Genomic DNA, 252,963 nt, shown 5'->3' with positions numbered 1-252,963 from the left:
GTCTGATCTGCTAAGGATTTACAGCATTTTGTAATGAGTTTCAAGTCTGTGGCACCGGTCCTCCCTAGGTTACAGCAGGATTCTGTTCCTGTGGACTGTTCATAACTAGGGTAGTTTGTAAGTCCAAAATGCAGTTGTGAATTGAGTTCCCAGGTGGTCGGAGATACCTGCAGCCCAACAGCAGCTGGAAAGTCCAACCTGCCAGCCTCCCATATGCTCACTCATACATATGGGCTGTACAGGAGTTGAGCATTCACAAATTTGGATTTTTACTTTTGGGCTAAATAACTGATTCCATTTCCTTATTTTACAGTCAAGGAAATCCCTTTCCCTATCTACGTTACTAAGTCAGAAAATATTGCCTGATTTTCCTTAAATTCTCCTCACACCACAATAGACTTGTTCAATCTTTGCTGCTTCCCGATTTTAAAAAAAGTACAGTCTTCCTTATATGTGAAGATCGTAACACTGTTGAGTGTTCTTCATTAATGTTCATGCAACTTGCAGATACAGCAGCCTCCTACATTTAGGCAGTACTTCTCACCACCTCACTTAATGGCCAATAAAGTTCTTTTGATGTACAATCATTCTAGTGGTGCAGACAAAAAAGCCAGTTTTCACAGAGCATACTGTTATGTGAAATATGTGATAATCAGTGGACAAAATGTTTTTGAGATGGTGTTTGAGGGACATATAATAGCACGGACACAGGTGATAACTCCCCATGGAGACACAAGAGATGTTGGAATCTGGAGCAACAAACAATGTACTGCAGGAACCCAGTGAGTTAAGCAGCAATTCTGGGGAGAAAGGAATTGTTGCCTTTTCAGATTGAAATCCTGTATCAGAACCGTTGGCAGTTTAAGTGCAGTGCGAAGTGCAGCCATAATTTCACAAAAATGCCAAGCTCTTATTTTGGTGTGAATAATATTGTGCTCAGTGATCTCCAGCAGAAGATTAATTGATTTGGTTTGCTTACCTTGGTGAATTGACTGTTGTTTGAGTTGCAGAAAAATAGTTACTTGAAAGGATTTAACCCTCCTTTTGAAAGAAAACTTCACAAAAACTGCATCCTGTAACAAAGCATTGAATTGACAGTCTGGGTTAGGTTTACAAGCCCTCAAGTGCAGGCTGAGGCCACACTTGGTTCAATGAGCAGCAGATCAATAAAAGAGCTAATGTAACATCAATATTTATTGCTTGGATTGTTTAAGTTGATGAGCAGGCTAAACATGTGTCATGTTTATGGATGGATTACTTTCCATAGGGCCAGAATATCAATGATCACCAGGTAAAAATGACTGGTTGCTTGCCACTGAGAGTCACAACTGATATTTTACTGTTCCAAGAATGCCAGTATCTCACTTTTCAAGGACACAAAAATATAGGAGCTGGAGTAAGCTATGTGGACTTTCATTCTGTCCCACCATTTAATATAATCATGGCTGATCTGCTTCAGGCCTCAACTCTTTCTCTGTGTAGATTCGCATGGCTCCCAATTCCCTGATCTTTCAAGAATGTATCCACCTCCACTTTAATCACTTGTAATGATCTAGCTTCCACTCCTCACTGGGGAAGAAAAATACAGAGATTCACTACCTAGTGTGAGAAGAAACATATAAGCTACCTGGTTTTAAAACACTTGTTTCATCTTGAAACTATGTTGTTTCATTCAGAAGTCCTCTGTTTGTGAAAATATCCAGACAACTACCCTGCCTTGCCTTCTTTGGATTTTGTATGTATAAGCAAGGCACTTTCTTGTCTTCGAATCTCCAAAGAACAGGACACAATTGGTATCATTTCTCTTGACAAGACAGTCCTCTCATCCATGGAACTAGTCTGGCGAATCTCATTTGGACTGGCTCCAATGTTACCATAACCATGCTCATATAAAGGGAACAAAACCCCACGCAGGTTTTTTTTCTAAATACACATTGAATTAATGCACCTGAGTTTAGATAAACGGATGTTTTACCTGTTGTTTATCTGCTCACAATATCACTTCCATTACTTGTTCATATTAATTGGTTCCTGTAACATTGGTTTCTATTAAAAGTCACTTCATGACCAAAAGAAGCTGTCACTGCAACCATTGAGCTGCCTCAGTTCAGGATTCAACATTTTGATTTGGGCTTTTGAGTAAGACTGTACTTGACATCCAAATATATAGTCAATTATTCTATTCTGCAATTTAAGAAAGGTAGTTGGTGAGGTAAACATGGAAAATAATTAGTTGGTGTCAGATGCCCCAAAGTTAACAACTATAATAAGATAATATTAAACAGATGGACACGCACAGTTTGTAATAAATGGATGAGATTCACATTAAGAGATCTCAGACATCCACATTCAAACATTGAAGGGATGCACAAGATTTATTCTATGAAGGAGTTATTTCTTGTATTTGTAAAACATTCCTGCTCCTTTCAGTGTTGAATCTGGCTGTTTCTGCAGTAATTACAATTTAACTGCTTAATGATGAAATTTACTATTACAGTAAGGCATTTGATAAGGTTCCCCATGCAAGACTCCTTCAGAAAGTAAGGAAGCATGGGATCCAAGGAGACCTTGCTTTGTGGATCCAGGATTGGCTTGCCAACCAGAAGGCAAAAGGTGATTGTAGATGGTTTGTATTTTACATGGAGGTCAGTGACCAGTGGTGTTCTGCAGGGATCTGCTAGGACCCTTCCTCTTTGTGACTTTTATAAATGACCTGGATGAGGAAGTGGAGGGATGGGTTTGTAAGTTTGCTGATGACACAAAGGTTGGGGGTGTTGTGAATAGTCTGGAGGGTTGTTAGAGACGTCAATAGGATGCAGAACTGGGCTGAGAAGTGGCGGATGGACTTCAACCCAGATAAATGTGAAGTGGTTTATTCCGGTAGGTCAAATTTGAAGACAGAATGTAATATTAATGATAAGACTTGGCAGTGTGAGAGATCTTGGGGTCCGTGTCCATAGGACACTCAAAGCTGCAGCACAGGTTGACAGTGTTGTTAAGAAGGTGTATGGTGTGTTGGCATTCATCAACCTTGGGATTGAGTTCAAGAGCCGTGAGGTAACGTTACAGCAATATAAGACTTTGGTCAGACCCCACTTGGAGTGTTGTGTCCAGTTCTGGTCACCTCACTTTAGGAAGGATGTGGATACCATAGAGATAGTGCAGAGGAGATTTACAAGGATGTTGCCTGGATTGGAGAGCATGCCTTATGAGAATAGGTTGAGTGAACTTGGCCTTTTCTCCTTGGAGCGACGGAGGATGAGAGGTGACCTGATAGAGGGGTACAAGATGATGAGAGGAATTAATCGTCTGGATAGCCAGAGGCTTTTCCCAGAGCTAAAATGGCTAATATGAGGGGGCATAATTTTAAGGTGCTTGGAAATAGGTACTGAGGGGATGTCAGAGGTAGTTTTTTCACGCAGAAGAGTGGTGGGTGTGTGGATTGCACTGCTGGTGGCAGTGGTGGAAGCGGATACAATAGGGTCTTCAGGAGCCTCTTAGATAGGCACACAGAGCTTAGAAGAATAGAGGGCTATGTAGTAGGGAAATTCTAGGCAGTTTCTAGAGTAGGTTGCACGCTCGGCACAACATTGTGGGCTGAAGGGCCTGTAATGTGTTGTGGATTTCTATATTCTATGACAAATCAGGATTGATGCTCCCTGCTGCAATAAGTATTAAAAAATCTTTATATTTATTTATGTTTTTCTATGGATGACTATGTAGTATAAAAGAGTTAAATGCCTCTTAAGTGGGAGATTAAATGGAGGCATCCGTTAGTCTTGTGAGACCATGGATCTGTGCCTGGAATGGTTTCCAGGGTGCAGGCCTGGGCAGGGTTGTATGAAAGACCAGCAGTTGCCCACGCAGCAAGTCTCCCCTCTCCACGCCACTGATGTTGTCCAAGGGAAGGGCAAGGACCAATACAGCTTGGCACCAGTGTCGTCGCAGGTGTTGCCAGAATGAGGTTGAAGGCAACATCGGACTGCCTTAGGGACTCCAGCTCCGTATTTGTCCTCAGGGTTTACTCCCGAAGCCTTTCCCGTGAGTGGGTATGGCTGGAAAGCAGTGGAGGTTTGAAATCAGAGTTTTCCCTCTCTTAGATGGACGGCCTTCCCAGGCTGATGAGCTCCATCTACCCGAAATGATTACCAAGAATATATAATAAGAATAATAAACAACTCCTTGTCTCAGCTGCTAAGTACATTGCAATGACAGTGACATTAGATGTTAATAATGTTCCTTGATCTGAGACATTGGAGTAGACAGTGATTTGTTTCATTCATTTTGAAGAAAAAGATTCAGTTACAAGTTCTCATTCATTCAGAATTACTTTCTTGCTGCCCCTATGAGAGGAAGGAACTTCTCAAGTGTTTGTTTTGATTATAATTACAACAAGCAGATCCAAATTATATTGGCCAACAAATGATATCAGTCGGAACACTGAAGTCGCCTGATAGATGCATTACAGGTTTAACCATTTTATAATACAAACCCAATATTAAATCAACAGATTATCCTTAGAGTACTGTAAAATGAGATGATGTGTAAGGGATGTCCAATAGAAAGTGTAGAAAACAGCATTCAAATACAACAAATTTTTTAAAAATTACTTATAATGCAGAACTAGAGACAAGTAGAGGTAAAGTATTTGTTAAAGCCAGGAAACAATTGCCATAGGTATATGTTCAGAGATAGTTACTTTTTACAATTACTTAAAAGATGAAAAGAAAGTAAGGTCTTGTAAAATTAACATGGCCAAGTTGAATTACATACAGTAGGGTGCATTTAATGGGAAGTTGGATAATAGTATGTACTGAGTGTCTACCTGTATCTGGTGTTGCAGAAGATAGGCTTGGCCCTCTGCTGCACAACATCTCGGTCAGCTGGATGTTGTCACACACCTGTACTTTATGGGAGAGTTCTTCGAGGTATATACCTTTAAGCAAAAGTTCAACACAAAACTGCTCTCAGTTTTAATCAAGCTCCAAAACCTGGGCCTCTGTACCTCCCTCTGCAACTGGATCCTTGACTTCCTCACCGGGAGATCATAGTCTGTGTGGATTGGAAATAGCATCTCCTGCTTGTTGACAATCAACACTGGTGCACCTCAAGGATGAGTGTTTAGCCCACTTCTCTACTCTACACCCATGATTGTGTGAGTAGACACAGTTCAAATGCTATCTATAAATTTGCTGATGACCCAACTATTAATGCGGAATTTTGGATGGTGGCAAGCAGCCATACAGAAGCATGATAGATCAGCTGGTAGAGTGGTGTTGCAGCAACAACCTTGCACTTAAATAGTTAAGACCGTAATTGATCGCTCACTTCAGGAAGGGGAATTCAAAGGAACCAGTTCCTCGGAGTCAACATCTCTGAGGATCTACTCTTGGCTCAAAATATAGATGCAATTACAAAGAAGGCATAACAGTGGCTATATTACATTAGGAGTTCAAGGAGAATTGGTATGTCACCTAAGACACACACATATCTCTAGATGTATGTGTACAGCATTCTAACTGGTTGCATCACTGTCTGGTATGGAGAGGCCACTGCACAGGATTGAAAAAAGCTGCAGAAAGTTGTAAACTCTGCCAGCTCCATCATGGGCACTCATCTCCCCAAAATCCATGATACCTTTGAAAGGTGATACCTCAAAAAGGTGCTATCATCATTAAGGATCCCATCACCCAGGACATGCCCTCTTCTCATTACTACCATCAAGGAGGAGGTACGGCAGCCTGAAGACTCATGCTCAATGTTTTAGGAACAGCTCCTTTCCCTCCACCATCAGATTTCTGAATGGACAATAACCCATGAACACCACCTCAGTATCTTCCATCTCTCTTTTTGCATCACTTATTTAAATTAATTTTACTTTTTATATACATGTACTTGTCATTGTATTTTATAGTTGTAACCCTCAGGCTCACCCCAGCTCATGTTCGTCAAGGGGAATCAACTTTTGGCCCCACCAAACTGGGTAATCACGTTTGCGTGGATGTGTTGGATATGTTCTTCAGACCTGTAGGTGGGGTTGAACTAAAGTAACATCAACTCATGCTTTTAAAGTTCATCAAGGACAGAAGAAACGCTTGAAAATCCCCAACCCAGGGCCTGGCATTGACAAGATTCTGTTACGAGGAAGGTCAAATTAGTTGGAGGAAGCTCAGTGGCAGGAAGAAACCCACCGTCTGCAGAGTATTAGCACCCTACAGGATTTGGAAGAAGTTTCAGGAACAAGCAGTAGTCCAAAACACAGCCAGGCACATTATAAAGTGGAGAACATGCAAGGACGTAAGCTGTTGGTGAAATGGCCAAAGTCTAACAGCAAGGAGTGGGAAACCATCAATGCAGATGTGAACAACACACACAAAATGCTGGTGGAACACAGCAGGCTAGGCAGCATCTATAGGGAGAAGCGCTGTTGACGTTTCGGGCCGAGACCCTTCATCAGGATGCAGATGTGAGCCTGATCTTAAGTGGCATCAAGGGATCAGCAGAAAAGAAGTTGGAGAAGATGGGTGACCTGATTTACAGCTATGGAAAGGAGAAATTTGGAGTGAAGGAACAAATCAGCAGGAAAGATATGCCTCCTCCCCCCAGATCCCATCGTCTCAAGGAAATCCAACGACTTGTTAGAGCCCCGAGGAAGTCGTGGAAAAATGCAACAGCTGAGGAAAGGGAGGGCATCAACCTCCTTCAAGGGGACCTAAAACAGAGGCTCTCGAAGCTGCGCAGAGCAGAGAATTTAAGGAAACGACGCAAAAAAAAAAAGAAAAAGCGAGAACAGGCTTCTACAAAGATCCCTTTAAATATGTGAAAAGTATTTCACAAAAGAGAAAAGCAGATCTTTGAAAGCTTAAAAAGAAGAAGTTGAAAGACATCTCAAAACCAGCCACACTGATGAGCTAAAAGATGAATCGATACTTGTCCCAGCTGACATCCCACCAGTCTCACCCCCACAGCAATTTATCATCAGCCCTCCAAAGCTGAGTGAGGTGAAAGAGGCAGTGAAGAAGGCAAGATTGACATCAGCGCCAGGCCCTAATGGTGTTCTGTATTGTGTCTACAAGAACACCTCGGATGTTCTGAAATTTCTCTGGAGAAATATGAGGGTTGCATGGGAGAAGCAAGTGATCCCCAAAACCTGGAGAAAAGCTGGGGGAGTTCTGATCCCCAAAGAAAAGAACTCATCCACCATTGAACAGTTTCACCAAATAAACCTTCTGAACATAGTAGGCAAAATCTTTTTCAGCGTGTTGGCACATAGACTTATAAAGTATCTGAAACAAAACCATTTAATTGATACGTCAATCCAAAAGGCTGGTATAGCAGGCTTCTCGGGATGCCTTGAACATACCAGCGTCATATGGCATCAAATCGAGATGGCTAAGAAAGAAGGAAAGGATCTGCATGTTTTGTTCCTCGACCTGGCCAACGCCTGTGGATCAGTTCCTCATTCCCTGCTGTGGATTGGTTTTGAATTCTTTCAGGTGCTTTCAATAATAACAAATCTGGTAAATCACTACTTCCAGGATCTGCAAGTTCGTCTCACAACATCAGACTTCACCACAGCTTGGCAACCACTGGAAGTAGGCATCATGGTGGGGTGCACCATCTCCCCATTGGCCTTCACTATGGCAATGGAGCTCATTATCAGAGACTCAGAAAGGGTTGCAGGAGGAAAACGGCTACAGTTACCACCGTTACGAGCCTATATGTACGATATAACAATACTGATGACAACTGTCCCCTGCACTGAGAGACTTCTGGAAAAGCTTCATTAAAACATCACATGGCAGAAGCATCTCCATTGTCAAAGGTCAAGTCACGGATAAAAGTTTTCATATTGGTGGAACACCTGTCCCAACTGTTTCAGAAATGCCAGTGAAGAGCTTGGGCCGATGGTACGATGCTAAGTTTAAGGACACTGAGCAGTTTAAACAACTAAAAAAGGATACCATCATGTACATAGCTCGCATCAACACGACCTGGCTGCCAGGAAAACTCAAGCTGTGGTGCTTCCAGTTCGGCATACTCCCAAGACTCATGTGGCCTTTAACAGTGTATGAAATCCCCATTAACAAGGTGGAAAAGCTTGAAAGAGTGATCATCATGCATGTGAAACAGTGGCTTGGACTTTCACAATGCTTAAGTCCAGTTGGCCTGCATGGGGACAGCAAGTTAGAACTACCAATTGCAAGTCTTGTGGAAGAATTCAAATGCACTAAAGCAAGGTTGGTCATGACCCTCACTGAATCTGAAGATACTGTTATTCGAACAGCAGATTCCTGTGTCACGCCAGGGCTGTCTCAATGGCCAAGCAGGGCCAATGGACTAATTGAGAGAGCCTGGAAAAGAGGAAACTCAGCTGGGGTGACATCTGGGAGATGGAGGGATCTCAGCTAATTTTTGTCATCAGATCCACTTATGACCTCCTACCAACACCCCAGAACCTGAACCAGTGGTGGGGAGAAGACCCTGCTTGCTGTCTTTGTCAAACACCTGGATCACTAAGGCACATTTTAACAGGATGCACCACGAGCCTCAGCCAGGGGCGGTACACTTGGCGGCATAACCAAATTCTCAGTCAGCTGGCATCAATCTTCAAATGTTCACATCACACAATTTATACCAGCAGGCCAACCTCCAGAGCACCATTTAACATCAAAAGAGGTAAGCATTCTGCAGGTTGCTCGTGATTGAAAAATCAACGTGGACTTGGGAGAAAAAGCTTGTGTTTCCGCCAGACATAGCGGTTACAACACTCCGACCAAACATGGACCTGTAGTCCACAACAGCCAAGCTTGCACACGTTGTGAAATTGACAGTAACATGGGAAGATGGTGTTGAAGAAGCTTATGAGAGGAAAAAGACCAGGTACTCTGAACTGGCAACTGAAGCTGCCCAGAATGGCTGGAAGACCAAGATTTCCCCTGTAGAAGTGGGATGCAGGGGATTCGTGGCTACATCTACTACCAGTTTATTGAAGAAGATGGGGGTGAGGGGTTACTCACTCCAACAAGCAATCAAGTCTTGTCAAATGCAGCAGAAAAAAAGCAGTAATTGGATTTGGATTAAAAGGAATGACAATAACTAGGCTGTAAGATGAAGACAGGAGGTTATGGAACTGAAGGTGGTGTATCTGGGATGCCAGGTAGCACCGTTGAGCCCTATGGAGACATCGTGGGCTTATCAATGAAACATCAAAGGAGGGTGCCCACCTGATGACCCCGATGAATTACCTACCCTCCTTGTCACCACTCCAAGCCAACTGTCAACACTGAGAGTGCTGACTTATCATTGGTATTGAAACATCAAGACCTATTAGCTCGACTGATCTAACATACCCCCCAGTTACAAACCCACAATGCAAAACATCAGACAGTACACCATATGCAATTATTTGACAGACTTTATGAATCTTAATCTGAATATAGGGTTAGTAATGAAAATGAACAAAACAAAAAAAGGGCCCAAGTCAAAGTCTTGGAGCTCACTCAGTCGTCATCCTTCCACCATCAGTCTCCTCTGAACGTCGTCGACCTTCAGACCCTCAGATCCCAAGTACACTCCGTCTGGTGGTCTACCAGCACTCTTCACACGCGCCTTCTCTCTTCATCTCTCCTCGTCAAAAGACCGCGAAAAACCCAGATCCCAGACACACAAGAAAGAATAACGGTTCTCCCATTAGATAGCCACTGGATTCCAATGTCCCATTATCTCTAGTCATAACCCACCCATTGCTGTTACAGAGAAACCATTACCTTAACATCGAAGCCATTACATTAGCCTTAGCAGTGAAACCTTACAGTGTGTTGCATAGTTATCATTATTATGTATTGCAATGTACCTGGTTTTGATTAGGCAGTGGTCAATGCAAAATGTACTGCAGACACTGTGGGAGAGGGCATTATGGATTCTACAGGGTTGTTCCTTGAGCAAACAGCCCGAACCATCTGGCAGTATGCCCCATTGTCATATCTGACTAATAAGCACTAAGACTGTGCTTGGCTTATGGAGAGCGGTGCCTTCCCAGTCAGAGCTTTCCCCTACGGATGACATATCACCCCAAATGTTGGCTTCCCTCAGGACAGCTGCAGAGGAGAAGAAATGGTCACCCACCTCTTTGCAGACTGTGGATTTACTATGAGGGTGTGGAGATGGATGCAATGGTCTGTGTCCTGGTTCATCTCTAGCGGGTGCGTAACTAAGGATTCTCTGATCTGCAAGGCTGTTCCCAGCAACACAGACATCAAGTGCTGCTGGAAAGTCATCAGCTCAGTGAAGGCTTTTGGTCTGCCTGTAACTCGGAGGTCTTCCGGAACAGCAAGATGTTTGTAGGAGAATGCTGCAGACCGACCAGTCCGGGCTGCAGGTGAACACACTAAGAAACATACAGAAGCTTGGTATGGCCAACGAAAAGACTCTGTGGGTCAGAACTATGCTATGGGCTTCTTCCACCATCACACACAGAGGGGCAGGAGTTTCTGCAGTTGGAGCAGCTCCTCAAACAATGACAGAGGAATGGGGCCATGTAATGGCAAAGATGCTACGTATCTGTTCCTCTCTTTAAAGTTTATGCATACTACATAATGTACTGATCAAATGTAAAGGATTTTGCATTATTTCTTACTATTGTATTTATGTTTTTAAAAATATATAAAGTCTACTTTTGAAATAAAGAATAGGGGATGAATGCTGCTGGATAGAGATGAAGATGGAGGCTCAAGTACAGCATAAAACTCAACAAAGACCTTTGGGCTGAAAGGACCTGATCTGTGATGCAACAATCATATTTTATTCCATAGAACTTTAAGATATAGGGGCAGAATTTGGCACATTGAGTCTGCGCTGCCATTTCATCACGGCTGATTTATTTTTTCTCTCAACCCCATTCACCAGCCTCCTCCATGAAACCTTTGATGCCCTTACTAATCGAGAACCCTATCAACCTTCACTTTAAATATGCACAACAATTCGGTCTCCATACGAATTCCACAGATTCACCACTCTCTAAAGAAATTGCTCCTCATCACTGTTCTAAAGGGACATCCTTCCACTCTGAGGCTATGATGTCTGGTTCCATATTGTCCCACTTTTAGGAACATCCTCTCCATGTTCACTCTGTCTTGGCCTTTCAATATTCAGTAGGTTTTACTGAGATCCTTTCCCCTCCTCCCTGCCCCCCCCCCAATCCCCATTCTTCTAAACTCCGGCAAATACAGGCCCAGAGGCATCAAACCGGCTCCTCATAAGATAACCATTTTCGTAAACCTCCTCCGGATGCTCTCCAATGCCAAGGCATACTTCTTTACTTATGGGACTGAAAATTGCTCACAATACTCCATATGTGGTCTGACGGATGCCTGGGGGCTTTAGGGTTGTGAAGGGCCCAGGAGGTGAGGAGAATTCTCACTGTTAATGAAGAAACTTCCACTACACCAGGGGTTCCCAACCTGGGGTGCGAGATGGAATTTCAGGGGGTGCGACAAAGACTGTCTTGTGTGCTTGAGTGACGAGTCCCGAGTCATCACTCAGCCAGCTGCCAGTGTGCCTTGAGAAGTGGTTGTAACGTTTGTCCCAAGCACACTCCAGTCTCCCGCTGCCCGAGTCGAGAGAGACGTAAACTCACTCGAGTCTCCCGCTGCCCGAGTCAGCGTTGAGGAGTCTCATCAGTGTTACCTGGGAGTTACACCTCAGAGTTGAGGAGTCTCATCAGTGTTACCTGGGAGTTACAGCTCAGAGCTGAGGAGTCTCATCAATTTACTGTTTACAATTTTTTCTGAATAAATTAGAATCTAATTGCTCAATGTATATTTGCATTTTATGCACTGAGTTAAAAGCTTATTTTTTTAAGTTCAATTTGTTCACCTGTGGTTCAATTTGTGGTTCAAAAATTAGAAATTAGACTTTTTCATCTTCAAATGTGATATTACTTTTGTAGGGGGTGCAAACATAAATTAAACATTTCCTAGGGGTGTGGGGCATAGAAAAGGTTGGGAACCACTGCACTACATGAATGTCTAGAATGCCATTTCTTTTCTCAAACATTCTTGAGAAACTTTATCATTCTCCTCCTGGACCCTCCAACCTTTCTGTCTTCTTTCTTCCTCTGTCCTTCTTGCACTGTTTGCATACAAGCTACTTCTGATCTGCCTTCAATTTTTGTGAATGAATGGCTTCACATATTTACACATCCTTGGCACGTTTAGATCAAATAGACTGGAAGGCAGGGTGTCCAGCAAGGCTGGATTGCTCTGGGTGCTGAGCTGATTTGAAAAGGTCAAGAATGGCTTTTCTGGCAGCAAAATCTAGGCCTGGAGTAGTTTGCTGTGGTTGGACCAGGTCCTAGTGCGAGGTATGGACAATTTAAACACCAGCCCAGATGGTCTGGGGGCTCCCCCATCTGCGACGCTAAGGCTGTGGGACTGCTCCCCCTGCCCCCAGCTGCTGTGCTTCGTGTCTGAGAACTTTGCGGTGATTTGCCCTGCTAATATGATGAAATGAACACCGAGGGTTTGGGCCTACTCCAGGGTGATTTGGATCTAATGGATAGGGTGGATAGTCAGTACCTGTTTCCCAGGGCACCAATAGCAAACACCAGAGGTTATATGTATAAAATTAAGGGAGAGAAGTTTAGGGGAGACATCAGGGGTAAGTTTTTTTACACAGAGGGTTGTGAGTGCCTGGAATGACTTGCCAGGGATGGTGGTGGAGGCTAAAACATTAGGGGTATTTAAGAGCCTGTTGGACAGGCACATGGATGAAAGAAAAATAAAGGGTTATGGGGTAGTGTGGGTTTAGTACTTTTTTAAAGGATTATATGGGTCCGCACAACATGGAGGGCTGAAGGGCCTGTACTGTGCTGTAATGTTCTATGGTTCTATGGACTCAGTTTGGTTCAGAATGCTGCTGTTGTTGCTCACTTCCATTGTTTGCATGATTGGTTTTGTGTTTTTTTCTCTTACTCTGGGGACAATGGGGGTTGGTCTTACTGTTTTGTTTTAATTGGGTTCTTTTGGGTTCCTTACTTTGCGACTTCCTGTAAGCAAACACATTTCAAGGTTGTATAATTTATATATTCTTTAATAATAAATGCACTTTTTAATCTTTGAATTTCCATGCAACTGCCTGCCTTTCAACTTTTTTTCCTACCTTCTGATGACCCATACAAACTTCCAGGTGAAACAGCGATTCACTTACACTTCCCTCCACTTAGTACAACTGATGCTCACAATGTGGTTTCATTCACATTGGAGATATCAAATGCAGGCTGGAGAAAGGCATTCCTGCCTCTCTGGGTGGTGGGCTGATTACTCTCACTCTTCCCCTACCCATGTCTATCTGCACTGGCAATCAGGTCCCCAAAGCCAGATCTTCCCCTCACAAATGGCAAAGGTTTGCTTACTCAGTCAAGGATACCTATGACCTTCCAGTTGCCTGGCAGGTGAATCCTCCATCCCATTCCCACTCTGACCTCTCTACCATTCAATGTCTTCCTTTGCTCCAACAAGGCTAATGGATGTTCAAGGAACAGCGACTCACCTTCCACCTGGTCACATAGTCACACACTGCAGCCTTTTGGGGGGGGGGGGGGGAGGAGTTGGTCAATACTGAACTTAATTTCAGGTAACCAATTTGTTCTCATCTCCCTTTTCATAAATGTGGCTGCGGCCTTTATTCCATTTTGTTTCCGATTTTCTTCTATCTTTATCTGCCATATCTTAGATTAATTGTTGCTTTGACAACTTTGATCTGTACCATATCATAGACTCTCCTGTTCTCCTATACACCCACCCCCCACGGGAAACTGAAAACAAAGCTGTATTCTCACTTCTCCAGATCTGATGAAGGGTTCTTGATTTGAAATGTCAATCCTGTTCCTCTTCCCTTGGAAGCTTCTCCAGAAATATCTAGTTCTCTTCCTCAAGAGATAAAGAAATTAACCCTATGTAATGCCCTCAAGCAGTTTCCCCACCACTGTTGTTAGAAACTGTCTTGTAGGTGCCATATGTTTTCTGTTTCCTAACAGATAATTAATACATACTGCATACAGAATCCAGGCACCATGCTCATATTCAAGAAAAAATGGAGTATTGCGGTTAGAAAACCACCATCCTAGCTTTCCCCAGATACATTCCATTTATACCAGTTAGCCTGTTAAGCTTGAGTGAATCAAAACAATTTAACAGCAGGTGTGCCACATGTGGCCAATATTGGGCCAAGCTGGCTTGCCTCATTGGTGGTGAGCCAGTTGAACTCATTGTATCCCTACACATGCTTGTTTGCATTGGCACCCTGGACCTCAAAACAAGCATTTCCCTTCAAATAATTATAAGTCCTCTCTCCAGAATTGTTAGGCATTGAGGTTGACTTGTCACCCATTGACTTGTCAAGTATTAGATTAACAATCATACCAATTAACCACGCTTACCCATCACAGCCTTTGGGTCAGACCTGTCTCACAGTGGCAAAGTCGCATTTAGCAGGGATGGGATAAAGTGGAAGCACCCTCAGAGTCCTCAATATGGATTCAGATCAAACATGTTCAGAAGCCCTGATCCAGCTGGTGAATCAGTATTTCTCCACCTTGACCACAATTTGTAAGAAGCACTGAAGACTGCATTATCCATCATCAGGAGAAATGATGCCAGGTAATATACTGCACATGTTCAGGACCTCAGCTGTACGCTATAGAAACATTCACAATTTTCAAGACAATCCTTTTGTTATGCATGTATCCAAACTATGTACTTACCCAAAAGGCTTGGAAATCTGGAAGAAGGGAACAGAGGAGGGTAGAGGTTACTTGGTTCCCTTCTCGTAAGACATCTCTGAGAACCTCAGCTTCTTTCTAAATTGATATTTCTCCCAAAGGGTCCTAGGTAAATGAGTGAGAAATCAACCAACTGCAAGTCAGCAAGATGGTCAAGAAATTACCTGATACAAGCACTCAGGCAATGTCCATTTTAGCCATCCAGCAACAACTGTATTACAGTAATCGGAAACTGGCTCATTCTGTTTTTCCTTTGGTAAACCACTCCTTTACAGTCAAGGAGAAAAGAACTTCTCCCAGACCACATTCTTCACTTTGGAGCCATGAACCACAGTGGGTTACTGGCACTTTGATGGACTTGGCATTCTGTAATGAATTCAGTGTGGCTGAGAAGTTCAGCTTATTTTTTATGATGTTGGGAGATACTAGTCTGTCCTAATTCTTCCACTGTTGGAATTGGTCTGGAGTATTGCTAAACCATAAGACATAGGAGCAGAATTAGGCCATTCGGACCATTGAGTCTGTCCCACCGTTCCATCTTGGCTGATTTATTATCCCACTCAACCCCCATTCTTCTGCTTGTAACTTTTGCCACCCTGACTAATCAAGAACCTGTTAACCTCCACTTTAAATATGCTCAATGACTTGGCCTCCACAGCCATCCGTGGCAATGAATTCCACAGTTCAGCACCTCTGGCTAAATAAATTCCTCCTCATCTCTGTTTTAAATGGATGTCCCTCTAATCTCAGGCTTTGCCCTCTGTTCCTAGACTCACCCACTATAGAAAACATCCTCTCCTTATCCATTCTATCTAGGCCTTTCAATATTTGATAGGTTTCAATGTGTTCCCTGCTCATTCTTTTAAACTCCAGTGAGTACAGTCTCAGAACTATGAAACACTCCTGATATGTTAACTCTTACATTCCTGTAATCATTCTCATGAACCTCCTCTTGACTCACTCCAATGCAAGCACATCTTTTCTTAGATAAGTGGACCAAAACTGCACACAGTACCAAGTGCAGTCTGGCCAATGTCTTATAAAGCCTCAGTATTACAACCTTGTTCTTATATTGTAGTCCTCTCGAAATGAATACTAACATTGCATTTGCCTTCCATGCCACCAATTCAACCTGCAACCATCCAAATGGGGCCCCTTTGTTCCCACTCTATGCATCTTACCAATCAGCCAATCTTCTGGACAGCCTAGTAACTTTCCTGTAATACCAGAGGCTCTTATCTTATTAAGCAGCTTCATGTGTGGCACCTTGTCAAAGGCCTTCTGCAAATCCAAGTAAATAACATCCACTGACTTTCCTTTGTCTATCCTGCCTGTTATCTCCTCAGAGTATTCCAATGGATTTGTCAGATAATATTTTGCCTTAAGGAAACCATGATGACTTGGGCTAACCTTATCATGTACCTCCAAGTACTCCAAAACCTCATCCTTAATAATGGATTTCAACTTCTTCCCAACCATTGAAGTCAGGTTAACTGGCCTATAATTTACTCGATTCTGCCTCCCTCTCTCTAAAAGAGTGGAGTGGCATTTGCAATTTTCCAATCCTCCAGAATTATTATAGAATCTAGTGAGTCTTGAAAGATCACCATTAAGATCTTTTCCATCATCACTTCAGCTTCCTCCTTCAGAACCCTGGGGTGTAGTCTATCTGGTCCAGGTGACTTACCTAACTTCAGATCTTTCAGCTTCCCAAAGCACCTTCTCCTTACTAATAGCAACTACACTCACTTCTGTCCTGTATTCTCGAATTTTGGCATACTGCTAGTGTCTTCCACAGTGAAGATTGATGCAAAATACTTATTAAGTTAGTCTGCCATTTCTTTCTCCCCTATTACTACCTCCCCAGCATGATTTTCCAGTGGTCTGATATCCACTCTTGCACACTTTATATATCTGAAAAAAAAACTTAAGGTATCCTCTTTTAGATTATTGGCGAGCTTACCTAGCTTTCGTCTTTTCTCTCTCTATGGCTTTTTAGTTGCTTTCTGTTTGTTTTTAAAAGCTTCCCAATCCTCTAACTTCTCACTAATTTTTGCTAAATTATATGCCCTCTCTTTTGCTGTTATGCTGTCTTGAACTTCACTTGTCAGCCACAGTTCCATTATCCTCTCTTTAGAATACTTCTCCATCTTTGGGACATATCTATCCTGAGCCTGCTGAATTGCCCCAGAAACTCCAGTAATTTCTGTTGTGCTGTCATCCCTGATAGTGTCCCCTTCCAATCAACTTCGGCCAGCTCCTCTCTCCCATCTCTGTAGTTCTCTTTACTCCACTGTAATATTGAACATCTGACTTTATCTTCTTCCCCCACTCTGCAGGGTGAATTCTATCATATTATGATCACTGGCTCCTAAGGGTTCCTTTACCTTAAGCTCCCTCATCAAATTTGGTTCATTACACAAGACCCAATTGAGAATTGCCTTTCCCCTAGTTGCTCTCAAAATGCTATCTCAAAGGCATTCTACAAATTCCTTCTCTTGGGATCCAGCCCCAACCTGATTTTTCCAATCTACCTGCATATTGATTTACCTCCCCCCCCCCCCCATGACTATCATAACATCACCCTTTTTCTATGCCTTTTCTATCTGCCACTGTAATTTAATTTATATTCCACATCTCGGCTACTGTTTGGAGGCTTGGGTATAACTCCCATCAGGGTCTTTTTAACCTTGCAGTTTATTAACTCACAAGGATTCTGCATCTTCCGAACCTATGCCACCTCTTTCTAAGGATTTGATTTCATTTTTTAATCAACAGAGCCGCCCCACCCCTTCTGCCTACCTGCCTGTCCTTTTGATACAACATGTACGTGTCCTTGGATGTTAAGATCTCAACTATGATCTTTTTTCTAATACGAGCCATGATTTGGTGATGCCTACAAAATCATACCTTCCAAAGTCTAACTGTGCCAAAGATTATCTACCTTATCCCACCAACCAATTCATATCCAACACCTTCGGTTTTCATCATCTTTTTCAATTTTGCCCCCATGTTACACTTCAACTTATCCCATTGATTGCATTTTCCCTATCATCTGCTTGTCCTTCCTGACAGCCTCACTACGCACTGCACCTACTTGTATACCAACTCCCCCATTCTCAGCCCAATCACTCTGGTTCCCATTCCCCTGCCAATTAGTTTAAACTCTCCCTAAAAGCTCTAGAAAACCTGCCTGCAAGGATATTGATTTCCCCCACTGGATTCAGGTGTAATCTGTACTTTTTATCCCAATGATCCAGAAATCTGAAATCCTACCCTCTGCACCATTTCCTCAGCTATTTATCCATCTGTACTATCATCCTATTCCTGCCCTGATGAGCAGTGATACTGGGAATAAATCAGAAATTTCTGTCTTGGAGGTCCTGCTCCTCAGCCTCTTCTCTAAGTCCCTGTATTCACTGTGCAGGTCCTCATCCCCCTTTCTACCTATGTCTCGATGCCAATATGCACCTTGACCTCTGGCTGCTCACCCTCTTCTTGAGAAATGTCTGCAGCTGCTCTGAGACATGCTGGACCCCAGCACCGGGGAGGCAACATACCATCCTGGTGTCTTTTTCACCACCATAGAATCTCTCGTCCATCCTCCTAACTATGGTGTCTCCTATCTGCGTTACTTTACCCTCTCTGCTGACCTTCAGAGTCGACCAGAGCTACTACCTGGCTGCTGCTGCTGTGCCCTGATAGGTCACCTCCCCCCACCAGTATCCAAAGCATTATACTTGTTGCCGAGGGGAATGGCCACAGGGGAGCCCTGCTCTGTGCTCGCTCCCCTCACTTCTCCTGCTGGTCACCCACCTACTGTCTGAAGCCTGAACTCTGGCTGTGACCAGCTCAGTACACGTCTCATCTGCGAGGTTTTCAGTCTCCTGGATGACCTTGAGTACATTCAGCTTCAGCACCAACTCCTTCACCTTGTCAGTCAGGGTGCACTTCTTGCAGATGCAGCCATCAAGGGGACTGTTAGGTATCCTAACATTCCAAATCTCACAAAAGGTGCATTCCACTGCCTGAACTACCATCCTGACTACAGTTGTTATATCCTTAACTTCACAATCTTAAGTGCTAGCCTGCGCATACCCCTGCCTAAGCCTGGCCACTTTAACAATGATGGCCTCTCTGCTTAAACCTGGCTTTGTTTATTGGCCCCCGCAGAGTGCCTGATTATAATTGCAGCCTGTCTAAAAGTTCCGAAAGGCTCCAAGCTCTTTTTCAACCTCATGCTGCCTCACCAATGGTCAAACTCTCGTGACAACTGCAGCCTGCTGAACTGCTCATCTGCTTTCACTCTCGCCTTTGCCTTCTCATCTTCTGAACACAACACACAGATCACAGAACTATTGTACTGGGCATTGCATTCATTCAAGCACCAAGGTTCCATACAAATGTCTGTCCATGAAATATACAATGGAAAGCTTTTCAAAAGATTCAACAAGAAATTTTTGAATTTCTCTGTATGCCATGGGACATGCTAGCTGTTGGTTGATTGAGCATGGAAGCCTGAACCTTGTTCTCAGATGAGTGGTAGAATCTGGAGAAAGTTGAGAATTAAAAACAATGGGATGAATGCAAGATATGTAAATAGCCCATGGCCAGTGTGGACCCAGTTAACCCAAGGACCTGTTTTCCTACTGTACCTGTCTATAGAAACATAGAAAATCAACAGCATGTTACAGGCCATTCGGCCCACATGGTTGTGCTGACCATGTAACCTATTCTAGAAACAGCCTAGAATTACCCTGCATAGCCCTCCATTTTTCTAATCTCCTATGTAAGAGTCTCTTAAAATACCCTATTGTATCCATATGATACAATATGATACAAGATTATTTTTTATTTTGGTTACATTCTTTAAAGAAAACAGTTAATTAAAGGAAAGAAATAATTTGACAAGACTCTACCTTAGCAAAGCATGTAGGGGGAACTCTGGCCATTCAACAGCACCTTGAGAAGGGACGATAAATTTGGGTTCTGAGCAGCCAGGTTTGACATCAGAGGTCCAATCCAGAGTTCTGAATTAAGATCCAGCGGATCAATTTCCTACACAAATCCACCCACCCCTTTAGTAAGAGCTCATAAAACGCATACGCCCAGCTTGTGCAGAAAATACAATTGGAGGAGAGACCTTTCTCAGTCTGTACATTGACAAACAAGTATTTTTTTCTCCTTGTTCCCAAGGGAAGTGTATGAGTATATGAAGATAATATTTATGCAGAAAAAGATACGATGATGTGACATCAAACCGGCAGATGCTAGCTTCGTTTCAATCAAGTAGGTGAGAGCTATATTTTTTCAAGATAATATAACAACTGCTGAAGGTCAAATGTCATCCAGCTGTCAACATGGCCATGTACCAAGAGATTATTTTTGACTAGGCTGTTTGAGAAAGCATGAAATCTGCACTCAATGTGTCCCTGTCATTTTCAGTCTATACCCATCACTACATATTCACCTTTAAATGGCATATCACCCATCCAAATTCTCAGTCTAGCATTACACTGGGCATCAAAACTGTTACATTTTGTAACTCCAAAACATAAAACTAACTGGAAGAAAAACAAGGGAGACCAAAATGAGAATGTAACTTCCTGTTTACTTTAAGCGAGGTGTGCCACCTATCACGTGGTAGCATCATGACTTATGCAAATCACTGATTTTTACATAAATACCATAATTAATTATTTAAACGAAGAATACTTAATCAAACAATATGTTTACAATATTGCTCAAATACCACTGAAATATTAAATATACGACACTCCTCTCTGCTTAGCTATAACTCAAACTCAAAACACAAGCATCTCAACTATAAACACAATATACCATAGAATACAACTACTACACAAACATCCACAACATAGTAATTTTTATAATTGTCCTAATCGGGCTTAAAGATTTAATTACCGTGGAGGATTTCTTACTCTGGTGGGATTACGTCTTTACTGATGGGGGGATCACTCTGCTTGGCAGATGAAATGTTGGCACCTCCTCCGTGATGGTTCTAGAAGTTGACTCTGAGACTGCAGGAAGTGGTACTGACAGCTCTGGCCACCTTTCTTCTCTTACAATTAACAGTGCTTTCCTCAACTGATTAATGTGACATCTCCAGATGATATCAGAGTGGTCTAGTTCTGTCCTTAATCTTTCCGAGTACCCACTTTTCATTTAACACAATTTTACCCTTGATATGTTTGAGTTTTCCAGTGGCATCCTCAAACACTGCTGTGGCATCATCCAGTATCTTTCTTAACTTGCTTTCAGTTGATTCTATTGCAAGGGATGTGGCATGCAAATGGTTGATGGATCTCCAATCAAGTTGTAGTTGTCTCAGCCAATCATGCCCCCACAATGCTAGCCCTCCTGTTTTTACCAAATACAAACCCAATGTGGCAGCTTGTTGGTTGTTGTGTTTCACCATTAAGAATGTCATCCCCACAGGAATAATCTTTTCTCCAGAATGAGTTCTTAGTTGGATACCTGCAGGCTTCAGTTCAGCATCTTTGAATCGCTGTTAAAACTAATTTTTGTGGAATTATTCAAACAGCCAACCAGCGTCCAGTTCCATTTTGAATAGTTTGCTGTTCACCTCAGGGGTAAGCCATATTGCATGTCTATTGTTAGTATTCACATTGTAAATCTCAAGGCTGCCCAGGCCTGTGTCACTCTCATCATTATCTGCTCCTTTTGAAACTGCAACTTGAGTTTTTAATCTTCATCTCTTCCCTGTGCAGTCCATTTATTTTTGCCTGCCCAACATGCTCTTTGTACGAGTGGAAATCTGCAGATGCTGGAAATTCAAACAACACACACAAAATGCTGGTGGAACACAGCAGGCCAGACAGCATCTATAGGAAGAAACACTGTTGATGTTTTGGGCCGAGACCGTACGTCAGGACTAACTGAAAGAAAAGATAGTAAGAGATTTGAAAGTAGGAGGGGGAGGGGGAATTGCGAAATGATAGGAGAAGACTGGAGGGGGTGGGATGAAACTAAGATTTGGAAAGGTGATTGGCAAAAGGGATACAGAGCTGGAGAAGGGAAAGGATCATGGGACGGGAGGCCTCGGGAGAAAGAAAGGGGAACGGGAGCACTAGAGGGAGATGGAGAACATGCAGAGTGATGGGCTGAGAGAGAACAAAAAGGGGAGGGGGAAAGGTAAATAAATCAGGGATGGGGTAAAAAGGGGAGGAGGGGCATTAACATTAGTTAGATAAATCAATGTTCATGCCATCAGGTCGGTGGCTATCCAGATGGTATATAGGATGTTGTTCCTCCAACCTGAGTGTGGTTTCACCTTGACAGTAGAGGAGGCCATGGATAGACATATCAGAATGGGAATGGGACATGGAATTAAAATATGTGGCCACTGGGAGATCCCGCTTTCTCTGGCAGACAGAGAAATGGAATTGGACACTGGCTGGCTGTTTGAACACCTACGCTCTGTCTGCCAGAGAAAGCAGGATCTCCCAGTGGCCACACATTTTAATTCCATGTCCCATTCCCATTCTGATATGTCTATCCATAACCTCCTCTACTGTCAAGATGAAGCCACACTCAGGTTGGAGGAACAACACCTTATATACCATATGGGTAGCCTCCAACCTGATGGCATGAACATTGACTTCTCTAACTTCCGTTAATGCCCCTCCTCCCCTTCTTACCCCATCCCTGACATATTTAGTTGTTTGTTTTTTTTCTCTCTCTCTGCCCATCACCCTGCCTGTTCTCCATCTCCCTCTGGTGCTCCCCCTCCCCCTTTCTTTCTCCCGAGGCCTCCCGTCCCATGATCCTTTCCCTTCTCCAGCTCTGTATCACTTTTGGCAATCACCTTTCCAGCTCTTAGCTTCATCCCACCCTCTCCGGTCTTCTCCTATCATTTTGCATTTCCCCCTCCCCTCCTACTTTCAAATCTCTTACTATCTTTTCTTTCAATTAGTCCTGACGAAGGGTCTCGGCCCAAAACGTTGACAGTGCTTCTCTTTATAGATGCTGCCTCGCCTGCTGTGTTCCACCAGCATTTTGTGTGTGTTCTTTGTACGTGTCCTACTTTGTTGCATTTCCTGCAAGTTTCTCTTCTATATTTGTAAATGTCTGTTGTACGTGAGCCCCTGCCACAACAGCAACATAATTTGTTCAGCCAGGCAGATCTCCATCTATAAGCTGCAATTCTGTTCACGCTCACTTTCATTCCTGACTGCAATTCAATTGCGTCTCTGTCTGCTGTTTCCATAGCTATTTCAACTGCTCTTTCAAATGTAAGTTGTGCTTCAGTTAGGAGCTTTTTTTTAAGATGTTTTCTTGTAAGATTCCACAAACTAAATTATCTCTTGAAGCATCATTAAGCCCATTACTGAATTGACAATGCTCAGACAACATATTTAATTCAGCAACATACACTGAAAGGGACTTCACTTCCGTTTGATTCGGATCATGAAAACTAAAGCATTCTACAATCAGCAATGGCTTTGGTTCTAAATGTTCCTGCATAACTTTCACAATATTAGAAAAGCTCATTTCAGCTGGTTTGGTTGGAGCAGTTAAATTTCGAAGCAAACTGTATGCCTTCAAATCCAATGCACTCTGCAAAACTGGAACTTGCTTCTCATTGGCTATTTCATTTGCTTTAAAGTACTGCTCAATCTGTTCAATATACATATTCCTGCTATCTTTTGTGTAGCTAAATGCGTTAATCTTTCCGAAGTAGTCAGCCATTTCTGCTCTTTTTTAATGAATACCATAACCGGGTACTCATGTTTATGAACCCATGAATTCTTCTATTTTCTGCCTTTTTTTACTCAAACATTTTTCCTTTTGTAAAGAAAATGTGCTACTCTGAAGGAAAAAAAAAACATGCTACATTTTCTTTAACTCGACCATTTCTTGCTGCACTGTTTTTATAAAGACTTGTACGTCTCCCTGCGCCTCAACAGGTCATCTCATTTCAATGAGCTGTCTCGGGTTTGTTTTAAAAAATATCTCATTGCCTCTGTTATGTTATCAAAACATAACACTAATTGGAAGAAAATCAAGGGAGTCTGAAATGAGAGTCTAACTTTGTGTTTACTTTCAGCAAGGCGCACACTTATCACATGGTAGCATCATGACGTATGCAATCCAGTTATTTTTTAAAACATAACCTGAAATGAACTATTTAAACAAATATGAATGCTTAATGAAACAATATATTTACAATATTAGTCAAATACTACTGAAATATTAAATACACAAAAACCCTTCATATTGTTATTTATACACATTGCATAAAAATATGTTTTAAAAATATTACTCACCCTGATAAAACGGAAAAGAAGTGTCACCAACAAGTCAGCATGCAGCTCTCGTAATGGTAAGAGATGGAAGTTATGTAGAAATTCTGAAACAACTGTTGGAAACAATCAAAGTCATCTGGACCATGGAACTTTGGCGTTATGTGCTCGGCTCCAATATATCAGATAACAATGATAATATAATGCTGCGATTTGAGAATGGTATTTCTAACTCCCTGAAGACAACATAAAATGGAGAAAGTGAGCTAATAGTGTTAACCACGAATTAAAAGGTTGCAAATAGGTTGCTAAGGGAATGGGTACTGTATCAATAGAGTTTAAAGAGTGCTGATTGCTGTTTGAATCAAGTTACGGTACTGGCAATAACACTTTAGTGCTCTAGGCTGATGTGTAAAACCTTAGTTAGCAAAAGGAGTTACAGTACTGTGTAGTTAAGAGTGCTAGCAGCTTCGACTTATTATCCATAGAAATTGATATAAATATGCAAGAACTAAACAGCAGGGGAAAAAATAGACAAGGTAAAGCTGCATATTGTGACAACCCTATACCCAACCAGACTGGATATGATTGGATAATCAAGTGTGTTACTTAAGGTAATTTTAAGCAAACATTGCATTTTCGTACTGTCCTCGAATTGTCCTTAACAGGAGAAATTGCCTTGCTTCTGTTGTAAAATGTTGACGTGGTCTGTTTAAAAAATATTTTAACTTTGCTGTGCAAGAGACTGCTTATTCATACCCTGTTCCAACTTCACCACCTTGGCTGCACAGGATATCAATGAATTAAAGAAAAAATACATTTAAAGATTTGCTTTATTGGACACTGTACATCAAAACATATAGTAAAATGCATCATTTGTATCAAATCAAATAATTGAGGATTGTTCTCAGCAGCCTGCAAGTGTTGCTAAGCTTTTGGAGTCAGTGTAGCATGCCAACAACTCACTAACCCTAATTGTAGGACTTTGGAACGTGGGAGGAAACCAGAGCACCCGAAAGAAACCTGCACAGTTACGGGGAGAACGTATACACTCCTTACAGACAGCAATTGAACCCCGCTCTTTCAGGTGGCACTATAATTATGTTATGCCCTCTGCTATCATGCCGCCTTCTAAATGAATATTTAGTTGGTCGCCTTTCTTCTTGTGTTTTGAATGAACATAGCTGAGAGCTATGGGCTCAGGAATAAGGTTTGCTGTTCTTTGAAGAGCCAGATTACCGAAAAGAATTGTTCTTGCTGTTTTTAAAAATATTTTAATGCCCAAAATTGCACAAAGCAAAATTCAACAGAAAGCAATAGGAAAAGTGGTGTTGAGATAGATATTAACTTAAGTACTGGATCTGCTCAACATCTAAATAGTACAGAGGTATTTTATACATCTATCAGAAGGATTTTGATTTAATGCCATCTAAAAGTTGTTTCTCATTATTCTGTTGCACACTCATGGTACTGTATTGAAGAGTCAGTTTAGCTTTTTTGCTTAGATTTTGGATCCCTGAATTCGAACTGGTGCATCACTCTATCAGGTGTGCATTGCCGAATAAGCAGTGGCACCACATTTCATCAAAGTTCAGATAGAATCCACCTTAAAGCTCCAGATGGTAAGAAGAGAACTTCACTGAAAGACTGTTGAGAGGGAGCCACAGGGAATTAGTAAGGTAAAGCCAAGTGGGATTGACAAATCAGGAAATTGCCTACATACGATTACAAAACATCGTAACACTGAGTACAGTAAAAATGGAGTTGACATGATTTTATATGGAAGATGAATCTTCCCAAAAGATTCTAGTTTATGAAATGAAATTACCAATGAGTTACATTGATTATCTTTTGAATCCTAGTCATTGCAATATGCAAACATAGTTAAAGTCTACTGTTTGGTACTGTAGGAAGTCAGTTCCTCAAACCCTGTACTCAGCAAAATGGATTTGGGAACCACTAGTTTATCTTTAGTTCATGAGGAGTCGGTGATTCAGATATATTTTTAGATTTGACTTGGTGCCAGCTGTATCATTTGGAACACAGATGATTGGTTACATTATAATACTGTACATATGAACAAATGTCAAAGAACGATTAAAGACCCCACCCCCTCAGCAATTCTTTAGCTTGGTCCAGAAATGTGAACATGCTGGAAGATGCATTTAGAATTGCAGTGCGGAAGTAATTTAATTTGGAGGAATGACCTGATTTCCTTTAACACCGGGAGGCTGTAATATATCAGCAGCTAAATGGACTTGAGAAAGTGAGAATTTGATTCAATGCCAAAGAGACACTGCTGTACTGACTTGGAGCATGTATACAATGGGCACAAGTGTATGCATTACTGTATTCTCACATATACAGGCAGACCATGCTTGGCCAAATACAGAAATCTGAGATGAACTGGAAGCTGGCACTTCTAACCTCCCTTTCCGTCGCAGGACTCAGTGTTGAGCTAATAGCAGAGACTGGCATGCTGAGAGAGGCCGGAAGCTTTCCCACACTTTTACACAATGTGAGATCAGTGGAGGAAATGACTCCTCATTCATCTAACGGAACTACTGATCTTGAAGTTAAAAGTCAGTACTAAAACATCTGACTTATTTTATGTTACTTTGTCTCCTTACTGTTTATTAATATTTATTTTCAGACGATAAATATAGGAGCAGGATTAGGCTAATCAGCCTATCGAGTCTGCTCCACCATGAATGATTTATTATCCCTCTCAGCTCTATTCTCCTGCTTTTTCCCCGTAACTTTTGATAGTCAAGTCAAGTCACTTTTTATTGTCACTTCAATCATAACTGCTGGTACAGTACATAGTGAAAATGAGACAACGTTTTTCAGGACCATGGTGCTACATGAAACAGTACAAGAACTACACTGAACTATGTAAAAGCATAGAAAAAAACTACACTAGACTACAGACCTACCCATAAAGTGCACAAAACAGTGCAGGCATTACAATAAATAATAAACAAGACAATAGGCACAGTAAAGGGCAGTAAGTTGGTGTCAGTCCAGGCTCTGGGTATTGAGGAGTCTGATGGCTTGGGGGAAGAAACTGTTACATGGTCTGGTCGTAAGAGCCCAAATGCTTCAGTGCCTTTTCCCAGATGGCTGGAGGGAGTAGAGTTTGTATGAGGGGTGCATAGGGTCCTTCATAATGCTGTTTGCTTTATGGATGCAGCACGTAGCGTAAATGTCTGTAATGGCGGGAAGAGAGACCCTCACTAATCAAGAAACTTGCAACATCCGCTTTAAATATACTCAATGACTTGGCCTCCACAGCCATCTTTGGTAATTCAGCACCCTCTGGCTAATGAAATTACACTTCATCTCTGTTCTAAAGGAATGCTTGTGTTCTGAGGCTGTTCCCTTTGGTCCAAGACGGCCAGACAAACATCCTCTCCACATCACACTCTCTCTAGGCCTTTCATTATTCAATAGGTTTCAGTTAGATATCCCCCCACCACACCATTTTGCAAGATTCCAGCATGTACAGGCCCAGTGCCACCAAACACTTCAGTTGCTTTATTTTAATGTGTGAATTGTTTATTAGTATTTAAGATATTTTAATTAAGTTTTTTTAATATTTCAAGTACTTTTATATAATTTTTGAAAAAAATATCTATCAGAGGCATTTAAAGTGTCTGATTCCAAAAATCATCAGTGTGTTATTGGGGACTAGTGTCTCAGTAGAAAGCCATCTGATGACTATTAGCCCTTCGAAATTTACTGCACCTTGGGTGGTGTCTCCTGTGTGTGAAGAGATATCGAGATAGCTCATTCTTAACCTGTAGAATTAAACAATGCAAGTCAAGGTAGGCTGGCAGCAAAAGCATCAAGTTGTGAATGATCTAAACTCGTTCCTGAACCGGCGTCTGTCTGTTTGCATTCTAGTGATGATGTGTCTTCATCATCAGTCTTCACAACTGTTAGATATGTGGGTTATGACCAAAGGAAAAATGGCTGGAGTCACTTAGCACTTTAGTGCAAGGATGTTTGTTAGGTGTGTCAAAAAAATCAAACTTAGAAAAATTAGCGAAAATAGTGAAAAGAAAACTGCCAATATTTACAAAAAGATATCTACCAGAAAACACAATAATAGTTCCACACTATTCTTGTCTAGTATGAAGTTTTCTCTTGTTTTTTTCTCTTGTGTTTTCTCAAGTTTTGTCTCTCTTTCCCTTTCTCACTCTCACTCACTCAAAGCGCGAAGAGCACAGTTAATTAGGCACCTGGACATACCATCTTTAATTACCCACAAGGTTAACTTAACACGATATATGAATTACAACATGATGCACCCACAGTGTCATTACAATCATATTACACAATAAATATAAGTATCTACCTTAAATACAGTATGCAACTAATATATACACCCCCCCATTACTAAAGCCGTGGAATATTCTGATTTGTTGGGTGGGAAAGGCACCTTCGAGCCAGTTCGAGTGCATCTCCACCTCCCATTATGAGAATATACCAGGGAAGACACTGAAGTGCGTGCACTCAGCACAACGGCAGCAGAATGACAAGACGAGGTTTGTGCGTGATTGAACATGCACGGGTAAGGAGAGCGTTTAGCGATTGCTCTCCATCACAACGTTCAGCTTCTGGGTCTCTCAGAGGAGAAGGGACAAGCGGTGTGTTGTGGTGTTGGAATGTAGATGGGAGCATGGTGGTGAAAGCAGGATGTGCTATGCTTGGACATTCCTCTGAGGCTTCTGTAACAAGTAGAATTATGTGGGTGGATACCAACCACTTCCACAATTCCACTCACACTGCAGTACTGCCCTTTCCAATGATGGTCATCAATGGTTCCCTCATGGAGGTCATGGTGAAAGTGTTCGTCTGATCAACTCTGGTAGCATATTCTGCCTTCAGCAGCATGATCCTTAAATCTAGAATGGTTCTTAGTGCAGTCATTCAACCTGCCTGTAACGATTAGGCTGTTATGGCTGAACTGATTACTGAAACACACTAAGGCAATCTCTCTCATGAAATCAATCTAAATTACATTAAAATTATGAATTATTTATTATAATTATGAGTAATTGTATATTGCTTAGGAGTTTTTAAAGAGATAAAAATTACATAAATTATTTACTCTTTTTAATAATGTACAAGTAGTATTTTATGTTTCATAGTGGATATTTAAAGTACTTCTATACAGATGTGGTATCAACTATTACCCAAGTGTTTCTGGCAACAAATAGAGACTGAATAATTCTGTGGTTAAGCTGAAGGCTACGTTCCCAAGAGTTCCCAGAGGAATAACTCATCATGGAATCATAAAACTGTACAGCATAGAAACATTCCCTGGGGGTCCACCTTTTCCATGATGTCTATCTATACTAACCCTATTGGCGTAAATTAGGCTGGTAGACCTCTGCACCTTTCCTATCCAAGTTGCAATCCAAAAGCCATTTACACGCACAGATGTACTGAGTTAAACAGCGTGTTAGCAAGTTCTATGCCCAACTCACCGTGCTGACCAAGCTGCCTACCTAAGCTAGTCCCATCAGATACTCAGATTGTATTTGCCCCCACCACCTCCTCTGGCAGCTTGTTCCAGACATTTACCACTTGCTGTTCGAAAAACATACCTTTAAGATCTCCATTCAAGTTCTCGTGTCCCCTTCACTAGGAAAAAGATTCTGACTACCTCTCTCACCTATGCCCCTCATAACTTTATACACTTCTATAAGGGCCACACCCACTTCTGATTCATCTGTTGGTTGGTTGGTGGCATCCGTCGGTCTCGAGAGACCATGGATCTGCGCCTGGAGTTTCCAGAGCGCAGGCCTGGGCAGGGTTGTATGGGAGACCGGCAGTTGCCCAAGCTGCAGGCCTTCCCCTCTCCACGCCACCGATGTTGTCCAAGGGAAGGGCACTAGGACCCATGCAGCTTTGCACCGGTGACGTCGCAGAGCAATGTGTTGCTAAGTGCCTTGCTCAAGGACACAAACACGCTGCCTCAGCTGAGGCTCGAACCAGTGACCTTCAGGTTACCAGTCTGATGCCTTGCCCACTAGGCCACGTGCCAACATGATTTATCTGTAACAAAAACAATAAACCTAGAAAAACAATCTTAAAACTATAGTCCCCATGTCAAGCAACGTCCTTATGAATCACACACAAAATGCTGGAGGAGCTCAGCAGGTCAGGCAGCGTCTGTGGAGGGGAATAAACAGTGAACGTTTCAGGCAGAGATCCTCCATCAGGACTGGAAAGAAAGGGGGCAGAAGGCAGAATGGAAAAGTGGGGGAAAGGGAGGAGTACAAGGTGGTAAGAGCAGGCGAGGGAGAAAGTGAATGGGTGGGGGACAGGATCTGAAGCAAGAAGGTAAAGGGCTGAAGAAAAAGGAACCTAATAGGAGAGGGCAGTGGACCATGATAGAAAGGGAAGGAGGGGAACTAGAGGGAGTGACGGACAGGTGAGGAGAAGGGGTGAGAGGGTAATCAGAATGGAGGATGGATTAAGAGTGGGGGAGGGGAGTATTACTGGAAGTTAGAGAAATCGATGTTTATGCCATCAGGTTGAGGATGACGATGGAACATGAGGTGTTGTTCCTCCAATCTGAGTCTGGCCTCATCAAGAACAGTAGAGAAGGCCACGGACAGACGGAATGGAAATGGGAAGCCAAATTGAAATGAATAGTTACTGGAAAATCCCGCCTCTTGCGGGGGACAGACTGAAGGCCTCATGGCATGGTTCACTATTCTCCATGGATGCTGCCTGACTTGCTGAGTGTTGAGCAAGCTTTCCTTCATCCACAGAATCTCCTCCACACTGTTTCTATTGCTGTCACATCCTTCCTGTAGTGTGGCGAACAGAACTATATGCCATGTGTAATCTAACCAGCGATTTTTATACGTATTTCAAATGCCCCAGCAACAATCCCAGAAGTACAATGCTTGCTACAGACTTCCAGTCAGAGAATTCTGTGCACCAGTACCCTCGGCCTCCTATCAGCAAGCTAATTTTGGACTCAGTTTTCCAACACACTGCAAATCCCTTGTGCCTTACACTTCTGAACCAGTGTAACTCGGTGGGGCATTGCCAATAGCCTTACTGAAGTCCATGTACTTTATATCTATAGCTCTGCCTTTATGTTTTTAGTTACCTCCTTAAAAACTCAAACAAATTTCCTCTGCACAGAACAACGTTCACTCCTTTTGATCAGTCCCTGCTTTTTCAAATGACAATAAATGCTGTCCCTCAGAACCTTCCCCAACAACTTCCCGACCTCTGATCTAAGGCATATTCCTACTGCCCTTTTTGAACAAGGGGGCAAGTTTTCTATACCTCAAGAATCTCTATCAGTTCCTGAGTAACGTCCTCCTTTGTCTCTGTTAGAAACCTGATATAAATATCATTAGGCCCTAGGGATGTATCTACTCTAATAGGCTCCAATAGTTCAAGCACTTTCTGATACAGTTTACTCCAAAGTGTAAGCTACCCAGCCCCTAACTCTCCAATCTCCAGTCCAACACATGAGGAGTGCTTGATGGCTGTGGGCCTGTACTCACTGGAGTTTACAGAATGGGGGGGGGATGAATCTCATCAAAACCTATCAATTATTGAAAAGCTTAGATAAAGTGGACATCGAAAGGATGTTTCCTATAATGGGGGAGCCTAGGACCAGAGGGCAGAAACTCAGATTACAGGGATGTCGTATTAGAACAGAGATGGGGAGGAATTTCTTTAGCCGGGGGTGGTGAATCTGTGGGATTCATTGTCACAGACGGCTGTGGAGGGCAAGTGATTGGGTATATCTAAAGTAGAGGTTGATAGGTTCCTGATTGATAAGGGCTTCAAGAGTTATGGGGAAAAAGGAGGAGAATGGGGCTGAGAGGGATATTAAATCAGACATGATGGAATGGTGAAGCAAAGATGATGGTTGAATGGCCTAATTCCACTCCTATGTCTTATGATCCAAGAATTAATTTAGAACCTTGCTTATATGCCCTGATTCCACATATAGATTCCACCTTTTTTTCCTGGGTAGGCTTATTCTTTTTCTACCTATCCTCTTGCCTCTTGTATATTTGTAAAATATATTTGGATTCTCCTTTATTCTCCTTCCTAAGATCTTTAATAGCTCCTTTCTGTCAATATTTTTTCTTTAAGTTCTCTCCTACATCCCTCATAAACTTCAAGGGATTAATTCCATCTTTTCTCTACTCAAGCCTTGAATATCCTTCATTAACCCTAAACTAATGACACTTGCACCTTGCCCTTACAGAAACATTCAAATTCTGAACTTGTACTGTCTCACTTTTAAACGCCTCCCAATTAGCAACATTGTTTCCTAGCAGCTGATCCCAATCTACTTCCACCAGGACCCTTCGATCAAAATCTGCTTTGGGACCTAACTTGAAGACCAGCTTTATCTCTGTCTATGAGTACCTTCAAGAGCTACATCATATAAATGCACCTTCTCTAGAGATGACTAACTTGAACTTTTTAAAAAAGATTCATTTGCATTACTGTCAAAGAGATCTGATTCATTCTCCAGCTGCAGTGACAGAATAATGAACAAGGCACTTTGAGAAGTACTTTTATATATGAGGGCAACCGTAGGTGCCATTACTTAGACAGGCAATGCTAAGGAATCACACGAAGGATTGAATTATGAACATGTACTTAGAGTTTGGCAGCTGTAATTAACTGACAAACTTAATGAATCCAAGATTGTAATTTTATATCAAATAGATGTTATTTTTAAAACAGGGTAACACTGATGAATCAGAAAATTGCAAATTTGTCTACTAACAGAAAAGTGTTAAGACAAAATTAAACTTCTTAAAAATTAAGAGGCTTAAGACAAGTGTTTGCATCTACAGAAACTGGCATCATGAACAGCGTTTCCAAAGTACATGCAGCATATAGAGGGGGAAACGGATAACATATAGAGGGGGAAACGGGTAAGAGCCCAATTCATTTCACCACTTACACTGCAAAGTTTAACAGTGCTTGGCTGGTATCACTCTAATTCTCTAATAGTTGGAAGAGTTTGGACTCAAGTGCCACTTAAGCAACTTCTATGCAAATACTAAGTCTGAGGAAATCACTGTACAAGTGCAGGTGAAGTCTATTAAGATATTAAACTGAAGCCTTGTCCGCTCTCCCAAATCAATGCAAGAGATCAGGCATAATGTTGTCGAAGAACAGAAAGAAAGTTAGCTCTCTTCTGGCCAATATTATACTTCAGTCAACATCACAAAACTACCAGGATATTTTGTCAGTATCATGCCGCTGATTCTGGGAGTTTACCTAACCAACTATCATGATTCCTACATTACAACAATGCTAACACTTGTTATTTTGATTATCAAATCCTGGGTAAAACAAAAATAAGACATAAGAAATCTGTAGCAATCTTACGGAAAAATACAAATTCCACCAAAATTCCTTCAGAAAATCTAAAAAAGGGGCTCAAAAGACAGCGGTTACCTATGATGTGCTCGTAGCCATACTCAACAATTCTCCATTACCCAATGCCTGTACAACCCAGAGCAGCTGGGAATATTTCTGTTCTTCAGACTAATCTTAAGGCTCATGGATTTCATACTTCGCATTATTTCCATATCTTCCAATAACCATGTCAACCAACAAAGGGTATCCAATAACCTTGTCGTTTATAATATCACCTGGTTCCATTACTTCATTGAGCAGCTAAAATATGCAAGCATTATCTTGTTGATACGTTAATTCATAACTCTTTAAGTGAGTGCCCCTGCTGATATTGAACATTGCTAAGCGATCAAGCTTTTTCATTCCATTTATTATTAACTATCTCAAAATGATAACCTGCACGATGCTAATTAAATATTGTTAGAGCCTGTAGTTATTCCTTTAAGCCACAAAATTCACCTTCAGTTATTAACTTAATTGCTCATTGTATTTCCAATAAGGCTTGCATATCCTCCTGTTGAAGAATTTGGAAAGAGTTGAATGTAAGTAAATTAATTAGTATTTCCTGTTACTTTGCTGTCAATCCTCAACATGAATCCTAAAATATTTATTTACTGTGTCTTCATATTATGCTGATAGTTTAACAATGCATTTTTTGTTAAACTCAAGAGGCTCCTTCAGGTTTCCTAAGGGAATCCACACCTTGGCAGTTAACTTCAGAACACACTCTAAACAATCTCAACAGCTTGTCCATATTAGAAAGAAATCTAATACACAGAAGAATTCAGAGGATTAAAGTACTCCATTTCCTCTTCTGAAAGAGGAACTAAGCATCTAATTCCATAATTCTGTCAGGATATGGCACAATGCAACAAAAGAGTTAAAATCCTGTTCTGCATTTGAAAACATCTTGGAGTTTTACTTGGAACTGGTCTATTCAGTGACCTGCTTAATCCTGGACACTGTGGATTATAGGGTTCTGGCAGTTGAACAGACATTGCAATGTACCAATCAGGAATCTTTACATCAAAATTATTGCTCACAATGGAGTTGATGAAGTGCCTATCCTGGTATGAAGACAAACCAGCTTCATCATCTTGGAGATACAATTCACATCTCTCATTCCTTGACGACTCTTCTTTTGCTTTCCCTTGTTTGGTGACAACAGGGCAACTAAATGTCTCCTTATCAGCTCACAACAAAATATAAACATTATCCTTTTAATCCATAAGATATGGATAAATACTAAGCAATAAAATGTCTCTGGGACTTCTTTAAAATCTTACTTTCCATCTAGCATGGCATGTCAAATTAACAGAGCTTCCAGCATTCCCGTAGCCAGGATCCATAGCTTGGCTTTAGGCTCCAGATTTCCTTACAATGTCACTTACAGATTAATTTTCTTTCGGGTTGGTCTCAATATCATCACCCAAACGTATTTTCCCGTTGGCACTACATTGCTGTTAATGACTAACCTCACTTGAACAGGTTATCGTAACTATAAGGAATCAGCATACCATCAGAGAGCCAACATCTTGCCCAATTTCAACCATTACTCTGTGGAAGCAGCTTGTTCTGGGGGCTGCACGCAAAGACGATGAGCAGCAGGGGCTCCTTCAAATAATTATCCATAAAAATATTTTAATGAGGTTCTAGTGTCGGAAGGATACACCCATAAACAACTCCCATGGCGATAAGGAAGCATGCATTCACCTCTGAAAGCCAGCAAACATAAAGCACTGTAGATTAATGTTCAAAGAAAACTTATTATCAAAGTACATATATATCACCTAAGATACATCTTGCAGGCATACTCAATAAATCCACAGTAGAATCAATGAAAGACCGCGTCAACTTGGGCATTTGAGCCATGTGCAAAAGACAACAACCTGTGTAAATACAACAAGAAAGAATAATAAATATCAAGAACATAAGATGAAGGATCATCGAAAGTGAGTTCATAGATTATGGGAACATTTCATTTCAAGTGAAGTTGAATGAAGTTAACCCCTTTAGCTCAAGAGCCTGATGGTTGAGGGGTACTAACTGTTCCTGAACCTGGTGGTGTCAGTCCTGAGACTTCTGTATCACTCTTTCTGATGACTGCAGTGAGAAGGGAACATGTCCTGGGTGCTTGGGGTCCCTGATGATAGATGCTACTTTCCTGAAACAACATTTCATGTAGATGTACTCAATGGCGGGAAGGCTTTTCCTGTGACAGACTAGACTGTATCCACTACTTTTTGTAAGATTCAAGGGTATTGGTGTTTCCATACCAGGCTATGATGTAGCCAGCTAATACACTCTCCATTACACATCGATAGAAGGTTGTCAATGTTTTAAATGTCGTGCCGAATCTTCACAAAGTCCTAAGGAAGTAGAGGCACTGCTGTGTTTTCTTCATTATTGCATTTATGTCCTGGGCTCAGGACAGGTCCTCCAAAATAATAACACCAAGGAATTTAAAGTTGCTGAGCCTCTGCACCTCCGATGAGGACGGGTTTCCTTCTCCTGAAGTCAATAATTAGATCCTTGGTCTTGCTGACATTGAGTAAGAGGTTGTTGTGGCACCACTCAGCCAGATTTTCATCACCACTTTTGATTTGGTATGCAAGTGGTGTCATCAGCTAACTTGAATATGGTACTGGAGCTGTGATTAGCTACAGTCATTAAAAGTAAATCAAGTAGAACAGGGGCTAAGCACACAGACTTCCGGTGCACCCGTGTTGATGGAGATCGTGGAGGAGATGTTGTTGCCAATCCAAACTGACTGGGGTCTGCAAGTGAGGGAATTGAGATACAATTGGACAAGGAGGTACTGAGGTCAAGATCTTGGAGCTTACTGGTTAGTTTTGAGGGGATGATGGAATTGAATTCTGAGCTGTAATCGATAAAGAGCATTCTGATATATGCACCTTTGGTGTCCAGATGTTCAATGGTTGAAAGAAGAGCCAGTGATCTGGCACCCGTTCTGGATCCGTTGCACTGGTAGGCAAACTGGAGCGCATCTCCTGCTTCTTCACTTAGATGCTCACATTTGATGTAAAGTAAAAAATGAAGGAAGATATAAATAAAGTATTGCATTCACGGCCGATAGATCTCCTTTGGTAGGTAGTTATAAGTGCAGACACTGATGTACTGTGGGAAACAGGCCACCACCTTATATAAATCTGATTGAGTAGCATCACAACAACAGCCTCTCATTCAACATCAGTAAAACCAAGGGGCTTATTATCATCTACAGGAGGAAGAAGCCAATGGTCTATGATCCAGTTCTCGTTAGGGGAATAGACATGGAGAGGATCAGTAGCTTTAAATTCCTTGGTTGGGACCAGCACATTAGTGTCATCACAAAGAAGACACAATACCTCTACTTGCTCTTTGGAAAGATTATGTCTTAAAGTTCTTTTGTATGATTGGTTGCCAGTGTTTTGCATCTTTTGAGCAACAATTCCTAGTCTGACAGTGGGACAGCACCAAGATTTGCAACGGAGCGTCAGCTCAGCTTTAGAAAGCGCTTATTCAACCTAAGACAGCGGTGACATCAGCAAACTTGAATATGACATTGGAGCTGTGCTTATCCACACAGACAAGTGTGAAGCGAACCCACAGACTTTGGATTCAGACAGAATGCTTCTGCTCCCAGCTCCTATGGATGCCTAAATAAAGGCTTACTGTGGTATGTGAAAACATATTTCTTTCCCATCCCTGAACTGTACTTGGCACAATGTCTAGCCATTATATAATTGGGTAATATAACTAGATTACTTTGCTGTCTAGTCATTTTGTAGGAAGTTTCAAATGTCCATTTACTTCAAAGAACACAGAGTGAGGTGTGTGTTGCATTTTCTCTGACAAGCAAACACAACTTCCAGGTACTTCACCTGCGTTGAAATAACTTCAAAGTGCAGCTGACAGAATTGATGATGGATATAAAGACTAAATACTTCACTTTCGGTAAGGCTGAATCTACATGGCCCTGTTATCAACTCAGCACCACACAAGCACTGCAACTACACTTAAAATTTGGATGCCTAATTTTTGAAGACCAAATTGCAGTCTTGCCTGAATTTTCAACAAGCAATGTAAAGGCAAAAGCTGAAACTGTCCAAAGTCACACATGGTTTTGCACCTCAGCTGGAGCTCCTTGTGGACGATTTCACTTGCACACCCGACACTGCTCTCATCCCTTGTGTGTGGCTGCAGCAGGTTGTGCTTAGAACTGCAGTGTGCAGGCACCAAGTGCCACAGTGTGCTGAACTCTTATCTGTCACTGTCGTTAAGGATGGGCCTGGTCCCATTGCCGTGAAATGCTTAGTCAGCCGGATATTGCTGCAGGACAAGGACACGATGGATATTGTGGGGTTCTTTACTGAAGATACTGTCTAACCATCTGGCAGAAAGCCTAATTTCTAGTGAATGACCACAAAAATTCATCAAGTTCTGAGTTCTCACTAGAACAGAGGACAAGGATTTGACGGATATTGAAGGGTTCTTTACTGATGAGATTGCCTTACCATCTGGCAGAATACTTCACTGTCAGAACTCACCAAGCACTTGGTTGGCAGTGATCAAATTCTGATCAAATCCTTCCTGCACGACTGCTGTTACGTTATGTAACTTCAAAACAATAAACTAATTCAAAGGGAGTCCAAAATGTAAGCGTAACTAAAAAACTAGTAATGAATTATTTAAAGACCAAGAACGTCTGAAAGCACTCAATGATTCAGGAACAGCTTCTTTCCCTCTGACATCAGATTTCTACATAGACATTGAACCTCACTACATTTTTTTGCACAACTTATTCAGTATGTACTGCAAAGTACTGTTGCTGCATAACAAATTTCATGACATATGCTAGTGATATTAAACCCAATGCTGATTCAAACAATATATTTACAATATTACACAAATATTATTTAAATATTAAATACACAACAGCTGGAGTACCACTCACATACTAAAGATGGGTGTTTCATACCAGAAGGCAACATGAGTGGCATGTTAGGTATAAACGCTACTGTGTGTAAAACCAGCAACAATTAATGTTTAGCCTGAACACCACTTAGAATGTAAAGAGCTTTACACTGTATTCTTGTTTTGTATTTTATTATTATGAATAAGATTTAATCTTGGAATGTAAAAAAAGATGGCAATGCTTGCTGACGAAACACAAGTAACATTGATATGTTGTAAGTGAATGCAGTTAAAGATTATACTGGAGTTATGAAACTACAGATAGCATAATTGTAATTGTGAATTGTTACTAAAGTGAGAATCAGCCTTCAAGAAATAAAATGTGTTCATAGGTTTACTTCAAAGGATGCTTGATGGCTACTGAAACCAACCGCTAAGCGTGGGACATTCTGATTCTGAAGACAATAGATGGATATTCATGTTTATTGGTAATCATTGAAAACTTCAGGATGAGATCAGGAAAGGCGTTGAGTAGTTATCTCCTCTATTAATGCTTTTTTGAAGCTATATCCCTACCAGGTAGTACACTGTTGAGGACAAGTTGCTTTGGTCATCAAATATTCTGGCTAGTCATATACCCAGTGAGCCGCCCCTCAACACCGTAGCAAAAGTGGTATATTTGGGTGTGTGGTGTTTGTGCTCAGTGGCTTTTGGAATTAACGCCCATACTGCTAGTTGGGATATGCCACCTTTGTAAATATTTAATCAGAATCACATGAAATTTGATGTTTTGTAGCAACAATACATTAAAAGTACTATAAATTACAATAAGGTTTAGAAAAAGTAAGTAATGCAAGAAGAGGTAATGTTCATGGACCATTCAGAAATCTGATGGCAGAAGGGAAAAAGCTGTTCTTTCAACTTTGTGTGTTTTCAGACTCCTGTACCTCCTCCCTGATGGTAGTAATGAAAAGAGGGCAGGTCCTGGGTGGTGAATGTCTTCAATGAGGGACGCTACCTTTTTGAGAAATCGTTGTTTGAAGATGTCCTTGATGCTGGGGAGGTCAATGCCCACGATGGAACTGGTTGAATGTACATTTTCTGATCCTGTGTGTTGGTACACTCATACCAGATGCCAGTGCAACCAGCCAGAATACTCTCCACAGTACATCTGTAGAAATTGGTTAGAGTCTTTGGTGATGTACCAAATCTCCTCAAACTTCAAATGAAATACAGCTGCTGGATTGCTTTCTTCATTATTGCATCAATATGTTGGGTCCAGGAGAGATCTTCAGAGATGCTGACACCCAGGAGCTTGAAACTGCTCACACTTTCCACTGCTGGCTCCTTGCCTAAGATTGATGTGTGTTCCTTTGACTACCCCTTCCTGAAGTCCACAATCAGTTCCTTGGTCTTACTGAGGGTGAGTGTAACGTTGTTGTTGCCACACCACTCAACCAGCCAATCTGTCTCAATCCTGTATGCTTCCTTGTCGCCGTCTGAGATTCTACCGACGGCAGCTATCTCAGAAAATTTATAGATGGTGTTTGAGCTGTGCCTAGTCACAGTGATGGGTACGGAGAGAGTAGAGTAGTGGGCTAAGCGTGCATTGTTGAGGTGCGCCTGTGTTGATTGTCAGCAAGGAGATCAACAATCTCCTTTCCTTTGAGGACATCTTCAAAGATGCTGTCTCAAGGAGGTGGTGTCCTTCACAATCAGGGATTACCCTCCTCTCATTTGAACTTCAAGGAGGTGGTACAGGAACCTGGAGGCACACACAAGGTTTTAAGAGCAGCTTCTTGCCCTTTGCTCTCAGATATCTGAATGGTTCAAGAACACTAGCTCACTGTTCCCCACTTGTATTATTTAACTATCTATCCATTTACTTTTATTGTACTTTACAGTGATTTTTATGTTGTGATCATACTGTTACAACAAATTTTATGACATGTGTCAGTGATAATAAACCCGATTCTGAGTTACTACAGATCATCTGTGAATTGTGCATAGTGTAGAGCCCAGGAGCACAATATGCAACCCGTGGGATAGGTCTGCCTGGCCACCTGTGACCAGCAAACCATGGATTCCTACCAAGAAATAGACGGAACACGTGCGCTAAGCCTTATCCTTCTTGCCAAAGTTCTATGCAGCACGGGTCCTTCCTGTTGGACAGATTAGCCACATGTCTGTTTCTGTGTTGTACTGTTCTATGTTCATGCTTACCAGCTAACAATGAGCCTCGAAAGCACGTGGAATTCAAAAGCGACGTCTCACATTTTCAGCATTTATTTTTTCTTCTTCTCCTCAGATTTCTCAGAACTTACATCAACACAGAACAGACCTTTTCTTACTCTCTAGCCTTCACCATCCAGATGAAGCTAACACCACCGCCACTTGTACAAGCAGTCTCTCTTACCTGCAATCTATCAAGTTTTTAAAACATATCTTTTCATCTCTTTTCCCTTTTTACTGCAACTTAGAACTTATTTTATCAGTATTTTTCTTCAGTTCTGGTGAAATTCATTGACCTAAAATGTTACCTGTGGGTTTTTTTTTATATCGCCACAGATGTTGTCTGCTCTGCTGCAGCATTGTCCTCTTTAAAAAAAAACACATTTTCATCCCTCCTTGAACTCTCCAAGAGATCTGCGTTTCATTATCGGTGACCTTTCAACTACCAATATCTTTTAAGATGCTCCCTCATCGAGCTTTTAGGTTTAAAAACACAGAATCAGCGTCTGGAGCGGCACTGAACATGGACTGGGTGCCACAGAAACGCAGGTTGTTGTTGTTGCGGACATTCAGACTGCGTCCGCCGGAACGCAGCCGACCCCGGAACCTTTGGGGAAGCTCTACCGGCCGGAGGGAAGGAGTTGTCGGAGCGACGGGAAAGCGGTGCAGGACAGGTGAGTATCCTGGGAGTTGCTGAGGGTTGCTGCGTGGCGTTTTGATGCTGGCCAAAACCCAGTTCGGTTGTCTGTGGCCTGGCTCGGGGTTTCCTGCAAAGCCGGACGGGTCCTAGGCGCGGACCGGCACTTGTCCCACACTTGCTTCGCTTCATTGGTGGCCCTGTGTAACACCGAGGGTGAGTCGCCTATTCATCCACCAGAGTTTGTCAATACACGTCAGGTGAGAGTGGTCAATGTGCTCTCTGTTCCTTTGACCCGTCTGGGGATGAGACTCACGTCCTTCTCAGCAACACAGAGGGGCCAGGCTGCTTTACGATCCCAAGTCGACAGCCTCATGGCAACCCAGAACCTACTTTGGGTCTTGGCATATTAATGTAACAAGACAGTGAAGACCACTCAAATCTGTTTTGTTTAAAGAGAGCCTGCGTAAGGTTTTAAACTTTGTAAGGCCATTCAAGTGTGTGCTGGTAATATTTGCACTTAAACATAGATCATTGATTCTTGCCAAGTCAGGTGGAGGGAATTGTCAGATAACACATGATTGCTTTGAACAGTGAACCAGGCTTGGCAGTACTATTTGTGTTCGACTGGAGCCATGTGATCTTTTTGCATCTGTGTGATGTTGAAAATTGGCTCATTACTCTAGTGAATCTGTGTTTTTAAACTTAAAATCTCAACACTTCTTACATGGAGACAAATGTGCTACCTCTGAACTATTGCTAACCTCAAGAAACTGACATTTTTATTTGTATTGTGAAGGTATAGTTAATTCAGAATGGTGCACTGAATCACGGTGTCCATTAGATTTGTGTGCTTCTTGAAGATACCAGGAAGTTTTATTCAGTGATAGTTAGAGAAAAACAGCAAAATTACTTATTGGTGCATTTTATTTGTTAGTGTATGCATATAAATTCTCTTCAATAAAATATATTTCAAGGAGAGAGAAGATGCACCTCAGTGGTGATGGAACAGGCCAAGGGAATTAATTGTTCTTGGAAGAAGGAGATGTGAACATACTATTCCAGTTTTATTTGTAATCCCAGCTTCAGTTTATTTTGAGTAACTAATGTTCCTCATCTCTGGAAATCATTATGCTTATTGAAACAATGTACTTGTTTAAGGATCACAATCTTGTCCTTTGGGTGTGGGCTTGCATGTCTCAATGACCCAGAGAGCTATGTTGGCTGGAGTCAGGGCCTTGTGCTTTGACTCTTAGTAGAGTCATCCGTGCCAAACAGGTCAAAGGATAGAGGCCTGACTAAGAGTGGTCCATCAGTCCTCCGAGTTCAGATCAGGGCTAACTATGTATCCATTTAAGTAATGCACACAAAATGCCGGAGGAACTCAACAGGCCAGTCAGCATCTATGGAAAAAAGTACAGTCGATGATTTGGGCCGAAATGTCGACTGTACTTTTTTCCATAGATGCTGCCTGGCCTGCTGAGCTCCTCCAGCATTTTTGTGTGTGTTACTTGTTTAAGTATTTAGCTTGTTTTTCTCATTGTGGTAGAGATGTGGAAATGGGGATTTGGTACTAACTGACAGTAGCTAGGTGTCTGGGTTCATTACAGTTTGACAGCCCATCTGCACTCACCTTGTGCCTCTGATGAAGCAGGCTCCAACCACAGTAGGGCCTTTGCTGAATAATTTAGTTTAAATTAAGCTGCTGTACAGAAAGCTGATTGTTCTGACATATATATCCTGTGTGTGTCGGTCTATGACAATAAATCTGTTAAGTTTGTTTAGGAAAGCCAAAACAAGTCCTACCCGTGAAACTGCTGGAAAAACACTGACAGGTGCCTAAGGCCCGAGGCAAAGCTGTCAAAGGCTTTGAATACTTCTGTCATTCAGAAGCGTTCAAAAATACAGGGGTTTTTTAAAAAAAAATTAAAATTTGAAAAGATCTTGAATTGAAAATAAAGTTAAGCAACAACATTAAAAACCTGACCCTTGCCTCAACCCCTAAGGACATTCAGCCCCATTGAAACTAGTGGAGGGGATTTGTTTGTGCCAGAGTGCGTTGAATGGTTTCCCCAGTGAAAATAGTGTGGAAAATGTTTTGGCATTTGCACGCATGTACAGTAAATTCCGCCCCTCCTCCCCCCCCCCCCCCAACTTTCTGAGCTTTACATAGGGAACTGCGAGTTTCAAGCAGAACAGTCAGCATTTCCTTGCAAATGTGCATATTTTAGTATTGTTACCTATTAATTAAGGTATATGCTAATGTCATATATTTATTTCCTTGTGGACACAGTATCCTTGGTTGGAAACAATATTGTTTAAGTATATTTAAAAAAAACTAAGTGATGGCACTGAGGGAATGAGAAACCTATTGGAAAAGCTGCTGTTTATGGTAGTTAAAAAGCTGATCCATGCAAATTGTGACACTTGGTGCTGTTGTTGGGTCTTATTTAGGAAAGTTATAGTGAAGTCTGTGATTTGCCTTAGTGCTTTGAAGGTGAAAATCTTCCAGCTCTGCAGAAACTGGATGGAGATAAGTACCACTTAGCTGCTGTCGAAAACACCCAACTTCTATTTCATTTCAAGACAAAATATCAGAAGGTATTGGTTCCCATGAAATTACCCCTGATGGAAATCAGTATTGTCACAAAAAAAAGGGAAAAGTTGGTGGAGTGGACCTTGGGTGCACACGTATATTCAGTAATAAGTGCATTTGAAGGTTAACTATTTGAAATCCTGGAGTTTAATATTTCCGCACAGTAGTGTGACTACCTGAGTGATGGTTCTCATAGCAAGTCAAGTTTATTAAGATATAGGAGCGTGATTAAGTCATTTGGCTCATTGAGTCTGCTTCACCATTTCATCATGGCTGATCCATTTCCCTCTGAACCTCATTTCTTGCCTTCTTTCTGTAACCTTCCACGCCCCGAGTAATCAATAGTCAACCACAACTGTGGTGAGGTACAGGTACAATGAAAAAAAACCTGCTAATAGCTGCATCGCAGGTACACAGACTCAGACAACAGTGTATATTACTAAATTAATGAGATTAAACTACACATAAATTGCACAAGTGTGAAGAAAAAAAAAGACTGCCAGATGACATTAGTGCATAAAACCCTATAATAATGCAAAAAGGTATTTTGTAGTGTTCCCTCGCTAAGGTAAGATTAGGCTTGTTCAGGTGATTTCAGGAACCTGATGGTTGGAGGGAAGTAGTTGTTTGAACCTGATGAAGTAGGATGCCAGGCTTCTGTACCTGCCCAACTGTAGCCACAAGAAGAGAGCAGGAACTAGAAGATGAGGATCCTTGAGATACCACTTTCTTGTGCCAGCACTTTCTTCAGATGCTGTTGGTGGTGCAGAGGGCTGTGTCCAGTACTTCCTGCAACCTCTTGCGTTCCTGCGCTTTGGAGTTGCCATACCACATCAGAATGCAACAAGTCACTGTCCTTTCAATGGTGCATTTGTAGCAGTGTGTTTAAGAATTTGATGACATGCCTAATCTCCCTTCTGACCTCTGAGCTTCTGACAAGTTAGAGGTGAACATACATTGTGATTACATTTATGCACTGGCCCCTGATGATGCTGAAGGATTTGAAGTGGCTAACTGACTCACCAAAGAGAACTGGCATGTGGTCTCTTGACTTCTGCTCTCTGCGTCAACAATGAGTTCCTTGGTTTTGTTGACACTGAGTGTGAGGTCATTACTGTGGCACCTTTCAGTCTGATGTTCTGTCTCACTCCTGTGAGACCAACATGACCAGTGACGATTTGAAATATGGCCTGTTATGGTGGTATCAAGTTGATGAACCTGTCGTATGCATTTCTGTTATCCAAATGGTCCAGAACAGAGCAGAGAGTCAGTGATATAGCACCTGCTGTGGACCTGTGGTGGAAATAGAGAAATTGAAGTGGATCTAGGTCCTTTCTAAGGTTAGAGAATATTCACAACATAACCAGTCTCTCAAAGCATTTCATTAGGATGGATGTATGTGTTACCATACTGCAGTGTTTGAGGCAGGTCTCCACACTCTCCTTGGATGCTAGTACTAAAGATGCCCTTCTGAAACGGGTAAAAACCTCAGACCACAGAAGCTAGAGGTTAAAGATTTCCTTGACTACAGCACCCAGCTCGTCTGCCTAGGTCGTCTACCTGCTCAGCATTTGAGCAGGTGTACCATCTAGACTAGAGGCTTTGTGTGGGTTCATCGTCCTGAAGGATGCTCTGAAGCTGGCTCCAGTGATTGAGATCACAAGGTTGTCAGGAGTCCTGGGGCTTGGTTAGGTGTGTCATTATTCTCCCTTTCAAAGCATGTATAATGCATGCATTGAGCTTACCTGGAGGTGATGCGTATGCAACCTGGTTTCACTTTGTAGGAAGTCATATCGTGCAAGCCCTGCTACAACTTGAATTTCTTTCTGTAACTTTGGTTAAATCTGAAATTGTACTTTTGAACTTACTGTGGCATGCAAAAGTTTGGGCACCCTGGTCAAAATTTCTGTTACTGTGAATAGCTAAGCGAGTAAAAGATGAACTGATTTGCAAAAGGCATAAAGTTAAAGATGACACATTTCTTTAATATTTTAAGCAAGAAAACATTTTTATTTCCATCTTCAAAGGCAATACAAGTGAACCTGCAGATACTGGAAATAAATAAAAACACAAAATGCTGGCAGAACTCAGCAGGCCAGACAGCATCTATGGGAGGAGGTAGTGACGACGTTTTGGGCCGAAACCCTTCATCAGGAGTGAAGTAACATGGGCTGGTCGAGGGGGGATAAGAAGTGGGGGGAGGGACGAAGTAGAGAGCTGGGAAGTGATAGGCTGGAGGGAAATGGGCTAGGGGGGAAGGTGGAGAATTCTACATTGGGGCGACCCACTGCAGACTGGAAGACTTTCACCGAACACTGGTGCTCAGTCCTCCAGCAGTGGCGGGATCTCCCTCTGGCCACGCACTTCAATTCCACAGACCACTCCCACTCTGATATGTCTGTCTGTGGCAATAGACAGTAGGTGCAGGAGTAGGCAATTCGGCCCTTCTAGCCAGCACCACCATTCACTGTGATCATGGCTGATCATACACAATCAGTACCCCGTTCCTGCTCTCTCCCCATATCCCTTGACCCCGCTATCTATAAGAGCTCTATCTAACTCTCTCTTGAATGCATCCAGAGACTTGGCCTCCGCTGCCTTTTGGGGCAGAGCATTCCATATATCCACCACGCTCTGGGTGAAAAAGTTTTTCCGCATCTCTGTTCTAAATGGCCTACCCCTTATTCTTAAACTGTGGCCTTTAGTTTTGGACTCATCCATCAGCGGGAACATGTTTCCTGCCTCCAGCGTGTCCAATCCCTTAATAATCTTATATGTTTCAATCAGATCCCCTCTCATCCCTCTAAATTCCAGTGTATATAAGCCCAGTTGCTCCAATCTTTCAACATATGACAGTCCCGCCATTCTGGGAATTAACCTTGTGAACCTACGCTGCACTCCCTCAATAGCAAGAATGTCCTTCCTCAAATCTGGAGACCAAAACTGCACACAATACTCCAGGTGGGGTCTCACCAGGGCCCTGTACAACTGCAGAAGGACCTATTTACTCCTATACTCAATTCCTCTTGTTATAAAGGCCAGCATGCTATTAGCTTTCTTCACTGCCTGCTGTACCTGCATGTTTGCTTTCATTGACTGATGTACAAGAACACCTAGATCTCGTTGGCCTCCTCTACCGTCAAGATAAGGCCACACGCAGGTTGATGGAGGAACACCTTATCTCCCGCCTAGGTAGCCTCCTACCAGCCGGCATGAACATTCAACTCACAGACCTCCATTGATACCCCTGCCCCCCCCCCCCCCACCCCATCCCTATCTGTAATTTTAGTCTGGTTCTCTTTCTCTCTCTTTTCCCCCCTCACTATAATCTCTCCCCAGCCCTACCTTTCTTTCTCTTTTATTTCCCATAATTCTCCACCTCCCCCCCCCTAGCCCATTTCCCTCCAGCCTTTAAACTTCCCAGCTCTCTACTTCATCCCTCCCCCCACTTCTTATCCCCCCTTGACCATCCCATGTTACTTCACCCCTGATGAAGGGTTTCGGCCAGAAATGTTGTCACTACCTCCTCCCATAGATGCTGTCTGGCCTGCTGAGTTCTGCCAGCATTTTGTGTTTTTATTTATTTCCATCTTTTACAGTTTCAAAATAACAAAAAAGGAAAAGGGCCCAAAGCAAAAGTTTGGGCACCCTGCATGGCAGTACTTAGTAACATCCCCTCTGGTAAGTATCACACCTTGTAAGTGCTTTTTGTAGCCAGCTAAGAGTCTTTCACTTCTTGTTTGGGGGATTTTCGCCCATTCTTCCTTGCAAAAGGCTTCTAGTTCTGTGAGATTCTTGGGCTGTCTTGCATGCACTACTCTTTTGAGGTCTATCCACAGATTCTCAATGATGTTTAGGTTGGGGGACTGTGAGGGCCATGGCAAAACCTTCAGTTTGCACCTCTTGAGGTAGTCCATTGTGGATTTTGATGTGTGTTTAGGGTCATTATCCTGTTGTACAAGCCATCCTCTTTTCATCTTCAGCTTTTTTACAGACGGTGTGATGTTTGCTTCCAGAATTTGTTGGTATATAATTGAATTCATTCTTCCCTCTACCAGTGAAATGTTCCCTGTGCCACTGGCTGCAACACAAGCCCAAAGCATCATTGATCCACCCCTGTGCTTAACAGTTGGACAGGGGTTCTTTTCCTGAAAGTCTGCACCCTTTTTTCTCCAAACATACCATTGCTCATTGCGGCCAAAAAATTCTATTTTAGCTTCATCAGTCCACAGGACTTGTTTCCAAAATGCATCAGGTTTGTTGAGGTGTTCCTTTGAACCTTTTGAGTCGAACTTTTTGGCTGCAATGAACAAAGATATGTTTGGAGAAAAAAGGGTGCAGAATTTCATGAAAAGAACCTCTCCATCTGTTCAGCTTGTGGGTGGATCGATATTGCTTTAGGCTTGTGTTGTGTTGCAGCCAATGGCATGGAGAGCGTTTACTGGTAGAGGGAAGAATGAATTCAGTAAATTCTGGAAGCAAAAAAAAAAGCCTGATGCATTTTGGAAACAAGTCCTGTGGACTGATGAAGTTAAAATAGAACTTTTTGGCTGCAATGAGCAAAAGCATGTTTGGAGAAAAAAGGGTGCAGAATTCCATGAAAAGAACACCTCTCCAACTGTTAAGCACGGGGGTGGATCGATCACTCTTTGGGCTTGTGTTGCAGCCAGTGGCATGGGGAACATGTCACTGGTAGAGGGAAGAATGAATTCAATTAAATAGCAAATTCTGGAGGAAGCAAACATCACACTGTCTGTAAAAAAAAAAAAAGCTGAAGATGAAAAGAGGATGGCTTCTAGAACAGGATAATGATCCTAAACCACATCAAAATCCACAATGGACTGCCTCAAGAGGTGCAAGCTGAAGGTTTTGCCATGGCCCTCACAGTCCCCCGACTGAAACATCATCGAGAGTCTGTGGATAGATCTCAAAAGAGTAGTGCATACAAGACAGCCCAAGAATCTCACAGAACTAGAAGCCTTTTGCAAGGAAGAATGGGTGAAAATCCCCCAAACAAGATGTGAAAGACTCTTAGCTGGCTACAAAAAGCACTTACAAGCTGTGATACTTGCCAACAAGCTGTGATACTTGCCAAAGGTATTGTTACTAAGTACTGACCATGCAGGGTGCCCAAACTTTTGCTTTGGGCCCTTTTCCTTTTTTGTTATTGAAACTGTAAAAGATGGAAATAAAAAAGTGTTCTTGCTTAAAGTATTAAAGAAATGTGTCATCTTTAACTTTATGCCTTTTGGAAATCAGCTATTCACAGTAACAGAAAATTTGACTAGAGGTGCTCAAACTTTTGCATACCACTGTATGTTGGTTTTCTGGATGTAGAACCTGTACAACTTGTATGACTCTGGATCTCCTGTCCTAAACACCACAGAGATGGCCTTCAGTTGCTTACCAGTTTTGTGGTTCTCTCAGGGTTTCTGGTTGGGAAAGACTCAGAATGTTTTGTAGGTACAAGCTCATTCACACAGTTCTTTATAAAGTCAGTGACAACGTAGCATGCTCATTCAGGTCCACTGAGCTGACAGATCCTTGAACGTGGTCCAATTCAACTCAACACATACAAAACTCAGGAACTCAGCTGGTCATCAGTATCTCTATCAATAAATAAGCAGTCGATGTTTTGGGCCAAGACCTGGTAAGGAAGGGGGAGAAAAACAGAATGAGAAGGTGGGGAAGAGGAGAGGATGTCAAGCTAGAAGGTGTTAGGAGAAGCAAGGTGGGTAGGGGAGGGTGGATGAAGTAAGAAGCTGGGAGGTGATAGGTGGACAAGGCAAAGGGCTGGAGAACAACAAATCTGAGAGGAGAATGCATCATTGGAGAAAGGGAAGGAGGAGGGGCAGCAAGGGTAGTTGACAGGCAGATGAGGAGAAGAGGTAAGAGGCCATAGAGGAAAGGGGGAGGTTGGAGAAATTGATGTTCATGCCATCAGGTTAGAGGCTAGATGGAATATGAAGTGTTGCTCCTCCAAGCTGAGAATGGCCTTTTCATGGCAGAAGAGGAAGCCATGGACCAGCATGTTGGAACAAGAATGGGGATAGGAATTGAAATAGTTGGCCACTGGGAAATTCTACTCTTTGTAGCTGGAGCTGTGGTGCTCGACAAAGTGGTTCCCCAATCTACATTGGGTCTCACAAGTGTAGAGGAGGCCACACTGGGAGCACCATGGTCCATCCACCGATGTGAGGGTTTTTGTATTTGCTCCATTGCCTTCCTTGTCAAACTGATCATTGTCCTCTCCACGGGTGCTACGCTCTTCATTCTCTGTCTGTACAAAGGTAACGCACAGCTAGGTGGTTGGATTTACCAAGTGTGGATGGAACCAGTACATGTTCCTTTTGGTGGTATAGATCATAAGACCATAAAATATAGAAGCAGAAATAGGCCATTTGGCCCATTGAGTCTGCTCTGCCATGTCATCATGGCTGACCCATTTTTCCTTTCAGCCCCAATTTCTTGCCTCCCCCCACCACATTATCCTTCAAGAGTCTATCAACCTCTGCCTTAAATATACATGAAGACTTGGCCTCCACCGCTGCCTGTGACAACAAATTCTACAGGTTCACCACTCTCTGGCTAAAGAAATTCCTCCTCATCTCCATCCTAAAAGCTCACCCATCTATTCTGAGGCTGTGTCTTAGACTTTTCCACCTTAGGAAATATCACTGTATCAAGGCCTTTCACCATTTGATAGGTTTCGATGAGATCACCCCTCATTCTTCTGAATTCCAGTGAATAGAGGCCCAGAGCCATCAAATGCTCTTCATATGACAAACCATTCAATCCTGGAATCATTTTCGTGAACCTCCTTTGAAACCTTTCTAGTTCCAGCACGTCCTTTCTAAGATAGTATGTTGAGAACTGCTCACAATACTCCAAGTGATGCCTCTCCAGTGCTTTATAAAGTTTCAGCATTACATCCTTGCTTTTATATTCTCGTCCTCTTGAATGACAACACTGCATTTGCCTTCATTACACTCAACCTGCAAATTAACCTTCAGGGAATCCTGCACAAGGACTCCCATGTCCCTTTGTGCCTCAGACTTCTGTATTTTCTTTCCATTTAGAAAATAGTCAACCCTTTCACTTCTATCGAAGTGCATGACCATACACTTCCCAACACTATTCCTTCTGCCATTTCTTTGCCCATTCTCCTAATCTAAGTAGCCTCACTACTTCCTCAAAACTACCTGCCCCTCCACCTATCTTTGTATCGTATGCAAACATTGCAACAAACCCATCAATTTTGATCAGTTCATTTTCTTTATTCCTATAACCATGTGCATTCAAATATGGCACTTTCAGTCCTGTATTCATCCTTTCCAGTTCTGTCTGTTTTCTGTTGCAACTCATCCTGTTGACTGCAATTTTGCCCTATCATCAGCCTCTCCTTGCTAGGAGTCTCACTACATATTGCCTCTGTACACCAACTACCTTACCATCAGCATTGTCACTCCAGTTCCCATCCCCCTGCCCAATTAGTTTAAACACACCTGAACAACTATAGCCAAGCTGCCCACAGGGATATTGGACCCCCCTCAGGTTCAGGTGTAACCCGTCCCCTTTTTACAGGTCGGTGCCTTCCCCAGTAGAGATCCCAGTGATCCATAGAACTGAACCCCTGAACCCTGCATCTGTTCCTCAGCCATAATTTCACCTGCCAAATCATCCTATTTTTGCCCTTACTGGCATGCAGCACAGGCAGCAATCCAGAGATTACTACCCTGGAGGTCCTGTTTCTCATTTTTCTACCTAGCTCCCTAAAATCTCTCTTTTAAAACCTCATCTTGTCTATCTATGTCATTGGTGCCAATATGTACCAGGACTTCTGGCTGGTTACCCTCTCCCTTGAGAATGCTATGGACCCAGTCTGATCCTGATATCAGGGAGGGAACATACCATATATAGCAGCGATCAAGCTTGTTTGATTTTTTTTCTGATTTTTGAAGGTGACATGTTGATGCTAATTAGGCAGACACTTCTTCAAGCTAACTTGTTTGAAGTCTTCAGTGATGATAAGGAAAGCATTGAGATACTCTGTTCTGTGCACAACACATTGATCACAGCACTGAATTCCCCAAGTGCTAGCTTCACATCAGTGTGAGTTGGGATGTAGACTGCAGTAAGAATGATGGTGGAGAATGCCCTTGGTCGGATCCATGTATCTATTTTCTTTCTTTCTGTGTTGTATTTTGTGTTGCTTGTTCATTATGGGAGATTTGGGGGTTGGGGCTTGGTAGAAGTGAATGAATATAGTTATGTATTCATGCTTTGTCTAAGTTCAGTTTAGTTTGTTTAGAGCCTGGGAGTAGGCAGGGGGTGATTTATTTTCTTGACCGCTTAAATACGCTAAGATTGCTAACTACTGCCTAGACTGCTTATTTTGTTATATTGCTAGTTTTAGTTTCAAGATAGTTACAAGATTGTTTGTCCTTGCTGGTCTCTTAAATAAAGGATCAAACACACTCTTTTGAACTTTGGAACTTTATTTTTTGGAGTGTGTCATACTGTGCTTAGTCTCGGAGCGGTTTTGGTTTGTTTTCAAACAACTGCTACGCTCCCCGTATGTAAAACGGCAGGCACTTAACCGCCAGAAGTTGCAAATCAGGTCAGCAGGAATGGGATTGAACCACCTCGTCCATGAACCATGACAAATTTACCATGGAGCAGAAATTGTCGTCTTTTCCTTTCATTGATGCCACGGTCCGGTCCATACAGTCGATGGAAAAGCCCTTTGCCTGGAGTACTGTCTCAGGGGAGTTGGAGATGAGCAGACTTGATGGGCCAAATGGCCTAATTCTGCTTCTACTTGTGTCTCTGTAACAGAGATGTTCAAAGTAATTTTATTATCAGTGTACATGTATGTCACTGTATACAACCCTGAGATTCATTTTCTGTGGGCATTTACAGTAAATATAAGAAACACAAAAGAATTAATGAAACATTGCACCCAACAGGATGGACAAACAGCCAAAAGGCAACAACTGTGTAAATACAAAAAGAAAAAAAAGTAATACATATCAAAACATGAGCTTAAAAGTCCTTGAAAGTGAGTCCGTAGGTTATGGGAACAGTTCAGTGATAGGGTGAGTGAAGTTCTCCCCTCTGGTTCAAGAGCCTGATGGTTGAGGTAATAACTGTTCCTGAACCTGGTGGTCTTACACCTGTGGCTCCTTTCTGATGGCAACAACGAGGAGAGAGCATGGCCTGGATGGTGGGGGTCCTTGATGACAGCGCTCCGTGTAGATGTGCTCAGTGGTGGGGAGGGCTTTACCCGTGATGGACTGGGCTGCATCCATTACTTTTTGTAGGCTTTTCCGTTCAAAGATGTTGGTGTTTCCATGCCAGGCCATGATGCAATCAGTTAATGTACTCTCCACCGCAAATTTAAAGAAGTTTGTCAAAGTCCTAGGTGACATGCCAAATCTTTGCAAGCTTCTGAGAAAGTGACAGTGCTGTCATGCTTCCTTTGTAATGGCACGTGCTGGACCAGGAACAGATCCTCTGTAAAGATAATACCAAGGAATTTATAGTTGCTGATCCTCTCTACCTCTCATCCCCTGATAAGGACTGGCTCATGCATCTTTGGTTTCTTCCAGAAGTCAATAATCAGCTCCTTGGTCTTGCTGGCATTGAGTGAGAGGTTGTTGTGGCACCACTCAGCCAGATTTTCAGTCTCCCTTCTATATGCCGATTCATCACTACCTTTGATTCGTCCAGTGACTGTGTTGTTCTCAGCAAGCTTGAATGTGGTGCTTAGCCTCACAGACTAAGTATAAAGTGAGTAGAGCAGGGGGCTAAGCACACAGCCTTGCGGTACATTAGTGTTGATGGAGGTTGTGAAGGAGATGTTACTAATTCAAACTGACTGGGGTCTGCAAGTGAGGGAACAGTTGCACAAGGAGGTTCTGAGGCCTAGATCTAGGATCTTACTGATTAGTTTTGAGGGGATGATGGTATTGAATGCTGAGCGGTTTTTTAGTACTCAGCCAGGTATTCTGTCTGGGTCAGATGTTTTCTGTGGGTTCACCCTCCTGAAGGATGTTCTTATGTTGGCCTCAGACTGAAATCACGGTCATCAGGAGCTGTGGGAATTTGCGAAGGTGGCTCCATGTTTTTACACTCAACGCAACCATTAAAGTCATTGAGCTGATAGGAGTGAAACCTTTGGCTATGTTGCTTGGTTTCACTTTGTAGGAAGTGGTAGCATTCAAGCTGCCACAGCCGTCGAGCATCCTACTGTGATTCAAGTTTGGGCCGGATTTGCTCCTTTGTGTGTGAGATGTCTTTCTGGAGATCATACTTGGACTTCTTGTGTTTTATTTGGTTGCCAGACTCTAATGCCTCAGCAGATTGCAGATGTCATGGTTCATCCAGAGCTTCTGGATGGGAAAGACTGAATTATTTTGTGGGGACACACACTACGACTGTTTTTATGAAGTCTGTGAATTCGTTCAGGCCCTCTGAGTTCCTGAGCACTGCCCAGTCCACAGACTTGAAGCAATCCCGTAGCCACTCCTCTGGCTCCTGACCTGACTTCCGGAGCCTTGCTCTGTTAGCTTCTGCCAGTCTGTAGGTAGGAGGACAGCCAAATGATTAGATTTCCAAAATGCGGTCTAGGGATCAAACAGAAAGTATTCTTTATAAGTAGCATAGCAGTGGTTGAGTGTGCTGGCACCCCTGGAGCTGCATCTGATATGTTGGTAATAATTGGGCAGCGATATCTTCAAACAAGCCTGTTTGAAGTCCCCGACAATGATTTGAAAGGCGTCGGGGAAGGCTATTTCTTCTTTGCTGATGACATTACAATTTGTGGGGAAAAAAAATCACCAGGCAACTGATTTTCAGTTCTGAAGTAACAAAATATATTGGAACAATTTATCTCAATTTCTATATTAACCTGATAACCATCATCTCAATGTCATTAATCACTGATAGATTGGACAGTTGCTTTGCTTGCTTAAACATTGCCATATCCTCTCTCAGACTGTTGTGCATATATTAGATGAAGTATGCAATGGCTGTTGACTGTGGTACAAGAGAAGCTAGCTGCAGAAGTGAGGGAACCATGGAGCAGATTCGAGATTCATGTTTTTGATCATGCTAACAGCGAATTGAAATTCTGTCCAGTAAAATCACAAAGTTGTGATAGTATCAAGTTTATTCACCAGGTGGCGCTCCATCAGCATCCTTTCTAGTAACAGATTTTCACAAGTCTGAATACCATCCATCAAATTTATATGCAGCAGCCGCCTCTGTGGAATAAAAGGGCAATGATGTTTAATGAATTCATTAGTTGTTGTTTTTATGTAGCTTTTGTTTCCGTTATGGCAGTGCATTAAACAATGCGATCCTCCTGTTCTTTTGCTCTTAGCAAATTATCAAGCGTATTTATACTTGGCAAAATCTGCTTAAAATTTGAATAATTTTGACATTTTAATGCATTTATTTTGATTTTTCTCTGTGCATTTTTAGAGTGCACAAAATTAAGGGCAGCAGCAACAACAGGGACAAAAATTTTACTGCTTTTTAAGCTGCCTGATGTGACTGCTCACTCTTTTTCCCAACTTCAAGCAGACACTGCTGTACACCTGAATGGTGCAGTGAATAAATTCTTTGTGGTTGCCCTGTGAACCAAGTAGATCTAGCTAAACACTTGCTCCATTGGTTCAGCTGAATTTCAGGTTAATGGTGATCAGAATATTGATGGTGGTGCCATTGATTGACAAGAGTAGGTAGTTAGATTCCCTCTTGTCAGAGGTAGTTATTAATGGAAGCTTTTGTCCTGAGTCTTATTTACTACTAATTAGCTCATGGCTAAGTGCTGTCCACGTCTTGATACATGTTGAGGTATTGTGAATGCAATTGAATGTTATGCAGTCATTGGCAAATATATTTGTTTTGTATGACTCTATCCTCTGATGTGCTTTCCCTTTTAATGCCCATTTACTTTAGTTCAGTGTAATTTGATGGCATATTTGTTGAAATCCTAGCTTGATGCAAAGAGTAGGTGCACTTAGCTCTTTAGAGTTCATGTTTGGGCCAAGCCTGAAATGAGATCTGCAGCCGAATGGTCGTAGTAACACCCAAAATGGGTTTCAGTGAGTAACTAATTGGTGAATCTGCTGTTTATTGGCATTGTGACAACAGTTCAGTACTTTGATGATTGAAAGCAGAATGATGAGACGGTAATTAGCCAGATTGCATTTATCCTGCTTTGTGTGAATGGAATACATCTGGGTGATTTTCCACAATATCAAGTGGGTGCCAGCATTGCAACTTCATTGGAATGGTTTGGCTATGGGCATGTTTAGTTGTGGAAGGCAGTTTTTCAGCACTAGGATGTTGTATGGGCTCATATCTTTTGCTTGTGCTGATGACTTTTTAAAGGCTTTTGGGCTTCAAGTGCCATTTGTGGCAAGGCATATTTGAAAAATGGTCTAGATTCACATGAAACAGTGCAAATTTCCCTAAGAGCAATGTTCCTAATCATAACATTGTATTAAAATTTAACTTAAATGCCATTAGAAAAGATATCGTGAACCTTGTAATCTGCCTTTTATACAACATTGAAATACTCTGAATTTAACTACGGTAAGGTCCACTCACTAGTTTAAAGGAAAGAAAGCTTTTGATAATTGTTACATTGGATTACCACATGCTGTAATTTGGGATTTTGATTTTTGTGCTTTAATTTCACGAATACTTCCTAAAACCTAGAGTACTGTGTGAGGAAACATGGGATAGAAATGTTGTCCTTCATGAAATTAATTTTGTACTCTGCGGGCACATATCTCATTGCATTGAAAAATATGTATTCAATTTTCAATGTCATTATTTCACTATCTAATTTAAAGGAATTTATGAAAGGGAGTAATGTTTTTCTGTAACCTAATTTGATGTGACATCTCTAAAAAGCATGTGATTATTACTGTTGTAATGAATTCTCTAAATGAAAAGCTACATGAATAAAACAGTTTGAGAAAATAGCTTTCTGCTCATTTTACACATTATGAAATTTGATCAATTAAAAACCTGGTATTAAGTTCAATGTATTTCAATTACTTGGTTGCTGATTTTGAGAAATCACAGATCAATTAGAAAATGTCCTATTTAGAAATCTGTAGCACTTGAACAAAGGTATAGAAAACAGTAATGGGAGAAATTGTAATTATACATAGATAGCAGCAATTAACTGGAAAAGACGTAAAAAGATTTTTACTAAGAAATCGATTGAGGGAGATGGTTGAGGATTTAGTGAAAGTGAAGGATCTCATTTCAGATATTTATTGTTTACGGCAAGCCTATCTCTCAACATTTCCTGAACACCAGTGGAACAGCTAGGTGAAGATGGGTTAAGAGAATTTGAAAATTAACTTTTCCAGCCTTGAACATTAACACAGGAAGAGGTGAAAATTAAAGAGCTTTGCACAGTGGAGTTGCAGTGTTTGTCCCTTTTGTAAACGTGGTAACACAAAACTCTCAATTGTCCTTTATACTTGCTGATTCATAATGACTGGCAGTTAAACAGTGCCTCTTGCTTGCTTTTAGATACAGGTTTCCCCCACTATCCGAAGGTAGAGCATTCCTATGAAACCGTTTGTAAGCCGAAATGTCATAAAGTGAAGGAGCAATTACCATTAATTTATATGGGAAAAATTTTTGAGCGTTCCCAGACCAGAAAAAATAACCTACCAAATTACACACAAAACCTAAAATAACATGAAGATATAGTAAAAACAGGAATGATATGATAAATATACAGCCTATATAAAGTAGAAATATTGTATGTATGGTGTAGTTTCACTTATCAAAATCGGGAAGACAGTGAGCTAAAATCGATTTGGAGAAAAAAAAATCGGCATGTAAATGCATGTGCATGTACACACCTATGCATGTACACGCATATGTACACAACTGCCTGCACAAGGCTTCACGGTCATGGTAGTCTTTCTCGGGGTAAACACGCGTGTAAAGCGGACGTTTTTTTTGTAAAAGTGAAAATCCTCTTTGGTTAGTGAAATCGGGTGCTAACATAGGTCTTTCGTAACAGCGAGCTGTCGTAAAGCGAACGTTCAAAAAACGGGTGCCGCCTGTATATCCATGATCTCAAGCTGCCCCTTTTTTTAAATGCTTTCCAGCCCTGTATCCATCCAAGTGGTATCTGCTTTTCTGTTTTTGACCTCTATGCTGTGATCTTAGTGGCCTCTTCTATATTGCTTGCTCCCTTAATAAAGCAGCTAGCATAATCAGAGACACCATCCACCCTGGACGTTCTCTCTCCTCTGCTGTTCTCTCGGGCAGAAAATACAGAAGCCTGAAATCATGTGCCACCAGACTCAAGGAAAGCTTCTATCCTGCTGTTATAAGAATGGTTCCCTGCTATGATGAGGTGAATTTCTGACCTTACAATCTACCTTATTGTGATCATGCACGACACTTTCTTTGTAGCTGTTACACTTTTTTATGCATTCTGTTATTGCTTACCTTGTACTACCTCAAAGCACTGTGTAATGATTTGATTTGTATTAACAGTAATGCAGCTTAAGCTTTTCACTGTATTTTGGTACATGTGAGAATAAGAAACCAACTCCAATTCCATTTCCAAAGCCCTAAGCTTTGGAACTTCTGAAACATCTCTGCTTCTTCACTCCATTTTGTTCCTTTTAGATATGCTCTTTAAAGTCATCTACTTTGACCGATCCTTAGTACCTTTGTGCTAATATGTGATAATTTGATTCAGTAATGATCCTTTCATTGTTGGAATAATGTTCCTACATTAAAGGAAGCTATTGTGTGCAAACGTATCCTCTTCTTGTTTACCTTTACAGAATAATGTAAGAGATAACTTGACAGAAATATAGAGCTGAGGAGGTACTTGCCAACATTTCAGATTTCTTTATTGTGTTTTTATTTGATTTTTTTCCCTCCATGTTGTTAATATAAAGGAACATGTGAATGACCTTAAGGTAAGTAAATATTGTAAGTGGATAAATGTAAGTATTACATAACAGCTGGTAAGACATTTGAAAAGTCTGTGATTGAAGAGCTACTATGATGCTAAAAATCGTTTGGGAAGAGAATAGCTGTGTCAAGTGACCAAGTGGAGCAGAGTGGAGAATTTAATCATTTTAGTCCCAGTTGGGAAGTGAGTATTAGGGAATTTTCACCTTCATCATATCTTTTATCCCTAACCCGGGGGTCGGCAACCCGCGGCTCCGGAGCCGCATGTGGCTCTTTTACGTCTGTGCTGCGGCTCCCTGTTGCTTTGGGAAATAATTGGTTGTGGCGACCCTTTTCCTGGCACATCCGAACTGACTCACAATTAGATAGCCTACGGGGGTTTGCGAGCACAGAGCTTTGGAGCCTCTGCGCCATGGGGGGCAGGTTGAGGGAGGCTTAAAAGTGAGGCTGAAGATTTCGAATAAAGTTTTTTCCTTCGACTGCAGTTACCGACTCCGTGTCGTAATTTTAGCGCTGCGTGTAGCACACCGCTACATGGTCAGTATTTAATTAAAATGTATTTTATGTTAGTTTGTTAGTTTTTGAAATGTAAATCTAAATTTGAAGATTATGGTGATCTTGTACAATCTAAATAAGACTTTGTGGCGACCCATTTCCTGACACATCCGAACCGGCTCACAATTAGCCAGCGTTCAGGCTAAGGGAGATAGCCTACGGGGGTTTGTGAGTACGTGTCTTTTGCAGCATCCGCGCCCATGGGGGGCGGGTTGAGGGAGGCTTAAAAGCAAGGCTGTTTAGTTCGAATAAAGCTATCTTTGACTGCAGTTTACTGACTGCGTGTAGCAACCGCTACAACGTGTTTTTATCGCTGGCTGTCCAGAGGGGAGGTGCTGAAACGCTTTGTCGCGTGTCTGGAAGAAGTGAAAACTTTCCTGGGCAGCAAAGGGCTCACCTTTCCTGAGCTGGAACAGCCAGAGTGGCTGGAAAAGCTACACTTCATGGTAGACATAAAAGCGCACCTGAACACGCTGAACACAGCTCTTCAACGGGGTAAGGACGTACAGCCCTGCACATGTTGGAGGATGTTTTGGCATTCGAGCGCAAGTTGACGTTGCTTGCCAGAGATTTACAGAAAGGCACATTGTCTCACTTCCCCAATTTGAGAGAGTTCAAAAAAGGTCACGACATGATAAATTTGGAGTATTTACATTGGGCAATCATCGCAATGCAAACATCGTTTGGGAAACGCTTCTGTGAGTTCAGAGAGGAAAAAAACACATTATCCTTCCTGGTCACTCCCCTAAGCATCGATCCATCCCTACTGAATACGACTGCATTGTCAGGTGTGAGTCAACCTGAACAAGGATGATAAATATTTTAATTGCCTATTATTTTACGTATATTCATATGCTTTCATTGTTCAGTGAAATAGTCCTTTTATTTTTCAGGTTGACAGCTGGCTGACGTTATTTTTGGTTTGCTGCTGGCGGCAAATTTAAGTTTGGCGTTTTTCATAAATACAAGAAGGACTCAAATAGACGTTGAGTATTTTACTTAAAAGTAACCTTCAACCCAACGTCTTTTTTTCGGAGGTCAACATGTTTTTGTTGCATGCAGAAATGTAATTTCGTTTTCTCTGCAGGAGTTCATCAATTTCATAAATGCAACACATTATAGTTTGTTTATACATAGCATAAAGGCAAAACAAAACGTTGTATGCAGTGTTATTTCATTTTAAATGTCAAACGGATTTTGCGGCTCCCAGTGTTTTCTTTTCTTTGGGAAACGGGTCCAAGTGGCTCTTTCAGTGGTAAAGGTTGCTGACCCCTGCCCTAACCAGTCAAGCCATACCACAGCACACTCTGAATTAGAGATGGCGTTCCTATTCCACAATTAAGCACAGATACCTTCATCCTGGCACAGCAGAACATTTTGCCGTGTTCATGGATGCTTTATATGGCCATTAAATGGGATAGCAAACATATTGGACTTACCGATACCCCAGGTTTCAAATCCCCAGCTCCCACATGATCTTTGATTCATTCTAAAATGAGTCGATTAAACTAAATTCTTCACAGACAAAAATAAAGAATTAGTTGATCACAAATTATCACATATTAGCACAAATGTTAACATTTTTATGTTGTGATTAGGTTTTTAAATGGTTAAGTTGAAGTTCATATGAGAAAATAGGTAACTATTGTATTTGTTTCATAAAATATGAAATTTTACTAATCTAGTTTGAGTTGAAGTAAAAAGTTATTTCATCTCTGTGTTTTAAAGTGGCACGCAGAGATCCAAAGCCTTAAATCAGTGCCTTGAAACGGTATTCAGCTCCCATAACTATTCTCACATTTTACTATTTCATTTCTAAATTTAAAGTATTTTGAAGTGGGATTTTTTTGAGCTAATCTACAAAATATTGTGCATGTCAACTCAAAAGAAAAATATCTAAAACAAATACCAATTTACCTGTCGTCAATTTACCAAATTAAAAACCAAATCTGTGAGGCTGACAAAGTATTTAACCCGTTTGTAATTATTACACTAACTTTCCTCAGGTACAATACTGTTTATTACTTTACCAAAATCACCCAGTTTGTTGATGTAGAAAATTGGGGGATCACCTGTTTTCAATGAGTTCATAAGAATAAATAGCCCCCCTCTTTGTAAGGTCTAATGGAATGGTAGATTTTCAATAAAATGAAGACAAAAGTGCGTTCAAGACAAGTCAGGAAGTGATAATAGAGGAGCATAAACCTGGGGAAGGGTAGAAGACCATTTCAAAGGCACTGAACACACCTCAGAACTCAGTGCAGTCCATCATGAAAAAGTGGAAAGCTATGAAATGGCAGTCACACTGCCTAGGTCAGACCACCCCTTCTAAAACTTAGTTGCCAGAGAAGAATGGCACTTGCAAGAGAGGCTATTGTGACAACAACAGTAACTGAGTGAGCTGCAGATGGAGATGAAGTTCATGGCTCCACAATCTCTAAGGCCTTGCACAAAAAGGGTATTTTTAAGTGGAAAAGTGGCAAGGAAGAAGCCCTGGTTGAAAAAAAAACACATATCCTTGCACGTAAAGACTTTGCAAAGCATCACTTAGAAGATACTGTAAAGAATGTGGAAGGAGGTCTTGTGAATGGATGAAACTAAAGTGGAAATTTTTGGCCTCAACGCTAGCTGGTAGGTGTGGCATTAATCTAATATTGTGCAGCAGCCAGGAAGCAGCATCCCTACTGTAAAGTCTGGTGGAGGTAGCATCATGCTGTGGCGATGCTCTTCAGCAGCAAAGACGGGAAATCTGGTCAGGATTGATGGAAAGATGAATGCTGTTAAATATAGAGAGATCCTGGATTAAAAATCTGCTATCCTCTGCCAGAAGCCTAAACTGTGGAGAAAGTTCATCTTTCATCAGGACAACAACCCAAAGCACACTGCCAGAGCAACCATGAAGTGGCTTCGAATGAAGAAAATTGTTGTCCTTGCATGGCCTAGTCAAAGTTTGACCTTAACTCAATTGAACATATCCAGCAAGACCTCAAGATCTCTGTTCACTGCCACTCCCCAACTAACTTGGCACAGTTTCAGCAATTTTACAAGGAGGACTGGGAAAATATTGCTCTATTGTGCAGAGCTAATAGAGACTTATCGAAAAAGACTACTAGCTGTAATAGCTGCAAGTGATGGTTCAGCTAAGTACTGAGCAAGAGAGGATGAATACTTTGAATTGCTGACATTTCAGCTTTTGTTTTTAGTTGTTTATGCTTTACAATTTTTGGTTTTTGGGGTTTTGTTAGGGAGGGGGATAGAAGCATGTTATTCACACGAAAGAAATTTCAGTTAACTGGATCAAAATCCCTGGTTATAATACTCATGTGAATAAAGGGTTGGGGGCTGAATACTTTTTACAAAGCACTGTATAGACAACAAATTAGGCATTAGTAAAAGTAACTTACATTTGTTTTTCTCTGTTGGGACACGGGTTAATTTTGCTTAAATGTCAGCTTAAACAACGTTAACCTTCATTTAGCTTTTGAATTTGTTTTAACTTTCAGCAGAAATTTCCCAGTGGTACATTTTTCTAGCAATGATAATCTATTTGCATGTCAGTCTCCTGCTGTGCTTTATTTTTGTTTTCTTTTGGTTCTGAAATGCGTCTTTACTTTATGAGAACAGCTCACAGAGATTTGTTTCTTTCCTCTCATCTTTACTTATCATCCTTATTCACAAATAGATTTTCTTAGAATGCCCTCTGCCCCCTTCCTCCCCTCTGAAGTTGCTGCTTGGTGTCTGTGCATGAAAGGAAAATTTATTTTCCAACCAATTTGTTTTAGTGGTGACAGACTTGCATAATATTATCCTAAGGGCCACGTTCTGGAATGTTCACTTTTGGCATGTTCTTAATGAAGTACTGTACGTGTACTTTCTAGATATCTTGAAGAGTTTCATAATGAATTTCCAAATGCAGTCACTGCTGTAACATAGGAATCATTGTAAGTAATACACTGAAAGTTAGATTCAGTAAATAACAGGACAGCAAATCTTCTGGTACTTTATCTCACTAAGTCCGGTTGAGGAATAGGACTTCTTATTCCCCTTCCACTGATCCGAATTAACACGTTTTCCTCAGTAATCAATGAATACCAAAAAAAAAAGGCAAGAATATATATGGAAGTCATGACTTTTCAGTTGTTTAAGGGAAAAAGATTTGGATTCTTGGAAGCTGTTGTTTCTGAGCAACATGTTCTGATGTAGGATAAGTGGATCTCTTTGCTAAGGGGGAAAATGTTTTTCCCCTTAGCAGGCATTTATGACCAGAGGATGTAGATTTAAGATGAGGAGACTCCGAGGGATTGGATGAGGAATTCCTTTCATCCAGAATGATGTTGAAATTTAGAACGTGCTGGACCTGGAACAGAAGTCCAGAGCACTTTAAATGCCATAGGGTAGAGAACTATGGGCCACGTGTTGGAGAATGGGATTACTATAGATACTTGGTTGGCATGGAAACACTGGGCAGATAGAGCTGCTACCTTGCAGCTTTACTAGATGCCTTCAGCCCTGACGTCCAGCGCTGTTCAGTTTGCACGTTTTTCTGTGAACACGTTATTTTCCTCTGGATGTTCTGGTTTCCTCCCACATCCTAAAATTACGTTAGGTAGCTATCTGCTGAAAATTGTCCACAAGTGTATGGTTAACTAGAAGAAGAATCTGAGAATGGAGTGTGAGGTGTTCAGGTAGAGTGGAGTAGAGGCTTTGATGGGAATGTGTGGAGAATAAAAGGAGATTACTATAAGTTGGTGCCTGATGATCAGCATAAACTCGGTGGGTTGAGGGACCCTTTTCATGCAGTATAATTTTGATTCTGTAACTTTGACTTTCTTGACACTATGTTCAGAAGTGGAGATATCAATTGTTGATTCCTTAACATTCAACTCTATATGCATCTTTGTAGCCTACAGCTAGCAAGTCCTGAAAACATTTGGGTGTGAGCTGCTGACTGGGAAAATAACATTCTCAATATGCCAGACACTGGTCATTTACAAAAAGAGAGAACTACCTGACCTGCTGTTGCCATTTAGGACCATTACCATAACTGAAATCCACCACCGTGAATCTTCTGGGACTCATTTGACTGGCCAGAAGCTGAACCGGGTCATTGGCATGCACATTCTGATGTGCAAGAACTTTGTATCAAGTGACACCTCAGAGTAATCAACTAGGCCCAGGATGATGGAATAATCTCCCTTCTCCCCCCCACAACTCTCAGGAAGCTTGATGTTATCCTGTTCAATTCGTACTGCTTTGATTACCCCCCCCCCCCCACTACTGCACAATGTCCACAGGACAAATCATATTTAAATTGCACTGTTTTTGTATTTTGCCTTGGCTACTGTGATAGCACCTTGCAAGCATGCATGTTCTGTCGGGGGGGGGGGGGGGTGAGATTCTGGTACATGATAAAACTGCCACCTGAATATTCCATTCCAAGTTGCACACAATCTTTGTTGGGAAATACTGTTTTTAACTATCACTCTCTTTGCTGTCCTTGATCAATAGGACTAGGGGGGCAACTTTACCAGAAGTTCTGCTGTGGTCCAAGAAGTGGTTTATCATCACTTTTAAATGCTGTTAATCATGGGCAATAAATGCTGGCCTTGCCAGTCATGCCCAGATGGCAAAGCAAAAGAGAAAATACAAACAAATCAGATCATGTGGCTATTTGGCCTCATTTCAAAACTTCACTGTACCTTGGCACAGAGTCCTGATGAAGGGTCTTGGCCGGAAATATTGACTGTTTATTCCTTTCTGTGGATGTTGCCTGACCTGCTGAGTTCCACCCATATTCTCTTTTACTCTGGATTTCCAGCATTGCAGAATCCCTTGTGTTTATCATTTCAGAAATGGTACCAGTTAATGAGTGCATAATAGAGGCCATACTTAAGGAAGTAGGCAATCAAAATAGTTTTCTATTAATTGTCAGTGTTACTTCTCCATGTTGTGGAATAATAAGTATAGAGCTTTATGTTTGACTTTAGGTTGGTACTTCTCATCTCAGCAATGCTGATGCTAATTTCATTGTCACTGCTGTGGTTGGTGAAGGTTGAGTACAAGGGTATGAATTTGGGTACAGTATTTACAATCACCGGAGATGACTCTGGTATTCTCCCTGACTGCGCCCCACCCCCCCACCAGCTACTGAAGGGACAAGTTTGTCGTTTGCTTGAGCAAAGCTCTTGATCTGGAATTGGGTATCAGACTTGTACATTTCAAAGTCTGTCCGAAGTGTATCTCAGATTAAAACATGAGATTTTAGTTTAGGATGAGCCTCCCAGTTGAGCATGTGTGGAATTGCATCATTTTGGTGCTATTGGTGAAAATTTGTTGGAGAGTGGAAATGAAGATACTGAATCAGAATCAGGTTTATTATCAACGGCATTCTTCACGAAATCTGTTAATTTAGCGTCAGTACAATGCAATACATAATAATATAGAAAAAAAAAACTTAATAAGTAAGTAAACACGAGGAAATCTGCAGATGCTGGAAATTCAAACAACACCACACACGAAATGCTGGTCGAACACAGCAGGCCAGGCAGCATCTATAGTGAGAAGCGCTGTCGACGTTTCGGGCCGAGACCCTTCGTCAGGACTAACCGAAAGGAAAGATGGTAAGAGATTTGAAAGTAGTGGGGGGAGGGGGAAATGCAAAATGATAGAAGACCGGGGTGGGATGAAGCTAACAGCTAGAAAGGTGATTGGTGAAAGTGATACAGAGCTGGAGAAGGGTAAGGATCATGGGGTGGGAGGCCTCAGGAGAAAGAAAGGAGGGGGGGGGGGGAGAACAGGCAAACAACTAAATATGTCAGGGATGGGGTAAGAAGGGGAGGTCCAAGAAGTAAGAAGTCCAACGTATAATTCTCTGTAACTTCCACCACCTCCAACAGGATCCCACTACCAAGCTCATTTTTCCCTCCCACCCCCCTTTCTGCTTTTCACAGGGATCGCTCGCTACGCGACTCCCTTGTCCACTCATCCCCCCCCCCCCCCATCCCTTCCCACCGATCTCCCTCCTGGCACTTTTCCTTGTAAACGGAACAAGTGCTACACCTGCCATTACACTTCCTCCCTCACCACCATTCAGAGCTCCAGACAGTCCTTCCAGGTGAGGCAACACTTCACCTGTGAGTTGGCTGGTGTGATATACTGCATCCGGTGCTCCCGGTGTGGCCTTTTATATATTGGTGAGACCCGACGCAGACTGGGAGACCATTTCGCTGAACACTGACGCTCTGTCTGCCAGAGAAAGCAGGATCTCTCAGTGGCCACACATTTTAATTTCACGTCCCATTCCCGTTCTGATATGTCTATCCATGGCCTCCTTTATTGTCAAAATGAATCCAAACTCAGGTTGGAGGAACAACACCTTATATACTGGCTGGGTAGCCTCCAACCTGATGGCATGAACATTGACTTCTCTAACTTCCGTTAATTCCCCTCCTCCCCTTCTTACCCCATCCCTGACATATTTAGTTGTTTGCCTGTTCTCCATTTCCCTCTGGTACTCCCCCCCTCCTTTCTTTCTCCTGAGGCCTCCCGTCCCATGATCCTTTCCCTTCTCCAGCTATGTATCACCTTTCCAGCTCAGCTTCATCCCACCCCCTCCGGTCTTCTCCTATCATTTTGCATTTCCCCCTCCCCCCACCCCCCACTTTCAAATCTCTTACTATCTTTCCTTTCGGTTAGTCCTGACGAAGGGTCTTGGCCCGAAACGTCTCCAGTGATTCTCCCTATAGATGCTGCCTGGCCTGCTGTGTTCCATCAACAGTTTGTGTGTGTTGTTGTTTTAATAAATAAGTAAATCAATTGCAGTAAGTGTATATATGTTTATTTAAGCAATTAGGTTAAAAATAGTGGTTAACAGAAATAATATTTTTTTAAAAAGGTGAGGCAGAGTTTATGGGCTCAATGTCCACTTAGGAATCATATAGCAGAGGGGAAGAAGCTGTTCCTGAATCACTGAGTGTTGTGAGAATTGTGAAAGAAGCCTTCACTGCATATGACTGAAGAAGCCTTTAATTAGGTTGATAAAAACAAGAAGCTGTGTAGTTTTATGTTCCCAGCATTTCCCCACAACTGTATTGATATCTTGAGGTCTCGTTGGAAATCATTTTAAATAGCAACACACTTTGCAGTGGCAAAGATTAAGGATTTTGTAGCTCAAAGGACCCAGTAGAAATTTAACTTGCAGCAAGTATGGTGCACCACAAGTTCTGAAAGTATGGAAAACCACACTGAATTAATCCAATGTGATTGGGCATAAGCAAAGAGGGAAAACCAGAGTTATTGATAATATTTATCATGGATTTAATGTATTTTTGAAACCGCATTCTTGATGTATTTAAATTGAAGAAAAGAATGAACTAATTGCAGTTTCAGTTTTTCAGTATCACCAGAGAACTGTGGTTTTAGGAGGCTTTGATTCAGAATTGGTAGAAAAAATGTCAAGGCTTGGTTAATTTGTTGGGTTTGCATGTGGAGTGATGCATGAGTGGAGCTGGTCACCAGGAAGTCGGCAGAGGCAAGGAATGTTAGTTTTAAGCAGATCAATAAGAGTGGTGAAATACTCTTCGCATCTTTTAACCTGTCTGGGATGGGGTGAATGGTCACCTTTGGTCATGTACAATACTGAGTAATTTAAGAGATCCGGAGGGGTGGATCAAGTTAATCATGATTTGATGTATAATGTTTAGTAAGTGTTTATTCTGTGACTTGCTTGATTGTCTTATGAAGGTTGGGTTTCATAGTTTTACTCCTAGAGTGGTCTTTAATCATTTGTCTATTCAGTTCAGAGTTAGGTAAAAGTTCGACTTCTAAACTTGCCTTTTTTATACGTTCAAAATTAGTGCAGCTTTGCACTGTTGCTTATTATAATGATCAGGTGCTAATTTCTAGATGTAGCCAAAAGTTGGAAGAATTGATGTGTGTTCATGTTCGCTGTGAGTGTTCACAACTTCACACTTTGTTTTCTTAAACTTTTGATGACATAAGGAGATTCACCACGTCATGGATACAAACCTTTGGCTCCAAGCTTAGGTGGCATCGCTGAAACTCTGGGGATTGTCATGATATGCTTGGAATACAGTGACTAACATAGAATTTTTAAATATTTTATTTATCTGCACTTCACTCTAAATGAGTTATTCTGTGAAGTACCAAGCTTTTCCTTTATAGGCATTATTGCTTTTCAATAGATGGAGTATATCTGTCCTGTGGATTCTCTTACTCTGCACAGTGTTGCAATGTGACTTGTTGGTAATTAGCTCCTCTTTAACATCATGTATTTTGTATGCTGGAGTTGTTGTTTGAGTGGTCGCCATTTTGTCTGTAGAATTTAAATGCTTGAGAATATTTCATTATTGTGAAATTATGGGTTCCGTTAGTGGAATATAATGTCTTTTTTACTGTTTAGGTATTAGTTTTCTCATTCATTTTGTAAAATGAAAAAAATTGGACGCCCACTGAAATGATGAAGCATACACGATATGCCCTGGAGGTACTTGTCATGAGAAAACTTAAATTTGTGTAATTTCTACTCATATATTTTAACATCTTTTTAATATTGTACATCATTCAATTCTGAGTGAGCAAAACATACAGGATGATTTATTTGGTTAGCATGTGTTACCTCTGGCTTGTCTTTTATAATTGCATTAATTTTGAGATTATTCTGCTTGGCTCACAAAATGAGATTGTATGTAGTCACCATGTTCCTACTGTAGTCATCAAGTGCCTAATAAGCACAGACAACCCTCTTGTGAATCATTTGCATTTATTCACAAGGAACACCAAAGATGCCTAACAGAGAGAAGGACACAAGTGTGTTTTAACAACTTTAAGCTCTTTTTAAAAAAAAGTAAATAAAATTAACCACAAAATTCAATTTGCAATTAGAAGGAAATGGAATAAAAACTAATTCAATATAATGGGCCCTTATCTGTCAGAGAGATGTTATTGTAACAAAATGACTCATTCTGTGGGAGCAAGGGAGCACATGTTATAAAATAGTTTGATGGATAATAAATTTCATTTTATGTATGGTGCCTTTAACACAAGATGTCACAAGTGATAACCAGCATTATCAAATACAAATGGACCATTATAAGGTATGAGAGCAGAAGCCGGCAAAGTTGGCTTCTGAATAAGAAGTTGAGAGGTGGTGAGATTTAGAGAGGAGATTCTAGGGCTTAGTTCCAGTTAGTTAAAGGTACATTTAGAAAGTGACAAACATTGTTTTTTGTTGAAGAGCCTAGACCACAGAGTGTAGAGAAATCGGAGGGTTTGGAGTCTGAGGTTGGGGAGGCCATTGAGAGATTTGGAAATGAGTTTGAGAATTCACTAATTTTGGTCAGTGAACGTAGAGGAGAGAGCTGAATGGATATTGGCGGGATCAATAATGATATAATGGAATCATAGTATGGCCAAGTTCATAATGTGGGAAAGGTCTTTGAATTAGCCAATATTTATGAAAGCAAAATAATGTGTCTTCCAGCTGAATAATTAGACATTCTGACAACTCACACAAAATGCTGGTGGAACACAGCAGGCCAGGCAGCATCTATAGGGAGAAGCACCGTCGACGTTTTGGGCCGAGACCCTTCATCAGGACTGGGTCAGTGCTTCAGTGCTAGGACAGTGCTTCTCCCTATAGATGCTGCTTGGCCTGCTGTGTTCCACCAGCATTTTGTGTGTGTTTGAATTTCCAGCATCTGCAGATTTCCTCGTGTTTGCTAATTAGACATTCTGTCTGTTTTTTGATAGAAAACACGCTGGCATTGGGGAAAATTCTGTACCTCCCTCTGCAACGAGTTCCTTGACTTCTTCACCAGGAGACCACAGTTAGTGCAGATAGGAAATAACATCTTTGCCTCACTGACTATCAGCACTGGCCCATCTCAAGAATGTGTGCTTAACCCACTGCTCTACTCTCTGTACACTCATGGCTGTGTGGCTAGGTAGAGTTTCAGTGCCAACTAAAAATTTGCTGACGACACAACTATTGTTGGTGGAATTTCAGGTGCTGACCAATGAGATAGATCAGCTGGTTAATGGTCTTGCAACAACAACCTTGCACTCAATGTCACTCAGACTAAGGGGCTGATGGTGGGCTTCAGGAACAGGAAGTCAAGGGAACATTCACCAGTCTTCATGTGGAAAGGGTGAGCAGTTGAAGCTTCTGGATATCAACATCTCTGAAGATCAATCCTTGGCCGAACATATTGATGCAATTACAAAGAAAGCACGACAACAGCTATATTTAATTTGGAGTTTAAGGAGACTTGGTTTGTCACCAGAGACTCTTGCAAATTTCTGCAGCTGTACTGTGTAGAGCATTTTAACATTGCATCACCATGTGGTGTGGAGGGCAACTGTACAAGATAGGAAAAAAGCTGCAGAAAATTATAAGCTTGATCATCCCCATCATGGGCACTAACCTGCCCGCATTGAGGACATCTTCAAAAGGAGATGCCCCAAAAAGGCGATATTAAGGTCCCCCATTACCCAGGAATGTCCTCTTCACATTGCAACCGTAAGGAGAACGTACAGGAGCCTGAAGACTCAATGTTTTCAGAACAGCTTCTTCTCCTCTGTCATCAGATTACTGAATGGGCAATGAACTCATGTACACTACCTTACTTTTTTTCCCTATTTTGCTCTCACACTACCTAATTAATTTAAATATATAGTTCTTATTGCAAATTATAGTTTTTTATTATTGTGCTGTTACCATAAAACAACAATTTTCACAACACTTGGCAGTATTATTAAACCTAATTCTGATTTTGAAGCATCTTCTTGCTATAACGTTTAATTTACTTGTGCATTTCTGGGTTGTCACTCTGTGGATTCCTTTGAGTTTGAACATGGCTCTACTTGTCCAAAATGTAGTTTTTATTTACTCTGTCATTCTTTATTATAAACATTGATAATTGAAACTTTTTTTAAGGCAGGGACTCTATATGCTAGAAATAGATGAGTACATGTAATCTGTGAAGGTAATGAATTCAGTATTGACATTCAAGATACAGAATTTGAATAATGCAGCAGACCTTTAGAGTGGAAATGAATACAAGAGAATTTCAATTTATATTTGCAGATTTCTACCTTTGTCACCTGATAATGAGAATCAATAGAAGTAAAGTAGTTTGGTGGAGAGGATGGGAATTAAAGTTAATCTTTTTCCTGAAGGTATTCCTTTCATCAAATGGCAACTACCTGATTTTTTTTCAGTCACAACTTCATCCTTTGGTCTTAATTTCCTATTCAATTGAATGGTCCGTTCATTAATTAATGATGAATGAAAGGAGCCACCTACCAGTTGTGGTTTCCCCAACAGAAGATGGTTATTTCCTCAGATTAGAATCAGAATCAGGTTTTTTATCACCGGCATGTTACGTGAAATTTGTTAACTTAGCAGCAGCAGTTCAATGCAATACACAATCTAGCAGAGAGAGAGAAAAAAATAAAATAAAACATAATAAGTAAACAAGTAAATCAATTACATATATTGAATAGATTATTTTAAATGAGCAAAAACAGGATTACTGTATATTGAAAACAGTGTGGTATTGTCCAAAGCTTCAAAGTCCATTTAGGAATCAGATGGCAGAGGGGAAGAAGCTTTTCCTGAATCGCTGAGTGTGTGCCTTCAGGCTTCTGCATCTCCTACCTGATGGTAACAGTGAGAAAAGTTCATGCCCTGGGTGCTGGAGGTCCTTAATAATGGAGGCTGCCTCTAAAGATGTCCTGGGTACTTTGTAGACCAGTGCCCAAAATGGAGCTGACTAGATTTACAACCTTCTGCAGCTTCTTTTGGACCTGTTCAGTAGCCCCTCCATACCAGACAGTGATGCAGTCTGTCAGAATGCTCTCCATGGTATAACTATCGAAGTTTTTGAGCATATTTGCTGACATGACGAATTGTTTCAAACTCCTAATAAAGTATAGCCGCAGTCTTGCCTTCTTTATGACTACATCAATATGTTGGGACCTGGGTAGATCCTCAGAGATCTTGACACCCAGGAACTTGAAGCTGCTCACTCTCTCCACTTCTGATCCCTCTGAGGATTGGTATGTGTTTATTTTCTTAGTTTTATTATTTATAATATTTGAGTGGTAAAATATAAAGAGTAAATTTTTAAAAAATTTTTTTCAGTTGACAATAGGACTTGCTCAATAATTTTCTTTTGCATGCCTTTGGCCTTAACTGTCTTCACATATTTATTTAATTTAACATAACTTTCAGCCAGCTTCTGTGGCTGTCTTCATTGCACATCCTAAAGTTCCACTAAATTGCTGTTAAAAATAATATGATAGTTTCAAAGTACAAATAGTTGTCAATGCATATTTGAATATTACAGTGGGATTAGAAGGGCAAAGGACATCTTTGCCAAGGTATTGGTAGGAATGGAGTTCTTGCACACAAGGTGGAGGAAAACGATCTATTTCAATGTGGAAAGAGCATCTGACTGAAAACACAATCTGGATGCTTTGCAACACACAAGAAGTACTGTAGGAACTCGGGTCAGGCAGCATCTATGGAAAAGAACAAACAGGCAGCATCTTGGGCCAGGACCCTTCTTCAGGACTGAAATGGGAGGGGCAAGATGCATGTGTTCACTCTTTGAGTGCCCAGTCTTGAATTCTGTGTTGGAGAATTAAATCAGTGGGTTTGGAAACTTTTAACACAATGATAGTTTTTAGGTGAGGTCAGTGTTCAATTTTTTTAGTGCTTTGTGTTGGCAAATTAAATGGACAGCAGTAACTGTCAAATTTATTTAATTGTTTTGCAGTCTTTTCATTGAAGAATGGCTAGTGGAACTGAAGATGGCCACATAAAGAAGCGGTTTGTAACTGAGGCTGAATTAGAGGAAAGGCGCAAAGTGAGACAGGAAGAATGGGAAAAGGTTCGAAAGCCTGACGATCCTGAAGGTACAGCACCATGTTCTGAGATGTTTTTGTGTACCTGACCTTGTGAAGAATATGTAAAAGGGTGTGGAGCAAAAACTTCACAATTTGCTGATTGTCACATTGACACAAGAGGTGCTGTTACATTGAGGAATCTGCTCATATTTTTTTCCATTTTGTGTCCTTTGTTTATCCATGTCACTTAATTATTTTTGGTTTTGCATTTATTAAAGAAGAAATCTATTCTGATTGTTAAATTGGATCTGAAACCAGGTGCAAAGGTAAAAAAGTAGAAGTAACTAATTTTAAAGGAATAGAAGAGACAATGAGCTAAATCCTCTTCACAAACAGTTGCTATTTCAATTATTATTAAAGACATTCATTTCTGGTTATTACTTTTGATTAAACTCTTAAGTGTTGCTTTGAAGGCAGCTGTGTTATGCAGCGGTTTTGTGACCTGAGAGGCAGACAAAATAATTTGTGTTGCTTCCCCCCCACCCCCCTTTTTTTGTTGGAGATGCCAACTACGATGTTACACCTGTGACCAGTGTTGTTTTCATTGAGACAGTCACTATTCGTTGTATTGAAGTTGCGTTGAAAGATCATTTACCTGAAACATAACTTGTTCCTTTTCTCCATATCTTAATACCTCTAAATACCACTCTTCATGTCATCCAACTCTTCAGTTTATGTCGTGATCTGTGTACTACTTGTTCCTTTGGCAGTAAGTGTAATCTTCTCAGAGCAATCAATGCTCTTGCAAATCTTTATGTCAACTAGGGTTGTTGCTTCATTGTAATTAGTGTCCATTCTGTTTGAATTAACTTGTTCCAGCACTTAATAAAGCAGCTCAAAACCTGGAACATTGTTAACATTAACAGTTTGATGACAAAGACAGAATTACAGGAGGGAAAAATGCTTACTTTCTGCTGTGAAACAGATTTAAATTTTCAGTTTCCATGTTGATTGAAAGAGTAAATAGAATATAAATTTACCCTGCTTAAAAAGTCGTATATCAGCCCTTGAGAGTATGTGTGACTATGGCAACTGTCCAAAATCATCCTTATAAGATGTTCCTCTTGATCCATATCCAACTGGCAACACTTCTCTCTCTCCATCAGGAAGGGAATTTCTTCTTTAGTTCATTAATGAAAAATATGCTCATGTAATAGTTTGGAAATTCCTTCCCACAGTGCAGTCCACAGCTGAGCAAATGTCTTGTCCTGTGTTTTGCTTTCCCAACGCTGAGGCTGGTTCAGAGGAGATCCTGATCCCTGGGTTGGTGGGGGGGGGGGGGGGTGGAGGGAGATGTGGGGAGTGGGAATGGAAGTATGATGCGAGAATAAAAGCTGATGGAACTTGGGTTTACATTCTTGTAAAGAAGTTACCGCAATTAAGAAATTTTGCAGGGGAAAATATAATTTCACAGTGAGCATACTAGGTTTTAAAACAATATCCTGCTTTTGACCTCTTGTTTAATCTGGAAACCAATCCCCTGTAAAACATTTCTCCTGGTATTATTAACAAATTCTTGAAGTTGTCTGAATTTGCTCCTGTGCTCTTAACTTTGGAAATGCTGGTTTAAGAAACAGACACATTTTGCTGAGAACTAGACTCTTTACAAGAATTTTGGAAATGCATTACTCTTACCAACAGATAAGAAACTCTAATTCATTTCAATCCAGCTTCTTTGATTATTGTGACCTGAGTCTATAGACTATTTCCCATTAAGTTATTGACTTTTGTTATCAATGTTTTGGCCTCCAGTTGAATGAATAGACTTGTGTTTCACAGCTTCACTTTTCTTGCTGTTCTGACAATGAAGGAAATTCATGGCAATGCTTAGAGCAGTTCAGAGTGAAGATATGAGCAGCACTGTGATAGACTCAGTGACCATTTCTATTAGTTACTTTTTGTACCTGATAAAGAGACCAGTGAGTGTATATGCTCATCTGCAGCTGTAGCTTATCCACTTCAAGGTTCGAAGAGTTGTGCATGCAGAGGTACTCTCTGTACACCATTGTTGTAACCTGTGGTTATATGAGTTATATAGAACATAGAATAGTACAGCACAGTACAGGCCCTTTGGCCCACAATGTTGTGCCGACCCTTAAACACTGCCTCCCATATATTCCCCCACCTTAAATTCTTCCATATACCTGCCTCTTAAATTTCACTAGTGTATCTGCCTCCACTACAGACTCGGGCAGTGCATTCCATGCACCAACCACTATCTGAGTAAAAAACCTTCCTCAAATATCCTCCTTGAACTTCCAACCCCTTACCTTAAAGCCATGTCCTCTTGTATTCAGCAGTGGTGCCCTGGGGAAGAGGCACTGGCTGTCCACTCTATCTATTCCTCTTAATATCTTGTATACCTCTATCATGTCTCCTCTCATCCTCCTTCTCTCCAAAGAGTAAAGCCCTAGCTCCCTTAATCTCTGATCATAATCCCTACTGTCTAAACCAGGCAGCATCCTGGTAAATCTCCTCTGTACCCTTTACAATGCTTCCACATCCTTTCTATAGTGAGGTGACCAGAAATGGGCAGAGTACTCCAAGTGTGGCCTAACCAGGGGTTTATAGAGCTGCATTATTACCTCGCGACTCTTAAATTCTATCCTTTGACTTATGAAAGCTAACACCCCATAAGCTTTCTTAACTACCCTATCTACCTGTGAGGCAACTTTCAGGGATCTATGGACATGTACCCCCAGATCTCTCTGCTCCTCCACACTACCAAGTATCCTGCCATTTACTTTGTACTCTGCCTTGGAGTTTGTCCTTCCAAAGTGTACCACCTCACACTTCTCCGGGTTGAACTCCATCTGCCACTTGCTCTTGCCTTCTTGCCAGCTTGAACCAGTCTGACCATTATCCCCGACATCTTATTAACAAGGTGTTTTCACACACACAACTGCTGCTCACTGCATGTTTTTTTGTTTTTCACACCATACTCTGTAAACTCTAGAGACTGCTGTGTGTCAAAATCCCAGGAGATCAGCAGTTTCTGAGATACTCAAACCACCTCAATTGGCACCAACAATCATTCCATGGTCAAAGTCACTTAGATCATACTTCTTCCTCATTTTGATATTTGTTCTGAACAACAACTGAACCTCTTGACGATGTCTGCATTCTTTTATACATTGAGTTGCTGCCACATGATTGGCTAATTAGATATTTACATTAACGAGCATGTGTACAGGTGTACCTAATAAAGTGGCCACAGAGTGTACTGTTACCAGATATGTACCTCTCTGTTCACCCAATCTAGTGCATTATATTCAGAACTTAGGCATATAGTGTGATACCATACTCTTAAGAATTGCATTGTAAAATGACCAACAATGACCATTCTACTGAGTAGTTCAAGCATTAGTTTGATTATTCAGGTGACAATTTTCTCTTTACATACAAATTTAAAATACAGAGGTCTGGTTTGAAAGATTTTATTTGCTCCCCACACTCCCAGCAACTGCTAGTTGTTGAAATAAATTATTTATAGTATTTGTATTGTGCCTGATGTGAAATTGAACTTCTGATCCAATGACTGCTATTTGTTATGTCTGATTATTAAGTCTTTATGATATCCAGCTCTGCAGATTACTTTTGAAGATGGCTGATAAAATAATTTGGCAAAGACATATTTGATAATCAGCTAACAAAGTAAACTGCAGACAAAAACTGGTCTGATCTTGCATGGTATTCCAGGATGCAGGAGTGAGTGATTTCACAATAGCTTGTTTTTAGTGCACGTATTCTAAGAACTCAACTGATTTTTAAAAATTAAAGTAGATAATGAGCATTTTTAATTATTTGGGCTTCTTACAATATACCTTGGCTTTGGTAAATTTAAATGGCATGTCCTTTCCATCAAACTGACTAAGTGCAGTGAATTTTATGGAGCTGGTTCCCAATGTAAAATTTTAAATTTGAGTCGTTTTTATTAATGCAGCAAATGATAACTGATCTCTAAATTTTGCTCATTATTTATTTTATACCTTTTAATATAGCATTTTCCAAAGCAATGAGAAGTGTTAAGCAAGAATCTAATTAGTGAGAAGAAGCAAGTACTGGAGAAAGAAATTAGTTGGAGAGCAAGGAGACATTGGATTGTGTAGAGGGAAAGAGTGTTTAAAAGAAGTGAGCAGGCGCAGTTGGTACACTTTGCATTTCACTTTTCCCGGAGAAATATTGGATTGTTCACAATTATGCACTTGGCAAGATCGAATAAAAAGAAGTTAAGTTTAAGTGGAGAGGCCACTGTGTAAGTGGGTCAGTGTTAGAGTGGGGAGTTGAGACTTTGCCTCATCGAGGCTTTGATGAGGAGAGGCATGGCTGTAGACATTTTTTTTTTGTTATTTATCCTTTCTTTATTTTTTATAGCTTATAGCTTATTTAGAACAGTGGGGATGCCAGGCAGGACAGCGCTCTTCTTGCAGTATGTGGGAAGGCAGGTAGACATCCAGTGTCCCTGAGGACTGTATTGTGGAAATAGATCATGCGGATCCATTGAGTGAAACAGAAGATACAGACTGCAAGTGAGCACATTAACAATTTACTTATAAATGAACGGTAAAACATTAAACTGGGCATCTAGCTAAACAAGTGCTTGTAGACATGCGCTTGTTCAGCTAGATGCCCAGTTTAGGACTATAATACTAAATATACCCTTTTTAACCTGTTTAAATTAACAGCTAACACATTAAATTTCCCCAAGTTAGAAAACTGCAGAACTAAGCATGCTATAAATGAGTACTCAACTAAATATACACAGAGGGACAATCTGTGTCCACAGTGCTCTTTCCCAGTGGTTCTTCAGTGCTGGCTGCAACTTCAGCCTGAAGCGAGCCCTAGAGTCAAAGGAAAGAGATGGAGTCTCTCGCACCTGCTATTCTTATACCCCCGAGGCACCCAGAACTGGAAACCGGTGCTGTGACACACAAGGTGACCAATGGGAAAGAGCTACCGCATCCTTTGGATGGACCAATTAAGGACTGACACAGTGGAAGTGTCATTCGACCGGTAAATAAGCCAACCACTCATATGACAATGATTAATGCTGCAGCTTCTAATGAACTGTGTTCAGGAGTTGGAGCTGGCACTGGATGAACACTGTATCGTTTGGGAGGGTGAGGGGCTGATAGATGGGACATACAGGAAGATAGTGCACCCAAGGTGCAGGACACAGATAAATGGGTGATTGTCAGGAGGGGATAGGGGGATAAGCAGATAGTGCAGAGTACCCCTGTAGTCGTTCACTTCAACAACAGGTATGGTTGGGGGTGGATGACTTAGCAGAGAAAAGCCACATTGATAAGGTCTCTGACATTAAGTTTGGTTCTGTGGCTCAGAAGAGCAGGGGAAAAGAGAGACAAGCTTTAGTGAAAGTGGATTCATTAGTTAGGGGAACAGAAAGGGGATTCTGTAGATAACTTGGAGATTCCCAGGAGGTATGTTGCCTCCTGGGTGTTGGGGTCAGAGACATCTCTGATTGAAACCACAGCATTCTTAAAGTGAGAGGGTAAGCAGCCAGAGGCCGTGGTCCATATTGGTACCAATGACATGGGTAGGAGGAGCAATGAGGTCCTGCAAAGTGAGTTCAGGGAGTTTGGTGCTAAGTTAAAGGACAGGATTTCCAGAGTTGTTATCTCAGAATTGCTACCCATGCCACATGTTAGTGAGAACAGAAACCATACAGTTTAATACATGGCTACGAAGATGGTGCAGAAAGGAGTGTTTCAGATATTTGGAGCAGTGTGCTGTCTTCTAGGGAAGATGGGACCTGTTTGGAAGAAATAGTTTGCACCTGAACTGAAGGGGGCCAGAACAGATAGTGGAGTGGTTGTGGATAAAGATACTGTATTCCTACATACAAAGTCAGGAATCAAAAGATTGAGCATGGTGGTAATAATGTTCTGAGCTTCATTAATGTCAAAGCAAGGAGTATTGTTGGAAAGGCAGATGAGCTTAGGGCATTGATCAGGACATGGAGTTATGACATTGTAGTCATTAGTGAAACATGGTTGCAGGAGGGCAGAACTGGCATCTTAATGTTCCAGGGTTCTGTTGTGTTAGACATGATAGAGTGGGAAGGATTAAAGGAGAAGGGGTGGCATTAAGAGTCAGGGAAAATGTCAAGACAGTGCTCAGTCAGGACTGACTGGAGGCCTCATCTAGTGAGGCTTTATGGGTAGAACCGAGGAGTAGAAAGGTATGACCATGTTAATGGGATATACTGTAAATCACCCAGCAGTCTGCGGGATTTAGAGGAGCAAATTTGTAGAGAGAATGCAAACTGTTGCAATAAATCTAAGATTGTGATAGGTGATTTTAACATTCCACATATTGTATGGGACTCAGTCATAGAGAAGTACAACACAGAAACAGGCCCTTTGGTCCATCTAGTACATGCCGAGACATTTAAATTGCCTTGTCCCATTGACCTGCAGGTGGACCATAGTGCTCCCTATCCCTCCCATCCATATACCTATCCAAACCTCTCTTAAACATTGAAATCAAGCTCACATAGACCATTTGCGCTGGCAGCTCATTCCACACTCTTGTGACCGTCTGAGTGAAGAAGTTACCCCTCATGTTGCCCTTAAGATTTTCACCTTTCACATGTACAATGTCCTGTGTATGTTACTCAAAATGGCTTCTTTGGTTTGTTACGAACAGGAATGCTTCTTTGTCAGATAAGTGTGTCTCTCGCTGTTGTTTCACTTTAGAATGGCTGGTATGGTAATTGTATTCATTTGTTAATCAATGGGGAATGTTATTGTGTCTTGTGATGCTGGGAACTTGGGGGAGGGGTTTTCGCGGGTTTTTGGTGGGAGGGAGAGGCCGAGGAAGACGCCGAGGAAGGTGGACGTGTGCTGGACTGCTCGTAAGACCACCGGGGTGGTCCCAGGTGAGACGGCCGGATGGGTCGATTGGTTCGTTGATTGAGCTCCAACGAGTGCACTAAACAGACTGAACTTTGATAAGTTGGCACCTTTTGTTTTTTTCCTTAGATATATATAGTATTGCCTACTACTCTTTTAATTTTAGTAAACTCTTTAAAGTGTATTTCATAACGGTATTTGTTGTGGATTTGATACTGTTGGCGGGTGCGAGGCATAAACTTGATTCTCACAGCACCTGCGTGTACAGGAGGTGGGTTGGTGAGTGGCTGGGACTCCGTTTCCCCTAGACATATACCAGCCTTTTGGGTAAGTGTTACACACACTTAACCCATGACCTCTGATTGCAGTCCCACCAACCTCAGTAGGAAAAGTCTGCTTGTATTTACCCTATCTATTCCCTTCATAATTTTGCTTACTTCTGTCAAATCTCCCCTCAATCTTCTATGTTCCAAGGAGTAAAGTCCTAACCTATTCAATCTCTCCTTATAACTCAGGTCCTCCAAATGCACATCTTTGTACATTTTCTCTGTATCCTTTCAACCTTACTTAATCTTTCCTGTAGGTAGGTGATCAAAACTGAAGACACAACTCTAAATTCAACCTCAGCAATGTCTTATACAACTTCAACATAACATCCCATCTCCTGTACTCAGTACTCAGATTTATGAAGGCCAATGTGCCCAAAGCTTTCTTTATGACCCTATCTACCTGTGCCACCACTTTCAATGAATTATGGACCTGTTTTTCTAGATCCCTTTGTTCTATCTACTGCACTTCTCAGTGCCCTACTGTTCACTGTATAAGACCTACACTGATTGGCCCTGCCAAGTGCAACACCTAGCACTTTTCTACATTAAATTCCATCTGCAGTTTTTCAGCTGATCCAGATCCTGCTGCAAGCTCTGAAAATCTTTCTCACTACCCCTAATCTTAGTGTCATATGCAAATTTATTCATCCAGTTAGCCACATTGTCATCCAGATTATTGATTATAGATGACAAACACCAATGGACCCAGCACCAATCCCTGCCGCACTTCATTAATCACAGACCTCCAGTCAGAGAAGTGACCACCCACTACCACCCTTCGGTTTCTCCTACAAAGCTAATGCTTAATCCGATTTACTCTTGAATGCCAAGAGAATAAACCTTCCAGACCAATCTTCCATGTGGAACCTTGTCATATGCCTTGCAAAAGTCCTTCTAGACAACATCTACTGATTTGCCTTCATCAATTTTCCTGGTAACTTCCTCCAGACACTCTAAAAGATTGGTTAGACATGACCTACTGCTCTCATACAGTGAAAAGGCTAGCTGGAAAAGAGTTTGTTAACTGCGTTCAGGTAAGTTTTCTTAATCAGTACACAGAAGTCCCAACCAGAGTGTAATACTGAATTGCCTATTAGGGAATAAGACAGGGCAGGAGTTTGTGTAGGAAAACATTTCATAATGCCATTAATTTCAAGGTAATTATAGAAAAGGATAATTCTGGTCCTCGGGTTGAGATTCTAAATTGGAGAAAAGCCATATTTGATGGTATCAGAAAGGATCTGAAAGGGTGCATTGAATAGCTTGTTTTCTGGCAAAGGTGTCTATGGTAAATGGGAGGCCTTCAAAAATTAAATTTTGGGAGTACAGCTTGAACGTTCTCGTCACAATACAAGGCAACCATAACCAGTTTAGAGAATCTTGGTTTTCAAGCGATATTGAAGCACTGCTAAGAAAAAGAAGGAGGTGCATAGCAGGATAGGCATGCTGGAGTAAATGAGGTACTTGAGAAGTACAGGTGTCCCCTGTTTTTTGAACGTTCGCTTTACGACACCTCGTTGTTACGAGAAACCTACATTAGTTACCTATTTTCGCTAACAGAAGGTGTTTCTACTGTTACGAAAAAAGGCAGCAAGACCTGAGCAGCCAAACTCCTCCCCGGTACTGCATTCTACCCGGCATTGCTTAAACACGTGCCTGTGAGCATCTGTGCTTTACGTCGATTTATTTTGTGCATCTGTTAGCAAGATGAGTTCTAAGGTATTTGAAAAGCCTAAAAGAGCATGTAAGGGTGTTACACTTAGCGTAAAACTAGACATAATAAAGCATTTTGATCGTAGTGAACTAAGTAAGGATATAGTGAGTTTGGCTAAGGGTTTGTGGAAGTTGATGAAGATGATGTTGAAGAGGTTTTGGCATCCCATGACCAGAACTGACAGATGAAGAGCTGATGAAGAGGAAAGGATAACAATTGAAACTGAATACAGTAACGAACAGCCCGAAAGTGAAGACGTCCAGGAACAGAACATGAAGCAATTGTGTGAGAATCTCGCTGTGATTGACAATGCTGCAATGATTGCAGAAAAGTATTCCTACTTTATATAGGCTGTGTATTTATCAGATCATTCCTGCTTTTACTATATGTTACTGTTATTTTAGGTTTTATGTGTTATTTGGCATGATTTGGTAGGTTATTATTTGGGTTTGCAAACACTCAAAAATTTTTTCCGTATAAATAAATGGTAATTGCTTCTTCACTTTACAACATTCTGGATTACATTCTGGATTTCATAGGAACGCTCTACCTTCAGATAGCAGGGGAAACCTGTATAAGAAATGCAAGAGAATACTTGAGGAAATCAGGTGGGCTAAAAGGAGGCATGAGGTTGCTTTCACAGAGAAGGTAAAGGTGAATCATTAGGGCTCCTACAAATATATTAAAAGCAAAAGGATAGAAAGGGACAAAATTGGTCCTCTGGAAGATCAGAGTGATAATCTACATTTGGAGGCAAACGAGATGGGGGAGATCATAAATGGATTTTTTATGTCCATATTTACTCAGGAGACAGACACAGAGTCTATAGACAAAGCAGCAGTGCGGTCATGGACCCTATACAGATTACAGATGTTTACTTTCTTGAGGCAAATTAGGGTGGATAATTCAACACGGCCTGACCCTGTGGGGTTAAGTACAGAAATTGCAGGGGCCCTAACAGAGATCTCTTAAAATGGCCTTGGCCATGGGAGAGGTGCTGGAGGAATGGAGGTTACCTAATGTTGTTTCATTGTTTAAAAAAGACTCCAAGAATAAACCAGGAAATTATAGGCCAGTAAGCCCAACATCAGTAGTGGGAAAGTTATTGGAAGGTATTTTAAGGGACCAGATATGTAAGTATTTGGATAGACAGGGACTGATTTGGGATGGTCAACCTGGCTTTGTGCATGGTAGGTCATGCATAACTAATCTTGGAGTTTTTCAAGGAAGTTGCAAAGGAAAGTTGATGAAGGCAAGGCAGCAAATGTTATCTACATGGATTTTAGCAAGACATTTGACAAGGTCCTGTGTAGGAGGTTGGTCAAGAATTTTCAGTTGCTTGGCATTCGGCATGTGGTAGTAAATAGGATTAGACATTGGCTTTGTGGGAGAAGCCAGAGGATGATAGTAGATGGTTGGCTTTCTGACTGGAAGCCTGTGACTACTACTGTGCCACATAATTGGTGTTGGGTCCATTGTTGTTTGTCGTCTATATCAACGATATAGATGATAGTATGGTAAACTACATCAGCGTATTTGCGGATGACACAAAGAATGGGGATATTGTACAGCAAGGAAGGCTGTCAAAGCTTGCAGCAGGATCTGGACCAGCTGGAAAAATGGGCTGTAAAATGGCAGATGGAACTTAATGCAGACAAGTGTGAGCTATTGTACAAACCCCATTTCCAGAAAAGTTGGGATATTTTCCAAAATGCAATAAAAACAAAAATCTGTGATATGTTAATTCACATGAACCTTTATTTAACTGACAGAAGTACAAAGAAAAGATTTTCAATAGTTTTACTGACCAACTTAATTGTATTTTGTAAATATACCCAAATTTAGAATTTGATGGCTGCAACACATTCAACAAAAGTTGGGACAGAGGCATGTTTACTATTGTGTTACATCACCTTTCCTTTTAATAACACTTTTTAATCGTTTTGGAACTGAGGATACTAATTGTAGTAGATTTGCAATTGGAAATTTTGTCCATTCTTGCTTGATATAAGACTTCAGCTGCTCACAGTCCATGGTTTCCGTTGTCTGAATCTCCTCTTTATGATGCGCCATACATTTTCAATAGGAGATAGATCTGGACTGGCAGCAGGCCAGTCAAGCACACGCACTCTGTGTCTACAAAGCCATGCTGTTGTAGCCCGTGCAGAATGTGGTCTGGCATTGTCCTGCTGAAATAAGCATGGGCGTCCCGGGAAGAGACATCACCTTGATGGCAACATATGTCTCTCTAAAATCCTAATATATGCCTCAGAGTCAATGGTACCTTCCCATACATGCAACTCACCCATGCTGTGGGCACTGATGCACCCCCATACCATCACAGATGCTGGCTTTTGCACCTTTTGCTGATAACAATCAGGATGGTCGTTTTCATCTTTGGTACGGAGAACTTGATGCCCGTTTTTTCTGAAAACTAGCTGAAATGTGGGCTCATCTGACCACAGCACATGGTTCCACAGTCTTTCAGTCCATCTGAGATGAGCTCGGGCTCAGAGAACTCGCCGGCGTTTCTGCATAGAGATGATGTATGGCTTCCTCCTTGCATAATACAGTTTCAAGTTGCATTTCTGGATGCAGCGACGGACTGTGTTAAGTGACAATGGTTTTCTGAAGTACTCCCGAGCCCAGGTGGCTATAATTGTCACAGTAGCATGACGGTTTTTTAGGCAGTGCCGCCTGAGGGCTCGAAGATCACGTGCATTCAACAGTGGTTTCCGACCTTGCCCTTTACGCACTGAGATGTCTCTGAATTCTCTGAATCTTTTCACAATATTATGTACTGTAGATGTTGAAAGACCTAAATTCTCTGCAATCTTGCATTGGAAAATGTACCTTTTGAACTGACTAACAATTCTGTCACGAATTTTGGCACAAAGGGGTGAGCCACGACCCATCCTTGCTTGCAAAGACTGAGCCTTTGATGGACGCTACTTGTATACCCAGTCATGATACCTCACCTGCTACTGATTAGCCTGCTTAATGTGGAGTCTTCCAAACCGGTGTTACTTGAATATTCTGTGCACTTTTCAATCTTATTTTAACTCTGTCCCAACTTTTGTTGAGTGTGTTGCAGCCATCAAATTCTAAATTTGTGTATATTTACAAAACACAATTAAGTTGGTCAGTAATACTATTGAAAATCTTTTCTTTGCACTTTTGTCAGTTAAATAAGGTTTCACGTGAATTAACATATCACAGGTTTTTGTTTTTATTGCATTTTGGAAAATATCCCAACTTTTCTGGAAATGGGGTTTGCATTTTGAGAGGACCATCTAGAGCACATCTTACACGGTGAGTGGTAAAGCACTGAGGAGTGTGGTAGAACAAAGAGATATTGGAATACAGATCCATAATTCATTGAAAGTGGCATTACAGGTAGATAGGGTTGTTTTTTAAAAAAAAGCTTTTGTCACTCTGGCCTTCATAATTGAGTACTGGAGTTGGGATGCTGTGTTCTAGTTGAATAAGACGTTGCTGAGCCTAATACAGAGTAATGTATGCAGGTTTGGTCACCTACCTCTGGGAAACATGTAAATAAGATTGAAAGAGTGCAGAGAATATTTGCAAGGATGTTGCTGAGACTCAAGGACCTGAGAAATAGGGAAAGGTTGAATGTGTTAGGACTTTATTCACTAAAACATGGAGATTAAGCGGAGATTTTATAGAGGTATACAAAATTATGAGGGGTATAGATAGGATAAGTGGAAGCAGGCTTTTTCCATGGAAATTGTGTGTGACTATAACTACAGGTCATGGGTTAAGGGTGAAAGGTGAAATGTTTCCGTGGCACATGAGGGGAACTTTCTTCAGAGGGTGATGAGATTTTGAAATGTACTCCCAGCGCAAATGGTAGACATGAGTTTGACTTCATTTAAGAGAATTTTGGATAGGTACGTGGATGGTAGAGGTAATGAGGGTAGTGACCCTGGTGCAGAGAAATGGGACTAGACAGATTAATGGTTTGGTATGTGCTAGGTGTCTGAAGGGCCTGATTCTGTGCTATTCAATATCTCTGAGGTGAAAGTAACGTATGTGCTAAAAGTAATGCCAAAATCTCTCTAAAAATTTGGCTTTCATTTTGTTTCATCAGAACTCTTAAAAAAAAATTTTTTTTTATTGAATTTTCAAATAGGTTACAGAAAGGAAAAAAAATTATCAACCCTTCCCTCCTCCCCTTAATCCCTCCCCCCTAACATATCCCTATGGAAAAAAAAGAGAAGAAAAAAGAAAGAAAGAAAGAAAGAAAAAGGAAAGAAAGAAAGAATGCCTGGATGTCGGAAGATCCCACATGCTCCATAAAGTTCATAATAGCTTTAATATGTATATTTATTTCTTTCCCCAGATAACCAATAATTTTATCTTCGGAGCACCTATATATTTAATCCTATCTTTTGTAAATAAGGGCGCCAAATTTTCAGAAATATTTCATATTTATCTCAAATTATAAGTAATTTTTTTAGGTGGAATGCAACTAAAAAATTCATTCTTCCAACGATCTATACTTAATTATGAATCCGATTTCCAAGTAACTGCAATAGCCTTTTTGGCTACTGCCAATGCAATTTTTATGAATTCTTTCTGATATTTATTCAATTTGGATTTTGATTTTATCCCTTCAATATCGCCTAGTAAAAATAATGTTGGATTATGTGGAAGTTGTTTTCCAATAATTTGTTCCAGTAAAACTCTTAAATTTGTCCAAAAGGTTGAATTTTAAAACAAGACCAAGTAGAGTGTAAAAAAAGTACCAATTTCTTGATTACATCGAAAACATTGATCAGATAAATTTGAGTTTAATCTATCTATTTTTTGTGGTGTAATATATATTTGATGTAAAAAGTTATATTGTACTAATCTTAGTCAAACATTTATTGTATTTGTCATACTGTCAAGACATAATCTTGACCAACTTGTTTCATCAATTTTAATATTCAAATCAGTTTCCCATTTTTGTATTGACTTATGAATTCCTTGTTTAATTGCCTGTTTTTGAATCAAATTATACATACCAGAAATAAATTTTTAAATTTTCTCTTTATGAATTAAAGTTTCTATTTCATTAGGTTTCGGCAATAACATTATTTGACCCAGTTTATCTCTTAAATAAGCCCTTAATTGGAAATAACAGAAAAGAGTGTTATTTGATATTTTATATTTATTCTTTAATTGGTCAAATGACATTAATATACCTCCTTCAAAACAGTCTCCTATATATCTAATCCCTTTGTGAAACCAGTTATATAAAAGTTGATTATCCATTGTAAAAGGGATAAGTTTATTTTCAATTAAAGGTCTCTTTGCTAATAAAGATTTCTTTATCTCATCATCAACATTTATCTTATTCCATAAATCAATCAAATGTTTTAGTATAGGAGATTCTTTCTTTACCCGTATCCATTTAAATTCCCATTTATATATAAAATCTTATGATATATTTTCTCCTATTTTATCTAATTCTATTCTAATCCATGCCGGTTTATGTTCATCAAAAAAAGATGCAATAAATCTAAGCTGATTTGCTTTGTAATAATTCTTAAAGTTTGGAAGTTGTAACCCTCCTGGGTCAAATTTCCATGTCAATTTTTCCAACGATATTCTTGACGTCTTACCTTTCCAAAGGAATTTCCTCACACATTTATTTAACTCTTGAAAGAACTTCTGCGGTAATTGTATTGGTAGAGTTTGGAATAAATATTGCAATCTAGGGAATACATTCATTTTTACAGCTTTGACTCTACCTATTAATGTTACTGGTAACATCATCTATTTATCAAGATCCCGTAGCGATCGATCCGAAGTTCCCCCAGCTTCCCCGTAACATGAAAAAGTATATATAAGAGAAGAAAAAATAATATCACTACTCTCGATTAATACTTCTCAAATTTTTACCTTTATCCCCCTGTATCATATAATTAAGAATATATTTAAATATTCTTCTGTCCTTAAACATCCATCAACTCCATTCACTGTCCCCGTCTTCATCTTTAATCTGTTTCACTTTTAAATCTTTACTGTGTCTAGCGAATATTTGGGAGTTCTTGTGTGCAAACTCCTCTGCATCCCGATGATCAGTAAAAAATCTTCTTTCTCCATCATCCAAAAAAATTATCAGTGTTGTCGGGTGGCCCAATATAAATTTATAACCCTGTTCCCATAAAACTTCTTTCGCTGGGTTAAATTCCTTCCTTCTCTTCAAAAGATCATAACTTGTGTCAGGATAGAAAAGAACTGCTTTCCCTTCTATCATCAATGGCTCATTTCTCTTTCTGGCAGCCGCCTTCAGGATCTTTTCTTTATCTTGATATCTTAAGCATTTTATCAAGATTGGTCGTGGGTTTTGATCAGGTCGAGGTTTTGGTCTTAAGGCTCTGTGGACCCTTTCGATTTCAATCAACTGGATTCCCTCTTCCATTTCCACATTTTCCAGGATCCATTTTTGAAAAAATTTTATTAGATCCTCTCCCTCTTATCCCTTCTTTAAGACCAACAATTTTAATGTTATTTCATCTACTAAAATTTTCAAGCACGTTTATTTTCTCCAACAGGCGTTTTCTTTCTGATGTCCAGACAAGAATATTATCTTCCATTTTATTCACTCTATCAATAGTGTCTCTGGTTATTTCTTCCAGCTTTCTAACTTTCTTGTCCATTTTCTCCTGTATTTTTCACCATTTTTTCAAACATAGTCTTCATATATTTAATATCTTTTATTATTTTTAATGTTTTTAATTCTTTTAATTCATGCATTATTTGCGCCAAAGCTTCTCTTATGTCTCCAGAATATCTTACACCTCCAACCTCTTCCTGTTGTTCTTCTTTTTACCTCCTCATCTTCATCTGTATGTTTCAGAGAATCCGACTTCACTTCGGGTTCACTTTCATTTCCACTTCCAATCGTAGCTGGGATTTGTAGTTCAAATTGCTCATGTTTGCACATGCCCTTTCCTTCGCGCACACGCAGTTCCTATTGTTCCTTCTTGGAAACTGTTGATGTTGCTGCTGATTCCTGTTCTGTATCACCAGAGGTAAGATGCACTTGAGTCTGAGGTTTCTTCATGGTGGCCGGCCCAGCTTGTACTGTCTTCAAAGTTTTTTTAGTAGTTTTCTTCTGTGTCTGTTTAGGAAGCATATCTAAGGAAAATCCTGAGTAGTTTAGACATAGTTTTTAGAAAATATTTACTAACTTTTCTTCACTTAAACATTAATTTATTAGTTTTTTTTACGGGAGAGCTGGATTTCCATGTCTCAATCCTACGTCAGAACTCTTTTTATATCAAGTGTATTTTGAACTATATGCTTCTAGCAATTTGCACTATAATGTTATATTTCCCTTCCTTTTTAGGTAAATTCACCAGGTGCAACCCAAAGACATGTACTACATGTTGGTTAAATACCAGAAAAAATATGTGGGAATGAACAATGTGGTGGATGTAGGATGGTACCTAGACAACTAGTAGGATCAAAACAATTACAGTGTTGATTCTCTAAGCAAGGTTTGAAAACTTCGTAGTTTAATAAGCCTGCAGTTTGGACTACATTGCTGCAAGAACTGGATTTAACGTGTTTAAATCAGAAGAAGCTTATAATGCTTTAGTGAGGATCTAGACCTGAATTAGAGGTAGGGCAAGTACACATGAAACAAACCTTTACCTGCCCCAGAACTATCTGCACATAAGTGATATCATTGTGGTCCACGGTAGGATTCCTTTCTTTGTATTTTTTTTCCTGCATAATAATTCTAAGCCACAGATATAATTTCAAAGCTTTGGTTGATTTTTTAAAAAATCAGCAAAAGCAGTTTCGAATACATGCTAAACATCTTTGAAAAACTGGAATAACTTGTGTATTAAAATAATTAACATTAGCACAACTGCAACACAAAATTCAGAAGTCTTCATCTCAGCGATGGATGAGATGGATCAGTCATTGAGCTGACTAACTCTGTTCCCAGCTGTGCTATGTAAATCATTATTGTTTTCAAAAGAAAACCATTTCAATCATTATTAATAGGAAAGTATATGAACAACTAATATTGAAGAATTTCAGAGTTGTATACTTTGATAATAAATTAACCTATGAACTTTTGAGTATTGGTCTAATAACTAGTAATTGAAACAATAATCTGCCTCCTTTCTGGATTTATTTGTTAAACATTTAACTTTGCAAGCCTGGAATCTATTTCTATACAGGCAGTCCCCGGGTTACGTACGAGTTCAGTTCCTGAGTCCGTCTTTAAGTCGGATTTGTACGTAAGTTGGAACCGGTACATCCAGTATTATTTAGCGTCAGTTAGTCAAACGTTTGTCTTAGTATATAGTATATATTTTACCTTTCTATGCATATAAAACACTTAAAGAGACGTATGTATTCCAATAATTAAGCCACTGCGTTGCTTAGTAATAATTGTAGCTTTCATCGGGGCAGGGCCTTTCACATGCTCCATTATTCTCACTTTATCTGTTATCCTTTAAAATTGTTCTGATCGTTGACCGACTATAGCCTAACGCTTTTCCAATGACTGATGGTGTTTCACCTCTTTCCAAACGTAAGTACGAGTTGTCCATAAGTCGGACGTTCGTAACTCGGGGACTACCTGTACAAATTAACATTGGAGATTTATACTTGATTACAACAGTTTTAAACCCAAATTGCTTATGTGATCTTCACATTTCCCCTAATACTTTAAGTAAAATTACTTAAATATAATTAGGGTGGCATGGTAGCATGACAGATAGCACAATGCTTTACAGTACAGGCAACCCAGTTCAATTCCTGCTGCTGCTTGTAAGGAGTTTGCTCTTATTGACTCCCATGCTGGATCAGAATCCAGATAATTATTTTAGTAATGAGGTTAATAACCTGTGATGTGATCAGAAAGGATTCCCAGCAAAATCCAAGCCAATCCATGTGTGTTTGCAGTAAGCATTACATTGATCCAGTTTATCCGCTGGTAAATAATGTTTACAGTATTTGCTCCAAGCCAATTATTTTATAACTGGCTCTAATATGCAGTCATCCTATAATCTTATCAACTTTGCTAATTACCCTATTCCCTCTCTGGAAAAAAAGCAAATTGATATTTTTAATATTCTCTGCCATAAAAACTTGGGTTGTAGTTGTTACCAGTGAATCTGAAAGAAGCTTACAGTCATTAGCATGACAAAACAGAATGTACACAGTGACCTTGAATTATATAATCTACATCTTCCCTGCTTACCATCAGAAAAAATAATTCCATGAATAAAGAAAAGAACCTATGTTCATTTAGTTTGATCAAGAAGTGGTCCAAATACTCGCCATACAAATAGAATATGAAAGGATGCACTGGGTATTTATTCAGTCATAATCCAAATGAGGTTTAATATCACTATCATGAAGTACATTGCAATATATAATAAATTAAAAATTATAACAAATATATGTATACTATAAATTATGTGAAGTACAGGAATATAAAAATTAAATAAGTAGTGTAAAAATGAGGGAAAATAATGAGGTAGTGTTCATGGGGTCATTGTCCATTCAAAAATATGATGGCAAAGGGGAAGAAGCTGTTCCTGAAACATTGAGTGTGTGTCTTCAGGCTCCTTGCACCACCTTGATGGTAACAATGGGTGTATGTCCTGGGTGATGGGGTCCTGAATGATGATTGCTAGCTTTTTGAGGTCTCACCTTTTGAAGATATGCTTAATGCTGGGGAGGCTAGTCCCCATGATGGAGCTGGCTGAGTTTACATCTTTGGAGCTTTTTCTGATCCTGCACAGTGGCCCCTCCAAGCCAGACAGTGATGCAACCAGTTAGAATGCTCTTCACGGTACATCTGTAGAAGTTTACAACTTCTTATGCAATATAGCCTCTGTCATGCTTCTTTGTAATTGCATCAATGTGTTCCAGGATAGATCTTCAGAGATGTTGATGTGCAAGAAATTGAAACTGCTTACCCTTTTCACTCTGATTATTCGATGAGGACTGGTGTGTTTTCCCTGGAATTCCCCTTCCTAAAGTAAACAATCAGTTCCTTGATCTAACTGATGTTGTGCGCAAAGTTGTTATTGCGGCTGCATTTAACCAGCTAATCTAACTCGTTCCTGTATGCCTCATCTAAAATTCTGTCAACAATTGTTATGTCAGCAGCAAAATTATGGATGATTTTTGACCTTTGCCTAGTCACACAAACTTGCATATAGGAAGAGTCGAGCAGTGGGCTAAGCACACATCCTTGAGGTGCATCGATGTTGATTGTCAGCAAGGAGGAGATGTTATTTCTGATCCTCTCAGACTATGGGTCACCGTTGAGGAAGTCAAGGATCCATTTGCAGTGGCCCAGGTTTCAGAGCTTGCTAATTAAAACTTGTAGAACTTTGAGCTGTAATCAATAAACAGCAACTTGAAGTAGGTATTATTGTTGTCCAGGTGATCCAAGGCCACATGGAGAGCAAGTGAGATTGCATCCACCGTAGATCTATTATGGTGATAGGCAAATTGCAGTGGGTCCAGGTGTTTGTTCAGGCAGGAGTGGATTCTAGCAATGACCAATCTGTAAAATCACTTCATCGCAGTAGATGTAAGTGCCACTGAGCAATAGTAATTGAGGCAGCTCACCCTGCCCTTGGTCACTGGTATATTTGTCACTGTTTTGAAGCAGCTCCACTGCTACTGTGTTCTTGTTCATGAGATTATTGTTCTGCTGCAGCATACAACATTGAGAGGGCAGAATTTAAAGTTACTGTAGCTCTTTTTGAATGGTTGGAATGTCTGTGAAAGCTGGTATGTGTATCTGGTTGCTTAGTGAAGCCTTTAAGAGAATGGACTGTATTTCTTGAACACAGGGTTTACTGCATTTTTTAGTATTTATGTGTACTAGAACCATAGAACATTACAGCACAGAAACAGGCCTTTCGGCCCTTCTTGGCTGTGCTGAATTTTTCTGCCTAGTCCCCACTGACCTGCACCTGGACCATACCCCTCCATCCACCTCTCATCCATGTACCTGTGCAAGTGAACCCGCATTTGCCACTTAATCTGGCAGCTCATCCTACACTCCCACCACTCTCTGTGTGAAGAAGCCCCCCCCCCATGTTCCCTTTAAACTTTTCCCCCTTCACCCTTAACCAGTGTCCTCTGTTTTTTTTCTCCCCTAGCCTCAGTGGAAACAGCCTACTTGCATTCACTCTATCAATACCCATCATAATTTTATATACCTCTATCAAATCTCCCCTCATTCTTCTATGCTCCAGGGAATAAAGTCCTAACCTGTTCAACCTTTCTCTGTAACTCAGTTTCTCAAGTCCCGGCAGCATCCTTGTAAACCTTCTCTGCACTCTTTCAACCTTATTAATATCTTTCCTGTAATTCGGTGACCAAAACTGCACACTGTACTCCAAATTCGGCCTCACCAATGCCTTATACAACCTCACCATTACATTCTGACTCTTATACTCAATACTTCAATTTATAAAGGCCAATGTACCAAAAGCTCTCTTTACTAGCCTATCTACCTGTAACACCACTTTTAGGGAATTTTGTATCTGTATTCCTAGATCCCTCTGTTCTACTGTACTCCTCAGTGCCCTACGAAATACCTTGTATGTTCTACCTTGGCTTGTCCTTCCAAAGTGCAATACCTCACACTTGTCTGTATTAAACTTCATCTACCATTTTTCAGCCCATTATTCCAGCTGGTCCAGATCCCTCTGCAAGCTTTGAAAACCTTCCTCACTGTCCCTGCAAGGATATTGTCCCCCTGTAGTTCAGGTGTAACATGTCTCTCTTGTACAGGTCCCACCTGCCCCAGAAGAGGTCCCAATGATCCTGAAATCTGAAACCCTGCCCCCTACACCAGTTTCTCAGACACGTGTTCATCCTCCAGAGCATCCTACACTTACCCTCACTGGCATAGGGCACAGGTAGCAATCCTGAGATTATCACCCTCGAGGTCCTACTTTTTAACTTCCTACCAAGCTCTCTATACTCACTCTTCAGGACCTCTTCACTCTTTCTTCCTATGTCATTGGTACCGATGTGTACCATGACATCTGACTGCTCACCCTCCCATTTCAGAATGCTGTGCACGCGATCAGAGACATCCCTGACCCTGGCACCCAGGAGGCAACAAACTATCCGGGAGTCTCTATTGTGACCATAGAACCTCCTGTCTGTACCTCTAACTATTGAGTCCCCTATCACTACCTCTTCTTCCCCCCTCCCTTCTGCACTGCAGAACTCAGTGCCAGAGATCTGGCTTCCACAGCTTGTCTCAGGTAAGTCATCCCTCCCCAACGGTATCAAAATTGGTATACGTTGTTGAGGGGAATGGCCACAGGAGAGCCCTGTTCTGCCATGCCCTTTCCCCTTCCCTCGCCTGACAGTACCCCAATTACCTGTGCGCTGCTCCTTTGGCGTAATTACCTCCCTGAAACTACTATCTATAAACTTCTCATTCTCCCGAATGATCCGGAGGTCATCCAGCTCCTGCTCCAGTTCCCTAACGCGGTTTGTTAGGAGCTGCAGCTGGATGCACTTCTTGCAGGTGTTGTCAGGGAGACCACATCCTGCAAAAAGAGCATTCCAACATCCTGCCCGGCATTCTCTCTACTCTAAACGAACAAAACAAAACTTCCCAGAACCTACTCTCGCCTCAGCCTGTTCATGTCAAAGTCTGTTGAGCCAAAGCTGTACCACTCTGACTCAGCCCACTCCGACGATGGCTGCCACAACTGTCTGTTTGGCTGTCTTTATTTTAAACGTTTGGCACGCTACATCACGCACCTGTGCAGTCTAGCCTCTCTCCCCCGATCAGTTAAAATAAAAAGGCTTCCCTCTGAGATGCCTTTAGACCTTCACTCTCCATCTCTTGCTTCAATTTAAAAGATCATTGAAAAATTCCTTTCCTTTTTAAACCTTTGGCGCGCTATGGCACATGCTTGTGCAGTCTAGCCTCTTTACAATTTAGGTTTCAATTAATACTTTATATGGAGCTTTAAAATTATTTTTGACATCAGATCAAGAATTGTGATTGTGTTTCAAATGCATTAAGATCTTCCACTTAATGCTGTGAGGGGTCTTTTATCCTATTCATTGAAACAAGTTTCATTTCTAGCCACAGAGAACATAATAGGTTCAAAATGTATTTAATCTCATTCACTTATCCCTCCATTTGGTTCTAAATTTATAACATTTCTTCTGGATCAAGAAGCATAGACAGGCCTAATAAAACTATATTTTTAACACTTAAAAGACCAATGTGTGTTTTTGCATTATTTACCTAGTGTTTCCCCTGAAAAATTATTGATGTAAACTGCTTAAATCAAAAGCTAAATGGGTCCTGTTAATATGCCATTTGGGAATAATTCAGTTAACTAACATTAAATGAATGATGACTTTAGAATTGTTTAAGTTGCACTGATAGTCATTTAAAATTATCTCTGGATTTAATTTAATACAAATTTAAGTCTAAGAACATTTTACTAATATGCTTCCTCCTTCTTGAACTTTGCTGGATTTTAATTGTAGCTTCTAACCCTTCTGGGACTGAATAAGCAATATTTAATTGCCCATGTAGACTCCTGAAAGCTTTTCTGAATTTTTAACATACCAAATTGAAATGCGTTCCAGAGTAATCCTTAATATCCATATAACCTGATGTTTGTATTGAAAGTGGCTAGCCATTGCTTTGGCAATACTGTCTTGGTTTGATTCACTTTTGTTTTTCTGCTTGTTCCACTTTGCATTGTGACCTGTTTACATCTGTGCACCTTTTACATTATAATTCATCCTGTTGATTGCAATTTTGCCCTATCAACAGCCTGTTCTCAATACGCATTGCCTCTTTGTAAACTAGCTCCCCTATCTTCAGCACTATTATCTGCTTTTCATACAATCCTTGCACTAAAATATATGCAGCTTAGGACATTAGTCACACCATGCTCAACCTTTTGAATCCCAACTTTGTCTAAGGTCTTATCAACATCTGCCTCCACAAGCTTTCCACTGACTGTTCTGGCACTCTGGTTCTGATCCCCCTGCAACTCTAGTTTAAACCCCACCCTGCTCCCTGCTAGGATATTAGTCCCCCTCCATTTGAGGTGCAATCCGTTCCTTCTGTACGGGCTCCACCTTTCTTGGAAGAGAGCCCAATGATACAAAATATGCCCTCTCTCCTATGCCAACTCCTTAGCTACATGTTAAACTGTATAATCTTCAAAGTTCTGGCCTCAGTAGCACATGGCATGGGTAGCAATCTGAGATCACAACCCTGGCGGTCCTGCCCTTTAACTTAGCACCTGACTCCCTATGCAGAACCTTGTCACTCCTGCTACCCATGTCATTGGTACTTGCATAGACCACGACTTCTGGCTGTTCACCCTCCCACTTAAGAATGCTGAGGACTGAATCCGAGATGTCCCAGACGCTGGCATCCAGGTGGCAACATACCATCCAGGAATCTTGTTCTTGTCCAGAGAAACTCTGCTCTGTTTCCCTAACTAATGAATCCCCTATCACTACAGCCTTCTTCCTCTTCCCCCTTCCCTTTTGAGTCACAGAGGCAGACTCAGTGCCAGAAACTCAACCACTCAATAGACTGTAGGTGCAGGAGTAGGCCATTCAGCCCTTTGAGCCAGCACCACCATTCAATGTGATCATGGCTGATCATCCACAATCAGTACCCCGTTCCTGCCTTCTCCCCATATCCCTTGACTCCACTATCTTTAAGAGCTCTATCTAACTCTTTCTTGAAAGCATCCAGAGAATTGACCTCCACTGCCTTCTGAGGCAGAGCATTCCATAGATCCACAAATCTCTGGGTGAAAAAGTTTTTCCTGAACTCCATTCTAAATGGCCTACCCCTTATTCTTAAACTGTGGCCTCTGGTTCTGCACCCCCCCCCCCCAAACATCAGGAACATGTTTCCTGCCTCTAGTGTGTCCAATCCCTTAATAATCTTATATATTTCAATCAGATCCCCTCTCATCCTTCTAAATTCCAGTGTATACAAGCCCAGTCACTTCAATCTTTCAACAAATGACAGTCCCGCCATCCCCGGAATTAACCTCGTGAACCTACGCTGCACTCCATCCTCAGAATGTCCTTCCTCAGATTTGGAGACCAAAATTGAACACAATACTCCTGGTGCGGTCTCACCAGGGCCCTGTACAACTGCAGAAGGACCTCTTTACTCTTATACTCAACTCCCCTTGTTATGAAGGCCAACATGTCATTAGCTTTCTTCACTGCTTGCTGTATCTGCATGCTTACTTTCAGTGACTGATGAACAAGGACACCTAGATCTCATTGTACTTCCCCTTTTCCTAACATGACACCATTTAGATAGTAATCTGCCTTCCTGTTCTTGCCACCAAAGTGGATAGCCTCACATTTATCCACATTAAACTGCATCTGCCATGCCTCTGCCCACTCACCCACCCTGTCCAAGTCACTCTGCATACTTCTAACATCATCCTCATATTTCACACTGTCACCCAGCTTTGTGTCATCTGTGTAAAACAAAGGAGCTGGTTGTGGACTATAGGAGGAATGGAGATGGGCTAACCCCTACTGACATCAATGGACCTGGGGTTGAGAAGGTGAACGGCTTTAAGTTCCTCGGCATAAACATCACCGAGGATCTCATGTGGTCTATACATGCTGGCTGTGTTGTGAAAAACAGTGCCTCTTTCACCTCAGACGGTTGAAGAAGTTTGGTATGGGCCCCCAAATCCTAAGAACTTTCTATAGGAGCGCAATTGAGAGCATCCTGACTGGCTGCATCACTGCCTGGTATGGGAACTGTACTTCCCTCAATCACAGGACTCTACAGAGAGTGGTGTGGGCAGCCCAGCGCATCTGTAGAAGTGAACTTCCCACTATTCAGGACATTTACAAAGACAAATGTGTAAAAAAGGCCCGAAGGATCATTGGAGACCTAAGCCACCCAATCACAAACTGTTCCAGCTGCTACCATCCTGGAAACAGTACTACAGCATAAAAACCAGGACCAACAAGCTCCTGGACAGCTGCTTCCACCGGGCCATCAGACTGACTCATTCATGCTGACACAACTGTATTTCTATGTTATATCAGTTATTCGTAGTTAACTATCTTGTTACTGTTCTGTTGTACATACTATTTATTATAAATTACAATAAATTGCACATTTAGACGGGGACATCTTCTAAAGATTTTTACTCCTCATGTAGACGAAGGATGTAAGTAATAAAGTCAGTTCAATTCAATTGTAATTGTATTGATCTTCAAAACCAAAATTGCTGCTAGATTTAAGGACTGGACAGCTAAAGGAATAACAGTTCTTTGCAACATAATGAAAGAAGGAACACTGTTCAGTTTTGAAATGCTTAAAGAGAAACACTTATTAGAAAAACAAGATTTTTGTTGGTATTTACAGTTGCGACAATATGTTAATATGACGCTTAAAAATGTAACCAAGGCAAGTACATGCTTGATAGAGCTATTTAGAAAAGCATATAATTCAGATAACAGTAGTAGAATCATTTCAAGCATAAGGGGTTGTCAAATCTTAAAACACACTCAACTTCATACATTAAAACAAAATGGGAGAAGGAAGGAAAGAGAATTATATCCAAGGAAGAATGGACAATAATATGGAGGTATCAATGGAAGTGTACCAGTTCACAGAAATGGAGGGAGTTTGGATGGGAAAACTTGATAAGATATTTTATTACACTCTCTCAGAAATCCCATTATGATAGTGACCTCCCTGTTTGCTGGAGAAATTGTGGAAATCAAAATGCAAATCAATTATATTTTTTGGGACTGCCCTGTTATCAAAGACTATTGGAGGGGGATACACAATGCCCTACAAGACATCTTTAAATGTGAAATACGCTTAGAGAGTAAGGTCAAATATTTTGCATATATACCTCAAGAATGGTTAAAAAGAGATAAATATTTAATGAATATACTGTTGGTGGCTGGTAAAAAGACTCTTACTAGGAAATGGTTATCACAGGAGAGCCCAACTTTAAATACATGGATGGAAATTACAATGGACATTTACAAAATGGAGAAGATAACAGCATCTGTTAATCATAAGCTGGAACAATTTGATTCATACTGGGGAAAATGGTTTAACTACATAATGCCTCATCGGCCTGATTTTACTGATTTTATTCTCACAAATCAGTGAATATGTTGTAAAAAAAAAGGATCACTCCCTACTTATACATAGTTTTTTCCTTTTGCTTTTTTTTTCTCTCCACTCTTTTCTGTATACCTCAGATAAATACTATGTGGAAATTCGTGACATATATGATATATATGTACAATGTCTGAAATACATCTTATGGAAAAGTTTTATGATGAACTTCAATAAAAAAAATTACAAAAAAAACCAAAATCGCGTGGTTTCCATTCTTGCTTTAATATGTTTCTTCTTAAAATTTGCAACTGCAATTTTCAAACTGGTGCACCAAAATGAATGTTGTTGGTTACTATTTTGTGCTCTAATTTTTGAGTTACTGGACAGTGCATCAATAGCTACAAAACCTGGAACTTGTGATTGATTAATGCAGTTAGCCTCGAGCAATTCTGTATTTGTTTTCTAGACTTCTCATTCTGTACTCACTTGCTCTAGCTTTTGGTTTGTGCTGAAAATCCATTTTACTCTTACTTTTTAAGAGTGCAATCATGCTCATTCTTCAGTTATTTTGTTTTTCTATAAAACCTTCACATGACTGGTAATGGGATAAAGCTGGTAATGAATTGAATTGTGAAAAGCTGAAATTGTAAAAATTTACAGTTAAATCATTGGTGAAGGAATCAATATAGCTACATTTCCTGTTGTGTGGTGGAAGTAATAAGTAACTAATTTATTGCAGGTTAAAATTGGTGGTGTTCCTTTATTTTTTATAGTCAGTGCCTATGGGCAAGTATATTTTTGTTTTGTAGTTCTGGTTGGTTGATCTCAACTTTTAACATCCCCTCAATCTTATGCGGATGTCCTGAAGGACTTTTATACCTGATGAATAAAAGTTTCTGCCCGACCTTATCATTGATATCAACATAATTTATTTTTAATCTCCAGCTTCCAGTAGTTGCCTTAAGGTTATAAGAACATTTGACTAAACAACTAGTGAATTGAAACAATTATGCCCCCAATGGACTGTGCTGTGCTTTGGTACATTTTCAAAAACTAAAAAATGTGAAGGAATGCATTCAGAGAATGTATTGGAAATGCAGATTTGGTCAATTGAAGCCAATGAGCATTGCCACCTTGTGTCCTTTCTTTTTCCACGGTATGTAGTGTATATGGAAGTAGAGAATACAAATCTATTTATCAATCCCAATGACTTTATCAGGCCACTATCCTAGATGTTGGTAGCTGTTTTTTTTTGCTGGAGAAGTCAGTATTTGGGCAATATGTCCTGACAGTTTCCAGAACACCTGAATCTACACTCATCTGTTATGGATGTAACGTCAGTCTTCTGGAGGGTGAACGCGTGGAAGGCAAAGGGCCCAGGTGGTGCCCCTGGCTGTGTCTTTAGATCCTGTGTAGATCAGCTGGCAGGGATAGTTGTGTAAATTTTCAAACTCTCCCTGCTTCAATCTGAGGATCACAACTTTTTTAAGAAGACCGCTATCATTCTGGTACTCGAGAAAAACAACCTTGGCAGGTACTGCCCATTAACTTTATTTAAAGGTAAACTGAGAAACTTTTAAAAAGGATTGTATCAAAGTCGACTGTTGAAATCGAAGCTGTGGTAAGGGAAAAGAAGGAAGGGTATACTGAGTTTAGGCAGTCGGGTACAAATGAATCTTTTGCTTGACTATAGAAAAATTTAAGACCAGACAAGAGTGAAATGAGGGCAAAAAGAGGGTATGAGATGGATCTGGCAGGCAAGGTTAAAGATAATCCCAGGAGTTCTTCAGTATATTAACAGTAAAAAGGTGGCTGGGGAGAGACTAGGCTTATGGATGAAGCCACAAGATATGGCTGAGATTTTTACTGTCTATTCCTGATCACTTGATAGAGGTGAACAAGATACTAAGAGGCACAGAAAGAGAGGGCAGCCAAAGTATTTGCCCAGGGCATTAATGGCTAAAATGAGAGGGGCATAATTTTAAGTTGATTGGTGGAAAGTATAGGGGGGGATGTCAGAGTTAGGTTTTTTTTTACAGAAACTGGTGGGTATGTATAACACCCTGCTAGGGGTGGTGGCAGAGGCAGAAACATTAGGAATATTTAAGAGACTCTCAGGTAGGCACATGGATGATAGGAAAATATGGGCTATATGGGAGGAAAGGGTTATAGGGCAGTACAACATTGTGGGTTGAAAAGCCTGTACTGTACTGTACTATTCTGTGTGCTCCTTGATGTTTACTAAGGAGGATATTATGGATGACAAATAAATGAGAGATTTTTGGATCATATGCATATTATGAGGAAGGAAGTATTTGCAACTTTAACGTGCAAGGAGAGCAAATCCCTGGAGCCTTATGGGAGGGCAGGGAAGAAATCACAGGGGCTCTTATAGAGAGATCTGCTTCATCTTTAGTCACTGACAAAGTTCCAGTAGACATTTGTCCAGTTGTTTAAGAAGGATAGCAAGGACAGGCCAAAGAACTGTAGGCTGGTTAGCCTGACTTCAGTTGTAGGGAAGTTACTAGAAGGAACTCTGAAGGGCAAGATCTACCATCACTCAGATGATAAAGGTCTCATCACAAGTAGCGTGTTTTTGTGCTTGGAATGTAATACGTGATTAGTTTTCCGAAGAGGTCTGTTATGAACCCCAGTTTCAACACCTAAGATAGTACATAATGCACTGGGAATCTGTGTGTTATGTACCCCAGTATCAATTCTTGGAACAGTACGTGATATACTGGAAATCTGTGACTTAGTTTCTTGTAGTGTTGCGCGATGACCCATCCCTATAGTATGAAAGCAGCCGTGCAGATTGCTCCAGAGACACACTTTGAGAGAGACCCACTTTGGTGGAGAGTCGAACCCAAAAAGGAGTGGGTAGTCAATAATGCTGTGCATTTCAGAGGTGACTGACATTTCGTAATCCAAACATGGATTTTTGGTACCCACTTTGGTGACCCCTGCACAGTCTCGGCTATGTGGTGACCAGTCCTGGAAAAGGGACTTCTCATGTCAGTTACGTGGTGAAATTCTCACTTATTGTGCACTCTTTGAAACAGACTGCATCATGAACTCGTTTCTACCATAAAGAAACGGTGGCCGCTGTGTGAGATCAGCGTTCGAGAGGTACTGTGTGTCTGCCGAATTGCCTTCGGAAGGGTACGGTGAGATTCGCTTCTTCGCTGTATTTTGAATCTCTGTCTTCAAGTTCGTCACTTGGCTATACTTGGAAACTAAAAGTCTCTCCTCTCAATTACCCCGTGAATCCCTTGAAACTTTCCGAATTGACATTCTGAGACTGTGCTTCAGTAAGACCCTGTTAAAAATTGTTTCTAAGTTTAACTATTTGGGAGCTATAGACGCATAGCGCTGTTAACTTTGTCGCTTGTTTAATTTTCTATTTTTCTGCTTGAGTGTTAATAAATTCTGTTGTTTTCCAATAATATCTTGACTCCGTTCCACATGTATTATTGCTGGTTCCACGTAACAGGTCAGAAAGGGGAAAGATGAAGATAGGCGATGGATGTTGTCTCTGTGGACTTGGTAAGGCCCTTGTCAAGGTCCGATCTGGTAGGCTGACCTGGAACATTAGGTCTGTGGGATTCGGTGGGGAGCCAGTGATGTGGATTCCGAATTGGCTCAGTGATAAGAAGCAGAGGGTCGTGGTTGAAAGTCAGTTTTCTAAATGGAGGCCAGTGACTGGTGGTGTTCCCCAAGGGTCAGTGTTGGCACTTATGTTATTCATAATTTATGTAAATTATTTTTATAAAACTCTATATAGCATGATTAGCAAGTTTGCTAATGGTACAAAATTAGGGGGTTCTGTTAATGAAACATGTTGCAATGAATTGCAAAGTGATCTTGGTCAATTAGAGAGATGGGCTGAGGAATAGTGGATGGATGTCAACTTGGATAAGCATAAAATGGGGCATTTTGGACAGTCAAACCAGACAGAGCCTGTACAGTAAGGGGCAGAGCACTGACAAATATTGTGCAGTGGAGACACCTGGGTGTACAAGTGCATGGTCCACACAAGTAGACGGTGGTGAAACAGGGCATTAAGTTTAGGAGTAGGTATATTATGTTTGCAGTTATAGGAGTCACTGATGAGGTTGCTTTTGGAGTATTATGTACAGTGTTGGTCACTGTTATAAGAAAGATGTTATCAAACTGGAGAGGGTGCAGAAGAGATTTAAGAGGATGCTTCCCAGATCGGAAGGCCTGATTGGTTGGCCCAGTGGATCTTCCTTCCCTGAAGTTCAGGATAATTAGGAGTGACCTGATAGAAGTTTATAAAATCATGAGGGTTATTGATAAGGATGGCCATAGTCTTTTCCTAGTGAAGGTTTGGGAGTCGAAAATAGAGTTCACAGATGCAAGATAAGATGGATGAGATTTAAGAGAGCCACAAGGTAAGTTCTTTACAGAGAGCATAGTGAATACCTGGAATGAGCTGCCAGATGAAGTGGTTGAGGTGTATACCATTGCAGCATTTAAGAAGCATTCGGGTTGGTACATGGGACGAAGGGTTTGGTGGGTTATGAACATGGACCACTGGGATTATAGGGAGGATGCTGTAATCAGTTGGGCCAAAGGACCTGTTACTGTGCTTCATTGCCCTATGACTATGATTATGACTCAATAATTTGTATTTGGTGCAACTCTCAGTTTTTCAATAGGTGGGTTGATGAAGTGTGGACATTTTGAATGGAGAAGCAATTAACAACTAATGATGAGTTAGTAAGCCACATATTGAGGTTTTCTGGAGAAAATATTGGTGATGTTGTAAGCATTGGAGAGATCGCATTAAATTGCAAAAAGCTATTAACAATTTAAGTGATTGGACAAAACCACACCAAATGGATTTCAATGTACATAAATGTGTGTTCATCAACTTAGCAAACATTGGAAAGTATTGGATGACCAAAAATAGTTATACCTTATATTGTTATGTGAACAAAGTCACCAGAGAGAAGTACTGGTAGAAATGAAGTAGTCTCTCTATTCAACAAAATGAGACACAGCAGGCATCATATGGGGACCCTTTTCAGAGGAAGAAGGTCTGCTTGGCCCAACACTATATGACATTTAATATGCTAAAGATCATAGGACAATTCTATACTTACAGTACATCCACAATGCTTTCTTTGAATTACACACAACCTTTACACTTTCCTCTTCGCACCCACGCTACAAACACCCAAATGAAACCCAAATAATGAATTTAAATCAGCATTGTCTGGTTTTCCAATTAACCGTGGTTCACTTTGGAACCCATTGTTCAGAGCTGCATTTTAGATTTAATCTAGAGTCCATATTCAGATTTGAAGACTAGTGGTTGAAGTTATTTGCTATATGTGCTAACCCCAAGAACGCTTTAACACCTTCAATAAGTGCAGAAAGAATCAATAAGATTATGGATAGACTTATGTATTTAAAGGATTGAATTAACAGCAGGTGTCCATGCTGCATTACTTAGATGCCACCTGTATTATCAGGTAAGTTTTTGACCACTCCACATTTGGAAGGCTATATTGGCCTTGGCATGAATGCCGTATAGATTTATCAGAATGATAAAACAATGTATCAAGCTATATGCACAGAAACAGATTATATTCCTGGGAATTTAATGGGAGATTTGGCTGAGGTTCCCGTCATTAAAGGGTAAGTGATATGCTTTCTACTGATGGTGAAATACGGGATTGGGAGACGTTGACTAATTAGGGCCAGACTAATCAGGAGTAAAACTTGGGAATTATTAATTTTAAATCTTAAGTTGATAGTTCAGACCACATGGATGAATGGATATGAGGGAACAACAAAGACATTGTCACAGATTAGATATACTTGCTGAATAACCAAACAGCTTTGAAGAGCTATATGGTTTACCCCTTTTCCTATGTTTCAGTGCCATGCGATCTGGACTGTGACCGCAGCTGCTACATTTGGCATCAGCTTGGCTTCAGAACTGGCAAAAAATAGACCTCAAATACCTTTGCATAAATTTGCTCATCAGATATCTATTGTAAAGGCTAGACACGGTTTTTATAGAGTAATGGGTAACAAATCACAGAATTTTTTAATAGTAATTACATTTTTTCTCATTTGGTATTGGTCATTGGTTTTGATGCTTTATATATTACAGAAATAATGTAACTCAGCAGACAAGTTGATTTTGCTTGTGCATTGCATTGTAGGTGCTCTATGAGCAACATATGTTCAGGGGCACAAATAGATTAGAATTCTGGAAGTTGGTCTCATCAGCAACATAGCACTGAATTTGAAATCCAATTTCCAGTTTTAGCAGTAGCATTCCAAAAGCAGAATTTTCAGTGCTCTCATAGTGAATGAGCTCTATTGCTATGACAACCCAAAAGGGTCTAACTTTGGTCTGATGATCTCCAGGAACTGTGGCGCAGTGAAGAAAACATTCTCTGATCACTATGCACTTTTTGAAAAGACACCGAAGTAAACAGCTAGAATTTAAAGTGGATTGAGATCAATTCCTCAAAATCAAGAAACTCTTGTACCAAAAAGTATTGCATAAATATGAGCAATACAGTGGTATTGTTCTGTACTGAATTCAGTGAGCCTCTGATTTAATATTATTTTACAAGTCTGTATTATCATCACATGGCAAGACATTAAGATGGTCAAGCCAAGCCAATTTGATACTGCTTAATTCCTCAGCATTGAAACATCACTGTATTGTAAATTGCATTTAAGAGTTAATGGGATCTCACTAATTAGATTCCTGAGGGTAAGGAGGATGTTTATTCACATTTTCTTGTGCTGCAATGTTATTTATAGCACAGTTTCCAGTCAATTGGGTTGAGCATTTGGGCATAACTTGTACATGAAAATTGCAGTGTCCTCCCACAACACTAATAACTATCTTTTCAACATTTAACAAGGTTTTTACTTGCACTGTACAGCTTTTAAATGTAAACAAGCTGTAACTGACCAACAAATAATCAGAAGCACAGTTAGATGCAATTTTGGAATAGCTTAATGGTCCTGTTTTTACTGATTATTTCACTGAGGGTAGGCAAACTGAACTCTTTTATGTAGTGATGAATCTGCACCCATCAGCATCCTTCCTCAGCTTCATTGAACATTTCTTCAAGCATGGATCTTTTCATTTTTGGCACTATTACTTTAGGCTCTCTGCATTAGGTGACCATGCTGCACACAATTCCTTAACCAACCCATTGAGGACTTGATCTATTTTCATACCTGTCATGTAATATTTCAAAAAATCACTGAAACACTAAGTTAAGATCCAGAGGAATTAAAGTTCATTTACAGCATATCTGCTCTTGGCATGTTGAAGGTCATGGTACAAACTGTTGCATTTCAGAAGCGGTTACACCACATTACTTTGCTACCCAATATGATTTCAATATAAACGTGGGGATACAGAGAAAATGGTATGAAACCATTTGATTTCCTGTCTATACATTGGTAGAATTACATCCATCTTTTCAATCACTCTTCATTAATATTCAATTCTGTGCCTTATAAGAAGAGTGCAGTTACTGAAAAGCACTGGGGTTTCAGTCATTGATTATTTTTAAACATAGATAATTAGGTTTTTGGATTTTAAAGAAATCTAAGAATGTGATTATAGGGTAATAATAGTGTACTGATTGTTGTATTGGAGGGAAATGTGATATTGCTGCATTCTGTGTTTCATGGACACGTGGCATTCTCAAGATACGTCACATTCGGCAATCAGACCCAAAGACTTCCCAATACACATAACTGGACTGGACAGCTAGCTCGGAGAAGGCAAAGGGTGGAGGTCTGTGCTTCCTGATAAACTCTCCGTGGTGCTTGGAGGAAGCGGTCTTGTCTCACACTTGCTCCTTCGACCCAGAGCATCTGATGATGAAGTGGCGACCGTTGTCCCTTCCAGAGAGTTCTCCTCCATAATCCTGACTGCAGTTGACATACTGCCAAAGGCCGATGTGAAGTAGGCACTCAAGGTACTGAGTGCTGCCGTCAGCAAAAAGGAAATGGCCATCCTGATGCCTTTCACATCATTGCTGGAGATTTCAATCAAGCTTGTTTGATGAAATCTTGTCCCAATTATCATCAATATATCACATGCAGTACCAGGGGTCCCAACACACTTGACCACTGCTATATTACCATAAGGAATGCCTCCTGTCCAAACCTTTGACTCCATTTTCAGAAATCTGAAATAATTTAGCTGTCCTCTTCCTACCTGCATAGAGGCAGATGGAAATGAGTAAGGCTCCAGAAGTAAGGACAATGAAGATGCATGGACTTTATATAAAAACAAACAGCTGTAGACAAGCGTGTCCCCATAAAATCATTCAGAATCTTCCCTAACCAGAAAGCTTGGATGAATCATGAGATCCACAATCTTTTGAGGGTCTGATCAATGGTGTTCTGGTCTGGCGACCAAGTAAGATACAAGAGGTCTAGGTATGACATTTGAAAAGGCATCTCATGTGCAGAGTGACAATTCTGGACCAAGTTTGATCACTGCAGGATGCTCAACATTTGTGGCAGGGCTTGAATGCTATCAGCTCCTACAAAGTGAAACCAAGTAACATAGGTGACAACAAGGTTTTGCTCCCATATGAGCTCAATGTCTTTTCTGCTTGCTTTGACTACCAAAGCATGAATACACCTTCAGGAACTCCCACAGCCTCTGATGACTCTATGATTTCAGTCTCTGAGGCAGATGTGAGAGCATCCTTCAGAGGGGTAAATCCACAGAAAGCATCTGATGCAGATGGGGTGATCAACTGGCTGGAGTGTTCACTGATACCTTTAACCTCTCGCTTCAGCAGTCTGATATACCCACCTGCTTCAGGTTGGCTTCAATTATATCTGTGGTTAAGAAGAGCATGGTGACTTGCTTCAATGACTATTGTCCAGTAGCACTTACATCCATTGTGATGAAGTCCTTTGAGAGGTTGGTGATGAAACATCAGGTCCTGCCTGAGAAGTGACTTGCACCCACTCCAATTTGCCTACTGTCACAACAGGTCAGCAGCAGATGCCAGATCATTGGCTCATCACTCAACCCTGGAACACCCTGGACAGTGAAGAGGCATACATCAGGATGTTCTTCATTGATTACAGCTGAAACTTCAATGCTATCCTCCCCTGAAAACTAGTGAATGTTTTAAGACCAAGATCTCAATATCTCCTTGTGCAACTAGATCCTTGATTTTGTTTCTTGCAGACCCCAGTCAGTTGGATTGGCACCAGCGTCTCCTCAACAATCTCCATTAGCACAGGTGCACCACACAGCTGTGTGCCTAGTCTTCTCCCCCCCCACCCCCCGTTCTACTTTATACGTATGATTGTAAGGCTAAACACAGCTCCCATTCCATATTTAAATTTGCTGGCTGAATCAAAGGTGGTGACGAATCAGTACATAGAAGAAGAAGAATGCCCTTAACTCCTGGTGGAGTCATCGGGGCGCCGTCATGACAAGCTTTTTGCAGTGATCTTATTGGTGATTGCTCATTATGTGGCGTTTCTGTAGCATTCTCCAGTTTTTTCACAAGGTCGAGTTGCTAGCTTGACGCTCAACCCAGCACGAATGGAAAGTGTGCAAGGAAACTGGCTGGATTCGAACTCAGGACCATTCGCCCCAGAGTCCAGCCACTATGCCACCAGCCTGCCAGTGTATATGTGCTTCTACACTCTTATAAATTTACAAAGATTTGACATGTCATCTAAAATTTTGACAAACTTCTATACTGTTGTTATGTGGGGGCGATTATTTTTGTATTTATTTCTTATTTCTTGCATCCAAGGATGTAAAAATCTTTATGTTGTGTCTCAGTCACTATGTATAAACAATAAAGGGGGGATATGTGGAAGGATATTACCCAAACACTAAGATTGTATACACAAATGTTTTGTATACATGTATATACAGTCAGATATGCAATCAGATCCATGTACAGTCAAATTCGCAATCAGATCAATGTGTATTGATAAATCTGATGGCCTGGTGAAAGAAGCTGTCCCAGAGCCTGTTGGCCTTGGCCTTAATGCTCCTGTACCATATGCCAGATGGTAGCAGGTGAAACTGTTTGTGGTTGGGGTGGCTAGAGTCCCTGATGATCCTCCTGGTCCTTTTCATGCATCTGCTGCTGTAAGTGTACTGAGTAAAGTAAAGTTCACATCCATAATATGTTGTTTGGTTGCATCGTGACTGGGGGTACGGAAACATCAATGCCCTTGAACAGAAAAACCTATAAAAAGTAGTGGGTGCAACCCAGCCCACCATGAGTAAAGCTCTGCCCATCACTGACCCCAACTACATGGAGTGTTGTTGCAGGAAAGCCACATCCATCATCAAAGACACCCCTACCAGCAAGGGCATTCTCTTTTCTTGCTCAGGATCCATACCACCAGGTTCAGGAACAGTTACCCTTCAAACATGAGGTTTTTGAACCAGAGTGGATAACTTCACTCAATCCATAACTGAACTGTTCCCACAACCTATGGACTCACTTTCAAGGTCTCTTCATCTTACGTTCTTGATGTTTATTGCATGTTTGTTTGTTTATTATTTATTTATTTCTTTTTGTATTTGCACAGTTTGTTATCTTTTATACATTGATTATCCATCCTGTTGGATGCGGTCTTTCATTGATTCTATTATATTTCTTGTATTAACTGTGAATGTCCCCAAGAAAATGAATTTCTGGGTTGTATATGGTGACATTATATGTATTTTGGTAATAAATTTACTTTGAAAATAGTGCTTAATGCAGCCACAGTTTTATTGAATTATGCCACAGTCTTGAGGAACTGCATGGTCCACTCCTATTGATTCATATTTCTTTTTGTGCCTTTACTGTCAGTGTAACCAGTCAGGCCTATCTGTTGGCCCTTCTTCTTCAATACTGATGTGGCCAAGCTTCGTGAGTGACTGGTGATACCACAGCAGCCAACTCTAGGCACTGAGTCTTAGTTGTCATTTGACCCCGGCACACCAATGAACAAAGTTCACTCTGACATGATGATAACTCAATAAACTCAGTCAGGAGCTACAGAGATAGGCTTGCCCAAGTTCGCCATGTGATGAGTCAAAACCCATCTGTAAGTGGCAAGCAGTCTGAACTGCTGTCCTGCACCTGTCATGTTGTTTGAGCAACAGATAGATCACATGACCCTCCTTTGGCATCTTATTCCATATACCCACCACCCTCTGTGTGAAGAAGTTGCCCCTGTGGTCCCTTAATTCTTTCTGCTCTTATGTTAGAACTGTGTCCTCATGCTTTTGATTCCCTTCCCCTAAGGAAAAGACTGTGCATTTACAAAATTTATGCACCTTGTGATTTTATACAGGTAGTCCCCAAGTTAATGAACGTCTGACTTACAGACAACTTGTACTTATGAACCGAGGAAGGAGAACACCGTCCGCCATTTTAAGTCATTGAAGTTGACATTGTGTTGAGCGTGTAACTTTGTATTTGGCTTAAATTTTTCTTAGCAAGATTCACTCTGACCCTGGCCCCCCGTTCCAGTCGGCCGGTACCACAGTGAGATCAGCGCCGGGCTGGAGAATGGAGTTTCACGAGTTCAATCCAGTGACAGACCGCTCCTGTGCTGGGTTGATGTCAATCCAGTGACTCCCGTACCATCCGGAACTCGAATGTAACCCGGGGACTGCCTGTATACCACTATAAGGTCAGCCCTCAGTCCCTTATGAATAAATTCCTATCCTACCCTGCCTATCCCTCCGATACAGGCAATATTTGAGTTAAAAAAATCAGGTTAATGCCAGGTTAATGTCCAGCGCGCAACTCGACCTTGTAAAAAAAACACTGCCACCTCCAGTTTAAATTCCCACGCGGAATATTGTGGAGGGTCATATGCAGTACCCAAACCCAGCACAGCCCCCACTTGTCACATTTAACCTGTTTCAGTGCGGTGGACTTTCGGACCCGGGGAAATTCAATGTGGTTGTCCTTAGGACCCAGCGGACCTCGGCAGCTGGCAGAAGTTAGGACCCGCCGCCCGCAGTGTTTCTGTTCCATTGATGGGAAAGTGATAAAGTGGAAATAATAAAGCGTTTGGAAAGAGTTGAAACGCCATCGGTCATTGGAAAAGCATTAGGCTATACAGTCGGTCAACGAACGGAACAATTTTAAAGGATAAAGTGAGAATAATTGAGCATGTGAAAGGCCCTTCCCCGATGAAAGCTGCAATTATTACTAAGCAATGCAGTGGTTTAATTATTGGAAGACATATGTTTCTTAAGTGTTTTATATGCATAGAAGGGTAAAATATATACTATATACTAAGACAAACATTTGATTGCCACTAAATAATACCGGCTGTACTTGTTACGACACATACAAATCCAACTTAAAGACGGACTCAGGAACGGAACTCGAATGTAACCCGGGGACTGCCTGTATACCACTATAAGGTCAGCCCTCAGTCCCTTATGAATAAATTCCTATCCTACCCTGCCTATCCCTCCGATACAGGCAATATTTGAGTTAAAAAAATCATTTTCTCTAACTAAAAATATGCAGAATACCAACATGTTGAATACTGCAAATGTGCTCCTTAAGAAATTAAACTCTTCCCATATGCCAGTAGTATGGTATGTAATATCATGAGCATAAGCAAAATGTGGCACGTTAGAGCAAGATTTCTTCAAAATACAACTTCGTACGACTCAACAAATACCCTAGCTTCTCCACAGGCAATGAAATCTAATTTATGTTTTAATACAAAGAAACCAGCAATTAATTTGCACAACAAGCTTGGGAAACTGGTTTCTGGGCTGTTGGTTGCAGAATAAGTATTGCCAGGCCAAATGGAGAACTTTTCTGCTCTGAGCGGTAACTTTGAATATCCACAGAGAGAGAAAAGAGAACACAGCATATTTCTTCCATCATCGTGTAGCGCATTCATGATTGTGGACATCTCAGTCTGGATTATGGGAATTAAAGTATGATTTTCTGATTGTCAGGTGTAAATGCTATGTACTAAGCCAAGGCTGAAGTCTTGTTGATGCAACATCTGATATTGTCAGGGAATTTGGTCATATATGAGCTGTTCAAATCTGAACACCAGTCGCATCACTTTCAGCAGATAACTGCTTAAACTTGTGAGATACTGCAATTGTTTATCAGTACGAGTTATTCTGACTGTTTTTTTTCATTTCTATTACTATATGTAATGAGCAAATTTGCTGCTTAGTGTATAATCAGTAAATGTGCCCCAAAGCTCTTCAGATACAAGGTTTGGATTTTCTGATTGGCTGAAGGGGGGCACTGAGGGTAAATTCTTCCTTCTGGTGCTGCAACGTCTGGTCTGGCAGGTTAATGAGTTATTCTACATCAGTGTTGAATTAGCTAATTTCAACCAGGGCAGTTTTCATGACTGTGCTCTTTGATTGACCACACTTGGCACATTAGCCTAGATCTCTGCTCCGATTGGACATTGACACCTGTTGGATGTTGGGTCTTGTTCACATCGTGGTTGAACAATTACCCACACTCTCTGAGTATTCTTTTAGCCAGTCCTTTGGGTAAAACAACAGAAAGGCTGTGAAACTGTGTCCTTCTAGGAGGCAGTGAAGTCACAAAAGAAGGAGAAAATTGAATGTGAATATATGTTTTTATGAATTACTATCTTAGTGATAGTTGGGAGATGCTGAAAATTTGGTGACTTGGAATAATTTGGAGCTTATCTGAGCTGTATCAATTGTTAAATATATTTTTATTCCAAAAATCTTTTATAATACTTTTTGTCAATTGCTGAATGTGGTTAGCTGATCAACACTTCATTAAGTGATGAATCACTGCTTTATTAAAAATAGCCGCAAGGATTAAAATGTACCTCAACAACTGTACAATGAAGAGGCACATTCTGTTCCAAGTGCTAATCTGAGCACATAATGTATAGTTATGTTTCTGAGGCCGCCTGTGGAACGCCATGCTGTGTTGGCTATTAACTTTGAAAAATGAACTAGATTGAAACATTGAATTATGTCTGTTGAAGTTAAGAAGTCCTTGATTGCAATATAAGGAGAACTATTTTCATTTTGTCACATTGGTTTCAAATGAATTTCATTCCCAGTTCAACCTCAATCGTAATAAGTTTTGATAGAGAATTGTACCTTGAAGAATGAAACTTTGTTTCACCTCTATTATTTTATTCTCAATGGAAAAGGGAAATAATTCAACTATTTTCCCCTTACATTTGCCAAAGTTCTTTTGTTTCATACTAAATATCTGTACGAGTAAACAATTAGTGAACAGGTTAAAGAACAGGTTGCCATTTGATGTTCAAACAATTGCACTGCTTGAACCTTCAGAGGTACCTTCTGTGACATGGGTGCCACAGATTGAAATGCCACCCTTGTTTAAAATTGCGGACTGTCTTGACCTGTTTATTGTAGTACCAGAAGCACAACCATATAAAGTCTAATCGGTTTATGCAAGGAGTAGAAGAGAATGATAGTCATTATCATTCTCTGAAAGACAGTGTCTTGCCTGAGTACATTCATCTGATCCCACCCCCACTGAGCCATGAGTTGAACCCTCACCCATCTGCTTAATACAGTGTCAATTCAATTACATCTCAATGCATCTTTGAGATATGCCTGTATGAAGTACCAATTGGGCTATAAAAAGGGGGACTAAAACTTGCATTTAGACAGAGCAACAATGTGCTGCTTAGCTACTATTGTGCAATTTTAATGGCAGGAAAAGATGTGACATTGCTGTGTTTGTTGTTACTCTCCTGTCAGCATCTAAACTGGATGGGGATGTTAGGAAAGCAAATAGTAAGTTTTTACTTCATCATTTTCAAATATTTTATTCTAAAGTGGGAAAGAGAGGGGACAGGGCATTTGGAAGGTAGCACTGAAATGAATGAAATTGAGGCAACAATAACATGTTAAAACATGGTAATGATAAACTTGAACTTTAACTGATGGATTTTTTGTTATGTGCAACAATTGTGTCTCCACTTAAGGTCATAATGTTATTTTATTATGCAGGTTATTTGTGTTATTTCTCACATAAATTGATGAGACTAGTAATTGCAGTTTTCATTATAAAATACTATTGGCTTCTGTTATTTTGGTCTTCAGCAATGAATTACAGTGGTAAAGCAGAGCCTGTTGCAGTTGTTATATTGTGGCCATTTCCAACCTGTGGAGCATTTTGTGGGAGATACAAAATGGACTTGTGTTCACTGCTTAAATTTAACCTGTGACAATGAAGACTCCATGAATTGATTTGCCCCAACTTAACAAATTAATGTTAAACATATGTAGGTCCACACTAAATAATATTTTAATTTTTTTTAAACTGTTTCTTTCTTAGATTAATATTTCTCTTGAAATAATACACCTTTTTTGATAGTCCACTTTCAGACTCCTGATTAACATTTTCTAGTTCTTCCTTTCAAAATTACTGAGCTGTATTTCTGAAAGGATGCCTTTTGTCTAGGATGCAGGGAGAGCATTGAGGGATGTGAGCTTGGGCAGATATGTGTGTACAGTAATACAGTGGATTCCAGTTAATTGGGGAACATCAGGATCAGTACATTTTGGCTCAATTAAAGTAGCAGCCCCAATTAGCAAAAGTTTCATGGAAGTAGTTGAAAAGGTATAAAAAAAGATAAACAACCATTTAAGCAACACACACAAAATGTTGGTGGAACGCAGCGGGCCAGGCAGCATCTATAGGAAGAAGTACAGTCGACGTTTCGGGCCGAGACCCTTCGTCAGGACTAACTGAAAGAAGAGATAGTAAGAGATTTGAAAGGGGGAGGGGGAGGTCTGAAATGATTGAGAAGTTGAGAAATTACGGATGGTGTGCAGTGAGAGGGTTTCACTAAACTCTCATTGAAGAGATTTAAACTTCTTCAGTGCAGGCATCACTAGAAGAGGCTTCGTGGTAGTGAATTTAAAAATGCAAACACAAGAAAATATGCAGATGCTGGAAATTCAAGCAACACACACAAAATGCTGGTGGAACACAGCAGGCCAGGCAGCATCTATAGGGAGAAGTACATTTAACGAAGTAGCAAATTGTATTTAAATGAAATACAGATTAAATTATAACACTACTGATACTACTACAGTACTGTGTATTATTTTCTAATAGTTATCAACAGAGGAATTTATCCAATGGACACTGCTGTGTTCTTTTGATTGACTCTTAAAAAAAAAATCATGCAGACACCTAGTGCAGATAATGGACTGCCTTCATATAATGTTTTCAATGATTGTATCCTCCAAATCTTCATGTTCATTGTCACATTCAAGATGGTTATCAGTACCTTTGAATTCTTTATAGTTCCTAATTTGAAATAGTGGAATCGTTTCATTTTCACTCCTTGCCTTTTCTGGCATCTCCAAGCCAAAATGCTTGAAGCCACAGTGAGCAAAACAGGTCTCAATTGTCGTAATACTTAAATCTTCCCAGCAATCAGTTACAAAAATCACTTTTTTGAACACACATACATGTAACTGATGCAATTTTTAAAACTGTTTGCGCTAAGCACAGTGTAGTGTGTAATGGTTACACAAGTGCAAGCGACTGGCACTAGTTAAAAACTGCTCAGCCATCGGCTCCTGTCTCAATTAAGTGGTACAGCGTCTCAATAAACAAAGAGAATCCCAGATATTTTCTCGATTAATTTAAAGGTTATTCCAAATAAGCGGCTGGCTGATTCACCAATGGCCTAATTAACTGGGATCCTCTGTACATGTTTAGTTTGCACGTCCCTCAAGAAATGGTTAAATTTGTGTTTATACCACAACACTGCCTTGATAGTTCTTGTGATTAGCAATTAGAATAGCTTCAGAATTGCTCTGAAATATTGTCCTCACAGAGTTAAAAAAAATGTTTTGTTGAAAATTAGGAACACAATTTTCTCATGTCCATGAGTTACAGTCTATGACACCTGGGTTTTAAACTATTGATAATAGTTAACAACAGCTTTTTCCTGCATACATTTCAAGGTAGAGTATTGGTTGCTGCTCCTTTAAATAATATTTACTTGCATTTTTTACAGAAACATGCTGGAATATATTTTAAATTCTCAAAAAGTTACAGGACAAATGATTAATTTGTAAAGAACTTACAAGATGCAGCCTTTAATTTTTCTATTTGTTCTTTTTACAGAATGCCCTGAAGAGGTTTATGATCCTCGATCGTTGTATGAAAGGCTTCAAGAACAGAAAGAGAAGAAACAGTCAGAATTTGAGGAGCAGTTTAAATTTAGTAAGGCTTCTTCTGGTATTGCTTCTGGGGACATGCAGTAAAAATCTCTGAATTATTGTTGCATATCTCTCAATATAACTACAGTATATCTTTTTTGAAGTGAGGTGACTACAGGACGTGCAGCTGTTTGTTGAGAGGAAGGAATGTGTCGTGCAGTTCATTAGTGTGTATTGTTGTAGTGAACTGAGATTTGCAAACTTGAAATAGATTGTTCCATTGCTTGGAGCTGAGAGATATTTTGGGCTTCCTGCACCGTAAATTTTATGAATCTGTTCCAGATTCTTATTTCAATCATATTTAAAATGTGTAGTGTATATGTTTGCCTGAATCTATGTCATCACATTGCACTTTTCGCCAATACAATTGATTTTGCAAGTGTCTCCTCCCAACCATAACAACTTAAGGGTTTCTGGACACATATTAGTTTACCTACTACTGAACAACTTACATATTTATTCCAATGAAAAGCACTGTCTGTGAGGGAAATTTATTTTTAAGCTACTTGATTTTAAAAAAATTAATAATTATTACAGTCAAATGCTCTTAAATTTCACAAACTGTAGCTACCATTGGCAAAGCTAGTGTGTGTGTATGTATCTCTCCTTTCCCCTCACACCTGAACTGATCAGTTTAATGGCAAATGTAGTGGATGGACAGAACAACATTACTCCAAATTTCCACTGGCTGAACTGTGTGAGGGCAGCAGTACCTTCACATGGCCCTGTTCTGGTTGTAGGTTGTAAACTGATGAAATATAGAATTGTTATAGCAGAGAAAGTAACCATTCAGCCCATTAGTCCCACACTACCTCTCAAAGTCCTGTCAACCTGGTTAACCTTTTCCTGCACAGTCCTGCAGTCTTTTTCTTCCTGTCTCTTTACTATGATTGTTATGTCCTCCAGCTGTTTTAATGAGCCTAAAATTTCAATCACTACTATTGCAGAGCTGAAAACTTGGGACTGTGAAGAAGCATAGGGACGTTGTGTAGGCAGAGAGGATTAGTTTGGTTAGCCATTGTTTCCTATTTAGTTGGTTCAGTGCAACAGTTTGGGCCAAAGGACCCATTACTGAGCTGTACCCTTCTAAGTTCTATGTGTCACTCTAAAACTGTTTTCCATGTTCCTCTTGATTTTGAGTTTGTCTAAAGTATGGGAGTGTGATTGTGGTGGTGGGGCCCCTGCGTCTAGCTGGCAGAGGCATCTTAGCCTGAATGTTGGTTTCCTACACTTCTTTCATTCTCTTCTATGATTCAAGTTCTCATTGAAGTACATTTAAAAATATAAAATAGGAGACAATGAACCTTTCTTGCTTACAAGTAACCGGGGCCTTTATTCATAACTGTAGTGCTCAATTAACAGCACCATTTTTTGGAAAAAAGTTGAGGGCATTATTGCTGTGGGAACAAATGCATCCATTGTTTATATTGTGTTATTCTGCTACTCCCTTTCCACTTGGTAGTTTGCCAGGCTTTCATAGGAATGGAATCCTGCTTCTGCAATCACATCTAAACTTTACAATCACAGTACAGTTCTAATAATCTGGCATCCTAAGGCTTTGGTGCTGCCCAGTTAAAAGATTTTCTAGACACACATTTATTTTACTTGTTACTCAGTAGTACAATCATTTTTCCAGTAAATTTGATAGATTTAAAGAGGACAGAACCTAGTCAATTTCAGCTTGACCTGGAGTCTGGCTACAAATCTACGCAGCTTTCTGACCCCTAGTGATTGTGGCTCTAGCTTACAATGCTAATAAACTACAACCAAGTATACACGAGGAAATCTGCAGATGCTGGAAATTCAAGCAACACATACAATATGCTGGTGGAACACAGCAGGCCAGGCAGCATCTATAGGAAGAAATACAGTTGACGTTTCGGGCCAAGACCTGACGAAGGGTCTCGGCCCGAAACTTCAGCTGTATTTCTCCCTATAGATGCTCCCTGGCCTGCTGCGTTCCACCAGCATTTTGTGTGTGATACAGTCAAGTATGTATTACCATACTTGACCAAGGGTCGCTCAATGGATAATGAGGACTTAGTAAAAGGTGAATAAGATGTCAAACCAGTGGAAGATGTAAAACTTCAGATGTTGGATTACTGGGGGATTTTCACTGGATCTCGAGATCTGACTGATTGTTATGTTGGATTATTATTATTATCATGTAAGGAGCCATTTCTTTTATTTTGTAGTATGCTGCTGTGTGTATGCCAAATTGGAGAAGTAGTTCTGAGAATGTTATTACACCACATGAAAAATTACCTGTCACTTTGTATAAAAATAATCCTTATGCCTGCAGGATTTATCAAAATGTCTGCTCTTATGAAGTGGACCATAACCTTTCATTGTCAGGGTTGGACATTTTCCTTGGCTGCTCTATGAACATTGGATTTGATTTAAACCAAAAATAACTTCAGATGCATGTATTAATGTTGAAAGTGTGAAGAGATTGCTAGCTTATCTGATAACAGCCATGTTTTATGCATAAGGAATATAATAAATGTATTTACCTGTATGTGTTTCATGTTTATCTGTGATTGTATTTTCAATGCAGTACTGGATATAGAAAAGTAAATCAGAATCCATTTTAATGCAATATGGTAAAAAAATATTGACTTTTATATTCCACTTAAAGCAATTTATGAATACGTAATTTCACTGGGGTTGTCTGCTTATTGGCTTTAACTTTGTTTTGACGAATATTAGAAAGTTGTGTTTTTATCATTTCAGAAAACATGGTGAGAGGCCTTGATGAGGATGAAACAAACTACCTTGATGAAGTATCCAGGCAACGTTTGCTCCTGGAGAAGCAACGGAGAGATGAAGATGATAAAGAGCTGAAAGAATACAGAATATCCTTTCATTCAGTATCAATTAAATTTTGATTGCAGGGACTTAGAAAATTAGTTTCATTTCATCATAAAAATGAAAACTTGCTCCATTGTAAATTCACCTTAAATTATATTTCGTTTTCCCTCCACTATTACCTATAATTACTCGACTCAAGTGAAAATTCCTCCCTTTCATTTCATTTTTAGTGAATAAAAAGATTTGCCAAAGGTCCAGTATTTGGGTTGTCAGCTAATTTTTGCTGCTGGGTTCACTAGTAAACTGAAGTAAAATTATTTTGATAGTCAACTATAAAGTGTGCAGCATAATTTTTTCAGCAAGCATTTTCTGACATTGGAGAATGCAGAAATCTAAGTGCTTAATGGATAATTTTACTGATGTACTTAATGCCAAAATTAAGTCACTCTTCTGTCATTCTAGTCCTGTTTTATCCCTTCTGTCACCCAGTCAAATATGTTTTTGATGTCACTTTACTGTCAACTTTTGACTCTCTTGTGCTTATCACCTTCCCCTACAGCTTATATCAAGAACGATTTGCTTATATCACATACAAGCAAGTTGCTTTACAAAGTCATGTCCTTTCTCCCCCCCCACCCAACCCATCCCATATTTAATGCCTCCAGTCATGTTTCTGTTGCTGCCTCTGTACTAAAGTCCATAAAGAGACCCCATGGCTAATGACCTCCTTCCATGTTCTGAGTTGACTAGTAGTCTTTAATGTCGTTGATCCCAACATCCTTCTGCTTCTTGCTTCTGTTTCTGCATTTTATCTTGCATCTTCCAAGATTCAGTCTTGGTTCCCCCCCTTTCTGGCAGCAGAGCCCCAGCTACCTTGTGCAGTTGATGTACATCACTGTTATCTCACTGTCTCTGATTGGTCATGCTGTTCGTCTGAGGTGCAGAGCAAGATGAACAAATACTGGGAGGAGCCTTTCATTCCCACTGCAAGCACTCTTCTCTTGTAAATGGAAACAAAACCAAAACGGCACCTGTGGGAAATCAAAAAATACTGAAACACTCTGCAGATCAGGCTGCATTTTTGACTTGAAATGTTGACTGTTCAACGTTTCAGAGGGCTACCTGCTGAGTATTTGCAGCATTTTCTGATTTTAGCTCATTCATGCATTTTGACTTGACTACTTCAATGTGTTCCTTGGTCGTAGAGTCCTAGCGCAAGGAAATGATCCCATTTTGTCTATGCTAACAATTAATACCTATCGGTACTAATTCCTATTTACCAGCACTGGGTCCGTAGCCTTGGCGTTCAAGTCCTTGTTTAAATACTATTTCAGTGCTGTGAGGGTTTCTTTCCTCTATTATTCCCTCAAGCAATGTGTTTCACATTCCATCCACCATCGAGATGGAAAAAGTACTTTTCTCTAAAAGCCTTTAAACCTCCTACCTTAAATCTACACCATCAGCTTTTAAACACGTCTGCTTTGGGAGAGAAGTTTTATCTGTGACTCTAACAGGGCCACCCATTCCTCACCACTCCTCCAACTCTTTTGCTTCAAGGAAATCTAATCCTGCCTCTCCTCTCCCTCCTTATAACTGTAACGTTCTATATCTATCAGTCTCCTAGTGAATTTCCTCTACAGTGTGACCATGTCCTTCCCATAGTGTGGCAACCATAAATGTATACACAACTCTAGCAATGGCTAGCTATTGTTTTGTAATGTTGTACCATTATCTTCCTGTTCTTGCATTGTGTGCCCCAGCTAATAAAGTAAGAATCATGAATATTGCTTTAACCACTTTATCCCACTGTGTTGACATCATCAGGGATCTTTGGACTTGTATTCTAAAATCCCTCAGTTTTTCTGTGTTCCCAAGGGCTCTACTATTCATTGTGTACATCCTAGACCTCCCAAAATCCATCATCTGGCTATCATCCATCTGCCATTGGTTTGCCCATTTTACCATCTCATCACTGAGTCTGTAGCCTATGACCACCCTTCTGTTATCAACTATCAAGTATCTGCAAACTTCCAAATCATATTTCAGTTATTAATGTAAATAACAAAGGAACCAGTCCCTGGGGGCACCACTGGTCACAGGTTTCCAAATCCAAAAACAACCATTCACTACTTCATGCTGCCTCCTATTATTAAGCCAAATTTGGATCCATTTTGCCAACTTCTCCTGGATCTCATGCCTTTTGAAACAGTCAAAAGTTTTAAAGTCTATGTAGACTAAACCAAACAAACTACAATATTCAATGCATTTTATCTGTTCAATAAATTCTATCAAACTGGGCAGAAGGGATCTCTCTCTAACAATGCCTTTTTTGAAAACTGATCTTTATCTTTTATTCCCATCTCTTTGAATTGTTCTCATAAAGGTCCCTGTAGCAACATTAGTCTTACTTGCCTGTAGTTACCTGCTTATCCTGGCTGCTCCTCTGGAGTAAAGATACCATATTTTCTTTTCTCCATAAATCTGGAACCTCAGTTGTGACAAAGTCCCAGCAATTCCTTCTGAAATAGCCTGGAATACATCTCATGAGGCTCTGGGGATTTATTCATCTTTAAGCCTGTTAAGTCCTTTTTATTATGATAATATGTTCCAGAATTTTACTCTCCTACTTCCTAGGATCTCCAACTACTATATCCTCCTCACAGAGTACAGATAAGAAATATTGAAGACCTCTTCTATATCTATCTTCCATCAGTTTAAGATTATCCAAAACTCATGTGCCCGCTTGCTCCAAGTCCCATTCCTCTGTTGTTCCTTTAATGTGAACCGAACTTGCTTCCTGTTCATGTCATGTCTATAAACTTTAAAGTTTACTTTCCCATATACATTGACATGTATTAGGAATTTGTTGTGGTGTGCTGGTGTGACATAAAACAGAAAAACAATTATCAATTATATAAAGGATAATGAATTAAATAGAAAAATAAGTTTGAGGTTAAAGTACGTATATGGAATAAAATGTGCATAAATACTTCAATACCAACATGTACTTACAATGTAAGCAGCATGATAAAAGGTAGTTTTAAAGTGTTGCCAGTGTAGTGCAGTTACTGAGGTAATAGAGAGGGGTGTTGGGGAGTTAACTAGAATAATTGATTAGATTAACAGCCTGGGGGAAGTATTTATTTGAGATACAACATGGAATAGGCTGTTCTGGCCCTTCAAGCTACCCTGCCCAGCAAACCCCCAATTTAATCCTAGCTTGATTTTGGGACAATTTACAGTAAACAATTAACTGACCAAACGGTACATCTTTGGGCTACGGGAGCAAACTAGAGTCCCTGGAGGAAACCCACACATTCGTGTGAAGAAGAATGTACAAATTCTTTACATGCAATGGCAGGAAATGAACCTGGGTCGCTGCTACTGTAAAGTGTTGTGCTAACCACTACACCAGCATGCCGCCCTCTTCGCTGGCGTAAAGCTTTTGTTTTAATATCCCTATAGCACTATACAGAAGGGAGCTTTTGGGAAAGACAGTTTTTAGGTGAGTAGTGTCTGCAATGACTTTCTCTGCCTACCTCTTTATCCTGGACAATTCTTGGTTTCATTCACCTCCAAGATATTTGGCCTTGCCAATCTCTGTACTTTCCTTCATCACTTAAATCCTAGATTGCTTCTCATAAAGTAGCTTGTTCAACAATTCTGAATTCAGTTAATCCACTATTGGTGGCTATGCCCTCATTTACAAAGGCCCTTTCTCTGCCTCTTTCCTCTTTTGAGGTGCTGTGATGTTCCCTCTGTACATCTGTGCTTGTTTACTTATTTCCTTGCTTAAAACAAAATACCTTTGCCTGCATTAATTATGTAAATTTTGTATTAAATCTTGTTTGGCAGCAAGCCAGATGAAATGATTTGCTTTCTTAGATGTGCTTTAAAACTGGCTAGATTGCTTTACTATTTTCCCTCTTTTGTTTCTTGGTTTCTGCAGTCCTGTCTGATAAGAATCCATGGATAGGCTGTGGGCTAGGCAGCTGAAGATCATAGTACATGGGAGAGATTATGTCACAGCTGTTAATGCAAATTGGAGTTTGATTGTGTTCTTTATCCAGAGGGTGTGAGCACATGGGTTATTGCATTGCAATCACAAACAAGAGAAAATCTGTAAATCTAAGCAACACACAAAAAGTGCTGGAGGAACTCAGCAAGTCAGGCAGCGTCTATGGAAAAGAGTACAGTTGACGTTTCATCAGGACTGTGAAGGGTCTCGGCCAGAAATGTCAACTGTACTCCTTTTCATAGATGCTGCCAGACCTGCTGAGTTCCTCCAGCACTGTGTGCCTGTGTTGCCTGGGCTATTGTATGCTTCTTTCCCTCAAAGATGATGTTTTTACTGATTGAAGAGACACTGTTCTTGCAATTCAATTTTTTTTAAGAATTTGTATAACAAATCATACGAGCATAGCGTATTAGTATGGAAAGGTTGGCTTGACTGCAAAACAAACAGCTGGTTGCTGTTGGATTAAATAGGCTTATAAAAAAGTGAATAATAAAGCCTTGAATAATTTTGTTTTTGATAAATTTCACATTGGAAATGTGCCTTAATTACCTTTACAATAATGTGCTCATCTCTTAAAATGACCTCAATGTTTGGGTCATAAAGTCAGAGAGCTCTACTGCACAGAAACAGACTCTTCAGCCCAATTTATCCATGCCGAATAAATTGCCTAATTTAGCTAAACCACTTTGCCTCTGTTTGGCTTACATCCCTCTGAACATTTTCTATTCAATGTCTTTTAAATTTCATAATTGTACCCACCTTTGCAGCTTCCTTGAGCAGTTCGTTCCATGTATACACCACTCCTTGTGTCCCTTTTAAATCTTTCTCCTCTCACCTTATATTTATGCCCTCTAGTTTCAGACTCCCTTACCCTGGAAAAACAACTGGGCATTTGGCTTATCTATGGTCCTCATGATTTTTTCAGTCAATATAAGGTCATCTTTCAAGCCTCTCCTCATAACTCAAACCCTCCAGCCCCAGTAACGTTCGTGTAAATGTTGCTTCTCTTAATTTCTTGAATTGTGAACAAAGATGACAAGAGCATGAAATTGGCAATGAAGCATTTAAGGAAGAAATATAATTGGACAGTGTGAAGGTAGAATATATATAGTTGTGGAAAAGTGAGGGGGGAAGGCCCATGTAGAGTGTAAAATGTTACAGGCTAATTGGTCCACATGTTTTTTATGCTGTACATTTTGTGTAATCCTATATTTTAAAACTTTTTGGTCATTGCATTGTTGATAGCTTCCTGGAAGGTGAGGTATTGAGCCAGTTTTGTTACAAGGGTTTTTTCAATGGGAGAGGTTATAGAAGGTGGCTAGAGGACACATCCTTAACAATGCTTCAGGCTGCCAAGGAGTCACATTCAGTTGTAAAACAGAATATACTGCAAATGCTGGGCAGGTCAGACAACATGAGTGGAGAAAGGAACAGTGCTCGTGAAAGGTCACCAACGTGAAACATTAACTTTGATTCACTCTCTAAAAATGCTACCTGATGAGCATTTTCAATGTTTTTGTTTATCTTATTTCTTTCAGGTTTCTCACATATTTGGTGTTTTGCTTTGGAGCCTCCATTTAGTGCTGAGGAACAAAGCTGAATGCAAGAGGTAGAGGTTTGCATGATATAGAATACATGCTTTGAAATGTGGAATTTGGGCTCAACTCTGTGAGCATATTGAAGAATCTAACAATTTTAGTTTTTGAAGGCCAACATCTTAACAATTATTTCATACTGGAAGCATATGAGGAACAACAAAATGATGGAGTAGAACCTCATAATGTTATCATGGCTCTACAAAAGATATTTCAGGGTATCACAGTTTGTTCCCTGAAGACTTTCTCCCAATGATTCATTCTTCTCCTCTTCTTCAAGCTTTGTCCAACTTTGCACCCTCTCTGTTCATTCTCAAGCCAGAGGAAATTCCATTAGCTTTTCAGCATCAGTGACTCACTTGTTTATACCCTTATGTTCCATTATAGCTCATTATAGCCTCTCCAATAATGCACTGTTCTTTTGAAGATTTTAGTTATTGATCCAGAAAAGAGCCGGAAGACACAGTGAGTGAGCTGGATCACAGTAGAGTAGCGGTTAGTATAATAATATTACAGTGCCAGTGACCTGGGCTCAATTCTGCTGCTGCCTGTTAGCAGTTTCTATGTTTTCCCTGTCACTCTGAGTATTTCCTCCAGATGCTCCAGTTTCCAAAGACATACGGTTAGAGTTAACGTGTTATGGGCTTGCTATGCTGGCACTGGAAGTATGGTGATACTTGCTGCACAATCCTCGCAGGCTTGATTTGACTCAAACCACACATTATGTTTCGATGTATGTGACAGATAAAGCCAAGTCTTTTTCTTTGTTTTGATACAAAGTAATTTAATCAAACATTTAACACTATTTCTCATTGCACAGATGTTGCCATATCTGCTGAGTGTTGGACACAGTATTGGAAGATCTGGCCATTGGACATTTCTGAATTATGTAATCTAATATTAAAGGCAAACACGAGGAAATCTGCAGATGCTGGAAATTCAAGCAACACACACAAAATGCTGGTGGAACACAGCAGGCCAGGCAGCATCTATAGGGAGAAGCACTGTGGATGTTTCAGGCCGAGACCCTGACGAAGGGTCTCAACCCGAAACGTCCACAGTGCTTCTCCCTATAGGTGCTGCCTGGCCTGCTGCATTCCACCAGCATTTTGTGTATGTTGCTAATCTAATATTAAATATTGCTTGTGCAAATTAATTGCCATTTTTACCTCGTTGTACTCCTCCACCACTCTACTCCTGAAACACTACAAAAAACTCTATATCTTTCTTGCATGCTATTCAACAAAATTTGTAGAGTGCTTGTATCGTGATATATGTAGTACCTTATATATGTCTATGTTAAATATATCCTTTCATATTTTATCGTAGTTTTAGAATCAACTGTCCACCTGTTAAATATCTTTGTCTTGTTTTTATTTGTACGTGATTCAAGGTCCACTTGACTTTTACTTGCTCCCTTTGCTGGATAGCAATTATAGCTTAACAATAAATTATTGTCTTATTGTCAGTAACATTTGTATCCTGTGAACAAATAAAATTTAGTCAGTCTGAGTCTGTTGCCTGTTGTTGTAGGGTTGCATTGTGACCATGATGTGCTTTCTGTTATATTTTGACTTGCATGCTTGCATGTGTTCTTAACACGAAACTTTGAAAGCACAAGGGTCAAATATCCTGATGTGGAATCTGCAGTTGTCTTTTAAAAATCCTTAACTGTGTACTAACAGTGCCTGCACAAGACTAACAGAAAATGCTGAAACCAGAAAAGACTCCGAAAGGAAAGTGACTGCTAAGCCAGCAGAAAATAAGCACAAGTTCTCTCAAGCACAGCTGTTAGCTGGAGCTGTAAAACGCAAAAGGTATGTATCCATGTAGGAAACAAAGTTAGTGAGGCACAATAAATATTACAAGCAATTAAAGATAATGATTTTTCATTATGCTTCAATATTAACAGTGGTTCTGAATAATTAGTTGCTGAAACTTGATTGTAGGTGTGTTTTGCTCATGCTAATCAAGTTCTATCTTTTACTGCTCTGAGTTATTTTCAGTATCAAGTGAGTATTATTTGATTGAATATTGTTCTTTTGGGTGCTCTGATGGTGCAGTTGCCAATATATTTGACTACATGGAGCATTGTATTTCAGGAACTCTCGTCAGTGAGAATTATCGTGTTACTACTTTATCTCAGGCGCACCTTTAATTATGACCTCGATTAACACAGTTAATTTGGACATCCAGCATTTAAACTAGTGCTTTCTAATCTGTATGCCTAATCTGTATGGTTCAGGTTATTAATTTGCATGGGAGATGCTGCTAGATCAATCGCTTTAGTTTAAGATTGAAAGAGTATCAAACGTTAGCCTATTTTTCGATCATGTATGACATCTCATTAGTGTGTTGGTATATAGCTGAACTTGCTCACCTGCTCTATGCTTCAAGAGAGAAATTTTTTGAAGAAACCAGATCAAAATTGTAATTTTCTATCTTACAGTTTTATATGCAAGGATTCAAACTGAAATTGTCAATTTGTACCAGCCTTTGGTCAGTTTTGTTGACAGATCCTGCTAATCACTTGTTCCCTCATTAGAAACTGGGTTCACACTTGTTAACCAGTGTGTATAAAGGGAAACATTTAAATACTTGTTTGAATGGTGAAAGCAGTTAATTATTGTGATAAATTGAAATACAGTTTAATTTTCCAGGGAGTTAATTTATCAAAAGCCCAATTTGTTTGAAATTCACCACTTTTGCACGTGAAACCACCTTTTATTGAACATCTCTAGAAATGTGGCTCAATAGCCCCTCGCTAACAGCCACTGGATTCCGCAGCGAGAAACCAACCTTTCTCCGGCTTCGTACGTCTAGGGTGTATTTGACTTTGGTCCCGCCAAGTCCGCGAGGTTGGGATGAGTCACCCACCCAACCCCCGGTTTGTGTGAATATTGTGTGATTTACTGTCCCCTGACCCGTCGGCAAGAAATAACAGATCATACACGGCACACAATTAATCAGAAGTATAGTTAAGAATGTTAACTTAGGCAAACAGTTATTAAAGGAAAGAAAGAAAAAACAAAAAGGGCCCATTATACTTAAACATTGTCACATGCACACAGTGGAGCTCAAATCTTGAACTTGTCTGTAACACGCACGCTGGACTGTGTGAAGGCACACACCACTCTTTCCAAATGTCGTTTGAAATCCATCTCGATCAAATGGGCTCTCTCATGTGAGTATTATTCCTTCCTTCTCAAAACCGTTCATCTGCACAAAGCACCTGGTACAACAGGGACAGCATCCTCCACCATCTTCCCTTCTGTCTTCTCCCAGCTCCTGGTAACAAAGACATTTCTGCCCCGAGTTCTCTAGAACCTTCTTCCAATTTTACCATCCTGAACAGCTGATACCACAATCCTAAACTGAAAAACAAAAGCCTCTTATCTCAATTCAAACCCAAACAGCCTGAAAGCAGATCTGACTGTGTCTTATAGAACTGCTAAAGTGAAATACCTACAGCATAGCAGCAAAAAATCCTGACCAGGGCATTACATTCATTTTTTTCACCATATCTTCTTTCTCAAGCTTCTCATCTCTTTCCAATCTCTTTGATTTTAGGCTGTTGCTCTTTTTCTGCAGAGCATGGAACTATTATGTGGATTTAAATCCTTTTTTCTATTTCTTGTGGAGCTTTAGTAACATATATAGCACTTGTAATTTTCTTTTTGCCAGAAATCAGTGTCAGTTTCTGTCATCATCCGAATATACCAGGAATGTCTCTAACACAGGCTCAATCAAGCTTTCTCACAGTGTTCAGGTTGTGATTGGCAATGAACTTAAAATTTAGAATATTACAGTTTTCCTTCCTTGATTTGATAACTAGATTTTGACTAGCTGCCAAGATTCTTGTGCCTATTTTGAAGATGCTTTTTTTTAAAAAAAGGGTCTTTTAAATATGGGGTAGAATTGATTCAAAGATTCATTATCAATTTAATAACATCTGAACACTGCCCCTTCATTTGATTTTTGTCTATAAAAATCAATTACTGTGTTGCAATATGAGTGGAAAATGTTTTACTATTGACACTATGGGTAGTGTAATCATATTGAAATTTTGCAAAGGTATGACATTTAATACAAGAATATTTACTGTATTCAGGCTTTAGTGTTTAACAACACATCCAATACATTTTCTTTGGGCAAAAAATTAACTTTTTGTAATCAACTCTCCACTGAACATTTTCAGTCTTCAGCTTTTGCTATGCATTTGTAGATCAAAATAATAACCAGCTTCGGCTTTGAATTGGCTTGGATAGCCATAGCTGGTCTGAACATCTTTGATGTGGATTTTTGGTGAAGGCAAGTAAGGTAGTGGAGGGGGAAAATCAGGTAAAGCCCCGTCAAACAGGCTTCTTGCTCCTTACTTTTGTTTAGTGACTCATACCAGATTGCAAGTGAAAAAGCTTTAAAAAATTCCCTTTTTATCAGTATATGTGGATATGGAAGAGTGGATAATCCTCATTACTCCAGTAACTGAAGAAAAATATTGAGAGAAAATTGGAAAATCATAATTCATGGATAAAGAATAACTTTGATCTGGAGGATCCCAGTACAACATGACAATACAGTTAGAATGAATTTGAATAATGCAAGCATCATCCCCAGTTATTTAGAACCTAGAATGATATGATAGCTGAGGCGAGGCAGAGTTGAAGCGACAGGGCCCGAGAGCGAGGAAAGAACTGAGGTTTGATCAATTTAAGTGCTGGACCAAATCAAAGTGATGGGACCCAGGCCTGAGAGCAAGGAACAACCTGAAGGTTGACCAAAGCAGCGGGCTTCATGGAAAGGTTGGGTACCAGCAGTATCGAGGTGATGTGACCCAGGCCCAATAGCTTATCGCAGTGACAGGGCCCAAGTCCGAGAGCAAGGAACAGCCTAAGGATTAAGCGCTGGGCCAGATTGAAAAGGTCAGGGTTTTGGGGTTAGCGGCAAGGGATGGGTTGGTGTTCAGGTCACTGCTCTGTAAGGTTTACTCGTCACTGTGCTGAACCAAGACTGTGGCCTGCAACTAATGAATTACTGTGTCGGCTGCAGTGGTGTCTGACTTTGTGGCTGTGGTCTCACTTCTATGACTTCAGTTGGTTGCATGATTTGTATTTTTTTTCTGTACATCAGGTGTTTGATGGTCTTTTTAAATTGGTTCTATTGGGCTCCTTTGTTTTGTGGCTACCTTGATGAATCTCAAGGTTGCATGTAATATACATATTTTAATAATAAATTTACTTCAACTTTGAACACAGAATATTACAGCACAGTACAGCCCTTGACCCACGATGTTGTACTCACCTTTTAACCTAATTGGAGATCAATCTAGCACTTCCTTTTTACATAGCCCTGCACTTTTTTGACATACAGGTGCCTATCTAAAAGTTTGTTAAATGTCCCTCGTGTGTTTGCCACCACCACTACTTGGCAGGGTGTTCCACGCACGCACCACTTACTGTATATAAAAAAAACACTTGCCTCTGACATCCCCCCGTATTTGCCTCCAATTACCTTAAAACTATGCCCCTTCATATTAGTCATTTCCAGTCAGGGAAAACATCTCTGGCTGTCAACTCAATCTGTGCCTCTTATCTTGTACACCCCTTATCAAATCACTTCTCATCCACCTTCACTCCAAAAAGAAAGGCCCTAACTTACTTCTTCCATTTTCTCTTATCCCTCTGATTCTGGCTGTACTTGATCAGAACCATCTACCAAAAGTGAATTTCAGTGCAAGGTTGCTGAGTAATGTTAAATGTTTAAAGAGTTGCACTATTAAACTGGAATGTGCACAATGTCCTGCTTTTAATAGTTCATTTAAACCTGTAAGTTCAACATCTTTTGAACTGAAAGAAGGCATACAAAATAGATACTCTATGTTATTGGGGAAAAACAGTGTGTTTCCCAGGTAGCTCCAGCTAGTGTTCCCACTTGCCGGTTGGGCATCAGAGTGTACACTGCCTCCTGTCTTATATTCTGTCTGTTCACCCAGTGACCACACACCAGCTTTGACCTTGATCCACCAGTTAAGCTATTGTGGGTAGAGTTGTAAGAGAGAATACTGATTTTTTTCCTCCAATAATTGACCTTATCAGAGCTTTGGCAGGCTTTCACATGCAGGGTGATTCTTGAGCTAGCGGCAGAGCATGGTCTTTGGCAGATGTCTTGTGGTGTGTGTTCTCTATGTTCCCTGGGGCACCTTGCTATGCAGAAACTTTCTCGTTGCCTTTGTCTAGGTGTTGTGTTTGCAAGGGTGAACTTAGACTGTTGTATCCTATCTGCCCCTGCTAGGAGAGTTGTTGAGAGTGTCTTCAGGAATCAAAGCTGTTCCAGGTGAAGCTACGATATTTTGTTCCAAAGCCATCAGGCACCTCAGGGCACTCACAGGAACAGGCAGAGGTCCTGACTGTCCTAAAAAGTATTTTGCTGGCTGCACTCTGATCTTGGAATTCTTGTGTCAAGCACGGCAGCATCAGCTTGCAACTTTCCCAGCAAGTATGCTGCCCGCTGGTTCCACGGCTTTTTTTTAATGGCAAGGAATGGCTGTGAGGGAGACAGTCAAGTTTCAGATTATCTTTTGAGTTAATTGAGTCTGCATGTGGTTTTAGTAGTTTTAATCTTTATTTAAAATAAGCCTTGAGTAGCTTTTGAATGTCTTGACAGTGGGGGAAGCCTGAGGTTGTAGCTCAAGCACTTTGGTAGGTAGGACTTGCCATCGGTGGCTGAAGGGCTCTGCCTTTACAACATCTCACTAACCCGGTTTGATTGGTTTCGTTCATGCTGTTGCTGTTAAAAGATAGTTCCAAGTAAGCAGGACCTGGTGGATAGTGGAGTAGCAAGCTGAGAAATTTTGTTCAAGTGATTTAACGTTGTTCCAGAATTTAACAGTGGTAAGTTCCATCCGCCTAATTAGTCATTATTTATGTTTCTTACATCAATTTATTGATGGTGTATATTACAAATGAGATTAATTTCACTAAAAGTAAATAAATGCATGACTGTGGTTTTATCATTGCAAATTGCTTGTGAATACTCAAGTGAATAATTCTGGTGCTATAAAACCAAACTAACTTTAGAACAAATAGAGAGATGATTATTGACTTTGCCTGGGAAGCAGAAACTAATTCTGTCCGTTGTTTAGGTATAAGCAGTGGATAGTTCCAAACAGAGAAGAAGAAAAATATTTTCTTTATAATATGAAATATTGAGGGTGATGCTCTGTTCATTATTTATTCAAAATGCAGCAGTGTTAATTTTCAATACTAAATGAACAACTTTAAATAATTTTAGCTAAAAGCTCTCAGTTGAGTACAGCTGCTGAAATTATCCATTAAGCTTATTATCATCTTTTGAAGATTGTTGCTTTGGCTCAACATATTTGAATCTGGAGCTGCAGCATTTTTCTTTAAACTGTTGCCCTGAAGAGCAGTAAGGGTGGATATTTTACCTGCTGGAGGCAATTATGTCCTGGATACAGAATGTCATTTTCCATAACTACTGTTATTATATTTTGCATAGTTGCTTTACTGTACTCATTCAAATCAATTTGGCTCTGCATTCATGTTTCCCTTGTACAGCAATTAACGTAATTATCAGTGACAACTTGCTGAAATGTAATTGAAGAGCAGCTCTTCCGGAATAAAGTGATACCAATGCATATGGAGATTGCAAACAACTTGTAGAAGCAGCTTAGGCTGGCTAGTCTATTGAGCATTACTAAGCAAAAATTATTGGAGACCTTGAATCAAATTTCACCCTATATGAGTGTCTATTGGATGTAATTATTTACTGTGACTTGCTTGTTAGAGAATTCCAAACATGCCACCCATGATTTCATGGAATGCTGATGAAACTGCTGTGTTAAGTTCCATTACTGGACCTGAGTTTGTCCTCTTCAGTGTAAAAAATAAATTATTTAATAAGCTCATCCTCATGAGTAAGGTAGAGTTCTGTTGATTCATTGATGCCAGGTATGTCTCTTAAGCTTTCCTTTATTGTGTGCAAGTTGTGCAATTCTGATAGGTTTGGGAATGCTGTAATTGAGTTGCTCTGAAGTCTGCAATTTCTATGGTCTGCAATTTCAATGTGACATAGAATTGTTCCAAAAGATAAAATCAACATTATAACTGAAAAGGGAGCATAGTGAATTTAATTTTGACTGCTGTTGTGCACTCAATAGTTGGTTCAGGGTAATTGCCTAGCAGTTCTCATGATTTTATCCTGGAACTACTTTCAATAGAAGACTATTTTGACTGTAAGCCTTTTATGAAACATTATGGTATGCTTCATAATGTGTTAATTTATTTACATTTTCAATTCATGTCTATTTCTGAAGTTATATTAATCAAGTTAGTGCTTTCTTTTTTTTCTGTTATTGAAGCAAACAAATGTACCGGCCCCAGTTCCACTGTTCAAATTGCAAGCTTTACCCACATATAATAAAAGTAGATTTAAAATGTTGACTTTAAGAGTTCGGCATCTGAATATTTTAACACAGGCATTTTGAGAGGAAAATGGTACCCCAGGAAAAGCTATATTGCAATTCGGGTATGAGAGGTCCTTTCATCCCAGTTTGAAGTCTGGGTAAATTGAAGTGCAACCCTCTCACTTAAGTTGGGATGTTCTGTTTAAGTATTATTGATTGTATTGAATGCTCTCTAAATGCTGCCCCATACACAGTTATTGTTCGCCAGGAAATGACAGATCATACACCGGAATAAAACATGAGAGTATATTTACCAATTTTCCAAATTTAACAAATAATTATCAGAAAAAGTAAAGAAAAATAAAAGAGCTCATTATAGTTAAACCAGTATAAATGTGCACATAAACATTGGAGCTCGTTTTTGTAGTAGCTGGGAGTATCGCTTTACTTATGTACTGACCCCATGTTCTGTGTGAAAGACACCAGCTACTGTTCAAACTTCTCTCGAAGACCATCTCAAACAACTAGTTAACTCAGGAGTATTGGCACTTGATCCTTGGAACCATTTGTCTGCACAAAATACCTTACAATAGAGATTCACCTTCGAGCTGCATTCTGGGGCATCTCCCCTTATGCTCTGCTGCACAGCTCCTGCCAAAAGACCCTAAACCAGACTATTGTCCTTCAAAATCTGATCCCACCCAGCTCCCTTTAATCTTCCATAGCCATCCCACTGGGCAAAAAGTTACAATACCTTACCTAAACAAACCCGACTGGCTGACACAGCATTCCTAATTTGGACAAAATAGCTCCTTATCTTCAGCTGAAGCCAAAACACTAGTCTATGAAGCTTACTAGCAGGACACACTGCAGTTGAGAAAACTACTAAAATAAAAAGACCTCACGGCATAGCAGTAGAAATTTAACCAAGACATTACATAAGATAGGATTGGGGAGGAGTTGTGATGGGAGGTGACTGAGGGTTGTTCAGAAAGTGGATGTAATGGAGACAGTGCTGTGGAACTTTGTTGCACACAAGATTCATGACATTTCACTGTATCAATTTTCATGTGATAAATGAACCTGAATCTGAAGATTCAGTAAGTGAAAAAGCAGTACTTCATGATTTTATTCTCAAGTCTGCCTTGTGTATTGAACATTCTTTGCAACAGAATATCAGAGAAACTAGGTTGCCGAGAGAGAGGGAGAAGTACAATAGGACTTGCTGGTGATTGGTGAAGTCAACTTCTTTCCAGTGATGAAATATAGACTAGTTAAATGTTCGTTCAGTCATATACTCTTGTAACACAGTGATCTCAAAATTGAGATTTGCTGGTTCTCTGCTAGACAGAGAAATGTCTTGCTGGAGTAATTTTATGTGTTTTGACTAGAAGAGCAAAAGTGAGGAATGCAACTGTACATTTCAATGAAGATAGAAGAGGGGAAGAGTGCAAGGCAGTGGGATTAGCTTGAATTTCTGCACCACTGAGCTGGCATGAATATAATGGTCCGAATATAATGAATATAATGGTCCGAATTCTACTGTAACTTCCATTATTTGCTATAAAGTTTACAGACATCAATGAAGTAATGACCACAATGAGATTGTTGTCTTTCAGTTATTTATTTTCCCTTGAAAGAATGATTTGATTGTACAGTTTCACAGCCTTTGGTTGTGTCAAAGTACTATATCCAGTGCTTTGAAATATTCTTCTGAAATCACATAGAAATTGACAATACACTTGACTACATAGTTACAGGACAATGGAGTCTTATACCGTCTATGCATTGGACACTATTTAATTTACAGTTATTGAATATTTGAGATTCAGAGTGAGAAGGCTGCTTAAATTTTCTTAAATGTACTCCTTAACCTTGTGTAGAACTCATTGATAGATTGCACTAGACTGGGTGCTGCTATCACATTTATTTTCATTTTAGTTGGCCTTTCATCTTGTGGAAGGTTTAATTCTGATGTCGGGATTTAATTTGAGATGATTCATAAAAAGAATCTTCTGTAGCCTTTCATTTTTTCATCAGAGTCACTCATTAAAAACTTCTAATCATGCTAAATCTAATGTTCTGTTAATTTCAGTTTTTATTATTTTAATTGTTAAATACAAACATGCAAAGTCATTGTATGTAATCAATCAACATAATACATTGATAGTTATATGACATTTTGAAAATACTTCAGAACACTGCTGTGGGGTAATTTATTGCCTATCGATCATTACTTTAATTGGAAATGTGGTTTCTAGTCTTCCAATTGAGAAGCTTCAGATACCAATAGGATGCCACAATGTCAGTAAAGCTGCAGTAATTTGGTGTGCTTGTATGGAAAGGGGCTATGGGAACCCGTATCCCAATTGGAAAGAGAATGCAGAAACTGAGCTTCTGGTGAGTGGGGAAGGGAGTGCAAGAACAGTATTTCTGGTGAGTGGGGAAGGGAGTGCAAGAACAGTGTTTCTGGTGAGTGGGGAAGGGAGTGCAAGAACAGTGTTTCTGGTGAGTGGGGAAGGGAGTGCAAGAACAGTGTTTCTGGTGAGTGGGGAAGGGAGTGCAAGAACAGTGTTTCTGGTGAGTGGGGAAGGGAGTGCAAGAACAGTATTTCTGGTGAGTGGGGAAGGGAGTGCAAGAACAGTGTTTCAGGTGAGTGGGGAAGGGAGTGCAAGAACAGTGTTTCTGGTGAGTGGGGAAGGGAGTGCAAGAACAGTGTTTCTGGTGAGTGGGGAAGGGAGTGCAAGAACAGTGTTTCTGGTGAGCGGGGAAGGGAGTGCAAGAACAGTGTTTCAGGTGAGCGGGGAAGGGAGTGCAAGAACAGTGTTTCTGGTGAGCGGGGAAGGGAGTGCAAGAACAGTGTTTCAGGTGAGCGGGGAAGGGAGTGCAAGAACAGTGTTTCTGGTGAGCGGGGAAGGGAGTGCAAGAACAGTGTTTCTGGTGAGTGGGGAAGGGAGTGCAAGAACAGTGTTTCTGGTGAGTGGGGAAGGGAGTGCAAGAACAGTGTTTCTGGTGAGTGGGGAAGGGAGTGCAAGAACAGTGTTTCAGGTGAGTGGGGAAGGGAGTGCAAGAACAGTGTTTCTGGTGAGTGGGGAAGGGAGTGCAAGAACAGTGTTTCTGGTGAGTGGGGAAGGGAGTGCAAGAACAGTGTTTCTGGTGAGTGGGGAAGGGAGTGCAAGAACAGTGTTTCTGGTGAGCGGGGAAGGGAGTGCAAGAACAGTGTTTCTGGTGAGCGGGGAAGGGAGTGCAAGAACAGTGTTTCAGGTGAGTGGGGAAGGGAGTGCAAGAACAGTGTTTCAGGTGAGCGGGGAAGGGAGTGCAAGAACAGTGTTTCTGGTGAGTGGGGAAGGGAGTGCAAGAACAGTGTTTCTGGTGAGCGGGGAAGGGAGTGCAAGAACAGTGTTTCTGGTGAGCGGGGAAGAGAGTGCAAGAACAGTGTTTCAGGTGAGCGGGGAAGGGAGTGCAAGAACAGTGTTTCAGGTGAGCGGGGAAGGGAGTGCAAGAACAGTGTTTCTGGTGAGCGGGGAAGGGAGTGCAAGAACAGTGTTTCTGGTGAGCGGGGAAGGGAGTGCAAGAACAGTGTTTCTGGTGAGCGGGGAAGGGAGTGCAAGAACAGTGTTTCTGGTGAGCGGGGAAGGGAGTGCAAGAACAGTGTTTCTGGTGAGCGGGGAAGGGAGTGCAAGAACAGTGTTTCTGGTGAGCGGGGAAGGGAGTGCAAGAACAGTGTTTCTGGTGAGCGGGGAAGGGAGTGCAAGAACAGTGTTTCTGGTGAGCGGGGAAGGGAGTGCAAGAACAGTGTTTCTGGTGAGTGGGGAAGGGAGTGCAAGAACAGTGTTTCTGGTGAGTGGGGAAGGGAGTGCAAGAACAGTGTTTCAGGTGAGTGGGGAAGGGAGTGCAAGAACAGTGTTTCTGGTGAGTGGGGAAGGGAGTGCAAGAACAGTGTTTCTGGTGAGTGGGGAAGGGAGTGCAAGAACAGTGTTTCTGGTGAGTGGGGAAGGGAGTGCAAGAACAGTGTTTCAGGTGAGCGGGGAAGGGAGTGCAAGAACAGTGTTTCTGGTGAGCGGGGAAGGGAGTGCAAGAACAGTGTTTCAGGTGAGCGGGGAAGGGAGTGCAAGAACAGTGTTTCTGGTGAGCGGGGAAGGGAGTGCAAGAACAGTGTTTCTGGTGAGTGGGGAAGGGAGTGCAAGAACAGTGTTTCTGGTGAGTGGGGAAGGGAGTGCAAGAACAGTGTTTCTGGTGAGTGGGGAAGGGAGTGCAAGAACAGTGTTTCAGGTGAGTGGGGAAGGGAGTGCAAGAACAGTGTTTCTGGTGAGTGGGGAAGGGAGTGCAAGAACAGTGTTTCTGGTGAGTGGGGAAGGGAGTGCAAGAACAGTGTTTCAGGTGAGCGGGGAAGGGAGTGCAAGAACAGTGTTTCTGGTGAGCGGGGAAGGGAGTGCAAGAACAGTGTTTCTGGTGAGCGGGGAAGGGAGTGCAAGAACAGTGTTTCTGGTGAGCGGGGAAGGGAGTGCAAGAACAGTGTTTCAGGTGAGCGGGGAAGGGAGTGCAAGAACAGTGTTTCTGGTGAGCGGGGAAGGGAGTGCAAGAACAGTGTTTCTGGTGAGTGGGGAAGGGAGTGCAAGAACAGTGTTTCAGGTGAGTGGGGAAGGGAGTGCAAGAACAGTGTTTCTGGTGAGTGGGGAAGGGAGTGCAAGAACAGTGTTTCTGGTGAGTGGGGAAGGGAGTGCAAGAACAGTGTTTCAGGTGAGTGGGGAAGGGAGTGCAAGAACAGTGTTTCTGGTGAGTGGGGAAGGGAGTGCAAGAACAGCGTTTCTGGTGAGTGGGGAAGGGAGTGCAAGAACAGTGTTTCTGGTGAGTGGGGAAGGGAGTGCAAGAACAGTGTTTCTGGTGAGTGGGGAAGGGAGTGCAAGAACAGTGTTTCTGGTGAGTGGGGAAGGGAGTGCAAGAACAGTGTTTCAGGTGAGCGGGGAAGGGAGTGCAAGAACAGTGTTTCTGGTGAGTGGGGAAGGGAGTGCAAGAACAGTGTTTCTGGTGAGTGAGGAAGAGAGTGCAAGAACAGTGTTTCTGGTGAGTGGGGAAGGGAGTGCAAGAACAGTGTTTCTGGTGAGTGGAAAGAGACCATGGGAAGTTAGGGGCTCAGGAGACAGATGGTGAACCATTAACAGTTCTTAGCAGTCAGATAGGGGATGAAAGAAGTGTTACTGTAATGTGGGACTGAAGTAATAGGTTGGAAGAAATTCATTTGACTTTCATGAAAGTTTGGCAAGTTTGATTCTATTTTTCTTATTAACTCACTAGAAACTTGTTTTGTTGAATTTAAATTGGCCTAGGCAACTTATTCAATATCATAACAACTATTACCAACAGTCATTTTTGTGTGTGCTAAGCTGTGAAAGTTCATGAGGGAGGAGGAGTAACTGAACCATTTTTTAATATTATGCTGCTGTTTAGTTTATCTATACTAAACAGAGTCTGTTTTTATACCTCAAGATGTCACTAGTGCATCTAATTACTGCAGTATGCAAAGTATTTTTTTCTCTAATCCATTGGTTTCTTCATGACAAGAAATGTTTAGGGGGAATGGGAAGCGAGCTTCCAAACTTCATCTGTGCCGTTGAGACAGTTTTTCATTAGTGATTGAAAGCAGCTTGAGTAGATGAGCTCACAATGTTTGTTACATCCTTCCTAGATAGCTTCAAAAAAGGACATCATTTAGGGGTAAAACAGAAAAGACTAGAAACATTCAGCAGGTCAGGCAGCATCATGGAAAGATAACTGTTGTTTCAAATCCAGAACCCTTCATCCAAACTGACAAAGAGAATAAAAGGATTAGTCAAGTGATTCTTCTGCCTGCTACTTTTTAATTCCCCATTCCCATCACATTCCTACTCTGAAGTCTATATCTGTGGCCTCTCCAACTGTTATAATGAGGCCCAGTGCAAGTCTATGGATATAATTCCTTATTGTAGCCTTTTGGACTTGTTATCAAATTTGAAAGGTTTTAATTTACTGTATGTCCAAGAAAGACAAAAGAAGATTGTGATACCCTGAAGATGCAAATTGCCAGATACAGTAGGAAATACGGTCACCTTTCTAAGCCGTTAGGTAGTCTGGTATCCAAAATTGTGTTCATTTTTTAAAATTGCTAAATCAGTCATTTGTTAAACCAAGTGTTCCACTGTCCGCACAAAGGTTAGTCTAAATCTCTGTTTGCTACGTTTCCATTTGCAAGTATCCCAAATATCCACAAGGTTATAAGGATACAGTTATAAGGCCAGGCAGTGTCAATCGAGACCCTTCGGCAAGACTAGAGAAAAAAGATGAGGAGTAGATTTAAAAGATGTTTGCTGTTTACCGCAGTGCATGTTTATGATTCTTAAATGATCTTTGAACTAGGTGTAAACTACAAAACAAAAAGCAGGAAATAAGAGGTTACAAAAATGCTTTAGGACCAAATTAAATAATGTCTCTAAAGACAAATAAAAGAAAATCTGCAGATGCTGGAAACCCAATCAACACACAGAAAATGCTGGAGGAACTCAGCAGGCCAGGCAGCGTCAATCAAGACCCTTCGGCAAGACTAGAGAAAAAAGATGAGTAGATTTAAAAGATGGGGAGGGGAGAGAGAACCACAAGGTGATAGGTGAAACCAGGAGAGGGAGGGATGAAGTAAAGAGTTGATGGGTCAAAGCGATACGGGACTGGAGAAGGGTGAGTCTGATAGAAAAGAACAGAAGGCCAGAGGGAAAAGGGGATGGGGAATGGTAAAGGTGGGGGTGGGGCATTACCGGAAGTTAAAGAAATCGATTTCATGCTATCAGGTTGGACGCTACCCAGGCTGGTTGTTCCTTCAACCTGAGTGTGGGCCCATCACAACAGTAGAAGAGGCCATGGATTGACATATTTGAATGGGAATGTGGAGGAATTAAAATGGGTGGCCACTGGGAGATCCCGCATTTTCTGGCGGACAGAGCATAGGTGCTCGGTGAAATGGTCTCCCAATCTACATTGGGACTCACCGATATACAGGAAGCCACACTGAGAGCACCGGACACAGTATATGATCGTAACAGACTCACAGGTGAAGAGTCACCTCACCTGGAAGGACTGTTGGGCCTTGATTGGTGGTGAGGGAGGAGGTGTAGGGGCAGGTGTAGCACTTGTTACACTTACAAGGAGAAGTACCAGGAGGGAGATCAGTAGGGAGGGACGGATGTACAAAGGAATCGCGTAGGGAGCGATCCCTGCAGAAAGCAGAAAGTGGAGGGAGGGGCCAGGGGGCAGGGAAAGGTATGCTTAGGAAATCTCCCAAGAGGGAAAGATTCCACCTCCAGTTGGATCCCACAACCAAGCTTATCTCCCACCCACCCCCGCCCCACTTCCTGCAAGTGGAACAAATGTTACACTTGCCCTTACACCTCCTCCCTCACTGCCATTCAGGGCCCCAAAGTCCTTCCAGGTGAGGCAACACAATCCATGAGTCACCTGTGAGTCTGTTGGGGTCATATACTGTGTCTCAAGTCAAGTCAAATCACTTTTTATTGTCATTCGACCATATCTGCTGGCACAGTACACAATAAAAACGAGACGACGTTTCTCAGGACCATGGTGCTACATGAACAAGACAAAAACTACACTGAACTACATAAACCAACACAAAAACTACACTAGACTACAGACCTACCCAGGATTGCATGAAGTACACAGAACAGTGTAATAAACAAGACAATAGGCACAGCAGAGGGCAGTAGGTTGGTAAGTCTGATGGCTCGGGGGAAGATCTGTTACATAAATAAACAGCTGAATGACGGTGTCCGGGATTTTGTCTGTTTCTGTACTCCCGCTGAGTATTTCGAAGCAAGAGGGAAGAGGTAAAAGAAGCTCAGAGAAAAGCCATTTTTTTTAACTGATCGGAGCAAAGAGGCTAGACTACGCAGGTGTGTGATGTAGCGTGCCAAAAGTTTAAAAAGGAAAGGAGGTTTTCAGCGGTCTTTTAAATTGAAGCAAGAGGCAAAGAGGGAAGAGGTAAAAGAAGCTTGGAGAGGAGCCTTTTTTTTTAACTGATCGGGGCAAAGAGGTTAGACTGCGCAGACACGTGACATAGCGCGCCAAAGGTTTAAAAGAAAGACCACCATATTACAGCGGCCATCATCATAGTGGCCATTGTCAGAGTGGACTGAGGCAGAGTGAGACGGCTTTGGCTTAATAGGCTTCGGCAAGAACAGGCAGAGGCGAGGTTTGAATGGGGCACAACTGCACAAGCGCGTGAAAGTCGGCCTCTGAGATTAGCGGGGGAATTTAAAAAGCGAGCAGAGACGGAGGACGAGCTTCACTCCAGGTGAGGTAAGGCCAGGTAAGCTCCTTTAGTTAATCTAATTAGCTTAGGGGTAGGTAATGGAGACAGCAGTTAGGGTAGTTGAGTGCTCTGTTTGCAGTATGTGGGAAGTCAGGACGAGCACTGTTGTCCTTGATGACTACACCTGCAAAAGGTGCATCCAGCTGTAGCTCCAGACAAACTGTGTTAGGGAGCTGGAGCTGGATGAATTTCGGATCATTCGGGAGGCAGAGGCAGAAATAGACAGGAGTTTCAGGGAGATAGTCACCCCTAGGAGTCAGGAGACAGGTAGCTGGGTAACTGTCAGGAGAGGGAAGGGGAATAGACAGGAAGAGCAGAGCACCCCTGTGGCCGTTCTCATTAACAGTAAGTATACCATTCTGGATACTGTTGATGGGGACAACCTACTAGGGACAAGTTGCAGTGGCTGTTTCTCTGGCACCAAGACTGGACCCTCAGCTCAGAAGGGAAGGAGGGAAAAGAGGACAGCAGTAGTGATAGGGGATTCATAGTTAGGGGGACAGATAAGAGGTTCTGTGGAAGAGATTGAGAATCCCGGATGGTCTGGTGCCAGGGTCCACGATATCTCAGATCGAGTTCTCAGTATTCTCAAGAGGGAGGGTGAGCAGCCGGATGTCGTGGTCCATGTAGGGACCAATGATGTGGGTAGGAAGAGTGAGGAGGTCCTGAAAGGTGAGTTTAGGGAGCTAGGTGCCAAGTTAAAGGACAGGACCTCCAGGATAGCAATCTCAGGATTGCTACCAGTGCCACGTGCAGGTGGGTTTAGAAATAGTAAGATAGTGCAGATCAACACGTGGCTGAAGATATGGTGCAGGAGGGAGGGCTTCAGATTTATAGATAATTAGGCAGTTTTCCAGGGAAGGTAGGACCTGTTCCGGTGGGACAGTTTACATCTGAACTGGAGGGGGACAAATATTCTTGCAGGTAGGTTTGCTAGAGAGGCTCCAGTGGATTTAAACTAGATATGAGGGGGGAGGGGAACCAGAGTGTAGGAACAGGTGTATGGCAGAAGGAAGAAAAAGAAGAGAGTAAAGTTGTTTGCACTGTTAGAGATAAACAAGAGAAGAAGAGGTGGAGAATTTCTTAAATGCATCTATTTTAATGCTAGGAGCATTGTAAGAAAGGTGGATGAGCTTAGAGCATGGATTGATACCTGAAAATATGATGTTGTAGCTATTAGTGAAACATGGTTGCAGGAGGGGTGTGATTGGCAACTAAATATTCCTGGATATCGTTGCTTCAGGTGTGATAGAATCGGAGGGACAAGAGGGGGAGGTGTTGCGTTGCTTGTCAGAGAAAATATTACAGCGGTGCTCTGGCAGGATAGATTAGTGAGCTCGTCTAAGGAGGCTATTTGACAGACAGACAGACAGACAGACAGACATACTTTATTGATCCCGAGGGTAATTGGGTTTTGTTATAGCGACACCAACCAAGAATAGTGAAGAAATATAGCAATATAAAACCATAAATAATTAAATAATAATTTCACCACCAATCAAGGTCCTTCCAGGTGAAGTGACTCTTCACCTGTGAGTCTGTTAGGATCATATACTGTGTTAATCATGCCAAGTGGAAATAAGTCCAGGACCAGCCTATTGGCTCAGGGTGTCTGACACTCCGAGGGAGGAGTTGTAAAGTTTGATGGCCACAGACAGGAATGACTTCCTATGATGCTCAGTGTTACATCTCGGTGGAATGAGTCTCTGGCTGAAAGTACTCCTGTGCCAAACCAGTACATTATGGAGTGGATGGGAGTCATTGCCCAAGATGGCATGCAACTTGAACAGCATCCTCCTTTCAGACATCACCGTTAGAGAGTCCAGTTCCACCCCCACAACATCACTGGCCTTACTAATGAGTTTGTTGATTCTGTTGGTGTCTGCTACCCTCAGCCTGCTGCCCCAGCACACAACAGCAAACATGATAGCACTGGCCACCACAGCCTCGTAGAACATCCTCAGCATCTTCCAGCAGATGTTAAAGGACCTCACTCTCCTCAGGAAATAGAGACTGCTCTGACCCTTCTTGTAGACAGCCTCAGTGTTCTTTGACCAGTCCAGTTTATTGTCAATTCGTATCCCCAGGTATTTGCAATCCTCCACCATGTCCACACTGACCCCTTGGATGGAAACAGGGGTCACCGGTGCCTTAGCCCTCCTCAGGTCCACCACCAGCTACCTAGTCTTTTTCACATTGAGCTGCAGATGATTCTGCTCACACCATGTGACAAAGTTTCCCACCGTAGCCCTGTACTCAGCCTTATCTCCCTTGCTGATGCAAGGATGGAATTCAGGAATGGGAAAGGTGTCGTAACACTTAAAGGGGTGTATTGTAGACCGCCTAATGGGGAGCGAGAATTGGAGGAGCAAATTTGCAAGGAGATGGCAGATATTTGTAGTAAGCACAGGATTGTGATTGTGGGAGATTTTGATTTTCCACACATAGACTGGGAAGCCCATACTGTAAAAGGGATGGATGGTTTGGAGTTTGTAAAATGTGTGCAGGATAGTTTTTTGCAGCAATACATAGAAGTACCAACTAGAGATTAGGCAGTGTTGGATATTCTGTTAGGGAATGAAATAGGTAAGGTGATGGAGGTATGTGTTGGGGAGCACTTCTGGTCCAGTGATCACAATGCCATTAGTTTCAGTATAATTATGGAGAAGAATAGGACTGGACCCAGGGTTGAGATTTTTGATTGGAGAAAGGCTAACTTTGAGGAGATGTGAAAGGATTTGGAAGGAGTGGGTTGGGACAATTTGTTTTATGGGAAGGATGTAATAGAGAAATGGAGGTCATTTAAAGGTGAAATTTTGAGGGTACAGAATCTTTATGTTCCTGTTAGGTTGAAGGGAAAGGTTAAAAGTTTGAGAGAGCCATGGTTTTCAAGAGATATTGGAAACTTGGTTAGGAAAAAGAGAGATATCTATAATAAATATAGGCAGCCTGGAGTAAATGAGGTGCTCGAGGAATATAGAGAATGTAAGAAGAATCTTAAGAAAGAAAGTAGAAAAGCTAAAAGAAGATACGAGATTGGTTTGGCAAGTAAGGTAAAAATAAATCCTAAGGGTTTCTACAGTTATATTAATAGCAAAAGGATAGTGAGGGATAAAACTGGTCCCTTAGAGAATCAGAGTGGACAGCTATGTGTGGAGCCGAAAGAGATGGGGGAGATTTTGAACAATTTCTTTTCTTCGGTATTCACTAAGGAGAAGGATATTGAATTGAGTAAGGTAAGGAAAACAAGTAGGGAAGTTATGGAAACTATAACGATAGAGGAGGAAGTACTGGTGCTTTTAAGGAATATAAAAGTGGATAAATCTCTGGATCTTGACAGGATATTCCCTAGGACCTTGAGGGAAGTTAGTGTAGAAATAGCAGGGGCTCTGACAGAAATATTTCAAAAGTCATTAGAAACGGGGATGGTGCCGGAAGATTGGCGTATTGCTCATGTGGTTCCATTGTTTAAAAAGGGTTCTAAGAGTAAACCTAGCGATTATAGGCCTGTCAGTTTGACACAGTGGTGGGTAAATTAATGGAAAGTATTCTTAGAGATAGTATATATAATTATCTGGATAGACAGGGTCTGATTAGGAACAGTCAACATGTATTTGTGCGTGGAAGGTCATGTTTGACAAATCTTACTGGATTTTTTGAAGAGGTTACAAGGAAAGCTGACAAGGGTAAAGCAGTGGATGTTGTCTATATGGACTTCAGTAAGGCCTTTGACAAGGTTCCGCATGGAAGGTTAGTTAGGAAGGTTCAATCGTTAGGTATTTTCATTGAAGTAGTAAAATGGATTCAACAGTGGCTGGATGGGAGATGCCAGAGAGTAGTGGTGGATAACTGTTTGTCAGGTTGGAGGCCGGTGACTAGTGGTGTGCCTCAGGGATCTGTACTGGGTTCAATGTTGTTTGTCATTTACATTAATAATCTGGATGATGGGTTGGTAAATTGGATTAGTAAGTATGCAGATGATACTAAGATAAGTGGTGTTGTGGATAATGAAGTAGGTTTTCAAAGCTTGCAGAGAGATTTAGGCCAGTTAGAAGAGTGGGCTGAACGATGGCAGATGAAGTTTAATGCTGATAAGTGTGAGGTGCTACATTTTGGTAGGAATAATCCAAATAGGACATACATGGTAAATGGTTGGGCATTGAAGAATGCAGTAGAACAGTGATCTAGGAATAATGGTGCATAGTTCCCTGAAGGTGGAATCTCGTGGCTAGGATGGTGAAGAAAGCTTTTGGTTTGCTGGCTTTTATAAATCAGAGTATTGAGTATAGGAGTTGGGATGTAATGTTAAAATTGTACAAGGCATTGGTAAGGCCAAATTTGGAGTATTGTGTGCAATTCTGGTCACCAAATTATAGGAGATGTCAACAAAATAGAGTACAGAGAAGATTTACTAGAATGTTACCTGGGTTTCAGCACTAAGTTACAGGGAAAAGTTGAACAAGTTAGGTCTTTATTCTTTGGAGCGTAGAAGGTTGAGGGGGGACTTGATAGAGGTATTTAAAATTATGAGGGGGATAGATAGAGTTGATGTGGATAGGCTTTTTCCATTGAGAGTAGGGGAGATTCAAACAAGAGGACATGAGTTGAGAGTTAGGGGTAAAAGTTCAGGGGTAACATGAGGAGGAATTTCTTTACTCAGAGAGTGGTAGCTGTGTGGAACAAGCTTCCAGTAGAAGTAGTAGAGGCAGGTTTGGTATTGTCATTTAAAGTAAAATTGGATAGGTATATGGACAGGAAAGGAATGGAGGGTTATGGGCTGAGTGTGGGTCAGTGGGACTAGGTGAGAGTAAAAATTTGGCGCAGACTAGAAGGGCCGAGATGGCCTGTTTCCATGCTGTAATTGTTATATGGTTATATATTTTGTTGCCACAGATGTAGTCAAATTTAATGTCCATTGGAGAGCAGAATGGACAGGAGAGCCGGCCGGCTAGGGCTTCCCTTTTTTCCTGGCACGGACTCCTGCCCGCTTGCCTCGCTTCTGCTTCCTCGCACACCGCTTATGACAGTCCTCATGTGGCCTCCTGTATATCGGTGAGACCCAATGTAGATTGGGAGACTGCTTTGCCAAGTAGCTGCGCTTCTTCTACCAGAAAAAGCGGTATCTCCCAGTAGCCAACCATCTTAATTCCATTTCCCATTCCCATTCTGATATGTCAATCCATGGCCTGTTGTGATGAGGCTACACTCAGGTTGGAGGAACAACACCTTATATTCCATCTGGGTAGCCTCCAACCTGATGGTATGAACATCGATTTCTCAAAAATCCGGTAATGCCCCCCCCCCCCACCTCCCACCATTCTCCATTCCCTTTTCCCTCTCTTGTCTCCTTCACTGCCCATCTCCTCCCTCTGGTGCTGTCTCCCTTTTTATTGCCTTTTGTTCTTTCCTATCAGACTCACTCTTCTCCAGCCTGGTATCTCTTTCACCAATCAACTTCCCAGCTATTTATTTCACCCCTCCCCATTCCCAGTTTCGCTTATTACCTTGTGTTTCTCTCTCCTCTCCCCTACCTTTTAAATCTACTCCTCATCTTTTTTCTCCAGTCCTGCTGAAGGGTCTCACCCCGAAACATCGACTGTACTATTTTCCATAGATGCTGTCTGGCCTGTTGAGTTCCTCCAGAGATCTGTGTTGCTAAGATCTCTAAACATCATCTTAAAAAATATATAAAATGTAAGGTTTACATGATCTGATTATTGCAGCAAAATGGTGCAGTAGGGTGTTCTTGAGGTTGATTGGATGAATCATGAAAGGGCAACAATTTATTCTTAAGCAAGTTTCATACTTATAATGGTTGAGAATCTAATGATAATTACGACAATGATCTTTCTCTGCAAGTTGTACTGAAAAATAACAGGAGCATTGCTGGCACCAACTGTAAGTTCATTTATTGGTGAATGAATTTAAAATAGTTATAAACAGGTTATTTTTCACTAAGCTCAGTACTAGGAAACATTGTGGCTTCCATATAATTAAAATGCCAGCGCTAAGTTTAACATGACAGTAAATGTTTTCTCTGTAAAGATTGTGAATGTATCTGGGTCACAGTCCAAATATCAGTAAAAGAGCTTCAGTCAGCCACTTCTGATTTTAAAAAACAGCATTTGATGGTTTTATTGACTTGAGTATTGGAAAAAGATAAGAAAATAATTAATGAAATTTAAACTCCAGTTAGAATTTAATTCATGAAAATGCACCAGTTCCCTGAGAAATATCTACCATAACAGTATCCCACAAAAATGCCAGTGTTCAAAGTTCAACATAAGTTCATGATCAAAGTACATATTTATCACCGTATACAACCCTGAGATTTGTTTTCTTGTGGGCATACTCAGTAAATGCAAGAACCGTGATAGGGTCAGTGAAGGACCTCAACCAACAGGGTGGCCAAACAACCAATGTGGAAAAGGCAACAAACTATGCAGGTACAACATAAAAAAGAAATAACAATAATAATAATAATAATAATAGATACATACAGACATACATACATACATAAATAAATAAATAAATAGATAAATAAGCAACAAATGTCAAGAATATGAGATGAAGAGTCCTTGAATGTGAGTCCATAGGATTTGGGACAGTTTGGGACATATCGACAGCAGGTGGACCAACTGGCGCTCTGGTGCAGTCGGAACAATCTGGAGCTGAACACGCTCAAGACAAAGGAGATGATAGTGAATTTCAGGAGACATCCCCCCGTTATGTCCCCCCTTACAGTCCTCGGCAGCCCTGTGTCCACCGTGGAGAACTTCAGGTTCCTGGGAACCACCATCTCTCAGGATCTGAAGTGGGAGCAGAGCATCAGCTCCATCCTGAAGAAGGCCCAGCAGCGGATGTACTTCCTGCGGCTCTTGAGGAAATATGGTCTGCCTCAGGAATTGCTGCTGCAGTTCTACACTGCAGTCATTGAGTCTGTCCTGTGCACCTCCATCACTGTGTGGTTTGGAGCCGCCACCAAGCAGGATAGAACCAGACTACAGCACACAGTGAGGACTGCCGAGCACATCATTGGAGCCTCTCTGCCCTCTATTGTGGACCTGTACTCTTCCAGGTTGAAGAAGAGGGCGGGGAACATCATAAAGGACTCCTTCCATCCTGCACACGAACTGTTTGAACTGCTTCCGTCTGGTAGGCGCTTCAGATCCCTCCAGACTAAGACTAATAGGCACTGGAGAAGTTTTTTCCCTACTGCGGTCACTTTGCTGAACTGTTAACTGCCGGTTAACTGTCGGCTAACTATTACTTGGATTGCACTACTTGTATGAATAATCTATATTTTCATTTATATTTATCATTATTATTGTTATGAACAGAGAGACAACATCTGCCGGAAGTAAATTCCTTGTATGTGCACAGGTACTTGGCGATTAAAGTCTGATTCTGATTCTGATTAGTGATGGGTCAAGTGAAGTTATCCCCTCTGGTTCAAGAGCCTGATGGCTGAGGGATTGAGGGATATCTTGGATTGTGTTTCTGGTGATTAGAAGATGGAGATGTAATAAAGTTTTCTTTTTAATGGAATGAACAATTGAACTGTAATACATGAAGGATATAGTACTATCAGGTGGTAGTATGTAACCCACAGTGTTTATATTTTGAGAAGACAATGAACTAATTGCATATATCTTATTTAAATAATTTTTATTCACTGTCCTTCATGTTGAAAATTACAGTTGATATTGGTGATTGATTATTTTCAATTTCTGTAGCTGTTGCAGTGTAGCGTCATTTATGATGGATTTCTGGTCTGAAATTGTGTGGTACATAGAGTCTAATTGTGAGGGAAAGATGAAGAACAGGTGTTAGAAGAAAAACTGGGATATTTGTAGACCAAGATATGTACATGATAAAGTCAGAAAACTGGAGAGTGAAGAAAAATTACTACTTTTAACTTCTACCAGTTCCTCTTTTCCAGTATTGCAGCAAATTGAAATTCTGTTCTGAGTAGTTTCTGTTTAAAAGGTGTGCACCCTTGCATAACTAGAAAAACCAATTTGTGCTGGCAGAGAAGACTTGTTGTTAAGTGTGTTGTTAACCCACTAAGTGCGCAGAACTGCAATTAAAGCACACTTTTTAATGATAAATTATAATCTTCATTTGAGGCAATCCCATCAATTGGATAGGGTTCTGAAGAGGATTTGGATTTTCTTTTGTTGGAAACTCAAAAATGATTAAATTCTGTGAATTTGGCTACATACATTGCTTTTGGCTGCAGGTTTTAAACTAGGTATTTGAGTGTGCTCCTCAAACCATTCTGAGCTAAATGTTTTCTGCTTCCATGACTTCAAACCAAAGCTTTGTCGAAAGTAAGGAGGCCGTTTTGCCATCCAGGTCTGTGACAACCCTGAAAAAAGCCATCCAACTAAGATCCACAGCCTAGAGCCTTTTCCATGAACCATGGACATTAGTTGTTTTAATGACCGAGTCCTGAAGTCTCAGTGGTGGTATTAATTATTTCTGACTTCTTATGATCTAATTTTAACTCATTCCATTTTATTTCTGACTTGGGCATAAAAAGCATTAGTCCCCACTCTGTCATGTGTTCCCTTTGCTCTCCGTGCCATCCTTTCCCCGACTACAATTTCCTTCAAAACTAAAGCATACTTGAATTCTGACTTTTTTCTGGTTCTAGTGAAATGTAATTGACTTTGAAGCATTATCTGTGTCTTTGGCATCACAGATACTACCTGCCCTGTTGAGAATTTCCAGCATTTTGTGTTTTTCAGTTCTCCAGTGTCTGCAGTTTTTTTTTACTTTACTATTCTTGGCTTCAGCAATTACATTTGTGTCTTGATTGAGATAACCTGAACTAGTACAGGCTTGGGAACACTCACTGTAATGAATAATACTTTGTAGCTTGAAGATCTTCATTATACAATTGAAATAAGTTTCTGTAAATATGCATGAGATTATTATCATTTAGATGATACTTGTTGTTTAATTTCAAATAAAATGACCGGCTTTAGCTTGTACATGCAACTGATGGTTAATGCATTTTTGCTAATCTTGCTATTCAATCTAACTGACCATTTTGATGGCAGTAAAATAAATTCTAAAGAAGCTGATTAAAGTCTGAATAGCCCATCAGTTCTTGAGAGAGGGGCATGAATAAGCAAAGGTTCAATCTGTCTCTCTATTATCTTAATTCAACTTCAAGAGCCTTTCACCATCTCTTGAATCCCTAATACCAACTAAGTAGGGAAGATTTTTTTTCCCTTTGCAGAGTATTCAAAACCTGGGGGTTGTATATGTAGAGTATTTGGTAGGTGGATTGGCAGAGGAAAATGAGAACATGTTTTTCATCCAGAGAATTGCAGAGATTTGGAACTCAGTTGCCTGAAATGATGCTAGGACCAGCATGTTCATCTTATTTAAACAGTACTTGGTTGTAACCCTGAGCTGTGACCTACTGAGCTATTGCTAGAAGGTATTAGGTTGGGCAGTTTGGCGAAGGTGTCACACATGATTCTGTTTCATCTGGAAGTTTATTTTGAATGCTTGATGTACTAGGAAGTGATTTCTCTGAAAGACTTGCTTAAAATATACTTTCCATTCATATACTTAAAACTCATTGAAAACAGTCATTTTGACCCAAAACATGCTGGTCTCATTTACCTGCTCTTGGCCCATATCCCTCTAAGCATTTCCTGTCCATGAATCTATATAAATGTTTTAATGTTGTAATTATACACCCCTCTATCAGTTCCTCTGGCAACTCAATCCACACATGAACTGCCACGTTTGTGAGGCTGGCCAGTTGATCAAGGTCCCTTTCTAATCTGAGTTAACCTTCTTTACTGTTCACTATTATCGCTGGTTTTAGTGTTATCCACAAACCTGCTAATCATACCACCTTGTATTCACATTTAAGCAATTCAATTAGATGACAAACAACAGTGGACCCAGCACAGATCTTTGCAATACACTGTTCGTTACAGGTCCCTTGTCTGACAGACAGCTCTCTACCATCACTCCGTGTCTCCATATCATCAAACTTGTTTTGTATCCAGTTGGATAGCTTGCCCTGGATCCCATGTGATCTAACTTTCCAAGCCAGCCTACCTTGTCGAAGAACCTGCTAAAGTCTGTGCAGACGTTAACTTCACTGCCCTTATCTATTTTCCTGGTCTGTTTTTGAAAAAAATCAATCAAATTCATGAGGCATAATTTCCTATGCTCAAAGCCTTGCTGGTTTTCCCTAGTCAGGCCTTGCCTTTCCAAATCCACATGGATCACATCTTTTAGCATCCCCTCCAATAACTTATCCTCCATTTAGGCTTTCCATTTTATAGTTCCAAGTTTTTCCATGCAAATGTTAAATAAGGACACAAGATTAGGCTATGCCTGATACAAATATCTCAGCCCTGCAGTTTCTTCCCTATTTCCCTACAATGTTCTAAGATACCCTTGATCAAGTTCTGGTTATTTAGTTACTTCATGCAATTTAAGACCCCCTTCTGAAATATGCACTCTCTTCAAGACATCACTATTAACTTTTCTGAGTTCCCAAACATCTATGCCTTTCTCCACAGTAAACACAAATGTAAAATATTTGTTTAGGACCTCACCCATCTCCTCTGCTTCATACATAGACCATCTCTTTGATCTTTTAGGGGCTCTATCCATTCTCTTGTTATTCATTTGCTCTTAATGTATACAAATAACCTTTTTGGATTCTCCTTTATCTTATCTGCCAAAGCTATCTCATGTCCCCTTTTAGGCTGCCTGATTTTGCTCTTAAGTGAACCCTTTATTCCCTGTTCTCTCAAGGGATTCACTTGATACCAGCTTCCTATACTTGACATGTACTTCAATATCACTTATATTTGTCATTACTTCCAATAGTCTTGATAGTTAGTACTCAGGTTGTGTGCGGCACAACTGGCAGGTGCATTTACTGATATTTTTAATCTCTTCCCCCCCCCCCCCCAGTGTAGAGTGCCCTCCTCCTTCAAATTATCCACCATTGTCCCTGTGCCAAAAAACACCAAGCTAACATGGCTGAATGACTGGCATCCTGTCACACTCACCTCAATAATAAGCAAGTGCTTTGAGAGGCTGGTCAAGGACTACATCTGCAGCTTGCTACCACCCACACTGGACCCCCTACAATTCACCTACTGACACAACTGATCAACAGATGACTCAATAGCTACTGCACTACATACCGTACTTACACATCTAGAGAAGAAGGATGCTTATGTGAGAAAGCTGTTCTTGGTGTAACTCCCTGGGTCGCCTCAGGCTCCCTCAGCTCGTTCTTGTCTAGGGGGAGCAGCCTTCGGCCCCGCCAAACTGGGTAATCAGCTGGTGTGGATGCTGTGTGATGTCCCCGCCTCGCCCAAAAACAGACAGTACACCATATGCGATTAAATGAGTACAATTTATAAAGGTTACTATAACTAAGTGATTAATAACGATACAGTATATATGAAGAGAAAATTAAAGAAAAGGCACCAAACTTATCAAAGTCCAAACCACTTCGTGCACAGCCGTTGGAGCTCAATTACTGAAGTCTTCTGGCCACCATTCGATCCCCTCCGAACTCCTCGACTCTCCAAACAGCTCAGGACCCTCCGAGTGGTCAACCAAGCACATCTAGCTTCATTCCCCCCCCCTCCTCAGAGAATCTCCCGGCCTCGGACCCCCCTTTAGGGTCCGATCCTCGCCCAGCTTAGAGCATTGCGTCCTCTCTCTTGACCCCCTCGCGCAGATCTGCCCAAAAGCCCGTCAACAAAAGCTTACAGACTCAGAAGAAAGAACATTAATCCCCATTTGGTTTACAAAGGAATACCATTCTCGTTATCAGTAAATTAGCATTCCTGCTAGTTAACAAAAGGAAACCCTTTCCCAATAGTAACAAAGAGAAAAAAGAAACCCCCTTTACATTGGACTGCAGTTCAGCATTCAAAACCATAGTTCCATCCAGGTTCACCAAGAAACTTATGGACCTCAGCCTTGACCCTGCCTTGTGCAGCTGGATCCTAGACTTCCTGTCAGATTGCCAGCAGGTTGTAAGAGGGCTCTCTCACCTCCAACCCTCTGACTCTCAATATAGGAGCCCCTCAGGGCTGCGTACAGAGTCCCCTCCTTTACTCCCTGTATACTCATGACTGTATCGCCACCCACAGCTCTAAACTAGTTAAATTTGCCAACAACACCTCATTGATTGGTCTTATTGCAAACAACAGCGAGGTGGCCTACAGGGAAGACGTCATCTCTCTAACACAGTGGTCTCAAGTAAACAACCTCTCCCTCAATGTCGCAAAAACAAAGGAGCTGGTTGTGGACTACAGGAGGAATGGAGACGGGCTAACCCCTGTTGACATCAATGGATCTGGGGTGGAGAGGGTAAACAGCTTCAAATTCCTCGGCATCCACATCACCGAGGATCTCACGTGGTCTGTACGCACCAGCAGTGTGGTGAAAAAGGCACAACAGCACCTCTTTCATCTCAGATCGTTGAGGAGGTTTGGTATGAGCCCCCAAATCCTAATAACTTTCTACAGGGACACAGTTGAGAGCGAACTGACTGGCTGCATCACTGCCTGGTAAGGGAATGTACCTCCCTTAATCGCAGGACTCTGCAGAGAGTGGTGTGGACAGCCCAGCACATTTGTAGCTGTGAACTTCCCATAATTCAGTACATTTACAAGGACAGGTGTGTAAAAAGGGCCCGTAGGATCATTGGGAACACAAGCCATCCCAACCACAATCTATTCCAACTGCTACCATTTGGGAAGTGGTAACGCAGCATTAAAGCCGGGACCAACATCCACTAGGCCTTAAGACTGATGAACTCATGCTGACTTGAGTATACTCTATATTACATTGACTGTTCTATTTATTATGAATAATTATAAATTACTATGATTGCATATTTAGATAGAGATGTAGCATAAAGATTTTTACTCATGTATGTGAAGAATGTAAGAAATAAAGTCAATTCAATTAAATCCAATTCAATATACCTCCAAGTATTATTCTGAGTATGTGCTACTTACACAGAGGTTTTTTTTTAAATTATCTTACCGGATACCAGAATTTGTGCTTCACTTTGTCACTACCTTTTTGTATGATTAAAATTTTGCTTTAGGTTCTCACTGATTAATTTCCCTCTGTTCTGCTATTGACCACTTTGTTTCTTAACTGCAGTTCTATATTTTATCAGAGTTAAAAATATTGTTAATCTTGGTCTTTGTGATAATTTTGTTCCTTCACTTAACATTTATATTGTATTCAAAGTGTGTTTTCATTTGCTGTTCGAATCGCATAGGAGATTTAAGCTCCACCCTGTGTTAACCACATCCTCTGTCTCTTAATGCATTTCTTGTTATTGTGGTCTGCTGGTTTAACAATAACATTTTCTGCTTCAAGGCTATCTCCTCAGATAAGGAGCAACAAGCTTGCCTTGTCAGTCAGCACCTTCTCACAGTGTGCCACTATATAATTTGAAATGTTTAATTGTTTTAAAAAATTCAAGTTACTCAGTCCTATGTCTACCATGGATTCCTTTTCACTTTAATTAGAATGTCAACATATGTGTCCCTGTTGAAAGCTTTCTGAAAGTTCAAAGGCATTTTTAAAAATTTTGTCCGGCAGAATATCCCGAACTTGTACAAGTATTTTCCAAGCTTTGGTGTGACTTCTGTATTATCTGCTCTGGATAGATTGTTATGTGTGAGGGATTTGGATCAGAATTCCTTCCACTGTTAAAAATATAAATCTTCAAATGAATTTTGGACTTTTATCTTCACTTTCAGTTTTGTAGCTATTTTCTATTACATTTTAAATGACTTTTAAAACCTTGGTTCTGTGGGATTGCTTGATTTCCAGAAGAATATTAGCACAGCCAACAATGGGAAAACTATTCTGCTCCTGCAGCGTTTTGTTTCCAGGCTTCTTCGAAACAGTTTGCAAATTTCACATCTCATGCCGGTGATAATAAACCTGATTCTGATTCTGATTCTGATATATCCTTAATAGTGTAAAAAAAAATCATCTGTTGGTTGTATGTCACTTTGAAGCATCCCTACGACAGGATAAGCACATATACAGTGGCATGCAAAAGTTTGGGCACCCCTAGTCAAAATTTCTGTTACTGTGAATAGCTGAACAAGTAAAGGATGACCTGATTTCCAAAGGGCATAAAGTTAAAGATTACACATTTCTTTGATATTTTAAGCAAGATTACTTTTTTATTTCCATCTTTTACAGTTTTAAAATAACAAAAAAGGAAAGGTGTCCGAAGCAAAAGTTTGGGCACCCTGCATGGTCAGTACTTAGTAACACGCCCTTTGGCAAGTATCACAGCTTGTAAACACTTTCTGTACCCAGCTAAGAGTCTTTCAATTCTTGTTTGGGGGATTTTCGCCCATTCTTCCTTGTAAAAGGCTTCTAGTTCTGTGAGATGCTCCGGCCATCTTGCATGCACTGCTCTTGAGATCTATCCACAGATTCTCGATGATGTTTAGGTCGGGGGACTGTGAGGGCCATGGCAAAACCTTCAGCTTGCGCCTCTTGAGGTAGTCCATTGTGGATTTTGAGGTGTGTTTAGGATCATTATCCTGTTGTAGAAGCCATCCTCTTTTCACCTTCAGCTTTTTTACAGACAGTGTGATGTTTGCTTCCAGAATTTGCTGGTATTTAATTGAATTTGTTCTTCCCTCTACCAGTGAAATTTTCCCCGTGCCACTGGCTGCAACACAAGTCCAAAGCATGATCGATCCACCCCCGTGCTTAACAGTTGGAGTGGTGTTCTTTTCATGAAATACTGCACCCTTTTTTCTCCAAACATACCTTTGCTCATTGCGGCCAAAAAGTTCTATTTTAACTTAATCAGTCCACGGGACTTGTTTCCAAAATGCATCAGGTTTGTTTAGATGTTCCTTTGCAAACTTCTGACTCTGATTTTTGCGGTGAGGATGCAGGAAAGGTTTTCTTCTGATGACTCTTCCATGAAGGTCATATTTGTGCAGGTGTCGCTGCACAGTAGAACAGTGCACCACCACTCCAGAGTCTGCTAAATCTTCCTGAAGTTCTTTTGCAGTCAAACGGGAGTTTTGATTTGCCTTTCTAGCAATCCTACGAGCAGTTCTCTCGGAAAGTTTTATTGGTCTTCCAGACCTCAACTTGAACTCCACTGTTCCTGATAACTGCTATTTCTTAATTACATTACGAATTGAAGAAACGGCTACCTGAAAACGCTTTGCTATCTTCTTATAGCCTTCTCTTGATTTGTGGGCATCATTTATTTTAATTTTCAGAGTGCTAGACAGCTGCTTAGAGGAGCCCTTGGCTGCTGATAGTTGGGACAAGGTTTGAGGAGTCAGGGTATTTGTAAAGCTTGAAATTTGCATCACCTGGCTTTCCCTAACAATGACTGTGAACAAGCCATAGCCCTAACAAGCTAATTAAGGTCTGAGACCTTGGTAAAAGTTATCTGAGAGCTCAGATCTCTTGGGGTGCCCAAACTTCTGCATGGTGTTCCTTCCCTTTTTCCCCCACTCTAAAATTGTACAAAACAAAAATAATATATTAATCGTGCTATAAATGTTGAAAAGAATGTTTCATCTTTAACTTTGACTTTTGGCGATCAGTTCATCTTCTACTCAGTTAACTATTCACAGTAACAGAAATTTTGACTGGGGTGCCCAGTCTTTTGCATGCCTCTTTGCCATATTCAGGAACCATTTATTTCAGCTGTAGTTTTGGTACCTTTACTAGCTCTTCAGGGTAAAGGTTTGGTCCTCTATCTCTTGCTTTGTTCTTGATTAAAGACACATTCAGTACTGTTGGTGTGAATCTTTCAATGAACTAGTCTGATTCAAACAGCATTGTCTTGGCTCAACATTCTTTGTCTACGATCTGCAAAATAATTTTAATTTGTTATTCCACCACTATTAAGTTTTAACTAATATAACTTAATGCACAGTGTCTTTATGTGATTTTGCTTGGTCTGTCTTAGCAGCTGCGGCCAGTAATAGTGATAGTTCCTGAAATCTTAAAATAAATCACGGTGAATTTAAATGCATTATCAATCTTAAATTCCTTAATTCCACTTTTTCAATTTCATATCTTGTCACTTCACTGTAGTTCAACAAGCTCTGAAACAGTAAAAAAGCAGAAGGTGGATATTGTCGAGGGAAGTGGGCAAGATGGTAAGTAATGTTTCCCAAATTATCTTTGTCATGTATGCCATCTGCTCCACATTTGTCAGTATAAACATCCAGAGTATGCGCATAGTGTTCTCCCTGCAAGGGGAATTTTTATTAAATGTCCCCTCTGTTTTCAGCATTGTTCATGTCACAAATGTTCTTCACTGATCCAACATGCTATTTAAAAAAAAGCAACAAATCTCCCATGGAACTGAACTTAATAGACAGCAAACTCCAGTTGAGGTGCGGTTCAACTAGCTATTCCTTGCCTCTATCCAAGTGGAACCAATACATCTGACCCAAAGCTACTTTTAACCAATACCTGCTGACCCGGCTTGCCAGCAGTATTAACTGAATAATGATCATGGCAGAAGCCCTGGCTGATTTCTTCCTTTCCTCCCCGTTTCCCATGGAAGCTGAGCATATTGTGGCTCCTGTCAGGTAATGTGCCTCCTTTGACTCCTCTCAGCCATGATCAGCTGGTATTACTTTTTTCACCTTTTGACTTTTACCTCAGAAGTTTGTGTTTTCAAGTCCATCCCAGAGATTTGAGCACAAAAATCTAAGCTGAAGTTCCAAATACTCTACAGAGAGAGTTACAATATTGGAGGTGACATCTTTGGATAAGACACTAAGATACTCTGCCTGGAGGTTGGTAACTAGTGGAGTGCTGCAGGGATCTGTTCTGGGACCCCCGCTATTTGTGATTTTTATAAATGACCTGGATGTAGAGGTGGAAGGATGGGTGAGTAAGTTTGTGGGTGACATGAAGATTGGAGGAGTTGTGGATGGAGCTGTAGGTTGTCGAAGGTTACAAGAGGATATAGACAGGCTGCAGAGCTGGGCAGAAAAATGGCAGATGGAGTTCAATCCGGACAAGTGTGAGGTGATGCATTTTGGAAGGACAAACCAGAAGACTGAGTACAGGATTAATGGTCAGTTACTTAAGAGTGTGGATGAACAAAGGGACCTTGGGGTTCAAATCCATGCATCCCTCAAGGTCACTACGCAGGTTGATAGGGTAGTTAAGAAGGCCTATGGGATGCTAGGCTTCATTAACAGGGGGATTGAGTTCAAGAGTAGAGAGGTCATGTTGCAACTCTACAAATCTCTGGTGAGATCGCACTTAATTCTGTTCAATTCTGGTCACCTCATTATAGGGAGGATGTGGAAGCAATAGAGAGGGTGCAGAGGGGATTTACCAGGATGTTGCCTGGTTTGGAGAACAAGTCATATAAAGCAAGGTTAGCAGAGCTGGGACTTTTCTCTTTGGAGCATAGAAGAATGAGAGGGGACTTGATAGAGGTCTACAAGATTATGAGAGGCATAGATAGAGTGGATAGTCATCTGCAGCTTAATGTGAAAAAGACTAAGGAGCTAGTAGTGGACCTGAGGAGGGCTAAGGCACCGGTGACCCCTGTTTCCATCCAAGGGGTCAGTGTGGACATGGTGGAGGATTACAAAAACCTGGGGATACATATGGACAGTAAACTAGACTGGTCAAGGAACACTGAGGCTGTCTACAAGAAGGGTCAGAGCCATCTCTATTTCCTGAGGAGACTGAGGTCCTTTAACATCTGCCAGACGATGTCGAGGATGTTCTACGAGGCTGTGGTGGCCAGTGCTATCATGTTTGCTGTTGTGTGCTGGGGCAGCAGGCTGAGGGTAGCAGACACTAACAGAATCAACAAACTCATTAGTAAGGCCAGTGATGTTGTGGGGGTGGAACTGGACTCTCTGACGGTGGTGTCTGAAAAGAAGATGTTGTCCAAGTTGCATGCCATCTTGGACAATGTCTCCCATCTACTCCATAATGTACTGGTTAGGCACAGGAGTACATTCAGCCAGAGACTCATTCCACCGAGATATAACACTGAGTGTCATAGGAAGTCATTCCTACCTGTGGCCATCAAACTTTACAACTCCTCCCTCGGAGTGTCAGACACCCTGAGCCAATAGGCTGGTCCTGGACTTATTTCCACTTGGCATGATTAACTTATTATTATTTAATTATTTATGGTTTTATATTGCTATATTTCTTCACTATTCTTGGTTGGTGTGGCTATAACGAAACCCAATTTCCTTCGGGATCAATAAAGTATGTCTGTCTGTTTCTGTCTGTCTAGTCAGTACCTGTTTCTCAGGGCACCAATAGCAAACACCAAAGGGCATATGTACAAAATTAAGTGAGGGAAGTCTAGGGGAGACATCAGGGGTAAGTTTTTTTACACAGGGGGTTGTAAGAGCCTGGAATGACTTGCCAGGGATGATGATGGAGGCTGAAACATTAGGGGTATTTAAGAGCCTCTTGGACAGGCACACGGATGAAAGAAAAATAGAGGGTTATGGGGTAGTGTGGATTTAGTACTTCTTTTTAAAGCATTATATGGGTCGGCACAACATGGAGGGCTGAAAGGCCTGTACTGTGCTGTAGTGTTCTATGGTTCTATACAGGAGCAGAATGAGGCTATTTGGTCCATTGAGTCTGCTCCACTATTTTAAATTGATGCTAACATTGCATTTGTCTTCTTCACCACTGATTCAACCTGCAAATGAACCTTTGGGGAATACTGCACAAGGACTCCCAACTCCCAAGACTCCCTTTGCACCTCAGATTTTTGAATATTCTCTCTACTTAGAAAATGGTCCACACTTTTTATTTCTTCTACCAAAGTGCATGACCAGACACTTCCTGTCACTGTATTCAATCTGCCACTTTGCCCATTCTCCTAATTTGTCTAAGTCATTCTGTAGCCTCTCTACTTCCTCAAAACTACCTGCCTCTCCATCTATCTTCATATCATCCGCAAACTTGGCCACAAAGTTATCAATTCCATCATCCAAGTCATTGACATATAAAATAAAAAGAAGCATTTCCAACACAGACCTCTGGAACATCACATGTCAATGGCAGCCAACCAAAAAGGCCCCCTTTATTCCCATTCTTTGCCTCCTGCCAGTCAGCTATTGCCTTATCCATGCTAGTATCTTTCCTATAATATCATGGGCTCTTAATCTGTTAAGCAGCCTCGTGTGGTATCTTGTCAAAGGCCTTCTGAAATTCCAAGTACACAACATCCACTGATTCTCCTTTGTCTATCCTGCTTGTCACTTCTTCAAAGAATTCCAACAGATTTGTCAGGCAAGATTTTGAGAAAACTATGTTGACTACAGCCTATTTTATCATGAACCTCCAAGTATCTTAAAACTACATCCTTAACAATCAACTCCAACGCTTCACAACCACTGAGGTGAGACTAACTGGTGTATAATTTCCTTTCTTCGCCCTCTCTCCTTTCTTGAAGAATGGAGTGACATTGGCAATATTCCATTCCTCCAGAATCTAGTGATTCTTGAAAGATCATTAGTAATTCCTCCACAACCTTTTCAGCCACCTATTTCAGAACCCTGGGGTGTACACCATCTGTTCAGGCAACTTATCTACCTTCAGACCTTTCTGTTTCTCAAAAAGTTTCTCTCTAGTAGTTACAATGTCACACATTTCTGCTCCCTGACACTCTTTAACTTCCAGCATACTGCCAGTATCTTCCACAGTGAATACTGATGCAGAATACTTATTTAGTTCGTCTGCCATTTCCTTGTCCCCCATTAGTATCTCTCCATCATTTTCTAGCTGTCTGATATCCACTCTTGTCACTCTTTTACAGCTAAGTATCTGAAAAAGCTTTTGGTATCCTCCTTAATGTTATTGGCTAGCTTACCTTTGATTTCCATCTTTTCCTTAATGATGACTATAGTTGCTTCCTGTTGGTTTTTAAAAGCTTCCCAATCCTCTAACTTCCCACAAATTTTTGCTCTATTATATGCCCTTTCTTTAGCTTTTATGTTGGTTTTAACTTCTGTTGTTAGCCACATTAGCGTCATCTTGCCTTTTGAATACTTCAGCCTGCATCACTGTCTGGTATGGGGTGGGGCGCTACTGCAAAGAAGCTGCAGAGGGTTGTAAAGTTAGTCAGCTTCATCTTGGGTACTCGCCTACAAAGTCTGCAGGACACCTTCAAGGAGCGGTGTCTCAGAAAGGCAGCATCCATTACGGAGGACCTCCAGCACCCAGGACATGCCCTTTTCTCACTGTTACCATCAGGCATGAGATAAAGGCACACACTCAGTAACTCAGGAACAGCTTCCTCCCCTCTGTCATCCAATTCCTAAATGGACTTTGAACCCTTGGACACTCCCTCACTTTTTTTTTAATATACAGTATTTCTGTTTTTTGAATGATTTGTGCTGCGCCTCTGGTAGTCACTGGTTTGTCGAGCAGCGTCGACTGTGGCTATTGAGGCCGATCCTGGAACAGCAGGCTCTGCCACAGTTGCTATATGTGTAGGGCGTCGTGGAATTGTTGTCTGCTGTGCTCTTCATTTAGCTCTCCGCTCCTCAAACTGACTCAGGATCACTCTTTCGCCTTGCTCTAGGTGTTGCTGAAGAGTGTCTCGCCATTTGTTGTGGTCGTCTGCTGTGTCCTCCCAGCGCTCTGTGTTGATTTTTAAGGCTTTCATGTCACGCTTACTGAGGTCCTTAAATCAAAGCTGGGGTCTAGCAGTGTTCCTCTTGCCTGTTGCTAGTTCTCCGTAGAGGATGTCCTTTGGCAGTCTCCCATCATTCACACGACGGATGTGGCCCAGCCAGTCTGCATTGTCTTAAAAGCGTGAACATTGTGGGAAGTCCAGCACGGTAGAGGACCTCAGAGTTTAGGACTTTGTCTCTCCAGGTGATGCCGAGGATGCGGCGAAAGCTGTGCAGGTGAAAACAATCAAGTTTCCTCTCCTGTTTGGAGTAGATGGTCCAAGTCTCGCTCTTCACACTATTCCCATGAGCAGGTAACAGTGTGAAAAGGGCATGTCCTGGGTGCTGGAGGACACTTCATGTCTATTTTGCTGATAACTAATGCATTGTACACAGCAGTCTTGGTCTTTGTAGTGAGTTTCGGATTCTTCCAGACCTGTGAGGAGAGTCGAACAAGGATTGATGCTGCCTTGCCGATACGCCTATTGATTTCAGCATCGAGGGAGAGAGTGTCGCTAATGGTCGACCCCAAGTATATGAATTCGTGGACCACTTTTAGATCGTAATTGGCGATGGTAATGACTGTTGTCTCGGCTATGTTGTGGGCAAGGACATTTCTTTTCTTTAGGCTGATGATAAGCCCGAAGTCCTTGCATGCCTTAGAGAAGCGGTCCATGAGAGTTTGTAGTTGCTGTTTGGTGAGCGAGGTTATAGCAGCATCATCAGCAAAGAGCATGTCACATATTAAGATGTTTTGCACCTTTGTCCTTGCTCTCAGGCATGCAGGGTTGAATAGCCGTCCACGTAGATGCCTTCAGTCGACATCCCAAACGCGTGCTTCAATAGCAGAGAGAAGAAGATGCCGAATAATGTTGGGGCCAACATGCATCCTTGTTTGACTCCACTACAAATAGCAAAGGGTTCTGATGAGCTGCCATCCTACTGAACAGTAGTCCTCATGTCATTATGGCATGACTTGATGATACTTTGGAGTTTCAGAGGACAGCTGACCTGGAGGAGAATCTGAAAGAGCCCAGCCCTGCTGACAAGTTTGAATGCCTTGGTCAAGTCGATGAAAGTGACATAGAGGGGTTTCTGTTGTTCCCTGCACTTCTGGAGTTGATGGAATGAGAAAATCATGTCGACAGTAGGCGTCCTTGTTTAAAAACCACATTGAGACTCAGCGTAGACCCGTTCTGCCAGAGTTTGTGGACATGCTAGAGAAACATGAGCAAAGACTTTGCCGACACTACTCAGGAGAGAGATACCCCTGTGTTTGTTGCAGTTGCTCCTATCACCCTTGTACAAAGTGACAATTTTGGAGTCGCGCATATCCTGAGGTACGGCTCCTTCCTTCCAGCACTGACGGAGGACCTCGTGTAAGGGTTGGAGGAGTGAGCTCTTGTAGTGTTGATCGGGTCTGGAGGAATCCCATCATTGCCGGGAGCTTTCCCTGGCACCAGACTGTCAGTTGCCTTGCTGAGGTCGTCAATGGTTGGTACGGAGTCGAGTTCATCCATGACTGGTAGACAATTGATGGCATCAATGGTTGAGCTAACAACCACATTTTCCCTCAAGTAGAGCTCAGAGTAGTGTTCTACCCAGCATTCCATTTGCTTGCTTTTATCGGTGATTATTTCACCGCTGGATGACTTGCTGTCTTGCTCTGCGATGGGCCAGGGGCCTTCTTGATACTATCATACATCGATCTGATGTTGCCTGTCACAGCTGCTGTCTGAATGTCCTCACTGAGCTGGAGCCAGTACTCATTTGCACACTGCCTTGCAGTCTGTTGCATGTTGCTTCTAGCAGCTCGAAGAGCCTGGAGTGTTTGGTCAGATGGTGAGCGCTTGTACTCTGTGAGAGCTGCACACTTGGCTTCGATGTCAAGAGTCATAATGTTGGACTTTGCCTCAAACCAGTCACTGCTCTTTGTGGTCTTTCTTCCAAAGATAGAGAGTGCTGATTCGTGGATGGTGTCGAGAAGGTATGACCATTGTTCTGTTGAGGTATCTCCTTGTGAGGAGGTCGTCATAGCACCCTCAACTGACTTGGCAAACTGGCCAACCTTTTCTGACTGTTCCATCTCTGTTATGTTGATGCGAGGTTTTCCAGTTTGTTTGGAGTGGTGGATTTTCTTCGGACATAGTTTGATCTTGCAGCATACTAAAGCATGATCTATATTACAGTCTGCACAGTGGTATGAGCGGGTGATTAGTACTGAGTTGATGAAAGAGTGCCTGGTAATGATCATGTCTATTTTGTGCCAGTGTTTAGACCATGGATGTCACCATGAGACCTTGCACTGTGGCTTCATCTGAAAGTAGGAGTTCGTTACACACAGGCCGTGATAGGAGCAGCACTCCAGGAGACGTTGTCCATTGTCATTTTTTTTGCCAATTCCAAAGTGGCCAAGACAAAACAGCCAGGAATCGTTATCAGCTCCCACCCTGGCGTTGAAGTCACCAAGGAGAACGAGGTGCTCATCACTGGGAATGTGGGAATGTTCCTGACAACAGCTTCTGATTTGTCGTAGAACATGTCTTTTGCATCAGAGATGGAGTTCAAGGTAGGGGCATACACACTGATGAGAGATACTGGGCCATGACTAGTGTGTAGGTGGAGAGTCATAAGTCGTTCCGATCCATTTTCTGTTGGCTCCACCATTTGCAACAAGGAGATCCTAACGGCAAAGCTCGCAGGGCTTGACTTGGTTCTTTCCCTGCCCAAAAAATGTGTAGTCCCTTTCCTTCAGTGTACCTGAATCTGCCAAACGTGTTTCTTGTAGGGCAGCAATATCTACCTTGATCCTCAGTAGCTCATTGGTAATGACTGCTGTTTCTCGTGCATCTTTGATATCCTTGAGGTTTTGGTCACGTCCAGTCATCATTGTGCAGACATTCCAACATCCCAACTTGAGGGGTGTCGTCTTATTCTATTTGTTTTCTTTCTTGTCTGGTGCAGTAGTTACAGTCAGCTCTTCGTGGAATAATCCATTATCCCCATGCACCCAATGAGGAAGACTGACTGTGGCAGGACCGCACCTATTGGCTGGGGGCTGCCCAGCTTGAGGCGGGCGGTAGCTGTCCAGTGAAACACGATGGTCTCTCCCACCGTCGGAAGCAACCCCTGACGCCATGCTCTACACCAATCAAACATTATGACTTATAACCGGTAACTGCTGCTTCCCATGTTTGTCCAGTGCTATAAAGCGAAGCTGGAGTGGCCTCTCCAGAGTGCAAGCCAGGGCAGAGTTGATATGGAGATCCCTCTGTTGCCCATGCAGTGGGACCCCCCTCTCCATGCTGATGGCAGGTCCAAAGGAACGACGAGAGTCGGTACAGTTTGGTGCCAGCAGCATCGCAGGAGTTGCCGTGCCGATGCTGGGTTCAGCGGTCAGCCACCTTCGGGACTCCGACTCCGGATTTTTCCTCGGGGTTTACTCCCAAAGCCTTTCCCATGAGCAGGTATAGCTGCAAGGCAGCGGATGTTTGAAATCGGAGTTTTCCTTCTCGTAGATGAGCTACCATCTGTGATTAACGAGCTCCATCTACCTGGCGCAACTGGTTTTAAAGCGCCAGTGGTCTGCCTTTGCCCCTTCTCCTGTCAGTGAGAACAGCTCCACCGAGCATAAGAACTATGCCACACGTGAAGGTCAGGAGTTGGACTTGGTTGTCCGAGGCTGTTTGAGACGCACGCCAATGAAGAGCATTTGTTTAGCAGTGGGAGCTTGTCCCCACTACCACCCTTCGGCTATGACTACCTTTGGAACCATGACGGACAACCACTGGTATTATTGGTAGTGTTCTAGTCCCAATGTGTCCCAATTAACCAGAATCCTGTGTGTGTGTGTGTGTGTGTGTATAAAAGTGTAAAGAGTGCACGAAAAGAGAAGAACTCCTTGTTCTTCTTTTTGCTGAAATAGTTCTTTATGACCTTGACTGTATGTTTGAGGTAATTGTCCTGCTGCAGAATGAAGTTGGAACTGATCATACTCCTTTCTGATGGTATTGTGTGATGCATGAAAATCTGCTTGTACTTCTCAGCATTGACGGTTCCATTAATTCTTAACTCCATTTGCAGAAATGCAGCCCCAAACCTGCAGGGAACCTCTGCTATGCTTCACTGTTAGCTCCACACACTCATCCACGTAACGCTGTCCAGTTCTTCTATGGACAAACTGCCTCCTATTTAAGCCAAAATTTCAAATTTTGCTTTGTCATTCCAAAGCACTTGCTGCCATTATTCAGCACCCCATTCCTCACTTTTTTGTTCTAGATGAGTCTCAGCTTTGCTTCTACTTCAGATGAATGGCTTTTTGGCAGCAACCCTTCCATGAAGACCACTCCTGACAAGCCTTCTCCGGATTGTAGGAGGGATGTATCTGGGTTCTCGTGGTTTTTGTGAGTTCAGAGCTGACTTCTTCCAATTTGATCTATCTCTTACCTTCCATGGCCGACCAATTTGTTCCTGGTCCTCAACCTTGCATTTTTCTTTGCGCCTCTTTTTTTTAAATATGAATTCTTTATTAGTTTTTCAAAACATTTTACAAATTAAAAACCCCAAATCCCAATGAGGAACATTAAAACAGTGCAAAATTAAGCATACAATAACAATATGCTACAAAGGAAGAGAATTCAGCAAAAAAAAAGCACCTGAATTAAAGACAAGTAAGCTTAGTGTCCTCCCCAAGCCCCACAACACAAGAAAACACAACAGCAACTCCAGACCAACCACAACACAATATAGAGAGTATAAGTCAGGACAGCCAAACTCCCAGACTGTAAATACACTCAACAACAGAGGGTAATAATGCCTTCTACCAGAAAAAAAAGCTGAAAGCAAGGGACCGAAAAGAAAAAAATACCCTAGTCAAGAGGAAGGTTATGAAAGTACTCGATAAAAGGTCCCCAGACCTTATGGAACTTTAGATCCGAATTGAGAACTGAATAATGAATTTTTTCGAGGTCCAAACAGGCCATTGAGCATGAGTGGGCGGGGCAACATCTCTCCATCTGAGGAGGATCAAGCGTTTAGCCAGGAGAGAGGCAAAGGATAATATTCGGCATTTGGTCGGACCCAGACATAAATCTGTCTCGCCCCAAAAACCAAACAGAGCAATTAAGGGGTTTGGTTCTAGGTGCTGATTCAGAATACACGATAACGTAGTGAAGACATCTTTCCAGAATTTCTCCAAGCTAGGACAGAACCAGTACATATGGATGAGAGAGGCCACACCCCTCTTGCATTTATCACAGAGTGGACTAATGCTAGGGTAGAATCGAGATAGTTTAGATTTAGACAAATGGGGTCTATGAACAATCTTAAACTGTAAAAGGCAGTGACGAGCACAAAGAGAGGTTGAGTTAACCGATTTGAGAACTGAATCCCAGCTCTCCTCAGATAAGGAGATATTTAAATCCTGCTCCCAGGCCATTTTGATTTTATCCATGGGGGCCCGTCGTAAGGCTGCTAGTTTATCTCGGATGATTGATATTAAGCCTTTACCTAGTGGATTCATGGAAAGAAATAGGTCCATAGCATTTTTCGCAGGCATTTCAGGGAAGTTAGGAATTAAAGGAGCAATAAAGTGTCGGATTTGGAGATATCTGTAAAAATGAGCATTGGGCAGATTGAACTTAACAGAGAGCTGCTGAAAAGAAGCGAAGCGATTATCAATGAAAAGATCTTCAAAATGTCTAATGCCCTTCCTATACCAAACCTGGAATGCTGAATCGTACGTAGTAGGTAAAAAAAAAAGGTGATTATGAGCAATAGGGCTGGAAACGTAAAACCCCTGGAAACCATAGCATTTCCTGATCTGAGCCCATATACGCAAAGTGTGTCTAACAAGAGGATTAGCTATTGATCTGGGCAGACTACTAGGGAGTGCAGAGCCAAGAAGTGAAGAGATAGATAATTCTTTAGTGGAGCTCAGCTCCATCGCCACCCAGTTAGGGCACTCGGGTTGGCCATGGAAGAAAGACCAGAAGGTAGCACAACGTATATTAGCTGCCTAATAATATAAACGAAAGTTAGGTAAAGCCATGCCACCCTCTTTTTTAGATTTTTGGAGATGGATTTTATTAATTCTAGCGCACTTATTCTGCCGCAGATATGACAAAATAATAGAGTCTAAGGAATCAAAAAAAGATTTAGGAATAAAAATTGGGATAGATTGAAATAGGTATAAAAATTTGGGGAGAACATACATTTTAACAACATTAATACGACCTACCAAAGACATAGATAGAGGTGACCATTGTTCCAGACTCTGTTTTATAGCATATGAAAGATTGGCAAAGTTTTCACGAAAGAGATCTTTAAACTTCATTGTGACTGTAATTCCAAGATAAGTAAATTGATTATGGACTACTTTAAAAGGGAGATCATGAAATGTTAGTTCTTGTGCTTCTTTATTAATTGGGAGAAGTTCACTCTTATGTAAATTAAGTTTATAGCCAGAGATCTGGCTAAACTGGTCAAGAAGTGAAAACATTAGAGGTAAAGATGTAGACGGATTTGAGAGAAAGAGTAATAAGGTCAGCATAGAGAGAAACTTTATGCTCAACACCCCCTCTCCAAATCCCAGTCAATTCAGGGCAGTTTCGAAATGCTATCGCCAGAGGTTCCATAGCCAAATCAAAGAGAAAGGGACTTAAGGGGCATCCCTGGCGGGTGCCACGTTTGAGATTAAATACTTGGGATTTCTGAAAATTGGTTAAAACAGAGGCAGTAGGACACAGGTACAGCAATTGGATCCAAGAGATGAAACTTTTGCCAAGGTCAAATTTTTCTAAAACTGCAAAAAGGTAGTTCCACTCTATACGATCAAATGCTTTCTCCGCATTGAGGGAAATAACACATTCAGGAATCCCAGTTGGAGGTGAGTATAAGATATTAAATAAACGCCGAATGTTAAAAAAAGGGAAACGGTTTTTAATAAAGCCTGTTTGGTCATCAGAGATAATGGAGGGAATGACGGTTTCTAATCTATGAGCCAAAACTTTAGCTAAGATCTTTACATCAACATTGAGCAGAGAGATCGGCCTATACGAGGAACACTCTGTTGGGTCTTTGCCCTTTTTTAAAAGAAGAATAATAGATGCCTCACTGAAAGAGGGTGGCAATTTGCCGTAATTAAACGAGTCAGATAATACTGAAAGTAACTGAGGAGAAAGAAGAGAAGAGAATGATTTATAAAATTCTACAGGGAACCCATCAGGTCCAGGAGATTTCCCTGAGGACAGTGCAGAAATTGCAGTAGATATTTCTTCTAATGACATAGGCGCATTGAGTTTGGCTTTGAAATCAGATGAAAGTGAGGGGATATTCAGATTCTGTAAAAATTGATCAACAGAGATACTGTCATTCAGAGATTCAGAGGAATAAAGCCGAGAATAAAAATTTTTAAATGCGTCATTAATTTCTAAATGATCCAATGTAAAGTCTCCGTTCTCCTTCCGGATCTTTGTAATATGTTGTTTGGCTTTGGAACGCCTCAGCTGATTGGCTAGGAATTTACCAGACTTATCCCCATGAATGTAAAAGTGACTCTTGCTTTCGAGAAGTTGGCGTTCGACAGGTTGAGTGGACAGAAGGTTAAATTTAGTTTGGAGTTCAACACGCTTCTTGTATAATTCAGGGTTCTTAGTTTGGGCATATATTTGATCCAATTCTTTAATCTGGTTAATGTCTAATCGATCAGCACGGGATCTTCTGTTGAGATTTGCTGTGTAAGAGATTATTTGCCCCCTCAGATATGCTTTCATGGCATCCCAGACAATCTGGGATGGCACTGCAGGTGATGTTAAAATAAAAGGTTATCTGATCCTTAATACATTTTTTAAAATCATCATCTGATAGTAAAGTTGAATCAAACCGCCAGTGTTTATTTCTTTGCGCCTCTTAAGAAGAGATTGAACAGCACATCTTGAAACCTGTGCCACGAAGTTTATGTTTGGGAGAGACCTTGCTGATGCAGGATGACCACCTTGTGTCTAATTCCTATGCTCACTCTTGCCACAGTGTAAAAATTGATGATTTGAAGATTGAATTGTCACATCGACCACACCCTCACCTTTTCGTTTGGTTATCCTTCACCCAGTTTGATTCCTGTTTCTGTTTCAGTTAATTAGTTCATTCAACTCATTATGTCATTGATAATTAGCAGCTGTTTGTTATCTTTGTTTAATTATGCACTAGGCTATATACCTACAAACTAATCATTTTTATTTGCAAAGTGGTCTATTATTTAATATTTTACTTTCTATGCCAAAATGCAAAATATTCTTTGTAACATTTAATTTTTTTTTGGATAATGAATGTTTGGAAATCTAAGAGTTGCTTGTTTTTACTGACACTAAAACAGAAGACAAAAAATCTAAAACAAAATCTGTATAAAAAATCTAGGGTGCCTAAGACTTTTGCACCATGCGGTATTTCCTTAACTATGTGAATCAGAACATAATTTTCTTCAAACTTCTGTCACCATGCAACCTGTCGGACACTGAGATGCCTTTGAATAGTACAAGTCAGAGAGAGAAACAAATTAGTGTTTCAAGAGGTTGTGGGCGAATCAAAAGACTTGGCTTGACCTTCTTGGGGGCAAGGCTTTTATAACCCAACTTTCAATGATCCTATTCCAGCACAGAAAGTCCTTTTGCTGGATAAAGCCCAACGGGAATGGAAGGGTTTTCCCTTACAATTTCCACTTGGAAGATTGCATGAGTGAAGTATGGAAAAATATTTCATAAATGAGCACAGTTGAAATTTGCTACAAAATGCCTCAAAATCCCTATTGATAGAAGTTGGATTTTTGAGATGCGCATTAAAAATATATGAGCACTGTTGGGTATGTCAAATGCAGTGTGTCAGTGCTCAGAAATGACAAAATTCAGTGGCAAATGAAGGTTCTGGATTGATGTTTGGAATGTGATTATCTTTCTCCATTGCTGACAAAGGGAACGTAAATCAACTGTACTCTAATAAACGACTATTGAGTAGGAAACCTTGATTAGAAGTCTATCAGGAAGACCTATCTGTTCTTTTCCAACAGGCTTTTCAGTAATCTTAAACTATTCGCTTTGTGTCACCAAACCAGCGGTCCTGCGGATTGTGAGCTATCAATGTATTAGGTTGACCACAGAATTGATAGATGGATGTGGAAACATGTAGTTTGTGGAAAAATGTAAATCTTTCACAATGAGGACTTTTCTACCTGGAGATGTTAGGAAATTTACCGCATGAATCCATGGAATTTTGGATAGCGACCAGTGATTTTTCTCATAAGGGCTGAATTATTATTAAGATAGGAAGTGTGTGGCGAGGTGATGGAAGGATTGTGATAGGAAGGACATTCTATCTCCTTCCTGTGTTCCACTTCTCCGTTTGGTCCATGGCTATGGGGGAGGGAGCAATATAGTTGAAGTATGGCTGGTACAGGGGTTCCCAACATTTTTATGCCATAGACCCCACCATTAACCAAGGGGTCTGTGGATCTCTGGGCTAGCAGAATGCTGTGTACCTATTCTGTGCCTGGAGAAAGGCTAAGTGCAACATAGAGTTCTTATTCTGCTCTGACTCTTTATACCATGAAACTTCTGTTTAGGTAGCCTAAGCTTTTTACTAATTGTTATGACTCAGGGCTTATTATACAATATATGGGGATTGCAGTTTTGTCACCTGTGGTTATTGCTCAACAACAAGAAGTTCATTTAAAAAACTGATTAGCCTCAAAATCCCAAGGTTCAAAGATGAAGACTGTTTTGAGAAAATTATTTCTGTTCATTCAATGTTCAGTCAAGCAGTATTGAATCTTAACTGCATTGTTGACTAATTCACATATCATTTGCTCTAAATTTAAAGAGCAAACACAAGGAAATCTGCAGATGCTGGAAATGGCTTCGCAGTATTGTTGTTTGAATTTCCAGCATCTGCAGATTTCCTCGTATTTTTATCATTTGCTCTGTTTGGATGTTAGGAAATGCTAAACTATGGTAGGCTATGCTGCTTCTGACATTTAATTTGATTATTCCAGATGAAGTCTCTTGTGATCAAAGACAGTTTTTCTCAACTGGTGTGAGAATCGAACATCCTTCAGCTTCAGTGTGCGTTGGAATACTACCAGGCCTTGGCGCTTATTCAGGGAGCAGTGACTCAGATGCAGAATCCAGCTCTGACAGTGATATTATCATTAACACTGGAGGACGAATCATATCTTCAGTCTTTCGATCCCATCCTTTTCCTGAAAGCCCGTGAAATGCAGTGTTTGAGGGAACAATGTTATTTGTATAGAAGTGGATTGTAATACAAAGTTCCCTGTGTAAAATGGTAATTTTTGTTTGGACTGCTAAATCTTTGGCAATCATGTAAAATACAAAATTTTGTGTCCCCATTTCAGAACTTGACTACATATTGCACATTACATCACAGACTAAAGTGACTTGGGATTTGTGTCCAAAGACTAGATGCATTGTTGAATGGATCAACATTTTAAATGTGAATAATTGCCTTTACACTAGTGTATTTTAAAAAAAGACTTGCAAGTTAAGGCAGTGGAAAAATTAACAATGTATAGCCATGGATAAGCCAGCTTGCTTTGGAGGTTTTGGGCCATTTAAGAATTAAATAAATTCTCTGTTACTTCTGAAAGTTTTTTCTTTGTTTGCCTTGTATTTTCTGTACATTGACTTTGCCACTCAGTCATCTGTGTGTTGAATTTTATTTAGGTACCTAATGTTCTGAACCACAGCTGCCAAACACTTTTCTTTTAGATATTCTTTTAGCTGCACACATTGGTTTGAATATACCTGTGATCTTTAACCATCTGCCTTCATATCATGCCTACCCCTGTCATTACTGATAGATTTAGCAGCTTTTTATGTGAAGTGTAAAGTATAACCCAGGTATAACAAATGGTGCTGCGTATCTTAACATTTAATACTTTAATGATAATATCAAGCTATTCAAAGAACCAAAAATAATGGGAATAATCAATTATAGCTTTAAAAATTACAATGGATGCAGGGTGTTGGTAACTGAAACAAACAGCAGCTGACAGTCTTGCATCTGTTTTCAGTCAGTGATCAAATGCTACTTTCTCTGTTGCAGTCTGTAAACTTGCTTGTGACAGGCCAGGGCACGGAGTTGATGCTGGTCAAAATAGTGGTGTTGGGATGATTAGTGAAGGGAGTCTGCAGTCCACAAGAAAGTTAGGTGTGTGGAAGCATTAATGGTTCAAGTTCTGTGGTCTTATTGGAATAAGGAATACTTCACTTTAGAAAGAATGTATCTACCTTTTTATCATGGCAATACACACAAAATGCTGGAGGAACTCAGCTGGTCAGGCGGCGTCAATAAAGAGTTGACATTGCTGGGCACAGTTCGCATTTCCCATCTCACCACAAACCCACTTCTCCATTAATCACCTAAAAAGATATGAGGCCATGGATATACATTTACACATTTACTGCCTAGCATTAAAGTCTCAAACCTTATTAAAAGAAGGCAATTTAAATGATGGTTATATTAAATTCCCATGCACCCCTGAGATAGCCTCTTGCAGATTGATTCAACTGCATGCTTTAGATGAAACAATTAGGGGGAAACTAAAGAGAATAAAACTATTTTTAACAAAGTGGGTGGATAAACAGAGTGGAGGAATAGGAGAAGGTAAGTACGGTACACGCGGTCTTACTGTCCAGAACCCTCATTTTGCATTGATTTTTGTTTTTGCTCTGTGGAAGGAAGACATAGTTACCCAAACAAACCAAATATAGGTAGGGCAGAAGTGAGACTACTAGTCAGCAGGCAGAAAGAATAACTAATACACACAAAATGCCATAGAAACCCAACAAGTCAGGCAGCATCTATAGTGGGGTACAAATGGTTGATATTTTAGGCTGAGACATTGACTGTTTATTCCCCTCCGTAGATGCTGCCTGACTTGCTGGGTTTCTACAGTGTTTTGTGTGTGTTGCTCAAGATTTCAAGTGTCTGCAGAATCTCTTGTGTGTAAGAGCAAGAAAGGGTGTTGCTGTGGGGAAGCTGAATGGCAGCACTGACATAATGAGAAGGCAGACAGCGATGGAGCCATTAAGACTAATGTGTCAGTGAGTTGAGACTAACCAACAAGATCCAAAGGAAATGTCGAAATGGATGTCTATTGTCTGTGAAAACTTTGGACAGGGGAAAAGACTCAGAGCAATAAGAAGCTCTGTCGATGTTTTGGGCCAAGACCCTTCGTCAGGACATCATCGACAGCGCTTCTCCTATAGGTGCTGCCTGGCCTGCTGTGTTCCACCAGCATTTTGTGTGAGTTGTAATGTGTAAGCAGTCTGGCTTGTACTACTTAGCAACTGCAACCTTGGTATATCAGGCAAATGGGATCTTGTTCCTGAGAGATCACAATGGTATCCTTTAGAAAAGTTCCCCAGGAATCTCTTGTGGTGTGGTTCATTCGGAAAAGCTGGAACAAATGCAATTCTGGGCTCTTGGTGATATAGGAGGTTGACTGGGATACCACACAGGGCTTGATGTGAGACTGTATTAAAAACCTGATAGTTGTTTCAAAGCATGTGGAGTGACTGTCAAAGTGGATACCAGACTTGCCTGTGACTGGAGTCAAACAGTTTCAAAATGAGAGAATTGAATACCTTGCCCAGTAATATTAGGATATAAGAGGAAATCACTTCATTATGAACACAGGCCGATTTAACACTCAATTACATCTGCCCAATGTGCTGTCACCCAGACATGGCAGATTTGGATTTGATGTGTCTTGCTACAGGCAGAGGCCAAAGGAAGAATCTCTAGAAGGGAAGTGAAGATGAGGTCTGCATGTTGAAATTTCAATAGTAAAACAGTGGAGAGGAACAGCAACTGAGAAGATACCTATAGGCATACATTGGAGCAGAGATGCAGGAATGAAGCCCATCAGGTAGGTGTGATGCAACACATGAAGTGGACTCATTGGTCTCTCAGCAACTGTCTGAAGGGACGAAACTGCTTGCAGAGATGTCCATCAATATATAACTAATGTGGGTAAGGGACACAAGGAATCAATCTGGAATATACATCTTTAATGTAACTAGATGTGCAAGGTTGCATTTTCCAAGGAAGCAGAACACAAGTATACAATTAACCTATGTTGGTTTGTCATTGTATGAGCCTGTAGTGAAAATGTGTTTCCATTTATACAATTGTTTCTTGAGCATCTGGTTGATGGTTTGCTTCTACTGGAGAATATGGTGTATATACTGTTATAGGTAAGGTTTTCATTGCACCTGTGCAGTCAGGTACTTATGCAAATGACAATAAAGCTGACTGAAATATTGTGCTGAGCTTGCAGTTGTAACTGACCACTGCATGCCACAATTTCGAGTGAGTGAAAGTGACATTCGACATTAGACTAGTTCAGAAGAATCCCAATGCATGATATAGACCACATAATGCTCATCTCAGGAGTTTCATTGTTGCTGCATTATTTTCTAAAGTGACAGTGCTTCTGTGTACTTCTCTTGCCTAATTCAGCAGCAATTTTTCTCTTAGATGTTTGCTGTACTATATAACTGAGCAGGTTCACATCACAGATCACCCTGCCACACTGCTACTGCTGAATATTATCAAATGCCAACCAATTTAGCATTTTCTGTCAAAAATAGGTTGGCTAATTGTACAAAGATTCTCCAACTTTCCTGCTGGCTGACTCTCCTAATTACTGTATCTTGTGGCGAATGCTGCACGAAGCCAAATAACCTCTATTGTAAAATGAGAGACTTTGTTTTAGTCTAGAGTTAGAGATTTAATTATGTTATCTATTTATTTTATGAAGTTTTATCTTCTCAAGCCAATGTACATATTTTGATATAATGAGATTTTTAAAAAAACGTGATTAGCTAAGCAAAATGCATCATTAAGTCAGAATTGCAGCCAGTTTAATAACATAATTATGACTTGCAGAGAGAGTTTACAACATTTGACCGCTGCGCCCTGACTTAGTAGATAGTGTGAATTCTTGGCAGTTGCATTGATGGAAAATTTTGTGGCCTCAGCACATTCAATTTTGGCAGATGGGTTGCATGTGGAAGACCCCTATTGAAACTTGCAGGGTTAAGGAAGTCTGTTCAATGGGGCAATTTCTCAATGATCAATTTCCTAACCTTTTATTCATTTAATGGTTGGTTAGATGGCATCAAGAGGAATAATTCAATAATCAATTGATAATGATTTCAAAATAGTGCCATATAAAAAGTTGCTGCATAAGGTAAGGGGGTGATCATTTCATTTCATTTGGATGGATTGGTTCCATTACGGTTCTGAGATGGGAGATGAGATCATCAGGGTGCCACAAACCCTGCCAGAGGTGGTGAAGGACCACTTGAAAGGTAGGGTGGTTGGGTAGTTTACAGGACAATGAGCTTTTTCTGCCATTTACACTGGCCTTCCACATTTTCTGGATGCATTGAATCAAGATCCTCCATTCTCCAAGGGTTCTCAAAATGATACAAATTTTACATTGTGCTTGAGAACATCTTCAATCTTTTTCTCAGACAGAGTTTCAAATAGAATGTCTATTGAAGGAATCTAGTACCAGGCAAGCAAACAACGTGATGCACTAAATGGATTTGCTGAGGGAAGTCATCACCTCAATGATATAAAGAGCTGACATTAAATTTCTGGTCCTTTTAGTGACTTTTTAGGATGTTACAGAGACAGTATTGGTTATACAGGAGGGTGAGTATCACACTGTGCAGTCATGGGTCTTGTGTCAGGACTGAGGACTTAACTTCAGAAACCCTTACCCTCCACCATCGATAGTGAAACCTCTATCTTTGTTGAGAGGCAACTCCCTTGGTATGGCAAGTGGTCTGTGTTTTTCAGGGCCTCTTGTTTAGTTAGAGAGCAGTGTTCTGCAGTGGTGGGCCTGCAGATGACTTTGATATAGTGAAAATTGAGCGTACGGCCATCCTCTTGCATATTGGCAATGATTTAGAGTTGGTCTCTGAATGCTTTCAAATGTAAGTCCTGTCTGTGTGCCACAGTTTTCTGCTGCTAGGGTTATGGCGACCTCAGTTCTGGAGTGTTATCGATACAGGTTATAATGATTTTCCCATTAGTCCTGTAAATTAGCTCCAATCCTGTGAGAAGCCAGCTAGATATGAGATTCAGCATTATAGCAGTGAATTAGCTAACTAGCTGAAAAGAGAGGTTCTGCAGAAACAGCTAAAATTCTGGTTGGTAGCTAATTTATGGAATGATACAGGGATCAATAATGGGTATTTGTAATCTATGTTAATGACTAAGTTGAAAGGTAAAATTGTAGGCAGATTTGTTGAAGGTGCAAAGATCTCTGTTGAAGATAATTTGAGAGAAGGACAAAAACGTTGCAGGGAGTATGACACAGAGCATGTGAATATAAAAGCAGAATCTTGTTCAAATGGACAAGGACCAGGAATGCTGCTTCACAGCAGATCCTTGTATGTACAACACAAATGATTAGGAAGGCGTGGAATGCTGGTCTTTGGAGCGGAAAAGGGAAATCTTACCACAAATGTAAAAGGTATCAGTGAGGCACATTGCATAGCTATGGTTTCTGTAGTCTAGGAGGAAAATACCTGCATTAATGCCGTACAGATAATGTTTACCAGTTTAATTTCTGGCTGCTCTATGACTGAACAGCTTGAGCCTAGGCTCACTGTAGTATAAGAGTGGTCTTATTGAAACAAATAACGTCTTGAGAGGGCTTGACAGATCTGTACTCGCAGGGTTTAGAAGGATGTGGGGGGAGGGGGGTTCTCATTGAAACCTGTCGAATATTGAAAGCCGTAGATAGTGGATGTTGAGAAGATGTTTCCTATAGTGGGTGAATCTAGGACCAGAGGACTCAGCTTCAGAGTAGAAGGGTGTCTTTTTTAGAACAGAGATGAGAAGGAATTTCTTTAGCTAGAGGGTGGTGAATCTGTGGAATTAATTGCCACAGGCAGCTTTGAGGCGAAATCACTGGGTGTATTTAAAGCAGAGGTTGTTGGGTTCTTGATTAGTAAGGGCATTGAAAATTACGGACACAAGGCAGGAGAATAGAGTTGAGAGGATACAAAATCAGCCATGTTTGAATGGCAGAATTGCCTTATTCTGTCTTGTGATCTTACAGGAACAAGCAAGAAAGTAGAGTTGAGCTCAAGACCAAATTAATCATGATCTGATGTTGAAAGACATTTGACTTACTCCTCCTCTTATTTCTAACATTGTTGTGTTCTTAATTTAAAGTTGAATCTTGGCACTAATCTACCTCAAAGCTTTACTTGTATGTCAATTCCCCTATATCTGCCATGTCTGTTCATTCTAGATGGCTTATTTCCTATTTTTCTCCTTATTACTAATAGTTTCCCAGTGATGCAGTTACTTTATCAAGCTTTATCAACTGCAATTTGAAAAACTTTTTACTGCAAAGAAAACATCAAGCTTAAGAAGGGGGCATGAGAAGGCCTTGGTGAGTAGGGTAAAGGAAAACCCCAAGGCATTCTTCAATTATGTGAAGAACAAAAGGATGACAGGAGTGAAGGTAGGACCGATTAGAGATAAAAGTGGGAAGATGTGCCTGGAGGCTGTGGAATTGAGCGAGGTCCTCAATGAATACTTCTCTTCTGTATTCACCACTGAGAGGGAACTTGATGACGGTGAGGACAATATGAGTGAGGTTGATGTTCTGGGGCATGTTGATACTAAGGGAGAGGAGGTGTTGGAGTTGTTAAAATACATTAGGATGGATAAGTCCCTGGGGCCTGACGGAATATTCCCCAGGCTGCTCCACGAGGCAAGGGTAGAAATTGCTGAACCTCTGGCTAGGATCTTTATGTCCTCGTTGTCCATGGGAATGGTACCTGAGGATAGGAAGGAGGCGAATGTTGTCCCCTTGTTCAAAAAAGGTAGTAGGGATAGTCCAGGTAATTATAGACCAGTGAGCCTCACGTCTGTGGTGGGAAAGCTGTTGGAAAAGATTCTTAGAGATAGGATCTATGGGCATTTAGAGTATCATGGTCTGATCAGGGACAGTCAGCATGGCTTTGTGAAGGGCAGATCATGCCTAACAAGCCTGGTAGAGTTCTTTGAGGAGGTAACCAGGCATATAGATCAGGATAGTGCAGTGGATGTGATCTACATGGATTTTAGTAAGGCATTTGACAAGTTACCACACGGTAGGCTTATTCAGAAAGTCAGAAAGCATGGGATCCAGGGAAGTTTGGCCAGGTGGATTCAGAATTGGCTTGCCTGCAGAAAGCAGAGGGTCATGGTGAAGGGAGTACATTCAGATTGGAGGGTTGTGACTAGTAGTGTCCCACAAAGATCTGTTCTGGAACCTCTACTTTTTGTGATTTTTATTAACGACCTGAATGAGGGGGTAGAAGGGTGGGTTGGCAAGTTTGCAGACGACACAAAGGTTGGTGGTGTTATAGATAGAGTAGATAATTGTCAAAGATTGCAGAGAGACATTGATAGGATGCAGAAGTGGGCTGAGAAGTGGCAGATGGAGCTCAACCCGGAGAAGTGTGAGGTGGTACACTTTGGAAGGACAAACTCCAAGGCAGAATACAAAGTAAATGGCAGGATACTTGGGAGTGTGGAGAAGCAGAGGGATCTGGGGGTACATGTCCACATATCCCTGGAAGTTGCCTCACAGGTAAACAGGGTAGTTAAGAAAGTTTATGGGGTGTTAGCTTTCATAAGTCGAGGGATAGAGTTTAAGAGACACGATGTAATGATGCAGCTCTATAAAACTCTAGTTAGGCCACACTTGGAGTACTGTGTCCAATTCTGGTCACCTCAGTATAGGAAGGTTGTGGAAGCATTGGAAAGGGTACAGAGGAGATTTACCAGGATGCTGCCTGGTTTAGAGAATATGGATTATGATCAGAGATTAAGGGAGCTAGGGCTTTACTCTTTGGAGAGAAGGAGGATGAGAGGAGACATGATTGAGGTGTACAAGATATTAAGAGGTATAGACAGAGTGGACAGCCAGCGCCTCATCCCCAGGGCACCACTGCTTAGTACAAGAGGACACGGCTTTAAGGTAAGCGGAGGGAAGTTCAAGGGGGATATTAGAGGAAGGTTTTTCACTCAGAGAGTGGTTGGTGCATGGAATGCACTGCCTGAGTCAGTGGTGGAGGCAGATACACTAGTGAAGTTTAAGAGACTACTAGTCAGGTATATGGAGGAATTTAAGGTGGGGGGTTATATGGGAGGCAGGGTTTGAGGGTCGGCACAATATTGTGGGCCGAAGGGCCTGTAATGTGCTGTTACTATTCAATGTTCTACCATAGGTGAAAAGAGTTAAGCTCTGTACAATATAACTCACTGAACTTTCTCTTGTATTGCACATAATACAGGTAAAAAGAAATGTCCAATTGTAATATCTTGACAAAAGTACAGTTTATTTAATCATACGGACAATGTATACACAAAATGAGAGAATTTATCCCTTATCCTTTTTGCAAGTTGGTAATATTATTTTCAGTGTTTTGTTTAACAATTGAAAGAAAATCAGATATGTAACACCCAAAAATACAAAGATACATTCAATACTTTTAACAGTGGTGACAAGGAAAAGAGTTGACCACTTTTACTTAGTGTTAATCGTCATGCTTTTACAAAGCACCAGATTGTTCTTACAAACAAATTGAGTCGTTGAAATATTTTTTAAAAGCAATGGAAACAAAATGTTACAAATGTGCTATTTGCTGCAAAACATGCAGAGATTTTGTAAACATTTTCAGCTGGGCTGGTCAGGAGTCATGCAAGTTTGAAGGAAATCAGGTTTGGTGTTAGGCTGAATCAGGATTAACCGGTGGAAGGTTTCTTTGCTTGAAGTACTGAACAACTTGCTGGGGTAGTTCTGCTAGGACAGATTTGGCCAACGTTTCTTTAGGAGCCTGAATAACAGAGAGAAAAAGAAGAAAAAGGTTTAATCTTCGTCTATAAACTGCTAGTTAGCATTTGAAAAAGGACACAATATATAAAGGAATCCTCAGCTTGCATTGTTTCAAACTAATGTTAGTATTCATTGAGCATCTTTTGATGTATAAATACAAGAAATTCTGCAGGTGCTGGAAATCCAAAGCAACACACACAAAATGCTGGAGGAACTCAGCAGGTCAGGCAACATCTATGGAAATGAACAAGCGGTTGATGTTTCTGGCCAAGACCCTTCTTCAGGACTGGGAAAAGAAGGGGGAAGACCCCAGAATGAAAAAGGTGGAGGGATGAGAAGAAGGATAACTACAAAGTAAAAGGTAAAGCCACGTGGATGGAAAAGGCAAAGGGCTGGAGAGGAAGGAATCTGATAGGAGAGAAGAGTAGACCATAAGAGAAAGGGCAGGAGCAGGGGCACCAGGGGGAAGGTGATAGATGAGAAGAGGTGAGAGGCCAGAGTGGGGAACAGAAGAAGAGGGGAGGGTGAGGGAATTTTTTGTACTGGCAGGACAAATTGATATTTGTGCCTTCAGGTTCGAGTCTACCCAGAAGGAATATAGGGTGTTTCTCCTCTACTTTGAGGGTAGCCTCATCGTGACACAAGAGGAAGCCATGGACCAACACGTTGGAACAAAAATCAGAATTAAAATGTTTGGCCCCCAGGAAGTTCTGCTTTTGGCGGGCGGAGCGGAGGTGCTCAACAAGGGAGTCCCCTAATTTACGATGGGTCTCACCACCATAGAGGAGACCTCAGCAGGAGCACCAGATATAATAAACAACCCCACCTGATTTGTGTTGCCCCACTTGGACGGACTGTCCGGGACCCTGAATGAAGGTGAGGGAGGAGATGAATGGGCACTTTGGCTGTTTGCGGGGATAAATGCCAGGAGGGATGGATGGACAAGGGAATCACGGAGGGAGATATCCCTGTGGGAAGCAGAGAGTGGGGGTTGGGAAAGTTGTGTTTGGTGATAGGATCTCTTTGGAGATGGCAGAAGTTGCAGGAGAATGAAGTGTTGGATGTGGAGGCTCATGGGGTGGGAGGTCAGGACAGGAGGAACTTGATGTATAAAAATAGTCCACATGGTTTCTGATAAAGGAGCCATTACGGCATCTCATAGGGTTTGTTATAACATTAACTGAAAAACCTAAAAATCGTAAACTCCGTACATGATCAATTTATGTGAGGAATATAAGTTATTATACTCCTACATGGTTAACAACAAGCTCTTTCTGATTTAATATGATTTCTATCGGTTGAACATCTTTTATAAGAAGGGGTTCTGGAAACTCATCGGAAGCTGAGTGACTGACAATCAAGCTTGGAGAAACTGAAAAAGCAATATGTGAATGGTAGGTAACATTTGCCCAACTTAAACTTTTTGGGTTAAAGATATAAGTAGCTTAAAATAAGCTTAATGCAGGAAAGTCAACTTTAGGTCGATGGTACACAAATCAGTTTAATTTTTAAAGCTGAGTGACTAGTTACCATGGAGCAGTGGGAGAATTTGTATGTAATTGTTACTAAAAATGAGTGCATAGGTACAAATATTATTTTAAAAGGTAATGAAAAGTAGACCTTTATTCCAATAAGTATGGAATAAAAATTTGCAAGTGTGATGCTTCAGTTGTACAGAGCCTATTAGCAGACTGATCAGCCTAAGCACTGTACTGCAAAAGTTATACTGGCCTTGAAATAAAATTACACCAGGCTTCAGGAGATTAATTATAAAGAGTGCAAAAACTCAATTTATATTCTCACAAATGGTGGAAGTTGAGAGTCTACTAAATGGATATCACCAAAGGGAATAAAGAGCTTTTATAGTACAGTAATCTTCACGAGTGGCAAGATCTTACAATTGGAGCTTTGCCTTGCGACTTCTCTCAATGGCATTATCCACATACACTAGTAAAAATTTGAACGCTTCTCCCCGAACTCCTGTGGATACCATGCCAATGAAATCGACAGCCCTACAAAGAGGGAGCACAGGCTGTGAATTGGAACTTAGATTCAGTCATGACCCAACTGAATATTGAAATCAACCAGCAGGGCTAAATAGCCTGCCCGATACTATGTGCCAATAGCAATTATAATGAAGTGAATCTTTTGTTGTGCCATCATAAAAAGAAACATCAGCACAAATCAAAGTCCATTTAAAATATAAAGAACTGCTCCGTTCTTTAAAGAAAAGTGAGTAGCAGGTAGAAGACAGTCAATAAAAATACTGAAACATAAAATGGGTTTTAAAACAGGTTAAAAGAGAGAGAAATTTCCATAGCAGGAAACAGAGCAGAGGGATGCTTTAATTCTTTTAAATTATATTCTTGCATTTAATTACATTTCAAGATTAATATCGCAAAAAAATACACTGATTAGTCCCTGCAGCTCAGCTACTGAAGTTCTGGATTGCAGTTGCTGTGTTTGGATAGTTTTACATTAGCTGCGAGGACTATTTCTACTCTGGCAGCAAACTTGTTGGAGGTGAGGTGTAGCATTGCTGTAGGAAAGGATTGAATGGAACCTCGGAGCAACAATGCAGCCTCGTTCACTGCCGGTCTTCAGCTGAGACTGGCTTTGTTCTGGGTGTGTTGCTTATGGCATTAAAGAGTACAGCAGAGTACAGGCATTCAGTCCACAATATTTTAACCTACTTCAAGATTAATCCCACCCTTACCTCCCCCATGGCCCTCCATTTTTCTTTTATTCATATGCCTAAGAGCCTCTTGTATTCCTAATGTATCTGCCTCTATCACCACCCCAGCAGTGCATTCTACACTCCCACCTCTCTCTGTGTAAAAAACAAAACCTGCCTCTAACGTTCTCCCTATTTCTGCTCCAACACCTTAAAGTTATGTCCTTCCACCTTGGGAAAAAGTCTACGCCTCTTATCATCTTGTACACCTCTATCAAGTCGCCTCCTTTTCTCCAAGGAGAAAAACCATAGTTTGTCCAACTTATCCTCATAAGACATGCTCGGTTATCCAGGCAGTATCCTAGTAAATCTTTACTCACCCTCTCTATACCTTCCACATCTTCCTATAATGAGACTACAGAATTGAACACAATACTCCAAGCAACACACACAAAATGCTGGAGGAACTCAGCGGGTCAGGCAACAAAAAAAGTTGATGTTTCAGGCTGAGACCCCTCCTGCTGAAGGATCTCATCCCAAATCGTCGACTGTACTCTTTTTCATAGATGCTGCCTGGCCTGCTGAGTTCCTCCAGCATTTTGTGTGTGTTGCTTGGATTTCCAACGGTGCAGATTTTCTCTTGTTTGTGATTACAATACTCCAAGTGTGGTCTAACTAGAGCTTTACTGAGCTGCAACATTACCTTGTGGCTCTTGGACCAGATTCCCTGAATGATGAAGGCTAGTACACCATATGCCTCCTCAGCCACTCTTCCAAATTTCTCCTACAAGTTTGAGGGGTCGATGAACATGAACCCCAAGATCCCGCTGTTCCTCCATTCTGTTAAGAATCCTGGCCACTAACCCTGTATCCTGCCTTCATGTTTGACTTTCCAAAGTGAATCACTTCACACTTTTCCAGATTGAGATCCATCTACCACTTCTCAGCCCAGCTCTGCATTCTATCACTGTAAACCACAACAACCTTCTACATGATGCACACCACCACCAACCATCATGCCATCTGCAAACTTACTAACCCACCCTTCTACTTCTTCATATCCAAATCATTTATAAAAATCACAAAGAGCGGGGATCCCTGTGGAACAGCACTGGTCATTGGCCTCCAAGCAATATACACTCCATTTACTATCAGCCTCTGCCTTCTGTGGTCAAGCCAATTCTGTATCCGTACAGCCAGGTTTCCCAAGATCCCATGCCTCCTGATTTTCTGAATGAGCCTACCATGGGCAAATGCCTTAGGGAAATCCATATACAACACATCCAGTGCTCTGCCCTCACCTTTATCATTTGTCACTTCCTCAAAGAATTAGGATTGTGGCTTTCATGCCATCACAAAGTAATGGCATGATGGAAGTTGATTTCCGTGGGCAGCTTAAGGGAGTCAGGGTAATGCCAAACAAGCTAATTCTTGACAGCGATGCAAGTAGGTGTCTGGCATGCTTGTCTTCATTGGCTGGGGCACTGAATATAGATAAAACTGTCACGTTGGGGCTTTATAAACTTTTGCTTAGGCTGCAATTGAAATATTGTGTGCGATTCTGGTTCCCCCTAATACAGAAAAGAGGTAGAAACTTTGAAAGTGTACAGAAGAGATTTAACGTGATGCTGTGTGGATTAAAGGGGCAGGAAAGAGGAGAGATTGGATAATAAACCTGGATTATTGTTTGCTGGATTGCCAGAGGCTGAGGGGAAACCTAATGTAGATAGTCAAATCATTTTCTGAAGATAGAAATGTCACATATTGGAGCATATCCATTTAAGGTCAAAGACAGAAGTTTAAAGGAGATGTTTGGATCAAGTTCTTTAATTTGTACTGAAAGTGATACATACCTGGAATGTGCTACCAAGAATACTGGTGTAAGCAGATATGAAAGTCACATTTTAGGGGCGTTTACATATAGAAGCATGAACGTGCAGGGAATACACAGATATGGATCATGCGCAGGCAGAAGAGATTGAGTTTAATTTGGCATTGAGTTTGGTGTAGACAGCATGAGTTCAAGAGCTCAAACCTCTCTCTGGAAGACTCCTCTTCCTGTTAGGCTTTGCTGCCGAGGGTGTAGCCACCTTGTTCCTCCAGCTGTCGGTCTCTCTCCTGTCCTATCTCAGTCAGGGTAGTGGTGTCAGTGTCAGAGCATTACAGCACAGTACAGGTACTCCAGCCCAGAATGTTGTGCCAACCTTTTAACCTACTTCAAGATCAGTCTAACCCTTCCCTCCTCCAAAGCCCTTCATTTCTCTGTCATCCATGTGCCTATCTAAAAGTTTCTTAAATGTCTCTACCCACCACACTCTGTCTAAAAGAACTTACCATGGACGTTTCCCCTATACTTTACTCCAATCAGATCAGGCCCCCCCTGTACAGTACCAAAAGTTGGGTTCAAACCCAGGTTGCTGAGGCTGTGGAGCAGAAGAGGCTCTACTAGCTGCTCCACGATGCTGACAGAGGCAGTGGCTTACACACGATACCAGACGTAGGGCAAGTGACAAATAGCACAGTGTTGATCCGCGCCACAACTACCTGAACTGAAAACTGATTGACTCACAGAAGTGGGAAACAAGTTATTCCCACTGCCAATCAAAGAGTTCACATTCTAAAGTGATTACTGTTGTGCAGTGCTAGGATTGAGGGCATTCATGAGAGTAACTATTATACTCTAACTATTATCCCTTGGTGGATTTGCAGCTTAATATTGCTTCTGCTGACAGGCAAGATAATCCTCCCTTAAGGTGTTGGGGCCGGTGTCTAGTCGGAACCTTGTTTCTACAGCAGAGATGCTGCTTCATACAGCGGCAAAAAGTTTAGGCTTTCTTCACGTGTTGCCACTGCATTCATTCTTTGCAAAAACAGAAAATGAAATGTGTATTTTCACGTGGCAATTGATTGCAAAATCAGAGAATGTTCTAGTTTGCCTCTAATGTGCACGAGATTTAAGGAAGTCACAGCTCTGAATTTTGGTCCATGGAAGTGAGGTGAAGTAAACAAAACAAAGACATCTGACAGCATTAAGGCTGAAACATCACTCTTCTAGCCAGTGGCTACAGGATTAAATACTAGCAACAGTTCTGCATGTGCTTAGATTCAGCGGCTCGGCCAGAGGCTGAGATTTCTCTCATTTCCTGCATGGATGAAAACATTCTTGACCAAGATTGAGGACAGCAACAACATTCATGCAGTGACGTCCTTGGCTCTGCATGTCATAATCTTCCATCTCTAAATGCTTGAGTAGGTTGGAAATGTAGAAGGCAATAGAGTAATTGATTCGAGTGATTTCTTTTAAGAAGGAAAGTGCCCTTTGTTGATGAGGATTGTTGCTGTTATCTTTTGTCACTGCCACCAGTCTTTCATTCATTGAACCACAATCATGGTGCTTCAAATCAAGGTGAGATTGTGAATTGTAGAACAATTTACAGAATTCTGCACAACTGTAGAAAGAGTCCTGTTTGCTGAGCTAGAGTGATTCATGAGGTCAGTTATTGGATTCCAAAGTTAAGCATTATTCTCAACTGAAGTCACAAATGTCCTACATGACTCTACCAATTGTGTACAATTTCTTCTTACCCTCCTTGACCTCTGTCCTTTTCCCCACTAGCATCCAACAGCTGTTCAATGTCTACCGGATGCAATCGCTTCTTTCTATGCCACACAGTAACCTTGAAGTTCAATGTTCTGTATTTGCCAGAGCCCTCTCCTGCAGCACCCAAGGAAACACCAAGATTTGTTGAGTTTGTGCTGTTGGAGTTAATGAGGGGCAATCAGTTGATACATACAGTGGATTCTGGTTAATTGGACCATCAGCTAATCAGGGCAACCGCTTATTAGGGACAACTCTTAAAGAATAAAAACAAATAAAGAAAATAGCTGGGATTCCCTTCATGTATTTAGGACACTACGCCACTTAATTGGGGCAGGGGATTTAACAAACATTTTCTACCCAGTGTCATTTGTGTAAACTTATGTGGCCGGTAGATGCTACAACATGCTGAGAGCAAATAGTTTTTAAATAGCATTGAATGCATGTGTTTGTGTTCAAAAAGCGATGTTTTTTGTCATTTTACAATGAAGATGAAGATTAGGAAGATACAATCATTGAAACGGTTGTAGGAAAGCTGTCCATTATCTGCACTAGTGTCTGCAAATTTTTATTGCGTATAATGGATGAATTCCACAATTTTATAGTACTATGAATAATGTTCTCATTTGCTCAGTAGTTCACTTAAATGCACAATTTGTTACAATTTGTTTGTCTTTTTTTTATGCATTTTTAACTATTTTCATGAAACTTTGACTAATTGGGCAACCAATTGATTGGCCAAAATGTATTAATTCCGAAGTGTCTCAATTAACTGAAGTCCACTTTACCTTTTCTTTCAGTAGACCATTGATAAGGCATCATAACAGGCTACTAAAATTGGGAGCAATATATTGGGAGGACTGGGAATAGGCTAATGAACAGAGAACAGTGAGAATGAATGAGAAGTCGGTTTTGGTTTGCGAGGCTGTGGGTGGTAAGGTGCTTCAAAGAATTGGTACTGAGGCTTCAGCTGTTGACAATCCACATCAATAATTTGTATGGTAGGTTCAAATATAATACATATTTGCTAATGTCAGAAAGACAGGTAGTACTGAAGAGACTTCAATTTGCAATCCTGACAGGTAAAGTGAATGGGGAAGGACATGGCAGATAAAATATAATGTAGAAAAATGTGAGATTATACACCCTGAAAAAACCCCCAGAAAGACAGAGCACTTTTTAAATAGTGAGGACCTGAAAGGTGCCACTCGTTGGGGTCTCGGAGTACAGACCTACAGAGTAATCCGTAGGTCTAGCAGGCAATTAAAAAGGCAAATGGATTGATAGCCTCTAATGCAAGAATACTTAAATGCAACATACAATTTGCTCCAATGATATCAGACTCTGTGAAACCAGATCTGGAATATTGTGTAAGGAAGGATATAGTTGCAACAGAAGCTCACCATCTTGATTCCTGAGAATGGTTGGGTTGTGAGAGATTAAGCCAACTGGGTCTATAGCTCTGTTTAGATAACTGAGAGATGATGTTGTTGAAACAAGCAAAAGTCAAGGATATTGGCAGGGTGCATGCAGGAGTGATGCATCCTGCCAATCCTTCCTCTTTCTGGGGTGTCTGAAACAGGTTACAGTCTTGGATAGTCTCTTTCCCTGTCCAGGATAGACATTAGGAGAAACTTTTCACCCAGAATCTTTGGATTCCTCTACCCAAGAGGGCCAAGGAGGCTCAGTGGCTGAGTATATTCGAGACAAAGAGCAATATTAAGTTGATATTTGTGGTCAGAACATGAAAGTTCTGCTACGACCATGCTGAATGATGTGAGGCTGAATGGTCTACTCCTCCTTCCATTTCTTAATTTTTGATCCTCTTATATAAGTCATAATGACACTCATGTATTGAGAGAGTAGTTTCAAACATTTTCTATATACTTTTTTCATCTCTCAAGACTTTCACTCTCTCAATCAAGAGCAACTCTGGAGCATCTTTCTCAAATGTAGATGTCTGTGGAATTTCATCTCCATTACACTGCACATCTGCTTCACAGCAGCATGCAAGCTGAGATCCTAAGCAATGGGATTGCAACAGACACAGTCTCAAGCAGATCTTTGTCAGGCAAAGCCATGCCATCAATCTGAAGCTTTCTTTAGACTTTCTTACTGCAATGCTCCACCTTAACTCCAGCCAACTTTCTACTGGAAAGAGGCTAACTTACAGGACAAGTGAGAAACGGTTCAACCTGGATCACCTCCATTCCAGAACCAGCTTCAGCCAGTGACCATACAGGGCAACTCGAACCCAGCCGAAGCTCCCCGTCCCCGGCCATGGTGATCCTTGCCTTCCTGTGCACTTCTAACACCAAGAGTCTGCACAGTAGGTAACTCACAGCATTGGAGTTGTTCAGCCAATGCTGTCTTTGTGAAATCCACGAGAAGGATATGTGTCCCAATGCGACCTCTCAGGAGCAGGAGTGGGCCATCAGGCTCCTCAAAACTGCCAAATAATATGATCTTGATTGATCTACGCTGGCCTCAATTCTTCCTCTGTGTCAGAACCATCAATTTCCTCAATTTTTCAAATAGAGTCATAGAGCCCATTTAGTCTGTGATGAGATAGTTGCCTAATCCCATCAATCTGCACCTAGACTATTGCCCTCTATACCCCTTCAATCCATGTACTTATCCAAACAACTCTTAAATGTTGAAATCAAACCTGCCTCTCTACTTGCACTGACAGCTGATTCCACTCTCTCACTGCCCTAAGTGAAGAAGTTCTCCCCCATGTTCCCTGCAAGTATTTTACTTTTCACCCTTGACCTATAATCTTTAGTTAAAGTCTCACCCATCCTCAGTGTATTTATCCTGTCTATACATCTATCAAATCTCCCCTCATTCTCCTACACTCTAGGGAATAAAAGTCCTAATTTATTCAACCTTAACTGTAACTCAGGTCCTTTAACCCGAGCAACATCCTTGTAAATTTTCTTTGCACTCTTACAATCTTATTGATATTTTTTGTGTAGGTGAGTAAGCAGAACTGCATAAAAGACTCCAAATCTGGTCTCACCAACATCTTACACATCAATGTACATCCCACCTCCTGTACCCAATACTTTGATTTCTGAAGGCCAATGTGCCAAAAGCTCTCTTTACAATCCTATCTAGCTATGATTCCACTTTCAATGAATTATGGATCTGTATACCCAAATCCTTCTGTTCCACCACATTCCTCAGTGCCCTCATGTGTAAGTCCTACCCTGGTTTGTCCTCCCAAAGCGCAACACCACATACTTGTCTGCATTAAATTCCGTCTGCCACTTTTCATCCCAGCTGGTCCAGGTTCTGCTGCAAGCTTTGATACCCTTCCTTGCTGCCCACTACACAATCCCAAATTTGGTGTCATCTGCAAATTTGCTAATCCAGTTTACATTATCATCCAAAATTATTGATGAAGATGACAAACAAAAAAGGGGCCAGCACCAATCCCTGTGGCACGCCAATAGTCACAGACCATCTGTCAGAGAGGCAACCATCTATTAGCATTCTTGGCTCTCCTCCTAAGCCAATGTCAAACCCAATTTACTACCTGATGCTGAAAGTGGCTGAACCTTCTTAACCAACCTCCCTTGTAGGACCTTGGTAAAGGCCTTGCTAAAGTCCATATATAAAACATCCAATGCCTTTCCTTCACCAACATATTTGGGTAACTTCTTCAAAATCTCTATAAGGTTGGTTAGACACAACCTAAAATGCACAGAGCCATGTTGACTGTATCTAATCAGGGTAGTAATTTCTGGATTACTCTTGCCACACACTAGTGAGTATAGAAACAGAATGACTTGGCAGATAAATGCGTGGCTGAGAAGCTGGTGCAGGGGGCAAGGCTTCAGGTTCTTGGATCATTGGGATCTCTTCTGGGGGAGATATGACCAGTACAAAAGTGATGGGTTGCACCTGGACCAAGGGGGACCAATATTCCTGCGAGCAGGTTTGCTAGAGTTGTTAGGAGGGTTTAAACTAATTTGGGAAAAGGATGGGAACTGGAGTGAAGGGACTTGGGATTGGACAGATGGTAAAAAAATCAAAGATAGCATTTGGTCAGACTGTCAGGAAGGGCAAGCAGATAGTAGGACAAAATGGCAGCAGGTATCAGTGCATATATAGAGTATTCAAAATGTTATATCTCAATGCATGGAGTATAAGAAATAAGGTGGATGATCTTGTTGCACTATTAAAGGTATGATGTTGTGGCCATCTCTGAACTGTGGCTGAAGGATGACTGTAGTTGGAGCTGAATGTTGTACGTTGTATCAGAGGGATAGGAAGGTAGGCAGATGGGGTGGCATGGCTCTGCTGGTAAAAAATGGCATCAAATCAGTAGAAAGATGTGGCATAGGATTGGGAGATGTTGAATCCTTGTGGGTTGAGTTCACAAACTACAAGGGTAAAAGGCCCCTGATGGCAGTTATATATAGGCAATCCAACAGTAGCTGAGATGTGGACGATTACAACGGAAAATTGAAAAGGGGTGTCAAAAGGGAAATGTTATGATTGTCATGGAAGATTTCAATATGCAGGTCAATTGAGAAAATCAGGTTGGTAATGGATCTCAAGAGTGAGTTTGTTGATTGCTTCTTAGAGCAGTTTGTCATTGTCAGTGAGGGGATCAGCTATACTGGGTTGAGTGTTATGTAATGAACCGAAGGTGATTAGGGAGTTCAAGATAAAATAATCCTTAGGAGGCAGTGATCACAACATGAGAGAGGAGTTGTTCAAAGTAAATTGGCAGGAATGACAGCAGAGCAACAATGGCATCAGTTTCTGGGAAAAATGAGGAAGGTACAGAATAGATGTATTCCAAAAATGAAGAAGAACTCAAATGGCAGAATAGTACAACCATCAAAGCAAAAAAGAGGGCATACAACAAAGCAAAAATTAGTGGGAAGATTGGGAAGCTTTTAAAAACCTACAGAGAGCAACTAAAAGAGTCATTAGGAGGAAAAAGATGAAATATGAAAGCAAGCTAGCAAACAATATCAAAGTGGATAATAAAAGCTTCTTCAAGTGTGTGGAAAAAAATATGAGAGAGATGAGAGTGGATACAGGATCGCTGGAAAATGAGGCCAGGGGAATAATAATGGGGGACAAGGAGATGGCAGATGAACTTAATGAGTATTTTGCATTAGTCTTCACTACGGAAGACACTAGGCAGTGTTGCAGATGTTGAAGGGTGTGAGGGAAGAGAAGTCTGTGCAGTTACTATTACAAGGGAGATGGTGCTCAAAAAGCTGAAAGACCTTAAGGGTACATAAGTCACCTGAACCACATGAACTGCACCCTGGGGTTCTGAAAGAGGTAGCAGTAGAGATTGTGGAGGCATTCAAAAATCATTGGACCCTGGCATGGTGCCAGAGGACTGGAAAATTGCACTCCGCTCTTTAAGAGGAAGGAAGCAGAAAAGAAATTATAGACTGGTTATCCTGACCTCACTGGTTGGAAAGATGCTGGGAGTCAGTTATTAAGGATAAGGTTATGGAGTACTTGGAGACACAGGAAAAGGTAGGACAAAGTCAGCATGGTTTCCATAAGGGAAAATCTTGCCTAGAAAACCTATTGGAATTCTTTGAGAAGATTACAAGTAGGATCGGTAAAGGGGATGCAGTGGATGTTGTATATTTGGACTTTCAGAAGGCCTTTGACAAGGAGCCACACATGGGACTGCTTACCACATTAAGAGTCCATGGTACTACAGGAAAGTTACTGGCATGTTTAGAACTTTGGCTGATTGGTAAGAGGCAGTGAGTGGGAATAAAAGGACCCTTGTCTGTTTGGCTGCCAGTGACTAGTGGTGTTCCACAGAGGTCGGTGTTGGGACCGCTTCCTTTTATGCTGCATATCAATAATTTAGATGATGCAATAGATGGTTTTGTTACCAGGTTTCCAGATGATATGAAGATTGGTGAAGGGGCAGGTAGTGTTGAAGAAACAGGTAGGATGCAGAAGGACTTAGACAGATTAGGAGAATGGGCAAGAAAGTGGCAAATGAAATACAATGTTGGAAAATGCATGGTCATGCACTTTGGTAGTAGAAATAAATGTACAGACTGGGAAAAAAATTTCTAAACTGGGAAAAAAATCCAAAAATCTAGGATGTAAAGGGAATTGGGAGTCTTGTGCAGAACACCCTAAAGGTTAACTTGCAGGTTGAGTTGGTGGTGAAGAAGCCAAATGCAATATAACAGTCTCAAAATTGAAGGGTGTCCTCTTAGAACAGAGGTGAGGAGAATTTTTTTACCTAGAGGGTAGTGAATCTATGGAATGCTTTGCCAGAGACTGCTGTGGAGGCTATTTCCGTGGGTATATTTAAAGCGGAAATTGATAGTTTCCTGATCAGTCAGGGAATCAAAGGATATGGCAAGAAGGCAGGTGTATGGGGTCAAGATCTCTGAGGATCTAACCTGGTCCCAACATATCAATGCAGTTATAAGGAAGACTGCAGAACAGCGCTGGAGACACGTGGTAAGGTGTGCATTGAATAGGGTTGTGGGAGCGTTTATTGTTGTCCCTTTAGCAAAGAGCCGTGCCTGCCCATAGTCAAGGGGAGGCAGGTATCATAGTTACTTTTACCTTGCTTGTATGTGTACCTGTACTCTGTCCCCACACCGTTTTCCAATGTATTGTACTGCCGACATGACCTTTCCCACGCTCCTCTATTCTAAGCGCATTTGTGTGAATATTGTAGCCGCTTGTATTGTTCCCAAGCTTTTTCTCCCCTTGTAAATAAACTCCTTATTATTAGCACTGTGTGTCCAGAGTTCTCGCCTTTGAAACCCAAAGAATCTTTCTCATTTCCATCACAACAGCATCCTCCAATCCTGCAGCACCTCACCTTTAGCTAACATCTCTATAGGGCCCCTGTAATTTCTGGCCTTCCACAAGGTTGAAGGCAATGCCTTGTCAGGGCCCGGGGAGTTATCCACCCTAATTTGCAAGCACCTCCTCCTCTGCAACTCATATACAGTCCATGACCTCACTGTCTGTTTGTCTTAATTATATAGACTCCGTGTCCATCTCCTGAGTAAATACAGTTGTAAAAAAATCCAGTCAAGATCTCCCCCATCTCTTTCAGCTCCATAGATAACCATGCTGATTTTTAAGAAGACAAATTTTGTCCCTTGCTATCTTTTTGCTCTTAATATATCTGCAGAAGCCTTTGGAGTTCTTCACCTCGTCTTCAAGAGCAACGTAATACCTTCTTTTAGCTCTTCTGATTTCACTCTTAAATGTTCTCTTTCATTTCTTGCACTCAATTACCCCATTTGTTTCTTGCTGCCTACACTTTCTCCTCCTTCTTAACCAGGGTCTCAATATCTCTTGAAAACCAAAATTTCCTAAACTTGGTAGCCTTGCCTTTTAATCTGACAGGAACATACAAACCCTGTACTCTCAATACAGTGTACATCACTTTTGAGCACCTCCCACTTACCAAGCATCCCTTTTCCAGAAAATAATAAATCCCAATCTACACTTGCCAGAAACATTTCTGATGATCAAACTTGGCCTTTCTCCAATTTAGACCAGACCTATTGTTTTCCATAATTGTCTTGAAACTAACGGAACTATGATCACTCGATCCTAAGAGTTCCCCTAAATACATTTCTGTCACCTGCTCTATCTTCTTCCCTAATAGAAGTCCCAGTATTGTACTCTCCCTAGTTGGGACTTCTGTACAATCATTAAGGAAACTTTCTTGAACACATTTGACAAACTCTATCTCTTCCTGCCCTTTTACAGTATGGGAGTCCCAGTCAATATGAGTAAGGTTAAAATCACCTTCTATCACAACCTTTTTTTGGGCAATTTTCTGCTATCTCTCTACAATTTGTTCCTCTAAATCCTATGGACTATTGAATGGTCTAAATTATAATTCAATTAACCTGGTCATTCCTTTATTATTCCTCAATTCCACCCATATAGCCTCAGTAGATGAGCCCTCCAGTCTGCCCTGTCTGAGAATTGCCACGAAACTTCCACCCCTCCCCCTTTTAACCCCTCACTCTCTAAACACAACAGAACCCCAGACCATTGAGCTTCCAGTCCCACCCCTCTAGCAATCGAGTTTCACTAATGGCTACAATGTCATAACTCCACATGCTGATCCATCCTCTAAGCCTATCTACCTTACCAACAATACTCCTTGCATTGAAATAGATGCAACTCAAAACATTATTCCCACCATGCTCGACCTTCCAATTCCTATCTTTGTATGTAGGCTTAACATCTTTCCTCACAACCAGACTACTATCTTCCCTGGCACTCTGGGTCCCATCCCCCTGCAACCCTAGTTTACACTTTCCCCTCCAGCTCAGGTGCAAACTGTCCTGTCTGTACAGCTCCCTATTTATGGATATATATTAATTACAAATATCCTAATATTTAGATATCTATAAGGCAGGGGTGAATAATGATCTTTCAAGCAAGATATTTCTACACACAATCAGCCTTGTTGGGCCAATCACACCCAACACCAGGCTCCTGAAACAGACACTCTTTTCTGAGGTCCTGCAGGACAGCATCCCCACCATTTCACTGAATGCTTGGCTCAGATCTGACCAAAGTGGAGACATGGCATTGAAAACTTTGAGTCCATGTACCAGGACAAAAAGATGACAGAAGAGGTGTACCACCTAGTAACTTACCCACCTTCCTGTCCCAATCAGAACACACTTTACCATGAGAATCTCAATTATTGGTCGTGTTGCACTTGTTTGAATGGGATATAACAAGCAATCAGATGATCAATAATCTAATGGGAATGTATAGTAGATAGGGTGCATTTAATAACAGATTATGCCAGCTATTGTAATCTTAATGGGACCAACACGAAAATGAAGAGGGCAATTTGGGCTTCCAATGCAATGCACTTAAGTAGACCAGACTGGCCCTTGTTCTGAAGTGAACAGAAGGTACCTCTGGATGAGAGCTGCATTAACAGGAGTGTCTGAATAATCATTCAAAGAGCAACACGGCTCAGAAGAGGAGAGGCACTCACAATCATTGGAAACCAAAGCACCTCATTTGTGCCACGTTAGCATCATATTCTGAACTTGTCACACAATAATACAAGTGTAAAGATGCTTTGCCATGAGACTGTTCAAATTACCATAATTTATACTGACTGGGCTATAACCGACATCCAACAATTAAACTGACATTTACCATGGTGAGATCAGGGATTTGGACAACATGCTGTCAGGCATTACAGGAAATGACTCATTAATATACGGATAGTTGTGAATAAATCTGAGAAACAACATGAATTTAATAATGCAAGAATGATTGCAATATTTTACCAATAGCTTATTTACTGTATATTTAACTCTGGGAGATGGTAACTGACTAATTTGTCTCATGTAAAGAGGTTTACCTCTATAATAGTCCTTCAGTAATTTCACAATTGCTGGCAGAGACACAACTTTTCAATAACATCCGTTAGTCAGCTGTATGCCATCCTTTGTGAGGGGCAGTGAATAGTTACCCATACAGGTAGGTGGAGGGGCAGGTAGAGTTGCCGAAGCAGGGAGACTGCAGAAGGACTTCAATGGATTAGGAGAATGGGCAAAGAAGTAGCAAATGAAATGCAGTGTAGGGAAGTGTATGGACGTGCACTTTGGTGCAAGGAATAGAGACATAGGCTACTTTCTAAACCGGGAGCAAATTCAGAAAGCAGAGGTACAAAGGGACTTGGTGACCCTCGTGCAGGATTCCCTAAAGGTTAACTTGCAGGTTGAGTCAGTGGTAAGGAAGGTAAATGCAATGTTAAGATTGGTTTTGAGAGGACTAGAATATTAAAGCAAGGATGTCATGCTGAGGCTTTGTAAGGCATTGATCAGAGCACATTCGGAGTCTTTGTGCGCAGTTTTAGACTCCGTATCTGAGACGGGATGTGCTGGCACTGGGAAGGGCTGAGGATGATTTTGCTCCTGAGAGCATCGTCACCCTCATGAGAAAGACCCTGGGAATGAAAGGGTTAAAGGACGAGGCGTGTTTGATGGCTCTGGTCCTGTACTCGCTGGAGCTTAGAAGAACGAGGGAGATCTCATTGGGAAACCTACTTAATATTGAAAGGCCTAGATAGTGTGGATGTGGAGAGGATGTTTCCAAAAGTGGGAGAGATTAGGGGAATAGGCCACAGCCTCAGAATAGAATAGAATAAAAGGACATCCCTTTAGAACAGAAATGAGGAGGCCAAGTCATTGGGTATATTTAAAGTGGAAGTTGATAGGTGTGAAAGGGGAAAAGGCAGGAAAATGGGTTTGAGAGGGAAAATAACTCAGTCATGATAAAATGGTGGGCAGAGTCTGCTGCTATATCTTATGGTATTATGGAGCAGTGTGACACATGCATGCACTGATGTGGTGTCATCTCAGTTGCTGGATCTGTGGACAAGGATTTACAGTTTGATCTCTCTTTCATCCAGCCACAAGATGGTTCTCAATCTGCTGATCATTATGGGGAATCCTGAAAGGTGGGTGGATTATTGTGCATTGGCCAACGACCAAAGCAGAACTTACTACTTAACAGACTTTAATGAGGGAACTGCACAGAGTTGCTAGGAAGAGAATTGGATTTGATAGTCAACATGCATTGGCAAAACTACCTCCTCTAAAGCAGATTTAAGGCCTTGCTTCTCCCATTCAGATAACATGAACCATAAATAGAGAGACTTACCTTTCGAAATTCCCGGAATGGTACAAATTGTACAATATCCCGCGTGGCTTCTTCCCCAGTGTATGATCGTAAAACACTATTGTCTCCATCCAGGAACTCCATTGCAGCAAAGTCAGCATTTCCAACCCCTATGATGATGATGGACATGGGAAGCTTAGCTGCCTGCACAATAGCATGTCTAGTCTCATCCATGTCACTGATAACACCGTCTGTTATAATCAGGAGGATGAAGTATTGCTGTGAATAAACAGAGAAAATAAGATCTCCCTCAGTAACAACCAAAAGAAATTTCAATAGATAAACATTAAATTATACTTTAGAGGAAAAGGTCTGTGGGTCAGATGCACCATAAATGGGGATATCTCGTTGGGAATGTGCTTCAAGGTCAAAAGTGCATTTATATTAACAAATAAGAATCATAGAGCATTACAGCACAAAAACCCGAGGAGGACCAATATCCCTGCGGGCAGGTTTCCTAGAGCTGTTGGCGGGGGATGAGAACCAGAGTGATAGGGTTTACGATGGGCAGTTGGCATACAAGCAGTTGTAGTGTGTAGTGAGACTAAGGAAGGGCAGGCAGATGAGAGGGCAAAATCAGAGGGATGAGTTGAATTGTATCATCTGGACAAAATTGAAAAGGGTGACAAACATGGGGCTGAAGGCGTTATATTTGAATGCACACAGTATACAGAATAAGGAATATGATCTAGTGGTGCAGTTAGAGATTGGCAAGTACGATGGTTATGGTTATCACTGAGTCGTGGCTGAAAGAAGGTCATAGTTGGGAGCTTAACATCCAAGGATACACTTCGTATCGATAGGACAAGCAGGTAGGCAGACGGGGTGGGACAATCAAATCCTTAGAAAGAGGTGAGATAGGATTGGAAGATGTAGAATCCTTGTGAGTAGAGTTAAGAAACTGCAAGGGTAAGAGGGTAAGAGGGTACCATGGTGACATAGTGATTAGTGCAACACCGTTACAGCTCAGGGCGCCGGAATTTGGAGTTCATTCTCAGCATCCTCCGTGAGGAGTTGGTATGTGGAATATGTGGGTTTCCTCTGGGTGCTACGCTTTCCACCCACGGTTCAAAGACGTACCGGTTAGTAGGTCAATTGGTAATTGTAAATTGTCCCATGATCAGGCTATGGTTTGCTGAGAATGAAGCTCGAAGGGCTGGAAGTGCCTACTTCGTGCTGTATCTCTAAATAAAAATACAATAAGACTCAGGTGGGAGTTATATATAGCCTCCAAACAGTAGCCAGAATGTGGGATACAAACTAAAATGGGAGATAGCAAAGGCATGTAAAAAGAGCAATGTGCAGGTAGATTGGGAACATCAGGTTGGTGCTGGATTTCAAGAGGGGGTATTCGTACGATGCCCACGGGATGGCTTTTCAGAGCAGCTCATTGTTGAGCCCACTCGGGGAAAGGGAATTCTGGACTGGGTGTTGTGTAGTGAACTGGATTTGATTAGGGAGCTTAAGGTAAAGGAACCCTGGGGAGATGGTGATCATAATAAAGTATTTGCCCTTCAGTTTGAGGGGGAGAAGATAACGTCAGATGTATCAGTATTATAGTGGGAGCAAAGGAATTAGAGGCAGGAGAGAGGAGTTGGTCAAATATGATTGGTAGAGGACACTAGCAGTGATGACAGCAGAACAACAATGGCTGGAGTTTCTGGGGGCAATTTGGAAGGTGCAAGATAGATACATCCCAAAGATGAAGAAGTATTCTAAAGTGAGGATGAGGCAACTGTGGCTGCCTAGGGAAGTCACAGACAGTACAAAAGCAAAAGACAGACATAATATAACAAAAATTAGTGAGAAGTTAGAGGATTTTAAAAACCAATAGAAGGCAACTAAAAAAAAACATAAAGAAAGAAAAGATGAAATATGAAAGAAAGTTAGCCAATACTATAAAAAGGGATACTAAAAGTTTTTTCAGATATATAACACGTTAAGAAGAGGCAAGAGTGCATATTGGATTGCTGGAAGATGACACTGGATAGTTAGTAATGGGGGCAAAGAAATGATAGATCAACAATGAGTATTTTGCATCAGTCTACACTATGAAGACACCAGCAGTATGCCAGAAATTCAAGAGTGTCAGGAGGCAGAAGTGAGAAGGTGGTGCTTGGGAAGTTGAAAGGTTTGAAAGTAGTTAAGTCACATAGACCAGATGGATTTCACCCCAGAAAGGAGAGGCTGAAGTGATTGTGGAGATATTAGTGATGATCTTTCAAGAGTCACTAGATTCTGGAATAGATCCGGAGGACTAGAATATTGCAAATGTCACTCCACTCTTTAAGAAGGGAAAATTATAGGCCGGTTAGCCTGACCTCAGAGGTTGGGAAGATATTAGAGTCCATCATTAAATATGAGGTCTTACATTACTTGGACACACATGATGAAATAGGCCGTAGTCAGCATAGTTTCCTCAAGTAGAAATCTTGCCTGTCAAATCTGTTGGAATTCTTTGAGGAAATAACAGGCAGTTTCGTGAAAGGAGAGTCAACAGATGTTGAGTTGGATTTTCAGGAGGCCTTTGATAAAGTGCCACACATGAGCCTGCTTAACAAGGTATTACAGGCCCATGGTATTACAGGAAATAAGCTAACATTTATAGAAGTTGGCTGACTGGCAGGGGAATAAAGGAGGCCTTTTCTGGTTGGCAGCCAGAGACTAGTTTTGTTCTGCAGGGGTCAGTGTTGGCACCGCTTCTTTTCACATTATATGTTAATAATTTGGATGATGGCTTTGTGGCCAAGCTTGCAGATGAAATGAAGATAGGTGGAGGTAGTGTTACGGAAGCAGGAAGTCTGCTGGAGGGCTTAGACGGATTGGGAAAATGACAGATGTAACATTGTGTAGGGAAACTTATGCTCATGCACTTTGGTAGAAGGAATAAAGTCATAGACTATTTTCTAAATGGGCATATAATTAAAAAATCAGAGGTGCAAAGTGACTTGTGAGTCCTTATACAGGATTCCCAAAAGCGAACTTGCAGGTTGAGTTGGTGGTGAGGAAGGCAAATGCAATATTGTCATTCATTTTGAGAGGACTAGAATACAAAAGCAAGGATGTAATGCTGAGGGTTTAAAGGCTTTGGTCAGACCGCACAAGAGTATTGTGAGCAGTTTTGGGCCTGTTACCTAAGAAAAGATGTGATGGCATTGGAGAGGGTCCAAAGGAGGTTCACAGGAATCACTCCAGGAATGAAAGGGTTAGCATATAATGAGGTTTTAATAGCTCTGGGCTTGTATTTTCTGGAGTTTATAATAATTTCAAGGGATCTCATTGGAACTGATTGAATACTGGAAGGCCTAGAAAGAGTGGATGTGGAGAGAATGTTTTCTATGGGTGAGTCGAGGACCAGAGTGCACAGCCTCGGAACAGAGAGACATCCATTTAGAATAGAGATGAGAGGGGTTTTATTTAGTCAATGGGTAGTGAATCTGTGGAATTCATTGCCTGTGGATGCCAGGTCACTGAGTATATTTCAAGTGAAGGTTGATAGGTTCTTGATTAGTCAAAGCATCAAAGGCAGGAGAACGGGGTTGAAAGAGATAATGAATCACTCATGATGGAATACTGGAGCAGACTAAATGGGCTGAATGGTCTAATACTGCTCCTATATCTTTTATAGGCCCTTTGGCCCTTCTACTCCATGCCAAACTGTTATTCTGCTAGTCCGATCAACCCACATCTGGACCATAGCCCTCTATACCCCTCCATCCATGTACTTATCCAAACTTCTGTTCAATGTTACAATTAAACCCATATCTACCTCTTATGCGGCCAGCTTTCTGCACACCTGCACCACCCTCTGAGTGAAGAATTTCCCCCTCAGGTTCTTCCTAAATATTTCATCTTTCACCCATAGCTTATGACCTCTAGTACCAGTCTCAGCCAGCCTCAGTGGTACATACTTTATCAAATTTCCCCCCATTTCCCTACGCTCCAGGGAATAGAGCCCTAGCCCATTCCACCTGTCCCTTTAACTAGGGTCCTCCAGTCCTGAAAAAAATCGTTGCAAATTTTCTTTGTACTCTTTCAATCTTATTGACATCTTTCCTGAAGTTAGATGACCAGAGATGCACACAATACTCCAAATTTAGCCTCACCATTTTATACAACTTTAAAATAACATCTGAATTTGTGTATTCAGTACTTTGAGTTATGGAGTCCAATGTGCCAAAAGCTCTATTAATGACCCTATCTATCTGTGACACTACTTTCAAGGGAATATAGTTCTGTATTCTTAGATCCTTTGTTCTATTGTGCTCATCACGGCCCTACCATTCACTGTGTATGTCCTACCCTAGTTTGTCTTTCCAAAGTGCCACACCTCACACGTATTAAATTCCATCAGCCATTTTTCCAGCTGGTCCAGATTCCACGGCAAGCTTTGATAGCCTTCCTCGCCGATCACTATGTCCCAAACTTGGTGTCATCCACAAATTTGCTGATCCAGTTTACCATATTATCATCCAAATCATTAATATAATTGACAAGCAACAACAGAGCCGGCACTAATGTCACAGGATTTCAGTCAGAGAGACAACATCTACCACCTCTCTGGCTTCTTCATACTGAAAGCCAAGCGACTGGACCTTTTGGACACGGTGGGACTTTGTCAACGGCCTTGCTAAAGTCCATGTTGACAGTGTCCTCTCCCTTTCTGAAGGTTTCATGGTAACCTTCTCAAAAAACTTGTCAATTGCCTCCAAAAACTTTGCCAAGTGCCTAATAACCCCAAATGTTGACAAGCTGTATGAAAATCCCAACAAGCCCTGCTGTGTCTGTGTACAACTACTTAGCTATTAAATAAAAGCACGCACGTGGGAGACGCCTTAACTGGTGTATTCACATTGCAGTAAGAGAGTGAAAACTATGCGCATGCATAGTCAACAGATCAGTACATAGTACTGGGGGGGGGGGGGGTTCATTGCTCTTAAAGAAATAGATTCACTAATTACAAATCCCCCCTTGCTTTTTAAATCTCCTGCTTACTACAAGCAACAGCTTACATGATCTCAAGCTCCACATTTTCATTGGAGCCTATCATTGTATCAGGGCATCCCGAAACCCTTTATTCCATGACATGCCTTTATACTGTACCATGGACACAGGACACAAAAGCAGTGAACGCTGCCAAACAACAGCAGGTCCGATAGCATCTCCAGAAAGAGTTAATGTTCTGGACTTCAATTCACTGAATATTGCTAGTGTTTCATGTTTTTTTAAATATCAGATTTCCAGTATTTGCAGGTTTTTAGTTTCTAAAGCTCTGTAGAAATGCTTTGAGGAACACAAAGGGCCAGATAGAAGAGATTCTGCAGATGCTGGGAATCTAGAGCAACACACACAAAACGCTGGAGGAACAGCAGATCTCAAGCAGCACCTGTGGAGGAAACTAAACAGTTGATGTTTCTAGCTGAGATGGTTCATCAGGATTGGAAAGGAAGGGAGCAGAAGCCAGAATTAGATAGCAGGGGCACAAACTTGCAGGTAATAGGTGAGAGTGGGATGATGTGAGAATCTGAGAGGTGATAGGTGAGAGAGGCAAAGGTCTGAGGAAGTGAGGAATTTGATAGGAGAGATAGTAGACCACTGAATAAAGGGAAGGAGGTGGGGAACCAGAAGGGGATGATAGGCAGCCTGTGAGGGCATGGGAGGAGAAGGGAAAGGATGAAATGATTACAAGAATGAGAGAAAACAAAATGGGCAGAGGAAGGAAATCAGAGAGGAGTGGTTTCTGGAGGTTAAATAAATTGATGTTGATGCCACTGTTGGACCTACAAAGTCGGATAATGAGGTGTTGTTCCTCCTGCCTGGGTCTGGCATCATAGTGGCAGTAGAGGAGGTGGGGAAGGCCATGGTCTGATATGTCAATATGTGGTCATGGGAAATGGAACTGAAGTGGGTGGCCACCTGGAGATCTGCGCTGTTGGTAGGAGGAAGAGGTGAAGAGCTGAAGAATTAGGAATCTGATAGGAGAGGAGAGTAGACCATGGGAGAAAGGGAAGGTGGGGGTGGTTGCACCAGAAAAGGTGATGGGCAGACGAGGAGAAGAGAAGGGGTAAGAACGTTCCAAGTAGCAGACAAAAGAAATGTTGTTGAAGGTTCTGTACCGGTTCTTCCAGATGGAGGAGGAGAACTGGCTAGCTCTGTTGTTAGGAAAGAAGCAGAGAGCTCTGAGGCCTTCCTGTTGGGGTATGGAAATCTCTAGGAATCCAGTGTGGAAATAAGGTCATCGGGCCTGGGAAACTGCAAGCTTTTGAAATGATGGAGAGCATGTGAAGTTAGAGATGTAGCTGGGAAGCGACTGAACCAAGGCCGACAAAATGGAGTCAGGATATGCGGACGTGAGTTCCACCCAGTGGAGCAGGAGCAGGCAGAAGCGATAGGTCTACTGGGGCAGATAGATTTGTGAATCTAACTTGGGTAGGAGATGGTAACGGGGTAGCAGGGTATTGGGAACTATGAGGTTGGTGGCAGTGGAAGAGCTCCAGGGGTGATGGTACAGAAGACGTTTGCCTGATGCTCCTTAGTGGGATCCTGTTCAAGGGATAAGCAAAGACGAGGCATCCGAGTGGGACCCTACCTGGCCTTAGAATGGCAGTAATGTTTACCAAAGCATTTCCACAGCTAAGAGTTTTAAACCACTGGTACCAATAGTTATGCAAAGGAAATCAAGGATCCAGAATAGTACACGAGCACTTTATGGCTATAAATAATACATGGTCTATTAAGATCTTACACATTAGGATCTGTCCATTCAATAAATTGTTGAGGCAGAGTTAGAGTGCAGTATTAAAATCACAGAAAGTCTCTCTTAACATAATTTGTTAGTTTATTTTTTATGGCATAGCAAATTCTGAAGTAATATTCCATAGATTAAACATTAAATGTACAAAAAATATCTGAGAATAGTATCCATTTCAGTTAATATGGCACAGAGGGCCATTCCATTAAAACCATATAGTTATTGGCAGCTTTAATATTGAATCTCACTGTTCTACCCAATTAGTCTGACCTGGCACTTTGGCAGAGGAAGACAAGATTAATAATACTACAGTCCTGCCTGTTGTCTTGTTACAAGCTACAACAGGTTTGTTAGCCCCTGTCCTGGATTATTTGCTGTCTATTGTGACTGGAAATCTATATGCCAAAGCCTTCTGGTTTATTGTCAGACAAAGAAGTACAGTACTGCAGCACCTTCATAAAGCCATGGTGGGTGTTGGCAAAGTGTCAATTGCAGGAAATTTTACCCTCAACAAAGGTAGACAAGGGGACTACCTTTAGGAAAAGAGGGAAGAGATCCATAAGCAATATGAGGGGGGGCCTTCTTCACCCAAAGAATAAGTGGCCAAACATTTTAATTCCGATTCCCATTCCCATTTCAACATGTCGGTCCATGGCTTCCTCTTGCGCCAGGATGAGGCCACCCTCAGGGTGGAGGAGCAACACCTTACATTTCATCCGGGTAGCCTCCAACCTGATGGCATGAATATTGATTTCTCCTGGTTAAAAAAAATCCCCCCCACTTTGACCTTTTTCCTCTTCGCACCTGCCTATCACTTCCCCCTGTGTCTCCTCCTCCTTCCCTTTCTTCTATGGTCCACTCTCCTCTCCTATCTGGTTCCTCCTTCTCCAGCCCTTGACCTTTCCCATCTACCTGACTTCACCCATCACCTTCTCCTTCCCCTCCCCCCACCTTTTTACTCTGTCATCTTCCCCCTCCCTTCTCAGTACTGAAGAAGGGTCTGGACCCACAACATTGACTGTTCATTCATTTCCAAGGATGCTGCCTGGCCTGCTGAGTTCCTGCAGCATTTTGTGCATGTTGCTATGGTAATTTATTTATTTAGAGATATAGTCCCTTCTGACCCGATGAGCCTGCACTGCCCACTTATACTCATGTGACTAATTAACCTACTAAGCCATCCAAATTTGGGATGTGGGAGGAAACCAGAGCACCTGGAAAAAACCCATGGGGTCACGGGGTGAATGTACAAACTCCTTACAGAGCAGAGTGCAATTGAACCTGCGTCGCTGGTGTTATGTTTTGTAACCTCAAAACATTAAACTAATTCAAAGAGTCTCATGGGAGTTTGAAAATACAGGTGTAGTTTGAGCTAAGTTTAGGCAAGGTGTTCAAGTATCACATGATTTGCTTATTTTATTTTATTTCTGTATTTTATTTTATACAGTGCGGAACAGGCTTTTCCATCCAACGAGATGCACTGCCCAGAAACCCACCTACTTAACACTAGCCTAATCATGGAGAAATGTACAATAAATAAACCCAGAGAATGAGTCACCTAGACAATACAAAATACCTATGTCAGGATGCTGTCTATTGACTACAGCACAGTGTTTAACAGCATCATTCCTACAGTTCAGTTCGAAAAGCTCCAGAACCCTGGGCCTCTGTACCTCTCTCTGCAACTGGATCCTTGACTTCCGAACCAAAAGACCACAAACCAGATGTTATTGGAAACAACACCTCCATCTCGCAGGCATTCAACACTGGTGCACCTCAGGGATAGCCCACTGTTCTACTCTCTCCACACCCATGACTGTTTTCGCTAGGCACAGCTCAATTGCCATCTATTAATTTGCTGATGATATAACCATTGTTGGCAGAATCTCCGATGGAGATGAGAGGGTGTACAAGAGCAAGTTATACCAACTGGTAGAGTGGTGTTGCAGCAACAACCTGGCACTCAATGTCAGTAAGACCAAAGATCTGATTGTGGACTTCAGGGAGGGTAAGATGAGGGAACACATACCACTCCTTATAGAGGGATCATGAGTGGAGAGAGTGAGTAATTTCAGGTTCCTGGGTGTCAACATCTCTGAGGACTAAACCTGGATGCAACATATTGATGCAGCTTTAAAGAAAGCAAGACAGCGGTTACACTTCATTAGAAGTTTTGAGGAGATTTGGGATGTCACCTCAAACACTCAAAGATTTCTACAGAAGTACTGTGGAAAGCATTCTAACTGGCTGCATCACCACCTGGTATGGGAATCAAAGGACTACTGCAAAGGATGGAAGTAAGCTGCAGAGAGTTGTAATCTTAGTCAGTTCCATCATGGGCTCCATCATGCATCATGGGCATCATCCGTAGAATCCAAGACATCTTCAAAGACTGATGACTCAAAAAGCAATGACTGTTAAGGACACTCACCACCCAGAATATGCTCTCTTCTCATTGTTACCATCAATGAATCAGAAACAGCTTCTTCCCTCCTGCCTTTTGATTTCTGATTGGATATTCAGAATCAGAATCAGATTTAATCTCATCAGCATATGTTGTGAGATTTGTTAACTTTATGGCGGCAGCATAATGAAATACATGATAAATAAATATAGAGAAAACTGAGTTATGTTAAGTACATATATATATATCTATTAAATAGTTAGGTTAAAATATGTAGTGAGGTAGTGTTCATGGGTCCAATGTCCATTTAGGAATCGGATGGCAGAGGAGTGCTGCGGGTCCTTAATAATGAACCACTCCTTGAAGATGTCTCGGGCAGAATCAGCCTGGGAATTGTGCTTTTGCTCTGCAGTGGGGCTCCTACACAACCACCCTTCATCCCACTATTGAAACTTGGAGAGCAATTGCTGAAGGGGAAAAAAACCCTCACAGAATCTGGATTCCATTCTCAGAGTCAAGCCCCACTGATGCAAAATGGCTGTGTTTTGCATACCCCACCCAAAGCACATTCCCAGTACAACCCCCATAAAAATCTGGCCTCCGGAAAGCAAATGGCACTTTAAGAAACCCAAGTAGGATGGCAACAACACGGTGGGAAGCTGTGTCTGAAGAATAAGGTGGCTCAGGGTCAAATTGCTGAAGGCTTCTTTCCCACAAAGTTATTTGAGTGAGTAATTGACACTCAGGACAGTTTTCTTGCTAAGCAGTTACTGAGCAATTGTCTGGGGTGGTTGGGTGAAGAACAGACTGTCCTTTCTGGATGAACAATATCATGGTTTGTGCATCCTTTCTTCATTTCAATCTGTTGTGCAATCAAGCGTTACACTGAGAATCCAGACCATTTATGCCGTAGTTATTTTAAAGAGGGATGGTTCAAAGAGCTCATACTTGGGACAATCAGAAGGGAGCGAGTGAAGCTGCTGTTAGATATTAGCATGGTTCAATGCTGTGATGACAAGAAGCCAAAGCCAATTAACATTTGAAAACAGTCTTTCATCCTATCTGAATTGTGCTTGCATGGAATGGGAAATGACAACTCCAGGTCCTTGGATGACCTGCTGTAACTAGACATTGTGGAATTGAAACTAAGTGCAGAAGTTAAATGAACACTGCTGGGTGTGTCTTCCTTAGTCCAATGGGAAAGGAGGAAGGGTCATGGCTGAGGTACACAAGGAAAACAGAGTCACCTTCTCCCTTATTGGGGAGAGAGAGAGCCTGTGGTATGTCATATACTGGGTGAAACAGGTCTTTGGGGTAACTGCAATTCTGTGTCTCTACTGTTGCTTTGCTCACACTTGAGTGCTTGGTGGTGGGTGCTGATGCTTTTTTTTGCTGGTGGAGGTTGGGGGGGATTGTTGCCTGTTGCCACTTACACACAGGAGGGAGGGGATCCGGGGGGGGGGGACTTTGGGGTTCTAACATTTAACTGTGATTCATTCTTTGGGGCACTTCTCTGTTTTTGTGGATGGTTGTGAAGAAAAAGCATTTCAGGATGTATATTGTATACATTTCTCTTACATTAAATGTACCTTTGAACAAGATTGTGAGGGACATGCAAAAGATAGTAAGAGAGTGAGAGACATTTCTCTTTCTCTTTCACATATGAGGAAATAGGTTTAATTTAAAGGTCAGTGGGTGAGTGTGAAGAACCTGAATTATATGATGCCAGAGGCTGGATGAAATTTGGACTGCATTCCTGAGGGACAGGTGAAGGCAGGTATTCTCACAGTGTTTAAAGGATTTCTTGAAGTGCTATGGCATAGAAGGCTATAGGCTAAGCTCAGGAAGATAGATTTACTATAGTCATGGAACACTACAGAAAAGAAACAGACCCTTTGTCCTATCTAGTCCATGCCAAACTATCATTCTGCCTATTCCCATTAAACTGCTCCCAGGCCACAACCCTTCATACCTCTGCCATCAATGAACTTATCAAAATTTCTTTTAAACATTGAAAATGAACCTGTATCTACCACTTCCACTGCAGCTTGTTCCACACTCTTCACCCTCTGAATGAAGAAGTTTCCCCTCACGTTCCCCTTAATCATTTCACCTTTCACCTCTAACCCCTGACCTCTAGTTGTAGTCTCACCCAACCTCAGCGGAAAAAGCCTGCTTGCATTTACCCTCTGTGTATCACTCACAATCTTGTACGTCTCTATCAAATCTCCCCTCATTCTCCTATGCTCCAGGGAATATAAGTTCTAACCTATTCAATCATTCCCTGTAACTCATTTCCTCAAGCCCAGGCAACATCCTTGTAGATTTTCTTTGCACTCTTTCAATCTTATTGATGATCTGCAGACAATACTCCAAATTAGGCCCCACCAACATCTAAAATCCTGTACTCAGTACTTCGATTTGTGATGACCAATGTGCCAAAAACTCTCTTCATAAATCTATCAACCTGTGATGCCACTTCCAATGAATTATGAATCTGTGTTCCCAGATCCCTCTGGTTCTACTGTACTCCTCAGTGCCCTACTGTTCATCCTACTCTGGTCAGTCCTCCCAATGCTTGTCTTGGTTTGAAGTTGGGTATCTGTCTGTTGGCAAGGACACAAAGGGCTGAAGGGTCTGTTTCTGTACAATTTGAGAAAAGAAAGGAAATATTGAGAACATGTGCATTCTGTTTAACAATGTGCGTAAAAATCATAATTGCAAATTTGCTCATTTTCCACACTAGCCTACCCTAAACTTCTATTGTCTGAAGAAGGCATCCTCTTTATTCTGGGAAGAATCGTCTGACAGGTGTAATGTAAACATACCGTTTCAACTAAGGGAAGTTCTTGCTAGAGTTTCAATTAAATTTTGACACAGTAATGAAGTTTTAACATTCGAGCAGAAAGAATGAGGACCAGAGCAGCCTACATGTAAGTCCATGAACTTTGAAAGTTGGCGGGGCATGTGGCTTGTCAAGCATCTTAGTGCCTGCTAAAGTTCATATAACTGCATGCTTTCTGTGAAACGGCTCACAGGATCAAGGCTGACTTGCTTCCACTCTGGTTTTGTGGGAACCAATGGATCAACGTGTTGAGTGTTGGTTACTCTTTAGTAAATTTGTGAAGGTCCAGTAAAGTGCACAAGAAGAATTAATGGAGTGATTCTAGTTACAATATTAGAAACTGAGGCTCTTCTCTTTGTCTCTGAGGAAGTGTGCAAGATCACTTATAGAATAAAGAAGCTGTTCCCATTAGCAAGTACTGGGAATGTGGATTTGCAGTGATGGGTGAATGGTGTAGAGGGATATGAGGAACAATACTAATGCAGAGAGTGGTGATGATCTGGAATTCACTCCCTGTAAGGGAGGCGTAATAAGTCTATCAAGGCCTCCCAAAAGAAACTGGATAGTCCATGTCCCTTCTACTAGAAGCTGGCATGGATGAAATGGGCTGAGTGGACTTATTTTCTGGTGAAGAAAGCTTCCTCCTGTGTCCTCCGGGCTTCCAGACAGGTGGATTCTCATTAATGGGAAATATGATTAGCAGAATCCTCAGCAATGGCTGATCCATCCCTGGGCTATGTGAGCAGAGTATAGTAGGTCAATAGCCATGTGAGGAGAGCACTGAAATGACAATCGGTCCTCACCAGCCTTTCCATTTGCTGCTTCCCAACACCGGCTGCAATATTTTAGACAAAACGGGGACCAAACCAGCTCAAGGCCTAGGCTGCAACTTCTTCATCCTGGAGGTTGTTTCACTGATGAAAACATACCCAGAATGAATTAGGTTCCAATTAAAGCCAGGAAATCAACACAATAATGCTGATCTGATGTCAGGTCAGGTCCCAACTTCACGTCCAGTCTCGGGTTATACTATGAGTGGGTGAGGTCTGGAAAGTACAGAAAGCATGTTCACACCCAAACTACAATAGAGCTTCACTGGCCACTTCCAAGTTCTACTTAAGCCTTTTTGAAAGAAGTTGTTTATGTCTGACAGGGATGAAGAGAAATCTCATGTAGGCAGCAGAAGAATACATTAGGAATGAAAATTACTGTTTGTTCAGTCACAAATGAAACAAAGAATCACAGTAAAAGCAACCAGACAGATTTTCCATGTATGGCTTTGAAGGGATGGCCTAATCAATACAAGGAATATAGTAAGGGACTGTAGCGGTGTGCTACACGCAGCGCTAAAATTACGACACGGAGTCGGTAACTGCAGTCGAAGGAAAAAAACTTTATTCGAAAACTTCAGCCTCACTTTTAAGCCTCCCTCAACCTGCCCCCCATGGCGCAAAGGCTCCAAAGCTCTGTGCTCGCAAACCCCCGTAGGCTATCTAATTGTGAGTCGGTTCGGATACGCTAGGAAATGGGTCGCCACATAACCCCCCCCCCCCCCAGAACCGGCGATACACCCCCCAATGTCCACAGTCTGGGCCAGAACCTGCTTGGGAGGTCGGCCTCTGCGCTGAGGCGCCGGAAACTCGGCCGGTTGCGCCAGGTCCACATGGGCCGGCTTGAGGCGGTCCACCGTGAAAACCTCCTCTTTCCCCCCAACGTCCAGCACGAACGTGGACCCGTTGTTCCGGAGCACCATAAACGGCCCCTCGGGGGGGGACCCGGTGCCCTGCTGCGGGTGTCGTAACTCGTCGGAGGTAAAACGCTGATCTCAGCCCCAGTATCGACCAAAAACCGGCGTCCCGACCTTCTATCCCACACATACAGGAGGCTATCCCGATGGCCAGCCGCCGTAGCCATCAGCGGCGGCTGGCTCTGGCGTTTCCCGGGAACTTGCAGGGCGGGCGACAACGGCGGGCTTCTGCGCCCCACCGCTGGTGGTAGAAGCACCAGTGTTCATTGGGCCGGGGGTTGGCGGGCTCTGTGGCCGGGCCTGGACTGGTTTGCTGCCGGGAGCGTGGCTGGGAGATCTGTGCGATGGACGCCCCGCTCACCTTTTTGGCGTTCCACAGCAAGTCCGCCCGGGCTGCCACTTTCCGGGGGTCACTGAAATCCGCGTCGGACAGCAGCAGGCGTATGTCCTCGGGCAGCTGCTCCAGGAATGCCTGCTCAAACATGAGGCATGTGTGTCCGCCGGCGAGAGACAACATCTCATTCATTAAAGCCGATGGAGGTCTGTCTCCCAAGCCACCCAGGTGCAGTAAACGGGCAGCCCGCTCACGCCGAGAGAGTCCGAAAGTCCTGAGGAGCAGGGCTTTGAATTCCGTGTACTTGCCGTCTGCTGGGGGCGACTGTACGAACTCCACGACCTGGGCCGCTGTGTCCTGGTCGAGGGAACTCACCACGTAGTAGTAGCGGGTGTCTTCTGAGGTGATCTGGCGAACGTGGAATTGGGCTTCGGCTTGCTGGAACCATAGGTCCGGGCGCTGTGTCCAGAAACCTGGCAACTTCAGCCTCACTTTTAAGCCTCTGTCAACCGGCCCCCCATGGCGCAAAGGCTCCAAAGCTCTGTGCTCGTGTGTCCAGAAACCTGGCAGTTTCAACGAAACCGCATGAACAGAGGCGGCGTCGGTCATTTCTGGTCCAAAAATCGTTTGGACCGTCGGGGTCACCAATTGTAGCGGTGTGCTACACGCAGCGCTAAAATTACGACACGGAGTCGGTAACTGCAGTCGAAGGAAAAAAACTTTATTCGAAAACTTCAGCCTCACTTTTAAGCCTCTGTCAACCGGCCCCCCCCCCCATGGCGCAAAGGCTCCAAAGCTCTGTGCTCGCAAACCCCCGCAGGCTATCTAATTGTGAGTCGGTTCGGATACGCTAGGAAATGGGTCGCCACAGGACCACAGTTTCTGAGAACAATTAAATACACATCTCAACAATGTTTATCCCCACTGTCTGCCATACTGTTACCCTGCTGAACACTCACTCTCTTGCCATTGACTTGTGAACAAGGTTTTACTGTTGAAAGAGATCAGTGAACTCAGCACGAGTAAGGGCTGAATTTCATTGGGCAATTAATTGGGCAAATGTTAAACTAATTCAGTTTCCTATAAAATTGACATCCTTGTAACTTTCCATTTTGCCTAAGCTTTACTTGGATATTGTTTTTCATGAAGTGTGAAGAAGTAAGAGTTTAATTGGAATTGCCAGGGTCAAGGATGTCTTGGATTGGGTCCGCAGCCCTCTAAAGGGAGAGGGGGAGCAGCCAGAAGCTGTGGTGCACGTTGCTACCAATGACGTAGGTAGGAAAGGGGATGTGACCCTGAGGAGTGAACATAGAGAGTGAGGTTTGTTCATTATGTGTATGACATAGAGGATCATAGACCTTTATGGCTCTTGGTAAATTTTTCAATAGAAATGGTTTGCCATTGCCTTCTTCTGGGTAGTGTCTATACAAGACAGGTGGCCCTATCAATATTCTTCAGAGATTGTCTGCCTGGTGTCAATGGTCACATAAGCATGACTTGTGATATGCACTAGTTGCTCATATGACCATCCATCATCTGTTCCCATGGTTCAGGGGCCCTTGTCCAAGGGTGACCTGCAGGCTAGCACAGGGAAGGAGTGACGTACACTTCCTTTGGTAGGGACATATCTCCACTCCACCACCTGAGAGAGCTAGGTAGGAAGCTAAAGAAAACCTCACGGGTAGTAATCTCTGGATTACTACCAGTGCCATGAGCCAGTAAGGATAAGTGTTGGCTGCCTCAAGGGAAGGAATGGCTGCTGGGAGGTGGGAAAGTGGCATTGCTAATATCAGAGCTACAGAAAGGAAGGACATTGTGGGAGGATTGGCTACTGAGCATGTGCGGGAGGAAGTCAGAAACAGGAAGGGAGCGGTCACTCGACTGGGATTATAGACCTCCCCCACCCATCCCAATAGCAACAGGGACACTGAGGATCAGATTGGGAGGTCTGAACAGATTTTGGAAAGGTGCTAAAATATCAGGGTGTTGTCCTGCATGACTTCAACTTCCCGAATATTGACTGGCAGTTCCTAAGTGCAAAAGACTTTGATGGGGCAGAATTTGTCAGGTGTGTCCAGAAAAGATTCCTGGCATAACATGTGGACAGGCTGACTGGAGGAGAGGCCATATTTGCTCTCCTACAAGGAAATAAACCTGGTCAGCTGACAGATCTATCAGTGGGTGAGCATTTTAGAAACACTGACCACAGCTCCCTCACCTTTAGCATAGTCATGTACAGGGACAGGAGAAGACAAACACAGAAGTATTTAGTTGGGGGAGTGGCAATTATGATTTTACTAGACAGAAACTTGGAAGCATAAATTGGGAACAGGTATACTCTGGAAAGTGTACAAAGGAAATGTGCAGATTGTTTAGGGAGCACTGGCAAGGGATTTGGCTCACCGAGGCAGGGAAAGGATGGTAGGGAGAAGGAACCATGGTTTGAAGTTGATAGGGTAATCAAGAAGGGGTAAGGTGTGTTGGTCTGTCAGCGGACTAGGTTCATGAGCCATGAGGTAATGTTGCAGTTCTCTGAAATTCTGGTGATTAGACAAACCTGGAGTGTGGTGTTCTGCTCTGCTCTCCTCTTACAGGAAGGATGTGGAAGCTCAAGAGGTTTACTAGGATACTGTCTGGATTAGAGAATATATGTTATGAGGAGAGATTGAGTGAGTTAGGGCTTTACCCCTTGTTGTGAAGAAGGTGTAGAACAATGGTTCCCAACCTTTTCTATGCCCCACACCCCTAGGAAATGTTTGATTAATGTTTGCACCCCCTACAAAAGTAATATCACATTTGAAGATGAAGAAGTCTAATTTCTAATTTTTGAACCACATATTGAACCACAGGTGAACAAATTGAACTTAAAAAAATAGACTTTTAACTCAGTGCATAAAATGCAAATATAAATTGAGCAATTAGATTCTAATTTATTCAGAAAAAATTGTAAACAGTAAATTGATGAGACTCCTCAGCTCTGTGGTGTGACTCCCAGGTAACATTGATGAGACTCCTCAACTCTGAGGTGTAACTCCCAGGTAACATTGATGAGACTCCTCAACTCTGAGGTGTAACTCCCAGGTAACATTGATGAGACTCCTCAACTCTGAGGTGTAACTCCCAGGTAACATTGATGAGAATCCTCAACTCTGAGGTGTGACTCCCAGGTAACATTGATGAGACTCCTCAACTCTGAGGTGTAACTCCCAGGTAACATTGATGAGAATCCTCAACTCTGAGGTGTGACTCCCAGGTAACACTGACGAGAATCCTCAACTCTGAGGTGTAACTCCCAGGTAACATTGATGAGAATCCTCAACTCTGAGGTGTGACTCCCAGGTAACATTGATGAGACTCCTCAACTCTGAGGTGTGACTCCCAGGTAACATTGATGAGAATCCTCAACTCTGAGGTGTGACTCCCAGGTAACATTGATGAGACTCCTCAACTCTGAGGTGTGACTCCCAGGTAACATTGATGAGACTCCTCAACTCTGAGGTGTAACTCCCAGGTAACACTGATGAGAATCCTCAACTCTGAGGTGTAACTCCCAGGTAACACTGATGAGAATCCTCAACTCTGAGGTGTAACTCCCAGGTAACACTGATGAGAATCCTCAACTCTGACTCGGGCAGCAGGAGACTGGAGTGAGTTTACGTCTCTCTCGACTCGGGCAGCGGGAGACTGGAGTGTGCTTGGGACAAACGTTACAACCACTTCTCAAGGCACACTGGCAGCTGGCTGAGTGATGACTCGGGACTCGTCACTCAAGCACACAAGACAGTCTTTGTCACACCCCCTGAAATTCCATCTCGCACCCCCTGGGGGTGCAGGCACCTCAGGTTGGGAACCCCTGGTGTATAAGATGATAGGAGGCATAAGAGTGGACAGCCAGCACCTTTTACCCAGGACAGAAATGTCTATTACGAGGAGACATAATTTTAAGGTGATGGGAGGGTAAGTTTTATTATACAGAGAGTGATGTGAGTGTGGAATATACTGCCGGGGTGGATACATCAGGGAGATACAAGGTCAGAGATCAGGTGAGGGAGAGGAGGGGTGAGCAGTAGGATGAGGGAGTGGAGGGTTGAATAAGGGGGATAGGGAGAGGATGAGTGAGCTGGAGAATGAGGGAGTGGAGGGTTGAATAGGGATAGGGAGAGGATGAGTGAGCTGGAGGATGAGGGAGTGGAGAGTTGAATAGGGGGGATAGGGAGAGGAGGAGGGTTGGCAGTTCAGTGAGCAACCAGCCATTCATGCTGGCAGCTGACCTATTTTCATGATCTACTCCAGACTGCAAAAGGTTAATAGCAAGTGTTGATCAAATGAGAAGAGCTGCCCGTGTCCTTAGAAACAACCCAATGCTCACTTCCTATCTCGGCAACCCTGTCCACAATATAATTTTCATCAAATGAAACATTGCAGAAATATATTCATCGGTTTCATTATATAAATATAAATGTCCTGCCTAGCTAAAATTACTCATTAATAAAATTCAGATGCTTCAAGCAAATCCTTTTAATTGGGTTCCATTGAACTATGTAAACCAAAATAAATAATGCTGTTTGCAGCTGAAGACATAAATGTTTTCTTTCTCGAAATGGCCAGGGAAATTTAACATAAAAGCAGCCTTGATCTTTGTTTAAGATTCATTATATGTGGGACGAACTGCACATCAAATGAACATCTGTATCAAGCACACTGTAGGTAAAGCTGAACAAAATGCTTGTAGAATACGAGTAAACTATAATTAGGCACTGCTAATCTTGTCGCTTTCTACAGATACAATTAAATTTTAGATCCATTATGAAAAAAATTAATTACATAAAGTTATGCTGACTTCTCATGTCTGAATACACTGCCTTTCTGACAATCCTTTTAATCTTTCTGTCTCTCGTTAGGCTTACAATCTTCCTCAAGTCTTTGAAATGTTTTGCATTATTCTTTTAAATTTAAGAAATACTTTGCCATTGTGATAGAAAGGTGGTGATTTTTTTTTTAAGTACTGCAAGTTAACACAATTGTATATGATATTGATTTTGTGTGAAGTCAGCCCTTTGTACACACCGCATGTTCTGGAGCAATGGGAGAGCGTGCAGCACCCGTGTGCTGGGGTCAGACGGATGAGTTGTGACCATCATTGGATTCAGTTATGAGGTGTCGTGGACTCCCTCGCCTTGAAATACAGCAGCAGTGATGATCTGTGCTAGCCGTGAACTGAAAATGGTGGAATCTACTCTCTAATGGAAGCGTAAGAATTAGGGTGGTGCAGTGTCACAGCCAATAGAGGCACTGCTTCACAGTGCCGGGGACTCAGATTCAATCTTGACCTCGGGTGCTGTCTCTGTGGAGTTTGCATGTTTTCTGTATGTCTATGTGGGTATCCTTCAGGTATTCCTGTTTCCTCCCACATCCCAAAGAAATGCAGATGGGTAGGTTAATGTGCCATTGTATACTGAGTAGAGACTGAGGGAAGTTAATGAGCAACAAACATGACGGAATTGTAGGAACAGTGTAAATGAGCTGTCACTGGTTGCATTGACCTGGTGGGCTGTATGAGTGCTATGTTGTATGGCTCTTATCATTCAACTCTGCATGCACGCCACAGTTAGCGTGATGCTACTACAGCTGGAGTTCAGTGTTCAATTCCAATGCTGTCGGTAAGGCATTTGTATCTTCTCCCCACTGGGTTTCCTCCGGGTGCTCTGCTTTCTTCCCACAGTTAGTAGGTTAACTGGTCATTGTAAATTGTCCTGTGAAACAGCTGGGGTTAAATCAGAGAGTTGCTGGGTGGTGTGGCTTGTTAGGGCGGAAGGGTCTGTTCTGCATTGTCTCTATAAATAAAGATAAAGAAAATAATGGAGACAGAAACAATGTTTCAGGTTAAGAATCCATCATCCTTTTAAGTTGTCTTCTGTTCTGGTGAAAGGCCATTGGCGCAAAACATTGCTTCTTTCTGCATGAAACTGCCTTGCCAACATTTTCTGTTCTTAGATTTTCAACATCCGTGGTAATTTTGCAATTGGAATTGGAATTGGTTTACTATTGTTGCATGTAGCAAGGCACAGTGAAAAGCTTGTCTTACATTACAGTTTGTGCAGTATTTTGCGGATCTTGGAAATTGATTCAAGGAAGGAAATCAATTCAAACATAATCTCAGCAGCAGGCAAGAAAGCAAAGGATCAAACGAATAAAAGGACATTTAGGACTGATGTTATAAAATTCTTCACACAAGAAGTGGTGTGTATTTAATATTTGAGTAATATTGTGAATATATTCTTTGGTTAAGCATTCTTTGTTTATGTAAATGGCATTTATATTTATGCCACCACATCATATGCGTGTGCCTCGCTTACAGTAAAAGCCAAAGTGAGACCGTTCTCCTAGGCTCCCACCTTTCTCTTGTAGTTAGTTTTATGTTTTAGAGCTACAAAACATAACAGTGGTGAAGAGGAAGTTTTCAATGAGCCCAAGATATTAGCTTATTAAAAAATGTGCAGAAAGGCATTCACTTTTTAAAAAGGTAGTGTGCTTTCTTCAGAAAAGGAAAGATAATTGAGTTAAAAAAGGCAGAAAATGGACAAATTCAAAAACAATGAGTACCGGGTGATAATAATCATAATTTTTTTTAAAAAAGAGCAAAAATAGCTGGCTGCGTTGGAAAAATTGACATGTTCGTTTGCACAAGGGATAACTAGATTTTGTATGCTGAGTGAATTTAACACTATGTCAGAGCAAATGAGAGATGCAATGAGAAATGAGTACCAGCTTTGCTGAGTGCATTGGGTTTAAAGGCAGTTTGCTTAGAAGTTTGATTGCTCCAACCAAACCAGCCAAAATGAGCTTCACTGATATCGTAAAAGTAATGCAACACTATTCAGAAACAAATTGCAGAACACTTTAGGTTTCATAAGTGAAATCAAAAGGAAAGGAAAGGGAGTTAATTTCAGCATACATGTCTGAATTGAAGAATTGCTGTATCAATGGAAACTGCAGAGAGAAACGCATTCAAACGTAAGTGTGAACAAAATTGCAAAGTCTAAGCAGAAACCAGCCTGGCCAAACAAATTGTGTTACTGTTATGGCAGGGGCTCACGCACACCAGACCAATGTAGGTTTGACTATACCTCTTCCCACCCTGCCCAATGCAAAAATGCCATTCCCTATTCCCAGTTCCTCCGTCTCTGCCGCATCTGCTCCCAGGCTTTCCGTTCCAGGACTTCTCAAATGTCCTCTTTCTTTCAGGATTGTGGTTTCCCTTCTGGCTCATCAAAGATGCCCTCACCCGCATCTCCTCCACCACCCGCACTTCAGCCCTTAACCCATCCTCCCGTCACCACAACAGGGACAGGATTCCCCTTGTCCTCACCTACCACCCCACTAGCCTCCGGATCCAACACATTATCCTCCGCAACTTCTGTCACCTTCAACAGGACCCCACCACCAAGCACACCTTTCCCTCCCTACCCCTCTCAGCTTTTCGCAGGGATTTTCCCTCCATGACTACCTGGTCCACACGTCCCTCCCCACAGAACTCCCACCTGGCACTTATCCCTGCAAGCGCAAATGCTACACCTGTCCCCACACCTCCCCCCTTACCACCATTCCGGGCCCCAGACAGTCCTTCCAGGTGAGGCAACACTTCACTTGCGAGTCTGCTGGAGTCGTCTATTACATCCGGTGCTCCTGGTGCGGCCTCCTCTACATAGGCGAGACCCGACACAGATTGGGGGACCGCTTCGTTGAGCACCTGTCACAATAGACGGGACCTCCTGGTTGCCACCCACTTAAACTCTGTCTCTCATTCCCATCTAGATATGTCCATACATGGCCTCCTCTACTGCCATGATGAGGCCAAACTCGGGTTGGAGGAGCAACACCTCATCTACCGTCTGGGTAGCCTCCATCCTGGTGGTATGAACATTGAATTCTCCAATTTTCAGTAATTCCCTCCCCCTCCCCCTTCCCCTATCCCAGGTCCTTCTCTGTCTCTCCCCTTTCAACTTTCTGCTTCTTTATCTCTACAGTTCTTTCATGCTTATCCCCTCCCCCCCCCCCTTTACCTTTCCTCTGATTGGTTTTCCACCTGGCACCTCTAGGCCCTACCCCCTCCCCTATCTTTATTACTGGGCTTCGGCCCTCTCTTCCCCCCCCATTCCTGATGAAAGGTCTTGGCCCGAAACGTTGCCTATTCTTTTCTCACGGATGCTGCCTGACCTGCTGAGTTCTTCCAGCGTTGTGTACGTATTCAATGTAGGTTTAAAGGTTGAAATTTGCAGAAAATGCAACAAAGTAGCACACATTCAAAGAGCATGTCAGGCAGACAAAAATAAATGGACTGCACAGGGAAGAGAAAACGCTAGAAGTTCAAGTTGCAGTTTCAAAAAGAGCATTAATCTGTATGTCGCTGATGAAAAGTCCAATAGATGATGACAGTGACACAACTCTTGAGATTTACAATGTGAAAATTAACAGGAGACGAGCAACATGGCTTAACCAGAAGTGAACGGCAAATTAATTAAAATGGAATTGGATGCTGGCTCGGCTGCTTCACTCATTCCACAAAATGAGTTTGAACGGCATTTCAAAGATACTGAACTGAAGCCTGCAGATACCCAGCTAAGAACTTGTACTGGAGAAAAGGTCTGTCATATGGGAATGATATTGTTAACAGTGATCGTATGTGGTTCTTAACATTCTTAACAGGGCTTGTAAGTGGTTAAAAACAGGATGGCCAGCACTGTGGGGTCATGATTGGCTGAGACAAATACCACTTGATTGGACATCCATTCACCATTTGCATGTCACATCCCCTGCACAGAGTCAACTAAAAGTGAATTAAGAAAGGTACTCAATTACGTCACAGCAGTGTTCAAGGATGCCATTGGAAAACTCAAACATATTAAGGGTAAAATAGTGTTAAATGAGAATACCACACCCAAGTTTTACAAACACTGTTTGGTTTCTTATACCATCTGTGCTAAGGTAGAGAGTGAGCTAGATCACATGGAGGGTGAAGAAATTTTTTTTCCAAGGTTGAGTAGAACCCGTGGGCAACATCAGTGGTCCCAGTAGCCAAGAAGAATGAATCTGACAGGATAGACAATAGACAATAGGTGCAGAAGTAGACCATTCGGCCCCTCGAGTCTGCACCGCCATTCTGAGATCATGGCTGATCATTCTCTATCAATACCCAGTCCCTGCCTTGTCCCCATATCCCTTGATTCCCCTATCCATCAGATATCTATCTAGCTCCTTCTTGAAAGCATCCAGAGAATTGGCCTCCACCGTCTTCCGAGGCAGTGCATTCCACACCTCCACAACTCTCTGGGAGAAGAAGCTCTTCCTCAACTCTGTTTTAAATAACTGACCTCTTATTCTCAATCCATGCCCTCTGGTACTGGACTCTCCCAACATCTGGAACATATTTCCTGCCTCAATCCTATCAAATCCTTTAATTATCTTAAACGTTTCAATCAGATCCCCTCTCAATCTCCTCAATTCCAGCGTGTACAAGCCCAATCTCTCCAATCTCTCTGCGTAAGACAGCCCTGCCATCCCAGGAATCAACCTAGTGAATCTACGCTGCACTTCCTCAATTGCCAGAATGTCCTTCCTTAAACCTGGAGACCAAAACTGTATACAATATTCCAGGTGTGGTCTCACCAGGGCCCTGTACAAATGCAAAAGGACATCCTTGCTCTTGTACTCAATTCCCCTTGTAATAAAGGCCAACATTCCATTTGCCCTCTTCACTGCCTGTTGCACTTGCTCATTCACCTTCATTGACTGATGAACTAGGACTCCTAGGTCTCTTTGCATCTGTGGTTAGTTTAAAGTCGCCATCGACCCAGTACTGAAAATAGATCAATACCCTCGTCTAGGATGGAGGATATTCTTGCAAACCTTTCTGGAGGAGAACACTGCAGCAAAGTGGATTTAGCTGAGGCCTACCTACAGATGGAGATGGAAGAAGAGTCCAAAGTGTTTCTCACCATGAACACTCACAAAGGGATTTATCACTATAAGTTTTGGAGTAGCATCTGCACCTGCACTCTGACTATAGACCATGGTTGCCCGTGCACTCATTGTTACCAGGGTGACATCATTGTTACTGGTAAGGATCACAAGGTTATGTCTCAAAAATCTTAAGACAGTGTTAAAAAGCTTAGAAGATTATGGGCTCAGAACGCAATACAACAAGTGTGACACGTCCTTTGGCCTTGGACCATCTATCACTGCTTGAATTTTCTCAGTACACTTGTGTAAATCTTGTGCATCAATGGTGTGACCACAGTAAGTGATGCTTGGTTTAAAGAATTCACACTTGTTGCATTGTGTTCTGAGCCCATAATCTTCTAATCTTTTTAACCCATCCTCGCAGGCTCCTGCCTTTATCTTACAATGAGTTTTATGTTTCGGAGTTACAAAACATTACAAGACAGATGGATTGGTTAGACTTAAGTGGGAATTTCTGCAGGTTCTGAATGTTGTACTTATTCGGTGAGCATTCTAACTGGTTCCATCATAATCTGGTATGTAGGGGGGGGCACTGCACAGTATCCAAAAAAGCCGTAATCCAATCAGAAACAAGAGAGAATCTGCAGATGCTGGAAATCTAAACAACACATGAAAAATGCTGGAGGAACTCAGCAGGCCAGGCAGCATCTATGGAAAAAAAAGTACAGTTGACATTTCAGGCTGAGACGGGAGAAAAAAAGCTGAGGAATTGATTTAAAATGTGGGGGGAGGGGAGAGAGAAACACAAGGTGATAGGTGAAACCTGGAGGGGGGAGGGATGAAGAACTGGGAAGTTGATTGGTGAAAGAGACAGAAAGCCATGGAAGAGTGAAAAGAACGGAGGAGCACCAGAGGGAGGGCATTATCAAAAGTTTGATAAATTTATCTTCATGCCATCAATTTGGAAGCTACCCAAATGGAATATAAGGTGTTGCTCCTCTAAACTGAGTGTGGCTTCATCACGACAGTAGAGGAGGCCATGGATGGGCATTTCGGAATGGGAATGGAAAGCGGTCTCCCAACCTACGCCAGGTCTCACTGATAAACAGGAGGCCACATCAAGAGCACTGGACACAGTATATGACACCAACACACTCACAGGTGAAGTGTTGCTTCACGTGGAATGACTGTTTGGGGCCCTGTGTGATAGTGAGGCAGGAGGTGTAGGGGCAGGTGTAGCACTTGTTCTGCTTGCAAGGATAGGTGCCAGGATGGAGAATAATGAAGAGGGACGAATGGACAAAGGAGTCGTGTAGGGAGTGATCACTGTGGAAATCAGAAAGTGGAGGGGGGGAGGGATTATTAAGGTATTGGACATGCTAGAGGCAGGATGTTGGGGGAGTCCAGAACCAGAGGCCACAGTTTAAGAATAAGGGGTAGGCCATTTAGAATAGAGTTGAGGAAAAACTTTTCACCCAGCGAGTTGTGGATCTATGGAATGCTCTCCCTCAGAAGTCAGTGGAGGCCAATTCTCTGGATGCTTTCAAGAAAGAGTTAGATAGAGCTCTTAAAGATAGCGGAGTCAAGGGATATGGGGAGAAGGCAGGAACAGGATACTGATTGTGGATGATCAGCCATGATCACATTGAATGGCGGTGCTGGCTCGAAGGGCCAAATGGCCTACTCCTGCACCTACTGTCTATTGATACCTTAATCCCCATCTCAGTCTCACTGGTGAAGAGCTCACTCACAACAGTATACCCACTCAATTGGCAAACTGGCTTTGATCAAGGATCACACCTAAACTATCCTCTCTTTTTCCTTAGCTCTGATGACCAAATTCTTTCATCTAACAAGTTCATTTCTGGATTTCAGTTTCCTTTGTTCTTTTAACCACCTTCCTGATTATTTCACAAGGAACATTTCCATAGCAGCCGAGAACCAATGTGCTGGTATAAAGAATATATACCTTTATATACCTTCTTTATATAAAGAATATATACCTTTTATCTTCTTTGAGCAACGGAAAGCAATAGCCAAAACATAATCTTTTAATAATTTCAATATTAGACCATAAGACAATAAGACATTGGAGCAGAATTTGGACATTCACCCAATGGAACATGCTCCACCATTCAATCATGGCTGACTTATTAACTCTCTCAACTCCATTATCCTGCCCTCCCCATAATTTTTTTACACCCTTAATAATCAACCTCCACTTTAAATAGTGTAAACCCAAAGACTTGGCCTCCACAGCTATCTGTAGCAATGAACTCCACAGGCTCACCACCCTCTGCCTAAAGAAATTCCTCCTCATTTCGGTCTAAAGGGCTGTCCTATTCTGAGGCTGTGCCATCTGGTCTCACATTGCTGAGGAGTATGTGGCCACTTTATTAGATACAGCTCCTCGTTACTGCAAATATCTAATCCACCAATCATGTGGCAGCAACTCAATGCTTAAAAGCATGCAGACATGGTCAAGAGGTTCAGTTGTTGTTCAGAGCAAATATCCGAATGGGGAAGAAGTATGATCTAAGTGACTTTGTCTGTGGAATGATTGCTGTTGCCAGACAGGGTGGTTTGAGTATCTTAGAAACTGCTGATCTCCTGAGAGCTTCGTGCAAAATAGTCTAGTGTTTACAGAGAATGGTGTGAAAAACATAAAAAATATCCAGTGCTGGGTGGTTCTGTAGGCAAAAACACCTTGTTAGTGAGAGGTCAGAGGAGAATGGTTCAAGCTGACGGGAAGGTGACAGTAACTCAAATGTGTGGAGAAGAGCACAACATGGCAAACCATGAAGTGGAAGGGCTACAACAGCGGAAGATCATGAACATACACTCAGTAGCCATTTTATTAGGTACACGAATGAAGTGGCCACTGCGTGTAGGTATAATAGGTACTTGCACAGAGTTAAACAAAGCCTAGGTTACACACTAGTGAAGCTGCTGCCTCACAGGCTCTGTGATGGGAGTTAACTCTGCCCGTCTGTGTGGATTTTGTATTTTCGTCCTGTCTGTATGGATGTTCCACCTGTGACCACGTGGATTTTCCCCGAGTGCTCTGGTTACCTGTCACATCCCAAAGTGTGGATCAGTGGGTTAATTAGCCACTGGGTGAGTGGGGTTAGTAAAGGAGAATGGAGATTAGTGTAAGTGGACAATTGGTGAAGACTCGGTGGGGGGGGCGGTGGAAGGGTCTGGTTCTATTTTGAATGGCAATGCAGCTTGTACTCTCTCTGTTCTGCTTTCGGAAGGCACACTAGGAATGCGTTAACAGTGAGCAGCAGGAACCCTACCACTGAGTCAGAGCAAACCTCCTCTAAGGAGAAGAAGAAACGATGCCTCACAAAATCCGCTTGAAATAATGCAGCCCTGCTGACCTCAGAGGCTCGCAAATCTGATAAGATACAGATCTTCACTCTTTCGAAAGGGAACAACTTTAAAGTCTGAATGACAGAAAAATTCAGATGTTACCCAAGTCAGGGAAACACAATATCTTTTGTTCAGAGTCCAGTAGAAGGAAACGCCTTTCTGTGGTAATAAAATGCATGACTCTTCATTGTGTTTTTAAAACAAACCTCATTCTGCAACTCTGGGGCTTTCTTTTGAAACACGCTGTGCAACTGTTGATACAATTGTTCATTTTACCCCAGTACTAATATTGATTCTTCAGGAAATTGCTTACCAAGTATTCAACCACCAGTTCTTTTTCAGGTAGGAAAGAAAGGGTAAGGAGGAGAGAGGGAGAGGGAGGGGCGAGAGATAGAGTGGGGGGGGGAGAGAGGGATGACTGGGAGAGAGAGAGGAAGGGGAGAGAAGGGGGAGGGGGAGAGAAAAGGGATGGGGAGGGAGGGGAGGAAGGGGAGGAGGGGAGAGGGGAGAGAGAGGGGGAAGACAGAGAGGGAGAGAGAGGAAGGAGAGAGAAGTGGGTAGAGGGGAGAGGGGGAGGGTAGAGAGAGGGGCAAAGAGGGGGGATGGGGTGTGAGGGGGAATGAGAGAGATTCAGTTGCTAGGTTTAACACTGTTTATCTCTCTGCTCTCCTGTTTTTGACTATCAAGTTCTCTACAAAGTGCATCGGAGAGCAATAAAGACACCTGAGTTTTGTTTGAGTTGTTTATGTTCAGAGGCAGTTACATTTCCAAGGCTTAAGCCATGCAAAGCAGCAAGGTGATACTATAAAAGAAATCCTGTTGTGTATTTTAAGAAGATTTGCTTATGTAATGCGTTGGTTCACACTTTTACTGTTGTGCTGTATTTATTTCATTCAGCAGTTCTGTGAGAGCAGACTGTTCTGCTGTCAGCCTGTCTGGGTTATTGCTGAAGATGAGGGATGATGAGGAATGTGGGCAATCCATTTAGGATGCCGGATACTTGGGGGTGGGGGGGGAGGTTCTTTAGGTGAGGGACACTGAGGTTGGTCTTGGGGGTTTTTGGTTGGTGGGAGAGGAACCGGGGAGAACCAGTTGTGGGAGACCATCTATTCCAGATGGATTGCGAGCAACGTTCGGAAGGTGGTGTGGGCTTTCACGCTGACTGAGGGCCTAGCGTTTGAGTGACAGGGAAGTTCAAGATGAGCTCCAAATTGTGCACATTTGACTGTTCGATTCAAATGGGTTCTTTTCTTTTTTGTTTTCTTTGCTAACCCTGAAGTTAAGATTCAGAAATATAATTCCTTTAATCGTATGCAGTGAACCGTCTGTAATTTCTTGGCACTGAGTTGTAACAGCGCAACAAATTACACAGCTTCCGCACAAACAGGGGTTTGGGGTGAGAGAACCACCTCAATCTCACGGGTTTGGTGGGACCGGAGAGGTTCCCAAGACCAGCGGGTTTCACTGACGATGGCAGTTCATGATCATCAGGCTGCTCGTTCAAAGGCTTGGGTCATTTTGATGAGGCACGAGCAGCCCACGTTGATGGGAAGAGAGTTGGCCTGTTACATCAAGAGAAGTGGAGGGGTGGTGGTGGGGAGGTGCTCTAGTCTATGGGTATCCAGACTCAGAGGAGGGGGGGGGTTGGTGGGGGGGGGTAAGTGCTCTAGTCTGTGGGTATCCAGACTCAGAGGAGGGTGGGGGGTGGTGGGGGGGGATAGGTGCTCTAGTCTGTGGGTATCCAGACTCAGAGGAGGGGGGGGGTTGGTGGGGGGGGGTAAGTGCTCTAGTCTGTGGGTATCCAGACTCAGAGGAGGGTGGGGGGTGGCGGGGGGGGGGATAGGTGCTCTAGTCTATGGGTATCCAGACTCAGAGGAGGGGGGGGGTTGGTGGGGGGGGTAAGTGCTCTAGTCTGTGGGTATCCAGACTCAGAGGAGGGTGGGGGGTGGTGGGGGGTAGGTGCTCTAGTCTATGGGTATCCAGACTCAGAGGAGGGGGGAGGGTAAGTGCTCTAGTCTGTGGGTATCCAGACTCAGAGGAGGGTGGGGGGTGGTGGTGGGGGGGTAGGTGCTCTAGTCTGTGGGTATCCAGACTCAGAGGAGGGTGGGGGGTGATGGTGGGGGGTAGGTGCTCTAGTCTATGGGTATCCAGACAGAGGAGGGTGGGGGGTGGTGGGGGGGGGGTAGGTGCTCTAGTCTATGGGTATCCAGACTCAGAGGAGGGTGGGGGGGTGGTGTTGGGGGGTAGGTGCTCTAGTCTGTGGGTATCCAGACTCAGAGGAGGGTGGGGGGTGGTGGTGGGGGTTAGATGCTCTAGTCTGTGGGTATCCAGACTCAGAGGAGGGTGGGGGGTGGTGTTGGGGGGTAGGTGCTCTAGTCTATGGGTATCCAGACTCAGAGGAGGGTGGGGGGTGGTGAGGGGGGGGGGTAGGTGCTCTAGTCTATGGGTATCCAGACTCAGAGGAGGGTGGGGGGTGGTGTTGGGGGGTAGGTGCTCTAGTCTATGGGTATCCAGACTCAGAGGAGGGTGAGGGGTGGTAGGGGGGAGGTGCTCTAGTCTATGGGTATCCAGACTCAGAGGAGGGTGGGGGGTGTTGGGGGGGGGGTAGGTGCTCTAGTCTATGGGTATCCAGACTCAGAGGAGGGTGGGGGGTGTTGGGGGGGGGGTAGGTGCTCTAGTCTATGGGTATCCAGACTCAGAGGAGGGTGGGTGGTGGTGGGGGGAGGGTAGGTGCTCTAGTCTATGGGTAGCCAGACTCAGAGGAGGGTGGAAGGTGGTGGGGGGGGGGGGTAGGTGCTCTAGTCTGTGGGTATCCAGACTCAGAGGGGGGTGGGGGGTGGTGGTTGGGGGGTAGGTGCTCTAGTCTATGGGTAGCCAGACTGAGAGGAGGGTGGGTGGTGATGGTGGGGGGGAGGTGCTCTAGTCTATGGGTAGCCAGACTCAGAGGAGGGTGGGGGGTGGTGGGGGGGGGGGGGGTAGGTGCTCTAGTCTATCGGTATCCAGACTCAGAGGAGGGTGGGGGGTGGTGGTGGGGGGGGAGGTGCTCTAGTCTATGGGTATCCAGACTCAGAGGTGGGGGGTGGTGGGGGGGGGGGGTAGGTGCTCTAGTCTGTGGGTATCCAGACTCAGAGGAGGGTGGGGGGTGGTGGGGGGGAGGTGCTCTAGTCTATGGGTATCCAGACTCAGAGGAGGGTGGGGGGTGGTGGGGGGGGGTAGGTGCTCTAGTCTATGGGTATCCAGACTCAGAGGAGGGTGTGGGGTGGTGGTTGGGGGGTAGGTGCTCTAGTCTATGGGTATCCAGACTCAGAGGAGGGTGGGGGGTGACTGCTCTAGTCTATCGGTAGCCAGACTCAGAGGAGGGTGGGGAGGTGCTCTAGTCTATGGGTAGCCAGACTCAGAGGAGGGTGGGGGGTGGTGTTGGGGGTTAGGTGCTCTAGTCTATGGGTATCCAGACTCAGAGGAGGGTGGGGGGTGGTAGTTGGGGAGTAGGTGCTCTAGTCTATGGGTATCCAGAATCAGAGGAGGGTGGGGGGTGGTGGTTGGGGGGTAGGTGCTCTAGTCTATGGGTATCCAGACTCAGAGGAGGGTGGGGGGTGGTGGTTGGGGGTTAGGTGCTCTAGTCTATGGGTATCCAGACTCAGAGGAGGGTGGGGGGTGGTGGGGGGGAGGTGCTCTAGTCTGTGGGTAGCCAGACTCAGAGGAGGGTGGGGGGTGGTGGGGGGGGGGGTAGGTGCTCTAGTCTATGGGTAGCCAGACTCAGAGGAGGGTGGGGAGGTGCTCTAGTCTATGGGTAGCCAGACTCAGAGGAGGGTGGGGGGTGGTGTTGGGGGTTAGGTGCTCTAGTCTATCGGTAGCCAGACTCAGAGGAGGGTGGGGAGGTGCTCTAGTCTATGGGTATCCAGACTCAGAGGAGGGTGGAGGGTGGTGGTGGGGGGGGGGGTAGGTGCTCTAGTCTATGGGTAGCCAGACTCAGAGGAGGGTGGAGGGTGTGGTGGGGGGGGTAGGTGCTCTAGTCTATGGGTAGCCAGACTCAGAGGAGGGTGGGGGGTGGTGGTGGGGGGTAGGTGCTCTAGTCAGAGGAGGGTGGGGGGTGGTGGTGGGGGGGTAGGTGCTCTAGTCTATCAGTAGCCAAACTCGGGAGGAAACTTACTGCACATCGTTTTGCATAGATTTTTAATCATAGAACATTATAGCACAGAAACAGGGCTTTTGGCTCTTCTTGACTGTGCCAAACCATTTTTCTGCCTAGTGCCGCTGACCTGCACCTGGGCCATATCCCTGCAAACCCCTCTCATCCATGTAGCTACCGAAGATTTTCTTAAATGTCAAAAGTGAGCCCGCATTCACCACTTCTACTGGCAGTTCATTCCGCACTCCCACCGCTCTCTTTGTGAAGAAGCCCCCCCCCTAATGTTCCCTTTAACCTTTTCCCCCTTCACCCTTAACCAATGTCCTCTGGTTTTTTTCTCCCCTGGAGAATCAGGTGGTGCACTCCTCAGATACCTAAAGTATTTACAATAATAGACGCAGCAGGGCACTGGTGTAATTGGACGTAACATTTGAAGAATTGCCCTGAATTAAGTTGGCCTGCTGGATCCATGTCAAGTCCAGGGAAAATGCCCATGAAAGTGCTGCTCCGAATATCTGCCACAAGCTCCAGTTCTGCACGGTTAGCCCGAGATGACTAAGCCTTACCCCACAGTGGGAGACGTTCATTTGCCACACTGCCGTTAGCGTTTTGTCCCCTGCCACTTACCGCTGCAGCTTCCTGCTGGATGGCTTGGCTGGCAAACCTTGCCACGTGGTTTACTATCGGCGCGAAGTTGGTGGGTCCATAAAATCGAACGTGCGGCAGACAGGCCGTATATGCCTGGACGATCCCTTCTACACCTTTGGCAAGGAAATACCACGAGGTTAGATAGCAGCATATACACTTCAGTCCTGTGCTTGTACCAGCTTGTTTATTAACACTTTACTTTTAATTATTTGGAGATAAAACATGGTAGCAGCCCAAGAGGCCCACAACTCTCAACTACACTCATGTGACCGATTAACCTGCACAGCATTGGAACGCGTGTGGAAACTGGAGCACTCGAAAGAAAGCTATGTGCCCACAGGGAGAATGTACAGACTCCTTACAGACAGCAGCAGAACTGAACTGGTGCGGTAACAGCAGTACGCTAACCTCTACACTACCGTCCATTCAAGAAGCATTATTTGTATCTTGGGACAATTACATAAAGGGATTTATGTTAGGCCCATTTTATGATCTTAACATAAATCCCTTTATACACTTCCCTCAAGCTAACAATGCTGAAAGGCACTTCAGTTGCTTTACACTCGGAACAAAGATCCAGAGAAGTCAAGTTCAAATCCCACCTAGGCAGGCTGAGAATTTGAAATCAGTTGACACAATTCTGGGAATGAGAGGGGCCATTTAGTTCTAGTGTTTCACTCATGGTAATTGAGGAAGCGAAGCTGTTACTTTGCATTTGCTGGCTGACAGATTATATGTGGCTGCGAGTCACATGCACACACACAAGCATGCCCCCCCCCGGGATTTGGAACAAAGCAATAACAATGTTTTGTGAGAATGAAAACTCAGGTGAGGAAGCCCAGCTTCACTGATCCAGCCTGACAAACACATTCCAAACTGTCAGCTCAAGAACACAAGAGATTCTGCAGATGTTGGAAATCCAGTCTGTAAGGTGCATACATAGTTTGAGCTGACAGAATAAAACACGCAAAATGCTGGAGGAATTCAACAGGTTAGGCAGCAGTTATACGGAGGAATAAAGAGCTGATGTTTGGGCCGCGACCCTTCATCGGCTCCTCCAGAATTTTGTATGTTTTATACTGGCAGCTCATTTACAAACAGGATCAACTTTTTAACAGAATTTTGGATTTTCTAGGAATTTGGATTAACTTCTAAATTTAAATGTATTCCATGGTGAAGATCTGAAATGGGGTGGTGAGGAATTTAATTCACTATTTACAATTAATCTGGGTTTAATTCACAATTTACATTTAATATTGGTCCATTTTGGAGGATGCTGATTTGCTCATATCACAGACTCCGTGTGCTGATGAAATAAATGCACAAAAGGGAGTCTGATTACTTCTCACATTTCCTAAAGTTGGTCCCAAACAGGCCAAAGGCTAAATTCCAGCAGAAGTTGTAACAGTCTGATGATGGACAAGAATCACTGAGTTTGATCCAGACAGTAAGCACATCTCATGGAATTAGCTCCTGGACACAGCAGAGGCTTTCCTTGGTCAGGGGACAAAGGTTCGGGTTCCTCCTACGCTTTCCCCTGCTCCATTCCCCAAGCGGAGGGTTAGTTACAAGTGCACCCACAGACAGAGAGAATGTCTGAACAGTTTCAGACTGGGCCTCCCCACTTTCCCCTCTGAGAGCAAAAACCTGACGTTTCCCCTCTGCAGCAGTTCAGTGTTCCCTTGGGTTGATGCATCAGGTTAAAGGGATGAGTCAAATTCTCTCCTGATGCAAGCAAAGAAGAGGGTGAAGGAGGAATGTGGGATGGATAGCCATCATCCTGTAAATTGTCAGAGCAGATTTGAGGGACTGATTGGCTGAACCCTGATTTACAGGTCACACCAAACACTTCTTCAGATCTGCTCATATTAAATGCAACTTGGATGACTTGAGCTCAGAATGTTTTAGAATGAGTGTGAAGGCAAATGTCGTCTTCAATCCTAGTTTAGAGTTATAGTGAGGAAAGTAGCCCTCAAAGAGATCCGGAAACAGGAAGGGAAGGAAGAACTAAATAAAAAGCTGCTTTTGTAAAAATCCTTTTTGGAAGCCTGCTGTCTGACTAAGTAGACAATGTCCTCACAGAATTCTGTCAATGCCACACTGCAGGTGAACACTAGAATCATACAGCACAAAAATAGGCTCCCAAGCATAACTCATCCATGCTGACTCGTTTGCCCAGCAAGCTAATTCCAGTTGCCCAAACCTAAACCTCTCCTTTTCCACATTATTAACCAGGTGTCTTTAGAAGGTTCTTAGTATATCAGTCTTGACCACTACTTGCTGGTGTCTCTTTACAAATACACACCACCCTTTGTATGAAGAAGCTGTCGCTGACGACCCTTTTAAATCACTTGCCACTGATCTTAAAACTGATGTTTTTGTGTTTTTAGCAGACTGTCCCTGGGGGAAAGCATTATCTTCTTTCACCCTATGGATGTCCCTCATGATCGTATTTACTTTTCTCAGTTCACCTCACCATCTCCTCTAGTTTATTCCAGGGAACATATACTCTCTCTGTAACACGAATGGCTTGAGAAACAGAGCCAAAGGTCCTCCATCTAGGTGAAGTGTTTTACTCTTTCTTCAGATGTTGACTGGTCCACCAAATATTTCTACATTTTCTTAAGTTTCAGATTTCCAGCATCTGCAATTTTTTTTTTGGATTTTCATGAGAACGATCAGGTCTGAGTTAGCTGGATAAATCAGGCACTCAGTTTGTGTAGAAACTGTATGCTGGTGAACAAATGCAATGTGCCGTATCAGGACTAATAAATTGCTGTCTTATGCATCCAGTCAATACAATAACCATTAACACACATTGTTCAAAATCACAACATGCACAATTTAAAACCAGTTGCAAAAGATTTCAGCAGGAATTATATGAACAATTCTTGAAAATGAAAGCAGATTCCCTGGTTGATTCTATTATTTTTTATATATATAAATGCACTCGCCACAGACTAAGATCTCTTTGTAAATCAAAACCGAATGCTCCGAGGCATCATTTTAACAGAGCAATGAACTCAAAGAGCAACATTAGCTGTAACTAGCACACTTGGGGGATTTAAGTAGGCAGTATCCTCACCACGATCACTGCTGCTGACTAGAACTGGTAAAGGAAACACAATTAGCAGTAAAGAACACGAGGTAGAAGGGGAGAGATGAGAGACTTGAGAGAGTCACGGCATGAGGGGGCTGGTGAATAGGAAGATACTAACCTGAACAGAAAGGATTCGTAGGATTGAAGTTAATGGCAAATTCATGGGACACCTGAGAACAGAAAAATAATGGAGAAAATTAGGCTTTTTCTCTTTGATGGCATTCTGAAAACTAACAATATGTGCAAATGGTGAATTTGATTTTTTTTAGCTAGAAAGGATGTGACAGTGTGACAGTGCAGGGAACAATTGGCAGCATGTTCTACGTGCCCCTGGTGGGCCACCCACTTAAAAACTGCTAAAGATTGGATCCATTGTAATGCTGAGAGCTGTTCCCATTATTAATTAGGCTGGGAAAGGGCTTCCAACTTAAAGCATTAATGCTTCTCTCTCTGCAGATGCTGCCTGATCTGCTGGGCATCTCCAGCATTATCGATTATGGTCACCGTTTTCAAAGTTCAAAGTAAACTTGTTATCAAAGTATGCATGTGTTACCATATACAACCCTGAGATTCATTTTCTTGTGGGCATTCACGGTAGAACAAAGGATCGCTGAAAAACTACACAGAAATAAATACTAATGAACAACCGATGTGCAAAAAAAAAGAATGGTGTAAATATAAATAAATAATGCGGTTACAGAGTCCTTGAAAGTTTTCAGTGCCAAATCTCTCTTTCTTGTAGTTGTTGAAAAGGGTTCAGCACAAACATCCATTTCCATTACTTTCACATATCATCTACCGGCTTCAGGGAAGTTGTAGCTTTCACTGCTTTATGATGTTACACTGCACTCTTCCTCAATGGAAGATTCAATATAACTGGGTACAGACAATCAATCAAGCCTTACTGGTAGCTTTTTCAAGAAGAAAGATGTTACACAGTCAGTATGTTTATTTAACAGAATACTACAAAGCTATGGAAAAACATGTGCTGAAGAACAATTTGTATTAGGATGATGAAATGTCCCAATGAGAACCCTACTTTATTATTGTCTTTCAGAATACTTATCAGCCTTTGCTGCATGCTTGTGCGGTAGCTGATTTGTGAATACCATGGGTGGCAACTCCAAACCACAAACTTTATGCTTCACTGCAATCTTCTTCCTAAACAGATTGAGGAAAATGCGGTCCAGCTTGACGCCAGTCGGAAATGAGATTAGGTCCAAGTTTGAGATCAGGACTCAACACAGGTGGGAAATGAACAGTCGACATTTTGGGTCGAGACCCTCCATCTGTTCATTTCTCTCCCTGGAATCTGCCTGACCCCTCCAGCATCTTGCGTGCTGTTCCAGATTCCAGATTCTCTAGCATCTTGGGTCTCTATTAAGGCTTGCTTGCCGTGATGTAACAAAGATAAGGTGGATATTTAAGGAGGATGCTGCAATGTGCCCTTCTTCATTGATGGAGTCAAAGGCTTTCAAGGTCAAATTGATGTCTACTGTGGTTGATGCTGCTGCGAGTATTTCTCTCCAAGTTGATAATGCAGTGAGGATCCTATCTGTGAATGGATAGAATCCATGCTGTGATTCTTGGAGCAGCCCCTTGGCCACTGGGGGGGGGGCAGTGTTTGGGGAAGAGCAAGGAGGCCCCACTGCAGAAAACATAGTTGTATTAGTCCCCTTTCTTGACGAACAGCATGCAAGTGTAATGCTTTATAGAGCCAGCGATTGCGATTGAAGTCAATTCCCACTACTGTCTGTAATGAGCTTGTACTTTCTCCCCATGACCACGAGGATTTCCTCTTGGTGCTGCTGTTCCCACCTCCTACATTCCAAAGACATAAAGGCTAGTAAGTTACGGGCATGTGACTTTGGCGTTGGAAACATAGCAACACTCGCAGGCTGCCCCAATCACACCCTCGGACTGTGTTGGTCATTGATGCAAACAACTCCTTTCACTGTATGGTTCGACGTCTGTGATCAAGAAGGCTAATCTTTAATTTTTAAAAAGGATGGTCACAATTATGGCATCTATGAGGTGTCAGGCATCAGAAATAAGGTTGTGAATTAAATTTATTACCACCCCATTTGAGATCGGAAAAATAAAACATCGATAAGAAAAAAACCGAAATCTTCAAGCCCGCGGATGAGCACTGTTAAGAAATCTGTGGCAAGCCTGGAAGCCCAAGATTATTTCCTTTATCTCTGACTAATTTAAAGGACAAGGACTAGTTTAAAATTGACAGTTTACACTGCTGGAGACAAAAAGTACATGGTGCATTCTAGTTCTTTAGCAGTGTGTAACTGTAAGGATGGGAACAGGATAAAATTGCTGTCTTGTTGAATTGGTCACAGTAGAACGTTTTGTACACAACATCGGTCTGTGAGCCTTTCAGTTCATACGCAGAATGCATAGAAATCTTTTATTTTTATGGCAAATAGCATGATGGAAAACTGACAGAAAGAGTGAGACTGTGCCCAAACAATACAATTTACAGAAAACTCTTCTTTAAATATAACATAGAAGGGCCATTCGACCCTTCAATTCAGTTTTGCCATTGAACATGATCATGTCTGATTCCCCTTCTATTTCTGCTCCCTCCTTGCAGCTTTGACACCCTCTGTTTCTAAGAAGCGATGTACTTTTTCTTAAATATAAAAGGTGACTTGCTCTCCTCCATAACAAGAGAAAACCTGCAGATGCTGGAAGGGTTTTGGCTTGAAGTGTTGACTATCCTCTTTTCCTAGATGCTGTCTGGCCTGCTAAGTTCCTCCAGCATTTTGTGTGTGTTGCTCTCCACTGCCTTCTCTGGCAGGGAATTCTATCCTCTCTGTGTAGAAATGTCTCCACACCTCAGCCAGACAGGTTTCTTTTCCACATCTTGAGTCTGAGACTCCTTAATCTAGTCTCCAACATCAAGAAAACACTACCACCATACATCCACTCTCAACCCTCATTGTACAATACCTATCCATGTACTCTCATCTTATTCTTGGAAACTCTACTGAAAAAATATGAAGAGAGACTCAATCTGTCCTTGTACAGCAATCAGTCTGATGAACTTCCCCTTCATGGCAAGTACAATACATCTTTTTCTTGATAACAAGATTACAAGCGCAAGCAACACTCCAGATGTGGTTTGCCTGAGAGCCTTTATAATTGTAGCAGAACAGTCTAGCTCTTGTACTCAAAACTTCTTGTGATGAAGGCTAACTTACCATTTGCTATTTTAACTCTGTTTTACCTGCACATTGCTGGTGTGCAAGGACACCTTGGTCCATTCACCTATCAACATTCCTCAATAGGTCACCCTTTATGGAAAACTGTCCCTTTTGCATTTCTCGCCAAAGTGCCAAATTTCACATTCATCCATGTTACAGTTCATTTACCACATAGTCACCCAATCAAAGAACTTGTCCAAGCTACCTTGAGACCAATGCATCTTGCTCAATATCTCAACCAGTCTTGTGGCACCAGCAAAACTTAGAAACATTACATATAGTTCCTGCATCCCAAATGGATGTGTAGTTTGTTAATGTCTTTTTATGCTTTGTTTGTCAAATTAGTACACAAGTTACAGTATCATTTCAAACCTAAATGGTTAAAAAAAGATGCTGGGTAGTTACATTCTGAAATCAGAAATTAGAAAGGCCATCAGTGGGAATATTACCTCACTGTAGGACCTGTTTTGGAAATGTAGCTTTGACCCCTTTTCTGCTATGTACTCTGTAAAAGCTTTGGTTTCAGTTCAATCAATGAGCAAATTGAATTGTGGTCACTAAGCGCACAAAATCTCATAATGGATCTTGAAGGAAAATCTGCAATATCTATGAAGATGGCTTTGATGAAGCTTACAGTCACAAAGGTAAGAGTTCCACAACAGAACCCAAGAATTTGGGTAAGACTAGTGCAAATCAGTGCCAGAATGTGTCAAAAGGCACCCCTGCACTCGACAGCTGCAATGTGTTTTAATTGCCAGAAAGAGATCTTTAATTAATATCACCATGCATATCTAAAGCTATTGAAACAATACAATCATAGTGGTGCAATTCTGTTATGGGTGGGGAATATTCCCAGTGAGAAGCTTGCTCACACAACACCAAGCCTGATGGAGAACTGGGCTAATGTAAAATTTACTACATTAGCAAGTGGTTTTGTTTTGGTCTCCCCCCTCACTGTGAGACACCTCCCTGCCCCTTTATTAGGGAGAGCTCGAGCCTCAGCTATATTGAATTGTTAGGTGATGCACCATCAATAACTCACACTGAGACGTAAGGCGAGATATCGGCTTTTATTGACTGGAAGAAGGAACCAGGAGTGAGTGTCTATCATACAATGCCTTGGAGACTGAGGCCGAGCGTCAGGCCTCAGATCGCCTTTATACAGGGGCCTGTGGGAGGAGCCACAGGAGCAGTCAGCAGGGGCGTGTCCCGACAGGCACATAGTTCACCACATTAGGGAAACGATCAGTTTTTGCAGCACAGCAGATCACAGTCTCTCTTGTTTGCTTGGTAGGCGGAGGGTGCTGCTGCTTGTTGCTGAAGTAAGAGGGGGAGGGTCATTGATTTGCTGGGATGGGGAGAAGGGGGCTATGGGGGTTCCAGTATTTTCATTGTCACTCAGTCTTCGAGGTACTCTTCTGCTTTCATTTACGTTAGCAGAGTAAAAATTTCAGGATGCATATTGTATAATTCTCTGATACTAAGTAGAAGTAGAGAACTTCAAACCAAAAATATGGCTGAATGATGAATGCAGTCATGTAAGCATTGAATGCCCATACATAAGGATAGATATCTGAGCTAGTTCAGCCAAGTGCTGTTGACATAGTGAACCTGAAATGATATTCAGGCAGATTATGGGAGACTTCCAGAACTCGCAAAGGTAATCAGTTTAAACAACCAATAGTTGCTGTTGATCGCACCAGTTGTCCAACATTGAAGGGCAAAGGGTGATTCAGAAAGTTGAAGTTAGGCTAAAAACAGGTGTTCAGTACTGATGTTTCAAAGTCAGGCTTCAATGTACCAGTGGTAAAGTATATAGAAATGTTCCAAAACACCAGCAGACACGTTATAGGTCAGCTGCAAAATAACGCACTGTGCGCCTTGGTGTCTCCCAGATTTGATTTAGAGATACAGTGTGGGACAGGCCCTTCCAGCACAGCAACCCACCGATTTAACAGTAGCCTAATCACAAGGCAGTTTAGAATGACCAATTAATCTTCTAACCGGTACATCTTTGGAATGTGGGAGGTAACCAGAGTACTTGGAGGAAACATATGTATTTATGGGGAGGACATTCAAAACTCCTTACAGACAACATTGGAACTGAATTCTGAACTCCTAACGTTCTGAGCTGTAATAGTATTGTGCTAACCACTACACTACCAACCTGTCTGGTAACTTCTATGAAAGAAAGCTGGGTTAAAGAGCATCACCTGCTGGTTGTCATCTCTGTATAAATGTACCTCGTCCCTATGCAGCATCAATAATGGAGGCGACAGTGCACTCTTCTCCACTGTAACTCATCCCAACAAAGCCACAAGTGAGGAGCTGACTGCAATTGTCATCCTTGCACGCTTTAGGATCCTCCACAGCCATCTATGGAAATTAACCCCATGGATTCACCACCTTCTGGAAGAAGAAATTCCTCCTTGCCTGTTCTAAAGGGAAGTACGTATTGCCTTCTGGTTCTAGATTCCCCCACTGTAGGAAGCATCCATACTGTGAGCTCCTCCATCATTATTCTAAACTCCAGTGAATACAAGCCCAGAGCTATCAAACAGACCTCATATATTATCCTGGGATCATCCTCAAGAACCTGCTCTGGGCCCTCTCCAATGCCAATGAATCTGTTCTTGGATAAAGGGCCCAAAACTGCCACAGTTCTCCAAGTGCTGTCCAACCAGGGCCTTATAAACCCTCAGAATTCAAGCAACTCACACAAAATGCCGGTGGAACGCAGCAGGCCAGGCAGCACCTACAGGGAGAAGCACTGTCGACATTTCAGGACAAGACCCTTCGTCAGGACTAACTGAAAGAAAAGATAGTAAGAGATTTGAAAGTAGGAGGGGGAGGGGGAAATCCGAAATGATAGGAGAAGACAGGAAGCTGAGAGCCGGAAAGGTGATTGGCAGAAGAGTTGCAAAGCTGGAGAAGGGAAAGGATCATGGGACGGGAGGCCTCGGGAGAAACAAAGGGGGAGGGGAGCACCAGAGGGAGATGGAGAACAGGCAAGGAGTGATTGTGAGAGGGGCAGAGAGAGAAAAAAGGAGGAGGGGAATGAATGAATGAATAAATGAATAAATAAATACATAAATAAGGGATGGAGTAAGGAGGGGAGGAGGGGCATTAACAGAAGTTAGAGAAGTCAATGTTCATGTCATCAGGTTGGAGGCTACCCAGCCAGTATATAAAGTGTTGTTCCTCCAACCTGAGTGTGTCTTCATCTTGACAGTAGAGGAGGCCATGGATAGACGTATCAGAATGGGAATGGGATGTGGAATTAAAATGTGTGGCCTCTGGGAGATCCTGCTTTCTCTGGCGGACCGAGTGTAGGTGTTCAGCGAAACGGTCTCCCAGTCTGTGCCAGGTCTCACCAATATATAAAAGGCCACACCGGGAGCACCGGATGCAGTATACCACACCAGCCGACTCACAGGTGAAGTGTCGCCTCACCTGGAAGGACTGTCTGGGGCCCTGAATGGTGGTGAGGGAGGAAGTGTAAGGGCAGGTGTAGCACTTGTTCCATTTACAAGGATAAAGTGCTGGGAGGGAGATCGGTGGGAAGGGATGGGGGGGACGAGTGGACAAGGGAGTTGCGTAGGGAGCGATCCCTGTGAAAAGCAGAAGGAGGGCAGGAGGAAAAGCCGTGCTTGGAGGTGGGATCCCGTTGGAGGTGGTGGAAGTTACAGAGAATTATATGTTGGACCCGGAAGCTGGTGAGGTGGTAGATGAGGACAAGGGGAACCCTATCCCGAGTGGGGTGGTGGGCGGATGGGGTGAGAGCAGATGTGGGTGAAATGGGAGAGATGCGATAAGATCTCACTGATACCTCCTCTTATATACCCCTCGATCATGACCCCACTAAGGAGCACCAGGCCACTGTCTCCTATACCATCACCAACCTTATCAGCTCTGGGGATCTCCCATCCTCTGCCACCAACCTTATAGTCCCCACATCCCGCACTTCCCGTTTCTACCTCCTACCCAAGATCCACAAACCTGCCTGTCCAGGTAGACCTATTGTCTCAGCTCGCTCCTGCCCCATTGAACTCATTTCTGCATACCTTGACGCTGTTTTATCCCCCCTTGTTCAATCCCTTCCCACCTATGTTTGTGACACTTCTCACGCTTTGAAATTTTTCAATGATTTTAAGTTCCCTGGCCCCCACTGCCTTATTTTCACCATGGACGTCCAGTCCCTATATACCTCCACCCCCCACCAGGAAGATCTCAAAGCTCTCTGCTTCTTTTTGGATTCCAGACCTAACCAATTCCCTTCTACCACCACTCTCCTCCGTCCAGCAGAATTAGTTCTTACTCTCAATAATTTCTCCCTTGGCTCCTCCCACTTCCTCCAGACCAAGGGTGTAGCCATGGGCACCCGTATGGGTCCCAGTTATGCCTGCCTTTTTGTTGGCTTTGTGAAACAGTCCATGTTCCAATCCTATACGGGTACCCATCCCCCTCTTTTCCTTCGCTATATCAACGACTGCATTGGCGCTGCCTCCTGCACACATGCTGACCTCGTTGACTTCATTAACTTTGCCTCCAGCTTTCACCCTGCCCTCAAATTTACCTGGTCCATTTCTGACACCTCCCTCCCCTTTCTAAATCTTTCTGTCTCCATCTCTGGAGACGGCCTATCTACTGATATCTACCATAAGCCTACAGACTCTCACAGCTACCTGGACTATTCCTCTTCCCACCCTGTCTCTTGCAAAAATGCCATCCCCTTCTCACAATTCCTCCGTCTCCGCTGCATCTGCTCTCAGGATGAGGCTTTTCATTCCAGGACGAAGGAGATGTCTTCCTTTTTTAAACAAAGGGGCTTCCCTTCTTCCACCATCAACTCTGCTCTCAAACACATCTCTCCCATTTCACGCACATCTGCTCTCACTCCATCTGCCCACCACCCCACTCGTGATAGGGTTCCCCTTGTCCTCACCTATCACTTCACCAGCCTCTGGGTCCAACATATAATTCTCTGTAACTTCTGCCACCTCCAATGGGATCCCACTACCAAGCACATCTTTCCCTCCCCCCCCCTTTCTGCTTTCCGCAGGGATTACTCCCTACGCGACTCCCTTGTCCATTCATCCCCCCTCCCATCGCTTCCCACCAATCTCCCTCCTAGCACTTACCCTTCTAAGCGGAACAAATGCTACACCTGCCCTTACACTTCCTCCCTCACCACCATTCAGGGCCTCAGACAGTCCTTCCAGGTGAGGCAACACTTCACCTGTGAGTCGGCTGGTGTGGTATACTGCGTCCGGTGCTCCCGGTGTGGCCTTTTATATATTGGTGAGATCCAACGCAGAGTGGGAGACTGTTTCACTGAACACCTACGCTCAGTCCGCCAGAGAAAGCAGGATCTCCCAGTGGCCACACATTTTATTTCCACGTTCCATTCCCATTCTGATATGTCTATCCATGGCCTCCTCTACTGTCAAGATGAAGCCACACTCAGGTTGGAGGAACAACACCTTATATACTGGCTGGGTAGCCTCCAACCTGATGGCATGAACATTGACTTCTCTAACTTCTGTTAATGCCCCTCCTCCCCTCCTTACTCCATCCCTTATTTATGTATGTATGTATTTATTTATTTATTTATTTTCCCCTCCCTTTTTTTCTCTCTCTGCCCCTCTCACAATCACTCCTTGCCTGTTCTCCATCTCCCTCTGGTGCTCCCCTTTCTTTCTCCCGAGGCCTCCCGTCCCATGATCCTTTCCCTTCTCCAGTTCGGTATCCCTTTTGCCAATCAATTTTCCAGCTCTTAGCTTCACCCTACCCCCTTCTATCTTCTCCTATCATTTCGGATTTCCCCCTCCCTCTCCCACTTTCAAATCTCTTACTATCTTTTCTTTCAGTTAGTCCTGATGAAGGGTCTCGGCCTGAAACGTTGACAGTGCTTCTCCCTATAGATGCTGCCTGGCCTGCTGTGTTCCACCAGCATTTTGTGTGTGTTGCTTGAATTTCCAGCATCTGCAGGTTTCCTCGTGTATGCCTCAGAATTACAGTTTTGCTTTTAAAAAACCAAATACCTTGTTACATCTCTTCCTCCCTCCCTCTCCTTGCACTTCAAGCTCTCCTACCAAACATCTGATCTCCACCGTGGTCCATCTCTTTCTCCTGCAATGTCTCTGACGAGATTGCTATTCTTTTGCAAGAAGGGCAGGCTGCTGCTTTGCAAAGAATAATTAACATTTGAAGAGATTACCACAGCCACTTTGCAGTTACCTTTCCTGCTTTAATGCTGGGACAATAAGCACATTCACAAATAACATCCGCCAAACTCCTACTAGACCGCACTAGCCACATCCACTCTAGACTGGATAAATCCGTAACCGAAGCTTTTTCTCTTCGTTTTGACCCTCCATTCACATTGAAATGGCATTTTCCTCCCCCGAAAATGGAGCTTTTCTAAAACACTCCAGTGTGTGTAAATCTGAAATGCCGGCTGGACGGTGTAGTATGTACAGGGTAACCGAAGTTTTTTAAAAACGCTGTCGTGACATGCCAGAACAGATGATGGTGGCAGCACAGCATTTCATTGTTTTCATGAGCTAAGAGGAGGGAACGGAATTAGTATACCATTTCTTCTTTGCTTGTTTTCTGTAGCTGTGTCCTGCGCACGTGCCCAGCAGGAGGAGATTCACCCAAATACCCGTTTTAATGTGGACGGAGGTATTTTCAGAAACACCTGGTGTGGACGCCTATCGTTTTATTTGTCACACTGGCATTTTCAAAATTATCCGGTCTAGTGGGGATGTAGCCTCAGGCCTTCCATTCAGTCTCATTATGGCCCAGTTCAGCCAGACTTCTTGAGCAGCACAACTAGTGTACAGATTCCTTTCCTGCTGAAACATATCTCTAACTAATTAACAAGGACATTTGCACCTGACAGATAAACATTCACAATCTGTACCACGACACAAATCTGCCTGTTTTGCAAGCCACCATCTGTGGAGATTGAAGTGTTGGGAGAAAAGATGGATGAGGACACCATTTGCTTGAAAACTGGACGCTCTCAATTTCTTTTTGCACTTAAACGTCTCACTCAGTTTCTGCTCTTGCCATAGTAATACAAGTCTTAAAACAACTTTAAATCAGTCTCAGAGAGATCGTCGTTATGATCATTCTGAAACCAAGGACAGAATGAAGACAGGCTGCAACAAATATGATTTCAGATTCAATAACTCACCTTACCAAAGTAAAACAGAACATCTAAATGTGTTAAAAGTAGGAATTATTCATTGAGAGATACATCCTGTCACAGAACTCCGGTGGAAGTGTGGGACTCTCTCTGCCAAAATAACTGTGAATGCTGGCTCAGCCAATATCTAAGGAGGAGCTGTGGGCAGGGCTGAGTGCATTGAGTTATGAAACTTCTCAGCCCCGAAGTAGAATGGTAGAACTGACTTGAAGGCACATCTACACCTATGGTACTATTTCGGTCCACGGAAAGTCATCCTCAGTAACAGTGGACAGCTCATTCAAGGAAAATTGGATTGATTTCTCTCAGCGAGTGGGATTTTGGGAAACAATATAAAGTTTTCTTGAGGTACAAATGCATAGATAGTAAGATTCAACCAAGCAACTTTAAATCCAGGGCTCCAACACTGAATGATCACAGATGATGTGAACAATGAGAGGTTAATTCAGGTGTTAGAATGAACAGGGGAAAATCCTCTGAGATACTTTTGTTTCACGTTTAGTCACAAGTTCTGTATTCTGAAAAATGCACCCCTTCTGAGGAGAGGTTTGGAATTCCTGGATGTGACATCACCCATTTTCCATACCACCATCTCCCTCAACCACTTCACTATATTGCCCCAAACACCAAACGTGACAGGTCAAACACCCTCCCATTGGCCCGTTCACCACTGCCTCAGATTGTGTGGGGTATCTAATATACCCCCCTCCCCCAGTGTGACCCATGAGCTACTTGCCCCTACGATTGTCAGATAGAGTTTCAGGGCACAGAAACAAATCATTCACCACACGGAGGCCATGCAGTCAATCCCCATATTCCCATCAACAGTCCCAGGTTTTACCATTCACAGCGGCCAATCAGCCTACAGGCCTGCACATCTTTGGGATGTGGGAGGAAGCTGGAAAAATCCCAAGAGAATGTGGAATTCCACAAAGACTGTCACTGCTAGACACAGCTCAAACAGCATCTAGAAATTCACCAATGACGCCAATATCGTTGGCAAAATCTCAGACAGCGACAATGAGATTCCAGGAGTGAGACAGTTCAGCTGGTTGAGTGGTGTCACGACGTCACTAAGAGCTAGGAAATGATTACGGACTTCAGGATGGGTACGTTCAGCCCTCGCTCAGTGGTGGGAAGGACGAGCAGCTTCACGCAGTGTGACAACAACATCTCTGAGGATCTATCCTGGGGCCCACACATTGCAGAATGCTGTATTTCATTAGAAGTTTGGGGAGAATTGGTACATCACCAAAGATTCTTGCACATATCTCTAGATACATGGTGGAGAGCATTCTGACTGCTGGTGTCACGACTTGCCGTGGAGGTGCTAATGAGCAGAATTGGATGAGCCTGGAGAGGATTGTAGAGTCAGCCAGGTCCATCATGGACACAATACACCCCCACCACCAAGGACACCTTCAAATACACCTCAGAAAGGCAGCACCCCTCATCAAGGACGCTCACCATCAGTACGTGCTGCCATTGTTGCTACAGGGACCTGAAGACCCACACTCAATATTTTAGGAACAGCTTCTTCCTCTCCATCACGAGATTCCTCACTATTCCTCTTTAGCACAATTTATTTTTTGTCCCAGCAATTTTTATGTCTTGCATTGTGCTGCTGCCGTAGAACAACATAAAATCTTACAACGTATATCTGCGATAATAAAACTGATTCTGGCTGTACCCACCAAATCCCTTTCTCCAAACTTAAACATCCTCACCATGCAGATTATTTAAGTGTTGTGCGCACAAATCAATAATGTCAACAACTGGATATGGTATTCGCACTTTGGAATGCTTTCACAAGCTTATTGCTTTTCTCAAGGTATCCTTGTTTGAACAAAAGGTCAGTGACATTGCTGTCTCCGGACTGTCAGACAGAAAAATAGGCATCTTGTTCCCTTCACCCAGTGACTGTGTGAATACTTTGCTCCATTTCTTGATTAACCATTATCGGCAGGGTTTAGCATCAGTTATTAAGAAATCAAACCGAGTTATGGACAAATAAGAAAGGCCTCAAGCCTATTACAGTGACTTGTTTTAAGTCAGACAGCAGTGTCCCAGTCAAATACTCATTCAGTAGTCAGATTCCTTGTTAAAAGGAGACAACAGCAACCTTGTAAATGACATTATATGCAACTTTATAAATGTTTGTAACTTTATAAATAATACGATGCATTGACCTTCATCAATTGTGGGATTGAGTTTAGGAGCCGAGAGGTAATGTTGCAGCTATATAGGACCCTGGTCAGACCCCATTTGGAGTACTGTGCTCAGTTCTGGTCACCTCACTACAGGAAGGATGTGGAAGCCATGGCAAGGGTGCAGAGGAGATTTACAAGGATGTTGCCTGGATTGAGGAGCATGCCTTATGAGAATAGGTTGCATGAACTCATCAGCCTTTTCTCCTTGGAGCGGAGGAGGATGAGAGGTGACCTGATAGAGGTGTATAAGATGATGAGAGGCATTGATCGTGTGAATAGTCAGAGGCTTTTTCCCAGGGCTGGAATGGCTAGCATGAGAGGGCACAGTTTTAAGGTGCTGGGGAGTAGGTACAGAGGAGATATCGGGTAAATTATTTTACTCAGAATGGTGAGTGCATGGAATGGACTGCTGGCGACAATGGTGGAAGCAGATACGAAAAGGTCTTTTAAGAGACTCCTGGATAGGTACATGGAGCTTAGAAAACAGAGGGCTATGGGTAACCCTAGGTAATTTCTAAGGTAAGGACATGTTCGGCACAGCTTTGTGGGCCGAAGGGCCTGCATTGTGCTGTAGGTTTTCTATGTTTCTAAACACTGTGATTTTCTCCCTAACAAATGCCTGTGTTAATGGACACAATTGTTTTTTTCCCAGTTTGCTAATGGTTATATCAGGTTTAGGACAGTGTTAATCCTGATATCCCAGCGACACACACAAAATGCTGGTGGAACACAGCAGGCCAGGCAGCACCTATAAGGAGAAGCACTGTCGACATTTCGGGCCAAGACCCTTCGTCAGGACTAACTGAAAAGAAGAGATAGTAAGAGATTTGGAAGTAGGAGGGGAAGGGGAGATTCAAAATGATAGAAGACCGGAGGGGGAGGGATGAAGCTAAGAGCTGGAAAGTTGATTGGCAAAAGGGATACAGAGCTGGAGAAGGGGGAAGATTATGGTACGGGAGGCCGAGGGAGAGAGAAAGGGGGAGGGGAGCACCAGAGAGAGATGGAGAACAGGCAAGGAGTGATTGTGAGAGGGACAGAGAGAAAAAAATGGAGAGAGAAAAAGAAAAAAAAGGGAAAAAGTAACAAAAAAACAAACAAATAAATAAATAAGGGATGGGGTAAGAAGGGGAGGAGGGGCATTAACGGAAGTTAGAGAAATCAATGTTCATGCCATCAGGTTGGAGGCTACCCAGTCAGAATATAAAGTTTTGTTCCTCCAACCTGAGTGTGACTCCAGCTGTATATCCCTTTTGCTAATCAACTTTTCAATTTTTCATCCCTCCCCTCCTGTCTTCTCCTATCATTTCGGATCTCCCCTTCCCACTTTCAAATCTCTTACTATCTCTTCTTCCAGTTAGTCCTGATGAAGGGTCTCGGCCTGAAACATCGACAGCACTTCTCCTTATCGATGCTGCCTGGCCTGCTGTGTTCCATCAGCATTTTGTGAGTGTTGCTTGAATTTCCAGCATCTGCAGGTTTCCTCGTGTTTGTAATTCAGATACTGCCTCACTGCCTCCTAGAACGATGACAATGGTTCCCTTGTCCTCACGTTCCTTCTGATCAGTCTCGATGTGTAACAGTGAAACTTCTGGCACCCACCAAAGCACACAAAATGCTGCAGGAACTCAGCAGGCCAGGCAACATCCGTGGAAATGGAAAAAAAACAGTCAAGGTTTCAGTCTGAGACCCTTCTTCAGGACCAGGATAAAAAGGTGGGGGGAGAGGAAGGAGGACAGTTAGAGGGCGAAAGGAGAAGCCAGCTGGGTGGGAACGATAAAGGGCTGGAGAGGAAAGAATCTGATAGGAGTGGAGAGAGGACCATGGGAGAAAGGGAAGGAGAGGGGCACCAGGGGAAGGTGATAAGCAATTGAGAAGAGGTAAGATGCCAGAGGGGAGAGGGAAGGGGAAAAAATTACCAGAAGGAGAAATCAATATTCATGCCATTAGGTTGGAGGCTACAAAGATGGAATATAAAGTGTTGCTCCTCCACTCGTAGGGTAGCTTTATCATGGCACGAGAAGAGGCCATGGACTGACATGATGGAACAGGAATGGGAATTAAAATATTTGGCCACCGGGATGTTCTGCTTTGGCAGATGGAGTGGAGGTGCTCAATGAAGTGTCCCTCAGTTTTCGATGGGTCTCACCAACGCAGAGGAGGCTGCACCGGACACAACAGACGACCCCAGCAGGTTCACCGGTGAAGTGTTGCCTTGCTGGAAGGACTGTTTGGGGCCCTGATTGGGCAGGTGTAGCCACTTGCAGGGATAAATCCCAGGAGGAGATTGGTCAGAGGGACTACTGGACAAGGGAACCACAGAAGGAGCAATTCTTGCCGAAGAAAATTTTTTTCTCTTGTGAGGGGTTTCTCCTTTATGTTACTGCGTATGTTAATCAAAATGGCTTCTTTGCTTTGTTAAAAGTAAGAATGTTTCTTTGTTATGCTAAATGGAGAGAGGATGTTTTCTCTCAAAGCTTGTTTGGGTTAAAATGACTGATAACGAGAATTGTATTCATCTGTTAACCAACTGGGATATATGTTATTCGCTCTTCTGGGTCTGTAAGCTATTGTTGGCAGGCTTTTGGGGAGTCAACGCGAGGGGGTGAGAGAAAGAGGACGCGATGCTGTAAACTGGGCGACGGAATGGACCCCGAGTGGGGGTCCGAGGCCAGGAGGTACTCCGAGGAGAGGAGATGAAGCTAGATGTGCTTGGTTGATCACTTCGGGTGGTCCTGAGCTGCGAGTCGAGGAGTTCGGAGGGGATTGATTGGTGACCAGAAGACTTCAGTAACTGAGCTCCAACGGTTGTGCACGAAGTGGTTGAGTTTTGTTAAGTTTGGCGCCTTTTACTTTTCCTTTTATATTATATCTCTATTAAGTACATAGTTACAGTAAGATCTATAAAGTGTAATTATTTAATTGCATATGGTGTACTGTCTGTTATTTGGCGTGTTGGGGACATCACACAGCATCCACACCAGCTGATTACCCAGTTTGGCGGGGCCGAAGGCTGCTCCCCCCAGATGGAAGTGAGTTGAGTGAGCCTAAGGCTTACCAGGGGTTTACATTCTACCTCTTCTTTTTATCATTTTCAGAGATTGCTCAATGTACACCAACTGGTTCCATACTTTAATCATGTCTAACATATTGGACCTACCCACGCCTGTTCTCCTTTCCCATTTGCACGTCCAAGATTCTAAGCACTCCTCTCAGGGAACAAATCAAACCATGCATGATGTTCAATTTAGTATATTATACTCACATCTTTGTTTCCTAACTCTGAGTACTGGGTGCAGGAGTGTGGATGTTATGTTGAAGTTGTATAAGGTGTTGGTGAGGCCTAATTTGGAGTATTGTGTGCAGTCTGGTCACCTACCGACAGGAAAGATACTGCATCAATAAATTGGAAGTGTACAGAGAAAATGTTCATGATGTTGCCAGTATTAGGGAAAGGTTGAATAGGTCAGGGTTTCATTCCCTGGAGCTGAGGAGCATGAGGGGAGATTTGGATGAGTACATGGATGGAGGGGACGTGGGCTGATGGGACTAAGCAGAATAACAGTTTGTCATGGATGAGATGGGCTGAAGGGCCTGTTTCTCTTTTGCTGTATGACTATCTGCTGCTTAAGAAGTGGTCGCATTAACATTAAAGTGATTATACTCAGACTGGGTAGTGGTTTTGGAGACCGGTTGCTCATTTAGTTTAAGCATCAGCCCGAGATTTTTCTTGACCAGCAAACACCACATGGTGGTGAGAAGGGACTTCACTGTTAGGTCCGTCCAGTATGGACAAAATAACATCCCAGATGCTCACTGTCCTCAGGATAGCTGCAGTGAGGAACCCACAGTTTGTGGGTTTCCTTAAAGGGTGTGGAGATGAACATAACGGTCTGTGTCCCAGTTCGTCTCTGGTAGCTGTGTACCAGAGGACTCCCTGATCTATGGACTGTTACGAGCGGCAGCCACAGAGTTAGGCATCAAGTGCTGCTGGAAGATCATGAACTCTTTGACCTATGGGCTGTCCACACACAGAGACAGGCATTGTGCTGCTGGAGGGTCATGAACTCAGTGAAGGATGGATGCCCTTTTGTCTGCTCGAAACCTGCTGCTCTTCAAGCCCAGCGAAATGCCTGTAAGGGAATGCTGCTGACTGACTCAGTTGTGGGGTGGCCTGAAGTTCGGTATGGCCAAAGCTAAGTCTCAATAGGTCTTTGGCTGCCACACTTGGTCTAGTGGGGAAGCCTCTAGAACAGTGCAATGTCAAAGTAAATTTATTATTAAACTACACATACGTATGTCAACATATACTACCTTAAGATTCATTTTATTGCAGGCATTTATCAGAAAACGAAGAAATATAACAGAATTTATGAAAATCTATATGCAAACAAAGACTGACAAAAAACTCAGCGTGCAAAAGAAAACAAGTTGTGCAAATAAAACGAATAAGCAATGCTGAGAACACAAGTTGTGGAGACCTTCACGGTGCGCCTGTAGGTTGTGGGATCAGTTAAGTGTTGAGCTGAGGGAAGTTATCCATACTGGTTCAGGAGTCTGATGCTTGATTGGTAATTCCTGAACCCAGTGGTGTGGGACGCAAGGCTCCTGAACCTCCTATCTGGTGGCAGTAGTGAGGAGGGGGCATGCCCTGGAATGTGGGTGATTACAAGGATGCATTGCCCTAGAGGGCCACAGAAGTGGTCATGCTCCTGTTTTCTCTCTTCCACAACATTTACACTAGGGAAAATAATGACCATCTTTTGGCTGTGTTTCTTCCTTTGAATACATTTTTGATTGCAATGAAGTCTATTTTTTGAAATAAATAAAAATGACTGTCCTGCAGTGGAATGAGATGTCCGTAACATTTGTTTTTGAAATATTGGGACATTTCAGAGACCTTTAGATAGGCAGGTGGATGTAAGGAAAATGGAGGGTTACGGGCTGTGTAGGAGGGAAGGGTTAGATTGGTTGTGGAGTAGGTTTATATAGTCAGCACAACATTGTGGGTCAAAAGAGTCCAGACTGTGCTGGACTGTTTTATGTTCTATATGAATATGGCTGACTGCAGAGGAGTTTGTGCTAAGGGAATTAATAGGAACGAAAGTTCTGTCAGCACCAGACACACTGAGGCTCTGGGTACTGTGTAACAGCCTCTCAAGTATTTATTGTTCAAAGAGGTCACACGGATAGCATGAGTGCTTTGTAAATAGAATGTTTTGGTTTGATGAAACTTTGCACGTAAAGAAAGAGCAACACTGACTGCATTGTATTTCTATGAATAAAGTTTGTTTGAAATGTAGAAAGGAATCAGTTTCGAGTTCCTATCCCAATGAAGTTTATTTGTGTCAACTATTCCTACTGCTGTAGCCCTTTGTAGTGAATTATACTCATCAGGATTCACCACAAAGCTTTCAAATGACAGATCATCATAGCTGCTTGCATGGTTGCAGACACCATTTGATGGTACTGCCGTTACTTCAGGTCGTCAGCTTGGACCTCTACGTTTTCTTCATTGACCCGTTTCTTAGACCTCTTACTTCCTTAGAAGTTTGCACAGGTTTGGCAAGTCAGCTAAAACTTTGACAAACTTCTACAGAATCATGGCAGAGGGTATCCTGAACCTTATGGCAGAATATGGAAAAAACAATGACCAGGAATGGAAATGTCTACAAAAAGCAGTAGATACAACACAGTCCATCACAGGCAAAGCCCATCCACAAGGAGCGTTGCCAACAGGTACACCAACCATCATCAAGGACCACCACCAGGTTCGGGAATAGTTATTACCCTATAACCATCAGTCTCCTGAACCAGCATGGATAAACCTTGTTCACCTCAACGCTGAACTAACTCCACAACCCATGCTCTCAGTATTATTTATATACCTTTAAAATTTATTATTTGCATGATTTATCTTCTTTTGTAGATTGGATGCTTGTCATTTACTGTTGTGTAAAATTTTTCATTAGCTTTATTGTATTTCTTTATTTTCCTGCAAATATACACAAGAAAATGAACCTCAAGGTAGTATATGGTGATATATACATACTTTGAACGTAACATTACAACTTGAACATTTTTATTTAATCTTTGCCATCCTGTCGTAGACAAGCCTTTTTCTCCCCTGGCCATTCTCCATGCCCCATTGGTTACAACATGTTCAGCCACTAGCTTTGTTTTCAGTCATGATGGATATCAGCTACCTGAAACATTAACTCCATTCCCCACTCCAAGGGGGCTGCATGACTTGACTGACAATTCAGGATTCTCTCCTTCTATGATGCTCATTTAAAATTAAAAACTCTCGGTAGGTCTGGATAAACACACTCACAGTTGTTTATTAAAGGATGGCAGAACAAATGCAAACTATTGTAAGTAAGGCATAATACTGTATTTTAAAAGGTTTTACCTTCCAGTCAGGAGGTAGCTGTGCACCAAAACCTAAGGCTGGAAACATCTTGTCTCTGTAGGGTGATAAAAGGGAAGATGGATGAGTAAAGCATACAACATTGTTCTTGCAATAAAATGAAGACTGCTGATAATTCTTTCCAATT

At 41.9% G+C, this 252,963-nt stretch overlaps 2 protein-coding genes and 1 long non-coding RNA gene across 8 annotated transcripts in view; 2 read left to right on the top strand and 1 right to left on the bottom strand.

The window, feature by feature from the left end:
- Positions 1 to 41,228: 41,228 nt before the first annotated feature.
- On the top strand, positions 41,229 to 173,215 carry psme3ip1 (proteasome activator subunit 3 interacting protein 1). Of its 4 annotated transcripts, none has more exons than XM_059992687.1 (7): positions 41,229 to 41,318; positions 73,211 to 73,349; positions 116,561 to 116,659; positions 119,389 to 119,511; positions 126,764 to 126,896; positions 157,980 to 158,044; positions 172,608 to 173,215. In XM_059992687.1, the coding sequence occupies exons 2-7, from the start codon at positions 73,226 to 73,228 to the stop codon at positions 172,826 to 172,828; spliced, it is 765 nt and encodes a 254-aa protein (XP_059848670.1). In that variant the 5' UTR covers positions 41,229 to 41,318; positions 73,211 to 73,225; the 3' UTR covers positions 172,829 to 173,215. The 4 variants fall into 4 exon arrangements, with proteins under 4 accessions (XP_059848670.1, XP_059848669.1, XP_059848671.1 ...); XM_059992686.1 differs by lacking the exon at positions 41,229 to 41,318 and adding an exon at positions 41,325 to 41,497; XM_059992688.1 differs by lacking the exon at positions 41,229 to 41,318 and adding an exon at positions 60,306 to 60,393.
- LOC132407153 (uncharacterized) lies at positions 124,073 to 126,037 on the top strand. The gene is made up of 3 exons (XR_009516382.1): positions 124,073 to 124,930; positions 125,023 to 125,093; positions 125,900 to 126,037. It is a non-coding gene; the product is annotated as an uncharacterized LOC132407153 (long non-coding RNA).
- Positions 173,216 to 180,978: 7,763 nt separating the features above from the next.
- cpne2 (copine II) overlaps positions 180,979 to 252,963 on the bottom strand; it is a 251,142-nt gene continuing 179,157 nt past the window's right edge. For all 3 annotated transcript variants that reach the window (XM_059992684.1, XM_059992683.1, XM_059992685.1), the window contains 5 exons: positions 252,819 to 252,873; positions 233,884 to 233,935; positions 230,645 to 230,778; positions 198,455 to 198,691; positions 180,979 to 181,497 (listed from right to left, as the gene is read on the bottom strand). In XM_059992684.1, the coding sequence (XP_059848667.1) occupies positions 181,390 to 181,497; positions 198,455 to 198,691; positions 230,645 to 230,778; positions 233,884 to 233,935; positions 252,819 to 252,873 (586 nt within the window). In that variant the 3' untranslated portion in view covers positions 180,979 to 181,389. The remainder of the gene's footprint in view (positions 181,498 to 198,454; positions 198,692 to 230,644; positions 230,779 to 233,883; positions 233,936 to 252,818; positions 252,874 to 252,963) is intronic.

Source organism: Hypanus sabinus, chromosome 17 (genome assembly GCF_030144855.1).
Source record: "Hypanus sabinus isolate sHypSab1 chromosome 17, sHypSab1.hap1, whole genome shotgun sequence".
NCBI lineage: Eukaryota > Metazoa > Chordata > Chondrichthyes > Myliobatiformes > Dasyatidae > Hypanus > Hypanus sabinus.
This window is presented reverse-complemented; position numbering and strand designations above follow the sequence as displayed.

What these genes read in the sequence shown, in the direction of transcription:
- psme3ip1 (XM_059992687.1), top strand. Translation starts at nt 73,226, where the DNA reads ATGGCTAGTGGAACTGAAGATGGCCACATAAAGAAGCGGTTTGTAACT. An exon ending in AAAGCCTGACGATCCTGAAG is followed by an intron (nt 73,350 to 116,560) that starts GTACAGCACCAT and finishes TTCTTTTTACAG; the next exon opens with AATGCCCTGAAGAGGTTTAT. An exon ending in AGAGCTGAAAGAATACAGAA is followed by an intron (nt 119,512 to 126,763) that starts TATCCTTTCATT and finishes TGTGTACTAACA; the next exon opens with GTGCCTGCACAAGACTAACA.